Genomic DNA, 281,623 nt, shown 5'->3' with positions numbered 1-281,623 from the left:
AGGGTATCAAGAAACCAAAGCCCTAAGTATTATTTTAATAATCCTGATTTCTGCAGCATATTGCCCTTTTGCTTTCTTTATGCAGATTTTCGATTCCATCGGGCACCCCAGAGCGGTGCACAGAGGACCAATACAAGTAGAAGCCCAACTTGCCCTCAAACACAACCTTCCAAGATGCTCGAGACTGCTGAAGAGCACTGCAGTTGTAGCCCAAAGAGGACCCAAGTGTGCCTGACTGCCCAAGGAGTGTCCCTTCTCTCTGGACCTGTTTCTTCATCCAGGAAGTCAGTCACCTCAATGACCCAGCAGGTCCGTTCTAGCTCTAAGTCCCAGTGACACATCGGTGAACCCTATCTCACCACAGCAAATGGGCTTCTGAGCAGGACCACTGTGAAGGTTCCTGTCATACTAATCATGTCATTCCCCCAATTTTATTGAAGACACACCCACACGCCTCTGAAGGAATGAAACCATCCCCATGGACTGTAAAGCCCACCTTCCCTGCAGCCTGCTCTTCCTGTGATGACCTGGGCAGGACTCTCATCCCATCAAGTGGAAGTGGGAACAAGCCTGCCTGCCTGCCTTCCTTCCTTCTATCTAGGCATCCCCAGGAAGTGTTAAGCTTTAATGCCCCCTGCCCCCTGCCCCCACCAGCAGGCACCACTTGTTGCACTGAAGAGAAATGACAGAAGAATCCACTGAGTGTACTGTGAAGTTACCCTGCATTGACCCCTCTCTGACGCTCAGAAAGCATGAGGAGGTCCAAGGGGCTTTGGAACTATGCTTGCAAGACAGCTGAAAGGGAAACCAGAAGGAGGGCAAGGGCCAGGTGAGGAGACCAGGGTGCATCAACAGGGCCCTCCTCAGGCTCCGGAGGGAGCCCTGAGGGATGCTGGGCTGTTGGCATTTTAGGAAGCTTTTTTTTGGGGGGGGGGGGCAGGGTACGCCCAAAGAGGATGGAGGAAGAAGATGGAAGAACATAAAGCCTCAGTTGCTGCAGGGACAGGTCACAGCTAACACACCACCGGATTTGTTGAATCCAGGGCTCTGCTCCTTACTACCTGTGAAAGACTCCTGCCTTTGAGCCTCAGTTTACACATCTGCCAAAGAGAGGCTGGACCAGCTGATTCCATTCCATTCAACAGAGATCAACCACCAACTTGGGGTCCAGTGAACAGAGCAGTGGAGCTGGATTCAGCAGATCTGAGTTCTAATCTGTCTCTGCCACTCTCTAAGGTTAGCCCATCCCCCTGGGTCTTGGCTAAGGTCATCACTTCCCTAGTTCCGTCTAGCTCTAAATGTAGGATTCTCTGAGCCCGGGTCTTCGATACTCCAACATCTTGGCAAATGACAGTGGTTCCCAGGTGGATGCCACAGCCTCAGGAAGGTCGCTGACGGCCTTTCAGGAGGCAGTGAGGCCCAAACTATTTTCCTAACAATATTAAGAAGTATTTGCCTGGTAAAACACCTCTCCTTTTTCCAACCACATATCTGTGTAAAGCTGGATTTTCTTGATCTACTCCAAACCAAAGCAACAGATTGAATGCAAAGAGATAGAAGAATCCAATTGTCTTCTATTAGGTCAGACACCGAAGAAAGTTGCAAAAACATGTAAAGCAATAACACCACTCTTCTCGTTAAATTTTTTTTTGTTTAAGAAAGCTGTTATTTTTCCACAGATTTTATTATAATACACAATGGGCTTATTTTTAAATAAAGTCTTATAAGTATTTCTAAATTTGTTCATTTTAATTTCAAATACAGTAAATATTGATAGATATAACCCATATAAACAAAAGCTTTTTGGGGTCCCCAATTTTTCATTGTAAAGGGGTCCTGAGAACTGCTTGTCTAGTAGCCAGTCGGTAGGATCTAAGTTCAAATCCAGCCTCAGACATTTATTAGCTGTGTACCAAGGGCAAATCACTTCCCCCCAGTGTCTTAACCTGAAAATTGAGCACTGGGTACATATAAATCCCACTATTCTGACCCCCACTACTCCTGTGACCTTGGTTAAGTCAGACCATTCAAGGGAAAAAGCACTGGCTCAGAAATGACCAGATGGGCTCCAGATCTCACCTCTGATTATTACTACCTGCTCCACTCTCTGAGCCTCAGCCTCCTGATCTGAAAAATGAGAGGAGTGGGACGAAATGACTTTTGAGGTTTCTTACTGCTCCAGATGTCATTTATTTATTAAGCATCTACTGCCTGTCAGGCACCCTACGGAAGCTCTGGGGACACAAAGTCAAACACAGTCCCTGCCCTCAAAGGGCTCACAATCTAATGGGGGAGAAAGCATGCACCCCACTGGGTCCAGGAGAAGATGGAGAAAATCAAACGGAGGACTGTATGAAGTATTAGGAAGGCTTTTGGGGGATGTGTGACCCTAAACTCCAAGAGGGCAGGGGTTGCTTTGTTTTTCGTCTCTACATCTCTGGATTTTGCAGTAATGCTCGTTTTTAATATAATAATGATAATGATAATGATAATAACAATAATCAGGCTTCTGTCTGTACTGTCCCGCCCCCTACACACTCCCCCATACCTAGCACTTAGTAGGTGCTTAATAAATGTTGGTCGGCCCAGAGCCTTTCTTCAGCACCCTCTCCTCGCCAGGCCCAGCGTGCTGATTAATTGCTCCCCCTCTCCTGCCTCAGTTACCTCATCTGTCAAAGGATGGGGTGTCTGTCTGCTGCCCCTCCCAACCCCGGGGAACACTGCGGTCCAAGGTTCCCGAGTCCCGGACCCCGAGCTGGGGGGCCGGGGGGGAACGAGGGGCCTTCCTTTGACAAGTGGGGAAACTGAGGCCCCGGGCCGCGACTTACCCAGGGCCGGGCCGTGGGGACACTGCTGGAGTGGGAGCGGGGAAGCCCTGGGCGCCCACCTCGGGCCCGACAGTCACGTCACTTCTCGGGGTCTCAGGGGGCTCGTCTGCACAGCTGGGGGAGGGGAGGGAGGGCCCGGAACCCCGCCGTGACCCCGACGATTGTTACCGTGGCCCCGCCCCGGCCCCGCCCCTCACGGCCCCGCTCACCTCTCCCGCCGCTGCCGCCGCTCCCGGGGCCGCTCCCGGGGCCGCTGCTGCCGCCGCCGCCGCCGCCGCGCTGGGCCCGGGCCCGGGCTCGCTCCGCCCGCCGGGAAGGCGAAGGAAGGAGGGCAGGCGGGCGGGCGATGGAGCCGAGCTGAGGCGGAGCCGAGGCCGGGCCGGGCCGGGGAGCCGCCGCCGCCGCCGCCGCCGTCCGGGAGCGGACCCGTCACACCCTCAGTCGCCGCCGCCGCTCCGGCTTCCAAGATGGCCGCCCTCCCGGCCGAGCCGGGAGCCACTTCCGCTTCCGGGAACGAGCTGAGCACCTGCCGCCCTCATTCCCTCCCTCCCGGCCTCCCTCGACGCTCTAGGCTGCTCGGGCGCCAAGGACACAGTCATCTCTCTGCTCCTTGGGAGAGGGCGGAGCCGGGAAGGGGGCGGGGCTAGAGATGACTACGGCGCAGGCGCGGAGCTTGGCTAAGTTCACGGTCCCTGTCTGTGGGGAAAGCCGTGTATCTTCCCTGAATCCCCCAGCCACACAGTCCAGGACAGTCCCTGGGCTCGGCCTTTTCCCTGACCCTCTTTCTGTCCAGCCTAGCCATCTCCAGCACTTAAGTGTTTGTTGTGCTCCAGGCACTGTGCGACCCACTGGAGAATACTGAGGCACGACCAACAGCCCTACTTGGGGGCAGGGGTGGACCGCATGCGCATTTACACACGTCATATATAAATAAATGCGCATGTTGGTAGTTGATAGCTTTCATGCTAGAAGACCAAAATGACATCACTACGTTGGAGTCAAGGACAGTGCGCCCAACTGGGGCTGATCAGACACAATACCAGCTTGGAAGTTCTACCACAAGTTGGTACAAGTAGTTCATATAAACGTTTGGAGTGGAGATGGCTCTAAATTTGTGCCTCACATTTTCCCCCCACGTTTCTTTTGAGCTACTGCAAATCTGTTTCATTCCTAGAGCGCAGTGCCGCCTCTTTTTTCCATAAGCAGTATTATTTATTTTAGTTTTTAGTTTTCAACATTCATTTTTGTAAGATTTTGAGTTCCAAATTTTTCTCCCTCCCTCTCCAAGGCACCAAACAATCTGATATAGGTTACACACGTACTATCGTATTAAACATATTTCTACACTGGTCATGTTGTGAAAGAAGAATCGGAACAAAAAAAGAAAAAACAACAAATAAAGTGAAAATAGTATGCTTTTTCTGGATGTCAAGAGCATTTTCCATCATGAGTCTTTTGGAATTGGCTCTGGTGATTGTATTGTTGAGAAGAGTTAAGTCTATCACAGTTGGTCATCACACAATATTCCTGTTACTGTGCACAATGTTTTGTTACAGCTCACTTCACTCAGCATCAGTTCATTTAAGTCTTTCCAGGTTTTTTTCTGAAATTCACCTGCTTATCATTTCTTACAGCACAATAGTATTCCATCATATACCACAACTTGTTCAGCCATTCCCCAATTGATGGGCATTTCCTCAGTTTCCAATTCTTTGCAACCACAAAAAGAGCTGCTATAAAAATTTTTGTACATGTGGGTCCTTTTCCCTTTAAAAAATTTTTTTTCTTTATTATTTTATTTTTCCCCAATTACATGTAAAAACAATTTTAACATCAATTTTAAAACTTTGAGTTCCAAATTCTCTCCCTTCCTCCTTCCTCCCCCAAATGCAAGCAATTTGATATAGCTTATACTGTGTAGGCATGCAAAATCTTTCCATATTAGTCATGTTTTGAAAGAAAACAGACCAAAAAACCTCAAGAAAAATAAAGCTTTTAAAAATCATGCTTCAATATGTTTTCAGATGCCATCAGTTCTTTCTCTGGGGATGGATAGCATTTTTGATCATAAGTCCTTCAGAGTTGTGTTGGATCATTGTATTTCTGAGAATAAGTCATTCACAGATGATCATCTTACAATATTGTTGTTACTTTGCATGCAGTACATTTCTCTTTGCATCAGGTTGTAAGTCTTTCCAGGATTTTCTGTGAGCATCCTGCTCATTTTTTTTTATTTTTTTTTTTTAGTGAGGCAATTGGGATTAAGTGACTTGCCCAGGGTCACACAGCTAATAAGTGTTAAGTGTCTGAGGCCAGATTTGAGCTCAGGTACTCCTGGCTGCAGGGCTGGTGCTCTATCCACTGCGCCACCTAGCTGCCCCATCCTGCTCATTTTTTATAGCACAATAGTATTCCATCATAATTACATACCACAGTTTGTTCAGCCATTTTCCAATTGATGGGCATCCCCTCAATTTCTAATTCTTTGCCACCAGAAAAGAGCTGCTATAAATATTTTTCATATCTATAGGTCCTTTTCCTTTTTGCTTTTTAATCTCTTTTTGGATACAGATCTAATAGTGGTACTGCTTGGTCAAAGATATGCATGGTTACATTTGCTCAATTCTAATTTTTTAGGAATTATTTTTTTTAGCGAGCTTTTGTACCCCTTTTTCCATTTAGCCAATTCTTTTTTAAGGAGTTTGTTTCTTCAGTGAAATTTTGTGCTTTTCCCATTTGCTTTTCTTCCTTCCTTCCTTCCTTCCTTCCTTCCTTCCTTCCTTCCTTCCTTCCTTTCTTTCTTTCTTCCTTCCTTCCTTCCTTCCTTCCTTCCTTCCTTCCTTCCTTCCTTCCTTCCTTCCTTCCTTCCTTCCTTCCTTCCTTCCTTCCTTTCTTTCTTTTAGCAACAAACATTTATTTTATTTTTTCCAGTTACATGTAAGGGTAGTTTTCAACATTCATTTTCATAAGATTTAGAGTTCCAAATTTTTCTCCCTCCCTCCCTTCCTTTCCTCCTCCCTCCACAAGATTGCAACCAGGTTATATATGTACAATCCACAAGTGTTCTTTTTATCAGTTCTTTCTGTGGGAGTGCATAGTAAGCTTCCTCATTAGTTCCTCAGGATTGTCTTGGATCATTTCACTGCTGAGAGTAGTTAAGTCACAATTGCTCATTGAACAATACTGCTGTCACTATACACAATGTCCTCCCAGCTCTGCTCACTTCACTATACATCGATGTTCATTAGTCTTTCAAGGTTTTTCGGGGATCACCCTGTTTGTCATTTCCTATAGCACAAGACCATTCCACTACAATCATATAGCACAGCTTTTTCCATCATTCCTCAATTGATGGACATTCCCTTGATTCTCAATTCTTAGCCTCCACCAAGAGTTGCTATAAATACTTTTTGTACAATTTCCCCCCTTTTATCTTTTTCATGATTATTATTGTTAACTGTTTCCCTTCCATCCTATTTACTTCCCCATGAAATTTATTCTATTATCCATTTTCTTTCATCCTATCACTCTTCAAAAGGGATTTGCTTCTGTCTGTCCCCTCCCCCACTCTGCCCTTCCTTCTTTTGCCCCTCTCTCTTTATCCCCTTCCCCTCCTATTTTCCTGCAGGGTTAGAGATATTACTCCACCCAATTGAGTGTGTATGTTATTCCCTCCTTGAGCCAATTCTAATGAGATTGAGGTCTTTGAGCCAATTCTGATGAGTGTTAAAATCACTTACTGTCCAGATTAAATAGATTACTTCACCCAGTTGGGTGTGTGTGTTAGTCTCTCCTAGAGGCAGCTCTGATGAGTTTACAGTCATTGAGCCTTTTCTGAAGAGTATAAAATTCATTTACTGCCCTGCTCCTCTCCCATCTCTTCCCCTACTCCATAAGCCTTTTCCTGTTTCTTTCATGTAGGATTTCACCTGTGCCCTTCCCCCTCCCCCAGTGCATTCCTTTCACCCCCCACTTTAACCCTAAAGATGTCATCACCTAGCTAGATGGCACAGTGGACAAATCATCACCCCTGGACCCAGGGGGATCCCAACCAAAACCCGGCCTCAGACACAAGACAGTCACCCACTGCGCGACCCCAGGTGTGTCCCCCAGCTTCAATTTTTTATGGTTCTCTAGGGTCTTGTATTTGAAAGTCAAATTTGCCATTCAGTTCAGGTCTTTTCATCACAAATATCTGAAAGCCTTTTTCATTAAAGTCCCATTTTTTTCCGCTGAAAGATAATGCTGAGTTTTTCTGGGTAGGTGATTCTTGGTTGTAATCCCATTTCCTTTGCCTTCTGGAATATCATATTCCATGCCCTCCGGTCCTTTAATGTAGAAGCTGCTAGATCTTGTGCTATCCTGACTGGGGCTCCACAGTACTTGAATTCTTTCTTTTTGGCAGCTTACAATATTTTCTCCTTGACCTGAGAGCTCTGGAATTTGGCTACAATATTCCTAGGAGTTTTCCTTTTGGGATCTCTTTCTGGAGGTGATCAGTGGATTCTTTCAATTTCTATTTTAGCTTCTTCTTCTTCTAGAATTTCAGGGCAATTTTTTTTTTTGGTGAGGCAATTGGGGTTAAGTGACTTGCCCAGGGTCACACAGCTAGTAAGTGTTAAGTGTCTGAGGCCAGATCAGGGCAATTTTCCCTGAGAATATCTTGGAAGATGATGTCTAAGCTCTTTCCTTGGTCATGGTTTTCAGGTAGACCAATAATTTTCAAATTATCTCTCCTGGACCTATTTTCCAGGTCAGCAGTTTTTCCCAGAAGATATTTCACATTGCCCTCTATTTTTTTACTCATTTGGATTTGCTTTATTGTGTCTTGGTTTCTCATAAGTCACTGACTTCCATTTGTTCAATCCTCATTCTTAGGCAATTATTTTCATCAGAGAGCTTTTGTACCTCCTTTTCCATTTGGCCAATTTGACTTTTCAAGCTATTGACTTTTTTCTCATGTCTTTCCTCCACCCCCCTCGTTTCTCTTTCCATTTTTTCCTCTACCTCTCTAACTTTATCTTCAAAGTCCTTTTTGAGCACCTCTATGGCCTGAGACCAATTCATATTTTTCTTGGAACCTTTAGATATAGGGGCCCTGATGTTGACATCTTCCTCTGAGGATGCACCTCCATCTTCCTTGTTACTGAAGAAACTTTCTATGGTTCTCACCTTTCTCTGTCTGCTCATCTTGCCTTTCTTTTACTTGACTTTTAGCTCCTTAAATTTGGGCACTGTGTCCAGGCTGCAGTATCCCAAGCTTAAGAAGTCCCAGGTGGTATGATTTAAGGAGAATCAGGTTCTTCCCTTGCTCCGCCTGTTCCCTGGTCCTTAGATGACTCCAGACCAACTTGCTAATCAACCAGCTTTGTGTGTTGTGGTTGTTAGCTCTGATGAGCCTGTGCCCCTCCCCCACCTGGGCCACTGCTACTGGAGCCTACCTCCTGGTTCTCAGCAGGGGTGACAAATCCAAGTTTTGCCTCAGCACTAGCATAGACCCCTGTAGTCTCCCCCCTGCCCAGGGCTCGGCCCACTCACCAGACTGTGAGCTTAGTTCCAGACAACACTGGTACTTCAGCTGATTCAGAGGCTCTGGGGGGGGGGGTCTCCTTCTCTGGTGAGGCCTTCCTGGGACTGGATCTGTGTCATGGTGACTGTGGGGTTGGGCTCGACTCCTGTATGAGCACAGCAGCTCTCTCCTTCTGACCTTCCAAGCCGTTCTTGGTTAGAAGATGATTTCAGCACATTCTTCTGTGAGTTTTGGTGCTCCGGGCATTTTCCTATGGCATTATTTGGATGTTTTTTGGAGCAATCGTGTCATGAGTTCGAGAGCTCACTGCCTTTCTTCTGCCATCTTTCCCACTTGCTTTTCAAGGCATTCTTCTCCTCATTGGCTTTTTGTGCCTCTTTTACCATTTGGCTTAATCCATTATTTTTTTTTTTTTTTTGTGAGGCAATTGGGGTTAAGTGACTTGCCCAAGGTCACACAGCTAGCAAGTGTTAAGTATCTGAGATCGGATTTAAACTCAGGTCCTCCTGAATCCAGGGCCGGTGCTCTATTCACTATGCCACCTAGCTGCCCCTTAATCCATTTTTTAAGATGTTATTTTATTCAGTATTTTTTTATTGTCTTTTACTAAGCCATTGACTCTTTTTTCATGATTTTCTTGTATCATTCTCATTTCTCTTCCCCATTTTTCCTCTACCTCTCTTACTTTATTTTCAAAATCCTCTTTGAGCACTTCCATGGCCTGACACCAATTTATAATTTTCTTAGAGACTTTGGATGTAGGAGCTTTGACTTTGTTATCTTCTGAGGGTATGTTTTGATCTTCCTTGTCACCATAGTAACTTTCTGTAGTCAAAATTTTTTCTGTTGTTTGCTCATTTTTCCCAACCTACTCCTTGACTTTTAACTCTTTGTTAAATTAGGGCTGTGCTATCAGAGTGGAAGGCACACGGTCCCAAGCTTTAGTGGGTTTGAGCAGCTCTTTTCAGAGGTTCTTCTAGAGACCTTAAGTTTTCAGTTCTTCCAAGTTATTAAGATAGGGGCAGCTAGGTTGCACAGTGGATAGAACACCAGCCCTGAATTCAGGAAGACCTGAGTTCAAATTCGGCCTCAGACACTTAACACTTACTAGCTGTGTGACCCTGGGCAAGCCACTTAACCCCAATTGCCTCACCAAAAAAAAAAAAAAAAAGGAGAGGTGTATTTACTATTTTCGTGGCCTGTGCTCTGATCTGTGAGTGACCATAAGCCCTCTTTTCTGCCCTGGAACTGAGGAGAGTCCAGTGCTACTGTGACCATAAGCTCTGATGTGCTAGTGGTCCTCCTTGCCCTGGGTCTGCCTTCCAGGACTGTGCCCCTGATCTGAGTGTGGGCAAAGCAACAGTCGTGCCTCAGTGCCAGCAAAGAGACCCCTATAATCTCCTTCTGACCAGTCATTCGACCCCCTTACCAACTCTGGGCCGAGAGTTTCAGAAACATTTGCTGCAGCTGCTGAATCAGTGGCTCCAACACCTGCTCCTGGTTTGCTGTAGCCTGTGCTGGACTGTGCTCCACTCTCACCCCGGTACAACAGATTTTTCCTGCTGACCTTCTAATTTGTCTTTGGTTGGAAAATTATTTCACCTATCCTTTTGTGGATTTTGCTGCTCCAGGAATTATCTTATGACATTATTTAAAGGTATTTGGAGGGGTTTGGGGGAGAGCTCAGGCAAGTCACTGCCTTTCCTCTTCCATCTTGACTCCTTTCTACAGTGCTTTCTTTAATGGGGCACACCATGCTGGACATTCCTAAATGAATGAATTTGGGGCAATGAGGGCTAAGTGACTTGCCCAGGGTCACACAGCTAGTAAATGTCAAGTGTCTGAGGCCGGATTTGAACTCAGGTCTTCCTGAATCTAGGGCTAGTGCTTTATCCATTGCACCACCTAGCTGCCCCCCATGCTGGACATTCCTTTGCCAGCATCTCCCATGTCTCACAGACAGTTCCAAAGTTCTTCAGAGAGACCTTGAGAGTGTCCTTGTATCGCTTTTTATGACCTCCATATGAGTGCTTCCCTCATGTGAGTTCTCTGTAAAATAGTCTTAGGCAAACGTTTGGCATTCTTACAATATCACCAGCTCATTGGAGAGTTGCCTTCTCTGTAATAGAGTTTGAATGCTTGGTAGTTTGGCTCAAGAAAGGACCTCAGTGTCCAGTACCCTCTCTTGCCAGGTGATCTTCAGAATCTTCCTAAGACAATTCAAATAGAAGCAATTCACTTCCCTGGAATGGTGTTGGTAAACTGTCCAGGTTTCACAGGCATACAGCAATGAGGTCAGCACAACAGCTCTGTGGACCTTCAGTTTGGTAGGCAGCCTAATACATCTTCTTTCCCACACTTTCCTCCCAAACACTGAGCTAGTTTTGGCAATGAGTGCTTCAACCTCAGCATCTATGTGTACATCCCTGGAAAGTATACTGTCAAAGTAAGTGAATTCATCCACAGTATTCAATATTTCTCTACTTACTGTAACCAGTGGTTTCATGTCTGGATGTGTGGTGCTGGCTTGTGGAGAACCTCTGTTTTCTTGGTATTAATTGCTAGGCCAAAATTAGTAAAAGCAGCAGAGAATCACTCCATACTTTGTTGCATCTCAGCCTCAGAGGTTTCACTGAACGCACAATCATCTGCAAATAAAAAGTCCTGCACCTACTCTCCTTCCACTTTAGTCTTGGTGAGAGAAATAATTATTAATTACCAGTATCTTAGGGAGATTCAGAACTCTTTCCTTCTTCCAAAGTCCAGATTTTAAGTTCAGTCTCTTGAAGGACATTACTGATAATGAGATTGAATTAACTCTCCCCATTTTTGGTCAAATCCCAGCCAATCTTACAAGGAATTTAATCTAAGGTGGGGGAGCCCATTGTGTTCTACTCAAGCTTGGGTGGAAATAGATCCTTTTGTCTAGACAGACCAAGGCTGGGGGCGGCTTGAGTATAGAGAAAATTTCTCTATCCAAGGGTGACAGGAAATCATTCTCAGCCCCTTGTTGAATACCTATACTCTAGAAAGATATATAAACTGTGGCAGGGCCACTCCCAGCCCTGCCATGATTATTTTTTTGCCTAAGAGAGATGGCCAAATGACCATCCTTTTTATTAATAATGTGATGGCCTTATTAATAAAAACGATTATGTTTCCCCAAAACTATGTCTCTTGAACTTTTTTAATCATTACACTTGGCTTGTAGTAATGAATGTGGCCAACAATATTGCTGAAAACAGCATGCTCACAGTCTATTGGGAGGAGACAACAAACAACTGTATACAAACAAGCTACAGGAAAATATATTTTTTTACTATATACAGGTTATGATGAACAGGATACTATCAGGAAAATAATTAACAGAGAGAAGGCCCTAGAATTAAGAAAAATTGGGAAAGGGTTCTAAGTAGAAGCTGGGATATTAGCTGGGATTTGAAGGAAGCCTGGGAAAGGGCAGATGGAGAAGAGGCAGTACATTCCAAGCATAGGGAACAGATGAAGAAGATGCCCAGATAGAGTGATATATGGAGTGTCTATCTTGTACAAGGAATGGGAAGGAGGCCAAGATCAAATAGCACATGGTGGGGTTAGAAAAGGGGGAGAGTAAGTTGTAAGAAGACAAGAAAGGTATGAGGGGGCTACATTTTGAAGGCCTTTGCCAGAGGATTTTATCATTTATTTTGGAGGCAATAGAAGCCACTGGTGTTTATTAAGTAGGTTGTTTTTTCTAGACCTTTGTGAAAGGGAGAAGAGATATAATAGTGGGGCTAGGAGGATGTAATAAATGTTATTTAAAGATGAGAGGGATTTGGACTTGTTTGTAGACATGAGTGAAGGAGCCAATCAATAAGGAGAGATTGAAGATGAGAAAGGATAAGAGTGGGGGCACTGCTGGAGGAAATCTTGGAGGATGGGATCACAGGAGTTTGATTTTTTTACTCTCTGTCCCTGCCTGTGTGCTGTACCTGCTTCTGTCTCTGTCCTAATACCTGTCTCTATTCTTGTCTCTTTCTCCATTCTTATGTCTGTTCTTGTCCCTGTCCCTATCTCTTCCCTTGTCCCCATCACTCCCTTCTCCTTACCTCTGTTCTGCAGAAGTCTTTCCTTATTTCCCCCCAACTCCCTTCCCCTTCAGCTCTTAGCATAAGGCTTGGCACATAGTAGGTACTTAAATTCTTGTTGACTTGATTTATTAGGTTACCTTGTATGTACTTTGTATTATGTTGCATATACCTATATGTCTACATATTGTCCCCCTGTTAGAATGTAAGCCCTTTGACTGCAGGAACTTTTCAATTTTGTCTTTGCATTTCCAGTGTTTGGCACAGTTGCTGGAACATAGTAGAAGCTTAATTGTTGATTGATCGATCTGTCCCTGTCTCTAGATCTGTCCCTGCCCCTTGTCTCCATTTTTGCCTCTCTCTTGTGGCATTTAAAAAGCATAAAGGGGCAGCTAGGTGACACAGTGGATAAAGCCCTGGATTCAGGAGGACCTGAGTTCAAATCTGGCCTCAGACACTTGACACTTACTAGCTGTGTGACTCTGGGCAAGTCACTTAACCCTCATTGCCCCATAAAAAAAAAAAGGTAAGCTCCCAGAAGGCAGTGACTGATTTTGCCCTTAAAAAAAATCCCCAGAACTTAGCACAGTTCCTGGCACATAGTGCTTAATAAATGATTATTAACCAACTAGCTGTTAGTAACTATAAGGGTAAAGGTTGATTGAGTAAAATCATCAATTCATCCTACTATCCTACATCATCTAAAGTTATAATGTGTTACACCCAGATACCTTAACCAGGTGAATTAATATTACAGAGGGGCATCTAGGTGGCACAGTAGATAAAGCACCAGCCCTGGATTTAAGAGGACCTGAGTTCAAATCCAGCCTCAGACACTTGACACTTACTAGCTATGTGACCCTGGGCAAGTCACTTGACCCTCATTGCCCCACAAAATTAAAAACAAAAAGCAATGAGAAACATAATTGCTGGATAATCTAACCATTTTATTAATAATGCCAGCATGTTAATTAACAAAAGGATGGTCATGTGGCTATCTCTCTCAGACCAAAGACAATCATGGTGACAGGCTCACAGCTTAAATGCCCTTGGAAGAAGGGTGTTCATGAGGGTGGCAATCAACCCTTATCAGTTAAAAATTAATGAGAGGTGGACATTTTACAAAGAGAAGTGAGCTCACTCCAATGAGGGGGCCAAGAGTGACATCATGTTACTCTTGAATAGAGACTATTACAAGGGCCAAATTTAGTATGGGAAGAGTTGAGTGGGCGGCTTGCCATAGTATTGTGGTAAGAAAGGAAACAGCCTCTTTCAAAAACACAAAACAGGTTTATTAATGGGAACAAGTTCAAAACACAAGTGAAGTTAATAGAGCTAGAAACAATGTCTAAATCTCTGAGGTAAAAAGGCCCCGGGCACCCCAAACCTGCCTCCTGCCTCAAAAACACAAACTCACCAACATCTGAAATCTGTAGCTTTAAGGAGAATTAGCTTTGTCATCTCTTCTGTTTTTGTCCAAAGGTCAAATACCAGCAACTCCTCTAACTGTCTGCCTTCCTTCCCCATTTCCCTCAGGACAACTTCCTCTCTCTCATTGCCTCTTCCTCTAACTCCTTCTAACTGTCTCTCCCACCAGAAGGGGCAACTCTTAGCCATGCTGAGTCTCCAATTGGCTCAGCACACCTACATGAACTGTCCCTATTATAATCTGGCCAGGCTCATGTGGGCATGGGGGAGGGGAGGCTTAGTTACTTAGTTTCAATAAATATTCCCTGTGGTCAGAGTTCCTCTTGTTTGTTCAATTATCTCCCAAAGTACACATCCATCTTCTCTTTGGCTTTTCAAACTTACATTTTTTTCAGTCTGACCATAATGAAGCATAGATAGGGTTATGAAAACCCCAAATCACAATTAATTCATTACACTATCCATATACCCAGATCACCCCCAGCCTTGGGTAATCTAAACAAAGAATCTCTATCCCCCACCCAAGCTTGAGCTAGTTGGCTGGAGTAGCAATGTTAATCCTATCTTCCATCATCTCTGACCTTGAGAGATTGAACTAGGAAATAGGACAGGGGGAAAAAGTTGGGGTCTCCTCAGTTTTAATAATTGGTTCCTAATATATGAGAGAAAGAATCCTTTCTCTCACTTTACCTTTTCTCTATCTCCCCACAACTCCCCTGCTCCAAATTTGTCAAATTGATTTTTTCCTTAATATTTGTTTTTAACATTCTTTTTTTTTTTTTTTGGTGAGGCAATTGGGGTTAAGTGACTTGCCCAGGGTCACACAGCTAGTAAGTGTTAAGTGTCTGAGGCCGGATTTGAACTCAGGTCCTCCTGACTCCAGGGCCAGTGCTCTATCCATTTTGCCACCTAGCTGCCCCCAACATTCTTTTTATTTTGATTTTTGGGTTTTTTTTTTAGTAAGGCAATTGGGGTTAAGTGACTTGCCCATGGTCACACAGCTAGTAAGTGTTAAGTGTCTGAGGCCGGATTTGAACTCAGGTACTCCTGAATCCAGGGCCAGTGCTCTATCCACTGTACCACCTAGCTGCCCCCAACATTCTTTTTAAAAATTTTGAGTTTCAACAAATTCTCTTCCTCCTGCCAATTCTTCCCTGACCCATTGAGAAGGTGAGGAATATGACAAAATTGATTTTTTTTTTAGCCCAAGTTAAACTTTAAATTTGTTCCCATTTAATTTCATCTTATTGTATCAGGCCCAAAGTTCTTACCAGTTGAGATCTTGATATTTATTTTTACATTAATTTTTTTAAATGTTCAGTTTTGAATTCTCTCCCTCTTTCCAGCTCCCTCCCTCAACCACAGATAAGGTAAACAAATTAAAATACTGACTTTTTTTTTAACCCAAGTATAGGACTTTAGATTTGTTCCGATTGAATTCCATCTTATCAGATGAGGCCCTATGGATGCTGACTCAGTTTTAGCTATTCCTCCTATTTGGTTCAAGGGCAAATTTATTCTTTCTCCAAATCATTGACGAAATGGTTAATTGGCACAAGACCAGCCTCTGCCCCTGCCTCCATCCTTGTCCTCATCCATCCCATCTCTGTCAAAGAATACCAGAGCTGGTTGGATCTTGAAAGACTGTTTAATCCAGACTTGATTTCTTAAACGTTCCTGTCAAATGACCATTCATCTCCCCCTGCCCCCTCCCCAGTGAAAGGGAGCCCAGGAATGTATGGGCTCCACTTCCAGAGGCATTCCACTCCATTTAGGGACAGTGCTAATGATTAGGCAGCTCTTCCTGATATAGAATCTAACCATTTCCACACATTACTCTTTGTTTTACTAACACCACGCAGAATAAATCTAATCTGTCTCCATGTAGCACTTCAAGCAATTCAAAACAGCCATCATTCTCCCCTCCCCCATTCCCAAATTTTCTCTTCTCAAAGCTAAAGCATTCCCTTCAACCATCCCCTCCCCCATATCACAAAACTTGGCCGCTCAACTTCTAGTTTCCCCTCCCTCACCCCTAGTCCCTCTCCAGCTTATCCACACCCTCCCTAAAATGTCACTCCCAAGACAGAGCACAACATTACAGATGTAGTATCACAGTATGTGGTAACAGGACAGATATAACAGAGTAATTATCTCTCTAGTCCTGGACACTATGTTTCTCTTAATTCACCCAAGATCTCATTGGAATTTTTGGCAACTGTAAAACTATGAAACATAGGGTGTATCATACTCAAAAAACCATGAGAATCAGCAGAAGGGGAAAACAAGTTTTCTGAACATTTGACCCCAGACTCAATTTAGCCAAGATCCCACCAAAGACAATTAAAGACAAAATTTGAAAGACAACAGGGGGAAAAATGAACCAGATTTTCAACATATCTATATTTTTATAGCAAACTAGTTTCTATCATGGATGACAATGGAATCAGCAATTTGGACTCATCTTTCAGTTCCCAATATTCCATCTGAGGAAGCAGAAAATGGGGAAATAAGCTAGATGAAACCAAACATAGGCTAGAACAACCACAATGGAAGATATTTATTTGAAAGTATTACAATATGGAGTTGTTGGTTCTCTAGCTATCTGAAAAACAGGAAGATGAGAAATGAGGGGGAAATATATGGATGGATTTACTACTAAAAAAGATGTTCAAGAAAGCATTACTAACCACCAACCATATGTCTGTTGTCTTACCTCTGTGAAGTTTCTATGATAATAGTCTACTTATGGAATGAAGGCATCCTTGATGAAAATTGTGAAGGACTGTGATTTAGTCCAACCCTTCTAGAAACAAATTGGAATTCTGCAAAGGGAGTTTCTAAAAATGTCCTTTTGACCCAAAGATTCCACTGTTAGGCGTATACCCCAAGGAGGTCAAATCCAAAAATTATGGTCTTAAGTAAACAAAAATGTTGCTAACAGCATTCTTTGTAGCAAAGAACTAGAAACAAAGATATTCAACCACCAGGGAATGGCTAAGCCAATTATGATGTATGCATATAATGGAATACTACTGTGCTATAAGAAATGATGACTACAGAGAAACTTAGGAAGACTTTTATGAAATGAGACAAAATTAAGGAGAACCTAGAAAACTATATACATAACAACTGTAACAATGTAAATGGAAGAATAGCAACAACAACAAAAAAAAAATCCAAAGTGAAGGTATTGAAAATACAATAATCAAGTTTAGCCCCAAAGAAGTATTTACCCACTGTTTCTACTCCTTTACAGAGGTGGAAGATTATGGGCATGGTATATTATGTAAAACATTAGACTTTTTCAAAATGTTGGTTAGTTTTGTTAAAACTGTTTTACTTTCCGCTTTTAAATTTGTTATTATAAGGGATGGCTCTCTGGGAGGGAGAAGGTGGTGGGGATACACTGGGACATAAATATAGGTGGTGTAGTGGATGAAATGCCAGGCCTGAAGTTATGAAGACCTGGATTCAAATCTGACCTCAAATACTAGCTGTGTGACCCTGGAAGATTCGCTTAACCCTGTTTGCCTCAGTTTCCTCATCTGTGAAATGAGCCAGAGAAGGAAATGGCAAACTACTCTAGTATCTTTGCCAAGAAAACCCTAAATGGAGTCATGGAAAGTTGGACATGAATGAAAATGATTGAACAACAACAACAAAAATCAAAATATATCAATATACTTTTTATTTAAAAAGAAGAAAGAGGGAGCAGCTAGGTGGCACAGTGGATAAAGCACTGGCCCTGGATTCAGGAGGACCTGAGTTCAAATCTGGCCTCAGACACTTGACACTTACTAGCTGTGTGAACCTAGGCAAGTCACTTAACCCTCATTGCCCTGAAAAAAAAAATACAAAAAATACAAAAAAAAAAAAAGAAGAAGAAGAAGAAAGAGGAGGAGGAGGAGGAGGAGAAAGAGAAGGAGAAGGAGAAGGAGAAGGAGAAGGAGAAGAAGAAGAAGAAGAAGAAGAAGAAGAAGAAGAAGAAGAAGAAGAAGAAGAAGAAGACAAAGGGAATAGGCAGGCTTTCACACATGATTTCTCCAGCAGACCTCGTCTTCATGGTCACCAAAGGTCATTTCAGTTCAATTCTATTCAACAAACACTTATTATGCACCTACTCAATTCCACTTGAGACACAAAGACAAAAATTAAAAGAATTTCTGTTCTTAAGGAATTTACATTCTTACTGAGGGAAACAAACAATATGCAAATAAATATAAATTATATGCAAAGTAATGTCAGGAAGGCTGTATGGTAGGATTCTAACAACTAGGTAATACTTGAGCTGAACCTTGAATTGACCTAAGGATTTGAAGAGGTAGAAGAGACAGCATATTTAAGGCATGGTATACAGCCTGGGCAAAAGCATAGAGGTGGGAAAGATACAGAGAAAAGAAAGATCCTGCTGTACTTATGTTGTTGTTTTTTTTGCAGGACAATGGGGGTTAAGTGACTTGCCCAGGGTCTCACAGCTAGTAAGTGTCAAGTGTCTGAGGCCGGATTTGAACTCAGGTCCTCCTGAATCCAGGGCCGGTGCTTTATCCACTGCGCTACCTAGCTACCCCGTACTTATGATTTTTTAAAAATTATTTTAAAAGAGTATTTTACTTGGGGCAGCTAGGTGGCACAGTGGACAGAGCACTGGCCCTGGAGTCAGGAGGACCTGAGTTCAAATCCGGCCTCAGACACTTGACACTTACTAGCTGTGTGACCCTGGTCAAGTCACTTAATCCCCATTGCCTCACCAAAAAAAATACTTAAAAAAAAAAGAGTATTTGACTTGATGGAGCAGGGTTCAGATTTAAAGACTCTGTTCTTGTCTTCCATATATATGAGAAATATATTACATTGAATATCATATTTACTTATTAATATACAAGATTTTTTTTTTGGCGGGGCAATGAGGGTTAAGTGACTTGCTCAGGGTCACATAGCTAGTAACTGTCAAGTGTCTGTGGTAGGATTTGCACTCAGGTCCTCCTGGACCCAGGGCCAGTGCTTTATCCACTGTGTCACCTAGCTGCCCCCCATATACAAGATTTTTGATAAGTCTAACCACTGAGATAACTGTTCAAAAATATTCTGGTTATCAACATCAAGCAAGGCATAACATACAGAGACTTAAGTTTGGCCAAGGTCTTTGCCCTGTTATGGAGACTGACCAAGCCAAAATCCATATGGAAAAGGATTGCCTATAGATGAAGAGGCTGTCCAAATCACAAGCGACCCATATGTTCTCATGCTTTACAACTTGTGCCCACATCCTTTTATAACTGCCTGAGTAGAATACAAGCCCCTTGAGGGTGGGAACTTTTGTTTCCATATGACAGTGTATGATACACTATCCAATATAATTGTTGTTCAGTTGCTTTCAGTCATGTTGGACTCTTTGTCCCTATTTGGGGTTTTCTAGGCAAAGATACTGGAGTATCTTTGTCATTTCCTTCTCCAGCTCATTTTACAGGTGAAGAAACTAAGGTAAACAGGATGAAGTGACTTGCCCAGGGGTCACACAGCTAGTAAGTGTCTGAGACTGGATTTGAACCCAGGTCTTGACTCCAAGCTTGAGCCTCTGTGCACTATTGCTCCAGCTAGCTGTTCTGCCTGTCAAATAGGAGGCACTTAATAAATGTTTATTAATGGATGGATTGGTAATCCAATCAATGTAGTTTTCACAGCCTAACCTCTCTTGAGACAGGTTGTCTCTGCCCTAGACAGGCTTCCCTTTCCTCCTCCTGGTAACCCAGCCTGTTCCTTCTCTGGAATCTTCCACGATAGAAAATACTTTGCTTCATTTGACTAAATGGTACCTCCCTGCCTATGACAATCAGAGGAAGCTGAGTGAGACCCTACCCCGCCCTACCTAACATCTGGCCTCTGCCAGTGACTTTGCTGAGTAGCCCTACTGTGCACCATTACCAAGGTGTTCCCAAACCAAACTAGGAGCTGGGCACTGGTTGGGGAGAGAGCTTCTCAGTGAGCCATTGATCTGTTTCTTTCTCTTCCCCTGCCCAAACCCCTGTCAAGGTTAAAGATCAATTTCCTTCAGCCACAGTTTACTATGGTAATTCTTTTCTCTCTGCTAGTGGTGATCTGGTAACCATGTCCTTGCTTCTTCATCCTTGGTCTCCCGCCAAATCCCTTCCTACTCCCTTACGTGTCTCAATCACAATCCTCTCCTTGTGAAAGTTAAAATAAGTCTCCCCACCCCCCACAGTACCCCCAAAGGGGCCTATTGCTTTTAGCATCACTGGCTAGGCTGTTTTTTCAAAAGAAGCATCTAAGTCCCCAGGACTGTTGTAAAGGTGTACTGCTGGGGGCAGCTAGGTGGTACTGTGGATAAACCACCATCCCTGGATTCAGGAGGACCTGAGTTCAAATCTGATCTCAGACACTTGACACTTACTAGCTGTGTAACCCTGGGCAAATCACTTAACCCTCATTGCCCTGCAAAAACAAAACAAAACAAACAAACAAACAAAAAGTTGTACTGCCCTCTTAGATTTCCACAAAGCTAAAGGTTCTGAGTGGTAAAAATTGAGATGGTTGAAATGTTGGGGTGAGAACTTTTTCCCCCATATTACTCATGTTGTAAGAGAAGAAACAGAACAAAAGTTAAACAAACAAAAACAGAAACAAGAATGAAAATAGTATACTTTTATCTGCATTCAGACTTCATCAGTTCTTTCTCTAGATGTGGAGAGCATTTTCCATCATGAGTTCTTTGGAATTGTCTTGGATCATTGTATTGCTGAGAGCTAAGTCAATCATGGTTGATCATCACACAATGTTGCTGTTACTGTGTACAATGTTCTCCTGGTTCTGCTCACTTCACTCAGCATCAGTCCATTTAAATCTTTCCAGGTTTTTCTGAAATCTGCCTGCTCATCATTTCTTATAGCACAATAGTTTTTCATTACATTCATATACTACAACTTGTTCACCCATTCCCCAACTGATGGGCATCCCCTCAATTTCTAATTCTTTGTCACCACAAAAAAGAGCTACTATAAATATTTTTGTACGTATAGGTCCTTTTCCCTTTTTTATGATCTCTTTGGGATACAGATCTATTAGTGGTATTGCTGGATCAAAAGGTATGCACAGCTTTATAACCTTTTGAGCATGGTTCCAAATTGCTCTCCAGAATGGTCGGATCAGTTCACAACTCCACCAACAATACATTCATGTCCCAATTTTCCCACATCTTCTCTAAGATTTATCATTTTCTTTTTCTGTCATCTTAGAGAATCTGATAAGTATGAAGTGGTATCTCAATGTTGTTGGTTTTTAAAAAATTAATTAATTTATTTTTTTGCAGGCAATGAGGGTTAAGTGACTTGCCCAGGGTCACACAGCTAGTAAGTGTCAAGTGTCTGAGGCTAGATTTGAACTCAGGTACTCCTGAATCCAGGGCCGGTGCTTTAACCACTGCACCATCTAGCTGCCCTCAATGTTGTTTTAATTTGAATTTCTTTAATCAATACTGATTTAGAGCATTTTTTCATATGACTATAGATTTAATTTCTTCATCTGAAAATTGTCTGTTCATATCTTTGATCATTTATCAATTGGGGAATGACTTGTGTTCTTGTAAATTTCACCCAGTTCTCTATATATTGAGAAATTAGGCCTTTATCAGAAACACTGGCTATAAATACCATTTCCCATCTTTCTGCTTTCTTTCTAATCTTGGTTGCATTAGTTTTGTCTGTGCAAAAAAGTTTTAATTTAATGTCATCAAAATTATCCATTTTGCACTTCATAACTTTCTCTATCTCTTGTTTTGTCATAAATTCTTCCCTTCTCCATAGATCTGACAGGTAAATTACTCCTTGGTCTCCTAATTTGCTTATGGTATCATCTTTTATGTCTAAATCATTACCCATTTTGACCTTATTTTGGTTTATGGTGTAAGATGTTGGTCTATGCCTAGTTTCTGACATACTATCTTCCAGTTTTCCCAGCAGTTTTTGTCTAATAACGAGTTCTTATCCCAGAAGCTGTACCCAATCTATTCCACTGATCTGGGGTAAGAACTTTTTAAGCATAAATGAAACAGTCCTTTCTAAGGACTGAGCTTTTGAGTAACTCAACTATGACATATTCCTGAAGAGACCCTGAATTTGCTCCCTGGGTATATATTGCCTCTGTACCTTTCTTCCCCAGGAACTTATTTTCAATAGAAATGTGGGGAGTATGCCCACCATAAGTTAAAGTGAGGTCAGTGACTGAAGGAGCCCAGCCCTGAACCAGGGGGGATAATTAAATAGGCCTTTCCCATACCCTATATGACAGATCTGAGACCTCAAAGAGCTCAGTAGCATTCATCTGAGCCTGAGGTAGGAGGTGGCAGACCATAACTACCCACTGAAAAGGAAGCCAAAGGAATCCAACAGAGATTCTATACCTGGTAAGTAGCCAGTGGAGCAGTGGAGAGGGTCATTCAACAAAGACATCATTGCTCCATCCATCCTGCAGTGAACTTCATGAGGTTTCTCAGAGACAAAGGACAGCAACACTTTTTCAATTTCAGTTGTAGGGCTGTGAACTAGCTTGGTCATATATGTACCATTGAGCTTTAAGTTTGTGCCCACCTCCCTTCATCCCTGTACTCCATGTGGTCTTTGTTAGAGAGTGTGCCCCAGAACTGAGGTGGGGATGGATGCTTTAAATCTATGGTTCCTGCTATGCCATTTGAGTAAATCCTTTTTCTAAGAGCTCTTAGAGACTACCAGCTATTATGAATAAAAAGCACACCTGTGGGGACCTGTGAGCTACAGCATTAAGAGTTCTCACTTAGAAAAATCTGAAATTGGAAAGCTTGTATAAACAAAAGTTGAGAACTATCTTTACATGTAACAGAAAAAATAAAATACCTTATACATAAAAAAAAGAGTTCTCACTTATAGCTGACCCTGCCTCTGGGGACTTACTGTGAATGTGAGTGCAAACTGGCCTTTTGGACTGTCAAGGCACAAACCACATTCTGATTAGAAGGTGGATTGTTCCAGGTTTGTTTCTTGCAGTCATGCAGTTTGGACATTTTAGGCAGAATTCCAAAGCAGTCATGGACACTTCGGTGAAAAATATTATTCTATGTTTGTGTATATGCATGGGTATATATAGACACATATACCCATACATATAAATATACATATATAAACGCATGCATAAATAATACGCATAATGGTATTTTGTATAAATATGCAATTGCTAAATCCTAGGAGCCACATTATGGCTTTAGGGAGCTGGGGAGAGGGCAAGGAACTCAAAGATAATGTGCAACATTCTTATGAAGTGAACTGAGAAACTGAGGAGAGGAATTTGGGACAACATGCAACAATACAATTGCCCAACAGAGATGAGAACATCTGCTCAACTGGGCACATGGAAGAGACAAAGTTATTCATTTCCAGGAAATAAGGTCCTGTTTCTTGCTAAGCAACATCTGTGGGAATCCAAGAGAGAGTCAGTGTCTTCGGGTATCTGAGAAAACAATAGATGCTTTGTTCTGAGGTCCAACTGCCCTTTCTTATTCCCAACAGAGAAAACACATTTGTACTTTGAGTAATGCTACGTCAGCATCTAGAAAGAACATAAAACAATAAAATGGAAAAGCAGGTGATGCAGGTTATAAGGTAAATAATTCTTTTCCCACCACATCTTTTTTTTTTTTTTTGTGGGGCAATGAGGGTTAAGTGACTTGCCCAGGGTTACACAGCTAGTAAGTGTCAAGTGTCTGAGGCTGGATTTGAACTCAGGTCCTCCTGAATCCAGGGCCAGTACTTTATCCACTGCGCCACCTAGCTGCCCCACCATACACCACATCTTTTTAACAATTTATGGTAGGAACAGCTAATTTCCTTTTTGAAACCAACACCTCCCGGAGTATATCAGCACCACTGGAGAGAAAGCGACCATGCATGGGCATTGATCAGGGACCCCACAAATTTGTATTGCATTTATGGTACCTTAGGGATCTTTGTCTTCCTTTTATTTAAAAATTCATTAAATGATGCTCTTTTCTCTTTTTGCACCACTGTCCGTTTCCATTGATTCTCCCATGATAGAATCTTCCCTTCTACAAAAAAATTAGATAAGTAAAACAAATGAACATATTAACCATCGCTGAAAATGTATGATTTATTCTGTTCCTGTAGTCTACTATTTCTCTTGCCAAGAGTTCTTCATTGGGTAGTTTTTTAATCATGTCCAACTCTGCATGACCCCATTTTTTTGGCAAAAATACTGGAGTGGGGGCAGCTAGGTCGTGCAGTGGATAGAGAACCAGCCCTGGATTCAGGAGGACCTGAGTTCAAATCCGGCCTCAGACACTTAACAATTACTAGCTGTGTGACCCTGGGCAAGTCACTTAACCCCAATTGCCTTACCAAAAAAAAAAAATACTGGAGTGGTTTGCTGTTTCCTTCTCCAGCTCATTTTGCAAATGAGGAAATTGAGGTAAACAGGGTGAAATAACTTGCCTAAGACCACACAGGGTAGTAAGTGTCTGAGGCTGGATTTGAACCCAGACCTTCCTTATTCCAGGTCCAGTGTTCTATCCACTGTTACCTAGAAGTGAGTGGCATATTTTATCATGAGTCCCCTGGAGCTATGAGAGCTCACTCCATTATTCAGAGTTTTTCTTTCTTTCTTTCTTTCTTTCTTTCTTTCTTTCTTTCTTTCTTTCTTTCTTTCTTTCTTTTTGCAGGGCAATGAGGGTTAAGTGACTTGCCCGGGGTCACACAGCTAGTAAGTGGCAAGTGTCTGAGGCTGGATTTGAACTCAGGTCCTCCTGAATCCAGGGCTGGTGCTTTATCCACTGTGCCACCTAGCTGCCCCCTGTTATTTTATTTTATGTTTTTGTGGTCATTGTATAGATTAGTCTGGTTTTACTCACGTCACTCTACATTAGTTTATCCCTAGATTTCTTTCACAGAAATTGTTGTCTGGCCATAGCTTTCTCATTTTGTATTTGGGAAGTTGATTTTTTTGAACCCAAGTATGGTGTTTCACAATTACCCCTGTTAATGTTCATCTTATTCAAATCAACCCTGTTGGGATCCCCCTGTGTTACAGAGGGTTATCTGTCCCTCCCAGTTTGGTTTCAACTGCACTTTGGATAATGTGCATGCCTGAGGTTGGATTTGAACTCAGGTCTTCCTCACGCCAGGCCCACTGCTCTATCCACTGTGCGACCAGGTAACGTGGACAAGTCTCTTCACCTTCTGTGTAACAGCTTCCTCTTCTATGAAAGGAGTGGGGTTGATTGCATGACATCGAAGATCCCTTCCAGTCCTGCATCAACGATCCTCCTGAGTTCTGAGGTCTGGCGGGCTCTGACATCTAGAGGGAGCGGATTCCACTTTAGACACCAGAGGGCACTGTGGAGCCACCAGAGGGCCAATTCAATTGACATTCAAATCTTCAATTTTTGAATTAGAACCTGATTGTTCTGCAGATGCCTGGTGCCTCCAATCTTGTCCTCGCAGTTCCCCAAGAGCCCAGGCTGTCCTTGCCCAAGAAGCTGGCAAGTCCTTGGCATTATGCCCTCCCCCTAGAAGAGGCTACATTTCAGGATGGGCTGCATCCAGTGGATGTGTGACCTTGGCAAGTGATTACCCCTCTCTGGGCCTCAGTTTCCTTCTCTTTACTAATGCTGTCTCTTTCCCTTTTCCCCTAGCTCCCCATGACCAATGAAGATTTGATTCTGTCCATGGGACCTGGAAGCTGTGTCTTGAGGTCTAGGAAATGAGAGATGGATAGAGAGAGGGATGGAGAGAGGGCATCCCCCTTAAGGAATTTTATCCAGTATCCCTGTTCTGTGTGTAATCTCACCCAACCACCGCTCTTCGATTGTCCATCTTTTGGGGTCCATGGGTCCCGTGCCTTCTCCATGGGTTACAGAGACAGACTCCAGGAGAATGCTTCCCTCTCCACTCACTTCCTGTTTCTTTACCTTCCTTCAGAGATGGAAGGGGCCTCCAGACCACTGGGTCCAAACTGTTCATTTTATAGATGATGAAAGTGAGGGAAAAGTGACAAGATAACAGGAAGCACTAGAGCTGAGATTTGAACCCAGCTCTTTTGACTGCAGTGCCAGTTTCTACTGTACCATGTCTTCCTTTCCTCTCATTTTTCCTTTAGCCACCTCCTATTTCCTTCTCTCCTTCCCCTTCTTCCTTCTCTCCCTCTCCTCCCTTTTTCCTTTCTTCCTTTCTCTTTTGTTTTCTTCTCTCCATCCTTTATTTTTAGAATTATTTTCTGAACCTAACAAACATCAAATAAACTGACCATTCCCAGTTGCATTGTGAAAGAGAATGAGGATTGGACATAAAATGGAAAATCTTCATTATGTAGATCTGACTTTTCTTTTTAAACCTGGAATAAGTTTAACACTAGTTTTCAAAGTTGTACTACTTGTCTAGGCTTCTTTCTGGCCTTTCTTCATGAAAATGATCCTCCTTCCTTCCTCTTTCCTTCTCTTCTCTCTCTTTTCTTCCTTCCTTTCTTTTTCTTTTTTTTCCTCCCTCCTTCCTTCCGTCTTTTCTTTCTTCCTTCCTTTCTTTTTCTTTCTTTCTTTCCTTCTTTCCTTTTCATTCCATACCCTATCCCTACCACCCTTTGAACTTCAGCCTTCCAAAGAAACAACAAAAGATAAAAACAACAAAAAAATAAAGCCCCATAACATATATTAGCCAATCAAAATTCCCATATTAGCCATGTTCAAAAATATATCCCATTCTCCATCTTGAGTTCATCACTTCTCTAACAAGACATCCTCCTCTCATTCTTTATCATCCCTCTCTTCTTTCTTTCCTTCCTTCCCTCCCTCTCTCCCTTACTCCTCCCTTCCTTCCTGCCTCTCTACCATACCTCCATCCTTTCCACCTTACCCATGTCATTCCTTCCCTCTCCTCTTTCCTCTCTCCCTATACTCCTTCTTTCTTCCTTCCCTCCTTCCTTCTTTCCTTCCTTCTTTGTTTCCTTTTCTCCCTCTCTTCCTCCTTCCTTCTTTGTTTGTTTCCAAGGCTCAGTTGCACAAGGAGGACAAATGATTTCACTAATTCAATAGACACTTCCTGAGCCCCTGCAATTCTAGGAACTGCACTGTGCTAGTTACTCAGGAGGAGTCTGAGGCCAGTGAGAACTGACCCCTGTCCTCAGGGAGCTCCCCATCTAACAGCTAGGAGATGAGATGGGGACACTCATATAGTCAATAGTAACAACACGTGGCACTTCTAGGGTGTTTTACATAAAATATCCCATCTGTCACAACACAACATCCCCTGTGAGCTAGGTGGGACAGTTATTAGCCCCATTTTACAGATGAGAAAGCAAAGTCTCTGAGAGATCAGAGGACTTCTCCATGGTCACTTCCAGGCCACCAGCTCCAAACCCTGTCACTTCTATTCCAGCCATTGTCCCTACCTCCCCTGACCAGAACCTTAGGCTCTACCCCTGGTTCATTTTTTTTTGCAGGGCAATAAGGGTTAAGTGACTCTCCCAGGGTCACACAGCTAGTAAGTGTCAAGTATCTGAGGCTAGATTTGAACTCAGGTCCTCCTGAATCCAGGGCTGGTGCTTTAGCCACTGCACCACCTAGCTGCCCCTCTACCCCTGGTTATTAAAGATGAACTTTTATCTTATCTTGTCTGGAACTGGGCCTCTACTCTACTTCCCAGCCATCTTCTCCTCCCCCCTCAAATTAGAATGCCAGTTAGCCAGTCAGTCAATAAATATTTATTAAGCACCTACTATGTGCCAGGTGGACAGCTAGGTGATGCAGTGGATAGAGTGCCAAGTCTGGAGTCAGGAAGACCTGTGTTCAAATGAAGCCTCAGACACTTCCTAGCTGTGTGACCCTGGGGAAATCACTTCACCCTGTTTGCCTCAGTTTTCTCATCTGTAAAATGAGCTGGAGAAGGAAATGGAAAAACACTCCACTATCTCTGCCAAGAAAACCCCAAATGGGGTCAGGAAGAGTCAGACACAAGTGGAACGCCTGAACAACAACAACAACAAAAATGGACCAGGCAACACTGGAGATAGTCCCCTGTTCTCAAGCAGCTCACGGTCTAGTGGAGGAGACAAAATGTGAACAACTATGTACAAACAAGATAAATCCAGGATAAATCAGAAATGACAGAGGGAAGGCCCTAGAATGAAAAGGGGGCAGGAGAGGCTTTGTGTAGAAGGGGTGGCTTGTGAAGCGAGCCAGGGAAGGCAGGAGATAGAGATGAGGAGGGAGAACCTTCCAGGCCTGGGAAACAGCCAATAAAAACACCTGGAGTTAGGAGTTGTGTCTTGTTTGAGGAATATCCCGGAGGCCTGTGTAAATAGCTGGAACAATATGTGGTAGGGCATAAGATATAAGAAGACTGGAAAGGTAAGAGGGGTACAGGTTATGAAAACCTTTGAATGCCAAAAAAAGAGGACTTTGCATTTGATTGTGGAGGTGATAGGGAGCCACTGGAATTTACTGAATTGGGAGTGAGGATGGGGGGATGGCATGGTCAGACCTGAACTTTATTTTTTTTTCATTTTTTAGGTTTTTTTATTCTTTTTTTTAGACCTGCACTTTAGGAAGATCCCTTTGGCAGCTGAGTGCTGGATGGACTGTGGCAGGAGTGGGGTGGGGTGAGGGGTAGTCCAGTCATGAGATGATGAGGGTTTGCACTAGAGAGAGCAGAGGAGAGAAGGGGATGTGTATGAGAAATGCTACAAAGGTAAGATCGACAGGCTTTGGCCACAGCTTGGATTTGGGGGCAGGGGGGGGGGGAGAGATGGTGAGGAGTCATGGATGACACCTAGGCTGTGAGTCTGGTTGACTGAGATGATGGTGGTGTCCTCAACAGAAATAAGGACATTTAGAAGTGGGGAGGTGGGCAGCTAGGTGGCGCAGTGGATAGAGCACCAGCCCTGGAGTCAGGAGGACCTGAGTTCAAATCCGGCCTCAGACACTTAAAACTTACTAGCTGTGTGACCCTGGGCAAGTCACTTAACCCCAATTGCCTCACCAAAAAAACAAAAAACAAACAAACAAAAAGAAGTGGGGAGGGCTTGGGAAGAAAGATAATGAGCTCAGTTTTAGACATGTTGAGTTTCATATGTCTTCTGGACATGCAGTTTGAGGCGCCCAATGGCATTTGGAGATGAGAGATTGGAGGTCAGCAGAGAGTTAGGGCAGGGAAGGTAGATTTGAAAATCATCAGCATAGATATGGTAAGAGACCCATGGGAGCTGATGAGGTCCCCAAGTGAAGTGGTCTAGAGGGAGAGGAGAAGGGGGCCCAGGACAGAGTCCTGAGGGACACCTGGGGTCAGAGGGTGTGATGTGGAGGAGGAGCAAGCAAAGGAGACCGAGAAGGAGCAGTCATAGAGGTAGGGGGAGAACCAGAAGAGAACAGAGACACAAAAATCTAGAAAGGAGAAGAGGGTAATTCGTGTCAGAGGCTGCAGAGAAAGATGGAGAAAAGGTCATTGGATTAGTCAATTAAAAGATCATGATTAACTTTGGCAAGAGCAGTGAGAACAGGAACTGTTTTGCTTGTGTTTATATTTCAAGCTCTTAACACAGTCCCTGCAAGCATACAATAGGCACTTAATAAATGCTCTATCTTTCTAATCTATGATCACACAGTCAGCATCTAGGGCCAGGTTTGAACTTGTCTCTCCTGATTCTGTGCTGTTCCAGGTTCCTTCTCATTCCTTCCTACTATAAAAATGACAATGTTGGGCCACATGTAATGATGGGGAAATAAGATCCCTCAGGACACTGCAGGGGTGGGGGTGGGAGTTCATCCCCATTTCTTTCTTTCTTTTTTTTAATGTTCTTTTTTTTCCTTCGAGGCAATGAGGGTTAAGTGATTCGTCCAGGGTCACATAGATAGTAAGTGTCAAATGTCTGAGGTCAGATTTGAACTCAGGTCCTCCTAAATCCAGGGCCAGTGCTTTATCCACTGCACCACCTAGCTGCCCTTTCATCCTCATTTCCGAAGGTAAGTAGAGAATTTAGCCCAGCTGTCTAAGTAGGAAGTTGTCATAGCTTCACTAAATGCCAAATGCCCCCTGCCCCCTTCCCTTGGGCATGGTCTGGGGTAAAATGTAAAAGAATTGTAAAATGTAATTACATTTGTAAAACTGTAATAATATGTAAAAGAATCCTTTTCATCCACCCGTCTTAACTTGGGGTCTTATCTCTCCCCAGCCATGAAACATGCTATGGAGAACTCTCCAAATATCACTTTTCTCATGTCAAGGTTCTCTCCCTGAGGTCCAAAAGGAAAACACACCCATATCATAGCTTAGGGATATTTTCTTCAAAGGAATAGAAAGATAATGGAACATAGTACTGAGATGTTACAAATGCCAATTGCCAGTAGGGTGACAGGGACAAACATCTCCTCTGTGCTACCGGCCCCATTAATGACATGCATTATTTTTCTTTTCCAAAGCACCATCATTGGCTTCCCACTCCCATGAGTTCTTCTTCTGTAATCAAGCAAGACCTAGGGGGAGCTGTTACCCATAGATGAGTTGGTGGGGGTGTCAACACCAAGCAGAATCGGTGGGTGACAATCATTTGTTTCAACAGCTATGAAGGCAAAAGAAGCAGATGCTGCAGAGCACTTAGAGCTTGGTCAGACATCAAAGATGCCAAGGTCACACACTATATCCTAGGTCATCACCAGCTGTCTTGACTTTGGTCTTGCCACTAGACTTTAATGACTCTGGAAGGGAGAGGGAGGCTGATGACTTTATGCAACTCTGCCTCGATTAAATCCAATTTATATGCAAGACAAGATGTCAGTCACTCATGATGTCCTTGGTCCTCTTCAAAAACAAAGAACCACAACAGGGAGAGCGAGGTAATCTAGCAGGCAGCTAGGTGGTGCACTGGCCCTCGATTTAGGAATATCTGAGTTCAAATCCCACCTCAGATGTTTGCTGACTGTGTGACCTCAGGTAAGTCACTTAACCTCCGTGTGCCTCGGTTTCCCCAACTGTAAATTGAGGTTTATTATTATTAGCACTTAACCTCTCAGGGTTGTGAGGATCAAATGGGATAATATTGAAGTACCAAGCACTTGGCATAGTGCCTGGCACATAGTGTTATAAAAATGCTAGCTATTATCATTAAGGGAGTGCCCAGTTCCTACTTGCTCATGAGGGCCAATTGTTAAATTTTCCAGGTGAGCATTTACAGCTCAGAAATCAACAAATGCAACCAACCAAAGCTTGATTTGTTTGTTTGTTTGGTCTGTCAATTGTCTCAATTTAAGTAAGTGATGGAGGAAATAATAATAATATAAATTAATTTACAATTTTGGGGACACCCTATATATACAGACTTTGAACCCAGCTGTTCCCAACCCCAAGCTTAGTGACCAAGCTCACTCCACCAAGAGGCCTCTCAAAGGAAAAGAAAGAGGTAGCATTTAAGAAGGGACTTACAAGAACCTTAGGCTCTGACAGGGGATGGCGTTCCCAGCAGTTGGCCTGATGTGAGCAAAGGGCTGGGGAGGTGACTTTGTACAGTGTTAGATTTAGAATCGAAGAGCCTTGGGTTGAATGCCGCTTTGGCCACTCACTACCTATGTGACCTTGGCACAGTTTTGATGCCCTAGGAGATCCCTTCTTGCTGCCAGTCTATGATCCTCATTGGGGAAAGAAACCCCCAAGGTCTGTTTACTTGGCTGCTGACTTTAAGCTTGGGAATGCCTCACACCGTTTCCTGGCGGGTCCCAGGCAGGACAGGAGTGCGGGGCGAGAGACAGCTCGGGAGTCAGCCCTTTCTCCTGCTTCTCCAGGTGGTAAACAAGGCTGAGAGCACCTGCTCATAGGGATGGGATGTTCACAGCACTCTGATGACAACCCGTTGCGAAAGCTCGCCTCATAAAACTGGCCTGGGTTTCCCCTGGATGCGCTCTTTCCCAGTCAATGAATAGCGCCATTATAAGTTCTAAATGACTCTGCAGAGCCGGCATTCAGAATTGTTTTCAGTTCTCACAGTCCTGCCTAGAGGTGGGGGGGAGCTGAAGCCTCCACAGGCGCCTCGCTCAAAGAGGATTGGCTATGGCTGGAGCTACTCCTCATCTGACAGGCGGACTGGGACATAGAGGGGCCCGGCTACTGGGGGAGGCTTGGACACTGGGGGAGGTCTGAACCCTAGCGAGGATCTGGGTACTTAGGGGAAATCTGGCCACTAAAGGAGAGTGGGACGCTGGGGGAAAGACCTGACCACTTAGGAGGCCTGGACCCTAGGGAAGATCTGAACTTTTGGTCTGGCCACTGGGCAAGGCTTGTCCACACCGGGGGAGGCCTGGATGCAGGGGAAAGTCTGACCACTGAGGGGAGTGGTAAAGAGTGGTTAGGGTGAGTACATTGTAGTTCTGTATTAGTCCAAAACTAGAACATTTTACAGTGATCACAACAATGTAAAGGAAAACGGCACTGCAAGATATTAGAACATTGATCAGTACAATGATACATCTCTTGACTTCCAAATATACCCATATTCCTCTACACGGAAGGATGGTGGCCTATGGGGTGCAAAAACGAGGCATTCATTGTCAACCCCGACCAGTGTGTGGGTCTGGTTTGCTTATCTGTGTCTTTCTTTATAATGGAAGGTTCTACTAGGAAAAAGGGGAAATCATTGAGAACTTATAGCAAAGTTTTTTAAAAGTATCAATAAAACATTTTTTAAAAAGAAAGCTAGTTTAAAAAAAGAACGCTAGTTTTAGAGTCAGGAAAGATTGATTAAATATATTAAGTAGTCTCTGATGCTTACTAACTGTGGGACCACAGCAAATCATATAATCATTCTGAACTTCAGTCTCTTCATCTGATAAATGGGTATAACCCATCGCCCAGAATCTCAGTTCTGTTTTTTACATAGACTAGTTAATTTTTTTTTATTTAAATTTATTTCTTTTCAAATAATAAGCATTTATTTGCTCTTCCTTCTACCTCAGCCCAATCAGAAAAAGAAACGAAAAAGGAAACCCTCGTAACAGGTGCATAGGCAAACAAAACAAATTTCTACACTGTCCATATGCCAAAATGTCTCATTCTGCCTTTGGGATCCATCATTTCTTTTATTTATTGATTGATTTTTTTGGTGAGGCTATTGGGGTTAAGTGACTTGCCCAGGGTCACACAGCTAGTAAGTGTTAAGTGTCCGAGGCCGGATTTGAACTCAGGTACTCCTGACTCCAAGGCCGGTGCTCCATCCACTGTGCCATCTAGCTGCCCCGGGATCCATCATTTCTTTATCATGAGGCGAGTAGCAAAATTCATCATCTGGACTCATAGTTGTTGTATTAAATCTTTTAAAGTTGTTCAGTTACTGTTATAGAAATTGTTCTCCTGGTTCTGCTCTCTTCACTCTACATCAGTTCATACAAATCTTCCAGGTTTCTCTGAAACCATCCTCTTCTTCATTTCTTACACTGAAATAGTATTCCATCATATTCACATGCCATCATTTGCTCATCCATTTCCCTCATCGATGGGCAACCCCCTCAATTCTATTTCTTTGCCACCATAAAAAGAGCTTCTATCAATATTTTTGTAGGTATGAGTCTTTTGTCTCTCTTTGATTTCTTTGGTGGTATAGGCAGTGGTATTCTGGAACAAGCTTGAACTGCAAAGGACTGATGGTTAAATCTTTGGTGTGATTATTTGCACCTAGGAAATTGGCAAATGCTACAAATTGAAGCTTGATTTATTGTTTTATTGATTGGCTAGATTTTAAAAAGTGAACAAGAAAACAAGAATGGAGATTAAATTTTAAAGTGTGCCCTGGGCACAGCTAGGTGGCACAGTGGATAGAGCACTGGACCTGGATTCAGGAGGACCTGAGTTCAAATTTGGCCTCAGACCTTTGACACTTACTAGCTGTGTGACCCTGAGCAAGTCACTCAACCCCAATTGCCTCACCAAAACAAAACACACAAAAAAGTGTGCTTTGTGTACAATCCACCACCACCCCACCCTGGTTGCTAAACATTAACCAGCACATTCTAGATCCAATAATTGTAATGGTAATATCAGTGGGTCAAAGGGTATGCACAGTATAGTTTAATAGTATAATCTTAAGGGCTTTCCCCTAAGTAAATAAGACTAATTCTCCACCCCCCCCCCCAGGTTTCAACTAGGAACATTAGAATTTGGTTCAATATCATAACAAAAATAAGGAAAAGGTCACCAGTTCCTATGTGAGCACTGTGTCTAACAAGATATTGAATGTGGGATAGGTTTTATTTCACTTAATCAAAAACAATGCAAAGAGACTCTTACCTGAGTCCATGAACTGGGAAGACAACTTTTCTCCCCCAATGAGTTCCATGTGCTTTAGGGAACTATATAATTCTCTTGACCTATATAGTGCTCTAGGTGGGGTGGAGAGGGGGATGATCCCCCACAAAAAGAAAAAGAATCTCAGAATTTAGTCTACAGAATCAAGCAATCTACCCATGGGACCTCTTTAGTCTTCTAGACCTATAGTATAGGAGCCCAGCTTGGGTCCCCACCACAAAAGGAAAGCACCCAAGAACAATAGAAACTTACACAGAGCAGTCCATCAGTGCTTCCACCTTGGGAAAGAAGAAAACAAGTATTTGTTAAGCACCTACTATGTACTAAGCACTTTACAAATATTTCATTTGATCCACACAACAACCCTGGGAGATAGGTGCTCTTATCTCCATTTTTTCTATCTTAATAGTATTTTACTATTTTCCAGTTACATGTAAAGATAGTTTTCAACATTTGTTTTTATAAGATTTTGAGTTCCAAATTTTTCTCCCTCTCCCTTCCCTCCCCCCTCCCTAAGACAGAAAGCAATCTGATATAGGTTTTATATGTACATTGTTATCACATTAAACATATTTCTGCATTAGTCATGTTGTGAAAGAAGAATCAGAAGAAAAGGGAAGAACCTCAAAAAAGAAAAAAAAATGAGAGTAGAAACAGTATTGTTCAATCTACATTCAGAATCCACAGTTCTTTTTTCTGGATGTGGAGAGCATTTTCCATCATGGGTCCTTTCTTGAATCATTGTATTGCTGAGAAGAGCTGAGTCTATCACAGTTTCTTATCTCCATTTTGCAGTCAAGGAAACTGAGGCAGAGATTAAATGACTGGCCCAGGATCATAAAGCTAGCAAGGTTGGATTTGAACTCAGGTCTTCTTGACTCCAAGTCTAGTGGTCTATCCACTGCACACCTAGCTGCCTCTAGTGGAGATGGGGAAAGGATGCAGTCCAAGCTGTCAGTGATCTTTAGGCAGTAGCAAGAGAAAGGTGTCCACAATGGTGTCCTAGGACCTGACCCACGGTTCCACCAGGTTCTCTCTAGAACCCCTGGGTTCATGTTTCCAAGTTGCTCACTCACTGGGAGATCATAAATCCTAAATCAAAGCTCCTCTGGATCAGTTATAGGGAAGGGAGGGCTGTCCCCTCCCCAATTTAGGCAGTCTGATTGGTTTCTAACCCCGCTAACATTACAGACACCATCCAGATGAGGAAGGGGAAGGTTCTAGCCTGTGGAGACATTCTAGATTAGGGAAGGGGGAGCAAAAAGAAAAAAAAAGGGAAACCAGTAAAGGGAGAAGACAGGAGGAAGGGGTACATGCCATGTCCGTAGCATAAACAAAACAAGTCGTCCATAACCTGGCTCATGCAGGACAGTGCCGTAAGACACACCCATCAGGCTCACATTCAGACAGACATGGTTCAGTTGAGGGACCCAAGCAGTCAGGTACGCAGCTGAACACACACTCAGTGGAACAAACACAACCAGATTGGACCAATCCAGCATGCAGATGATCCCCACCCCCACCCCATCTTTGTTTGATGCCCCGCCCCTCCTGTCACAGCCTAAGAAGCTGAAGGAGGAGCCTGCTGATAATCTACAAAGTGGGTAAACACATAATTGAAAGTTGTCGGGAACTTTGTGATGGCTACTCCAGGAGGTACTGCAGACCCTAAATAGATGACATAAACTTTTTAATGACTAGGTTGGAGAAAACGTCTGTCTATTACACCAAGAAGGAAAAACGAAACCAAAGAAACTAGATGTTTTCTGAAATAAAGTGGAGTTAGGAAGTCCTGAGTTCAAATCCAGACTCAGACACTTCACTGTGACCCTGGGCAAGTCACTTAACCTCCGTCTGCCTCGGTTTCCTCATCTGAAAGTTGGAAATAGTAGTAGCACCTCCCTCCCAGGGTTGTTATGAAGATCAAAATCAGGTCATCTCTGTAAAAGTGCTTAATAAGAATGCCTGTTCTTTATCCCATTTACATAAAATAGGGAGCTAGACTCAATGAAGACATTGTGGAGAAGGAAAAGCTTGAGCCACTAGAGTGCAGCACAAGTGGTATAGGCTGCCTCTGTAGGGCACGGGCTCTGCCCTGGGAGGTGGACAAGTAGAGGCTGGCTGACCACTTTCTTGTCAGGGATGTTATGAGGGATACCGTCCATCAGCCATGAGATGCTACTTGGCCATGGGGTCACCTCCTATGCTAAGATTCTGGGAGTCTGCTGACTCTCATATTCAATTCAATTCTATTAAACATAAAGCTATACCAGGGCTGAATTTCTTGCAATAAGCAGGGGGGAAGATGTTTGGATAATAGGAAAGAAGGATGATTACAAAATCTATTACTGCTGGCTCTGGAATGCAGCCAGACAGACTTACACAGAAACGTGCACCATCAGACAGGGACAGTCAACACAAAGAAATAAATAGAATCTGATTCACACGGTCCGACTCATATGGTAAGAAAACAGGATCTGCAGACCATAGGAGCCTTCTACAGAGTCATAGCCAGCTAGGTGCACTCGGGCGACCTCAGGGAGCCACCCCGGCCAGGTTTACAGCCCACAACCTGAGAGAATGAATCGGACTCCTGGGAGGATGAGCGTGCCGGGGTGAACACAGTCCAACAGACCATCAGAATCCTCGTCAGATGGACGGGGTGGGATGACACAATCAAATCCACACACTGGGACACCTACAGTCTGACGTACCACCAGACTCAAAGGGTCACACAAATGTGGACCGAGCCTGATGACCAGCATGCAAACACACACAATCATCCCCCATAACGTGGCTCACAAGGGCCGGCAGCCCTCAGCACACCTGTTAGGCCCATAGCCAGACACACACAGTTCAGTCTACAGCTGGACTTACACAGACACAGCTGAACACACGCTCAATCCAGCAAACACAACAGGATTGGGCCAATGCCGTCTACGGATGATCCCCATCTGTGTGGCGTCCAGCCCCTCCTATCACAGCCTGGAAAGCTAAAGGAAAAACCCGCAGCACAATTCACAAACACGCAATTGAAAGTTACTATTACAATGGCTACTCCGGGAGTAGATCTTAAAGGCCATTGCGTCCAATGTCCTCATTTTACAAATGAAGAAACTGAGGCAGAGAAAGGTTAAGTGACTTGCCCAGAGTCCTATAACTAGTAAGTGTCTGAGGTAAGATTTGAACTCAGGTCTTCCCTACTCAAGGCCTAGGTCTGTATCCACTGGGCCAACTAATTGCCTAGTCCTCTATCCAGGACAGGGGTCTAGACATGAACTGACTAGCAAAGTTATGGGAGAAGTCTTGGGAAAACCAGTGCCCAGATCCCCATCTTCTCATACAGTAGAAGAATTCCCTTAGGTAAGTGCCCCAGAACACCCAAGTCCTCATCCGCTCTGGATAAGGCCCCAGAATGCTATGCCAACCCCCTGGGGCTGTTGGGGAAGTTCATCTCTCTCCTCTTACTTCCTAAACCCCGGGCCACTAAGCCCCTGGGAATTCTCCTTCCTCTTCCACTCCTGGCCATCAGCATTCTTTTCTCCCCTCTCCTTCCCCTCCTTGTGCGAATGTGGAAATCCCGGACATCCATCTCCTCTCTTCCTCCAGGCCACCCCACCCACCTGCCGAGCCACCCAGGAAACAAGTCAAAACTGTCCTTTCTCTTTCTCAACTCCTCCCATCACAGGATGGGACAAGACAGTGACGACTGGAGTGTTACGTAAGGGGCACATGAGAGAGTCTGAGTGGAGGTGTATTTGTGTTCCAGTGACGGCATGTCGATCAGCGTGTAGACCTGTGTATATCTTTGGGACTGTTCATTTGATACATATGTGCGTGAGGAAGGTTCACAGGATCACGGAGGGACAGCGTAGTAGAGTGGATAGACTTGGATTTGGGGTTATAGAAAATTAAATATGTTTTTATCTGCTGTCTTCCTACAAATACTAAGAAACAGATCAGAGAAATTAATTTTATAATATCTCCTACAAAAAAATAAAAACAGATCAGAGACACGTCTCCTACAGAGCAAAACCAGATCAGAGACAGACATGAAAAACATAAGACCGATTTATTTTGTCCCAAGAAGCAAGAATCATGATCATGTGGAGACCCCTCCTAAGAAAGGAGCTCGGAGACCCCTTCTTTCTAAGGGTTTTTAAGGTTTCTTTGCTCACAGGTTACTGAATAACTTCATTAGCATGATACAGATCAACCCAAAGCAACCACTACGCAGGTAAATCAGTCAAACAATACAAATCAGTTTAACAGCTCGACTTGGAGCAGTTGTTCTGTTTAGATTATTTGGAGACAGGAAGGGTATTATCAAAGACAAGGAGGTCTAGATAATTGATCAGGGGAACAATAAGATCTATTCACTTTCTTGGGAAAGAAGATAATTAATAAGAATTTCAAAGAGGCATTTAAGTTTGTTTATTCTCTTGGGGAAAGTAAATAGGGACTGTACGGTAAGTATCTGGGTTCAGCCTGAAGTTTTAGTTAAAGGGCATTTTCCAGGGTCTCATAAAATCCATTTGAATAGGGGCAGCCAGGTGGCTCAGTGGATAAAGCACTGGCCCTGGATTCAGGAGGACCTGAGTTCAAATCTGACCTCAGACACTTAACCCTCATTGCCCCGCAAAAAAAAAAAAAAGAAAAGAAAAGAAAAAAAGAAAAAGAAAGCATTTTAGCAGCTAGGTGGCACAGTGGATAGAGCACTGGCCCTGGATTCAGGAGGACCTGAGTTCAAATCCGACCTCAGACACTTAACACTTACTAGCTGTGTGACCCTGGGCAAGTCACTTAACCCCAATTGCCTCACAAAAAAATTTTAAAAAGGATTAAAAAAAAATCCATTTGGATAATAAGGCAGCTCCATCAAATCTAGGTGATCTATACATTTATATCAACAGGATCTACCTGGATTCAAGAGCCGCCTCAGACAGTTACTAGCCAGTCTGTGATAAAATTGTATGTCCTTCATTCTCTGAAGAGCACCATGACATCAGGGTGATGTCATGACTTGTAGTGAATTGGATTTAAGCGAGGGAGGGCTGTGCAAAGTCAACAACCTCACTCTCTCCTCCAGAGCCATCTGGGTCCAGTAGCAAGATATATATCAGGACAACTAGAAATGGCCAGGATGTTTAAGGGAATTAGGGTTAAGTGACTTGCCCAGGGTCACACATCTAGTAAGTATCTGAAGTGAAATTTGAACTTGGATCCTCCCAACTTCAGGGCCAGTGCTCTATCCACTGGGCCACCAGAGATGGTAATAACACATCTCTCAGAGCTGATAAGAGGATCTATTGATATTCTTGCCAGAGAAACACTAAGGTGAGTGAATTGTCAGTCAGTCAATTAGTGAACATTTACTAAGGGCCTGTTATGTGTCAGACCCTGCACTAATTGCTTAGGATAGAGAGTTAAAGTCCGGAAGACCTAGGGTTAATTCCCACTTTAATGAAAACAACCGGTTTTTTTGTTGTCTTTCCAACCCCAGAAATCAACATATGGTAGCCTACTACCTCCAATTTTCCCTTGTCTATATCACTATGGGCAGAGTTATTCACACGTGGTCTCCCTCATTAGCTCCTTGAGGGTTCCTTTGTCCTTCTTTGTATTCCAAGGGCTTAACATAATGCCTGGCACACAGTAGGTGCTTAGAAAACACTCCCTCCACTATTTTCATCCCATTTCACAGATGAAATCTCTGAGAAGTGAAGTGACTTTGCCGATGGTCATGCAGTAAGAATTAAATTATGTTGCAAACAAATCAATGTTTGCTTCATTGAATTGAATGTCTCTGATCAGTGAAGTTCAAATGTTTGAACACTCAGTTTGAAGGGAAGTCTGTCATCTCTGTCAGCATCCCCTCTTCATCATATTGCTCCTGAGTCAGAGAAAATCTGTCCATCCCTGAGCCCTTCAGACATCACCCGGCTGTCTGTCCCTGGTATCACATCCATCCAGTTCATTAGACTTCACCATGAGTCCTTTGGGTTTTCTGGAAGCTGGGCCAGTCTGGCAAAGGGGAGAGATAGAGGGGCTCCCTGGCTGGGCTGGTCTGGTCAAAGGGAGCTGAACCCAAGAAGGAAGGTTTGGGCTAGGCTATGTGTCAGGGTGGGGCTGCTGGCCTGATGTCCGAGGGGAGTGAGTACATGCTGGGCTCCACCTTCTCTCCTTGGAAGCCCGTGGCAACTGTGGGTATAGGCAGGGGAGGCAATGTCCCTCCAATATGGTCCTTACCCTGCCTGGGGTTCCACCCCACCAGCTGTCTTATTTTATTCCTCCCAACTGAGAGGCTAGGGATCATCAGATTCTGGATTTGGTACTCGAAGGGACCTCAAAGACCAATGAGTTCAACCCCTTCTGCTCACCATTTTACTGATAAGGGAACTGAGACCCAGAAAGAGGAAGTATCTGAGTGTCAATGAGACACATCCCAGGTCACAAAATGAGTCACCAGCAGCAGCAGCAGGTGATGGAGCCAGGATTTGAATGGATTCCAAACCCATACTTCCAGTCCTTCAAAAGCAGAGGCACTTTTCTGCAGATCTCTCTGGTCTTCCTGGCTTCCTGTGTCTCTTCCCCCATTCCCAATTTTACATCTGATCCTGGAAGTGCTAAGGAACAACTAGGATTTATTGAGCAGGGAAAGTGACACGGTCAGACCTGTGTTTTAGGAAAATCACTCTGGTGACTGAATGGAGGATGCAAAGGAATGGGGGGAGACCAGAGGCAGGCAGGCTCCCCAGCAGCTACTGCAGTAGTCAGATGGGAGGTCATGAGGGTCTACACCATGGAGTGACAGGTCCAGAGAAGGGGGCATATGCAAGACATACCACAAAGGTGAAATCAACAAGCCTTGTCATCATATTGGATCTGGGGCATGAGAGATAGGGAGGAGTAGAGGATGACTCCTAGCTTGTGAGCCTGAGAGACTGGGAAGGTGATGGTGCCCTTAGTAAGAAAGTTTGGATGGGACTTCGGGGAAAAGATAATAAGTTTAGTTTTGCGTGTATGGAGTTTAAGATGCCTATGAGACACCCATTTGGATATGTCTAATAGACACTTGGAGATGGGAGTCAGGCATTTAGGAGGTAAGTTAGGGCTAGATAAGTAGATTATCTGGAGAGATGATAACTAAAAACATAGATGCTCACGAGTTGACCAAATAAAGTCATATCCAGAAGGAGAAGAGAACCCAGGAGTTAGTGAGTATGGCCTGGATGGAGATTCAGCAAAGGAGAGGGTAGTGTCATGAAAAGCTAAAGAGAAGGGGGGATTGGTAGTGTCAGAGGCTTCAGGGAGGTCAAAAAGGATGAGGATTGAGAAAAGACTGTGAGATTTGGCAATGAAGAAGTCATTGGTGACTTAAGAGGTAAATGATGAAGTCAGAAGCCAAATTGGAGTTTAGAAAAGGGGGAAAGGACAGGATGTGGAGACACCTGTTGTAGAAGAGCTTCTCAAGTTTAGCCACAGAAGGGAGGGGAGGTATGGGATGATAGTTAAGGGAATGAATGGACAGATCAAGTAAGGGGTTTTGTTTTTGAGGACAGGGGAGAAGTGGGCATTTTTTCAGGAAGCAGGGAAGCAACCAGTAGACATAAAGATTATTGGAAATTAGTGAGAGTAGAGATGGCAGAGGGAAAAATTTTCTGGAGAAGATAGGATGGAACAGAAGGCCACTTGAGGAGGTAGAGGGGTTGGCATTGGCAAGGAGAAGGGCTACCTCATCATGTGAGACAGAAATTGTGGGGAAGGCATCTGAGTGATAGGATATGAAGAAAAGGAGAGAAGAGGAAAGCAGGAGGCCAGGCTGTGGTGAGTGAGACAGTAAGCCAATTTTAGGGAAAGTGTAAAAGCATTGCCTTGCTGCAGTGAGAGCCCACTGGATATTATGTAACACAGGTTTGTAGTGGACCCAGTCAGAAGGGGTTCATGGTTTTCTCCAAATTCATTCAGCAGCACAAGAGTAGGAGAGAAGGTGTGGATGCTGGGAGTAATCGGAAGCTAAGGCTTGGCAGGGTAAGATTTTCGATAAGATAAGGGGAGAAAAGAGAATAAAGAGAGGATGACAACATCTTTGATCTGGTTTACCAAGAGGTCAAGGTGGGGAAGGGAGACGAGGGTAGCCAACACAGGGGTCTATGTGACTGCAAGAGGTGGACGAACTTTTCTCCTCCTGTGTCATCATTAACACCCACCAAAGTATCCCTTTCCTAAGAAGTCAGTCTTTTTTTTTTTTTTTTTTTTTTGGTGAGGCAATTGGGGTTAAGTGACTTGCCCAGGGTCACACAGCTAAGTGTTAAGTGTCTGAGGCCAGATTTGAACTCAGGTCCTCCTGACTTCAGGGCCAGTGCTCTATCCACTGTGCCACCTAGCTGCCCCAAGAAGTCAGTCTTGAACGAGGTCACAGACCCTGCCCCCAAGAGTTTTGCCTCCCCTGTAAACTGTCCCCCAGGAATTAGGGCTTAAGACAAATCCCTCCAGAGGCTGGGAGGTGTGTGCCTCTGGGGATGCTATGCTGGAACCCCATGCCTGCCTGATCTTCTTGGGAGGCAACTGTGAGCAACCCACGGGTCACCAGCTCTCATGATCCAGAGCCTCAGACATCATCTATTGCAACCTCTGTACCTGACCACGAATCCTCAAAGTGACCCATAGGATCATTTGTCTTCTGCTTAAAGACTTGCATTGTTGGGGAGCTCACTACCTGTCCAGGCTACCCATTCTACTATGGGGTGACTCTAATTCTTAGAATTCTTTTCTTATCCCTTGACCCACTTTACCCTTCTCTGAAGCTCTCACCTCTTATTCTCACTTTCTGCCCTCTGGGGCCAATTAGACATAGTTTTAATTTGTCTTCCCCACTACAGCACTTCAAGAAGACGGAATATCATGTCCTCCCTAAATCTTCTCTTCCTCAGTTTCTTCAAATGATCTTTATCTGGTGTGTTCTACAATCCGAGCTATAACTTTCAATATTATCAGAGGTTTGAAGATAAATGTTTAATAATCAGCTCTCTGGGTGGGAGAAGAGTACACCTACATACTTTTAAGTGTAATCTGCATTAACATTTTCTCCATTTTTTCTTAAGTATGGACAACCAACAAGACAATAAGTCAAGCCTTGCTTTGTAGCCCTTGCCACTTTCTGAGGTGTAAACATTCCCATTGAGAATTTAGCAGAGTTCTCCCAAGCTGGTTAGAGCTGGCTCCAGCATGATCCTGAATTATGTTCCTGGAGGAACTTCATTTGGAGGGAGGAAGGTTGGCATTGGTATAGAGGATAGTCTGGTCAGCTGCTGCAGTCCTGTCGGTATTGGGGTGGGGAAGGGGCAGTCCACCCTCTAGGGAATCCATGTGGGCCCCCATCAGAGACAGGGGAGGAAGCCCCAGATGGCATGTACCACAGTGACTGGACCCTGGGGGAGTGGTCCCTAATGTTAATACTACAGAATCCAGGGGAGCCTGCCCCCCAATCTGGAAGGGAAGCCCCTGAGGAAGAATAGTGTCCTAACCATGCCAGGGTCCTGGGCAAGGTCCCTGGGTTTCTCATCCTCCTGATTTCACCTCTGTGACCTCACTCCAGATCCTCCGCGTAGGGAGGTGTGTCCTCCGTAGTTTTGGCTGAGATGTTCTGTGTCATTCCCCAGTATCTTCAACTCTTCCTTTCCCTAATTTCTATTCTTAGACTTTAAAGGGATGTGGGGGCGTGTGATTTGAGCCACGGCAGGTGACGTGTGACATGAAGTAATAACCGACTGCATCGGGAAGGCAGTATATGTTGTTTGACATGGAGTGATTTATTACGTGGAACGTGTGGCCTGTGGTATAATATTGTGGGGTGTGGCCTCTGTGTGACAGATGTGACCACCTGTGCCAAGTCCCCCTGAGGGGACCACACAGTTTCTCCCTGGAAAGACTCTCTGGGGGCCGTATCTCCCAGGCCAATGTCATTCCCTTCCTGCAATTGGCTAATTGAGGCCACCTAGGACTACCCTGGATCTCTGGGACAGACCCTCCTCCCCACCCACCCCACACAGTTTTCCTTCCCCTACAAACACTTAGGGGCAAAACCAAATGCAAGAGAGGTGGATGAACTAACTGGCAGAGCTGTGCTGCACAAATTGAAGCTGCCTTAGCTTCCCAGAATCCCCAGGGGGCACAGCCAATCAATCCGTACTGACCAAGCACATTTTATGCTCCTCTGCCTCATAGATGAGCCTCCTCCTTCAAACAGCAGCAGCCTGAATGCCTAGAGAATTAGAGAGACCAGGACAACTGGGAGCATGGAGAGTCCCGGGTTATTTACACCAGGAAATTTGCTTATCAAATTAGTGGATGACTTAAAGCTGGGAGGGCTAGCTATAACATACTGCGTGGTGGAGTCATCTCCACAGTTCTAGGCCTGTGGCTGAATTGACTACCATGAAGCCAAATGGGAATAGACATAAAGAACTTGGGTCCAGAAGTACAAGGGGAGAGAGGAAGGGAGTAAGCAAAGCTTACTAGGCACCAGACACTGTTTGCGAAGCACTTTACAAAGACTATCTCCTTGGATCCTCACAACAACTCTGTGATGTTGAGGCTGTCATTACTGCCATGTTACAGCTGAGGCAGACGGGAGTTAAGTGACTTGCCTGTGGTCACACAGGGTGATGTAGCAGTCAAGGAAGTCGTTGATTTTCTTAGCTGATGCCCATTGAGTCTCAGCATCTCAGAACCTGGACGGGACTTCAGGGGCCGTCTTGTCCAAAGCACATCTGAGCAAAGTAATGTGATCTTGGCTGAATAAAGAGAGTAAAGGGAGGTGTGTTGTGATAGCACTGGCCGTGGGGATTAGGAGAATCCGGAGGAGCAGCGGTCCCTGGGATCGCCAAGGGACCAGGAATCACGAACTCCCAGAATCCTGAGGATGGGAAAGAGCCCTTGCTCTCTCCAGCACGCCCAAACCCCCGCCTTTCCCAAAGACCTCTGGAGAGAGCCTCCTCTTTCCCCCACTAAGCAGCCCCCCCCCCCCCGGGCTGCTTGCTTGGCTTCCAGATAGCGTGAATAGCTAAGAAATCCTCCTGACAGGCTGCCTGAATCTGTCTCTCTTCAACTTCTATCTGATATGTGTCTCCTGCTTCTTCTCTCTGGAGACAAGCTGAACGAGTCTAATCTCCATTCCTTGGTGCCTAGCACAGTGCCCGGCACAAAGCAGGCATGGAATAAATACTTGTTGATCGACTGATTCCCTCCTTGACAGCCCTCCGATATGGGAGGAGAGGGGAGGGAAGAGAGAAGGGAAGGGAGGGGAAGGGGAGGGGAATAGAAGGGAAAGAGAAAGGGAAGGGGAAGGGAAAGGGAAAGGGAAGGGAAGAAACATTTATATAGGACCTACTATGTGTTAGGCACTGTGCAAAGCACTTTTTACAAATCATAGCTCATTTGCTTCCTGGCTGTGACACTTCCAGGAGTGTCCTCAACTCCACTGTATTCCCTATCCCTCCCAGCTGTGTGAATCACTGATGAGCTAGGCAACCCTAGGGGATCTCTCGGGAGATGAGGGAGTCTCAGGTCAGTGAGTGGCTCCTGAAGAATCAAGTGTATTAAGGGGCAGGGGCATCTAGGTGATACTGTGAGTGTCATGCACCCAGGAAAAGGCAGGTCTTTGGCTCCAGGAAGACTGAAGGGCTGAGAGGAGGGTAAATCCTTGGATAGGCATCTTGCTGCTTGATCTCCCCACGAAACCACCTCCAGCCCCTTGAATGGAAGGAAACTGAGAGCTCAGGGGAACATATGTCCCATCCAAGATCTAGAAGCATCCAGGTCTATGCTTCACACCCTCCCTGATCCCACCTTGGGGGAAGGGGGGGGGCTGGTACTGACTCAGAGTGTGGCCCCAGAGTGACACCTTGAGGTAGTGACTGGGGCAGATAGGAGATGTCTTTACCAGGGGGCTGGATGCGATTGGCCAGTCTTGGGGGACAGAAAAGGTCAGCGGATTGACCAGGTGAAGCAGATCCTTACTTGCTTTTCTTGTAAATTCACTTCCCTTTCCCTGGAAAAGAAGATAACACTAGTTTCCTCCTCCCCCAGCTCCCTGCCCCCACCCAGGATCCAGCACCGGACCCCACCCCGGCCTGCCCCGCCTCCTTGAGACGGCTCCCTGGGCTGGGAGCCCTGGATTCCATCCAGCCCAGCCAGTTATAAAAGAGAAGCTGCCAGCAGCTGGCACACCTGGTCCTCCACTCCTCAGGAGACTAGCCAAAGCACCAGCTCCACCTGGCCCCGAGCATCTGGAAGAAGAGTGACAGGCGAGGAGGGACAACTCAGGTAACTTGGTGGCCCCGGTGCTGGGGCTGCTCCTGGGGGAGCTGAAGATGGTGGGGCAGGGCTGGGAATAGGGCTCCTGAGCTGAAGTTTTGGTCAGTGAGGGTGAAGATGACGGCTGATGGGTGGGGGCGCTGCTATTATTGATCCCCATTTAAGGGATGAGAAAACTGAGGTTAAGTGAATTACCCAGGGTCATACAGTTGGTAGGTATCTGAGGCTGGATTTGAATTCAGATTTGTTTCCTGACCCAGGTCCAAAGCTCAAACAAGATCTTGTATGTAAAGTGTTTCCCAAACCTTCAAAGTACTATTTACATGTGAGCTATTTGTGTGTGTGCCTATGTCAGCCTAGAAACTTCTGGGGGGCTATGTGTGTCTGGTATGGACTCATAGAACTAGAAGGGACCTCAGAGGCCATCTAGTCCAGTCCTCTTACTATAGAGATTAGGGAACTGAGGAGAAGTGATTTATCCAAAGTCACCCAGTTAGGAAGTGGCAGAGCTGGTGTTGGAACCCAAGTCATGGGGCTCCAGAGGAAGGGGGGAAGGAAGGAAGGAAAGAAGGAAGGAAGGGAGGGAGCAAGGGAGTAAGGAAGGGAGGAAAGAAGGGAGGGAGGAAGGGAGGAAGGAAGGGAGGAAAGAAGGAGGGAGGGAGGGACAGAAGGATGGAGGGGGGGAGGGAAGGAGAGAGGGAGGGAGGAAGGGAGGAAGGAAGGTAGGAAAGAAGGAGGGAGGGAGGGAAAGATGGAGGGAGGGAAGGAGGGAGGGAGGGAGGAAAGAAGGAAGGAAGGAGGGAAGGAGGGAGGGAGGGAGGAAAGAAGGAAGGAAGGAGGGAAGGAGGGAAGGAAGGAGGGAGGGAGGGAGGGAAGAAAGGAAGGAAGGAGGGAGGGAAGGAAGGAAGGAAGGATGGATGGAAGGAAGGAAAGGAGAAAAGAAAGGAAGTGACTATTTACTAAGTAATTACTATGAGCCAGTACTGTGCTAAGCACTTTACAAATAGTATCTCATTTGACCCTCACAACAACCCTGGAAGGAGGTACTGTTATTATCTCCATTTTATAGATGAGGAAACTGAGGCTAAGTGACTCGCCCAGAGTCACACAGCTAGTGTCAGAGGCTAGATTTGCAGTTGAGTCTTCCTTCCTTGACCACTGGGCGAGGACTCTATCCACTGTGACCCCCCCTGTGCTGGCACCACTTCCCCTGTACCATGCTGTATCTATGTGTGTGTATGTGTCCACACGTGTGTACCCAGGTACATGTCCATGTCTGTGTCCAGCAAACCTCAAGAGCCCTGACAAGAACAGGAAGTGAGTACAGAAATGCACCCCTGACTGCTCCTTGTCTTTCTCTCATAGGCTCATAAAGCTGGGCCAGTGATATAAAACAATATGGCGGCCCAGTTCCTTTGACCTTGAAGGACACTCCAGGTTTGGGCCAGGGCAGGTTTGCTCCTCAGATCTTTCTCCTTGGGTCGGTAATGATCTCAGATGTCTGCAACTGCACCTGTAGGATGTTTAGCCTGGATACTCCTTTACTATACGGGTTGGACTTTTCACAAATTCTGTGATTCTGCAACCCTCAGTCTTGGGATTAAAAAAAAAAAAGCAGATGTGGGTAGCTAGGTGGTGCAGTGGATGAAGCACAGGCCCTGGATTCAGGAGGACCTGATTTCAAATCCGTCCTCAGACACTTGACGCTTATTAGCTGTGTGACCCTGGGCAAGTCACTTAACCCTCATTGCCTGGGCTGGGGACGGGAAGCAGTTGTAAATCATACAATCACAAGAGTCAAGCTAGGAGGAACTTATAGGGGGCAACTCATCCAAACTGGGGAGACAGAAGGGGAAGTGACTTGCCCAAAGTCACGCAGAGTTGTGATTTGAACCAAGATCCTAAAGCTCTAATTTCAGTCCTCTTTCTACCACACTGCCTTCCACCAGTTGTGACCGAAGCACAGTCAGGCCCATTTGGGCAGGGGTTGGCCAGGATGACCTCAAAGCCTCTTCCAATTCTGAGCCTCTGAGAAAGGACTATTGTCTGGGCAAGAAGCCCACCCTAGGATAGATTCCAGGAGGTTCATTTGCTCTTTTTCCTCTGTTTTTGGAAGTTTTCTTTTTTTTCTCATCAAAGTATTTTATTATTTTCCAGTTACATGTAAAGATAGTTTTCAACATTTGTTTTCATAAGATTTTTAGTTCCAAATTTTTCTCCCTCCCTCCCTTCCATCCCCCCTCCCCAAGACAGAAAACAATCTTACATGTACAATCACATTAAACATATTTCTGCATTAGTCATTTTGTGAAAGAAGAATCAGAACACAAGGGGAAAGTCTCAAAAAAGAAAAAAAAAAACAGCCAAAAAGTAGAAACTGTATGGTTCAATCTGTGTTCAGAATCCACAGTTCTTTTGTCTAGATGCAGAGAGCATTTTCCATCATGAGTCCTTTGGAGTTGTCTTGGACCATTGCACTGCAGAGAAGAGCCAAGTCTATCACAGTGGATCATTTGCTCTTACAAGATGCTTCTAGACCAAGGCAGAAACACCTATAGGACCTAGGGTTCCCCAAATGTCCCTCCTCCATTTAGTGAGCCCTTCATCTCAGGAGGGAGCAGGTATGTCCTAACCTTCTCAGCCTCTCCAGATAGCCACCCTCCTGGTCCTTTGCCTTGTAGGGCAGGGGTTGGCAACCAGTCCCATGCCCCTGCCATCCCGGACCTAAACTATGATCCTGAGAGGCCTGTGCAGTTCACTCAATTCACAGTAAAAGGTTACATACTCACACCCAGCTTGTAGGAAACCAGAACCACCCATTCTCTCTAGGAACTATCCCTGAGCCATTGGGAACTTGGGTCTAAGGAGGCAGCGGGGAAGGGAACAAGGAAGAGGAATCTCCAAATCTCCTAGTGTAAGGGACCTCTAACCCAGACCCAGTCAGGAATCTCCTTCCCAGTATTTCTAAGAGTAGCTGCCCAATCTCCACTTGAAGACTTCCAACAATGGAGAGCTCACCACTTCCTTACCCTGGGATAGCTCTAATTACTGGCAGGGGTTTTGTTGTTGTTTTCCCCCTACCCAATGTACAATGTGTTTCTTTGATATTCCTTTCTTCAAGAGTAAGAGAGTTTTTTCCCTTGTTTCCTGAGTGGCTATCCCAAGGTCAGCCCTCTCTTGTCCCTTCATCTTTTTTTTTGTTTGTTTTTTGTTTTTTTTGTTTTTAGTGAGGCAATGAGGGTTAAGTGACTTGCTGAGGGTCACACAGCTAGTAAGTGTTAAGTGTCTGAGGCCGGATTTGAACTCAGGTACTCCTAACTCCAGGGCCGGTGCTTTACCCACTGTGCCACCTAGCTGCCCCTTGTCCCTTCATCTTTGAGCTCACAGGTGCCCTGAAGCTTAAGGTCAGTTTTACAGCTTAGACAAATGCTTCTAGTATATCTGGATACCCAGTTGCTCCAACTTGCCAGAGATGCCTGTTCTTAATCTCTAAGAATTTGGGGGTAGGAAGAGAAAAGGATCCCGGAATCACAGAATTGGAGTTGGAAGTGTATTTGACAAGCCTCTGCTCTGATCCCTACCTAAGAGCAATCCCTGCTATAAAACACCTGACAAGTGATTGTCCAGCTTCTGCCTGAAGCCCTCAGAGGAGATTGATCTTACTGGTGAATATTACCTGAGAAAGCAACTGCTGGCCACTTCTGAAAGGTGACCAACCCTTGGCACCCCTATGGATGTGGCTTGAAACTGTCTTGTCCCAGGCCCAGTAGGGTACAGTGGTTCCCTTAACATCAGGTAGAGGAGATGGTTACAGTCCCCAGTTCTTAAACCAGCTAGGGGGCAATGTGGTCTGGAATCAGGAAGACCCAAGTTCAAATCCAGTCTCATACACTTGCTAACCTAGTGGCCCTGGGGAAGTCATTTAACTTGTGTACACTTCAATTTCCTCAACAGCAAAATGGGGATAAAAATGGAGCCTAAATCATAGGACTCAAATAAGATAATATTTGTAAAGTGCTTAATGCTTTTTCCCTTCCCTTCCCCCATACCATCCTCCCTCCCCATCTATCAAGCTCCTGGGATTCTAACCTATTTAGCAGGTAGAGAAATTGAGGCCTCAGTTTCTCTAGACACCTGTCTCCTTTCTCCCAGCCCCACCCACATTGATACCCACACAGATCTGACACTCGGGCCAACACTAACATGTATGTCCCTCTGGAGCACATGGGCAGACCTGCTCTGTTCCCACAAGACAGAGCATGAGCAAGACCCCAGGGAGGATTCTAGGAGCCAGAATGAGGATACTAGAGTTGCTTGTTGTCTGTGGGCCCCCACACAAGTCCAACGGCTACTGGTCATTGGTGACCCCTGGGGCTCCTCAGTGCCCTGGGCTGGGCCAGAGTCTCTGAGGCAGCATCCTCCACTGCCCAGTACCACCTAGGCCCAGGTAACCCCCTTCCTCGGACCCTGGTGATGCAAGGCCCCTGGGGGAACAGAGGAAAAGCTTCAGAAGGCACAAGAAGCTTGTGTGAGTATGTGAGTGTGTGCACATGTGCATGTGAGTGTGTGCAAGTGTGTGAGTATGAATGTGCAAGTGTCTGTGCACATGTGCATGTGTGAGTGTGCATATGTGTGCACATGCATGACTGTGAGCATGTGTGCATGTGTGAGAGTGTCCATGCACACGTGCATGTGTGTGCACATGTGTGTGTATGTGTGTGAGAGTATGTGTGTGAGTATGCATGTGTGTGTGTACATGTGTGACTGTATGTGAGTGTGTATATGTGGGAGATGGCCAATGGACCTCATCAGGATCCTTCCAAGAGAGGATTTATTTGGAGGGGAGATGGGAGGAGGAGACCCAGGGGATATCTTCAGGCCCAGATAAGAAAAGTTTTATAGGCAGAGGAAGTAAGTACCCAGTGATCTGTCCTGTTGCTTTGTCAGCCTTGACCTCGGCTGGATTTGGGGCCCTGTCTCAGAGGAGAAACCCAACTAACTATTGGGGGAGGGGATGAGGCTGGAGAGGAAGAAAACAAGCATTTAAGAAGTGCCTACTGTGTGCTAAATGAATATTATCTCATTCGATATTCACAGCAGCCCTGGGAGGTAGGTGCTATTATTATCCCCATTCTACAGATGGGGAAACTGAGGCAGAGAGGGGTTAACTGACTTTCCCAGGATCACACAACTAGTAAATGTCAGAGGCTGGATTTGAACTCAGGTGTTCCTGAGCCACCTAAAAGAGGGACGAACATTAAACTGTGGATCTCAGCAGGAAAGGAGGCTGCTCCCCTGCAGCCTTATGGTCCCCAGGCCTCACAAGGAAGCCAAGGGTTCTAAAGAGGTAGAGGCCAGGAGGGAAAGCATCCCAGGCAGGGGGGGGGGGCGGGGAGGCAGCCAGGGCAAAGCCTGAAGGAGGGAGCAGAGGCATCACCTACGATGGAGGCCTTGGGGCTGGATCCCAGGGCTCATGGAGGGGCGTGAAGGCCAAGGAGGCTGGAAAGGTAGGAAGGGACCCGGTTGTGAAGAGCTTCCAATGCCAAACAGAGGCTTTTCCTGGGACCAGCTATCCCAGAAGAAGCCAGCCCAAGCCAGTCCAGGTGAACCCTCTTCATCCTAACCAAATAAAGCCTCTAGGACCAGGGGAGAGGTCACTGCCTAGACCAGGGGTGGGGATAATTCCCTGCTCTCTCCTCTAAACCCTCATGCTCTCTGATCCACCCCCCGACCATGGGGTCTAGGCCCCACAAAGGTGCCAGCTGCATGGGCCTAGGAGGGGATGCCCATCTCTGGGCTCAGGCTAGAGTTTTAAGACATTTCTAGCAGGCAGCTCATCTGCTCAGGGGGACCTGAATGCTCACATAGAGAAAACCCCCCTGGCTACCCCCTTCCCTCCCCTCTGCCCCCATTGGGCTCCCCACGCCCTCTGATAACTCCGCTGCTGAGCAGGGGAACCGCCTTATCCAGAGAACACCCAGCCCAGGGCAAACAAGACTCCCCACCCTGGGCAGGGGCCCTGGGGGATCTGGTTCTGACTTGACCTGGCCAGACCTACTGATCAGAATTGCTTGTTTATGGGGTGGGAATGGGCCTCTCCCAAGGCAACGTGAAGTGGCCTAGGAGCACAAGGGGATGGACTTGGGGTACATCTCTGGGTGGGAGGCAGGGATTGGCCAAGATTTGGTTGGGTCAGTGCCTCAGCCTGTACCCCTAGCTAGCATCCTCTGCACCCCTGGGTACTTCCTTTGGGCATGCATGCTGCCCGGGCAATACAGAAGATGCCATCCTGGCCTCTCCCCTCCCTCCAGGGCCCCTTATCAGCCCAAAGTCATGGGGTCAGTGATTTATAGCTGGAAAGGACTTAGCGGTCACCTAGTCGGACCCCCTCATTTTACAAAGGAAAAAACTGAGTCACAGAGAAGGGAAATAATTTGCTCAGAGTTTGCCTGACTCTAAGCCCAGAGCACTCCCCATTGTGCCACACTGTCCTGGCAGGTCCTCAGAGGTTTTTTATTCCATTCACTCCAAGGGCAAGCTGGGAATGTCCAGAGACACAATCCCAGCTGACAGGTTCACGTGCCCATGACCCAGATCCCAAAGGAGTTGGGCAGTCGGTCACCTCCCTGTGGCATCTGTCCCTGGCTTCCTACCTGTTCTGCCCAGCTCATCCTTCACTCATGGGCCCTGCCTGGAGTGTCCTCAGCCTCTTCAGGTCAATCCCATTGCCTGGCCCTGGACCTGCTTCTCTCAGGACTCCTGGTCCTGCCCCCAACATAGCCAGTGAAGGCTTCCCCAGTCAGATGCCAGCAATGCCCAGCACACAATGGGTCCTTTACTACTGGACCAAACTGGATTGAATGAACTGGAATCTTAGTAGAGACAGAAGCTCTGTGTGTGCTCACGGTGGGCCTTTGGTGCCTACTGGCCTGATCTCCAAAACAGAAAGGGGGAGTGTATTGTTGGGAAGACGGGGTTATCTTTTAATAAATTCTGAAAAGCCTTAAAAAAAAACACTATAGAGGGGGCAGCTAAGTGGTACAGTAGATAAAGCACTGGCCCTGGATTCAGGAGGCCCTGAGTTCAAATCCGGCCTCAGACACTTGACACTTACTAGCTGTGTGACCCTGGGTAAATCATTTAACACTCATTGCCCCACCCAAAAAAACCCAACAACCCACTATAGAAATATCACTGGGGGGCAGCTAGATGTCGCAGTGGTAAAGCACCGGCCCTGGATTCAGGAGTACCTGGGTTCAAATCCGGCTTCAGACACTTGACACTTACTAGCTGTGTGACCCTGGGCAAGTCACTTAACCCTCATTGCCCTGCCCCCCACCCCACCCCCCCAAAAAAAAGAAATATCACTGGGATTAATGAAGCCACTAGGTGATGTTGTTGGGCCTGGAGTGGTGTGACTTCACCACTTACTAACTCAGTTTCCTCATCTCTAAAATGAGCTGGAGGGAAGAAATGGCAAACTGCTTCAGTATCTCTGCCAAGAAAACCCCAAATGGGGTCAGGAAGAGTTGGATGTGACTGAAACAACAACAGCAAAATGTGCCAGGTACTGTGCCAATAACTTCACAATTGTCTCATTTAATCCCCCCCCCCACAGAGTCATTGTGGGGCTCCAATGTAGAGTTGCTGTTGTTGTTTTGTTGTCTCAGTCTTGTCCCATTCTCCATGACCCCATCTGGGGTTTTCTTGGCAGAGACACTGGAGTGGTTTGCCATTTCCTTCTCTAGCTCCTTTTACAGATGAAGCAACTGAGGCCAACAGGGTGAGGTGACTTGCCCAGGGTCACACAGCTAGTAAGTATCTGAGGCCAGATTTAAACTCAGGTCCTCCTGACTCTATCTATTGTACCACGTAGCCGCCCTCCAATGTGGTAATGTTAGGTAAAGTGCTTGGCGGATGCTAGTGGACGTCATCACGGTCCTTGCCTCAGAGGGACCACTGAGTCAGCTCTGTGTCCAAGCCAGAGGCCCCGAGGCCCAGCTCTCCACTAGCAGCTCAAGGGAGCTGGGCCATGAGCCGGTAACAAGCGGCTCTGGGTTTTCTTCCTTGACCCCAGGTTTGGGCCGATGGAGCCCCGCGGGGAGCGGCAGCAGGGCGAGGCGCTGATGGAGCTCTACGACTCCTTCGGGGACATGTTCAGTTTCTTTTGCACCCACACCACCATCCACGGCACCGTGCGGCTCGTCTGTTCCAGCCGCAACCGTCTGAAGACCGCCTTCTGGGCTCTGCTCTTCCTGGTCACCTTCGGCATGCTGTACTGGCAATTTGGTCTGCTCTTCGACCAGTACTGGAAGTACTCAGTCATCATGACTGTCTCTGTGCACTCAGAGCCCAAGATGTTCCCATCCATTACCCTCTGCGACATGAACCCTCACAGGTAAGGAGACAGCGCCTGTGTATCCTTGAGTCAGAGAGATCCTTAGCTGAGGGCCCAAGCTCAATCCATCCATCCCCCAGCAATCGTTAAGTGCCTACTATGTGCGGGGCTCTAAATCTTTGGGGGGGCAATGGGGAGGTAATTTGGGTTAAGTGACTTGGCCAGGATCACACAGCTAGTGTCTGAGGCTGGATTTGAACCTCCCCACTCTAGGGCCAGTGCTCTATCCACTAGGGCACCACCCAGCTGGCCCCCCCCACCCCCTCCATGCTCTAAATCTTATCATCCAATAGGTCTCTACCTCTGGAGAGGTACCTGGAAGACCTGGATGAATTTGCCCAGGAGAACATCTATTCCTTATATAAGCTAAACATCACCGAAAGACAAGCAGGGGGTCAAGGTGACTCTGCTACCGGCCCCAGTCCTGACAGGCCCTTTCACCTCAACCGAAGTATTTACCTGGAGAAGCTGGATGGGCAGGACGTGAACAAAGTGGGGTTCAGGCTGGTGAGTGCAGCCCCCTAATACCTCTTCTTCCCAAATAATGAGGGATAGCACTCTGTCAGGGATGAAATCCATAAGGATGCACATGCCTGGCCATTCTGACCAAAGTTTGGAGGTGCTACACCCTGCAGTGGGACTAGAATGACAGAATGTTAGCGTTTGGAAATCAGAGGTCATCCAGGCCACCCGCTTCATTTTAAAGCCAAGGGCCCCAGAAAGAAAAAGGACTTTGCCCAAGGTCACACAGCCAGAAAGGATCAGAGTTCGGTTCCGCCATTTTTCAGTCATGTCCAACTCTTCCTAACCCCATTTGGGGCTTTCTTGGCAGAGATACCGGTGTGATTTGCCATTTCCATCTCCAGCTCATTTTACAGATGAGGAAACTGAGGCAAACAGGGTTAGGTGACTTACCCAGGCTCACACAGCTAAGACGTGTCTGAGGACAGATTTGAACCCACAAAGATGATTGTTCCTGACTCCAGGCCTGACACTATGCGCTGCACCACCTAGCTCCCTAATCGAATATATAGATGATATACTTATTAGATTTGCAGGAAGGGATAGCTAACACCCAGGGCCTCTTCATCCCTGGGGTAGCCACCTGACACCTCTCTCCTCCACCACAGTGTAACAGCACAGGTGGGGACTGCTTCTACCGTGCCCACTCCTCTGGGGTGGTGGCTATTCAGGAGTGGTACCAGTTCCACTTCATCAACATCATGGCCATGCTGCCACCCCACAACGAGACATCCCATGAAGCCCATGGCGGCCACTTCATCTTCAGCTGCAGCTACAATGGGAAGGCCTGTCAGAAGCAGTGAGTGGCAGTGGTGCAGTCTGGGGGAGGGGACCTTGAGGCCATGGGGGAGGTGGGGAGAGGCTCTTGGGAGCAATGAGGACCAGTCAACGGAGTGGAGGACAGTGAGAAATGGAAGAAGGCGCTATCAGAAGTGATATGGGGAAAGGCCATTAGGAGGTGGGGGGAGGAGCCGAGAAAGGGGTTAGAGTGGAGGTCTGGGGAAGGGGTACCAGGGCTCCTGTCAGGAGTTGATAAGTGGGCTTCAGGGGGGCAGGAGGCCTAAGAGCTTGGAAAAGAGGGTACACAGAGGGGGAAGGGGAGGCTCTCAGGACGGGTGGAAAGAGGAGGAATCTGGGAGGGTAGGGGCACAAGATGAGGGCATGGCCAGGATGAGGGGTAAATGGGAGTGGGGGCGTTACTCAGATTGAAGACTGAGAATTACTAAGCACGGACCTTCCAAGGCCTTGGGAAGGTGGGGACAGAACCTTGACAAAGCCAAGGGAAATCTGGCCCTGGGCTGCTCCTCAGATGGGAAAACACTAACAAAACACTCAATTTAGAGTCAGGAGACTAAAAAATTTGAATCCTAGCTCAGCCATTTATTTCTGTGTGACCTTGGGCAAGTCATTTCTCTGGCTGGCTTCAGTTTTCTTTTCTGTAAAATCTGATCTCAAAGGTCCCTTCCTTCTCTAAGTCTGGGACACTGGATAATATCGTGGTGGTGGTTGTTCAGTTGTTTCAATCATGTGCCAGACTCTCCATGACCCCATTTGGGATTTCCTTGGCAAAGATACTGGAGCAGTTTGCCATTTCCTTCTCCAGATCACTTGACAGATGAGGAAACTGAGGCATACAGGGTGAGGTGACTTGCCCAGGGTCACACAGCTACTGTGTCTGAGGTCAGATTTGAACTCAGGTCTTTCTGACTCTAGACCTCGCATTCTACTCATTGCACCACCTAGCTGCTCTGATATTGTGGTTAAATGATTACTAAGGTCCCTTCTTGTCCTAAATCCTAGGAACCAAATGAACCAAGGACTTGGGGCCCCGTTAAGGATATGTCCAGTGATTGCAAGGGTAGAGCAGGGAAGGGTCTGGGATCATTTAAACTAGGACTCAGGCAGGCTCATCTGGGGATCAATCACCCTGACTCTTTCACTTCCACAGGGACTATGAGGTCTTTCATCATCCTGTCTATGGGAGCTGTTACACTTTCAACAGTCGAGGAACAAATGACTTCTGGAAAGCCAACCGGCCTGGGCTCACACACGGTGGGTACAGCAGGGGCCTACCATGGAGAAACAAGCAGAGGGGACTTAGAAGGCTTGAGGGACTGGGTTGCTAAAGAAGTGCATAGGACTTCCTAGCTCCTCTTCATATACCCCTCAGAGCACAGTGGACCCTTAACCTTTAGGAAAAGAATGGAGAGCAGAATTGGCCATCAGAGGGCCGGAATCAAATCCCAATTCTACCAACTCTGGACAAGCCACTTTCCTCATCTGGAACATGATAAGGTTGGGCCGGATGACTTCCTAGGTCTCTTCATTCCTAAATCTATGATCCAAGGGAATACAATGATAAATGAAGGACCCTAGGTATACTTCTCCCTCCCAACCTTAAACTAATGATAATAATTCAGGAAAAAGCTGAATTCTCTGTTTCCTGAAGCTAGAATTAGGGGGTAAGACTTTGATCCTTATTAAAATTCAGATCCCTCTGATAGGGGCTATGGATTGAAATCATTTTCTAGATGAAGTCCATGAGATCCAGAAGAGATAGGGGGCTTGGCTAGATCCTCCAGAGAGTTTGTGGCAGGCCTGGGACTGGGACTGGGTAGGCAGAAGGAAACACCAAAGGAAGGCACACAGCAGAAGAGGTCTGGGACCCCTGGATAAACTTCACTGACTTCATGATTCTGCTAAGGGGGATGAGGCCTGCTCATGAACTCTCTAATTTGCTTAAATTAAAAAAAAACATGTACCTAAGGTAGAGAGCAAGACCCAGTATTCCCTATTTGGGGATTCAGAGAGCTATAGAAATGTGAGTGATCCCTACTTGCACCATGTAGGGTCCATAGGGGAGGTGGCCACTTCAAAGGGAACAAAGGACCGACTTCAATAAATGGAAGAAGAGAAGGGTAGGGAAATATGACCCAGCCATGGGAGGCAGTACTAGAAAAGGCCCCAGGGTGTGAGAAGGCAGATGAAAATGTCAGAAAGAGGGGACCCTAGACTTCTGGGAGGGACCCTAGAAACTGAGTCGAACCCCCTCATTTTACACATGAGAAACCTTGTGCCAGACAGAGTCCAGTTTGGCTCGACCAGTGGTGTCTAAGTCAAATAGAACCAGGGCCACTGAGCCTTCCATAAGGATCCCTGCAGGCTACATAGAGGCCAAAATAGAATATTGTCTGTTTTATTGCATTTTTATTTATTTTGTTAAGCATTTCTAAATTACATTGGAATCCGGTTTGAGCCACACCTGGGAGTATTTGAGCCACCCCACAGCCTGCTCCCAATGTGTCTGACTCCTTTGGGCTGAACCCTGAAGGGCTGGGGCAAGGGGCAGGGAGGGAAGATGACTATAAGAAAAACTGCCCAGGTAGATTGGCATCAGATGGTAAAAGACCTTGAATGCCAGGGTTCTTGCCATGTGATTGGGTCCCTGAACTTAGCTTGGCATGGAAAGAACTGCAACTGTGGAGACCAACCGGCTCACTCTCCTTTTCTCACTGCCAGGAATCAGCCTCATTCTCAAGGCTGAGCAGAACAATTACCTCCCATTGCTCTCCACTGAGGCCGGGGTCAAGGTCATGATCCATGCCAAGAATCAGGCACCTTTCTTGGAGCACCAGGGCTTCAACATTCGCCCAGGCACCGAGACCACAATCGGTGTGAAAGAGGTGAGTCAGGGAGCCAGGGAGAAGGCTGAGTCAGGGCCCTAGAGACAAGGAGAGGGGAGGTCGAGGAGCTATTGGCCTGAGCGGAGTGGAATGAATGGATGACCATAGCAGAATGCAGAGAATATTGGATTTAGAGGTGGAGGACCTGGGTCAGGAACCCAACTTTTCTTTTTTTAAAAAAATAAAAGTATTTTATTATTTTCCAGTTACATGTAGAAATAGTTTTCAACATTTGTTTTCATAAGATTTCCAATTTCCAATTTTTCTCCCTCCCTCCCCTAGACAGCAGGTAATCTGATAAAAGTTATATATACATAATAACATTAAACATATTTCTGCATTAGTCATGTTATATGAGAAGAATCTGAGCAAAAAGGAAAAACTTCAAAACAGAAAACCAACAGCACCCAAAACAAAAGAAATAGTATGGTCCAATCAGCATCCATATTCCACAGTTCCTTTTTTTTCTGGATTTGGAGAGCCTTTTCCATCATGAGTCCTTTGGAACTTTCTTGTACCATTGGATTGGTGAGAAGAATCTGGTCTATCACAGCTGATCAACACATAATGTTGATGATACTGTGTATACTGTTCTTCTGGTTCTGCTCATCTCACTCATCATCAGTTCATGCAAGTCCTTCCAGGTTTCTCTGAACTCCTCATGCTTATTGTTTCTTACAGCACAATAGAATTCCATTACATTCATATACCACAACTTGTTCAGCCATTCCCCAATTGATGGGCAGCCCCTCAATTATAATTCCTTGCCACCATAAAAAGATCAGCTATAAATATTTTTGTACATGTGGGTCCTTTTCCCTGTTTTATGATCTCTTTGGGAAAAAGACCCAAAAGTGGTATTGCCGGGTCAAAGGGTATACACAGTTTTATAGTCCTTTGGGGAACCCAACTTTTCTACTGACTAGCTGGGTGACTTTGGGCAAGAGACTCAGTTTCCTCATCTGTAAAATGGAAAGATCACGTTAGATGACCTCTAAGGTCAATTATAGCATAAAATCTATGATCCTGTGGTCTAGGAGGTCCCTCAATGCTTAGAGGCCACATTATCATCAGTGGAGGCTGAGCCTCAGATGGGATATGTGTACCACTCCTCCAACAGGACTGGCCTCATCTACTCTAGATCTGTGATCTTGACCATTGTCCCCAGCCCCTGTCCCCCTTCCTCCGTCCTGAGCCCTCTCTGATCTCATGCACCAACACCCTCTCCCAGTAAGGTGCCCCCCCCATAAAACACTATGCCCCTCCCCCGCCCCAATAACCTACTAACTGAACAGGGAGGGACTGCCTGGGGGGGCAGGGCTGGAGGACTCAGGGGGCCACCCTCCACCCTTCATGTTTCTCCAGGACGAGGTCCACCGGCTAGGGGGCCAGTACGGCCACTGCACAAAGGATGGTAGCGATGTAGATGTCCAGCTTCTCTATGACAGCGCTTATTCCACACAGGTACCAGCCTTTCCCCTCCTGCTCCATGTTCCCCCCACCCCTTTCCCCATCCCCTCAGCCATTTTGTGCACCCATTACCTCAAAAAGAAAACTATTCCAGCATCACGACAAGCTGGGTATCAGGCCCCTGCTTGAGGACCTCCAGCAAGGGGAGGCTCCCTCCATCCCTTCCCCCTTCCCCCTCCTCTCCTTCCCTCCTCCCTCTCTCCATCGCTCCCTCCTCACCAAGGTCTCATCACACTGTTGGGGGGCCCTCTAAGAGTCTTCAAGGACCCCCAGCCTAGCTCTGCCTCCATTGCCCTTGGTCCTATCCTCAGGGGGTTGAAAGGACGCTAAGCCCTCGTCCAAAGGGCAGCCCTTCAAATGATGGCTGGCGAGCCTGGCAGAACCCCGGGACACCCCCTGCTCCTGCCCAGAAGGATCCCAGGCACTCTCTGGTGGCTGGGTGGCCCTCCTCTGAAGAGGAGGAGCCCCTAGGGGCGCGTGTCTGCCAGCTGGATGCCCAGGACACTGGGGCCTGGGGTTAAGGATCCTCCTTAGTGAAGAAGGGAACAGTCAGCCATTCCCACTCCAGCCAAGGGAAGCTGCGGCGGAGGGGGGAGGTGAGCCCAGCTCCAAGGTGCCCTCCAGCTAACCAGCCCTCTCCACCCCTCCCCAGGCTTGTTTGCACTCTTGCTTCCAGGAGCTAATGATCCAGACCTGCGGTTGTGCTTATTACTTCTACCCACTCCCAGAGGGAGCCCAGTATTGCAACTACAACCAGCATCCAGCCTGGGGTGAGGAGAAGGCCTGGGAGACCAGCCTGGCAAAGGATGGGGAATGGGGAGGGTTCTGAGTGGGCAGAGGGACTGGCAGCCACCTCTTCCCAAAGGCTCTTCAGAGAGGCCCTTCCTACACCATGCCTCAGTTTCCCCCCGATCCCATTGGCTTCTCTTCTGATGTGGGGCCTTTGTCCCCCATCCCCAGAGGACTTGGCTGCCTGGTGCAGTGTTGGGGTTCAGGGTCCCCACTCAGGCTAGAACATCTTTACCCCATTCCACATACCGCCTTCTCACACACAGAGAATGGTCTCAGCTCACATCCAACACTCACACAGACTCCTTGCTGCCCCCTTACCCACCTAGTATACCCTGCCCCATTCCCCCACCCCAGAGCAGGGAGGACCCAAAATCCTGGATGCGCACCCAGCACACAGGTGCCAATCGCTGACCATTGGACTTTCTGGCACTCCCCCTTCTAGGTCACTGTTACTACAAGCTCTCCCAAAACCTGGAATCCCACAGGCTCCCCTGCTTCCGTCGCTGCCCCAAGCCCTGCTGGTAAGTGAGGGAGAGGCAGCACACCCAGCTGCTTGGGGCCCTGGGGTAGGGAGGGGAGGCAGTCTGTCCCTGGTCCTCTAACTTAGGAAGGGCCTCTGGGTATCTCTGCAGGGAATCCTTGTACCAGCTCTCAGCAGGAGTTGCCAAGTGGCCGTCATCTAAATCGGAGGTAAGAGGTCCCAATGCTGGAGCGGGGGGGGGGGGGGAAGGGGCAGGATGGGGCTGGGAGAGAGCCCCAAGATTCAGGAATACTTCTCAGTGGGCCCCAACAAACAAATCCTGGCCAGAGCGGCTGGGTCCAAGACCCCCCAACTCATGTCTTCGAGGCTCATTACTCCCCCTGCACTTTGTACTGAGGATTGACCACCCCCTGCACGCACATACATGTACACATGAACGTGTATGCATCCAGGCTCACACTGGCATGCCTAAGCAGTTAGGTGGTGCAGTGGGTAGAGTGCTGGGCCTAGGATCAAGAAGATCCGAACTCATATCCAGCCTCAGACACTTCCTACCTTTGTGACCCTGGAAAAGTCATTTCCATTCTGGATGCCTCAGTTTCCTCAACCGTAAAACTGGGATAATAATAGTACTTCCCTCCCATGGCTGTTGTGAGGATCAAATGAATTACCATCTGTAAAGTGCTTAGCACAGTGAATGCATCCAGGAAGAGCTTAATTAATGCTTATCTCCCCCCACTCCCACCACACAGACACCCACAGAAACACATGTTCAGGTGGGTTAGGTAGAAGAAAGAGCACAAACTTGGGGTCCCAAATCTTGACCTAGAAGGATCCCAAGTCCAAACCTGTCCCCCATTATACAGATGGAGAAAAGATGTCCCAGAGGGGTGAAGGGAGTTGCCCAGGGTCACACAGCCGGGGAATGGCAGAGGCTCCTCATCCTGGCACATCCCCTCCCTCGTCATCCCCCAGGAGGCCAATGCCTTCCATCTCCCTCGTGGAGTTGCTGCTAAGGAACAGGCTGGGGAAGGGTCTGAGGACAGACTCAGTAACAAAGTCTTTTCTGTGCAGGACTGGATCCTGTCCACACTGGGCAAGAAGGACAATTATAGGGACAAGAGGTAGGTCTGGAGTGAAACTCAGTCTCCTTTATAAAATACTGAAGCCAGCCCTGCCCCCTCCCTGCCCCCACCCTGCCCCCCCTGCCCCCACCAGCCTCTTGGTTCCTTCTGTTGGCTCTTAGCCCACCCCGGGGGGCCTGGGAGCCCAGGGTGGGAGGGCACAAAGTGGGAAGGGGAGACAGCCCTTTGCTCAGCCCTCTGGCTTTTCTCCTGGGCAGGAACAACGTTGCCAAGGTGCACATATTCTACCAGCAACTCAATTATTGCTCCATGGATGAAACGCCAATGTATTCGGTGAGCATCAGGCCTGGAGCTGGGCTGGGCCAAAGGTGGCTGGGCAGAGGGGTCAGAGAAGTGGGACAGCACTCTGAAGGCTGAGGGAGAGGGGATGGGATCCTGTTGGGAGTGGGAAGAGAGGGGTGGGGTCCAAGGAAAGAGGCTAGACTCTGTGGTCCCCGGGGCTGGGCCTTGGGGAGCTAGAGAATACAGGGAAGAGGCCAGGATACTGGGAAAAATGGGCAAATAAGGTGATAGGGACAGGTTACAGGGGCTGGGCCCAAGGGGAGAGGGGCCAAGCAGAGGGTTGTATCTGGAGGAAGGATGCTCAGACATCAGCTGGGGAGAGAGCACCTGGCCCAGCTGTGCGTCTCACACTCCCTGGGCCGGCTCCCTCTCCTCGCCAGGTCACCCAACTCCTGTCCAGCATGGGCAGCCTGTGGAGCCTGTGGTTTGGGTCTTCGGTGCTCTCTGTTGTGGAGATGCTAGAGCTTCTTCTAGACGCGGCGGCCCTGTCCTTCATCCTGGGCTACCGCCACTTCTTCAGATCCAGGACAATGAGCACAGGGGCCTCAGAGGGGCCTGAGGAGGGAGTGAGGGCACTGTCCATCCAGCAGGACCTCTCTCAGCTCCCGTGGAAGATGGAGAACTCCTTTGGAAGCTACATTTCGGAGCAGGGCCTGCGTCAGGCACCTGTCAGCATCCTGGTCTACGGACGATTCCAGGGGCCCTGGCTGCAGTCAGGACAGAAGATGTAGGGTGCCCCAGGATCCACAATGGTGGGGCCCGTTGGGAGGCCCCAGATCTGCCAGTCAGTATTACTCAGCCCTCCTTGTGTGTCGTGTCATTTGTTCTATTTATATACTTGGGCACGTGTGTGTCTGTGAGAGTGTGAGTATTTATCTGGAGGGCCGTGGGTGTCTGTGAATGCCTTCCTTGGCAGGGGGGGATGGAAAGTCTGTCTGTACATTTGTCTGGATGACTGTAAATGTGTCTGTCTTTATTTATCTGGGGAGGCCCCCTAACATACTAGTATGAAAGCTATAACCTCCCCAGTGTTAGCCTGGGGCCTCTGGGCCACAAGGAAGGAGCACAAGCTTCCTTCGCCTCCAAAGTGGTTGGTTGTGGATTTTATTTTATTTTTTATTTTTCTTTAATAAAATGTATCCATCCAGCTTGGCATCTTCCGTGTGTATTCATGGTCCCTGGCTCCTAATGGAGCATATCTTTTTTTTTTTTTTTTTTTTAGTGAGGCAATTGGGGTTAAGTGACTTGCCCAGGGTCACACAGCTAGTAATTGTTAAGTGTCTGAGGCCGAATATGAACTCAGGTACTCCTGACTTCAGGGCCGGTGCTCTATCGACTGTGCCACCTAGCTGCCCTGGAGCATCTCTTATATCCACTGCCATCCCATGACCACACCTCCCATACCCCCTGCCAAGGCCCCTCCAGTCACTCTGAGATCTGAAGATACCAAGGACCCAGGTGGGCCCAGGGACATTCTCCTATTTAGCTCATAGCTGAACCAGGCACCTTTAGCTGGGGAGAGGGAGGGAAGAGAGTAGAGCACCTGGTGGGAGGCTCATTCCCCATGGTTCAGCCTATCCAGCCCAAACCCAACCTTCCTGCCTTCCCATTGGCCCAGGTCTAAGGGCTAAAGCCTCTCCCAGCAGCAGCAGTCAGCTAGTCCAACCCCCTTCATTCTACAAATGGAAAATGAGGCTCAGACAAGGTATAGGGTAGGCTGTCTGCCCCAGGGGAATGGAAACTGCTCGGGGGCAGAGACCAGTCATTTCTTTGTGCATGTCTATATATATATATATATATATATACACATATACACATACATACATACATACATACATACATATACATACATATATATACATGCATATACATATACATATACATATATATACACACACACACACACACACACACACACACACACAAGGTCTTCCAAAAGTCTTTTTTTTTTTTGAAGGGCAATGAGGACAAGTACAAAAGATACAAAGACAGAAACACAAGATAGATGTCCCCAAACTATTTAAGCTCTTAAAACTCAAGACAGCATTAAGACTTTTGGAAGGGGGCAGCTAGGTGGTGCAGTGGATAAAGTACCAGCCCTGGATTCAGGAGTACCTGAGTGCAAATCCAGCCTCAGACACTTGACGCTTATTAGCTGTGTGACCCTGGGCAAGTCACTTAACCCTCATTGTCCCGCCCCCCAAAAAAGATAAGGAAACCGAGGCCTTTGAGGATTAAGTGTTTCTCTCAGTCCAAGGTCACATGGCTAAGAAGGGGCCCAACTCAATATTCACATAATGGTCCCCAGTGCCCCTGCACAGTGCTGCAAAAGCTAGTGCAATCACGGCCTGCGTTAGGAGAGTTGTGCCAGCACTAGATGGGCAGTCATCTGCTGACTTCTCTGTCTGCCTAGAAAGACCTCACCTGGCCTATGGTGCTTTATCTGACCACCACATTTAAGAATGTTGACAGGCTGGAGAGTGTCCAGAGGAGCATAATCAGGCTGGTGAAGGGCCCATGCCAGAACAGGAGTGGATGAAGGAGTGGGAATATTTACTTGGAGAAGACTCGGGAGGGTCATGTTAACTAACAGTCTTCAAGCATGGGAGGGGCTGTTAGGTGGCCTCTGATATTTACTAGCTGCGTGACCCTGGGTAAGTCACTTAACCCTGTTTACCTCAGTTTCCTCATCTATAAAATGAACTGGAGAAGGAAATGGCAAACCACTCCACTATCTCTGCCAAGAAAACCCCAAATGGGGTCACAAAGAGTCTAACACACAACTGAAACAACTCAACAACAACAACAACAAGAGGGATTGTTTGTCCTGCTTGGTCCCAGAGGACAGAACTAGGAGCAGTGGGTGGGAGTCCTGTGGGGTGGAGGGAGGGAGCTGTGTTGGAATTGGTGTGACTTTCTGTGAGTGCAAGTGTTTGTATTTCTCCGGGGAGGGAGGGGTCTCTGTGTGTCCATTTATCTGGAGGGTTGTGGGTTTCCCTGTGACTTCTGTCCATCTGGCTCACTAGCCTTCAAGGGGGGATATCAGGAAACATTTCCTAACAAGGAAAGTCGTCCCAAAGTGGAGCGTACCTTCTGGGGAGGGGCGGCTTTCCCCCTTGAGAGGTCTCTGAAGGAGCAGGATTGTCAGCCTTGTTGTTAGGGAATTCCTGGGCAACAAGATCTCTGCCTTCTGAGTTCCTTTCCAGTCCTGATGTACTGTGATTGTGTATTGGAATTGAGCTTGGAATTGGGAGTAGGGCACCTGAGAGGGGCCCCCAGTCCCTTCCCCCATCCCTAGGCATTCCAGCTCCCGAACTCCAGTCTCCTGGAGTGGGGGTGTAGAGCAAGTTCTTAGAATGAGCTCACCCACCGCAGAGGGCACTCAGGAAGGGCAGTGGGCAGCAACACCCTGCAGTTAATGGCACCGGCCCACTGGCCTCAGGAGGCTTGGAATAGCTTGGTCCTTTCCCCAGCCCCCCTCCCCCAATCCTCATCTTCATCCAAAATTTTCTCTTCCATGGGGGAGACGGGGGGACACCGTCATGCTGGCTTTGAGTGGAGTGGGGGATGGGGTAAGCAAAGCAGCCAGGACTCTGGGAAAGATCCACAGGGACAGGTGGCTCCCCTCCCCACCCCCAACCAATGTCCTACAGACTCCGTGAACTTCCTGCCACCCCCACCCACTCTCTAGGCTGGAGAGGGGGGCAGCACATATTCTAAGGGTAGTGAGTCCTTGTTTCCTCCCTAATCACAGGCCTCCCCAGGACTGGTTATTAGCGGTGAGCAAGAGGAGAGTCCTGGGACAGTACATAAAGTAAGGTCCCCCAGTCTTGGCTCAAGAGCTCAAAGGTTTCTCTCTCAAGCTAGGGACACCTTCTCCCCAACCAGCAGCCAGGTGCACCCAGTCCCAGAGCTCCCGAGAAGCCCCACCTAACCATGGCTCCCACTTTGTTTTTCCTGCTGGTGCTGGCCGTGGGTGAGTATCCTCCAGATGACCATGAAAAGAGATGGGCTTGAGATTATCTGGGTTCTCCAAAAGACTGAGTCCCCAACCCTCAGACATCAGTTCTACAGTAGCATTAGATTCAAGGAGAAGCATCCAGAAATGAGTTTTCTTAAGGTCCCAAGCCATTTGGAGGATCAGTCACCAAGGTGACCTTTCTGGGGAGAACCACAATCAGGAATGTTTGTGCCCAAGACTGGGGAGTGGAGAGAGGTGCTCTGCAGGGTGCAGCCACTAGAGGGAGGCAGTGTGCGCTGGGGCACCAAGTGGACTTTTCTACATTGCTGATTGCTTCTGGAGGAGGGTTGGAGAGAAGGGATGAGCATGGCAGTGTGGGTATCCTCTAAATTCTGGTGCCCTGAAAAACAGCCCTGCTCTCTCCACCCTAATTGCAGCTCCATCCCTGGACCCCACTTTGAATAGTCCAATAATAAAAATGAATTTATAGGGGCAGCTAGGTGGCACAGTGGATAGAGCACCGGCCCTGGATTCAGGAGGACCTGAGTTCAAATCCTGCCTCAGACACTTAACACTTACTAGCTGTGTGACCCTGGGCAAGTCATTTAACCCCAATTGCCCTCCCCCAAAAATGAATTTATTGCCCTTGACTTCAATCTCCCTGATGAAGGGGTAGCCTGGGGAGGATACAATACATGTGGTGAGAGCTCATGTTTGCATAACCAAACATGGTTATCCTTAGCTCTTTTATGGAGCCTAATATGCTTCCCACTCTCCCTATCTAGGGAAGAAGCAAGGTAGGGGGGAACAGGAGGCCGTCCCCTTGTACAGATGGGAAGGTCAAGTCTCAAAGAGGGGTAGGAACTAGTCCAAGGGGTGCACAGCTGTGGGAAGACCCAAGTGTCTGTCTCCCTCAGAGATGAGGGTCTGAACTCCCAGCCTGGGGCTTTTCCTTCCAGGGTCATGGGGCAGAGGTCCCCCTACTCAGGCTGTTCCCCTCCCCCTTCCCTATCCTAGCACTGTCCCAGGGGAGCTGCACAGAAGCCCAGCTGGATGAATTGATCAGACTGCACACATTCACACACGGGCTGGCCAACTTCAGCAGCTACGGCTGTCATTGCGGCCCTGGCACCCAGGGTGCCCCCATGGACAAGATCGACAAGTAAGGAGTTAGCAGGGGCGGGAGTGGATCTCGGGCCCCGAGGTGTGGAAACCGGGGACTTGGGCCACAGGCAGAAGCCTGAACCTGGACTGTAGCAGGCAAGACTGAGGATCCACAGCAGGGGAAAGTATCCCTTCCTCTTCAAGGTGCCATGGGCAGGTAAAACAGGAAGAACTTGGGGGAGAGATAAAAGGTCTGCAATTTCCCACAAAATCTTGAAAATCTCCCTTTTGTCCTTTATTTCCCTTCACCCCTTTCCTTACTAATACCCTTTCCATTCCTGCTCAGCTAGAGCCTCTGGCTCCTCCACAGGCAACCGAAAGCCAGAAAGGAGGGGCAGGGAAAATAAGTCCTTGCTCCAGTAAGAGGTAGGAGGGAAGAGGTCAGGATAACCAGTCCCTAGACCCAAGAAATAGAAACAGGATTGAATAGGCTGAGACAGTATGAGAATGGATGGGAGAGGGTGGAATGGGTTGGGATGGGAGAGGATGGGATGGGATGAGATGGGAGAGGGTAGGATGGAATGGAAGAGGATGGACACAGACAAGGGAAAATGAGAAAGGGCAGCAGCCTAGGAAAGAGTGGGAGGCTTGGCCCAGCTTTCCCAAGATCCTGGGGTCACTAACTGGGGGACAGAACTCTAAGCCACTCAGACACTCCAACCCCCACATATGGGTCTGTCACCCCCATTGGTATCTGCCCTCCCTCCAGAGCTGTAATTAGGGGGAAGCAATCAATGCACTGAAATTTGGAGGTGAGGACTGCACTGTGTCACCAGCATGCGCTTGGTACCAAATTAGCAGGAATAATGGCATGGATAGAAGCTATCAGAAGCCATGAACTGCTTCTTTCTGTCCCTCCCCTCTGCTGCCTCTTCTTCCTGCTATGGTGTGTCCTGGCTGTGCCCCAGGATACCTGTCCCAGCACACACAAACATCTGAATTAGTCTTAGAACATTGATTTGAAGGCTCTCTTCTTGTATGTACTTGGTAACAACCTGTGCCAAACGGGAGAAAAGCCAGGTAGGCTCTGTGGTCCCACCTGCCCTTGGAGCCCGGAGTAGAATGAGTCAATAAGTGGAGAAGAATGACACTGAGAGATGAGGGTTCACAGAACCCCCGACTCTCAGAATTGGAAGGGACCTCGGCAGTCGGCTCACCCAGCACCCAGCACCCTCTATTCCATCTCCAACATGGGCTTAATCAGCCTCTGCTGAAGACCTCCTGACCCTGGGGGCAGCTCTAATAATAAGTAGGAGGTTTGCACTGCCCTTAAGCCTCAATTAGGGGGAGCAGCTACGTGGTGCAGTTCTGGATTCAGGAAGACCTGAGTTCAAATCTGACATCAGACACTTGACACTTACTAGCTGTGTGACCCTGGGCAAGTCACTTAACTCTCATTGCCCCGCAAAAACAAAACAAAACAAAACAAAACAAAACCTCAATTAGTCTTGTACCTTCCACCTACCCCTCCTGGCTCTGCCTTCAGGGGCTAAGTTTAGTCTGGTCCCTCTTCTACTTGACTGCCCCCCAGACACATGGAGACAGTTACCAGGCCCCTTGAATCTTTTCCAGGCTAAACATCCCTGTTCCTCTAAGTGATCTTCATGTGTCATGGATTTGAGATCCTTTAACAGTTTGGTGTCCCAGCTTCTCACTGTCCTTCCAATAATTTGGACCCCAGGATTGAACATAACACTCCCGGGCACATTGGTTCTCAATGCAGTCTAAGGTTTCATTAGTTTATTTTGCCTCCCGCAATCCCACTGTGGACCCATATTGAATGTATGATCCACTGAGATCCCAAGATTGTTTTCAACTGAGCTGCTGATCAGATGTCTGCCCCCCACCACAGGTGTTGTCACAGTCACGACTGCTGTTACAACAAGGCACAGGTGTTTGGCTGCACCCCTGGCTCTCACACCTACAGATACCTTAACCTGGGGACCAAGGTGAAGTGTGGTGAGTTCTAGAGCTTAACCCAGGAAGATGGATGGGAAGAAGAGGAGGAAGAGATGTAGTCTAGGAATTGGGGCAGAGGAGGGGTGACTCAAAGGGAGAATCTCACTGGTCCACTCTCTCTCTGTTCTATGCTATATGAGGTTCCTTCCCTCTGTCCAGTCTTCTCCATAAAGAGGATTGGGGCGGGGCAGCTAGGTGGTGCAGTAGATAAAGCACTGGCTCTGGATTCAGGAGGACCTGAGTTCAAATCCAGCCTCAGACATTTGACACTTACTAGCTGTGTGACCCTGGGCAAGTCACTTAACCCTCATTGCCCTGTAAAAAAAAAAAAAAAAGAAAAAAAGAGGATTGTGGGGTGGAGGACAATGACTGCTGGAGGGGTGGCCACGTGCACATGAGCAAAGGGCATGAGGGGAAAGGGCCTTGGGTGACCCCTCCATCTCTCACCCCACCTCTTTCCCACAGTGAAGACTCGGGACCGGTGTGAGAAAATGATGTGCGAGTGCGATAACAAGATGGCCAAATGTTTCCGAAAATACCTGCCCATGTACAACCCTCAGCTCCAGAGCTTCCCAGAAGCCCCCTGCTATGGACCCCGGCCCTTCTGCTGAGCCCAGGGCTGTCCTCCCTTGTCACCAATACCCCCCGCTAAGGAAGCAACAGTCCTCTCTTCTCTGCAAAGAGAAAGCACCAGTGCAGAAAACTCCCCATGAGATCAGGGGCACCAAGCCCCCCCGCAGCAGACTTCCCATCCACCTGCCTTAACTGGGTATTAAAACAAGTTGGCATTTCCCCTGGGCTCACAGCGATTTAGGGCAGGGAGGGGGACTGCTGCCCATGGACCAGCTGCTTGGGGGTGATAATGAAGGGGGAGGATCCCCATTCCTTAGGGCTGAGGGGGAATTCCAAGGTGAAGGGCAGCAGGCTGGTGGAAGGGCCACACAGTGGCTGGTGTTGAGAGCCCCAGGGGGAGCCCATATCCTGTGGCTAAAGGAGGTTAGGGGGGAGCCCCAAACACAAGAGCACAGGGTGCTGCTTCTCTATCCTCGGCTTTATTGGGGCTGGGGCACTGACCCCCTCACCCCCCAAACCTTGTCCATCACAGGAATGACCCAAACCAGGAAGCCGCTTCCCTAAGAGAAGCTGTTTGTTGGGTACTGAGGTCTTGGCCTGCATCATATGGGAACGGACCAGCCACTCAGGATCGAGAAGAGAATGGATAATATGCTGGTCCCTGGCTCCCCTGAGCTACTCACTCTAGCAAAGAGACTTGAACAATGCATATAGGACATGAAACTGCTCTGCTGAAAGTTGCCTCAGCAGGGGCTGAGGACAACAGTTGCCTGACTCAATGCAGGGGCAGGGGGTGGGTTGGGGAGAGTTTTAGCCCCCTAGCAGAAGACTAGGGCCTGTGAGGCTGAGAAGGACATAGGTCCAGATGTTCAGTAACTAGGATGGGGGTGTCTCATCTAGCCCTAAAAAGAGTCCATCAGCTCCTGCATAGGGGTCTCCCTCCCCTCCCTATGGAACCACTCAGCAAGCAGAGGGGCAAAGATCTCAGACTCAGTCCAGCTGAGCCCTAAATTATCTCCCCCTTTCCTCTGGCTCCAGGCTAGTGGACAAATCCTAGAGACAGGCATGGTATAGAGAAATTTTCTCCCCTTTCCCTCCCCTAGAGGGACGGCACTGCTGCTCCCTAAAACCAGGCAGGGACAGTTCACGCTCAGGCTGAAGGCCCAGCCCAGCCCCCTGGAGAGGAGAAGGGAGAGGCTATTGGGCTGAGGGGCTGGCATGGAGGCTCTGCCGGTTGAGTTTCTCTGGGTGGTGGGATGCCATGTGGGAGAACTCCCGGAAGATGTCCAGATAGGTAGTATCACCTGCAAGGAGACGATGTGGGAGGGGAGAAAAGAGAGAACAGATTCAGATCTGGCCCCCACTCACCTCCCACCATGTTATTCAGGGATCATCCTTTAAAAGTCCAGGATTCCAAGACCCTCTCTCCCTATCCCACATCCTGGGTGCCAACTCCAGAGGTCCCTTGTCCTCCTCCCCACCCCCACCCCTGTAGCCATGAACCAGACACAACCCCCATACCACTGGGCCCAAGTGCTCACCTCCAGTGCCTCACTGGCCTTTCCCTGGCCCGCCTGAGATGGGAACTATTCTCCCCATTTCACAGAGAGACTTGGGTTCAGATCCCCACAGCAGAGGGAGGGGCTAGACTCCCAGACAGCCTACTGCTCTTCTGGGACCTTCACAGTCTGAGCCTGCCTGCCCCATTGGTGGATGCCCATATGGCTATTAGAGGCATTTGGTGAGGAGAGGGCAACTCCAGGAAGGGTTGGCAGTGAAGGAAGAGAGAATCCAGCAGAAAAGTGAGTTAGTAAGTTTGCTGTTGGGACAGGTTTGAGTTCTGTCTGCAGCAACATCAGGTAAAAGTGGAGATCAGGCACAGAGTCCAGGACCTTGTAGCATGTCAGAGCTGCTCCCAAAGCTCCAGGACCCTTGGAAGAGAAGGGGGAAGGGGCAGGGGGGCCACACTGAGCTATCCCCCTGCCCCTCCCAGACCCTGGCTAGAGACAGAAAAGAGACAGCAGTGACCAAGCAGCACAGTTGGGAGGCAAGATGTCCCATCCAAAGATGTGCCCAATTCACAGAGCCCCCGAGGCTGAGATCCCAGTGAATAAGTGAGCCCAAGCAGGAGCAGGTGGGAGTGGAGTGAAGATTTTTATTAAGAGGGTTTGATTCAGGAGACCATGGAAGAAGGAAAGAAAGGCAGAGTCCCAGATCATGGGTTCAAAGGGTTCAAACAAAGCTCAGAGCCATCAAGAGGCCCCATTCCGTCCTCAGGGAGGGAGGGTGCACAGAAAGCAAGCAGAAGGAAATAGGTTAATTCAGTTTAGCACTTATTTACAGTGAGAGGGGGTACAGGGGACTGGCCAGCTAAGGGAGCCCATTCTGGCTGGCCCAGCCCCTGTGCTGCCTCTAGAGCCTCCCTCTCCCTGGGTGGCGGTTTGCATAGTGACACCCTCCTCCCCGACCCCTCCCCAGCCTGGCCAGGTCAGTAGCCGGGGAGGGGTTGAGTGACCAGAAGCTTAAACCCCCCCCAGCTTCTCTAGCCAAAAGTCCCCCCCCAGTTATTAATTCCCTGGCCCAAGGGAGCCCTTTCAGCTCCCCCTACTCCCCACCCCACACCTATCTCAGTTCTATCTGTATCCTGTGCCCTTGTCTCTAGGCAGCCAGAGGGCTCTGTGGGCACACCCCCTCCAATCCCTCAGCAGTGTTACACTCTCTAACTTTCCCCAAATCCCAAGTCTCTCAAATCCCATCCCTTCCCCAGCCCATGTTCCCTTTCATCCATCTCCCTCCAACCCAGACCCAGAGAGCACGAGATGTCCATGTGTGGGAAAAGTGAGGCCCATTGGCACATTGCATGCTCTTTTCCCCGAAGGGGCTCATGGCTTTCCATGCTCCAGTGATACCCCAACCCAGAACAGGAGAAGAAGGAAGCAATCCAGTGGCCAAGGACAGCTTTCCAACTCCTCAGACCACCTGACTAAAGGGAAGGACTGAGAAAGGAAGAAGGCTGGAGCCAGAGCTCTAGGGGGAGGGGAAAAGGCTTCCAGTTACAAAGGGAAACCCAAAGTTAAAAGGTTGGTGGGGTCAGGACAGGTCCTTCCCCACTCAAAAAAAAAAATCAGCAAAGGAAGATCCAGGAAAGAGCATTCAGAGAGAACTGTCTACATAGCTAGAGGCTAGTAATAAAAAGGTTGGACAATCCCATCCTGGAACAAGCAACCCTACAAGTTCCCCTGGCTCCTCTCCATCTTACAGCCCCTTCCCCCTTCCCCATGTCAGATTCCCAAGGAGAATGAATCTTCTATCCATTCATCTGTCTAGGCCATGACCAATAGGCTCTGTCCCTGGAATAAAGAGCCATGGCAGGGAGATGGACACTTGGAGAAAGAAAAGAGACCAAGATCTCCAGTCAAACACCAAAATGGCGCTAGTGGGGTGGAGGTGGGGGGGAATGTGAGCAGGGAGGGAAGGCCAATTTGAAAAAAAATGTCTGGCAGCAGCACCTGGGGCAGCGACCTCACAGATGCTTCCCCTTGTGTTATTGGGGGATGGGGGGCACCGAACTGGTCCTCTGAGCATCCACACTCAACCAGCCACTGAGCCCCATTGCCAAGCACCTAACAGAGCAAATCCAGGGCCCAAAACCAGAAACATAAACGTGGTGGGAAGTAAGAAAAGTGCACAAAGTTGCTTTATACAATGACTCTCAGTAAGGTACCGATACATTATTTCTCCTTTAAAGGTCTGGGGGCCGGCAGCATCCAGTCTCTGTTCCCCTGACAGGCCCTGCGTCAGGGACAGCACCACCGCCCCACCAGTAGGGAGAAGGGGATCCTGGGAGACAAGTTGGACGTGGCCAGCCACGCCATCTAGCCAGAACGCCAGCATTCGGGGGCCAAGGGGATGCCGGCCTGAGCCTGGCCCAGAACTGAGGGGGACTTGGGAGGGGGGAGGGGCTGCTGAGTGAGCCCAGGGCCCCGGAGAGTGAGGAGGAGGTGGCCCCTGCTCAGAGGGGCCCTGAAGCCACAAGGCTCTGAGGCAGACCCCTGCCAAACCAGTGTCCTGGAAGATCAGCTTTGGGAGAGGGGTAGAAGGATCTGTTGGCCTTGGGGCCCACAGATACTTCATTGAGGTACGTGGGTCTGGATCCTTTAGATAGACTACCTTCCTCCCTGTCCCTCCCAGCCTAGGGCAGAGTCCAGTGGGCCTTAGACCAGGAAGAGGAGCTCTCGATGATGTCTGGGGGGACACTGAAGGGGGGGGGATTCCTTGGATATGAGGAGAGAGTGTGGGCCAGGGTGACCCATGTGGGAGCCCTAGAGTGGGAGAAAGCTCTCTCCAGTCCTGATGATCCAGGGCAGGGGGGTGATGAGGGGCTATGGAGAGGGGACAGGACCGGGCTGAGAGGGCAGGCCGGGCAGTGGATCAGGGGCTTGAGGAAGGGGACAGATGACTGGGATCTGACCTGGTCGTGGAGCATGCTAGGTGTGGGGGTGGGGGATGAGGGACTCAGAGGAGATGGGATCTGGGCAGCTCCATCAGACTGGCCCCAGGAAGGGCAATCCTCCCAGGTTCCAGTTGCCTCCCAATCTGAGAGGTAGCTCCTCCCCATCTGCCCACCGTGGCAGATGGACTGGGAGGCGATTTCCCGATCTATGGGAACCCCAAGGCTGTCCCCAGGCCCTGGCTGATCTGTCAGAAAATAGGGCAGGGCCAGACACAGGCTCTGGGCTTGGCTTCTAGGGCCCCAACTTCCCCCTCCCCCCATGTCCCCTCAGGGACAAAACAAAGAAAGGGGGTGGGTGGGGAGCAGGCGCTAACACTCATCGATTGTAAGGCTAATGAACTCCTGGATGCATTTGCGGTACTGGAGCTCAGTGGGGCTGCTGCCGGGGTATTGACCTGGTTGTCCAAGGGGTCCCTCAGCTTCCCTCATCTCCTCATTCATTCGAGCCAGCCGAAGCCTGGAGGATGGGGGAAACGGGGGGAGGATAGACAGAGAATGTGTAATATACCAACCTATCGGGCATCCCACATGCACAGACACACAATCACAGAGATGCATGCAAACACACAGGTGCACACACACATGTATGCATAAAACACACATGCATGCACACATACGCTCACATGTATACACACAAAGACGTTGTTGTTCAGTCACTCGGTCATATCTGACTCTTCATGTCCCCATATGGGTTTTTCTTGGTAAAGATACCAGAGTGGTTTGTCATTTCCTTTTCCAGTGGATTTAAGGCAGAAGTTAAGTGACTTGACCAAGGTCACATGGCTAGTAAGTGTCTGAGGCTGGATTTGGACTCAGATCTTCTTGACTCCAAGTCCAAAGCTCTATTCACTGAGCTACCTCTCTGCCTCCCCCAAAGACACACACACACACACACACACACACACACACACACACACACACGGACTTTGTTTTCCCTTCTCTAGTTCCCCCACCCCCATATTCTGTACCTCTCCCCCAGCTCTGACTCAGGGACGGGCCCCAAGCACTCCCAGGACCTTCATACTCACAGAGTAACAATATCAGCATTGGCAGCCTGGACAGCTATGGCCAGTGGGTCCTGTTGGTCTTGATCCAGTGAGTGCTGGTCAGCCCCACGCTTTAGGAACAGACAGACCTGTCTACAAGGGGGAGGAAGGTCAGGGGACGTGGGAACACACAGCTCCCTTCCCTTGGCACCATTCCTCCTGCCCATGGCCCAGCCTCGGCCTTTCTGTGATTGGTGCTCACCCCGTATGACCCAGGTAGGTGGCATGATGGAGGGGTGCCCGCCCCAGGCTGTCTCTTTGGTTCACATCAGCCCCATTTTGGAGAAGGAATTCACAGATGATCAAGGAACCCTGGAAGAGAATGGGAGAGTCAAACAGAACCAGAAGCCCCACATGTTGCACTGTCAGGTAGCTGGATGGCTCAGCGGATATAACACGAGGCCTGGAGTCAGGAACCTCAGGCACTTACTAGCTGTGTGACCCTGGACAAGTCACTTAACCTTGGTCTGTATCTACCTCCTAGGGTTGTTGCAAGGATCAAATGAAGTATCCGAAAAGCCCTTAGCATGGTGCCTGGCACATAGTAGGTGCTTAATAAATGTTTATTCCCTTTCCTTCCCTCCCCCACCCACCCCATCATCACTGGGTAGATGATGTCATTTCCCAATATCTGACTTTTTCAGGCTAGACCCAGGGGACCTCTGGACAGCAAAGATTTGGCAAGTTTTTAAGTGCATATGGACAACATCAAACTGTGGGAGGCAGTGGACCATAATGGGTAGAGTCAGCCATGGAATTAGCAAGACCCATGTTTGAGTTCTCTGACAACCTCTTGGTGTGCCAACTCTGACTTTGTAAGACTATGAATTGCAGGAAAGATGACAATCTACATGGACTGAGGGATGTTTTTCACTGGGGGTTCCCTATAGGAATAAAGGCTGCTGTCCTCATCCTTATGGGGCAACTAAGAAGCACTGCAGTGGATAGAGTGCTGGTCTGGAGTCAGGAGGCTGTTGCTGTTCAGCCATGATCTACTCTCTGTGACCCCATTTGGGGTTTTCTTGGCAAAGATACTGGAGTGTTTTGCCAACTCCTTCTCCAGCTCATTTTACAGATGAGGAAACTGAGGCAAACAGGGTTATGTGACTTGTCCAGGGTCACTCAGCTATTAAGTGTCTGAGGTCACCTTTGAACTCAGGAAGACGAGTCTTCCTGACTCCAGGCCACCACGTCACTGCTTAGAGTCAGAATGATCTGAGTTTAAATCCCGCCTTAGACACTTACTAGCAGTGTGTGCCCTGTGGCATAGTGAGGAAAAGCCTCCCAGATTGAACAGGAGCAAGACAGGGCCCTGAAGGATAGGTAGGGCTGGGCTAAGCAGAGCAAAGAGGTAACCATACCAGCAGAGATGCAGAAGGGAGGCTGAGCCCAGCACGGCTGGCTGCGGGGACATTGAGGGAGAGGCCAGAGAGGCCAAGGAGGCTAGGAATGAGGGGAAGAGATGAAAATGGAGGAAGCCAATTAGGAGCTTATCAAAGTGCCCTGGGTGAAGGACAAGGGGGATATGAACTAGGGATGGAGGAATGGGGCTGTATGGGAGAGAGGTCAGGGAATAACAAGATCTATTCTCTACCACCACCCTCCCACCAGTAGAACACGGGCCAGGCATGTGTCTGCCTCTGGCCCCCAGTGCCTACCGGAGTACCAGTCAAATAGTAGGTTATTTAATAAATGCGGGTTGATCGATTGATAATATTAGCTGGCATTCTAAGGTTTCCAAAATATTTTATATACATCAGCAACCCCCAAAGTGTGATCTAGGGAAACCTTTCCAGAGGGTCCATGAGGTCAAAATTATGTTTCTAATAATACGAACACATTTTGATTTCTAATACAGGAAATATCAATATTTAAGCATAAGTCTGTTGGGAGGGTCCTTGATCATTTAAAAAAATTGGGGGGGGGGCGGGGCAATGAGGGTTAAGTGACTTGTCCAGGGTCACACAGCTAGTAAGTGCCAAGTGTATGAGGCCGTATTTGAACTCAGGTCCTCCTGAATCCAGGGCCAGTTATTTATTCACTGTGCCACCTAGCTGTCCCTTTAACTTTTTTTTTCTCCTTGATCATTTTTTGGGGATTTTTTGTTTTTTTGTTTTATTGCAGGGCAATGAGGGTTAAATGATTTGCCCAGGGTCACACAGCTACTAAGTGTCAAGTGGCTAAGGCTGGATTTGAACTCAGGTCCTCCTAAATCCAGGGCCAGTTCTTTATTCACTGTGCCACCTAACTGCCTCCATCCTTGACATTTTTTAAAAGAATAAAAGGAGAATGAGACCCAAACAAGTTTGAGAAATCACTATACATTATATTACCCCATTCTCAAAATAAGTCTGTGAGGCAAGTGCTATTATCAACCCCACTTTACAGATGAGGAAACTGAGGCTGGGAGATTAAAGTGACTAGTCTGTGGTCCTACTGCTAGTGATTGTCTGAGGTTGGATTTGAACCCAGGTCTTCTTGACCCCAAGTCCAGCCATGTGTTCACTCCAACATCAAGGTTTGTTGTCTGGCCAGAGGGCGGGTGGTGGGGGCAGCTAGGTGGTGCAGTGGATAGAGTACCGGCCCTGGATTCAGGAGGACTTGAGTTCAAATCCAGCCTCAGACACTTGACACTTACTAGCTGTGTGACCTTGGGCTAGTCACTTAACCCTTATTGCCCTACAAAATAAAAAAAACAAAAACAGAGGGCAGGTGGTGACAAATACTTGGTAAGGTGAGCTAACAGCCCAGGCCCGTGCCCTGAGGGTTGCAGCATGATTCCCGAGGTAGCTGCAGCCCCCCAGGTGTACATCACTCACCCCCATCACTGCCTGGATCAGCAGCGTCTTGCTCTCGTCCTCCTCGTTGACCCAATTGACCTCAGCCCCATGGGCCAGCGCCTCAGCCAGGACAGGCAGGTTTCGGGCTCGGGCCGCCCTGTAGGCCAGCAGCCCCGGGTGCAGTTCCCGGCTGTCCTCCAGGTCCCAGGTCTCCCGGTCCCCCTCAGCGCTTGAGTCTTCAGATACTTCACCCTCTTGGAGAAGGAGAAAAGGAGTGGGGAGTGAGGGGAGCATCTTTCCTCCCCACCGGAGAGCTTCTTCACACAAAGAACATTGCTAAATACATACAGAAGCACAACCACGGTGGGGCAGTCTGGACTTTGTCCCAAGCCCCTCAAACTGAATGGGCGCATTTCTAGGGTGACCGTGCTCCCCAAAGGTCAATACCCCTGAACTTCAGGCCTTCTCCCACCTTCCCTTCAGTGGCCAACCCTTTGGCAGTGAGGAAATCTTGTGATGGTCTAAAATTCCCTTCATGTCTCCAGCTGTCATATCTCAGTTGGGCTCCTTCCCACCCACTTTCCTTTCTCTTCCCTCTCCCCTACACGTTGGCACCAGGGGTAACAATGCCTCATTCCAGCTCTAGGCACCTATATTTGAGCACCTGACCACTGACTGCCTGGGCAGTGGGGGCTCTGAAACCACAGGCAGGTGACCTTGGGGCCCTCCAGGTTCCCTCCCCCCATCCCTGGTTGAAGGCTTGAAGCCCCCTCCCTACCTGACCCATGGCCCTGCCCCGAGCAGCACACACCTTCTTCCATGACACTGTCTACCACAGAGCCAAAGACCAGGACGTCTGAGCTTCCATCCGTGCTGCCACCGAGGCCACTGTCGCTGCTCAGACCTGTGGGGCCAACGGGAGATAGACCCAGGGGCCCTGAATACCAAGGGGCAAGGTCCTGGGATGAATGGCATGCTGGGAGGCCGGGGATATTTGCTCTCTTTTGCTTACTGGGCTTGCCCAGCAGGATCAAAGCAGGGACTCGACTGGTGGTGCCAAAGCTATGAGCATAGGGCTCCAAAGAAGCTTTTTCAGCTCAGCCCAGGCTTAGGCAGAAAGAAAGAAAGAGCCCACCTAGGGCCCCAAAGCCGGAAGCAGAGAGCCTTAGTCTCCCCCACCCTCTCCCCCAGGCAGAAAGGGATGCTGGTCCAGAGATGGAAAGGCATTGAAGCTGGATCCCTTCTCCAGCTAGAAGGGAAAAGATCCTGGGTGGGGGAGAAATTGTGTCCCCCACAGAACCACAAAGCCTGACACACACACACCCATCCACAGACTAGAAGGGAGAAAAAATAAAATGAAATTCTGTTTAATTATAGTTAAGTTTACTGAGTCAGCCATTTGGCAAAGAGGAGCATGACGGACCAGATGGGTGAGGGCAAAAGGAGCAGATTGAGGGGTGCACATGAAGATAAGGAGACATTCACTCACTCAACTAAGTCCCTGCCTCTGGGCAAGACCAGTATTGTTCCAGGGGCACAGAGATCCACATGGAGAGTCAGACTGACAGACAGACAGACAGACAGACAGCTCCTGCTATGGTGAGCTGGGGGTGGGGGTGGGGATGGAATAAAGGGCCTTGCCTCTGGACTGTGTGCCTCTCTATCATCCATGATCCCCATCAAGACCAGGGCAGGCTAGGGTCAGAGAGCCCTGCTCATGTCTGGGAAGGGAAGCGGAGGGGAGGGAAGGGGAGGGAAGGGAACGGAAGGAAAGGGAAGGGAAGGGAAGGGAAGGTTCTCTGTACCCATTATATTTAAGGGTGGGACAAACAATGGTGAGGACTTATGGGGAGGAAAGGCTAGCTCTCCCCAGGGACAGTCCCTTGACTGTTGGGGCTTGGGGCTTGGGGCTTGAACTCAGGGTTTGATAAGATCTCCCCTCCCCATACACACCCCTGACCCTAAGTTGTTTGGATTGGTTGGAGCCTTGTGTTGGAGGCAGAGACCCCCCAGGCTCAGTCTCCATCAGGGTTTGGGTCATACATTAAAGGAATCATTTCTGCTCTCTATTTACCTTATTCCAAATATAAAGTGCTATTTAAAGAGTAAACTGAGTTCTCTCCATTCCCATCAGCAGGGGTACCAAGGCCCCTTTACTTAGAAGTGGGCAGGACACAATGTATCTTCCCATAGTAGCAACCCCTCACACACACTGATTCAGAACCATGGCTAGCTCCTGGCCTCCTCCCATCTCTCACCTCCCACTCAAACACCACCAAACTCAGCCCTACCTCTAGTCTAATTCTTTACCTGTAATGCCCTCCCCACTTATCTAAATAGGACTCCTCCTTCCAGCCCCCTAGAAAACCTACTTCCAAGCCTCCCAGATCATAGCACTCTCTTTCCTGGGATCACAAGATGATAGATTTACATCTGGTCTCTTAAGGGTCATCTAGTCCCATGCCATCATTTTACAGTCCCAATGAGGGGAAATGATTTGCCCAAGGTCACAATGGTAATAAGTAGCAGAGCAGAGATTGAATCTTGGTCTTCTGACTTCAAATTCTGCTCTTTCCACAATAACACATACCAATAGCTATAGTTAAGCTCGGCCCTGCTCCAGGAGGTGCATGAAGAGAAATCTAGAGTCCTATGGACTCCTTCAAGTCCCTCCCAGTCTCCCCAGTTCCCCTTGCCTCCCCAGGATTGATTCCATACAAGTCTCCTGATTCCAACCCTAGGGCTCCAAGCTCAGACACCACTGTAGGTCAGCCACAATCTGTGCTGAGCCTTAGAAGCAAATTTGTAGGGGGCAGCTAGGTGGTGCAGTGGATAAAGCACCAGCTCTGGATTCAGGAGGACCTGAGTTCAAATCCAGACTCAGACACTTGATACTTACTAGCTGTGTGACCCTGGGCAAGTCACTTAACCCTCATTGTCCCGCCAAAAAAAAAAGTAAATTTGTAACCCAAGAGTAGATGTGAAGTATTCCTTTGTCATTCTAGTGGAATGTCTTTAGAGGCTGGTCTCTAGGGTAAAGAAATAAGTCAAGGAGCACAAAGGGGAAAAGAGAGAAAAAAGGTCCACTTAGCCCCAGAGTCCAGCCCCTCCTCCCTTACCTCTGAGTACTGTACTGTTCCTGACTCTGCCTTCCCCTCTGCCCTCCCTTTTCTGACTGTCCCTTCAACTTGGCATCAGTGGCAGCCACTGTGATCAAGGCCACCCAACTGTCAAGTGGACTGATGATCTGTCTCCCAAGAAGAAGAAACAGCAAGAAGAAAACCACTATGCTTCCTGCTTGGTTCATCTTCCCCGGGTTCAAGTCAGGCCTAGCCTGGTCAGGGAAGATGGGAGGGAGAGAGATCTGGTGGCCACAACTTCCTGCTGGCTACTCAGCCAATGAGAAACTTGGTTCAAACTATCTGTTGACCAAACAAAAATGAAAAGGAAATGCCAGTCAGACAATAGGCTCTGAACCTGATAAGCTGTTGTTTTTGACTGAGAACCTATGGCTCCTATCTCCCCACAACATCAGCCTTCTCACTTTGTTGCTTGGTCACCTCAACTCTCTGGTGGGTCTGTGTTCACATCAATCTGAGTATTTCCTCCCAAAGTGCAGATCATCACCTATCCATCCCTGCCCATTCTGTAACACTCTTGGGATGTCAAATTGGATAAGTGAACAAAGCTCTGGGCTTAGGAAGATGTGAGTTCAAATCTCACCCCAGACACTTACTAGCTGTGTGACCCTGGGCAAGTCACTTGGCCTCTGTCTGCCTCAGTTTCCTCAACTGTAAAATGGTAATAATATAAAGGCACATTTCCTTCCCAGAGGGCTATTGAGAGGATCAGCTGAGAGAATATTTGTAAAGTGCTTTGGAAACCTCAAAGTGCTATATAAATGCTAGTGATCGTCATCATTATTATTCATTATCATTTCAACAAAAGATGTTCTACCCCATCTGCTGGGGCCTAGATCTTTTTCTCTTGACATTTCAAGGATGCTAATGAATCACAGAAGCTGTCCGTTGATTAGCCCTTATTTCTGCCTACTAAACTTAGATTCCCAAATAGATTTATGATCTCATCCATTCAGGAATTCCTTCCAGTGATGCTGAACTTCCATAAGTTCATCAAGGAGGGGTACGAGGAGGACACCCAATGTGCTGGAGACCTTGTTTGATTTCATTTCCCATCAGAAATGTACCAAGACAATGTGACTAGGATATCAAACAATGACTCACTTTACTCCTCTCCTCCTCAACATAATTAGAAATAATCTTTCACTAAGATGCATCAGATCATAGAGGATAAAGGGTCTGCCTTGGAGTCAGGAAGAACTGGGTCTGAGTCCAGCTACTAAACCAGCATGGCTGCAAGACCCTGGACAAGTCATTTGCCTTTTCAGTGCCCTGGGAAACTCTTGAAAATTATAAGTTGTGAACAAGCTGCCCATCTGCATTAGTGAAGGGTAGTTCCCTGATAGTGATAATATCAGAAGATAAAGAGAAAAGAAGAAAAAGGAAGAGGAAAAGAGGAAATAAAAGTGGAGGAGGAGGAGGAGGAAAAAGAGAACATCAATACTAAACAGACCAAATTGGAGCCCTCTACAATTTACAAAGTACTTGTAAGTATAAAGTACAAAGATTGTGATAATCTTGTGAAATGGGCAATGTAAGTCTTATCCCGTTTTACAGATGAGTAAACTGAGGCGGCCTTTCTTAAGTTCACATAGATAGTAACTGACAAAACAGGGATTCACATCCAATTCTTCTGGCTCCAAAGTCCATTGTCCCTACATAGGGAGACCTCAACTTTCCCCTCTCAGAACTAGATAAGTCTAACCACAAAATAAACCAGAAAGAAGTTAAGGAGATGAATAGAATTTTAGAAAAGTTAGATAATGTTAGACCTCTGGAGAAAACTGAATGGGAGGGGCAGTGGATAAAGCACTGGCCCTGGATTCAAGAGGACCTGGGTTCAAATCCAGTCTCAGACACTTGACACTTACCAGCTGTGTGACCCTGGGTAAGTCACTTAACCCTCATTTCCCCACCGGAAAAAAAAATGAATGGGAAAAGAAAGGAATATACCTTTTTTCATCAGTACATGGCACCTACACAAAAACTGACCATGTATTGAAACATAAAAACCTCACAACCAAATGAAGAGTGGCAGAAATATCATATGCATTCTTTTCAGATCATGATACAATCAAAATTACATTTAATAAAGGGCCATGGAAAGATAGATTAAAAATTAGTTAGAAGGGGCAGTTAGGTGGTGCAGTGGATAAAGCACTGGCCTTGGATTCAGGAGGACCTGAGTTCAAATCCAGTCTCAGACACTTGACACTAGCTGTGTGACCCTGGGCAAGTCACTTAACCCCAATTGCCTCACCAAGAAAAAAAAAGGAAAGAAACCATATATTAAACAAAATTAGTTAGAAACTAAATAATATAATCAATGGTCCCCACATAACCTTATTGACCTAGCCATTGCCCCCAATCTTACAAATCCTCTCCTTGAAATGCTGGAACCTGGAATTCTAGTGTAGGTAGCCTTGAGATGATGTCTCTACAGATCTTTGGAGTCATCACAACCCATCAGAGCCCCATAGTCCCTCTGAGTAAAGTGTTTCCTTGGAACAAGAAACGTTACAGCCTCAGATTGTTGGACAGGGAAGGCAAGATGATGTAGGGACATGGGATTGGGCATGAGAGACACTGTAGTGGAGGAAGTGACTGTCCCCCTCTCTCTCTCCCTCCCTCCTCTCCGTGCAGGCCATTGCTCAGAGATTACCTTACCTCCGGCCGGGAGGCACGCCTCAGTGCCCCCGGGGCCCAGGCCACTGTCCCACTGACCAGCTGCTGGGGGGGCCTGCGCAGACATGTGGCCAGCACCTACGAGGAAGGTGGATCGAACAGGATGGGGATTAATGGGGCAGAGCTCCCGGAAGCCAGAGGAGGATGGGCAGGAGCCCACAGAATCCCCCAAGCCCATAAGTGTCCCCCAATCCCTGAACTGTGGGGTAGGGTGGGGAGATGCCGGGGATCCAAAGGAGGGGAATTGGCTCAGGACCTGCCCTGACCCAGCCCTGTGAAGGGCCACAGACGAGTCACCCCAGTCCTAGTTCTAATCCCTGGAGTAGCTATGCCAGAGGCCCCGATCTCAAGAGACAGCATAGAAGGTGGAAACAGGAGGAAGGGGAGGGAGGGAGATGAGCCTTGTTGCTCCCACCCACACACCCTCTCACTTACTTCTTGGTCCCGCCCCAGCCGCTCCGGTGTCAAAGTAAGAGAAGAGTGAGTCCAGCTCATCAGGACAGAAGAGAGAGTCACGTCGAAATTTCCGTTCCAAAGTGCTGGCTGAGGGGGGAGGGGAAGGGATATGAGGACACTACTCAGCATCCCCCCTCCCCCCATCCCCCCAAGACCTCATGCCCCTGAGTCTATTGGGCCGATATTCCCAGGTCTCCTCCGTCCCACCCCCTCAAGGACACGGTTGAAGGTAGGGTTGAAGGTAGGCTGAAAGAGAGAGATGGGGGCAGTGAGTCAGCCCCTGGCTCCATCAGCGAGTCAGAGGGACACCTGGGCTATGACTTCCTCCGTGCCCCTCTTACACTCATTTTTTTTTTGCTTGTTTTTTTAATTTTTTTTTTAGTGAAGCAATTGGGGTTAAGTGACTTGCCCAGGGTCACACAGCTAGGAAGTGTTAAGTGTCTGAGGCCGAATTTGAACTCAGGTCCTCTTGACTCCAGGGCCAGTGCTCTATCCACTGTGCCACCTAGCTGCCCCTCTTACACTCAGTTTTAAAGAGGAATCAGGGAAAAGGCAAACAGAGCCTGAGGTGGAGAGAGATTCTTAATGTAATGCTACCAAGGTCAGTCTTGCAGTGGCCCCACCCCTACCCCAGCCCAGGATCCAGGCTCTGATGGGAGCTCCCAGGGACGGTGTGAAGAAGCCGTGGTAACAGATCTGGAAGGGACTTAGAGGGGACAAAGCTGATAGCCAGAGAGGAGGGTGACTTACCCCGGGCCACACAACCAGCTACAACCTGGCTCACCTAACTCCACTTCATCCAGCTCTTTACACCACAGAGCAATCGCTTCAATCTCACTAGCATGGAATATCCCCAAACCCTGCTAACTGCTCCTTCCTTACAGGAGACCCCTCCCTGGAGGATATAACTCCCCCTTGAACTTCCCTACATTCTCAGTCTGGAGAGAGGGGGGGTGCTGGGTTCAAAGGGAAGAGATGAAGTAAGTTGTGTGGGGAGATGGAGGATTCCGAGGGCCCAAGGAAACAAGAGGTGGGAGGAGTATTCACTTGACAAAAGATGCAGAGGAGACTTGGGCCAGTTGGCTTGCAGAATTTACAAACACGAAAGCTGAGGGAGGAGGGCAGGAAAGATTTGGGGTACAGGGGTCCCCCACCTGAAGATAGGGCTGCGGGAGAGATGGCGGCAGGCTCTTGCCGGAGCTGGCGTCGCATCCGGGGCACCCGGGGAGAACTGTGGTGTCGTCGACATTTCTTCATGCTCCATCGCCTGGGCTTGGCCTCTCCCCGACCCGTCGTCTCACTGGCCTCCACCCCAGCCCCTGGAAGCTTCTTCAGGAACTTTCTCTCCACATACTTGACCTTGATCCAAGCCTCCTTGTCCTGCCTGGGGAGGAGAAGGTGGCGGTGAGGATGCAAGACCAAAGGCTGAACAGTCCCCTGACTTTACTATGATCCCAATCTTTGGCCCCCGGGGTCCCCCTGCTCTTATAGCCTCATCAATAAATCCCTAACTTTTAAATTGTTTATGTGTTTTCTCCTCATAGAAGAACAGGGTGAGTTCTGTGAGAATGGAGATAGTCTCTTTCTTTCTTTTTTTTTTGGGGGGGGGGCAGGACAATGAGGGTTAAGTGACTTGCCCAGGGTCACACAGTAAGTGTCAAGTGTCTGAGGTCATATTTGAACTCCGGTCCTCCTGAATCCAAGGCCGGTGCTTTATCCACTGCACCACCTAGCTGCCCCCTAGTCTCTATCTTTCTATTTGTATCCACTCAGGGTCTAGCACAGTGCTTAGTAAACAGTAAGTGCCTAATAAATGCTTATTCTTTCTAAGAGGACCCTGGACCCTCCATACTCCTCTATCTTTCTAATCTCTGACCCTACCTTTCCACCTCAACTAACCATGATCCTCTTGCTCCATCTCCTCTCAGCCTCTAAATCCAGTCTTCCATCCCCCACCCCTGACCCCCCTCCTCCATCTCCTTGTCCCATGATCTTATTCCTATATGCCTCCCACCATTGGCTACACTTCCTCTGAGTCCACTCTTCCATCTTCCCACCTCCTGACCTCATCCCTACATCTTCCCAGACTCTTCCATATACTCACCCATGAACCCATCCTTGATCATCCATCCTCTCAACTTCTGAGCTCACTTTTTATCCCCCAACCCATGCCCACATCCCTACATTCCCCTAAACTCTGAGACCATTCTTCCATCCCCCTGCCCACAACATGCATGACTCCTCTCTCTATCTCTTCTTCCACAACCCTCTGTCCTTTTACCCATGTCCTCCTCCCTCTAGCCTTGACACCACTCCATGCTCTCAACATCCGAGCCCTCTTCCACCTCCCAGCCCATGACTCCATCTCTCCATTGCCCCATCATATGAACCCAGTGCTCCATCCCTCTATGCTTGACTCCACTCCTCCATGCTCTCAACATCTAAGCCCACCCATCCATCCCCTTGCCCATCCCTGCCACCCATACACCCTCCAAACCCTGAGCCCACTCCTTCATCCTTCTACCTATGGCCTTATCCCTTTCTTTTTTCATTCATGACCCCATCCCTCTATCTCTCTACCCATGATATCCCTCCATCTTCCCAGAGTGAATTCAGTCTTCCATCTCTTTGCTATGACCCCAACTCTATATCTCCCCAACCTCTGACCCTACCCTTCTATTTCCCTCAATCCCTGACCCCAGCTCATCCATCACCCTGTCTTTTGACCTACTAACCTGGAACTTGAGGCTGTTGGCTTCTGGAGCCCCAGTTCTTCACACTGAGCCTCATAGATCTGGTTCACGGTGCTATTCCCAAGTTCACACATCAGCTGTGAAGGAGGAGAAGACTAATAGGATTAAGCCTCATCAATAGCTCTGATAGACAATCCCAACACCCCTCCCTCCCCCCCACACACACACCTGTAGGGACCACACTAACCTTCAGCAGCTCTGGTTCCCAGGAGTCCAGTGTCAGGGACCGGACCTTGGAGCAGTGGACCCCCAGACTCCTGAGTTACAGGGAGGAATGAGAAACAGGGAGTCAGGGGAGGGGTTAAATTCAAAGCCAGCCTCCCTAGGACTGACCTACGATAACCCTCAGCCACATGTGGCTTAGCTGCCGTGAGCTTTTCCCCCTAGGCTGCTCATCTCCTCGGTCACATCAGCCCAAGCTGGAAGTGATTAGCAAAGGAAATCTGTTCCCAGACTAGATTCTCATGATGCATTCCAAAGCCAGATGAAAATGATTTGGGGATTATCTCAAGCTCGCTTGCTATAGAGATTACCCAGACTGCTGCTCTCTCCATTCCCCAAAGGCAGATGAAGCTGCATGAACCCTCCTGAGTAGTCAGAGGAACTGGAGGCTGTCAGGGACCCTGCCTGGGTATGAATACTCTCTATGGCATCCCAATAGTCATCCAGACTGCTGAGGGATCTCCAGGGATGGGAAACTGTCTCCCTTCCAAAGGAGCTAGCCGCTGCCACCAAGCTTTTCTATATATTTGACTAAGATCTGTTCATCTGAAACTCCTCTTCCCTGCCTCCACCAGTGGTTGGAAAGAGAGAAGGCAGGGAGTATCCTGGCTCTCCACTCTTCTTCATGACCACCCCTCAAACACGTGGGAACAACAAGCAGGCCTCCCTTCTCAATTTGTCTCTTCTACAGGCTGAACTTCCCCATGTTCTTTCAATCAATCCTCTGTCCCCCACCTTTGGATGCACTTTAGCTTATCAACGTTCTTTCTTTTTTTAAAAAGCAATGTCCTTTCAAAAAGTTGGGCATCCAGCCCAAACATTGGGGAATGGCTGAACATGTGGTATGTGATTATAATGGACTATTATACTGGGCTGTAAGAAATGATGAGCACACAGATTTCAGAAAAACCTGGAAAGACTTAGATGAACTGATACAAAGTAAATTGAGCAGAACCAGGAGAACTTTGTACACAGGAACAGCAATAAAATACAATGATCAACTGTGGGTAACTTGGCTATTATTTTCAGCAAAACAATGATCTTAGACAGTTCCAAAGGACTCCTGATGAAAAATGCCATCCACCTCCAGAGAAAGAACTGATGGAGTCTGAATGCAGATTGAAGCAGACTATTTTTCACTTTCTGCATTTTTCCATGGTTTTTTTCCCCTGTGAGTCTGTGTCTTCTTTCACAACATGACTAATATGATAGTGTTTTGCATGGTTGAACACATATAACCTATATGAATTTTCTTACTGTCTCAGGGAGGGGGTACATGAGGGAGAGAGAAAATTTAGAACTCAATTTTTTTTAAAATAGTGTTAATTGTCTTTATATGTAACTGGGGAATTTTTTTTAAATTAAAAAGTAAAATATTCAAAAATAAAGGAAGGAAGGAAGGAAGGAAGGAAGGAAGGAAGGAAGGAAGGAAGGAAGGAAGGAAGGAAGGAAGGAAGGAAGGAAGGAAGGAAGGAAGGAAGGAAGGAAGGAAGGAAGAAAAGAAAAGAAAAGAAAAGGAAAGGAAAGGAAAGGAAAGGAAAGGAAAGGAAAGGAAAGGAAAGGAAAGGAAAGGAAAGGAAAGGAAAGGAAAGGAAAGGAAAGGAAAGGAAAGGAAAGGAAAGGAAAGGAAAGGAAAGGAAAGGAAAGGAAAGGAAAGGAAAGGAAAGGAAAGGAAAGGAAAGGAAAGGAAAGGAAAGGAAAGGAAAGGAAAGGAAAGGAAAGGAAAGGAAAGGAAAGAAAAGAAAAGAAAAGAAAGAAAGCTGGGACATCCAGAATTGAACATCATCATCATCATGAAGAAGCTATGCTAAGCCCTTAAAAATATTCTTTCATTTGATCCTCATAAGAATCCTGTAAGGAGGTGCCATTATTATCCCCATTTTACAGTTAAAGAAACAGAGGCTGACAGAAGTTAAGTGACTTGCCCAAGGTCACACGGCTCGTATCTGAGGCTAGACTTGCACTCAGATCCTCCTGACTCCATTGTGCCACCTAGCTACCTATATGCTGTATGATGCTACAGATGTGTCCGGACCAGGGCAGAGGACAAAGTGAGAGCTCCCTCTCTGTGTCCTCTAACTCACTGTAACCTGAGATCAAGAAGAGGTCAGTCTATGTCCTTACATCCTACCCTTAGGCTTAGAGTAAGTCTTGTATCATCCCCTGAGGCCTTTAACCTGGGGTCTCCTGTCCTGCTTCTGGGGCTCCTGAGGCCCCAATCCAGAACAGTGAGTCAGTGTGATGCAGTGAACAGAGTGTGGGACCTGGAGTCATCAAATCATCCCTCTGCCACTTACTAGCTGTGTGACCCTGGACAAGTCACTTCACTCTGCTGAGACCCAGTTGTTCATCCCTAAATGAGAACAATAAAATCCACGGGACTTGCCTCCCAGTGCTAATGGTGGGGAGGATCTGGTGAGATTATGGATTTAAAGCAATTTGCAAAGTGTTATATCAACATCCATTATTTGTCATGATTTTACCCACAGTCTTCACCCGAGGTTCTTAAGGCTCCTACCCCAGAATCCCCAACATGATGTACTCAGCTCACTTCCCCATGCCAGGTTATTGAGTACTTAGCCTGGTGGGGATAGAGTGTGGGGAGGGTCTGTGTTCAAATTCCAATGACCCTGGGAAAATCCCTTCACTTGAGCCTCAGTTTCCCCATTCACGAAATGAAGATAATACCTCTGAGGTCCCTGAGGTCCCTAAGGCCCCAGCCACAGCCCTGATGTTCTAGAGGCCCCCCTACCTTGGCCCTGAAGCTCCTGATCCCTCCCCCTCCTCCCCACATGCCCTCCCCCACTACATACACACCTGTGGATGCCTGAGCACTCGATGCACAGCAGGATACCTAGGTTGATGCTGGCCCAGCGGGGGTCAGGCTGCCCACAGTCACAACAGTGACCATTGCCCGCCACACTCTGCACCCGCTGTAGGATGCCCTCCCCCTTGCTGCTTCTATCCCTGGTGTCTGGGGCGGAGTCAATACTGCTGGTGGACGGGGATGCCGTTCGGTCCAGTCTCTAGGAAAGTAGAAAGGTGGAGGTAACACCCGGGCCTGGGTATCCACAGCAGGGACAGGTCCACCACCCCAAACCCTAGACACGAGAAAAGGACAATGGCTACATGGGGATAGTGCACTACCATGGGCAGCCAGCAGATGGCAGGGCAACTCCGCTGTGCCAGACCCTGGAGGGGCTAGCAGTCTCTAGACACAACCTCACCTCAATGTAGTAGCTATCAGGACTTTCCCGGTAAGCCGAAGCAATGCTGGCCTGGACTGCCTGAACCCAGGCCTGGCGGAGCTTCTCCGAGTCAGCCTGTAGCATGCAGCTCCTGGGGAGGAGGGAGGAGGGAGGAGGGAAGACGGAGGAGAGATCAAGACTGGGACCGGGGAGCCAAGTCCCCAACCTTTCCCCCAGGGAGCCCCTCATTTCATACAAGCTTCCCCCAAACTGACTCCAGACAGGGGGCACCACCTCCAGGAAACCCAGCCCGCCTCTGGAGAAAAAACCTGGTAGCAGCGCCCTCCCCATCCCTGGCATCTCCTCCCTCCTCAGCCAGCATCCAGGCCCCTTACTTTGTAGGGGAGACCACCTCGAAGCAAAATCTCCTCTCTATGTCCTCACATGGCTTCACAGTGCAGAGACGGAGATCTTCCACCACCACGGTCAACCCATCCTGGAGGGATAGACCCATTGAAAGCCCAAACTCACGAAACACCCTTCCCCAGACCTCTGGACCCAAGACCTACTGACTGCCTCATAGATCAACTCCTGACTGGCCACAGAGTACTGACTCCCCTGACTCATAAGCCCAGCACTCAACCCAATGACTACCCATCCTGGGGTCTGAGCCACTAGCCATGGCATTAGATACTGACCTCCCGACCACTCAGTTTTGGAACTCTTATCAACCGATGGGGTATTTTATTTTTATTTTCTTCTTCTTCATCATTATCAATAGCAATAATGACATTGTTATATATGTGTGTTATGTGTATATATATATATATGTAAAACCACATCTATATGTATATACACATCTATATGTGTAGGTTGAGAATATATGTGTACATGTGCATGATGCACATACACATACATATACATATGTGTGTGTGTGTAACCAGCATCTAAGGTTTACAAAACATTTTCCATATGTTATCTCGTGTGATTATACCATAATCACAGCCCTGAGACCACTCAAGGGGAGAGAGAAAAGAATGGAGTAGCTTTCTGGGGAGTAGTAGGGGGGCCCCTCTGTCCCTAGACACTGGGCTTTGAGGGATGAAGGAGAAAAAAGCTTCCCCTATTCTCTCCTCTCCTCCCTCCCCATCCTTAGCTATGCACTATGGGAAAGAAATAACTAGAAATGCTTCCAGAACCCATCAGGCCAGCAGCCTCAGCCCCCGGAGGCTCAGCTCCTGCCCACTTACCTTGAGCTTCTTCTGGTAGACCAGTTGGCTGTTCTGTATGGAGAACCACCTCCTACAAGAAGAAGTATGGAAGTCTTGAAGGGGGCAGCCTCCTCCCCAGAACCTGCCTGGCCACTGCCCTTTCCTCCTCTCCAGGATCTCATGATATTCCCAAAGCAAAAGTCTGATTATGTCACCCCCCCACTTTAAGGTTAAACTAAAACTCCTGTTTGGTATTTAAGTCTTTCCCATTCTGGCTCCAACCTTTTCTTTTTCCAGACTCATTACACATTACTCCCACTCCCACAGGTTTGGCTCCAGTCAGACCGGCCTTCCTGTTCACCACATACAGCATTCTATCTCAAACTTTCCTGCCTTTGCACGAGATGTTCTCTCTGCTTGGAATGTCTTCCCTTCCCCCACCTTGACCTCTTAGAACCCCAGCTCCCTTCTAGGCTCAGTTCAAGCAGCACCTCCATCAAGAGTCTCTCCTGAGTCCCCTGGTAGTTAATACCTTCCCCTGTCCCAGTATCTTTTTTGGTATCTGTCCTGCATTTATTTCTCTTCATGCTATATTCTCCCAATAGAATGTAAACTCCTTGAGGGCAGGGCCTGATTCATTCATTTCCCTATACTCTTTCTTGGCTACTACCATGTTCACTCTAACTCTCACCGATTCCATGTCTTGAAGGCATTGCTGGCTCTCTTGAAGAGGTATCCCTCCATGACCACGCCATTGGGAGCATCTACATCAAACTCCACTTTGGATTCATCATAGGAGAAGTCCTGGTGGGGGGAGGGGAAGGATGAGAGGTCAGTGAAGGAGAAAAGAGGTACCTCATCCTCTTCCCCCTAGCCACCATGCTCTCTCCCCTATGTGCACACTCAAATTACCAAAATACCAACACCTCCAAGCCAATAGACTCATTCATTCCCTTCCCTGCCTGGAGGGAAGGGGCAGCTAGAGGAGATGTCCGTGGTACTGAAACCAGATTCCTGCTCCAATCTAAAGACCCTCAGCCACCATCCCCTCCCCTCCATCTCTTCCCCTCTATCTCTTCCCCCGGGGGGGCCTCAGCATAATAGGCAAACTCACCTGCAGCAAAGTCTGAAGTCAACCGATTCCGGGGGCAAGAGAGAATAGGAAATGAAAGTGAGCAAAGGGTCTCCCCAATGATGACAGTTCCCAATTCTATCCACCCTTACTCCCAACAGGTATCTTCCTTATATTAGTACTCCCTGATCCCCAAGAGGGCAATCCCACATTAGGAGGCCAGTCTTTCCCTATATTTTCTCTTAAAGTTTTATTTTTTAAAAAAACTTGGCACTTACTAGCTGTGTGACCCTGGGCAAGTCACTTAACCCCCATTGCCTCATTAAAAAAAAAAAGAAGGGGTAGCTAGGTGGCACAGTGCATAGAGCACCGGCCCTGGATTCAGGAGTACCTGAGTTCAAATCCAGCCTCAGACACTTGACACTTACTAGCTGTGTGACCCTGGGCAAGTCACTTTACCCCCATTGCCCCATTTAAAAAAAAAGAAAAGAAAAGAAAAACTTGGAAATGTCCTTAGATATTTAGTCCCCAACTCACCACCACCACCATTTGACACATAGGGAAACTAAGTTTCCCTGAGGTCACACGGTAGGTAAGTAGAAGTGCCAACACTGGAACCCAGGTCTTTTGACTCTCAGTTCAGTGTTATTTCCACCACACCATAGGATTTCATTGAGGAATGATGATAACTGTAATCCCCCACATTTGTACACACTGAGTCCCTGAGAGGGGAGGTGACTTGCTCAGGGTCACACAGTAAGCCAGAGGTGGAGCTGCAGCCAGATCAGTCTCCCGACTCCCTCCAAGTGAGGACTGTTTCCACAATCCGCTCATTACTTCTCCAAAAGCCTCACTGATCTTGGTCAGTGGGGTCCCTCTGTCCCACACAATGATGGAAACTCACCCCAAAGAGGTCATTTCTTCACTAAGGAGAGACTGAGCTCTTCCCTTCTCACATAAGGTACCCTATCCCTGGCCTGAAGACATGACCCAGCATGTCCAAGACAGCTGAGTGACCCTGAGTGACCTTGGAACCTCTCGTTAAGTCGTTTTTAGTCATGTCTGGCTCTTCACTGGAGTGGTTTGCCATTTCCTTCTCCAGTTCATTTTACATATGAGGAAACTGAGGCCAGCAGGGTTAAGTGACTTGCCAAGGGTCACACAGCTAGTAAGTGTCTGAGGCCAGATTTGAACTCAGGCCCCTTCTTGATTCCAGGCCCTCAACACCACTGTGCCACCTAGCTGCCTCACCTTTTTTTTTCCATTACATGTAAAGATAGTTCTCAACTTTTGTTTATACAAGCTTTCCAATCTCAGATTTTTCTCCCTCCCTCCCCCCTCCCCTAGACAGCAGGCCATCTGATATAGGTTATATATATATATAATAACATTAAACATATTTCTGCATTAGTCATGTTATAAGAGAAAAATCAGAGCAATGAGGAAAAACCTCAAAATAGAAAAACAGCACCAAAAACAAAAGACATAGTATGGTTCATTCAGCATCTATACTCCACAGTTCTTTTTTTCCCCCTGGATTTGGAGATCCTCCTCCATCATGAGTTCCCTGGAACCCTTCTATACTATTGTATTGGTGAGAAGAATATAGTCCATCACAGTAGATCAACACACAATGTTGATGATACTGTGTACAATGTTCTGGTTCTGCTCATCTCACTCATCATCAGCTCACGTAAGACCCTCCAGGTTTCTCTGAACTCCTCCTGCTCATCGTTTCTTACAGCACAATAGTATTCCATTACATTCATATACCACAACTTGTCCAGCCATTCCCCAATGGATGGGCACCCCCTCAACTTCCAATTCCTTGCCACCACATAAAGAGAGCTGCCTCACCTTTAAAGAGGAAGGTAACGCATTCTTCTCCACCTTTATCAATGGCAGATGAAATAGAAGGGACTTAAATTAGACACAAACAAGAACTTCTTGACCTGTGATACAGTGGAAATAACCCTGAATTTAGAATCTTAAGGCCTGAGTTCAAATCCCAGGTGTGCCACTCACTACTTATGCGACCTCAGCAAATCACTTTATCTCTCTGGGTCAAGGTTTCTTCATTTGAAAATGAGAGGGTTGGATTAGATACCCTCTGAGCTCCCTTCCAGTTTGAGAAATAGTCAGGGGTGTGCTGAATTGGCTGAGGCTGGCTCACAAGAGTTGGTTGTAAAATTTTTTGTGTGAGCATTTACAACTTGGATATAGGCAAATACTACAAATTAGGGCTTGATTTGTTGTGTTGATTGTCTCAATTTAAGAAAGTGATGGGGAAATGCTGACAATGCAGATTAAATTTCAAAGTGTGTTGTGTATACTTTTTTTTTTTTTAAGAGCTGGTTGTTAAACATTGGCCAGTATATCCTTGCCAATCTTGTGACCTGGGAGAAACAGTTAGACCTGGGCACAGAGTCGGGGAAGATGTCTGAAAAAGTAGATGGGATAGATGATAATCTATTGAATTAGGGGGGAGCCCTGATCAAGAACATGGGAATAGCCCCTCCCAGTCAGCCTTAGCTGGCAGATGGTCTGATTTCTGAGAGCTATAGAACACCAGGAGCACCCCACAGGAAGGCCATTCCTTCTGTCTTCAAAACCTATGGGACTCATAGCAGCTCCCCCTTTAAAATGGGGTACAGTAGATGTTGACAATGGATGGGATTTAAAGAACCTCAGGGGATCATAAAAAAGACAGACTTTTCTATCCCTAGACATCACTGGATTCCAGAATAGGGACCTTGGAGAGGAAGGGGCCATAGACCTAGAACTATAAAGGACCTTAGAAATGACTGAGTCCGATCCCCTCATATATATATATATATATATATATATATATATATATATATATATATATATATATATATATATATATATATATATATATATATACAGACAAAGAAACTGAGGCTCCAGGAAGGTCAAATGATTTTCCCAAATTCACATAACTAGTAAGTGTTTGAGGAGAGATTTGAACCCAGGTCTTCCTGACTCCAGGTCTAGTGCTCTTCCATGCTACACCATGTTGAGGGGCTAACAGTGGGATAGCTCACAAAGAACAGCTAGCCAGCTGTGTAAGAAGAGGAGCCAACAGGACAGATAGTCCCCCACCAGCCTTTCTAGCAACTCTCTCTCTCCTGGCCCTGGGGGTACGGGGAGAGGGAAGGAGAGGAATAGGAATGGGGGTAGCCACATAATATCTACTCAACATCAATGACTTTTGAGGAGAGAGTGAACACTAACAACACGGGATGTGGGCAGAGAAGGCTTCAGGGAGGAGGAAGGATTCAAGTTGAGTCTTAAAGAGAGACAAGGAATCTGAGAAGCAAAGATAAGGAGAAAACATTCCAAGTGTGGAGAATGTTTTGAGCAATGTGTCTTTCAGGAGTTGTGTTGTATTTGTGGGTCTGGCTTAGATGGAATTAAATTGTATAGAGGGAAGTAATGTGAAAGAAGATGGGAAAGGTGGGTAGGAACTAGATTGTAGACGGTCTAAAATGCCAGGTTGAGATGGGATATTCTATCTTAGAGGTGATAGGGAGCCATTGAAGGTCCTTGAGCAGAGGCGGATGAGAAGCTGAATTAGAGGGGTGACTGTGTGATTGAAGAGAAGGGGACATGGATGAGAAGCATTATAGAGGCAAAGCCAAGCAGTCCTTGCAGCTGATTGGATATAGGGAAGAGGAGGGTAGAGGAGAATGAGGCATCAAAGGTAATTCCAGGGGCAGCTAGGTGGTGCAGTGGATGAAGCACTGGCCCTGGATTCAGGAGGACCTGAGTTCAAAGCCAGCCTCAGACACTTAACACTTACTAGCTGTGTGACCCTGGGCAAGTCACTTAACCCCCATTGCCTCTCAAAAAAAACCCCCAAAAAACAAACAAACAAACAAAACAAAACAATCGGGGGTGGCTAGGTGGCGCAGTGGATAAGCACCGGCCCTGGATTCAGGAGTACCTGAGTTCAAATCCGGCCTCAGACACTTGACAATTACTAGCTGTGTGACCCTGGGCAAGTCACTTAACCCCCCATTGCCCTGCCAAAAAAACCCACAAAAAACAAAAAAAAAAAAGGTAATTCCAAGGTTATGAATGTGGATGACTAAAAAAATGATGCTGGGTTCAAATTAGCAGTAAAATCTGGAGGAGGAACAAGTTTAAGGCAGAGGCTGGGTTCTGCTTTGGAGATGCTGATTTTGAGATGCCTACAGGACATCCTGGTGACATCCTCCAGACACGTGATAAGTGACTGGAGCTTGGGAGGGGATGAGGGATGGGTGGGAGTCAGGTACAAAAAGATGAACCCGTGGGAGGTGATAAGATAAGAGAGACAAACAGAGATAAACAGAGATAGAAGAGACGGGGACACAGAGAGATGAGACCAAGAAAAACAAATACAGAGAAAGTGAGCTAGAAAAACAAACCGAAATAAATTATACAGAGAGATGAAGACATAGAGAGATTAGAGACAGAGACAGAGGGGTGAGAGAAAGGAGAGAGAGAGAGAGAGAGAGAGAGAGAGAGAGAGAGAGAGAGAGAGAGAGGTGAACAGAGAGAGACAAAAACAGAAAAAGTGAGGTGGAGAGATAGAGAAATGATAGAGAGGAACAAAGATATAGAAAGATCAGAGACAGAGGTGTGAGAGAAAGGGTGGGGGTAATGTGAACAGATGGAGATAAGAGACACAGAAAAAAGAAAGCAGAGGGCCCAGGATAGAACCTTGGGGGACCCCCATAATTTGGGGGTAGGTAGGAAATAAGGATAATGATCCACCAAAGGAGACTGAGAAGGAGAGGTCAGACAGGAAGGAGGACAACCAGGAGAGAAACCTAAAGGAGAAGGGAGTGGTCCACATTAGTTGCAGGGAGATCAAAGAGGATAAATAATGAAAAAAGGCCAGTGGATTTAGCTGCTGAGAGATGATGGGTAATCTTAGAGAAAGCTGCGTCACTTGAGTGGTGGCGGCTGGAAGCCAGATTGCAAGGGAGTGAGAAGTGAATGAGGGCGTTGGCAGTGGAGGCAGCAAGGGTAAAAGATTCTTTCTCTAAGTGTGGCAGGGAAAGTGAGGGGAAACTATATGGCCAATATCTGAGGGGATGACAGGTTCAAGTGGGGACTTTTTAAGCATGACAGGGAAGCTGGTAGAGAGGGAGAGATTGAAGATGTGAGAGAGGTGCAGAATGATTCCTGGAATAGAGAGGAAGGAAGGAAGGAAGGAAGGAAGGAAGGAAGGAAGGAAGGAAGGAAGGAAGGAAGGAAGGAAGGAAGGAAGGGAGGGAGGGAAGGAGGGAGGGAGGGAGGGAGGGAGGAAGGGAAGAAGAAAGGGAAGAAGGAAGGAAGGAGACAAGCATTTATTAAGTGCCTACTGTGCTAAGCACTTTACTAATATTATTTCATCTTATCCTCATAACCAGCCTTGGAGGTAGTTGCTATTATTGTTTTACAGTAGAGGAAATTGAGGCAGGTAGCAGTTAAGTGACAGCTGGGAAGCATCTGAGGCAAGATTAGAATCTGGGCCAGGGAGTAGCTAGGTGGCGCAGTGGATAAAGCACCTGCCCTGGATTCAGGAGGACCTGAATTCAAATCCGACCTCAAACACTTGACACTTACTAGTTGTGTGACCCTGGGCAAGTCACTTAACCCTCATTGCCCCCCGCTCCTACACACACAAAGATTAGAATCTGGGTCTTTTCTGACTCAATTCTGTGCTTTATTCACTGAATGCCCTAGCTGCCTAAGATCTAAACTCTTTTACTCCTGTCTCTGATGAGCAGACTTGAGAGTAAAGGACTTGATGGAGTTTTGAAATATAGAGTTAGGGAGAAGCTCACAGGAAATGGGCCTCTATTTTCTCAGAAAAGTAGGAGGCAAGGACATCTGCTGTGAGGGGAGGAAGAGGAGGAGGAGAAAGAAAAGGTCTGGAACAGCTGATGGGACAAGTGGGACAGAAAGTCAACAAGGAATAAATAAAAAAGTTTCACCATGCAATAGCAAGGGCCCATCTGCGATTCAATAAAAAATATGTAAGGGCACCCATCAGCAAGGTTGTGTGATTTCCTCCTTTTTAGAGGCAGCTAGGTGGCACCATAGTGCACAGAGCACTGGACCTAGAATCAGGGGGACCTGAGTTCAAATTCAGCCTCAGACACCTACTAGCAGTGTGACCCTGGGCAAGTCAATTAACCTCAATTGCCTTGCCAAAAAAAAAAGAAAGGAAGGAAGGAGGGAGAGAGGAAGGGAAGAAAGAAAGAAAGAAAGAAAGAAAGAAAGAAAGAAAGAAAGAAAGAAAGAAAGAAAGAAAGAAAGAAAGAAAGAAAGAAAGAAAGGAAGGAAGGAAGGAAGGAAGGAAGGAAGGAAGGAAGGAAGGAAGGAAGGAAGGAAGGAAGGAAGGAAGGAAGGAAGGAAGGAAGGAAGGAAGAATTCCCTGGTTTCCTTCACGATGCAGCAGTGGCTTCACTTTCTATGTAAGACCTCTCTTGATCCCCTCTGCACACTAGCACCCTCCCTTCCTCCCTCCCCAAACTACCTTGTATGCATTCTGTATATATCCTGTATATTATTTGGACATGCTGTCTCCCCTTCAGTAGAAGATAAGCAACTTGAGGGAAGGAATGGCCAGCAAGGTGCCTGGCACATAGAATTTGTTTAATAAATACTTGTTGATTGGTTGATTCTTTGTAGAGGTGGGTGACTGTGGGTGTGTAATGGTGCCTACACAATCAAAGACAGCTGACAAATTAGTTGGTTTTGCTGACCTGCTTTCTCCATTGTTACAAGAGAGAGCTGGTTAGGTAGGAAGCAGAAAATTATGTATTTAGAAATGAAGGTGATTTAAAGACAAAAGATATTGATACAAATGGGATTTTTTTTTTAAATAAAGGCAAAGGGGGAAAAAGTCAGAGAACAGAGGGAAAGTGTTCCAGAGGCCAACAGATCACCAAGCATCAAGGAGCTGGGCTCAGTGACAAATGCAAGAAGGAGAGACTGCTAAGTGATAGGGGCAGAGGGAGACCTGGGAGGGGATACCAACTCCTCTTCCTCCTGGCTGAGTGTGTTGGGGGTATAAGGGAAGGAACAGCCGGCACTGGGGACAGCCAGGGTCCTAGGACAAAAAATAAAGATAGGAAGAGAATAAAAGGAGTCAAAGAAGGGAGAGGGAAGTCAGAAGATGAAGGGGGCTGGGAAGGACTAGGATGGAGCCGAACAAAGACAACCACACAGGGAAAGGTAACAAGAGAAGGGGGTTTTGACCTCCAGGAGATGTCAGTACTGAATCACCGGGACCATGAGAGTAGGAAGATCAAAAATGACCCCAGCCGAGCTGAGGTTTAAGCAACCTTTACCCCAGACCACATGTCACAAAAGAAGAATTTGGTCCGGGGAAATTCCATGGGCAGAGTTCAAGTATCTGTGGAGAGAGACAGTTTCAACCTGAAGCCCAGAGGAGAGCTAAGGCTCAAAGAGAAAAGGACCCCTGTTTCTCCAGGGGTCGGGGAAATTGAGGCAAAGAGTTTGGTATACAAGGCAGCAGAAGGACAAGCAGTGAGGATGGACAGAATGGAGAGTGCACCTCACACTCAGAAAAGCGACAAAGATGATCAATGATAGAAATACCCAGTGTTGGAGGGGCTGGGGAAGACGGGCACACTGTGTGGGTGAAGCAATGAATTGGCCCAACCCCTCCAGGAAGAAATTAGGAATTAAACAAAATAAGTCCCTAAACAGTCCATGCCCTTTGACCAAGAGATCCCATACTGAGTATGTATGCTAAAGGTCAGTGACAGAAATAAAGTCCCCATACAGATCAAAATATTCACAGCAACCCTTTTGTGGCAGCAAAACCCAGGAAACAACGTGGGTGCCCATGAATTGGGCAATGATTGAACAAACTGTATTGCATTTAAATGGAAAAGCATTATTGTGCCATGACAAACAACCCCCATGAAGAAGCTAGAGAAGCACAGGAAGACTTGTGAACTGATACAAAATGAAGAAGGTAGAACCTGGAGAACAGTATCTGCAATGACCCCAAGAATATACATAAAAATAATACTCAAAAGCAGCTAAACTTTGACACAATGCAATGGACAATCTTGACCCTGCAGAATAAACCATGGAACACACTTGTCTTCTTTTAGGAGACAAGTGGGGGGACTATGGGGGAAGAATTATGTCTCCATTGTCAGAGGAAGAAAGGGACCTTAGGAGTCATCCAGGCCAATCCCTTTGCATGTGAGGAGCTGAAGCTCAGGGAGGAACTGACTACCTTAAGGTCACACAGGAAGCACAAAGCAGAGAGGAATTCAAGCCTCCTCCAAATACAGTCTTCTTACCATTATGCCACGTTCACCTCCCCATGAGTCCATTGGTTCTATTTTACTTTTTTGTTGTTGTTGTTGTTACAAAGAAGAGTTCAATTGGTTGGCAAGGAGTGAGCTATATCTAATTACTTTCGGTTAAAAATAAGTGATATAAATAATTAAAAAAAAAATAAAAGACCGAATGGCCTTGCCCACTTTACCAAGGTTGTTGCAATTGTCCAATGAGATAATGAAAGAGGAGGCCCTTTGACAGGAGGATGGAAGCATCTGGGAGCACCTAGCTGTCCTAGCCCTGCCCTGCACAGTGCCTGGCATATAGTAGACATGATGGAAATGCCCCCCTTCTCCTCCTTACCCTCTGCTGGATTAGGGCATGTTTTCTCTCCATCTCCCGCTTCTCCACCGCAGAGTCAATCACCAGCTGGTCCAGCTATTGAGGCGCCAAGAAGAAAATTCTGTGTCACATCAGAGGGTCTCCTGAAAGTCTGCGTTTATTCATTTATTCATTCACTCATTGAATGAATTCTGATAGAGTCCTGGCCACAATGTCAGGGTCCCAGGGAGACAAACAGGGAAGGAGCCCCTGCCATGTCTGCCCCAACTCCCAGCCTCTCCTCCCCACATCTGGCTGAACTGCAGACCCAGGCTCACCTCTGCAGCCAGTTTCTTCATGTAGGGGTCCAGTTGGTGCAAGAGGTTGTAACCCTGCTGGAAGAAGGCGTACTGTGCATGCATGAAGGACAGCATCTGTGGGATGAATGGTAGGGATGTTCAGCCCTTACCCAGGGCCCAAACATGAGTCTGGAGGCATCCCCTGGCCCACCACTGAGGTGCCACATGGGAGCACCTACTTCGACAGGTCCTGGAGGTCCCCACACCCACATACCAGACACACACAGTCCTGAGCATGCGCCACAACTCACATGGGCCCAACCCAGCTCAGTCTAGGACTGAAGGTCCAGGCCCAAGGGCCTCCACATGTTGAAGCACATGTATCAGTAGGTGTGCACACACCTGGAAGCATGGATGTGTCCCAGCACACATGCACTCAACCATGGTGGGCACAGGCCCAAGCTGGTACATGCAACTTACACACAGAAACACACAAACATAACATGGGCCCTCCCCCAACACACATATACATAGAATGGGGTATTTTAGGAAGGTAATAGGAAGGAGACAGGGGGAGAGAAGATGAGCTCTCACCGCATCTAAGATCTCAAACTTCTTCTTAGCCTGAAGGACGTTGATCTGTAAAAGGAGAAAGAGAGAGGGAGAGAGAGAGAGAGAGAGAGAGAGAGAGAGAGAGAGAGAGAGAGAGAGAGAGAGAGAGAGAGAGAGAGAAGAGAGAGGAGAGAGGAAAAGAAAGAGAGAAGAGAAGAGAAGAGAGTAGAGAGAGAAGAGAAGAGAAGAGAAGAGAAGAGAAGAGAAGAGAAGAGAAGAGAAGAGAAGAGAAGAGAAGAGAAGAGAAGAGAAGAGAAGAGAAGAGGGGAGAGGGGAAGAGAGAGGAAGAGAGAGAGACAGAGAGAGAGGAGAGAGAGACAGGGAGAGAAGAGAGAGAAGAGAGCATGTCAGCATGGAAGCAGGCCCTGGGGCTCCAGAGGCTGGAGAGGCTGAAGGAAGGCACTGACACTCCTCCCTCCTCGTGGTCCCCCAGGACCCCTGTAGACAGTGCCCTGCACACTCACCCAGGCCCAACGCAGCTCAACAATTAGAAAGGGCTTTCCGTGGCCTCCAGAATGACCTTCAGACCCTGCTTCCCTGACCTGCCATTCCTGACCCTTCATGATCTGTCCCTTGCCCCACTCCCTCCCTCCCACTCCTACCCATCCAGCCTCCGCCTTTCCAAGGACACTCCATTCTTTGTTGTTCACCAACTCTTTGTGACCCTGTGGATTGTCCATCAGTTTTCTTGGCAAAGATACTGCGGTGGTTTGCAATTTCTTTCTCCGGTGGAGCAAAGCAACCAGAGGTTAAGTGACTTGCCCAGGGTCACACAGCTAATAAGTTTCTGAGGCTGGATTTGAATTCAGGTCTTCCTGACTCTAGGTCCAGCACTCTATCCACTGACCACCTAACTGCCTCCACACTCCCTCTAACCAGATAATAATAATAATAATAATAACAACAACAACAACAACAATAACAATTATATAGCACCTATTACATGCCAGGCACTTTACAAATATTAGTACATTTGATCCTCACAACAATGCTGGAAGGTAGGTGCTATTATTATCCCCATTTTCCAGATGATGAAACTGAGGGAGACAGAGGTTAAATGACTTGCCTAAAATCAGACAGCTGGTAAATATACTGAGGCTGGATTTGAACTCAGGTCTTTCTGACTTTAGGCCTAATGTTACCTGCCACAAACCTTACTCATTCCCACTTGTGGGTCTTTGCTTATATGTTTTGTTTTGTTTTGTTTTAAAAGAATTTGTGCTTTTATATCACCTTATTTCCAAATACATTTCTCTCCCTCTCACTTACCCTCCCCGAAGAGATATCCCCCTTTTTTTTTTTTTGGTGAGGCAATTGGGGTTAAGTGACTTGCCCAGGGTCATACAGCTAGTAAGTGTTAAGTGTCTGAGGCTGGATTTGAACTCAGGTCCTCCTCGACTACAGGGCCAGTGTTCTTTCCACTGCGCCACCTAGCTGCCCCGAGATATCCCTTTTAACAAAAAGTTTTTTAAAAATGGAGAGAGAAAAAAAAAGTTCAGCAAAACTACCTAATATATCAGTATGTGCCTGGTTCCAGACCCATGGTTCTCTTCCTGTGCTAAGAGGGGAGGGGGATCTTGCCTGAATTCTATTCTTCATTCTCCCTGGGACCTCCAGTCCCTCCATCCTTTGGTCTTTCCCCAGATCCTCATTTCAGCTTTGCCTCCCTTTCCTTCCTCAGCAGTCTTGACCCAGTACTTGGCTAGTTCCCTAGTTCTCTTCTCTGGAATCCACCTTGTCCTCACCCTCTAATGCCCCATTGTCTCCCTCATTAGACTTGGAGCTCCTTGAAGGCAGGGATTCTTTGTAACCTCGGTGATTAACAAAATGCCTGGCACACAGAAGGCACTTAATAAATGCTTAATTGGTTGACTGACTAAATCTGCTCTTCCACAGAAGCTCCCTGCACTGATGAAATCAAAGGTCTCGATTCTCTACCCCATCCGCCATGTTAATTGTTCCAGATCTTCTCTTGTCTCATCTCCTTTTTGCCAACTGCACCTCTATCCCCTGAACCTAAGCCTTCTTCATGTTTCTGCTAAACCCACTGCAACAGCCTCCCATCCTAAATGTTTCTCTCCATCCAAACCATCCTCCACACAGAGAACAAAGTGATATTCCTAAAAATCAGATCTGACCATATCATTCCCCTAATCAATAACCTCCAGTTGCTTTCTATTACCTCTTCAGTTGAATACAAACACGTCTGTTTGGTATTCAAAGCTAGTCACAATCTGGCTCTAACCCTATTGTCTCATCTTAACAATCCCCTTCATATACTCTACAATGCAGCTAAACTGCCCATCTTCTCATTCCTCACATATGTTAGTCCATCTCCCATCTCTATGTTTCTGTATGTAGGCTGTTCCCATCTACCCCCCATCTTTGGAATGCATTCCTCCCTCACTTCTGCCTCTTAGAATTCTTTCAAAGCTCCCAAAATCCTGTGCATATGTGGTCCCCTCCACCTGAGACAGCCTTCTTTCCTTCCTTCCTTTCTCCCCTTCTCCAAATCTTCCTTGTCGACAAATTCCACCTCCTCCAAGAATTCTTCTGAGATCATCCCAGACCCCAAGGATCTCTCCCAGCTCTGATCTCCCCCAACACTGACTGGCACACTCTCTTTGGACTCTCATCACTCAGGAACTTCTGCCAGCTCTTATCTCCCTGTCTTAACTTTCTGGGTGAATCATCCATGAAGTGAGGGGGTTGGACTTAACTTCTCAGGGCCCTTCCAACTCTAATATTCTAGGATTCTCCCCCTCCTTCTCCCAGCACAACAGTTGCTCCAAAAATACCGTGAGTCTAGAATGTCAGAGCTTGAAGGGGCCCCTACATAGAGGGAAGAGGAAGCCCAGAGAGTTCTGAGAGTTACCAAGCAGCATAGGCTGGATAAGAACCCAGGTTTTCTGCCTGCCTCCCACTCTGGAGCCCCTTACCCTGATTGAGCTAGCTCCTCTTCTCAGATCTAGCATCATGCCATGCCAGGACTGCTTCCAACTTGTAGAAAGCTGAATGATGCTAATGAAGCCTCCACCCCCCACCTGCCCATGCCAGGGACCCTTCACTGACCTGAAGTACATAATCCAGAGCCAAGTGGCGGAAGCATTTGCGGGTGAGGGTCAGTGCTCCGGTGGCTTCCTCAACCTCATGTGGCCGGTGCCGTGGAGCCTGCGCATTCTTCACCAGAGACAACTCCATGTCCTCTCGAACCTTGTCAAATTGTTTCTTTGTTTCTTTGAATTTCCTAACGTCACTGTGGAGAGCAGGGAGGAGAGATCAGTTGCTGAGGGAGTGGGATAAGGTCCTAGAGACCCTAACACACACTATATGGGGCCTCTACCTTTCCATCCAGAGGATGGGCAGAACTCCTTCTCCTCATTGGGAAGGGAAGGTACCAGCCATACTGACTCTGGAAGGGGTGGGGGCTGGGGATGTGATCCCAAGTTGAAAGAGCCACATGAGCAAAGGGCTGTTAGCTGAAATGAGCCTGACTTCTGCCAGCAAGGAGCAAGTGTGCAAGGAAGCAAACCAATAATATGGAAAAATGTTTTGCATGACTTCACATGTATGAGTGATATCAGATTACTTTCCTCAGTGGGTGGGGGAGGGTAGGAGGAAGAGAGGACAAGAATTTGGAATTCAAATTTTTCAAAAAAATATCAAGGGGCAGCTAGGTGGCACAGCGGATAGAGCACCGGCCCTGGAGTCAGGAGGACCTGAGTTCAAATCCGGCCTCAGACACTTAACACTTACTAGCTGTGTGACCCTGGGTAAGTCACCGAACCCCAATTGCCTCACTTAAAAAAAAGCAATATCAAAAATTTTGTGTAATTTGGATATATTTAACAAATTTTAAAATATTGAAAGGAAGGGAGGGAAGGAGGGAGGGAGAGAGGGAAGGAAGGAAGGAAGGAAGGAAGGAAGGAAGGAAGGAAGGAAGGAAGGAAGGAAGGAAGGAAGGAAGGAAGGAAGGAAGGAAGGGAGGGAGGAAGGGAGGAGAGAGGGAAGAGGGAGGGAGGAAGGCGAGAAGATAAGGCCAGATGGACAAGGTGGGTCTACATCATGGGAAGCCTTGGATGGCAGGATATTCCATTTCTGTAGTATCTTTATAAAAGGCTTTCCTCACAACAACCCTGTGAAGTAGGGAGTGTAAGCCCAATTAGCCCCATTTTACAGATAAGGAAACTAAGGCACATATGTGCTCTATTCAAAGGATCAACAATTTAGAACTGGAAAGGGACCTTAGAGGTCATCTAGTCCGGCCTTGTTCATTTTAAAGAAACTGAAGATCAGAAAGGTTAATTATCTTGCCCTGGGACACACAGCTAGCAAGTACCTGCAACAGGGTTCTAGTCTAAGTCTTCCTGACTTCAAGTCCAGAATTCTATCCACTATCTTATGACCCTCAAAGTCGACCACAAACTCTTTGAGAGTAGAGGCAGCTTCTCTTGTGTCAGTGTCCCCAGAGTGGAGCATGTCAGAGGCATTAAATAAATGCTTGCCAAATTAGAGACAAAGCAGCATGGTGGAGGGTGGAGAATTGGATTTGAAGTCCTAGGGTAGATCTGAATCCTAGCTCGGTTATCAGTCACTGATTCGTGCAGCATTATTTATTGAGCCCCTACTATGTGTTAGGTGCTGAAAATACAAAACCCAACAAAATAATGCCTGCCCTCAAGGAGTTTATATTCGTTGTTGTTTATTTTGTTTTGTTTTGTTTTTCCGGGGCAATGAGGGTTAAGTGACTTGCCCAGGGTCACACAGCTAGTGTCAAGTATCTGAGGCCGGATTTGAACTTAGGTCCTCCTGAATCCAGGGCCGGTGCTTTATTCACTGCAGTGCCACCTAGCTGCCCCAAGGAGCTTACATTCTAATGAGGGAACAACAGATACAGGGAAAACTAAATACAAAAGATACCCATGTTAATTTCCCACTAGCAGCTGGGGAGGGAAGGCTTAGAAAAGCTTCATGCAGAAGGAAGCACCTGAGCTGATCTTGAAAGAAAGGTAGGGATCCTAAGAGGCAGAAATGAGGAAGGAGTACACTCCAGGAACAGCGGACAGCCTGGGCAAGGGCACAGGGTTGAGATGGAATGTTGTGCCAGGGGACAACACAGAGGCCAGATTAGCTGGAATATAGAGGTCATATGGGCAGCTAGGTGGCGCAGTGGATAGAGCACCGGCCCTGGATTCAGGAGGACCTAAGTTCAAATCCAGCCTCAGACACTTGACACTTACTAACTATGTGACCCTGGGCAAGTCACTTAACCCCAATTGCCTCAACCAAAAATTTAAAAAAAGAAGAATATAGAGGGCATGAAGGGCAGTAATAAATGGGCAATACATGTAGAAAGGAAGGCATGGAGCCAGATTTTGAGGGACTTTAAGGGCCAAACAGGAGATGTAGACATAGATACAGACATACACATACATACTATATACATATGCACATACATATATGCACATATACAAACATAAACACATACTAGAAGATCTAAGATAGATCTTTTACACATGAGTTAAGATAAATCTTTCTTTTATGTATGTAAACAAACATGCATGTATTGTATATGTTTGTATATGTCCTCTGTTTGACTTTGAAATTCCTTCATAATCTGACTGGAATCCTTTCTTTCTAAGTTTATCTAAGATAGATCCTCCACTCTATGTGCATGTATATGTGTGTGTATATATATATATATATACATATACATATATATATATATGCATGTGTGTGCGTATTATTCAGTCATTTTCAGTCGTGTCTGACTCTCCATGAGCCCATTTGGGGTTTTCTTGGCAAAGATACCACAGTGGTTTGCCATTTCCTTCTCCAATTCATTTTTACTAAAGGCAATAGGGAGCCCTTTGGGATTCTTGAGCAAGGGAATAACATGGTCAGTCCTGTGCTTGAGGAATACCAATCTGTCATCTATGTGGATGATGGATTAAAGAAGGCAGAGACTGGAAGCAGGAGGACCAAGGAGGAGGCTACAGCAATAGTCCAAAGAAGAGACTACGAGTGCCAAGACTAGGACTAAGTTCCCTGTATAAGTGGAGATATCTGGGAACTCACTGGACACAAGGAATGAGGGAGAAGAAAAGCCAAGAATGACTCTGAGTTTGCAGGTATGGCCAAGGATGGTGCTGGAAGCAACAGAAATAGGGAAATTGACAAGAGGGGAGAGATCAGGGAGAAGCAAAGAGATACCAAGTATGAGAAAGGGGACACCCTATAGGAAATGTCCAATAATGAATCGGTGAGATGGGAAGGGATCTTGGGAAAAAGATGGGTCGGGTACATAGATCTGGGAGTCATCAGCATAGAGATAATCATTGAGCCCATGGGGATGAGTCACCAAGAGCCATAGATAGTATGGAAGGAAGAGAGAAACCTGAGAGATAAAAGAGCCCTATCTGTGCGCTATCTCTGTGACCTTGGGCAAAACATTTCACATTTCACTTCTGCCATCTGTAAAATGAGGAAGTTGGACTAGACAATTAGCCAAACATGAAAGTCCCTTCCAGCTCCAAACTGACAGTGCCACAAATTGAACATGACCTGTCCAAGGTCACCCAGCCAAGCAGAGTCCAAGCCAACCAAGAGAGATCTTCTGATGCCTTGTTCCAGTTCACCCAGAATAAAGGCATCTAGGTCCTCCCTGTGTATGTTTGGGTGGGTGAGAGGGATGGGACCAGGGAGCTGGGAAGGGCAGAGGGAGCAGCTCTGGGGGAAGGTCGTGCCATACTCACTCTTTGACAAAATTGTGGAGTTGTTGCCGCACTGACCGCTGGGCCTGGTCAAACAGGATCTAGAAACATCCAAAAGGGAGGGATTTGGGGAACCTTTGCCTTCTGCTTCTGAAACATCTAGAGCGGGGACAGGGAGAGATTCCTCCCCAAATCCAGGTACTCCTTCCCGTGGCCAAATGTCTTCTGCCCTTCCTTGGTCCAGAGCTCAAGCAGGAGTACTCTTTCCTCCCCCTGGTGCAGTCTTCCCTCCCCAGTGAACCTCAGTTATTTGGCCAGGGGTCAGAAACCTGAACGCCTCCCCCATCTCTACACAAAGTCTTCCCTGCATGGCCAGCAGGTGGCGCTGCTGCTCAGGGCTACCCAGATGTTGGAGGCGCTATTGGGGCAAGGGGGTAAGGAGCTTCCTGAGTAACTCGCCAATTCCCCTAAGCCTCTGTTCATGAGAACCCCTACATGGACCCATGGGGGGAGGGGAATAAGAGGGACCTAGGGGTTGGGGGGGTGGGAATCAGTGCTACCCAATGGGTAAGATGGTAGCTGGGCAGTTGTGTCTCTCTGCAGCCCCCTCCCACTGGTCAAGGCTCACAGCCCCACAGGTGTCCATCCGACTCCCTGACTGGTGCACACAAAAAGCCACACACTCCACCCCCATCCTTAGGACCCCCTTCAGCACGGACAAGCTGCTCCCCTTAGGGACAATGGATTGTAGGATCCTAGGAATAGAGCTGGGATGGACCCTAGAGACCACCGAGTCGAACCCCATCGTTTTACAGATGTAGGGACTGAGGCCCAGAGAGGTCAGGGGACTTGTCCAAAATCACACAGCCGGGAAGAAGCAGAGTGAGGAATTCAAACTCAGGTCCTGGGACTCCAAGTTCCTGGATCTTTCCCACTGTACCAGGCTGCCCCCCAACCCCATCCCATCACCACCAGTCAGAGGAGAGAGTTGGGGAAGGGGCTAGTGTCTACATAAGGGGTAGGTGCCAGGCAGGAAGGGACAGGCATGGGAGGAGGAGACCTCTGCTCCACACTGGACCCAGGGGCAGCCCCATCAGTGTCTTTTAGCTCTGGGACTGTTTATTTCTGAACTTCCCCTCCTGGGTGGGTGGGGAAAGGCGGGGCAGCGGGGGGGGGGGGTGTTTAGTCTGGGCTCAAACTCCCAGGCCGAGACCTGACCACCCAGAGTGTGGACGTCTATTCATCCACGTGGGACCCTCATGCACCTCTGGAGCCTTGAGGTTCTGGGAGTCCAAGTTGACACATGTCAGTATGTGAATGCTGGGGAGATGGCAGGAGAGACCCCGTCTATCCCCAAACCCTGGTGTCCACCCGCATGCTCCCTGCAGAACCCAGGGGACCAACAGTCAGCTAACTGGTCAACAAGTACTTACTATGTGCCAGGCACTGTGCTGAGTGCCAGGGATACTAAGAAATCTGGGGAGTCCAACCTTCCTGCCCGCACCCCCAGCCCTCCTCCTAAAGGAGTCCAGGCCGAAAGCTCAGCCTTGGCCCTTTCCCCTCTGTCTGGACAGATGTTTGGCAACATCTGGCAGGAGAAATCTTTAAGAAGCCACTTCCCCCTATCCTCAGGGAAGCAATCTCCCCAGATTAGGGATAAAGGGTGGAAGACGGGGGCACGATCTGTCTCTAAGTCCCAATAGCTCTCCTTTTGGCCCAAGGTCAATGAGTCCCATCTCTCAAAAGTCATTGTGTCCATCTCCCTGCCTCCAATCAGATCAGCCCCAGCCCCAGCCCTGCCTGAGCCTCTGACTCACTCCTGTCTCACACTCCAAACAACAAGGAAGATGCCTTGTGATCTAACTTAAACTTGGGGAGCCAGCCCAATTGTGAAGGGCTGAGTTCCCCAATCTCCCTTCCTCGGATGCCTCCCCAGCCCCTTGTCTCTTCCAGAGTATAATCTGGCTATTTCTGGGCTCTTCCCCCTCCCCTTCCCACACCCACGGCTCCAATTTCATCCTCTCCTCTTCCCCTCCCCCTCATGGCTGGCCCGGGGGCCAGCCAGACTCCTGGCTCCTCAGCCAGACATCCCCAGCCAGTATCCTGGAGCTCAGGCCACAGTCCCTCCTGCCCCAAGGGACAGATCCACAGTGTCCCCCCCCTCCCCATCTTGGGCTTCCCTAACACATACCCTATGGCCCTAGGGGAGGTTGTTGGGGTGGTAAGGTGTCCTCCAGCCCCCTCCCAATGGCTCAGAGACAGGCCTGAACCACCCACAGGCCCATCTGATAACTGTATCACAGGGCCTGAACTCCCTGTGCCCCCTCATCCAAGAACTTCCCCGGGCTCAGCCCAGCAAAACCCACTCCCCAAATATTCTAAACCCAGTGAGTCTCCAGATGGGGGAAGAATCTATGAGGACTTACCTTGACATGCAAATGAGATGCTGATGAAGCCACATTGCTGAACATGCAGACTATCTAACTAGCTCTGAGCCCCTGGTCCCAGCTTTGGGGGATGAGGGGGGAGGAAAGGGGGTGGGGTTGTTCTTACCATGTGGTAGTTGATCATTTCCTGAAGACTGTCTCCAAATTTCTGTAGACATTCCTGGGGAGGAGGGAGATAGAATGAGGTGGAGGCAAGGGTTAGCAGGTCCAGGAGTGGGTGACCCCACAGCCACTGTCTACCCTCTCCTCTGTCAGTTTCCTGGGGCTCCTGACCTATTTCTACTTCTTTCTCATCTGATTGGGACTCTCACTAAGCCACTGGGCTAAGTCTGGTTACATGGGGATCCCCCTCCTCTCCCTCAACCCACAGCCCTAGTAGCCACACTACCCATACCCTTAGCAGTGTCCCCCAGGTTTGATCAATGTGACCCCCAAATCTACTGGACCCCAATCCTACTCCTGAGTGTCCCAAACCAACCAGTCCTAAGGTCAGCAGATCAAAGTGGGAATGGGGGCACAGTTAGGGGGACCATTATTACAATAACTAGAGGGCAAGCTTGGAATCAAGCCTGAGTCCAAATCACATACACATACTGGCTGTGGTACCCTAGGCAGCTCCCTTAACCTTTCCAGAATTGTCATTTTAATCATATTGGCTTGGCCTATCCATGAACAATTGACATTTTTCCAATTGTTTAGATCTGACTTAATTTGTGTGAAAAGGTGTTTTGTAATTGTGTTCATATAGTTCCTGGGGTTGTCTTGGCAGGGTAGATTCCCAAGCCTTTTATATTGTTTAGATATTTTAAATGGAATTTCTCTTTCTATCTCTTGCTGCTGGGGTTTTTACCAATCATATATGGAAGCATTGATAATTTATGTGGATTTATCTTATATCCTGCAATTTTGCTAACCTTTCCAGAATGTCCAAACAATTCTCTAAGACCATATTGAAGAGTGGTCAATCTAATATGCATGGAGGGAGTTTCCAAACCAGGAGGTCTCCTACCCAGGGAAATTCACAAGTATGGACCAAAACAACCCAAGACAGTTATTATGGTAATTGAGTTTCTCATCTTTCTGTTTGATGGGTTTTCAGCTAGAAACAGTCCCCAGGACAAGTCACCATTACTGGTAAATAGTCGTTCATCTTGTCCTCCTCCTTCTCTCCCTCCGCTTCCTCCTCTCATGTGATGAAATCCAGATGGAAATGGTCCTGGACCAGGTACTATCTTGCTATACTTTCATATTTAACATTTTTGTAGACTGAGGCACAGGTGGATAAAATGATTGCCTTTTGTAATTGAATCAAAGTACCTAGACTGTCTCCCAGATTCTCACAAGGGGAGCATCCCTGCAACATCTTTGGGGTAACAGACAGAAAGAACATGAATGTTTCATTATTAGGGATGTCAGAGTCCCACACCTGTGATTTCACACTGGTCCAGGGAAATTCCCTCTGTCAGTGAAGACTGGCTACACCTCAGTCTTGAAGAGTTGCTTAAGAAACGGAGTTTGGACAGACTTTGGGAGATAGTGGAGGAGGGAGGGGCCTGGCATGTTATGGTCCATGGGGTCACGACTGAACAACTGACACATTAACAATCACAGCTTTGAGAAATCAAGTCCTTCTGCCCAAGGTCACACAGCCAGGGTATCAGAGGGGGTCCATGAAAACCACATGGCTGGCTCTCTCTGTCTCCTCCCACAAAAGCCAGCAGTATTATACACCACCAGGGCCCTTCCCAATTAGCCATATTCCCGATGCTTTCTAAACACAAATAATCCACTATCAAGGGGGTCCGTGAATCTCTTCTTCCCAAAGTTTTTTTCCTCCAAAACCTTCATGGTCTTGCTGATCCTGAGCCAATCCAAGCATCCATCCCCAAGCACAGGGGACCCTCTCTTCTATCAAACAATTATGGATAATCCCCGTTACAGACTGTGGCATCCTGACAGTCAGTCCACCTCCTCCCCACCTCCACACCCATTCCTCTGCAAACAGCCTGGCAGGTGGCCGATTCTAGAAGTCAGTTCCCCGGCCCCCTGCCCCTACCCATCCCCTCCTTACCGAGACCACCTCATCGTTGCGGCACTGCTGGGAAAGGTCCCGGACACCGCTGACAAAGTGCTTGTTGGTGTGATGTAGACCTTGCCAGCCTCAATCATCCCACTACAGAGTTTGACCAGCTGCAGGGGACAAAAGGAAGGCACAGAGCAAGGTGAAGGGTCTGCTCCCCACAGGAGTGAGTGATACCTATACCTGGGAAGCTATTCCCTCAGGCCTCAGCTGTTTCCTGGGATCATGAGGGTCTCAGATCAAGGGCTGGAAATGTTATCTATTTAAGAGTCATTTCAAAAGGAGAAAAATGAGGCCCTGGGGCAGCTAGATGGAGTGGTGGGCAGGAAGATCTGGGTTCAACTCCAGCTTAAGACACTCGCTAGCTGTGTGACCCTGGGCAAGTCACTTAACCTCAGTTTCCTCATCTACAAAATGGGGATAATAATAGCACCTACCTCCCAGGGTTGTTGTGAGGATCAAATGAGATCATAACTGACAAGCAAGCACTTAGCACAGTGTTAGGTGGTGTAGTGGACTGGGACACTGGGCTTGGAGTCAGAAGACTCAGCTTCCTGAGTTCAAATCTGGCTTCAGACACTTCCTAGTTGGGTGACCTGGGGAAAGCCGCTGAGCCATGTTGCACTCAGTTTCCTCATCTGTAAAATGAGCTAGAGCAGGAAATGGCAAACCACGCCAGGATCTTTGTCAAGAAAACCCAAATGGGGTCACAGAGAGTCAGACATGACTGAAACGACTGATTATTATTATTGTTATTAAATAATTGTGCCCAAGATGATATGGGTAATTAGCACCAGATGGGGGATTTGAACCCAGAGCCTCATCTCTGTAACTGAGGGCCAAAGTCCTAAGGGCGGTGAGCCAGCAGGGGGGTTGGCAGAGGGATAGAGACATTCTCTCTCTCTCCCTGTTCTAGTATGGAAATCAGGGACATGCCAAGTGTGAGCAGGCAAGGGCATGGCTCGCGTGAGAGGGGCTCAAGTAGGAAACCCCCTCCTCCACTATCTGTAGAACTCTTCCTCTCCCCACCCCTGAGCACTGACCCAGTTCCTCCCGACCAGCGACAAAGGGGAACTCTAGGACCATCGGTCAAGAAACTGAGCTTTGGAGAATGACAGAAGCCTCCAAGGCAGTGGACATCAGGGATGAGTTTCAGACAAACTGATCCAGACAGTAATGGACCAAGGCAAAGTCAGGACTTTCAGAGCCAAGAGCTAGAGAGATCTCTTAGGAAGGCCAGGGAAGTGACTCCAATTGTAGATACAGGATGACCTAAGCCCAGGGGAGCCAGTTAGGAAAAGCCCATCTGCAGCCAGGGCCCTTGGGAGGGTGCCCAGAGTCAGGGCAAAGACCAGCCTAGGAGGCAAGCCTGAACAGGGCTGAAGAGCCCATCATACCAGGCAGGGGAACCTGCCAGGCTCAGCCCAGGAGCCCGGGAGCTTTGCACAGCTCTTGGCAGAGCAAATGGGACTGGGCACCCAGGACCCAAAGGTCAACAGCAGAGAAACTGAGCTTGAGGACAGCCAGTGGGAACTGGACAGCTTTCGAGTGTCTCTGGAAGACTATCATCTCTACCCTGCCCCTCTGGAAAGAGGCCCCCTGACCTCAAACACCCCTGGGCCCTTTGCCAGGACTCTTGTGCATAAGAGGTACCTTAGGGCTGCCTAGAGTCCAATACCCTCATTTTACAAATAAGGAAACTGAGGCACGTGAAAGTGACACGACCTGCTCAGAGTCCCACAGCTACTAGTAGCAGACGTATAATTTGAACTCGGTCTTCCTGCGGCCAAGGCCAGCTCTAGTCGCCACCCCAAGCTACTTCCTCACTTTCTGGGCTCACTCTCTGTCCCAGAGCTTTTCCCTCCTCTCTATCTTCCCTTTCCCTCCCCCTCTCCAAGTCTGACCAAGGCAGGAAGCCGTGAGATACACCACTGCTGCTCAGCATGGGGGCCTGGAGAATCATGACACTGGTCACAGCAGTCCCGGGTACACACGCACAGGAGTGGGCACACGCATACACTCCCTTCCCTCATGCAAGTGCCAGGTGCTGGGAATGCCTCATGAGACAAAGGGGAACAGGACCCCCCCTTCCTTGAAGGGAAAGTCAATGGGGACCCCTCCCAGGTTCAGATAGCCACACCCTGTCCCCCGGCATTCCTCCCTCTCCTCCCCCATCTATCCAAGTCACAGGCAGGACCTAATTCCCAACTCCCTCTTCCAGTTCCACATGCAATTCCCCATTCCCCAGCCTTGGAGACAAGGTCCTCACGGGATCAACACAGGCTCCTCCCCCGCAGCTATGGGAATGATGGACACAGAGGAGGTCTCTCACCTTGCCAATTTGCCTCAATCTCCACCACATCTGTTCCACCTCATCTATGGTTGCCCTGGAAAGACAAGGACCAACACTGTGAGGATACAAAGGACTAAGACTCATGGTTGGGGAGGGAGGGTGAGAGGATCTTCCCTCCCTAGATGTGGCCAAATGTGTGAGCCGGGTTCCCTCGGGGCATCAGGGAAGAGTGTTTTAGGGAAAGGGACCAGCCTCAGTGCTTCTCCATCCAGCTGAGTTCACAACCGCAGTCCTCCGCTTACTCTCTGGGTGACCCCCTCCCTTCCCGCCCTGTCTCATCAGCCCCAAGAGCCACAAAGTGAATCCAAGAAGGCTCAATCCTTGAACCTCCACCCTCCACCCACACACATACTCCTGTCCCAAGTCATGCTGACAACCTCTTCCTGGCTCATGCAAGAAGTGTCTTCCTTCCCATGAGCCTCTCTCCACGATGAAGCAGGTGGAGCCCGCTGAGCAAATGGGCCCTCCCCAGAGGCAGGGAGCCCAGGCAGAAGGAGGCACTGGGGTTGGACAGAAAACAACCTGTAGGTTCCTCTCAATTAACCCCGAATGGGAGAAAGACAGCCAGGGTGTCTGCTGTGCAGCTCTCTGTTGGCCTCCCTTCTTGGTGGTTTGCTCATCAAGAGACAGGGCTGGGGGCAGCTAGGTGGCACAGTGGATAAAGCACTGGCCCTGGATTCAGGAGTACCTGAGTTCAAATCTGGCCTCAAGACACTTGACACTTACTAGTTGTGTGACCCTGGGCAAGTCACTTAACTCTCATTGCCCCCCACACACAAAAAAAGAATTAAAATAAAAAATCAAGAGACAGGGCTTTTGGGGGGTCTCCAGCTCCTTCTTCCTCTCACCTCCCAGTTTCCATCCAGCTTGGTTTTCTGTTCCTTGAGGGTATGTCAAGGGGGCTGCTGGTGAAGATAAAACCTTGAAGGCTTGGAGCCCAGCAAGGAGTGGACCAAGAATGAAAGGAGACCAGAGATCTCTGTGAGGGCGGCACTGGGAGACAAAGCCAGGATTCAGACACCAGGGTGGGAGTTCCTTGACGGTTAAGAGGAGATACTGTTCCATCTTGTATCCCTTTATATCCAATCTTATATCCATGTGTATATGTGTTTATATGTATATCTGTATGTCTGTGTATATATATACATATATACATGGATATACATATACACATATATAATATTTATTCATACATTCATACATCTTCTATATTATCTATAACAATATAATAAAATATTATTTGTAAGATGCATAATAAAATATAAATACAAACAAATAAATTTATGTAAACATAATAATATAATAAAACCTTCTCTATAATATATTAAATATTGTATTGATGAATACATAACAAAATATTATATGTTGTGTTTTACATAGTTTTCTCTCTCCAGCCATCAGCTTTGCCTGACACAGAGTGGGTACTTAATTTTTGTCAACTGGATAATTAAGTAGGAAATATGGGGGGGGGGTGTCATCAGTTACAGAGGAGATCCTGAAGGGAAAGGAAGGGACCAGGGGCCGGAGGGTGGACAGGATGACAGCTAGATATTCCTTTAGCCACTTCGATGTCGATGTCAAAGTCAGGGTAAGGGGGAGGGGCGGAGCTTTGGGCTGCAGCCAGGTCTCCACCAACTGGGTCCAAATGGGCAGGGGCAGCCGAGGGGGTAAGGAGCACGATGCCTGGACCTCAACGTCCCTCTCCCCTTGGTGGCCCCCAGGTCCCCATATGCTGCGACCCGAGCGGCCACACCCAAAGAGCCGCTCCCCTGGCCCCAGGATCCCATTCTGAGTGAGTCCGACCAAAGTCACGGTTCCAAATTCCCAGGGCCTCAACGCCAGGAAGGTCCCGACCACATCACGGTGCAGGGAGCGGGAGGTGGAACATGTTCGCAAATATTCCCTCCCCTCTTCAGGGCCTTCCCAAGAGACCCTAATCCTTCTCAGCCTCCCCAGGGACCCCCAAAGAGCTGGAAGAGTCAGGTGGGGGAGCCCAGGAAAGGGGCCGGGGAGAAGGAGCTGTTGCAGGGAGCAGGAGGCGGGGAAGGGGCCGATGCTCCCGGGCACTCACTCACAGAGACTCATGCACACTCACTCACTCACACACAAGCACATACTCTGGCTCCCCGGCCTTCCCTCCCACTGTGATTCCCACTCGGCCTCCAAGCTTAACTAGGTCAGAAGCAGGCCTGCGGCTGAAAGGAGGGGCCCAGCCCCCAATGACCTGCCTGCTGCTTGCAAGCTGCAAAGCAGGGGTTGGATGTGGGGGGGAGCCAGCCAACTGGTCCAGGGCCTGAAGCCTTCTCTGTGCAGAGGGGCATTGTGGCACAGTGGAAAGAGCACATGCCCTAGAATCAAAGGAGTTGGAACCAAATCCCTGCGATGTGACCTTGGTAAGTCTCTGAATCGGTTTCCTGTCTGTAAAATTATGAAGTTAAGCTGGACGACCTCTAAGGTGCCTTCGGTTCTAGAGTTATAATCTTGGAATTTCGTCTCCAACACAATTACCCAGGAGGCCATACCTGGTTCCCCAGCCCCACCATCACCACAGCCAATGCCTTCCTTCTGGAGGTCACCTCCCCTTTTAGGCTCTATAACGTAGTTATTTCCATTTCTTTCCCTAACCATAGCAATCCTTTGAGGGCAGAGGCTGGTTGTGCTTTCAATGTATTCTCAGTGCTTGGCAAATAGTCGGTGCTTAATAAACGCTCACAGGCTGACGAATACACCCATGGAACCCAGGCTCTGTGAGCCATTATCCAGCCCCTTTTCCCTTCCATACATTAGCCACAGTCACCCCACAGATACCAAGGGACAGAGCCAGCCCCAACTCAGGGCGACGTCTCCTTCCTTGAAAGGTGACACCCGATGGGGAGGGGGGAGCAAGATGACTTCGGGAGACCCTCTCTCCTCCCCAGGAAGAGTCGGCCTCCTTGTTACTGTTCATCCTCTGTTTTGGAAGAGGACCCCCTGATGTCTTGACTTGCTCCTGAGAGACTCTAGCGCTAAAAGGGACCTCCCCCCCCCCACAGGTCCTACCTGCAGGCCTGGACTTTAAACCTCTAACTCCAGATGGAGGGTCTTCCCACTGAGGGAAGGGATGGTTCCATTTCTGTCTCCATAACTCTCCACAACACTCTCCCATTTTCAGTTGTGTCTGACTCTCTGCGACCCCAGTGGGTTTTTTCTTGCAGATACTGGAGGGGTTTGCCATTCCTTCTAAGAGCGTATTTTTATAGTTGAGGAAACTGAAGCAAACAGGGTCAATGACTTGCCAGGGTCCACAACTAATATGCCTATGAGTCCGGATTTGAACCTCAGGTTCTTCCTGACTCCAAGCCCAGTGCTCTAACCACTGTACCACCTAGCTGCCCACCTACTACAAGGTATGGGCCTAATTAATCGCCATGTTGATTGACTGAATGAAAGCACTACTTTGTCTCCAATAGCTTCTACCACAGGCTCTTCCCCCTCCTCTTCCCCCCTCCATAGGGTCCCCAGAATCAGTATCCCACAGGCCAGTGTCCCCAAACACCCTCCCCGCCAAGCCTAGCCCCAGTGGTTCCCAAAATAGTCCCAGAGAAGGGAGACAGAGTGCCACCACACCCACAGCTCTGGCCCCCTATTTCTGGGTGGGGAAACAAGTGTTTAATTAGCTGCTTCAATCACTTCCTTTGTGTGAGGTTATTAATACCCAGTTCTGCTCCACTGGCGGGTGGGCAGGCGGGGTGGGCAGCCCAAGGTTTTGTCTCGGTTTGGAAGCCCGTCTCAGAGACTTTCAGAAAATAACACCTTCTTTGACACACACCCTGAACCTGGGGTGGAAGAGGGGGTGAGAAGAAAAGGGAAGGATAACCCCTGACCCAGGGCTCCCTGGGGCTGGAGCAGAACCAAGTCCCTTTGGCTGAGGCCCAATCCTGCCCCCAGCTCATCCAAATTCCACACTAGAGAGAGCAGGCCGGCACGCCCAGGGGATCCCCTTACAGTGCCTCTGGGCACTGGAGGGGCCCCCGGCTCCTCAATAAAAGCCTCTCATAACCAAGGGGTCCCACATCGTAGACACATGTCTCTCTCTCTCTCTCCTTCTTCTCTCTCCCTTAGATCGGGGGTGTCTCTGAGAAGGCAATGTCTCTTCTTTAAAAGGGGGTCTGCTGGGGGCTGAGGGCAGGTCCCCTATCTTCCCCTCGGACCGGCAGAACCCTGAAGCCATTGTTATATCTCCCTCTCAGGGCAAGGGGTACCTGGAATTGGCTATATGTGTCCCCTCTGCCACCCATGAGCCACCTTGCCCCCTCTCTCTGCCCCTGTCCCTGTCCCCGATCCTCAACTGTTCTATTCCAGGGAGAGATATGCCTCCCACCTCCATCTTTCCCTCTGAGTCTGGGACTCGTCATCCTGGATTCCTCCCCCACCCCCACCCCCACCCCCTTCCCCTTCTGACAGCAAGGGAAGGGTTAACAAATGACGTCACCCGAAAGAGATGGAGAATCCCGGAAGGGATGAGGCAGATGGAGTGGGACCACGTGACCCACTCCCCCTTTCTCTTTCCCCCCTCCCCCAATCGGATTTGTGTCCGGGAACAGGAAATAAAGCTGTGATCGTAAAACCCCTCCTCCCCCACCAATCCCTCCGGAATTAGGGTCTCAGATCCCCTAACCCCCCCAACACAATCAATTTGCAGTTGGAGCCACCTCCCTTCCATCTGCTTCCCCAGGGGAGCTCAGCCTTAGCCTACAAAGGCTCCCCAGTATTCTGGCCCCTCCCCTCCATTAGCTGCGGGGAGGGGGAGCCGCTGGGTCAGCTGGGTTTCCATTTTCCCAGTTCATGCCGGGCCCGGTATGGGCAGGGGTACAGCCTCGGCCCAACCAGGACCGATCGTGTCTGCGCGACTGAGCCAGAGCTTCATTCACCACAACCACCACCACCAACCACCCCCCCCCCCCGGCTCCCCTCCTCCTCCAGCCCACAAGCAGCCCCAAGGAGAAGGAGAGAGAGGGAGACAGCCTCAACCCAACCAAGACCATCCTGTCTCCGGGACGGAGCCAGATTCCCATCCTCCCCACCCTGCCTCCGTCCCTCTCCTCCAGCCCACTGTCAGCTCCAGAGACGGGAGGGGAGGGGAGGGGGACTGGCTCAGAGTGGGCTGGAGGACAACCTTAGCTCAACCAGGACCATCGAGGCTGCGGGACGGAGCTAGACCCCCACCCTTCCACTGCCCCTGTACCCCCTCCTCCAGCCACTGTCAGCCCGGAGGAAGAGGAGGGGCAAGGGGGACAGGCTCCGAATGGGCGAGTCCAGCCTTAGCCCAACCAGGGTCTAAATTGTCTCCAGGACAGGGTCAGTACCGCCTGGCCCCCCACACCCGTCCCCTCTCAGAGCCCGGGGAGGGGCAGGGGGACTGGCTCGGAGCGAGCTAAGGTCCGATTTCAGCCCAACCAGGACCGACTGGTCTCTGGGTTGGAACCAGATCCCCATCCCACTACCTGCCCTGCATCCCCCACCCCGCACCTGCCCTCCGTCCCCACCCCCCGCAGCCCCGGGAGGGGGGGGGAAGAGCGGTATAACCCAAGAAGGCAGGGGCATCCCCAGCTTTCTCTGAACCCTCACTGGTTATCCCTCCTCCCCAGTGGCACAATGGTGTGGACCCCACCCCAGCAAGACCAGTTTCCTCCTTCACCCAGATCCTCACCCCATCAACAGCACTTGGGATGAAAGGATAAATGGACAAGGGTGGCAGGAATATGTACTACGTCCCTCTCCCAGCAACCACTGGTCCTCCAGCTTGATTCAGCCACCTGCAAGGCTCCCCTATTACCAACACTGAGGATGAAGGGATGGTTGCCAGAGCAGGACACACCAAGAGAGACAGGTCAGCACAAGAGGATGCCCTGGGCCACAGCCCAGAAGAATACAGGCTACACTTGGAGTTAGGGAGACCTTGCCTCCGGTGTTCACAAGTTGTCACCCTAAGCAAGTCACTTTGCCAGTCTGCCTCAGTTTCCTCTTCTGTAAAAATGACACCTCCCCCACGGGGTTGTTATGACCCTCCAAAGAGATAACATGTAAAGGGCTTTGAGAATCTTAGAACACTCAGAAATGTGAGCTATGAGCTATTATTCTAGCTATAAGGTCAGGACCCCCAGTCAGATGCAACTTCCTGCCTTAGCCCATTAGCACCAGAGAGGGCAGAGGGATTGCAGCAAGTCCCCTGAGCCCCTGGCCAACAATTTCAGCTGCCCACCCCCATCCATTATCAGCCCGGAGAGATGGAAGAACAGACTCCAGGGTCACCAATGATGAAGGAGGCCCTTTCACTTGCCTCTCTGGGGATGACAGGGGGTTAAAGCACCTTCCTGGGTCACCGGAGTGTCATCAGAGGGCCAACTTACCCCCACCGCAGTGCTTCTGAGATTCCCTGATAATTGATCAAATGAGATGCTTATAAAGCACTTTACAAACTTTAAAATGTTAAAAAATGTTAGTTTTGATCATGATGGAGGTGGTGCTGATAATGTATAGTTAAGAGGCTCCTCCAGAGTCACCAATATGGCTGGCTAAATGGAGTCCCGATCTTAGTCTAAAGAGCCTGAACTTCTGCTCGATTACACCACCCTCAACCAAAGCTAAGGGTCCTGCTTCAGAAAGACCAGGACACCCTGCCCAGCCTCCCCTATTTTCTTGTCTGCCCCTCTTTGATCCACCCTTCTCACTACTATTCATAGAATCACACATTTAGAGCTAGAGACAAGTCCAGTCCTCTCATTGATGAGGAAGAAACTCAGAGTACAGTGTTCCGGGGTAAACATATTGGTGAATTTCCTAGCAAGATTTGAACCCCAGATCTTCCTTATCAAGTCTAGTAAACTTTACATTACATGATGCTGCTCCTCTATTTCCAACCCAGCCTCAACTCAGCTAACTCTCTGTTAGCTAAAGAGGGAGGTCCTGTCCTTGGACCCCCAAGCAGGCGGTGTGGCTGGACTGGGGAAAAACCCTTGTTAAATTTTCAGTGTAAGCATTTACACCTCTAAAATCCTCAAACTCTATAAATCAAGGCTTGGTTTATCTCTTTTATTGATTGTCTACACTTAAGAAGGTGATGGGAGAAAAATGTTGATAAGGTGTGTCCTGTATACATTCTCCCCTCCCCCTTGCCATCTGGTTGTTAAACATTTACTAGCACACCCTGACCCCAGATGCTCTCCCAATGGTTTCAGAATGCCCTTACCACCTCCACAGTCACTACTTTTATCTTTAGGGTCCACTCAGGTCCAGGGAAGAGGAAGGAGACAGGATCCCAGGGTTTGGGGCTGAAAGGGATTTTGGACGGCATCCAGTTCAACCCACTTATTTTACAGGTGAAGACACTGAAGCACAGAGAGTTTAAGTGACTTGCCCCAGGGTCACACAGTAACTGAAGGAGGCAAGTTTTGAATCCAAGAGTGGAACAATAGGAGAGAGCAGTGTCAGGGAACAGGGGTTAAAATACTGACTAGAGGATGGGGAGTCAGGAGGATTGAGTTTGAAGCCAGCTTCACACACTTGCTCCTGTGGACTTGGGTAATTTACTTTTACTCTCTCCTGTACTGTTTCCTCATCTATAAAATGAGGACAAAAATAGCACCCACCTCACAGGATTGTTGTGAGGATCAAAGAGAGTGAACAGATACTAAGTGTTTGGGGAACTTTAAAGGGCTATATAAATAACTATATTATTCATATTCATAATAACAACATCATCCCACCTTGGTCACTTTATTACCTCTGTTTCTTTGGATAAGCCTGTTCCATTCTTCAGGACTCAATTTACTCAGTTGTTAATAAGGAAGGTCTCATCATCAGAAGTGACAAACTTAAAAGCAGAGAGGTACTTTATTGGACATGGCCAGTGTGGGAATTTATTTTGCCCAACTACAACCACTAAGTATCGAGGGCTTGGTTTTGTTGTTTGTCTTTAAATTTGCTCAATAGTAGGGGAGGGGGAAGGACAAATTAATTTGAAAAATACTTGTTACTTGAAAATAAAAATTAACTATGTTTGTTGTCATCAGTGGGGAAGGTTGGGTTTGATGACTGCTAAGATCAGCTACAGATCTACAATCCCGCGAAGACCAGGGCATTTATTATACTTTTTTTTTTTTTGCAGGGGCAATGAGAGTTAAGTGACTCGCCCCAAGGTCACACAGCTAGTAAGTGTCAAGTGTCTGAGGCCGGATTTGAACTCAGGACCTCCTGAATCCAGGGCCAGTGCTTTATCCACTTCACCACCTAGCTGCCCCTGACCAGGGCATTTATTAAGCCTTTACAATGTGCTAAACCCTGAGGATACAATGGAAAGCAACCACATGGTCTCCTGCCCTCAAGAAGCTTACCTGTCTAGTTGAGGAGAGGATATGCAAACGTATGTGTACGTTGAGGAATTATGCAGGGTGAATAACAGACCAAGAGCCCGTCATAGATTCCTATGGAATCTCCGAATTGAACTGGAGCTGGGCAGCCTTCTGGCCCAACCTGACCCAAACAGAAGTCCCTTTTGTGCCAAGCCAAGTGGTCATAGAGCCTCATACAGGGAGATCTCCAGAGGCAGGGAGCCTATTCCACCGCCATACAGGATTGAAATATTGGGAGATTTTTTCCTTACAGCAAGCCCAACCTGCTCCTATATTTTTGCCCAGTGCTCAGTTTTACCCTTGGGGACCAATCAGACTTTCCCATGCCAGTCCCTTCGATACCAGGGTCTCTTCTCCAGACTAATATCCCCACAGGGCTGGCCTGAGGTCTCAACCCATGGTAAGGGACAGAGTCCGGATTGAACGCCAGCACTCCAGGGGCAGCTAGGTGGCGCAGTGGATAAAACACTGGCCCTTGATTCAGGAAGACCTGAGTTCAAGTTTGACCTCAGATACTTGACACTTACTAGCTGTGTGACCCTAGGCAAGTCACTTAACCCTCATTGCCCTGCAAAAAAAAAAAAAAAAAAGCCAGCACTCCAGCGGCCATCGATTTTGCCTTATACCACCGTGGCTGCCCAAGGCTACCAGTCATTCCCTTGCTTCACCCCCTGAAGGTGTCCCTCGCAGCTTGCCAGCCTCAGGAAATCCCCTTCTCTTTTTCTCCCCTGGCTTTTGTGCTGAGCCGCTCTCCCTCCTGCATCCTGGTTCCTATCTGGAGCACCACTAGTCAGCTCTCCAACTCTTAGAATGGGTCAGGCTTCATGTAGCAGGTCTCCTAAGGAGCTATTCCAGCTGCTCAACCCACCCTTCAGTTTCCAGCATCTGCTGCTGCCCAACACAAGGCAGCCAGCTCAGAACCCCCAGCACTCAGCCCCAGGGTATGGAGTGATGACTCCCCCAGCTCCCAGCATTCTTTGTCCCCAAGACTTCTGTTCCTAATAACCCATTATAATCCTTCCCTATCTGTAGCCCAGATGCCACACACTCCTGAGGTCTTCCCTGATCCCCCCCAGAAGCCACCTGGTGCTTCATTTTACAGAAAAGGAAACTGAGGTACAGAGAATCAAAGATGAAACAGTGTCTTAAAGGCTTTAAACCCAGGTCTCCCTGGGTCCAAGCCCAAGAATCTACCCAGCAAGTCAGACCCCAGGAAGTGTTTGGAGAAATGTCATAGGATCATGGATCTAAAATTGAAAATGCCATTCAAAAATCATCTAACCTCGTCCAACCCCTTCATTTTAAAAGGGAGGAAATTGGTGATTTGGGTGATTGGCCCCAGGTCGCCCAGCTGGTTGGGGTCAGAACTGAGATCTGAATCCAGCCCTTGACGTCTCTTCTGCAGAGTAAGTACTCAGTGAAGGTCAGCTGGAGTGAGCCCCCACCCATCCCTTTGGGCTGTTTCGGGCTCAGGCTCAGGCTCAGGTGGTGAGAAGGATGGAGGTCATGGGATGCTCTCTTCGTCAGCTCTGGGATCATCTAAGGGCACTGGGCCGCTAAGATGGTGTGCTTGACGGAGGCAGTCTGTGGAGGAGGTGACAAGGGAACAGGAAGTCCAGCCTTCACACCCAGGTGAGGTCCACCTTCCATCCTCAAGGTGGCCTGGGGGGAGATCCCACAACACTCAGATGGGCTGGAGTCACTCCTTCACTCTCAAAGACTCGGTGGCTCCCCATTGCCTATTCCTCAGCAGGGCAGTCAAGGAAAGTCCTCCACCAGTCAGGGCCACATCCTCTTTTCCAGACATCTCCCAGCTCTTCCAGAGTCTCTGTTCTCCATTCATTCCCCTCTCTCCCTACAGCCTGCTGAACCTCTCTTCACACAAGAAAGTGTGGACTGGAGTGTCGTTCCTTACTTGCCGGATTTCCACTTGTCCTTTAAAATCCAGCTCAAGTCACTTCCTCCGGGGAGCCTTCCCCTGCTCTCTCCAGTACTGACAAACTTCCACTAGAAAATTTCACCTAGTGTTTTGTTTTATAAGTGCCCCCACCCCTACCCCCATATACCATGGGACTCAGGAGGACTAGAGTTCAAAATCTCATCTCTGATATAGTCTGGCTGTGTGACCCGGGGCAAGTCTCTAAACCTCTTGGTGCCTCAGGTCATTTTTTTTTTTTTTTTTGGTGAGGCAATTGGGGTTAAGTGACTTGCCCCAGGGTCACACAGCTAGTAAAGTGTTAAAGTGTCTGAGTCCGGATTTGAACTCAGTCCTCCTGACTCCAGGGCCGGTGCTCTATCCATTGCACACCTAGCTGCCCCCTCAGGTCATTATTTAAGACTAGAAGAGATAGAGAGGGTGTTCAGCTCCTACAGGGAAGAGATCCCTAGTCTAATCTAATCAAAATGTATTTAACACCTGGATACGGTGCCTCATCTCTCTCCTAGACTCTAAACTTGATGGAGAAGATGGATCTTGAATTGGAGCTGGAAGGGACATCAAAAGGCCCTTTTTTCCAGGTCCCTCATTTTTGCGATGGGGAAACTGAGGCCAGGGAGTTGAAGTCACTTATTCGGGAACGCAAAAGTCAGATGGATACCAACCCAAGATCCTCTTATGCCAGAGGCTCTCTTTGGGCAGCTAAGGGGCTCAATGGATCAAGCGTTGGGTTTTAGAGTCAGGAAGAGCTAGAATTCAAATCCTGCCCAGGACACTTCTCAATTTTGTGACCCTGGCCAAGTCACTTAACTTAAGGTTACCTTAGCCAGTTGATGAGAATTTACAGCATGAGGGAGGCAACAGGTAGGTGTAATACACATGATATAATGCAACATACATATATGTGTGCATATAGAGATCATATGTCAAGACACATGTGTGTATGTGGTGTGATGTATCCTATACTATATACATGCATGTGTTAATATAGGTTGTATATAATATGCATGTGTACCCATGCAATGTTTTGTGTATGTGTGCATGCATGTGGCATAGTATGACATACCACATATACATGTATTGTGACATGCTATATACAAGTGTGTGTGCAGCACATACTGCATGCATGTGCACATGTGTTATATGGTATATTACATAAATGCATTGCTCTATATACTATACACACATACACATGTGGGTATGTGTGTACATGTGTAATATATGACATGTGTTATACATAAACACACACACAACATGGAAGATCACCGGAGCATAGATGAAGAGCTGGAAAGACCTCAGAAGACCAGTCCAATCTCCTCTTATATAGGTGAGGAATTAAGGCAAACAGAGGTTAAATGACTTGCCCAGGTTCACACAGCTAGTAAGTGTGGGAAGCAGGATTTGAACTCAGGTTTTCCTGACTCCAAGGCCAAAGATCTTTACCAAACATGTAGAAAGTAGAACCTCCTTTCACGCAGAGATATATAAACGCATATAGAACAAGTTCGGGCTCTCAGGAAACATCTCCCCCACTCCCCTACCCCCCTGCTTTTCTCAGTAGGCTTCCTCCTCCCTCAGAATTTCCTCACCAGAGTCATAGAATGTTGGAGGTTAACTCATCCACCTCCTCATTTGCTGGAGGCAGCTCAGAGGGGTTAAGTCATTTGTCCGAGGTCACAGCAGTTTATGATTGCCTCCAGGATCAAATGGGAAATCCTCAGCCTGGCATTTAAAACCTTCCACAATCTGGCTCCCACCTACCTTTCCCAGCTCATCTCAGCTAACTCTTCTTCCCGTACCCTCTGATCCTGTCAAAGCAGCCTCCATACGGGTGTGGGGGTTGTGTGCTCCCGGGATGTGGAATTCCATCTTCCTCTTCTCTGACTTTGCATGAAAGGTTGCCCACATCTGGAATGCACTCTGGCCTCATCTCTAGCACAGAGAATCTTATCTTTCCTCCAAGCACAGGTGCTTCCTCCTCCCCTGAGACCTCCCCATTCCCTACCCACCCACCCCTAGTCACTGCCAGCTCCCTATTTACTTATAAGAATGTACTTATCTGTCTACCTGTAGTATCCCCAGGAGAAAGTAAGCTCCCTGAGGGCAGGGACTGGGTCACTTCTTCTTTGTGTTCCTAACACCTAACCCAGTGCCTATAGAGTTGTTGTCTGTTGTCCTTGTTCGGTCATGTCTGAACATGAGCTTTCTTGGCAAAGCTACTCCGATGGTTTGCCATTTCCTTTTCCTTGGATTAGGCAAACAGAGGTCACACAGCTAGTGGTGTCTGAGGTGAGATTTGAACTCAGATCTTCCTGGATCCGGTGTTCTATTTACCTTGCTGCCTCACCTGACACACAGTAGGCACTTAATGCTTGTTTAATTAAACAGTAGGTGGTGTAAGTGGCACAAGTAGTTACTAGATGTGTGGCCTTGGGCAAGTCATTTGACCTCAATGACTTTTAAGGAGATTCCTTCCAGTTCTAAATCTGATTCCCCTCCAAACTGGTGTGGTGCTGGGAGCCAGGACCTTCCATCCTCTCGGGTGGAAACAGGCAGGAAAGGAAGTCCCTGGGAATCTCACACAGCCTCTGCCGGAACCAAGTCAGTTCTTTGGTTCTAGATTCACTAGATCTGGAGCCAAAAGGGACCCATCCTGTCATGAGAGTCTATAATTACAGATTCTGAGCTAGAGCCAGTCCAATACTTTCCATTTATATAGGAGGCAACAGAGACACACACAGCTGAAGTCACTTGTCTGGGATCAGAACTAGTAAGTGTTTGGAGGCACGATTTGAATACAGATCCTCTGATTCTCGGCTCAACACCATAACCCTCGTAGATAGTATGTCTGTCTCAGGGCAGTAGATGGGGTCAAAGCTTGAGCAAACAGGAGGCCTGAAGGGGTATGGGAGGAAGAGGTTGGGGAGGAGAAGAGGAATTGAAGGAGGGGGCAAGAGGGCAGCTCTGAGGTAAGGGGACTGGGAGCAGGACAGGGCAGGGGAAGGGTGGAGACAGGGCTGCTCAGTGGGTGTGGCTAGGGATAGCCACAGCCGGGAGATCTGGACTGGGGATGGATCCCCTCTGTATTTGCAGGACCATAAGGAATTGTCCCTGGCTCACCTGCCTACTTATGGTAAATACCAGACGTCTAACCCCAAAGCCTCCCTTTCTATCTCTCGCCTGTTTTAGAAACAAGGAAATCCTTGCTGAGGTCTAGCCTCATCCCTCCTCAGCCCCAGCCTCTTTCCTCTACCCAATTGGGGCCAGCAAAGATGAAGAACATCTGGTGCCCGCTCCCAGCTCCTCCCTGCTCCCAGGGATCCCACAATGGGAGGGGGCAGGGCAGAGCAGACAAGACTCCCCCAAGCCCAAAGGCATGGCGATCCCAGTCCTGACAGCAGACATCGGCTGACCACATCCTCTCCACTCTCCACCTCCCTCCCCAAACATTGGCTCCTCTCTGCCCACAGATCCCCTCCTCAATCTGTCTGCACCCCCATTAGCTCATATTACTTTAGCTAGTTCCCCCAACATGCCTCAGCCTCAGACACCTTCTCGGTAGGGGCAGGAGTGTGGGGGTCTTCCCAGTCCTCCCACCAACTGAACAAGCTCCCAAGGGGCAGCGCTTCCAGGGGCTCAGACCACAACTCCTCCCCATGTCCCCACTGGGCAGGCTTTACTCATTCCTCGGTGGGTGTGGCAAGGACCCCCTCCCCCCCCCACACCATTGCAAGACAGACCATAGACAGTGAAATGATCGCATTCAGAGGGGACTCCCAGCACGTCTGACTAACTCTTTCCCTGCTGAGTGTTGGGCACACAGACCCTTCTTCCCATCCTGCTTGAGGAAAATGGAAGCAGAGAGAGAGGGCAAGTCACCCAGCAAAGTTGGCTCAGGATTCTAGGCTCCATCTCAGGTGAAGTGTGCGCCAGTGTATATTGGGGGTGGGGGGGGGAGAAAGGGGAGAATCGGAGACGAGAGACACACACACCAGCCTAGAGTCTGAATCTAGACTCTAGATTTAAATCTAGACACTGCTTTCTGCAGTGCCCAGGACAGAACGCTGGGCATCTTAGTAAGGGGAGAGGTACCCCCAAGGGCCCTCCCCCAAGGCTGCTCTCAGAAACAGGTAGTGCCAGGTCAGGCAGGCATGCCTGAGCAGGGAGGAGACTAGAGCAAAGGTGTGGAGGGGAGGGAAGGGGAGGGGAAGAGCTTTTCAACTTCCCACCCCATGACAGAAAGACCACAGTGGATAGGAACTCCACAAATCCAAAGAGTTTAGGACAGTGAAGTTCTAGGATGGGATGGAGACTGGAGGCAGAGGAAGAAATCGGGATGGATGGGCTGGGTGTGCAGCGGGAATGTCTGCTGCTCAACCTCCCCTTCTGAACTGTGATCAGCCTCAGGTTTGCAAAGCCTCCGAGGAATGGTAAGGAAAGGCACAATCTGGAGAAATCACCACCGTTCTCCGGTCCTGGTCCCTGACCCTTTTCCCTCCAGCTTTCGGACAAGACCAGCAGTGAGACCCCCACCTTGTCTCTATGGCCAGGATATGGGGAGGAGGGGTCAGGAAGGGTGGTCCAGCTCTGGGGACATTCCATGGGAATCCCCTCCCACTCCAGAGAAACAGACCAGAGGCTCGGAGAGACTGTTCGGAACCTGCCCAGACCAAGCAGGACGGTCCCCCAGAAAAGGAAGGGAGACAGGGCTGAAGGGGTTCTCATTCCCACTGACTACAAGAGGATTTTTCTCCCTGAGAAACAGACTCCTCCTCCCCATAATCCTTCTCCTTCACTGATGCGCACACTTTCTCTACTCAACCCCCCATCTTCAGCCCTCTCCACCTTCCAAACCTTTAAGGACTGACTTCCTATTCACCTATTACTGCTCCTACGCCCCCCCCCACATGTACCTTGACCCCAACCCTGACCTTTGCCCTCCTCCACTGTCCAGCCTGGGAGACATCCTTGGTCATGTTCCCCTAGCTGGTTCCTGCTTTTCATTTCTTCCCAGTCCCCTAAATCCTTGGGTCCCCAGGACAGTTATGGGAAAAAAGAGAGAACAGAAGGGAGGGACGGCCAAGAGGAAGAAGGGAGGGCCTAAGCTACGGAGGGGGCTGCTGTCTTTGTCTCCTGGAGCAGTTACAGAAAGACTATGGAGTCACAGGCCCGAGTCCTTCAGAGAATCCAAGCACACAAGCACAGACCCACTCCCCCCCATACATGTTTGTACACACAAACACAGGTTCCTGTGGATGTGCACATGCGTGTATGCATGTGAAGATATATGTCTGTGCACACACATGCACACTGTGGTACCAAGTGTCTGTGCACAGGTGCACATGTATGTCCATGTGTGCAGTGCATGCCCATGTGTGTGTGCAATGCATGCCCATGTGTGTGTGCAATGCTGCTGGGTGAGGTCCCGGTTTGGCTGCTTGGGGAGGTCTTTGGCCGGCTTTCCTGTCTCATCCCTCAACTGCCTCTGAGACTGGGGGTACTTCTTCAGCAGTTCCCTATTGGCTCGACATTTCCTAGCAGAACTCACCCCAACCAGGAAATCGGGGGCACTATCCACCCTGCCTGGCAGCCTCAGGGACACGTGAATGCAAAAAGTCCCAAAGATGGCCAGACAGGGATCAGGAATGGACAGATGGACAATTGACAGAGCCACGCACAGGAAAACAGCCAGAGCCTGGTGAACAGGGGACCTCAAACCTTCTGTCTTTTTCTCTCCGGGACAATTGTGCACTGGAAAGGTCTCTTTGTTCCCTTGGGAAGGGCTGTGGGATCAGGGTTGAATGGAATGGAGCAGGGGGAGTCTATCAGGGGAGCCTGAAAGCTGAAGTAGAAGCCCCTTCCCCGATGCCTGCCAGTCTTCCCCGACCTTCCAAAGGGGCTGAGCCCCTGGCTGCCAGAGGTGGGGGAGGGGACAGGCTGTCACAGGGGAAAGCCTCCTGCTCAATAAAGACCCTCCCTCCTCTCTGGAGCGTGCCCTCTCTTCCAGCAAGGATAGGTGGGTTCTCTCCTGGGGCATCTTCTGGAGGAGACAGACCCAGGCTCTCAAACCTCTATCTGCCTTCAGGGCCTGGGGTGCCCCCCAAGGCATGTCCCTCCACAGAGCTCAGAGGAGCCCTTAACCATGCTGGGGCCAAGAGAGCACTCAGGGCCAGGAAGGAGCCCGGGCCCCTGGGGTGGGGTGGGGTGGGAGTCAGGAAGAGGGGCCAAAGGCTCCAGAGTGTCCCTGACACGCCCCACGTGGAACCTGGACAGGAAGGGGAGTGAGGCTAATTGTGGGAGCCCCAGGCAGTGTGAGCCTTTGTGTGTGTGTGTGTGTGTGTGTGTGTGTGTGTGTGTGTGTGTGTGTGTGTGTGTGTGTGTGTGTGTGTGACCGGCTGCCTCCATCTCTGGGTGTGTGTATCTCTTGTCTCTTTATGTCCCTGTCTCTGTTTCGGAGGCGAGGCAAGGGCGCTCTCTCTCTCTCTCTCTCTCTCTCTCTCTCTCTCTCTCTCTCTCTCCCTGGGCGTGTCTCTATGCTTCGGTGTCTTTGCGCCTCTGGGTCTCTCTCCGGGGGTGTGTATCTCTGTCTCTGGGTTTGGGTCCCTGTCTTGCTCTGGCTCGCTCTCGCGCTCGCTCTCTCTCTCTCTCTCTCTCCCTCTCTCTCTCTCTCTCTCTCTCTCTCTCTCTCTCTCTCTCTCTCTCTCTCTCGATGGGTGTCTCCTCTTCCTCTCTGTCTCTGGGTGTGTCTCGGCCCCTGCCTTTGCCCCCCGTCTCCCTCGGTCTCCAGCCGCGTCTCCCAGTCCCTGCCTCGCTCCGTCTCTCGAGGCGACGGGTCCAGACGTCCCCAGGGCTCCCCGATCGCTACCGGTCTCGGGTCCGAGGCGTCTCACCTGAATCGGGGCGAGTCCTTGATGCACTCCTCGAACTCCACCGTCATTTCTGCGGCTCCGCCCGCGACCCGGGCTCTCAGAGGGGAAGCGCCCGTGCCATGGCCACCCCAGCCCGTCCCGGCCGGGCTGCGCTGCGCTCCGCCCGCTCCTGTCGGCTCCACTCGCTCGCCAGCCAGCCCGCCCGCCAGGGCTGGGGAATGAGGCCGCTGCAGCGCCCGCCCCGGCCCGCCCCGGCCCGCCCCGCCGGGCCTGTCACCGCGCAGGGAGCGTCGCCAAAGTCCTGCCGCCGCCGCCGCCGCGCCCCCTTTCCCCATAAGCCCCTCCCTGGGCACCCGCGTGTCATTTACATCTGCCTGGCCTTTGTCCGGCGCCTCTGACTCCGCCCCCTCTCGGAGGCGGCACCCCCGGGATCGCAGGAGGGTCCGCGGGAGGGTCTCCGACGGAGACTCTCGCCTTTTACAGAGGAGGAAACTGAGGTCCACGGAGGTGACGTGGCTAGCCTAAGGACACACAGTCAGTAAATGTCAGAGCCAGAGCCTGAAAGCGTGTCTTCCTTAGACTCGCTGTTCTGATGCACCCCGCTGCCCTTTTAAGGAAAGGGGTTCTCCAAGGTTAGGCCCTCGGCGCGGTGACCCCCCCCCCCTCTCTCCTTTAACGCTGTTCCGGCTTCCTTTAGCTGTTGAGACGTCTCCGAAATCTCCAATGCCTCAAACCCAGATGGACTAGGTAACCCCTGGGTGGGGCCCCCGTCCTGCAAGGTTAGCACCTGTCTCCATTCATAAGAAGTGTTTGTTGACTAATTGATCTCCAGCCTCCACAATCATCTCTTGTGCCAGAGGGAAAGAGACCTAGAATTGGAAGGTCATCTAGTCAGAGACAGTTAGCATTTATTAAACACCTACTATATTCCAGGCACTGTGGTAAGCATCGGTCATAGAATCATAGTTTTAAAATGGATCCAACCCCTTCATTTCATAGATGAGGAAACTGGGGCCCAGAAAGGTTTTATGGGACTTGGCCTAGGTCACTTGGGTGGTAAACCTCAGAGGCAGGTTTTGACCCAGACCTTCTCCCTCTTACAGCCGGGGCTCTTTCCAGGGTATTATTCTGCTGTCACCCAACACCTCCCAATGCCTGTCACACATCTCTGCCTGAGTGTGTCCTAAATACCTCATACTTGGAATGTCCCAAACCAAACTCCCTCCTCCCCAAAACATTCTGTACCTCCTCCCAATTCACCTATTTCAGTTGATGACTCCCCCAGTCTTCTATCCAAAAACTCTGGAAAGAAATCTCAGTCATCCACGCCAAGAGAGTGGTATAGTGGATAGAGTACAAGACCTAGAATCAGGAAGGCCCGAGTTCAAATCCAGCCTATAATACTTAGTAGTTGTGTGACCCTAGGCAAGGTCACACTTAACCACTCTGAGCCTCCATTGCCATTTTTAAAAATGAAGTTCGATTGTGACCTTTTAGCTCTAAATTAATTTTCCTATAATCTTGAACACTCTCCCATTGCCTCAACCCCCACATCCAAGGAGTTGTCAGATTCTGCCTGTCTCCAGGATATCTCTCAAATTCCTCTCCTCTCCGTGAACATGGCCACCACCACCACCACCACCACCCCCCCCCCAGGTCAGGCCCTCAGCCCATCTCTCCTGGCTTATTGCATTACGGCCTCCTTGCCCTGAGACTCACCATCTCTACCACCCCCCACACCAATGCCAAAATACTGTTCCCCAGGACTCTGCCACTTACTATTATGTGACCTTGATGACATTTCTCTTCCCTGGGCCTCACTTTCCTCCTCTGTAAAATAAGGGGCTTTGCTTTAATGGTCTCAGAGGCTCTTTCCCAGCTGGTCCATCTAATCATGTAATCCCCCTTCTCACAATCCTTCCTAAGGACAAAGACAAGTTCTTCTCCTTGGTGCTAAAGGCCAGTCATGGTTTGCCTCCAACCTACCTTCCCAGCCCCATTTCATATCCTCCTTTTTGTTTGTTTGTTTGTTTTTCAGGGCAATGAGGGTTAAGTGACTTGCCCAGGGTCACACAGCTAGTAAGTGTCAAGTGTCTGAGGCTGGATTTGAACTCAGGTCCTCCTGAATCCAGGGCTGGTGCTTTATCCACTGCGCCACCTAGCCGCACCCTCATATCCTCCTTTAACCCCATCTCATACTCCCCAGTCCAACCAGCTCCTTCTTGCTCTGCCCTGCCTGTTCCTCCCTCCCAGGATTCCAATGAGCCCCAAGCTCGGAGTGGCCTCCCTCCCCTTCTCTGCCCCAACATTCCTCTCTTCCTTCAAAGCCTAAATCATGCCCCATCTTCTCCAAGAACCTTCCAAGAAACTTCTTCCAGGACCCTTCCAATCTGCCTTGGATTTCTCATGCTCTGGCTCTGCCCCCAGTGCCATTACACAATTCTGTACCATGCTTTTCTAATGAAAATGTGTGTGGCCTCAGAGAGACCATAGGAGTAGAGTGGACACAGGGCTGGCCTTGGAGTCAGGCAAGATAAAGATTCAAATCCTGCTGCTGCTACTTTTTAGCCGTGTGACCTCAGAAGGGTGATTTCACCACTCTGTGCCCTGGATGACTCCCTATGATTTATGGATGACTCCCTCTGACTTATGCATGGCATTATGATCTACTTATCTAAGTTAATAAGAGAGGATTCCTACCTTAGGAGGATTTCCTGTTTGTTGTTCAGTTGCGCCTAACTCTCCATGACCCCATCTGGGGTTTTCTTGGCAAAGATGCTGGAGCGGTTTGCTATTTTTTTTCTCCAGCTCATTTTACAGATGAGGAAACTGAGGCAAACAGGGTGAAGTGACTTGCCCAGGGTCACACAGCTATTAAGTGTCTGAGGCTGGATTTGAACTCATGAAGATGAGTCTTCCTAATTCCAAGCCCAGTGCTCTATCCACCCACCTAGCTGCTCATAGGGCTCCCTCGAAGACTCCTATCTTAGTATGGCTCTCTAGAAAGCACACAGGGCCTGTTCTTCTGGCTAGGGCATTGGACTTGGAGTGAGGAAAACCAGGGTTTGAATCACGCTTCAGACACCAACCAGCTGTGTGACCCTGGGCAAACTACTTAGCCTCTCTGGGTTTCAGACATAAATGAGAGAATTGGACTTGATGAGCTCTAAGGGTCCTTCCAGCTCTAAATGAATGATCTGTATTATTCACTTTAATTCAAGGAATGTCTATTAGCACTTAGTATGTGCAGGGGCCCATGCTGGTATCCCAGCTATGAATGAATCAATGAATGAATGAATGAATGAGGAAGCACTTATTAGGCTCTTACTATGTACCAAGCACTGTACTGAGCCCCAGAGAGGGAAGACATGGAAGACAGTGCCTGGCCTCTGAGTACAATACCTCCACACAGCTTGTATAATGAATGTGGAATTAAATAGAATTGAGGTGGGGAAAGGAGGGGGTTTTGGAGCTGAGGTTCATTCAGGGGCTCTCAGAAAGGCAGCATGGTAGAGTGGATAGAACACTGGACTTAGAGACTTCCTAGCCCTATGGCCCTGGACAAACCACTTCATTCCTCTCAGCCTCAGTTTTCTTACTTGGAAAATGGGGGGGGGTGATAATAGCAACTACTTCACAGGGGTGTGGTATGGCTCTACTGAATGTGACTTACACAGAGTCACACAACTAGTGAGTGTGAGTCTGGAGTCAAATCCAGGTCCTTTTGACTCCTGGATCAATATTGTAGCTCTAGCTGTAGCCTTATGGTGCTACTGGATCTCCAAGCTCAACAGGCATCAACAACAGTGTGACATGGCAACGCCACCACCCCCACCCCCACCCCGACCCCCAGCCAGGGAGAGCTTTTACCCTGGTCACACCAACCATGAGCATGGGGCTCAGTTCTTGGAGACTCACTGCAATGTCTATCCAGAGGAGGGCAAACAGGTTCTTGGAGGGTCTTGAGTCCTTGAGGGAAGGTTAGAGAAAATGGAGGTGTTTGGAGAGGAGGAGGGGGAGGGTAGCAGAGGAGAAATAAGAGGGAAAGGAGAGGGAGAGAGGAAAGGAGGCAAAGTTGGAAGGAGAGGGGGAGAGAGAAGAGGAGATGGGGAGAGGAGAAGAGAGGAGAGGAAGAGAGAGAAGAGGAGCTGACGTGAGGGGAGGGGAGAGGAGAGGAGGAGAAGGGAGAGGAGGGATGGGGAGGGGAGGGGAAAAGGGGACTGGATGGGGTGGGGGAGTACCAGACTTGCTGTCTATCTTCAGATAGCTGAAGGACGGTTATTTGGACGAAGGATTGTCCTGCTTGACCCCAGAAGGCACAACTAAAAGTAACGGGTGGGAAGGTTCAGAGGGAGAAATTCAGGCTCATGTCAAAAAAAAACAAATTCCTTAAAATTCAAGCCATCGCAGAGTGGATCGGGCTGCCTCTACTAATAGCGAATTGCCCTCCACTGGCGGTCTTCTAGTAAAGGTCGGTTGGCCCATTGACCACTCGTGGGAAATCCTCGCTTGGATCTGGGTTGGACTAGACAGCGTCTGAGGTCCCTTTCCAGCTCCGGCTTTGTGGGATTCCAAAGGTTGGAGCGCACAGGGTGTGTTTGGGAGGGCACGCAGTCGAGTTTGGCAGGAGTGGTGAATGGAAGGGGGAGGGGAGCAGCGGGGAAACGAGCCAGTCAGCGTTCTCGTGTCTGTGGCCCCAAGCCAGGGCAGTGACTTGACTTCCGGATTATTCGCTTTTTGGGACTTGGTTTATAGGTGTCCAGTTAGAGAGAGAGAGAGAGAGAGAGAGAGAGAGAGAGAGAGAGAGAGAGAGAGAGAGAGAGAGAGAGAGAGAGAGAGAGAGAGAGAGAGTCTGTGTGTCTGTGTGTCTGTGTCTGTGTGTGTAACAGAGAGACAGAAAACAGACAGGGATATAGACAGAGACTCAGTCAGACAGAAACAGAGACAGAAATAAAAGTGGGGTGTTGTATAGGACCCCCTCAAAAACAAGCCTCCTACCCCAGACTCCAGGGTAGGGATCACAGAAGGCGCGGACCCCCAAGGCATCGCGGTGAGGACTCGGAACCCCGAGGGGCCGCGTCTCTACCGTCCTTGGGGAGCGGAGAATGGAGATGGTTCGGGCAGCCCAAGTGGCAGCAATGCCATGCTTTGGTCTTGGCACATTCTGGGGGTTCAGGGCAAAGAGGGCACCCTTCCTGTAGCGCCCTGAGGCTGCTCTCTCAGCTCGGGGGACATTCGGCCCCCAGCGACTCGCCCTCTGTGCGTACCGGAATGCGGCGGTCACTTGCTCCCCGCTCCCTAAGCCGAGGCCCCGCCCCTAGAGGGCCCCGCCCCCTCGCGCTTCCATTTCACCCCCTCCCCCCGGCCCCCCTTCTTCTGTCCAATCGCGCGCGGTGGCCTTGGAGTCCGAGCCGGGCCGGCGCGCGCGCTGCGGGAGGGCGGGGTCCGCTTGGCCGGGGGCGGGCACGCGCGGCGGGGCCGGCTCGCCCCCCCTTGCAGCCCGCCCCCTCCCACGCGGTCATGGACTCTCCCCGCGCGCGCTACCTCGTGTTCTTCCAATACGTGGGGACCGCCTTTAGGTAGGTAGGGGCGGAGACAGGGGCCCCGGGACCCCGGAGGGGGGGGGAGGGGATCGGGCCCCGCCTCCTTTCCTCCTCCCCCTACCCGTGTCCCTAGATTGCCCTGGCACCCACGTGGGACGCCGGGGGTGCAGCAGGAAGGATTGGAGTGAGTCCGAGGGAGGAATCTGGAAGGCAGTGCCTGGGGGGGGGTATGAGGGTGCCCTGATGACCAGCCCCCCACCCTGCTACCGCCCCAGGTAGCAGGACAAGCCCCTTCCCCTCCCTGGGCCTGTTTCTTGCTCCAGGACCTAGTAAGTCTGGGGTCAGTGATCTCTAAGCACCTTCCCGTCTTGGAGCCAAGATCCTTGACTCCGTGATTCAGTTTGGTCAACCCACCAGTCAACCAGCAATTTTTTGGTTTGTTTGTTTTTTTCGAGGCAATTGGGGTTAAGTGACTTGCCCAGGGTCACACAGCTAGTAAGTGTTAAGTGTCTGAAGGTGGATTTGAACTCAGGTCCTCCTGACTCCAGGGCCGGTGCTCTGTCCACTGCGCCACCTAGCTGTCCCTCAACCAGCAATTATTAAGCGCCTGCTGTGTGCAGTGTGTGCAGGCTGTGGACAGCCGTGGAGGGCACCAGGCATGGAGACTTACACAGCCCCCAGCCCCCACCCCACCCCAGCTTCCTCTCCCGGAGCAAAGGAAGGATGTGGCCACAGACAGTAACCAGGTTTGGCAGGGGTGGGGAGGGGCAGGGCAGGATAGAAGGCTGGTACCCGAGCTAAGTTTAGGTTGACCATTTAAAGGAGGCACCCAGACTCGGACATGTTTTCAGGAAACCGGGTTTCTAAACATTTCTGCCCGATGGGGAAACAGCTTTGTTTAGACTAAGTGCTATTCTAGGGGTAGAGGGAAAAGGAGGAGGGAGAAAGGGACCCCCTGTTGGAACCGACCCGTGCACTTTCAACCAGCCCCACTGGAGGGGGGGGCGGGAATTCAATGCATTTTAAACATTAAATAAGGCCTGGCAAGGCAGTGGTAATTAAGAGATTAAAAAAACAAACAAAAAAACCCACTATCTGTGCCCACAGGAAGCTTATATTTTAGGGGGAGGGGGCAGATAAGGAAATCATCCATCTTAGCTGGGTGGAGACCTTAGGGGGCATCTAGTCTAACTCCTTGGTTTTACAGACAAGGACCCTGAGGTCCCGAGAGGTTGACTAGCCCAAGGTCACGCCCGGGTTATTAATAAGAACAGGATTTTAACCCTTCGCCTCTGCTGACTCTCCCCACTATAAGAGCATGTAGAAGCACCCCAAATTAATTTCAAGAGGGAAATTAAAACCCATAACCCAGTGGGCCTTGGAGAGGAATCACCAAAGGCCTCGTAGGGCAGTTGGCTCCTAAGCTCTGATTGCAAGGATTTAATTCAATAGGCATTTGTTGCCTAGATAAGGCAGGAAACATTGTGCCCACAATGTGCCAGTCTCTGTGCCAAGCACTAGATTTACAAAAAGAAACAAAAGACAGTCTCTACCCTCAGGGAGCTCTCTGTCTTTTGACAAAAATATATTTTATTTATTTCATTAAATATTTCCCAATTAAATGTAAACAAAATTAGCATTCATTTTTTAAGTTTTGAGTTCCAAATGCTCTCATCCCATCTCCACTCCTTGAGAAAGCAAGCAATATGATATCAGATTATCCACGTAATGTCATGTATTAGCTGTGTGTGTGTAAAACCACACATACACATTTGAAAAAAAAACACAAGAAAATTAAAGTGAAAAATACCCTGCTTTGATCTACACTCAGAGTTCATCACTTCTCTCTCTAAAGTTGGAGAACAATGTTCAACACAGTCTACAGTGTGCACCAGACCCTGTGCTACCTGCTAGGGGTGCAGAGACAAAAGCAGTCCCTCCCTCAAGATTCTGTTCCACTGGAGAGATAGACAACTCTTCATGACCCCATGGAACATATTACACCTATACTGGTCGTGGGGTTTTCTGGGCAAAGATACTGGTGTGTCGGGGCAGCTAGGTGGCGCAGTGGATAAAGCACTGGCCCTGGATTCAGCAGGACCTGAGTTCAGGTCCAGCCTCAGACACCTGACACTTGCTAGCTGTGTGACCCTGGGCAAGTTACTTAACCCTCATTGCCCTGCAAAACAAAGAACAAAACAAAGATACTGGTGTGGTTTGCCATTTCCTTCTCTAGTACACAGCAGGTTTTTAATAAATGCTTATTGAATGACTGATTCTAGCTCTTTGTGACACTGTGGACCATAGCACATCAGTACTATCCATGAGGTTTTCTTGGCAAAGATAGTGGAGAGGTTTGCCATTTCCTTCTCCAGTGTTAAAAGGCAAACAGAGGTCAAGTGACTTGTCCAGGGGCACACAGCTACTACATGTCTGAATCTAGATTTGAACCCAGCTCTCCCTGACTCCAGGCCTAGCACTCTATCCACTGAGCTGCCTGGCTGCCTTGTGACATGTATACTGATAAGTAAATATGATGGGGGTGGGAGCGATGCAGGGCCTAGTATGGGAGATAGTTGATGGGCAAGCTGAGTTTGGGAAGGAATTAGAGATTCCAAGAGGAGGAGATGAGGAGGGAGAGCAAACATGCAGGGAAATCCATACAAATCGAGGTGGGAAGGTGGATTGTCATGTATGAGGAACAACCAGAGACCAGTTTGGCTGGAATGTCCAGTCTATCTGGAAAGATAAGTTGGAGCCCGATGCCAAAGGGCTTTACAAGCCAAACGAAGTGTGTCCTTTATCCTAGGGGCAGGAGGGAGCCACTGGAGTTTCTTGAGCAAGGGAGGAAGAGGCTCAGACCGATATGATGACTGGGGATTGGAGAGGGGAGAGAACTGAGGCAGACACCAATCTGAGAAGCTACCGCAGTGGGACAATTAAGGGATTCTGAGGGCCCACATCTGGGTACTTGTGGGGCAGGCCGAGCAGAAGTGTGTGAAAGATGGTGAGGAAGGAGAGACCACAAGATCCAGCCACTGATTGGATGTGGGAGGTGATGGGGAGTGAGGAGTCGAGAGTGACCCCTTGGTGATGGTAAAGAGGAAGATGGGTGGTCTTATTAATTGTATACTTAGCGCTTGGCACAGCGCCAGTTACAGAGGAGCCCCTTGATGCATTGATTGGGTTGGAAAGGGGAGTGGTGCTCTGAACACAGATTAGGAAGTTGGGGGAGTGAGGGGCTTTAGGGGAAATGAGTCCTGTTTTAGACATTTTGTTGTCACTTTTTGATGACCCCATTTGGGGTTTTCTTGGCAGAGATACTAAAGTGGTTTGCCATTTCCTTGTCCAGCTCGTCTTACAGATGAGGAAACTGAGGCAAACAGGGTGAAGTGACCTGCCCAGGGTCACACAGCTAACTAGTGTCTGAGGGTAGATTTGAACTCAGGTCTTCCTGACTCCAGGCCTGGCACTCTATGCCACCAATGACACCCAGATGGAGACGTTGGTCGGCTAGGCAGTTGGAGATGGAGGACCAGTCTTTGGGAGAGAGGTTAGAGCTAAGTCGGTGGTAGAGTGGATGGAGCACTGGGCCTGGAGTCAGGAAGACCTAACTTCAAATCCGGCCTCAGACACTAACTAGCTGTGTCTGATGATATAGGTTACTTCATCAAAGGAGCTTGTGATAAAATACAATTTATCAGTGATTTTAGCCAGTTTCCCAAAAAAACGGGGGGGGGGGGCAGATTAGAACCAACATTTAGATTTTAAACAACACAAGCTGGGCAAGGAAATGTCAAAACCACTCCAATACCTTTGCCAAGAAAACCCCGAATGGGGTGGTGAAGTGTCAGGCAGGACTAAACAACAACAAATATAAATCTGGGAGTCATCTGCATAAAGATCATAATTAAAGCCAATGATTAAACCCTTATGTACGGATGCCTAAAGAGCTAGACATGAAGACTGAGGAGGGTCAGTGCATCCACAGGGAGGTCGAGGTCCACATCCCGTGGTCATGTCACCAAAACCCAGGGAGGAGGAGGTGGTGACCAGTGTCCGACCACTGAAGGTCAAACAGACCCAAGAAAAGGCTGACGGGATAATCCCTGGTGACCTAGGGGAGAGCCGTTTCAGCAGTGGTGGGGACAGCAGCTCAATTTCCAGGGGTTGAGAAATGAGTAGGAGGTGAGAAAATAGAGGTGAAAATACGCCAGCAGCTTTGCTCTCCTCTGGAAAGAGAGATTTAGGGCACTCGCTTGAGGGGATGTCAAAGTGAGTTTTTTTTAGACTTGGCCACGATCTGGTTGTGTTGATGGCAATGGGGATAAAAAGAGGTTGGAAATTAGGTCAAGAGAAGGGAAGATTGGAAGGGGCAGGCTAGGAGGACGAGGAGGAGGAGGCAAAAGGTGTTAGGATTCACCCCATAAGAAGAGGGCAAAGAGAAGGGCCCCCTTATCCCCTGAGCCTGGGGCAAAGGCATGGGGGGAGGAGAGATAGGGGTGATCGGAAGCACGGAACTGGGGAAGAGAGGGAGTCTGCAGCGGATGGCTTCAGTTCCTTCAGTGAAGCATGGGCCGACACTTGACACTTACTAGCTGTGTTACCCTGGGCAAGTCACTTAACCCTTATTGCCCCACCCCCAAAAATACCAAGATGTTTTAAGTTCTGATAAAATGTTGATGGAGAACCCCACCCCCCCGTAAACCAGAGTTCTTTTTTTGGGGGGGGGTGTATTCAATTATTTTTTGTTTTGGGTTTTTTTGTGGGGCAATAGGGGTTAAGTGACTTGCCCAGGGTCACACAGTGTCTGAGGCCGGATTTGAACTCAGGTACTCCTGACTCCAGGGCTGGTGCTTTATCCACTGCGCCACCTATCCACCCTCTATTCAATTATTTTTAAGAGGGTAAAGGGGTCCTGAGGCCAAAGTTTGAGGATGATGCCTATAACAGAATGGTTAGCGTTCACACTTCACAGAATCTCAAAGGCCTAGCAGTGAGGGCCTAGTCAGCAGTGAGGGGTAAAGTCTGTGTCTTCCATTCACACATCGATACATCTGGAGGAGGTCTAGAGGAGGGTTCCCACCGTGTGTCCAACCTGTCCCAGGGGCAGAAAAGGAGCTGCTTCAGACACTTTCCCTGGTGTGTGGCGAGGAGTTCCAAAGAAAGGCCCCAGGATTGGGAGGCCAGAGGTGGGCACCTGCAGGCTTGTGGAGGCTCCCAAAGCAAATTCAAGGGGAAAAAAAAGGACTTAGGAGGAATCGCCTAGGAGGTAGCCCCCGTGCTGATGGTAACAACCCAAGTCAACAAGGCCTCTGGGTACTGGGCACCTGCCTGGAGCTGGGGGCACAAAGACAAGCAAAAGCAGCCCCTGCCATCTGGGACCTCATGGCACCCACGGGGCAGTGTTGGCCGCTTCCCCTTGGCCTCAGTTTATCTGCAACCTGAAGGGGTTAAATGATGGATAGTCTATGGGGTTCTTCCCAGCTCTGACATTCTGTGTTTTAGGGTCCCTGCCTCCCAGAGGGGGAAGTGGTACCTGGCTATGACTGACTCTCCCTCTCTCTCTCTTCTGTCTCTCATCTCTCTCTGTCTCTCTCATCCCTTTCTCTCTCCATCTCCTCTGTCTCTCTCTTCTCTCTGTCTCTCTCATCCCTTTCTCTGTCTCCTCTTTTCTGTCTCTCTCATCTCTCTCTGTCTCTCTCATCCCTTTCTCTCTCCATCTCCTCTCTCTCTTCTCTCTGTCTCTCTCATCCCTTTCTCTGTCTCCTCTCTCTTTTCTGTCTCTCACCTCTCTCTCTCATCCCTTTCTCTCTGTCTCTTTTCTCTGTCTCTCTCATCTCTCTCTGTCTCTGTCTCTTTCCCCTCCTCTCTCCCCCTCCCTCTCCCTACAGTGGCGTCATGGCTGTCAAACAGCCGATGCACAAGGTCGGGGTCCAGAATCTTCTAGAGGTGAGTGAATGAGTTGTCTGCCGATCCATGATGGTTTGAGGAAGAGGGAGGGAGAGCACTAGCATGTGGGGGAGGGGGATCAGGAGGGGGGCTTCTCCATAGGAGGCAGTATGGGAGTGGAGCCACACGGAAGCCAGGGGCACTACAAGGTGGCTGTGAGGGAGGCAGGCATCCCAGGCACGGGCAGCAGTCTGCACAAAGGTTCTGGAGGCTGCAGATGGCGCAGCCAGCAGTCCGGTTTGGCCAGAATGTAGGTGAAAATACCATCTTTATTGCCAACCTCCCACCCCTGCCCCTTGATTAAAGTCTCTGTTTATGTGGGGGATGGGCCTAGATGCAGTTGCCTCACCGGGAGGCAGGGGGATGGATGGAATGACCTCATGCTATCTGGAAACAGGTCACCGTATAAGGGACGGGGGCAGGGTGTCTGGGGCTTGAACTTCTGCTGAGTACAGGGGTCCTTGGATCCCTGTGGATACAGATTGGATCAAGGCATCTAGACCTGGGGCAGGGACTATGAGCAGATGGTTGGATCCTCAGCATTAACTCTCCCCCAATCTTGCCATGGTGCAAGACTCCTTTAGATTTCTGGAGGGACTTCTAGCCTGTGGCTGCAATGGATCAGGGGACTCAGAACTAGAAGGGACCTTAGAGACTGAGGGGCCCAATGTGTTTATTTTATAGAGCAGGAAACTGAGGCCCAGGTTGGGGAAGGGCCCCATCCAAAGTCTCAGAACTAGCTCTCTAAGAGCAGGGCCAGAATTCCAACCCAGGACTTGTGGGGATCCCAGATTTGGGGCTCTGTCTGTGCTGCCTCATTGGGCACCATCCAGCTGAGGGCAGAGGGTCCCCGGGGTCACCCCTCACCTGCATCCCCCTTTCGCTCTCAGAGCGCTGCAGAGCGGCTAAAGTCCATCACACCTGTCAAGTTCAACATCTCTAGCCGAACAGATTCCGGCGTCCATGCTCTCGAGAACTCTGCCCATCTGGATATTCAGCGCCTGCCCGGCCGACCCCCTTTCTCACCTGATATCCTCACTTCGGCACTCAATATCCACCTTGAGCACCCAGACATCAGGTATAGAAACACCCCCCACCCTGGCCTCTCTCCCACCATCACTCCACCCCATACACTATAGGCTAGACCACCCTCAGTCTGTTAACAGAGATTCCTCAAGGCACAGTCTTGTCCCAGGTTCTAGAGAGAGCCTGGTGTTACCCTCTCCCCCAATCCCCCATGATCAAATCCTCAGGTTTTGCCAAGCTTTGGGGACCTGGCCATCCTTGACGCCAGCCCCAGGGATTTGGGATACCCCTGCACATCTCACATTCCTGTGGCTCTGTCTGTGAGCAAGGATCAGCACCAGGCATAGCGGACAGCCCCTTCCTGGTATGGCTGAGAGCAGGAGATGGAGGTAGCCCACCTTTGGGGGTGGCTGGAGTAGGAGGCAAGGATGTGTAGAGAGGCAGATGGACTGCTTGGCCCCTGGGTGGGGCCCAGTTTCCGGCTATCCAGCACCTCTCTAAGGCTCAGGATTATCTCTGACTCTGAGAGGGGCAGGAAGTAGCCTCTTCCTAGCCCAGGATTTGACCTTGTTCTGGGGTGGAGGAGCCAAACCCAGGAGGTCCTGGGCCCCAGCTGACTCCTCTGGCCGCGGATGGGCCTCGAAGCTCTGTTCAGCGCCCTCTTCTCTTCTTTCTATACACACTCGCTCTCCATGGCCTCATCAGCTCCTCTGGTTTTCATTTCCACCTCTATGCCAATGCCCAGCCTGAGCCAGTCCTGGTCAGCCTTTCTCCTGAGCCATGACCCACTCCAAATCGATGACCTGTAGGCATTTCAAATTTGGCATGCCCAACACTGAGCTCTGACCTGTTACTCTCCCAAACATCCCTCTTACTGGTGAGGACACTGCCGTCCTTCCAAGGCGACTCCCCATTCTTCCTCATCCTCCCCCCATCCAGTCTGTTGTCAGATCTCGTCAATTTGACTTCTATAACGTCTCTCCAATACGCCCCCTTCTCTCCTCTGATGCAGCCCCCACCCCATCTGGGCCCTCATCACCTCACGCCTGGATTATTGCAATAGCTGCTGGGTGGTTTCCCTGCCTTCAGTTTCCCCTCGCTGCAGACCGACCTCCAGTCAATCAGTAATTTCCCTCTCAAACAGATCTAAGTACATCACTCCCCTACTCAATAAACTTCAGTGGCTCCTAGCATCTCCAGAGTCAGACAGAAACTCCTGTTAAAGACCTCTACAACCTGACTCCAGCCTGCCTTTAGATCTAGGGTGCCAGTCATGTAGGGAACTTCTGGGTGAGGGCACTTCCTCCAATATACGTTGGCATCTTCTCTGCAACTCGTGGTCTTAGAGCTAGGGATTGGACAGGTCAGCACCGTCTGTCTCTGTGACCTAGAGTCCTAGAGGGTTCTGTCTAGAGCAGAAGTGTCCAACCCTTGGCCCACATGTGGCCCACAAGTGCAGCCCAGACCATGTTAAAGTGTAATTTGGAAATAGCTAACAAAATAAATAAAAATCTAATCAAACAAAGATAGGAAGATGTTTTAAAACCAAGCTGACGGGGGCAGAGGATCGAGCACCGGCCCTGGATCCAGGAGGACCTGAGTTCAAATCAGGCCTCAGATACTTGACACTTACTAGCTGTGTGACCCTGGGCAAGTCACTTAACCCTCATTGCCCCACAAAAAGAAACCAAAAAACAAAACAAACAAACAAAAACCAAGCTGACACACGGCCTGCAGGGCTCCTCATGGACTGATCAGCGGCCCCTGCTTCTGTTTGACTTTGACACCATTGGTCTAGAAGTACTAGGAAGTTAGTTGACTAGAGTCAAACAGCTCACATGTGTCAGAAGTGGAACTTGGACCAAGGTCTTTGTGGCTCTGAGATTGGCGCTCTGGCCGCTATCCCAGTCGGCCTCGTTCTTTTTCACTGCCTTTCCTATCCTCCCACAGGGCCTCCATCTCCCTTCCCCGCGCATCCCGTCATTGCTGTCCCACGGAATCCCTGGTTTTGTCCCTGATCCAGCCTTCCCTGACCCCCTCAACTACTAGGGCCCACTCCCAATGACCTGGCTCTGCTTTGGGGTTTTGTTCTGTACGTACATAGACGTCTCCTCGCTGTCTCTCTCATTCTTTGCCTTTGTTTCCCTCGTTGCTTAGTACTGTGATGTGTAGTGGGCACTGAATCAATTCTTGGTGATCAATTGATTGATTGGTATAGAAGTCCCCCAACCTCAGGGTCTTTTTTTTTTTTTTTTTTTTTTGCAGGGCAATGAGGGCAATGACTAGTAAGCATCAAGTGTCTGAGGCCAGATTTGAACTCAGGTCCTCTTGACTCCAGGACTGGTGCTTTATCCACTGTGCCACCTAGCTGCCCCCTACTCGGGGTCTTTTAAAACTGGTTCTGAGGAAAGCAGGTCATGGCTCATAACCTGCAGGGCCCAGGTGTTCCCACTCCCCAGTCACTGTGTCAGTCACCAGGGTGATCTTGGAAGTCCATGACCCATAGTCCTTTTGTTCATCACTGGCCGCTGCACTGGCTGTCCTAGCTTGGGGAGGTAGGCACAGGCAGGGGACCAGTACACACGCCCGCCTTGGAAGTTCTTCCTGGAATCTAATCCTAGTATTTCCTCTTCCAGAGTGATCCGAGCTTTTCGGGCCCCTGATGACTTCCACGCTCGATTTGAAGCCACATCAAGGACCTACCTGTACCGGGTGGTAACCGGCTGCTCCCTGGACACCCTGTCTGTGTTTGACCGGAACCTATGCTGGGCACTGAGGGCTGAGTGAGTGCCACAACTGGGGCTTAGGCTGCCCCCTCCCCACCCTTAGCACATATCCAGGGGAAGGGACTAGGCAGAGGCTGAGGCCCCTGGGGCTGGGATAGAGCGTTTTCCTGCCCTTCTTCATTGCTGCCCCCTGAGAAGGCCAGGCCCTGGGCTGGGGAGGGGAGGAGGGAGGTGGGGCTAGAGGCATGGTGTAGGAAGAACACCCTTTTCCCCCCTTCTCTGTCCAGGCACCTAAATGTGGCAGCCATGCAGGAAGCTGCCCAACATCTCCAAGGCACCCATGACTTCCAAGCTTTCAAATCAGAAAGCAAAAATAACTGGCAAAACCCTGTGAAGACACTGATCCGGGCCTCTGTGGGCCCTGCACCAGTCAGCCCCTTCACCCATCCCCAGGATAAGAGGTAAGGAGGTCAGGGCCCAGTCACCCTCTCAGACTGGGAGGCTGAAATCAACCCAGGAAGGGGAGCTGTCATGCTGTCATCTCTCAGACATCAGGTCCCCAGGCTGGGGCAGGCTCCCTGGTCTCCCTGGGGGGAAGATTACATCTTCACGACCAGATGGGTTCCCTGCCCCGTGGGACCTGTGACTGAGGTTTTTGCCCTACCCCTCAGGGCAGTGCGGTATATGGCTAGATGGGAAGGAGGGCTACAACTTCCCGGACCAGCCAAGGGCAGCATGTGGGGGCAGAGGGTTGGCACCTCACCCCTTTGTCCCTGGGCAGTGCCGCCCGGCCCCAGGCCTGTCTGATATCTTTTGTCTTGGGGCCAGCCAGCCTGGTGTGGCTCAGGGACCAAGCCCGACCTGGCTAGTGGAGTAAGCGGAGCTGGCAGTGGCCAGGTACCGTGGGGAAAGCTGTGGCCAAGCAGGGTGATGAGTGCTGAGCCCAGGCACTCTGAGATGCCATCTTCCCCCTGGGCTCCCTCTGGCCTCAGGACTTGCTTTGGGGGAGGTAATTGACAGCAACCCCTGAGCTTCTCACACCTGACTGCTTCCCCAGGACGCTTGGCAAAGTCCCCTGGAGTAGCCGGGGTGTGGAAGGGAGCTGCTCTGGGGGGCCCTGTCCTGTCAGCTCTTTGCCTTGGGGGTGGGCATAGGAGCAGGGCCCCGGACACACTGATCCCAGGCCTTGGCCCATGCAGTTGCCTCTCTCCTATCCTTATTCCCCACCCCCCATCCCCACTGGGCATCGGTGCCTGAGCTAAGCCAGGCCTGCTGGGGGGTGGTTGCTAAGGCCCGAGTTCACAGCTGTGCCCCCCTCCAACACCACCCCCCTACCGCCCCTGGGTACCCAGCTCCAACGAATTCCATTTCATGCTCTGTGACTTGGGGGTGGAAGCCAGCCTAAATTTAGCTCCAGAGCTGATCAAGCAGAGAGCTGGGGGCGGGAGGCCTCACTCAGAGACAGAGGGATGGATGCGGTGACCCTGGAGACCCTTCAACAGATCCGAGGATCCCAGGGAACTCAGTTCCTGGCCTAGGCGCAGGCTGGGGGTGGAGTCCTCGCTGACCCTGGTGGGCAGGCAGGAGCGCCTGGCCGAGGAGAGACTGTTCAGTTGTTTTCTGGCCTGCTCCCCCTCCCCGCCTGCCTGCCCCCTTTCTCAATTGGCTGCTTGTGTATTCACAGAAAGGATTTGGGGGTGGGGGGGCACTGGGGCTCCCAGGGGTTGCTTGGCAACCATGAAAGCCTCTCTGAGGCTCCGTCCTCCAGCTGAATTGCAAATGGGAGCCACTCATTGGAGATGCATCCCCATCACCTGTCTCCCCCCCCCCCCACCCAAACTGGGGTGGATGCCAGAGCCAGCAGACGAATATTATCAGCCTTTCTCTTTGCCCGCCTCCATCCCTGGGGAGGGAAGAAAGATTGGAGGGCAGACTGGGGGCCTGGCTCCCCCGCGGTGCCTCTCAGGCCATGGAGAGCCTCTGGAGTGTGTGAGATGGGGACTGCCCCTTCAGGACCTTACTGGGGCCCAGCCAGCTGGAGGAGTCTGGTGCTTGTGGGTCACCTTAGCTCCCTCCCCATCTCCTTCTGGCTAGCCCCAGCCCCCCGGGTCATTGTAGGGCCCCTCCTGCTTTCTAATGCTTCTGTCTTCAACTTGAAGGAATCATAGCTTTAGACTTAGAAGGAACTGAGAGGCCTTGGGGGGAAACTGAGGCAAGAGAAAGTTACCCAGGAACATGCTGGGAGAGTGGCCAGATTCAAACTCAAGTTCTCATTTCACTACCAAAATACCTAAACTCTGCTGACCTCCTGACTCCTGAGTCTTCTCTGCCCCTGGACCCTGGTGCCACAGCTGGACTCCTAGTCCTGTGCCCAGTGGACCAGCTCTGTCTAGTCCCCACCCACAACTAGATATAAAGATCTATGGAGGGGCAGCTAGATGGCGCAGTGGATAGAGCACCAGCCCTGGAGTCAGGAGTACCAGAGTTCAAATCTGGCCTCAGACACTTAACACTTACTAGCTGTGTGACCCCGGGCAAGTCACTTAACCCCAATTGCCTCACTAAAAAAAAAAAAAAAGATCTATGGAGGGGGGAAAACAAAAGCCCCGGACTGCTTTAGGAGACCTGAGTTCTAGACCCAGTCTGCCATGAACTTCTGTGTAACTTTGGTCAAGTCCCTTCTTCTCCCTGGGCCTCAGTTTCCTTTTCTGTAAATTGAGGAAGCTAAGGGTTAAACGGGCTGCCTAAGGGCCCTGCTCCCAGATGAAATCTCGGGGCATCTTGGGGCCTTGTCTGGCGCCATCGGCTTTCCTGGCATGGCAGGGGTGGGCTCTGGCCCTCCAAGGCAGGTGCAGGCTGGGCAGCTGTAGAAAGAGCCTTTCTCCTAGACATGGGAGGAGGGGAGCCGGGTCTCTGTGCCAGATGTGGTGGGGGTGGGTGAGGAGGGGGGAGAGGCTGGCAAAGAGACGCTCTGTCCTCTGCCCTCCCCAGCCATTGAAGAGCAGGTGCCCAGTGGGGGGTGCATGGCCGTGGGCCCTCATCCATCTTCCTTTGGGCCCTGACATTTCCCCAGAGGGTTGGGAGGCACTAGGATGCCTGGGGCGGGGGGAGATGTGACAGGTGGCCAGACCAGCACCTGGCACTCGCCATCATACTGTCCCACCTGCGCTGATGGGGCAGAGAGGGGCCCCTCCCCCAAGCACCTACTGCGCACCAGGCATTCCCCCGTGTACAGGCGTAACTCAGAGCCCTCTCCCGAGGATCCACCGCCCGATGGGGCGGGGGTGCTTTCTGTAACCTGGAACAAGTGACCGTTTCTCCTTTCTGGGCATTTGATCTCTAAGGTACCTCTGGTATCTTGTGACTCCTGGTGGAACCCGCTTACTCCTCTCCATCTATGCCAGGACCCCACCTGGATCAGCGCCTGAGTCCACATGTTCTAGATCATTCCGGAGCTTCTGCAGCCCAGCACCCCATGTTGGGCCCCCACTCTAGAACTATGACAGCTGGGGATTCTGATCGGGGTAGATGAGAGAATTGCCAGCTGGAACAGCGGGTAGAGTGCCAGGCTTGAAGTCGGGAAGAGCTGCGTTTGAATCCAGCCTTAGACACTTATTTAGCTGTGTGACCCTGGGCAGGTCACAACCTCTCTGATCCTGTCTCCTCATCTATAAAATAATAGCTCATGTTTATATAGCACCTACTATGTGCCAGGCACTGTAATACGCATTTCAAAGTTATTGTCTCACTTGATCCTTCACTACGACCCTGAGGGGTAGGTGCTATTATGACCCTATTTTGCAGTTGAAGAAACTGAGGTTAAGTGACTTGCCCAGGGTCACACAGTAGTAAGTGTCTGGGGTTGGATTTGAACTCAGCTCTTCTTTACTCCAGGCACAGCATTCTACCCACAGGGCCACTTAGCCACCTCCAAGAGTGGACTGGCCTCAGCCATCAGGGCCCTTCCCACCTCTAAATCTATCTGGCTGTGATCTGTCCCGACTTCTCCGCTCCCATTTTGCAGATGAAAATAACGGATGCATTTGACAAAGGTCCTATCTGGGATCTGAATCCAATGGTCTCTTCTTTTCTGCCACTGTGTGAAGGGCATAGAAGTGAGTGGGGTTCAGGCAGAGGACCTGACCAAGGCCTTTGTCCTCTGTGGTGACAGCCCAGGGCCTGGTGGGAGGGTCTACCTGGCTGCTGAGGCCTCGCCCTGGGCCCCTGGTGTACACACGCAGCTTGGGCAACTGGCCCTTCCTTGTTGCTCCTCCATCTCAGGGTCCCTGGAGCCATCTTTGACTTTATCTTCTCTGCTCCCTCCCACTGCCACCCATTCCCCCATGGACCCAAAGAGCTTGAAATTCACTCAGTCCAAGCCTCTCATGGGGATAAAAAAAAGGCCAGAGAAGGGTGTGCGAGGTGACTGATGAGGTGGGGGGAGGCTGGAGAGGGAGCGGGTTCCAGGCTCAGGCCAGGCCTGGGGTGAGCCTGCTGTCTGCTCCTTCCATCAGTGGGCAAAGGATACCTTCGGTGACAGCAGGTGAGTGGTCTGTGGGTGGAGCGGGGGACCCCGGGGGCTCTTGGGGCCCCTAAATCAGCCTATTTGTATTTGCAGGAAGCTGCAGTTTTGGGACATAGAGTTTGAGAGCAAGTCCTTCCTGTACAAACAGGTGCGTTGGCCTATTTTGCAGGCAGGGAGGTGGAGGGGTGTGTGTGTGTGGGGGGGTGCTAATCCCCCAGCCCCTTTTGTGCTGGGGAAACACAGAAACGGTTGGCAAGGCTCAGGGTGACCCCTAGCGGTGACAAGCGAGCCGGTTGTGCTCCAGACAAGCCTGGGCATTCATCCGCCTTGGGGGTGGGGGGGGAGCAGTGGTGTCAGCCATTCCCCCAGGGTTGGGGGGTCGTAAAGGGATGGAATGCTGCTCCTGACATGGTGGGGGTGCGGAGTGGTGCTGATGCCCTCGGCCCTGCTTTAGGTGCGGAGGATGACCGCATGCCTTGTGGCCGTGGGCTTGGGCACCATGACGCCCTCCCAGGTAAAGGAGAAGCTGAGGAGTCGGGACCCCCAGAGCGGCCCTGCTGTCCTGATTGCCCCTGCCCAGGGCCTCTTCCTGAAATCGGTGCATTATGAGGGCCTTGGTGAGCACCGCCCCCCCCCAGAGCCTCTGTCCCACCTCCCTTGTGCCCAACAAGAGCCCCACCCCCAGGCTTCTTGGACCCCAAACCCTTGGGGGGGGGCAGGGAGCTCAGCAGACAAAAGATGCTTTCAGTTCAGCTGGGGCGGGGGGGGGGGGGGGGCAGGATGTGCATACACACTCAAGGGCCTCCAGGTGCCCGGGGCCAGAGGGAGCCCGTTTTCTCCCCTCATATCCGGGGCTCCGCCTTCTCTTCCCAGACTGGGGCCCTGGCGAAGACTGGTACAATCGCCCATCTGTCTCAAGAGGCCGCAGTCCCGGAGACGTGCCAGAGGGGCCTGGGCTCTGAGTGGACCAGGGATGCCCCAAGACTTGTTCAGGTCAAATAAAGGGGAGGCGTTTGGACCGTTCCTGGGTGTCCCTGTGGCCTCTGTGCCCCTTGCCTGTGGCAGGCTCCCCAGCCCACCCCCAAGCGAACCGTTCTTGCCCCAGGTGCCCCCGGCCCGATGGGGAGCCCCTAGCCCCACCCCATCTGCTGGGATGCTTCCTGTGGGTTTGGAGGTGAGAGCCTCCTCGGCCCGGGGGGTGGGGGTGTCACATGGCGCTTCTCTGAGGTCACAAAGTTTCCTGTGGTTCAGACAATTCTCAGCAGGGGCCGGCAGTGGATACTCAGCACAGCTCCTGTGAGTAACCCGGGGGGGGGGGGGAAGGGCCTGGGGGGGGCCAGGGGGCACCCAGGCTCCAGACCCGGGTCTCCCTTCCCAGGGTCTGCTGGCCAAGATGGACCCCTGGATAGGCCTCACCCTGCTGAGACCCAGGGAATGAGGCTTCCCCTGGGAGGACCGACAGAGAGGCCCCCGACACTCCCTGCCTTCCCACGGGGAGGGGTTGGGGGAAGGGAGGAGGGGATCAGGCCTCCCTTCCTGACCGCTAGTGAACACTCATGACCCCTTCCTTCTGTCACAAGTGAGGGGCAGGGAGCCTCCACTGGTCCCTCTGCCCTCAGGCTGGGCTGGGCCCTCCTTCCTGTTGTCTCCCCCGCCACCCCCCAGTGCCCGGTGGTGGGGGCGGTGGGGCTGACCTCACATGCCAACCAAAAGGTGGTGAAAATCCAGGTCTTTTCCACAGGTTCTTGGGGCTGTGGCCTGGGGTCCCACCTGTCCATGGTGTCCAGCCCTGCCTGTCCCTGGCCACAATGCCAACAGTCCTGAATGACACAGGAAGACACTCAGTCGGTGGGCTCTGGGACCATCACCAGCTGCTGGCCACGGCTTATGGCGTAGTCTGCGTGGTGAGCCTGGCTGAGAGTGTGGTGGCTGGTGGCCTCCTCCTGTGGAGACTGAAGCGCTCCGGGCCCGTGTCCGTGCTCCTGCTGAGCATGACGGCGGGGGCCGCCACCTTCTCGTGCGCCTTGCCCCTGAAGATCCACTACCACCTGCACGGGGGGGACTGGCACTTTGGGGAGCCGGCCTGCCGGGGGAGCGCAGCCCTCCACTGGGCCTTCATGTACCTGAGCACCACCTCTCTGTTCTGCCTCTGCCTAGACAGCTGCCTGGCCCTGGCCTACCCCTTCGCACGCCTCTGGCTACACAGGATCCACTGGGCTGTGGGGAGTGCTGCGCTCTGGGTGCTGGCCGGGGTGGCGGCCAGCCCCCTGGCCCTGGGTGGGCCCCTGAGTTGGACCAACCCCGACAATCGCACCTCCTGCTTTGAGGACTTTGTGGAAGACGTGGGGTCTGGGTCCTACGGCACCTATGCCCTGGTGGGGGGCTTCCTGCTGCCCTGTACCATCATCCTGGGGGGCTACCCCCTGCTGGCCTGGCATGTGGCCTCTGGCCAGAGGACCTGGCGCTGCCGTCGGGCCCGCAGAACCCTCTGCTTCAGCTTTCTCCTGTGTGCCACCTGCTTCCTGCCCTACTCCCTCACCCACCTGCTGCGCCGTCTCGTAGGCCCCACCGGCCCCACCCCCTTCCTCCGCCACCTGCGCGGGGTGACACTGCTGCTGCTCGGGCTGGGCTCCTGCCTCAGCCCTATCATCTGCCTGCCCAGGGTGTCCCGGGCTGGCTGCCGGCTCTGGGCTCGCCTGCGCCCTAGCAGGCCCAACAAGATTTTCACCATCTATGACAGCGGGCTGGTAGAGGGCCCCTGCCAGGCACTGAGGGGACGTGGCCAGCACGGGAGCTGTGGAGACACCCAGGCTGAAGAGATGGGCCTTGGGGTGAGTGGCAACAGGTGCCCCCAAGAGGCCGCCGTGGCCCCTGGTGGCCTGCACTGAGCCGAACCCTGGGGAGGCAGGAAACCGGGTCCCCTCACAGGGAGCCGACTTGCAATTCCTTGTTCTGGGAAAGCCAATGGGGGGGGGGGAATCTGGGCCTGGAGGCCTGCTTGGGCCCTCGTAACCAGCCCAAGGGAGCTAGGGCCAGGAGGAAAGTCCACACTCTCCTTCCAGATCACCCACCAAGCTTTGCTCCCTTGTCAGAAGGGGTCCCTGAACCGATCAGAGGGAGGGAGGAGGGCAGCCCACCACATGGCACTGCAGAGTTGGCACATCTACACTTGCCACCAGTCTGTGGCTCTGTGGCACTGAGAAGCAGGTTTATGTAGTGGGAAGAGGACAACGAAAACGGGACTGAAGGCATTAAGGGTTTGCTGCTACCAGTGAATAAAAGGCAAACAAGAAGGATACCCAAGCTGCCGGGTGGCTTTGATTTAATGCTTGTCCTTTAAAGGCAGGGCTGAGCCCTGTTCTAGGCACTTGGAGGGGAGGGGAGTTGGAAGTGGTCTACGAACCCAGCGCCGGCCCTCCAAGAGCTTACAGACTGGCTGAGGGGCTGTGTCAGCCTCAAATCCCCAGCGAGCAGAGGGGAGTCGGGGTAGCCTAGGAGACAGTAGAGAAGCAGGTGACCTTGTCTGGGCCTGGGCAAGGCTGAGAGCCTCATCCTCTGCTCCGGGCATGGACCAGGGGCCCGTGTTGCTGCTATCTGCCTGCAGGGCACACAAGCCCCTCCCTCCAAAGTGGGCTGAGAGCGCCTCCGGCAGCAGCCCCTCAGCTGGGGGCCTGCGGGAGTCCTTTCTTCAACAGGGACGTGAGGTAGCTGCCCAGTTCTTCATCCTACACACCAAGACGGGGGAGAGGGATCAGCACTGGCAGACCAGTGAGGCCCGGGGGCTCTGGGTGCAGGGCCCGAGTTCTACCAGGGTGTGGAAGGGGGAGGGGAGGGGAGGTGTCGTGCAGTGGTGAGAGCCAGGCTCTTCTGCCCTGGCTGCCGTGACCCGAGCAGGGCCTACTTGCCCATCAGGGAAGGGGGACGCACAGCTACCCTCCCAACACTAGGTAAAGAGAAGGCCCTTCACCAGGGACAGACATGGAAAAAGAGGCACCCCCCCAAAAACAAAGGTGGACACCCCAATATCCCCGAGGCCATGGGCACCACTGCTGCCTGAACAGGGCTCCGGGGGATGGGCGGGTCAGGGCGGGGCCTCACCTGGTAGGTCCAGGAGACCAGCAGCACTTTGGTGCCTGGATCCTCCGAGTGGGCAGTGGTCTGGATGAGGATGGATTCCACCATGACCGAGCCATCAGGCAGGTGCTGGACCGAATGAGCTTTCAGAACACTAGGGATGGAGAGGAGACCAGGCAGGCTGAGGGGTGCAGCTGCTCCACAGCCCCCTCCCCCCAGCAGCCCCAGGTCCTGGGCCACGTGAGCCCCCGCATCAGTCTCCTCAAAGCCACAGCCTGGGTGCACACAGTACAGCCCCGCCCCCTCACCTCTTCAGGTGGCTGTAGACACGCAGCACGGTCTCCTGCTCCTTGCGTGGGTCATGGATGTGCACACGGCACGTGAAGCGGAGCTGGTGTTCAGCCAGGCCCAGCTCCTTGAGGGCTTGCTCAGAGGACACCAGCCGGAAGTTCTGGCATGGGGGGGAGGAGGGGGGTGTCAAGGTCCCTCTGGGCCCCCGGGGCCCCGCCCGTCCCCTCTTTTCTCCAGGTGACTTCCCCCTCTGCACCAGTAAGCTGGGCACCATCCATCCCCCCAGAACCAGGCCAGCCACTGTCGGAGACCAGGGCCCACCCAAACCAAGAAACTCCCTGAATCACGCCCATACGTCCAGGGTGTTAAAGGCCCAGGCCAGTGCCAACAAGGAGGAGGGAGGTGGGTCAGGAAGGCCCCCCTGCACCCCAGGGCCACTCACATTGTCCTTCATGATCAGGGTGCCATGCATGAGCTTGGGCCTCTTGGCATCGGGGAGCAGGCCTGGTGGGGGATGGCAAAGGGAGGTGAGGGTCTCGCCCTCTTCCCCCAGGCCCATCGCCTCTCCCCACCTCCTCACCTCCCTCCCACACCCCCGCCGCCCTCACGGGACAGTACCCAGAGCCATCTCCCTCTTCAGCAGGCCCAGCGAGATGCCCACAGGGATGTTGGGGTGGGTGAGCAGGGTGACCGTCTCCCCGTTGGCCGGCATGTAGCAGTTCACATCTGACAAAGGTACAACATCAAAGGATTAAAATGGCATTGGGGCAGCGGCAGCTTGCCGCAGGCGACCCAGGATTCCCGTAGCTGCTCAGGTGGGCCCAGGCCCCCCTCCTCACTCATCCTGCCAGCATGGCCAAGCTCAGCAACAGCCCGGCTCTTATGGGCCATCCCCCTCCACGCCTCCCCACCAAGCGGCCCACACCCATCAGGCCCTTCTCCACCACAGCAGGGCTCCTTCCCAAAGCCTCTCGGGCCTCCTGGGAAGGCCAGTGAGGGGGATACACCAATAACCTGAATGGCCCCCAACCACTGCAGAGCCCAACTCTGATCCCTCCACCCCGGTACTGCAGAGGGCCTCCGGATGGGCTGGGCCTGCACATGCAGGTCAAGGCATCCCCCTTGTCCTGGGGAAGCTCCACCCAACCACTGTCCCCCTGCCCACGGGCTAATGAATGTGGCCTTGCCAGCACAAGGGAGGGCAGGCACCGACACCCCCAGCCAGGGACGGGAGATGCAGCCCACCCACCCGCAGGGCATTTCAGGCCTGCACCATGGGCTCCCAAGAGACTTTCCACCCTCGTCCCCCCACAGCCAGGTCCACGCACGGAATTCCTGCTCAATCTTCTGCTTCAGGAACTCCATCTTCTTGGCTTCCCCGTGGACAAGCAGCACATTGTCCGGCTCAGCCTGGCGGACCAGCTGCATGATGCCCTTGGCATCGGCGTGGGCACTGAAGGACATGTACTCCACCTGCATCTTCACCTCTAGCTGGGGGTGGATGGAGAGACACAGAGATGAAGAGGGGCAGACAGAGGGGCAGACAGGCAGCATTCATCACCAAGCCCAGGGGCCACTTGCTGGCTAAACCTCTCCCAACTCCAGCCCCACCCTAATATCTCAGCTGAAGAGAGCCCCACTGCCCGAGGGAAGCAGTGCAGTGTAGCAGGCAGAACACTGGGTTTGGGCATCAGGAAGACCTGGGTTCAAATCCTGCCTCTGATACTTTTTAGCTATGATGCTGGGCAAGGTGCTTCACCTCAGCCTCAGTTTCCTCATCTGTAAAATGGGAACAGCACCTAACCGTGGGCGGCTACGGACTGAAAGAGATAACCTGTGTGAGGGGCTGGCCCTTCCGCCCTGCCCCAGCTCCAGGCCTGACTCCGGGTGGCAGGGCCCTGTGTACAGCCACAGGGTAGTCGCCACCTCCAGCCACGTCCCTGCTTCCAGGGAGAGGAAGTTCCCGGAGCAGCCCCTGGGGACCGTGGGAGGAGAGGGTGCGTCTGGGCCCTGCTGGTGGCAGGCAGGCTGGTGGCAGGCAGGCAGGCGGTGCTGGCAGCTGCTCCTAAATACACAAAGAGCCTCCGGCCAATCACAGGAGGTTCTGAGCTGATGGGGACCTTTTGTGAAAACCGAGGAAGAGGAGAAGTGGGTGTGGCAGGAGAGAGGCCTGGAGCCTTCTTCAGTGAGTGCAGCCCCTCCACCACCACCCACCACCTCCTGCCCCTGCCCCCAGCCTCGGAACCCCCACATGTCCCCAGATCTGTTCCTTCCTGGGTGACCCCAGGAGCCACGCTCCAGACCCCGACAGAAGGAGCAATGGAAGGCCACCGACATAAGCGACCTGCCCTGCCAGAGGTCACACAGATCCATCAGCGGATGCGTCTCAAGCCCAGTCCTCTGGGGATGGAGCTGGACATTGTTGTGAGGAAGGCTGAGGAGGCCAAGTGACTCATCCCAGGTCCCCGAGGTGAGATCTGAACTCAGCCCCGTTGACTGGCTCCAGGTCCCGCCCAGCAGCACCCCCTCCAAAGCAAGCGCTTGGAGAATGCAGTGAAGCAGAGCCTCAGAGGTCACTGAGTCTGGCCGCCACATTTTACAGATGAAGAAAACAAGGCCCCAATGCCTCTAAGAGGCTCGAAGTGGCAGAGTTAGGGTCTACCTCCAAATCACCGAGGCCCGCTGGCTATACTGTCAAGGGAGGGCGCCTGAGCCAAGGGTAGAAGGCCGGTGGGTGCCAGGGCTCTTCTTGGAAGCCTCCCCACTCCCCCCCCACAAACGCCCAAGGGACTCACGATCTGCCTGCCTTCCATCTCCAGCTTGCGCTGCCCACTCAGGATCTTGTGGCCCACAGTCCCCTGCACACAGTAGCCCGGCATGATGACCTGGGAGCCAGAAACCACACGGTGAGGCTGCCGCCCAGCAAGGCCCTCACAAGCAGCCTTTCTGGGCAGGCCCTGAGGTGTGCCAAGGCCAAGCAGGAAGGCTCTCTGCACCATCTGCAGCTGCCGAGTCCTTCGCTGGGGATAACGCACCACTAAGGGCAGGCAGGAAGTGCGGGTGATGAGCTGTGAGCACAGAGCTCCTCACAGGCCCGGTCTGAGGGCTGCATGCTCTGTGGGGCCGGAGCAGTGAGCAGGGCTTGGCTCCCGTCGTGGCCAGGGGAAGCCCTAACAGAGGTGGGGAGTGCTGGTCTCCATTCCCTCCTCCCTGGAAGAGAGCTCAGGTGGGGGAGGGGGGTTGATGGGGCCCAGATGGGACTAGGACCTGGCTCTGAAGCATGATGCTTTTGGGGAGCCTCACCCCTCTGCCCCACAGGCTCCCATCCAAGGAGGAACAGCTGGGCCCCAAGCGCTCCCAGTCTGAGCCCCTGGCACATGAGAAATGCTAGAGGCTGCTTCTCCTTCCTGTCCCTGCCCCACCCTCTAGTTCTTCCTTAAATAACCAGGATGATCAAGGGAATGCAGTTCCTGCCCTGCACCCCATGAGCCAGCACAGGGCCTTACCATGTTCTTCTCGTTCCCAGCCCACTTCCTGAAGATCTGCAGGGACTGCCCAGCATGCAGCATGCCTGGGGTGGCAAAGACAACCTGGATGGAGAGAGGAGAAATGGGGGTCACAGGAACCCCAAGGACCTGCCCTGTGTTACCGCTAGTCATGGAGAGGGTGTGGAAAGCACAGGGGCTGAGAGAGACCAGAGGGTGAGGGTCCGAGCCCAGACGGGGCCCAGGATCATCTGCCCAAGCAAGACCCGGCCCTAACCTTGGAGACGCCAAGCGGCATCCAGATTCCCTCAGGGGCCAGACCCACCACACGCTCCCCTGATCACGGCAGCCTCCCCCAATCCTGATGGAGCAAACACCAGGCCCCCAAAGGGTGAAGCCCAAAAAGGGGCATTGCCTCCGGCCCAGACGTGAGTTTTCCCATCTCCGTTCTCTTTCTAGGCCCGTTTTTTGTGCGTCCCCTGGGGGCACTAGAGGCTATCGGCCCACTCCCGCCTCCCTCCTGGAGGCACTGCTGTGTGTCCCGGTGTGGGCAGCTGTGTGGATGACCCCCAGCTGACCCCCCCCCCCCCCCCGAGGCCCTTCCGTACCATTGGTCCAGGGTTATCAGCAAAAGCTCGGTCAAAAGCCTTGATGTGTTTGAACTCAAACATGTTTCTCTGCACAAATGTTTTCCGGATCTTCTGATTGGTCCAGGTGATGAAGAGCTTGTAGTAGTGATTGGCCTTCTCGGTCAAGCCCGTGGAGAAGTAGATCGGGGCTTTCAGGTTCATTCTTTCCCTTTGGGAAGAAGAAGGGAAGGCGGTCGGTGCCCTGTCTCGCGAGTCCAGCCTCCACAGGAGGCCACTCGCTGCCGGGTGAGGGATCTCGCTGAGGACCTCAGGCCCAACCGCAGGCCCAGGCTGACCCATGTGGCTGTGTGTGCTGGGGTGGTCAGTGAAACAACAAGCCTAGCTCTACCCTGGACAGCAGCTCAGAACAACCCTATTCTTGGGCTTGGTCTGAGTTACTCCTGTCACTCAGAAGACCTGATGAGCTGCCCCGCTCCTGCTCCTCCCATCCACCATGAGCAGACACCCAAAGGGAAACACGCGGCAGATGCCGCCCTGCCAACATCACGTTCCTGCAGCCTGGGCAGTGTGTCAGGCCTGCGTGTGCTGCAGGGGGCTTTTAGAAATCATTGCCACATAGACACTTGTAGCTGGGAGGGATTTCTCTTCTATATATACAAGGATGTGTGTGTGAAGAGGCCAGAGACCCTGCAGCGAGACCCTTTCCTGGACACAGATCCAGCACTTCCCCCCAAACCACGCTTCTCAAGAGAAGCCGGGGCCCAAGGTCCTCTTACCAAAATGTCTCCAAGAGGATGCAGAGCTCCTGGGCTCGGCCCAGAGCAAACACCGGGATGAGAACCTGCAGAGGGAAGGGCCCAGGGGGGTCAGCGTGGAGCAGCCTCATCACCGACTCCCTTCCCCGGCCCTGGGAGGGTCCATTGCCAGCCCACCCCACCTGTGTGCCAAGAGGTGACAATACCAAGCCGGCGGCATCCCTGCCTGGCTCTGGGAGCTCTCTGCATGGAGAAAAGCCCCCAGCTGCACTCAGAGGACAGCCTCAGTGGGCTTCCAACTCAGCGACAACTTGAGAGCTTGAGGGGAAGGAAGGCTGCCTTGGAGGCTTCTGGCCTTAGCTTCCCTCTCTGTGACATGACGGGGCCATGCTCCGTGGTCTACGAGGGCCCTTTGGGCTCCACATCCTCAGATGCTGCTCTGCGCCGGCTCTGAGGGGCCCTGGCCCTGCACACCACCCATCAATCAACAAGAAGGCATAAGCTCCTCCTGTGTTCCAAGTGCCGAGCGAATGCTGGGAGTATAAAGGAAGAGTGGTTTCTGCCCTCACAGAACTCACAGTGTAGCGGCAAAGACAACACACCAGAGAAGCAAGGCCACTGAGCTGAGGCTCAGAAGAAGCCAGGAGGTCTAAGGGATGATGTTTGGGAGGGAGGGCACTCCGGTATGAGGAAGGGCCAGTGAGAAGGCTTGGAATGGGGACATAGACTGAGGAATGGCAACTAAGCAAGCACCACTGGATTTTAAAGTTGGTGTAGGGGAGTCAACTCTAAGACTGTAGAAAGAGGTCAAGGTGTAAAAAGCCTTGAATTCCGGTGTGCTTTGTATTTGACCCTCAGGGTAATAGGGAGCCACTGGTGGTTACTGAACAGAGGAACGACAGGGTTAGACGTTCAGGAAAATCACCTTGGGTGGACTGGGGTGGGGAGAAGAGTCAAAACAAGCAGAGGCTGGACAGGCCCCCTAAGATGCCTCCCAGACATGACAACATCAGGAGGCTGGTTCTTCCAGGCAGGGGCTTGAACGATCCTTTTCTAAAGCTTCCTGAGAGGGGATTCTGTCACCCAGGGGCACCCCGGAGACAGCCCCACAGTCCCCCCACGGAGCTCTGGGCAACACCAGGGAGGCCGCCCAGAGAAGCCACAGGAGAAGCAGCAGAGGCTGGACTAGCAGGCCTGTGGGGCGGCAGCCACAGAGTGCCAAGCACCAAATATACGATGCTCCGCCTCCCTCGGTCATCCAGTGAGTCAGCTGGGAGGATCTTTGCACTCAGTCCTCCCCAGGCTATGCTGCCATGCCTGTGGGCCCTTCCTCCCTCCCCTCTTCAGCCCCCTTTTAGAACATCAGCTCCTTGAGAGGAGGGACTGTCTTTCCGCAGGTACACTCCGAGTGCACAGCACCATGCCCGGGATGCGCTAAGTGCTTAATAAATGCTTGTTGACTGACTTCTGCTCCTCTAATGCAGAATGTCACCCCTTTCGCTCGGTTACCTTTCCACCCCGCTCCACCGTCTCGTGGACTTTCTTCAGGAAGTCCCTCTCTCGGCAGCGCTTGGAGTCTCGGATAGTCGTTGCGTAAGTGGACTCGGTGATGAGCAGGTTAGGCCGGCACTTATCGATCCAGGCAGCCCTGAAGGACAAGGCAGGACGGCCACCGTGAAGCTCAGCGTCACGACCTGGGCCGCACAGCTTCCTCGTCTACACTGAGGTCGGCCGTCCCTCTCTCCAATCGTCCAGGGGGCCCCGGCTTATGCCGCGCTCTCCCAGGCAGGGACACTCCCTCTGCCTGCTCTGGGCAGCACTGAGAGCAGTGACACTAGAAAGCCCTATTCTGGCCCTCCTGAACAGCTATTTGGGGCTTCTCACGAGGTGCCGGGCAGAGAGCATCAGATCCAGAGCTAGGAAGCCTTGGGTTCACACCAGACACTTCCTACGTATGATCCTGGACAGGTCACTTTGCCCCTGCCTGCCTCAGTTTCCTCCTCTGTAGAATGAGGGCCTCGAGGGTCCCTTTGAGTTCTAATACAAGGGCCCCAAGAGCCTCCAAGTGCCGATCAAGCTTTTCGACCTGGAGACGTGCTCGGCAAATAAAACTTCTTTGGGGGAGCTTCTGGGGCAGAGTGAAGGGAAAAGGGTCATCTGGGCAGCAGAGTGCCTGTCGGAGAGCCTGGGGGGAAGGGGAGCATGGATCCCCAGTGAGACAGAAGCACAGTGAAAGAGAAGCTGGCAATGCTCGCCCGGTGCAGGCTGTTCTATGCAGTGAGCAGACAGCCTTCCACACCCTCACAGGTCAACAGGCCTCCTTGCTGCGAATCCCCCATGTGGGAAAAACCAAACCAGACTAACCCACTCTCCCCTTGAGCAGAAGCTCATTGCCCCACTTACCCCAAGTGCCGGTCCGGAGTCATGTTGTAATCGCCCTAGCCAGAGAGAGCCAGAGGGAAGCGCAGATCAGCCTTCCATCTAAAGGGCATCTCTGCCCACCTCCTCCCCACTTCCTCAAACCCCCCCCCCCCCCGGCAGGTCAGGCGCCTTACTGTGTAAACTGCAGATTCGGAGCCAACTTTGATCTGGAACATGGCGGCACCGAGCACGTGTCCTGCGTAGTAGGCCTTGATTTCCAGCTCATCGTCCACCTAGAGAGGGAAGAGGCCGGCTTTCATTCCTGCAGGCTGTGACAGAAGGGAGGAACAGAACGGGCAGAGAGGGAGGCAAGGGTGGGCAGCACAGGTAGCTGGCACAGACGCCAGCCGGGCACAAACCCAATCTTTGCTCAGTGCCACAGCTGGGAACTCAGGCTTGCCAAAAGAGCAACCTGCGACCAGAAATGCCTTTACCCTCTAAAGGGAGGGCTGTCATCAGAACTGCAGCCAGGGTTTTAAAGGGAAAAGAAAAAGATGGTTCTTGGTCTAGCCCATCCCCATCCCCCTGAGGGCTGAGGGGTCCAAGACTGAGCCCCTGTGCCAACCCAAGCAGCACCTCCCAGGACCTTCCTGCCAGGACGCTTCCCTCCCCACCCCTGGCTCAGCAGTCCCCCTTCTCCTCCTGGGCAGCTGGGGCAGCTCTGCCCGAGGTCTACGGTTCCATCACTGTTATGCCCTCAACGTGCATTAGCGTTTCTTTCTCCAACAGGAAGCTCCTTCGGAAAAAGGACGGTGCTGCCTGACTTGCTCTCTACAGTGTATGGCAGAAGCAGGCGTAGACAGCACCATTTCCAGAGGAGAAAAGTTAAGAGGGAGTTATTCACAACGCCAAAGGAGGCGACCGACCACAGAAGACCCGGGGAGGCCATGGGGGCTGCCTTCAAGCACCGAGCCCCAGAAGGCAGAACCAGACACACACAATGAGCGAAACAGATTTAGGCTTGAAATTAATAAAAACTTCCTAACGATCGGAGCTTGTCAGCTTCCTAACAACGAGAACAATGGGCTGTCCTGAGAGGGACGGGTCCCTTCTGAACCGCAGGCCTTCAAGCAAGGCTTGGTGGCCCTTTTCAGGTGGGTCATAATCTGGGTTGGGTTTGGTCTCAGGGAGGGAGAATGGGTTGGACCAGATGACCCCTGAGGTCAGTCCTTTCTGTGTTACTGTAATTCTGGGAAACAGAAAGACCTCAAAGAACTTTAAAACACGATTCTACTTCCACACAATCACCGGTAGGTTCTGGTACGTGAAGACATACAGCAGGAAGTGCTGTTTTTCTAGCTCCTGGTTAGGGCTGGCTCTCACTCACCTGCACTAACAGAAGCCATGGGACACCTGACCCAAGGTAGTTACATCAGACTGGGCCGAGGCTAGATTAGGGTTAGCTTGCTTTCTGGAGCACACCCCAGTTGGCTCCTAGAGGGGAAGCTAGCCTTGGAGAACCCAAAAAAGGGACCATCCAAAGCTAACTGGTGCCAGTGCCCTGACCTGGACAGTCTGGTGGAGATGGACAGCCACGACTTTCTTCATGCAGTCCTTGATCATCTGGGAAGTGAAGAAGTTGGTTTCCCCCTTCTTATCCACGGTGATCTTCCGGTAGTCCTCCAGCAGAATAGGGCAGATGGCCTTGGTGGGATGAGTCATGTAGATGGGTCCATCATAGCCCACCATCTCACTGAAGTAAGGCAAGGCCCCACAGTGGTCCAAGTGGAAATGGCTAGGTCAGCAAGAATGAAGAACGTGAAGAATTAAAGACAAAACAGGAAGACCTGTATACAGTAGAGCAAGAGAACAAGAGACACGCCAAGCACAACCACATAAATGGAGACAACATGGGGTGGCAACAAAGGTCAACGTGGGGACTATCTCGTCCACAAGTCTGCACTTGGCTCATCTGACAAGTGCTGAATCACAAGAGGGTGTTCGCTGCTGTGTGCGTAAATGCTCTTTTCTGTTGTCTGGTTGAACAGTCTTTGGGAAGTATACACTGTGGTTGGTTTGAGGGTTTATGTTTATCTACTGCACTGAAATATAATTTATCAATAAATCATATATTTTAGGAGAAAAGAGTGCCTGTTGTGGGAGCCAACATCTGCGTGGACTCGGTGTCCAGACTCGCCCCTTCCCACAGTGCTTGGCTCCCCTTCCTCAGCCCCCTTGGCTCAGCATCCACCTGACATTTAACAGTTCAGCGATTGCTCCAGGATGTGAGCCCACAGACCTCAGAATCCATTAGGGTGCTTGAGGGCCCCTGGATTCTCCCCTGTGTGGACCTGGGGTGTGTTCCAGCTCCCTGTGACACTGGAAGAGGAGCACTGTGCACCTTCTGTCTGGGGGACGCTCCCAAGAAGAGGAGATGCCGAGGTGTAAAGAACAGCCTCTCTATTGGGGAGGGGCTTTAGGGCTGCTGTGATTACTACGTGATTCCTTCCAAGCCCTCACTGACAACTCGCATCTTTACATCAGCTGAAGAGCAGAGATTTAGAAATGGACAGGACCTTAGAGGTCATCTACCCCGACCCCCTTATTCTACAGATGAGGAACCTGAAGCTGAGAAAGTCGGGTGACTTGCCCAAGGTCCAAGGTGAGCAGCAGAGCTGGGATCTGGGCCCCCAGGTCAGCCCCCTCTCCACACCTCTGCCCCTGAGATTTACAGCATTAGAGGCCACCTGGGACAGTGCAGAGTGAGGAAAACCCGGATTCGGGCCTGACCTCAGACACTGACTGGGGGGAGAGCAGCCAATTCCAAATCCAGGGGCCTGTGCACCTGGAACCAGGCCAGTCAGCCACAGGCTGTAGCGAGGACGTTCTGAGACCGGACTCAGCCTGTGCTCGCCTCCCAGGGCAGCCCCCCAGGGCTTAATTGCCTGGCTGGGCCCAAGTGACAGCGTGGAGGGCAGGCCCCAGGGCCTTTACTGCCTGGTGCCAGCAGTCAGAGCCCAGGCCCCGCCACGGGCAGAAAGGCAGCTGCTGAGCCTGACAAATCCCGGGACGGTGGAGGGAGGACCGGGAAGACCGCCTCTGAGGGCTGGTCCCCTCACTCCAATACACTGTCTCACTTCTAATAAGCCCATCAGGGCTCCTACCTGATAATGACGCAGTCCAGGAAGTCAGTCAGCCTTCCATTCTGGGTAATGTAAGAAAAATCTGGAAAGCGTCTCTAAGGAAGAGCGAGACAGAAAGAGGCTCAGTTATTCAGCAGGAGGGCCGGGGGGGTTCCGAGCCAGGGTGCCCTGGGAGAGAGCAGAGCCAGACCAGGTTCGAAGGATGGCGTCAGCCCTCAGAGCCGGGCTAGTGGTTTGGGCCCCACGGAGCTCCTTCGTTAGCCTCATTTATTTTTCAAAGCCATGAAGAGCTCAGAAGTGAAGAGTGGAAATGCTGCCAACTTTGAGGCTCTGGCCTGACCCTGCAAACCAGTCATTATGCCTGAAGGTCTGTGGTTATTTAAAAAAAAAAAAGGCAGTTCAAGCCCCCAGAACATTCCTCACTTAGTGTGGCTGGGCTGCTTCTACCCTAGGGGAAAGGACCTAAGCATGGGGTGTTGGACAATACAAGCCCAGCCCCGACCAGACTCGGTCATGGAATTCAGCCCAGGGCCGGGAGGAAGCTCACATCAGGAGCCAAGGCAGAGCCAGCATGCCGAGCAGGGGACGGAGCCGGACCCTCACCCAAAGCACCCACATGCTCACCCACCCTCTAAGCAGCTCACAAGCAAATAAGCAGGCCAGGAGGAGCACCTCCATTCAAGGTGCCCGGCCCGGCCCGGCCGGCCTCAAAGGCCTTGCCTTCCCCTGAGCCAGGCTGTGCTGCTGGAAAGGAACACGATGGTGGGGCTGGAAGGCAGCCCCAACACAGGCCCGTGTCCAGCCCAGGCCCCTGGTGCATGACCCAGACCAAGGGAAATCAGGGGCCTACCAGCTATTAAGAGGTAACGAGGTTCACAATGGCTCCCCCGGCCGTGGAGACACCTCACACAAACGGGAAGGGGAAGATGGGGGGACGCAGCTTTACTCAGTCCTCAGGGGTGCAAATTTCTCTGAGTACATCTCGAGAGCCCCCCCCTTTCCCAATAACCTCCCCACCCCCACCCACCCCTGCCCTCTGGCACTTCTGAAAAACTTACATCATCGTTGTAGCCCATGTGCATCCCACAATCCAACATGACATTCTTGCCTGCAATGGAGACAAGGATGCAACTGCGGCCCACGTCCTGACCAGCCCCTGCAACCAGAGCAAAGCAAGGATCCAGATCTATGTGGTTGCTAAGCACCTTCCTCCTACACATGATTCCCTCTACATGGGATGCCCCCTCCCCCTTCTTCCCTTTGCCTCTCTCTCTTCCCTTTTCCCCATCTCTCCTTCCCTCTCTCTCTCTCTACATCTCCCATTCCAGGTCTTTCTACAGCTTCCAATATTCATCTCTTCCAGGAAGCCTTCCCTTGCTCATTCTATCCACCCAAATCAGCTCAGCCCTTTGCTCTGTGTTCCTCGGGCACAGGGCACGTTGCTTATTTTAAAAATTCAACTGCATTATAGTTTTGCTGAACTGGTGTGTGTGTGTGTGTGTGTGTGTGTGTGTGTGTGTGTGTGTGTGTGTGTGTGTATGCGTCTCCCCCCTCCCCCCTCTCCCTCCTTAAAGACATGGCTCTCCGGATAAGTCCAAGGAAGAACATATTGTATAAAAATATCAATAATTTTTTAGAAAACCCAATTGCAATCGTTTTTTCAAAGATTCTAGCTCTGTGTATGTGTGCGTGCACGCGCGCGCGCACACACACACACACACACACACACACACACACACACACATTGGAAGGATCAAAGTCATAAGTTACCCAAGAGGCAGTGGGAAGATTTGTGGTGAGTGTCAGTGAGCTGCCTGTAACAACCTTTTACCAGGAGTGATTAGCAGAGAAGAAACAGCTTCAAAGATATCATCAGGTCTGCCTGTGTAGGGAGGGGAGGCACGGAGGGGCTGTGAGCTACACTGATGGAGGGAATGCCCACATCTATCAAGTCCCCCATCCCTCCAAGAAGGACCGTGTGTGCAACTCCCCAAACACCTCACGGGGCTCTGGGACTGCCAAAGGACAGAAGGTGAGCCTGGGGTCTGTTGGGCTCCCCAGTACGCCACTTCCCAAATCAAGAGTAACAACAGTCTGAAGAACCCAAGCCCAGGAGACGAGGGTCTGCCCCCAACCCAGCATCACACCAGGTCTGGCTGGACTCACTGCTTCAATGGGTCCTCCCAACATCCCTGGAGGGGATGGGACTCCTCCTCAAGTTCTGTCTGGGGAAGCTGAGCCCCAGGATGATTAAGGGGCTAACAGAAGCACGCTGGGATCCAATACATGTGCGGCTCTGTGATCTCCTCCACGCAGAACATGCCCCAACCCATCCACGCCCTCCCACGCCATGTGAGTGCCGTCTGTCCCCATCCTCCTGTAAATACTCCCCCATGTGCTTTCCTCCAGATCTCATGCCCCTGAGTGGGTGCTGGTGAATCATGTGGGTTGTACCCTCCTGTCCCCTTGCCCCTCCGACATGACTGTCCTGCCAACTTTTCTAGTCATGCTCTTTCAGCTGCTGAGCGACCCACGACCCACTCACCCACCTTGGAGGGCCCACAACTTTTACTCTTCAGAGATGACGGCATTCCAAAGCCTCAGCCTATCATCTCCTTCCTCCTATGGTCTGCACCTTACTCCACTGGGCACACACAGTCCAGCTCTCACCACCGTCATCGTCATCGTCATCGTCATTGTCATCGTCATCATCACGACCTGCTGCCTCCACTATCCACACCTCGGAAGGAAGCTCCTCTATCTGATCACACACTGCCTGTCCTTCCACCCCTCCTGCTTTTCTGGGCCATCATTATCACCTCCTGGCTCTGGCTCCCCTTTCCCTCCCTCTGAAAACCTCAGCCCTTTGGTTAACCCCTTCAGACCACACTCGGCCCAACCTCTGCTTCTTCTATGCCATCATCCCATTCCCAGACATCCCTATCCTGACCCCAACCCTGGACCCCCCCCCCTCCCATGCAGCTGCACAGACTGCAGATGATCACACCAACATGCTTTCCCTGTTCCCTGATCCATTCTCCATGTGGGGGATGAAAGGGCATTCCCGACAGCCTGTTCCAAACCTTCTCTTCGCAAACTACCAATAATGGAGTCTCTGGTTCAAAGGGTATGGACATTTTAGTCACTTGATTTGCATAGTTTCAAATTGTTTTCCAAAATGGCCATGTTACTGCATAGCTCTGCCAGCAATGGACTGGTAACTATTGACATTTTTGGTCATGTTTTGCCAATTCACAGGGTGCGAAGTAAAATCACAAGATTGTTTTGATTTGCATTTCTCTTATTATTAGTGATTTAGAATACTTTCTTCATTTGCAGTTCTTTGTTCAAATCCTCTGATCATTAATGTACTGGCAAATTGATATTTGTCTATCTATCTACATGCTTTCTCATTGTTTATATATGTTGGATACCAAACCCTTATCAGAGAAATTTGAAACAAAGATTTTTTCCCCCCATTCAACCACTTCCCTTTTTTTTTTTTTTTTGGTGAGGCAATTGGGGTTAAGTGACTTGCCCAGGGTCACACAGCTAGTAAGTGTCAAGTGTCTGAGGCAGGGTTTGAACTCAGGTCCTCCTGACTCCAGGGCCAGTGCTCTATCCACTGCACCATCTAGCTGCCCCTAACCACTTCCCTTTTTATCTTACATGCACCAGTGTGGTCTGTGCAGAAGCTTTTCAGGTTCAAGTAATCAGCTATCAATTTTATCTTTTGTAATTGAGTGTATATCTTCTTTGATTAAGAATATATCTCTTAGGGGCAGCTAGGTGGTGCAGTGGATAGAGCACAGGTCCTGGATTCAGGAGGACCTGAGTTCAAATCCTGCCTCAGACACTTGACACTTACTAGCTGTGTGACCCTGGGCAAGTCACTTAACCCTCATTGCCCTGCCAAAAAAAAAATTATATATATATATATATATATATGAATTAATGAAATATAGAAGTATATTATATATCTTACCTACATCTGTGAGAGCTATATATGTTTCTCTTCCAATTTTTTATAGTGTGATTTTTAATATAAAGGTAATATATCAATTAAGAATTGTGGTATATAATGTAAGGTTTTGGTCGTAACATAATTTCTACCAGACTACTGTCTAGCAGTTTTTTTATCAAACAGGGAGTTTTTCCCCAGGTAAACTTACATTTTCCACTTTATCAAACACTGGGTAGTTGAGTTCTATTTTTTCTCAATCTCCCTTCTCTACTCTGTTTCACTGATCTATCTCTGTATTCTTTAACCAGTAGCAGATGGTTTTGATAACTGCTGCATTATAAAATAGTTTGATGTCTAAAGGTGCTATTCCCCACTCACCCTTCCTTCTTTTCATCAATGCTCTTGATATTCTAGATCTTTTGTTTTTCCAAATGAATTGCTATTATGTTATCAAGCTATATAAAGTTTCCCCTTGCTAATTTGATTGATAAAGCCTTAAAAGCTTAAATTAATTTTGGTAATATTGTCATTTTTATTATATTGGCACAGCTTAGCCATGAGCACTGAATATTCCTCCAGTTACTTAGGTTCTTCATTTGCTTTAAGAAGCACTTTGTAATTGAATCTATAAAAATCTCTTGTGTGTGTTGGGAGGCTGATCCCCAGATATTTTATGCATCTGGTAGTAATTTGGAACGAGATTTCCATTTCTATTATTGCTTTTGGGGCTTTATTATTATATAGAAATATTGATTTTTGGAGATTTATTTTGTAGCCTGCAACTTTGCTGATACTATTGTCTTGGTTTGTATCATTGCTGATTCCCCGCAGTTTTACTTGGAAAACTCCAAGTAAAAGATGGTTTCCAAGTAAACCATCTTATCATCATCAATAAGCAGGGATAGTTTTATGTTCTCTTTACCTATCGTTCCTTTAATTCCTTTTTCTTGTCTTATTGCTATTGCTAGCATTTTCAGAACTATTATCAAGATTTTGATTACATTAAATTAAAAAGGTTTTGTACAAACAGAAGCAATGCAGCCAAGATTAGAAGGAAAGCAGAAAGCTGGGAAACAATTTTTACAGCTAGTGTTTCTGATAAAGGCCTCAATTCTAAAATTTATAGGGAACTAAATCAAATTTATAAGAATGCAAGTCATGGGGCAGCTAGGTGGCTCAGTGGATAAAGCACTGGCCCTGGATTCAGGAGGACCGTAGTTCAAATCTGGCCTCAGACATTTGACATTTAATAGCTATGTGACCCTGGGAAAGTTACTTAACAACCTCATTGCCCCACCCCCAAAAAATCAAGCAAAACAAAACAACTATGCCCAAAGGGCTATGGGACTGTGCATATCCTTTGATGCAATAATACCACTACTAGGTCTATATCCCAAAGAGATCATAAAAAAGGGAAAAGGACCCACATGTACAAAAATATTTATAGCAGCTCTCTTTGTGGTGGCAAAGAATTGGAAATCGAGGGAATGCCCATCAACTGGGGAATGGCTAAACAAGTTGTGGTATATGAATATAATGGAATACTATTGTGCTGTAAGAAATGATGAGCAGGCAGATTTCAGAAAAACCTGGACTTAAATTGACTGATGCTGAATGAAGTGAGCAGAACCAGGAGAACATTGTACACAGTAACAGCAACATTGTGTGATGTTCAGCTGTGATAGACTTTACACTTCTCAGAAGTACAATGATCCAAGACATTTCCAAAGGACTCATGATGGAAAATGTTCTCAACATCCAGAAAAAAGAACTGTGGATTCTGAATGCAGATTGAACCCTACTGTTTCTACTTTTGTTTTCTGTTTTTTCTTTTTTTGAGGTTTTCCCCTTTTGTTCTGATTCTTCTTTCACAACATGGATAATGCAGAAGGAAAAAAAGAACTATCATCAAATAATAGTGTAGAAATTGGGCACCCTTACTTCACTCTCATATCTATTGGAAAAGTTCTAGTGTATCCCCATTGCATATGATGCTTGGTTGGGGGTTTTGATACATGCTGTTTATGATATTTTTTTAAAGTCCTTCAATGACTCTACTTTGTAGGGTTTTAAACATAAGAGTGTTGTACTTCGTCAAAGGGTTTTACTGCATCTATTGAAATGATCGTGTGGTTTTGAATGTTTTGGTTTTTAATGAAATTATGTTGATTATTTTCCAAATGTTGAATCGTCCTTGTATCCCTGGTAAAAGTCCCACTTGATCATAACGAATGATTTCTTGGATAAAATATTGTAGTCTGTTTGATAGGACTTTGTTTAAAATGTCTGGATTGGGGTAGTTAGGTGGCACAGTGGATCGAGTACTGGCCCTGGATTCAGGAGGACCTGAGTTCAAACCCAGCCTCAGACCCTTGACACTTACTAGCTGTGTGACTCTGGGCAAGTCACTTAACCCCAACTGCCTCACCAAAAAACCAAAAAATTTAAAAAAATAAAATGTCTGGATCAATGTTAATTAATGATACTGGCCTATAGTTTTCTTTCCGTGTTTTATCTTTCCCTGGTTTAGGTATTAGGACTATATTTGTCTCATAAAAAGATTGTGGTAGAGTTCTTTCTTTCTCAATTTAGTTTGATAAAATTCTCCTGTGATCTACCAGGTACAGGAGTTTTCAGTTTTTGTTTTGTTAGTTCCTTTACAGCAAGATCTATTTCCTTTTCTGAGACTAGGTTATTTAAAATTTCTAACCAGGGTGGGGTGGTGTTGCTAGGTGCACAGTAGATAGAGCATCAGCCCTGGAGTCAGGAGGACCTGAGTTCAAATCCGGCCTCAGACACTTAACATTTACTAGCTGTGTGACGCTGGGCAAGTCACTTAACCCCAACTGTCTCACCAAAAAAAAAAAAAAAAGAAAAAATCTCTAGCCAGTCTTCTAATGGTTTGGGTATTTTATATTTTTGAAGAATACCTTCTATTATTTCCTTCATTGTGGTGTGAAGTTGTTTTTGTCCTATCGTGTTCTTCTGGGATACCTGTGATCCTTACATTGTCTCTATGCATCCTGTCTTCAAGATCTGTACATTTTGCTTGCCCCATGAGCATATTTTCTTTTAATGTTTTTGTTTCTTGCTTCTCTCCTCTCCTTCTCTTCTGTGTATTTGCATTACCAATCTATTTTTCTGTCTTTTTTTCTTTGGTGAGGCTTGCCATTAAAGATTCAAGTTTTTCCTATTCTGCTCATTATTTCTGCTGCTCTCAAAACCCTCATTTCTCTTTTAAACCATTCAGGAATAGTGGCTTGTGATTCCACATTCTCCTCAACTTTCACAGGGTCCTCTGCTTGTCAAGTGTTGAATCACTTTCCTTCATTTTGCAGGACTTATTCATAGATGCCTGAAATTGTTTACTAGATCTGGAGGCCATATTTCCTTCTGTTGTTGCTGTCTGTCTTGCTAACTTATCTGTTTTTATTCAAGGCCTTTGAGTTTTCTTCTTCCTGAAATACTTAGTATGTAGTATGTTCAGCCTCCCCCCTTACTTTCATGTCACTCACTTTATTCCTTCCCCTCTGATTTTCATTTTCCTGCTGACCTCTGCCCCTTGCAACTACTAGCTCCCATAAAGGCTCAGCTTAAGGAGAGGCCATTCCTGATTCCCCCAATCAGCACCTCCTTCCAAATTGCTAAGCATTCATTTTGTATATGCCCAGTTCTTACTTTCCTGTGAGCATCTTTCATCCCAGCAGGATGTAAGTTTCTAGCAGTCAGGGCCTCTCTCACTTCTGTTTCTATCACCCAATGCCTGGCACTTTGAATAAACACCGCATCTTTGCTTCAGAAAGTGGTCTGGTGGCCATTAAAAGCACTCTGCAATTTCCCAAAGGCCATCCGGCCCACTCTCCTCCTGTTCAAATGTAGCCCAACCAAAGTGTCTGTTCAACTGTGTTCCATGAAATTGCTGCCCACAATTCCTCCTGCTGAGAGGCAGCGGCCTCAAGGTGCAGAAAGAAGCATACGCTTATTTCAGACAAAGACGAGGGAGGCTGCTCGATGATGCCTATTTGCCGCAAAGATTTTGTTTGGGGGGAAAGACTTATAGAAGGAGGGGGGAGTTTCCTCAAGTTTTTTGGTGGGGGAAAAAGAGGGTTCCTCAAGCTTTTTTAAAAAGCATGGAAAAAGCCAGAAGGAAACACCAACAAGCAGGCCAGGCTTTGAAAGTCCTGGGTTGAACTGAATATGTTTAAAGGAAAGCAAGGTGTGGATAAGAGACTCAAAGCTTTGGGCACAGCTCTCTCTTCCTGTTCTACAATGCCCCTTTTATGGGGGGTTTGCAAGGTTTAGCCCTTATCTTGTTCAAGATCCCTGGAATAAAGGGCCAGGGCCAGGTGGGTCCTCCAGCCAACCGTGCCTGTGAGTCAGAAGCCAGGCTGTGGAGATGGAATTCTTCACGTGTTGGTGGATGGTGAGGCAGAACACTTGGGAGACTCTGGATCTCTTAAGAGGCTCTGCAACATTCTGGGCTTGGATGCAGGCGCGACAACGCCACCCACAAACAAGAACCAAGGTGCTCCGGCTGTGAGTGAAAATCAAGATGATGTGTTTTTTTCCAAACAAGTTCCATGGACCACAGGCTAAGAAACGTTATGCTAGGTGACTGCCGAGGATACAAAGAAGGGCAAACACCAGGCCTGGCCCTCAAGGAGCAGACATTCAAACCTGTAAGTAACTAGGGACACAAAAGAGAGAGAGATGAAAGTCATGTGAAAGGGGCAGGCTTTAGCAGTTGGGAGGGTCAGTGGGAAAGGCCTCCTGCAGGAAGCCAGGGAAACCAGGCGCTCCAAATGAGGGGGCAAAGCACTCCAGGCAGGCAGGCTGGTCCTAGAAGGCTGGACAGGCCCGGGAGGGAAGGACTTTAATGGCAAGCAAAGGATTGTGGAGGGTGACAGCTACTAGAGCAACGTGAGCAGGAGGTGGGAGGAGGTGACACTTTACAGAAAGCCCCCCCAGCAGTTTATGAATGCCGATTGAACCATAACTGTTTCTACTTTTGGACTGTTTTGGTTTTTTTCCTTCTTGTTTGAGGTTTTTCCTTTGTGCTCTGATTCTTCTTTCACAAGATGACTAATGTAGAAATATGTTTAATGTGATTGTACATATACATATATCAGACTGCTTTCCATCTTGGGGAGGAGGGAGGGAAAGGAGGGGGTGGGGTTTGGAACTAAAAATCCAGTGAAAACAAATGATGAAAACTATCCTTATATGTAATATGTAACTGGAAAATAATTAAAAAAAAAAAAGAAGAGTAGCAAGGGCCTTAGGTGAGCGAGCCTCACATCCAAAAAGGTCATGAGAGGGTCACAGAACAAAATTATCTTTGTTGTTACTCCCTTCAAGGAATCTTGCCCAATCTTGATGCACACAAGGGGTATGTACCTCATTGGAGGAGCAAATTTGCTCTATCAAATCATACTTTTCAAAAATCACCCACAAACAATCAGCATCCTGGGATCTTGTATTCTCTGTGCCTTTCAGTCAGTTATGTGACTACAGAAATGTGATCTGCTATAGAATATCATTTAGAAAAACCTGCCTGTTCCCCCCCTTCAACCTTCATCAAGGATGCCCTCTATGAATGGATGGATGGAATATTCTTAAAAAGGTTTCTGTAGGGATGAGAAAGGTTTATGAATCATTAATTATTGATCGTTTTTTTATTTGCTTTTTTTTCCCTAGTTATAATTAAGAGCCATATTTTTTCCTGGTATTTGGTGTCCTCTGTCCTTTCAGATATTTCTAGACCCAATCCTTTAAACAAACCCCTCAAAATCATGTCATTTCCTACATGGACCTCATCTTTGTATACTTTGTGTCGCCACTGTTGATTCCAGCTTTGTTTTCTCTGGTGCCATTTCAATTTCCTTGTGTAATTAGTGCCACAGACTGATCTTGAGTTCAAATGCAATGGCTCCATGGAAAAAAGTTTGTTATATAAATCCTCACAGATATTTCCAATTATTGTTCTCTCTTGTTTTCCTTCCAGCTTCATCCTTAAATGCCCTTAGGATCACATGACCTAGTCTGAATCTTTGCTACGGATTTTGTACATTTTTTTCCCCGTCTATCACTTCTCAACGTTTTAGGAAGTATGACCTCTTATAATCCTCTGCCATTTCGGTGGTATTATTGGTGTTCACTATGCAACGCACCTTGAAGAAAGCATTCATGAGATTCCACTGGAGGGAAAATACCACAAAGGAAGTCAGAGAAAGAAATGTGCCACACCAGCCAAAATATTCAGAGTTCCACTTTCTGTGGCAGCAAAAAACTAGAAAGTCAGTGGCCACTAAACAGAGGCTGACTGAACTGTGGGGTGTGAATGTTAAGAAATACTACTGAAGGATAAGAAATGACAAATATGTGACAACCAAAGAAGCATGGGAAGACTTGTATGAACAGATACAGAGTAAAAGAAGCAGAACCAGAAACACAAATGACACAACATCTAGAAAAAAAGCAAATGAAAAGAACACTAAAATAAGCCCAAATGTTATGCAATTATAATGACCAGTCTTGGGTCCAGAGAAGAGACGATGAAATACACCTCTCCCTCACCCTACCCCCGTCTCTGACAGGTACAGGGGGAAATGGGTGTGGAATTTTATAAATACTATCAAGTATGGTCATAGATTGATGTTAACTGGTTTTCTTTGTTATAGAAAAAGCCTCATTTGGGAATAAGCATTCATGTAGTGCCTACTGTGTGCCTGGTACTATGCTAAATGCTTTACTAATATCTCACTCGATCCTCACAACAACCCTAGTGTGTGTGAGGTCAGATGTGAACTCAGTTCTTCCTGACTCCAGGCCCAGGGTTCAACCCACCGCACCATCAGCAGCTTTAAGGAGCATGTACATATGGAAATGATTTCCAAATCAAAAGGTATCAATAATGCTTTGGTTTTGGTTTTGGTTTTTTTTGCAGGGCAACGAGGATTAAGTGACTTGCCCAGGGTCACATAGCTAGTAAGTGTCAAGTGTCTGAGGCCAGATTTGAACTCAGGTCCTCCTGAATCCAAGGCCAGTGCTTTATCCACTGTGCCACCTAGCTGCCCCCTCAATAAAACTTTTTGAAAAGAAAAAGGAGGCATTTTAGCATGAGGCTTCTATGTGATCTACAAGCCTGTGGCCTGTCATTTTTTCATCCTAAATCATGTTCTCCCAAACATTTTTCACCGTCCCCTGCTCTGTGCACCCCTGCTTTAAAGTCCCTGAATACTAAAGCATAATTGCTGATTCACTTGGGAGGGGTTTTCTCAGTTCTCCCTTCCCCACCCTGTCATTGATGCTGGTATACAAACTGCTATCACTGCTATTGCTTTAATTGTCAGGGGAGGGGACACTCATGGCAAATGCATATGAAAAGCATGGACTGACCAAAGGATCAACTAACTGCCCTTTGACGCTTCTTGTTGCTGTTGGAAACACATTGAAAGCAGCTCATTCCTTTGCCAGCTGCCAGCTGCCAGCCACACTTCTATTTGTCTTCTGGTCTGCCAGTGAGCAGGTGAGGATGGGCAGGGCCCTTTCCTCCAGGGCCATCCTCTCACTCACCGGTCCCGGCACAAGGGTCTCCCGTTTAAACTACCACACAGTCTAATACCGTGACTCTGGCCCCTCTTCCACCACTGTCCCCAACACTACAGAAGCCAAAGGGGGCCCTGCAGGGCCATGGGCTACTGGACATCTTCCCACCAAACAGTGAGCTCCACTAGGGTCTCATCCCTATGTCCCCCAGCACCTAGCCCGGGCTCTGTGCACTGGAGACGCTCAACAGATCCTGGGGGAAGGAACAAAGAATGCACGACTACTGATCAACGGAAGCTGAGAAAAAGCCCCGAGATGAGGCACAGCACCTTCCTGTTCAAAGGCTGAAGACTATGTTGGCAAGGTCTAGAGGGGCCTAAGAGGCCAAATACCTTTAAGTACCAACTTTTAAGACACATCAAGAACCTAACCCTTGTTTACAGGCTTGTGTCTCAGCAAAGTCACGCTGTGGGAGGTCCCTGCTCTATACCCCAAACACCCCTGAGCCCTTAAATTGGCCGTCCTGGTCCATTCCTGGAAAGCTGGTAGTGAGTGCCCCCTGGTGGCAGGCTACGGGACCTGATCCACATCTGCTCCCTTCCTCTGCAGCCTCCTCTCCCAAGGACAGACTGCGATGTTCTGCTCCCGAGTTCCTGGGTTACGTTCTCGCCTCCTCCCAGAAGACTGTGCAGTCAGCTCCTAAGCATCCCTCCCTCCACAAGCCCTGTGCTCCAGCCAAACTCAAGCAGGACTCACTACCTCCCTTCCCCCATTCTCCTGACCTGGCACGGCCACCTCCCCATCTTTTCAACAAATCCAGCATACCCTTCCATCCCCAACTCATATCCTACTTACTACCTCCTCCAGGAAACCTTCCCTGACTCTGCCAGCTCCCAGTCATCCCACTCTCCTCTGAATAATCTGTCCTAAAATGTTTAACCCCTAAAATGAATTCTCTCTCACTACTCCTACATGCTTCTGAACTAATTCCCCACAATGTCGACTGTGTCTCTTCTGAGGGAAGACAAATTCACTTTACCATGACCTAAAGGCAAATATAATTCAGAAAGAGAGCCTTCTGCCTGTAACACTGCCCACCAAAGGAAAGCATCAATGGCAATCTGGATAGCTATTCCACAACACAGCTCCCCTCCATCAGTGGGCAGGTAAAGGTCAACATGAACTGAGCACAGAACAAAGAGCTAAGCTGTGACCAATGTATTTTCTTATGGAGAATATTCCAGCTTCTAAGTTCATTACAATAAACATATTATTGATTTGATGTTATTTTCATCTGGAAAACTGGGGGGTTTGTTTTGTTTTTTAATCAAATTTAACTTCTTTTAACTTACCCAAGGGAGTGACTTTAATCTCTGGCATCTTGAGTAGCCAAGTTCTCAGTACTTCATCAGGCTAGATCTGGGACTCCACAGAGCAATGCCTACAAAGTACAGGTCTTTGAGATCACACAGGTATCACGGGACTGGATGTCTTAACTTCTAAAAGGGGCCAACACAGAAAGATGTACCTTTTTTTTACAATGATTGTGAAGTAGGTGCTAAAACAGAGACCACCCCACCCCACTCCCACACTGGGCAAGGTTTCCTCAACTCTGATTATTAGCTCTATGCCAAAGAAGTCTGAAATACTGGGGATGTAAATCTCATTAACTCTCCTAACACAACGTTATACTAGAGGTCTCTGGAAAGTAAAGCATCCTAGGAAACCATCGTGCCACTATCACTATATATATATATATTTTAGTGAGGCAATTAGGGTTAAGTGACTTGCCTAGGGTCACACAGCTAGTAAGTGTTAAGTGTCTGAGACCGGATTTGAACTCAGGTACTCCTGACTCCAGGGCCAGTGCTCTATCCACTGCGCCATCTAGCTGCCCCCCACTATCACTATCTTAATCTAGATTTGGGTCAGAAGACTTGAGTTCTAGATCCTAAATCACTTGACCTCATTTTCTTCATCAGTAAAATTGTACTGCCAGCTACCTTAGAAGATTTAGATGGAAGGAACCTTAGAACTCATCTAGTCCATATCCCAGCATTTTTAGAGAAAGAGAAATTAAGAATCACAGGAGTTAAATTCACCCACAGCCACACAGATAATCCATGGGCTACGCCAGATGACTTCTGAGGACCCTCTGAGAGTCTCATTCCAAATCCAGGGTTCTTCCCAGTATACCACACTGCCTCTTTATTTTACATGGTTTTTGTAAAGGAAGCACTTTGTAAACTGTTGGTGGTATAAGAAATAAGAACTACTTCTATAGTAGTAGTCAGTGGTGTTTTCCTGCCTCCAAAAACGATTTTTAAAAATTGCCATCCCTCGAATTACAGCCAAACTGCTCCTTCCAGCCTGTGTGGCTTAGGAGTATTTGCTGCAGAAGCCAAAGAGTTTTGATAAATCAGACAGGAAGCAATGTGGTATCATAAAAAGGGCACAGGATTGGGAGTCACGGGGACTAGGTTCAAATCTTGGCTCTGCTACTTACTTACTACTTGGGTGACTCCAGGCAAGTCATTCCCTGAGCCTGGAGACGGGTCTCTAATGCCTGCCTCACTGACCTCGAGCAAATTACACAACCTCTCGGAGCCTCAGTTTCCTCATTTGTCAAGTGAGGGAGGAAAAGAATGAGCAAGAACCTCTCAAGTCCCTTCTAGTCCTAATTTCTATGATCCCAGCATGACGTCTCCCTGAGCTCCCCATATCCCCCACATTGTGACCCAAGGCAGGCTCCGTTGGGAGATCCCGAGGCCGAGCCCAGGCTACTCGGCCAGGAAGCCGCCCGGGCCTTGCGAGCAGCTGCTCGCCTATGGTGACGTCACTCGCTCGCATCCCGGCGGGCGAGTAGGAAGGCGTTCATGGCCGCCCACCCGAGGGAAGCTGCCCATTCAGCCCTCCCCGCTCTAAGCAGGGGGCTGCTGGGAGAGGCGGGGAAGGCGTAAGCGGAGGCTTCCAGGCTCCCTGGGAAACCGGCCGGCCCTACTCTCCCCACCCCAGCGGTGAGGGCCCCCAATTTTTCCCTCTCCCCACCTCAGCCCTCCACGATGCAAGCCGCACGGGCTTCCGTACTCACTGCGAGTCCCTAGGTCCTGCGCCTGCGCGAGGGGCGGGGACAGCGGCGAAGACCCGAAGCCATCGCGCAGGCGCAACCTCAGCCTATGAGCCGGCCTCCCTGCCCCCAGGACCTGCCTTCCTGGACCGGAGCTCTGTGCCGGCTCTCCATTGGATTCCATACCAGCCAATCAAGCTGGGGCGAGGACTAGGGGGCGGGTCTTGGCGGTGATTGGAGGGGATTGAGGACGAAGCCCAAGAACCTGCTGTCAGAGGAAGCGTCAGGTGAGTAAGGTGCAGGTGAGGGCGAGGAGGTGGTCCCCGAGGGCCGGCTCTGGGATGCCGGGTGGGGAGGGGGAAAGGGAGGGGGAGGGTCGGGGAGCCGTAGGCGGGCATCAGTGGTGCTGGGGGTAGACCCTGGCCCCTGACCAAACCAAGAGCCCGGGCTGGGGGCGGCGGGGTCAAGGGTCATGAGTCCCCGCCCCCAGGTCCCCCAGCGCTGCCAGGGAAGGGGCCCGGATCACAGTCCGGGGGGCTTCTGGGGCTCCAGCCCCTGCCCACACCGCCCCCTGCCTGACTCGCTGGGTGACCTTTTCTTGGCCTCAGTTTCCCCATCTGTCAAACAGAGCGTGTTGAGCTAGAAGGACTCCTTCCCTCCCGCTGGGTCCCTGACTTTGAAACCAAGGAGATTAGACTTGTTAACTGTCTTTATATTGTATTTATGTTGTATATACTTGGGTATATTGTATATATACTGTATACGGTTATATTTATTTACATACACCTATGGCTTCTTCTGTAATGTAGGTGTTTTAAACAGGATGAAGGGGTCCACAGGTTTCACCAGGCTGACTGCCAAAGGGGTCCATGATACCAGAACAGCAGGAGAACCCCTGGATCTCTTAGCACTCTCCCAGGCCAGACATTCTACCACTCTTGCGTTTTCTTTTCAAGGATGTGACCCTAGGATCCGGAGGCAGTGACAGCAGAGCCAGGAATAAGACCCTGGGATCCCCTCCCCTCTGACCTTCCCCATCTATCCCTGGTATGTATAGCCTTCTGTAACACTGTGGTTGGGTCCGTCTTCTTCCATGGAGGGGCCGGAGGATTGCTCTGTGCTGAGTCAGGCTCCGCTGCTCCAAGATTTCTTTTTGCTTGTGATGACTTTTCACTAGATGCACTGAATGAGGTGGAATGTGAGCCAGTGTGCTTACAATCGATCGAACCCCAGGACCATTGCTGACTAAGAAGCCTTTGGTTTGAGCCAGGCAAAGTGCCCGAGAGAGTTTACACAGCCAGGCTATTTGGGGAGTGTCGAGACTCTAGGTTTCTTTGGCTGCTCTTACTCCCTCCCCACCCCCCCACTTCCTTCTTCCTGCTGGGTTCCTCATCCCTGAGCTTGAAGCTCTGATGAATGGTTTACAGCTGAATGTAATCGTACCAGAGTCAAAGTCTCGACCTTATCTTTCAGAAGGCCCATTCATCCCCAGCCTGGAACCTCAGCTGTTCAGCCTGCTTAAAACCATTGAATTTCCTTTTTTTCCTCAGTATTACATAGGAGACAGTGGGGCCAAAGGTCATTAAAAAGTCCTGCTTGCTCCATCAGGAGAAAGCACAAGGCTATTGAAACAATAAATTGATGTGTCATTGACCCATAGACCATCTGAACTGGAAGAGACTTTAGACAAGAGAATGTCAGAGTTGGAAGAGACCTTGCGGCTCATCTCATCCAACCCTCTCATTTTACAAATAAGGGAAAACTGAGACCCAGAGTGAGGAAGCAGTCAACAGCTAGGAGCAGATCGGGTCTCCTGCCACCAAGAATCAAGGTCTTCCATTGGCCACTCTCAGTCATCTTCAAGTCTCTTGACTCCTTCCCCATTCCTAAACCTGTTCCCATCCCCCTGTGTTGTTTTTAACCATGCAGGCCTCCATCCAGGGTCATACCAAATGCCAGCTCTATGCTCTAGACCACACTGGATGCACAGGGGGACCCAAAAGCATACAACGTGACCCCTCCTTTAAAGAGCTCACAGTCTAGGGACATGGGGGCCACCCGTAGCCAATGACCTGGAGCGCTGCAGACAGAAGGGGATGGACCATACCTCTATGGAAGGCTTACAGCTGTCGCATGAATGGTAGCCTCCCTCTTCTCCTTCCTGTGCTAATCCAAGCATCCGAGACAAACTCCCTCATTTGAATAATTTCTGTTCAGTCGCCTGCTCTGCCTGGGGAGTTGGGCTTGGGTCCAGTTTGGAAAGATGGGAGCTGCCAAAGAATCCAGGGGACACAGATTAGATTCCAGGGCAGGGCCCGCCTTCCAGGTCAGCCTCTCCCATCTCAGCCTCATCCGGTCGCTGACTCAGTGGGCAGGCTGTGTTTGTCAAGGTTGCTGGGGGAGGGCACTCTATCCTGTAGCAACTTGGATAAATAGGAGCAACTGTGGAGAAAGATGACTTGTTTCATCAGGGCTTCCATTCCAGCCAGTCCTCCCGAGCCCATGCATGTGGCCTGATCACCCAGGGATCTTCTGTGTTTCAGGTTGTGCTGGACCATGGCTGATGAGCAGCCTGACTTTAACCTGAAGGTCGTACTGGTCAGTTTCAAGCAATGCCTCAACGAGAAGGAGGAGGTGCTCATGGACCCTTACATTACTGGTTGGAAAGGGCTTGTCAGGTGAGTGGGCAGAGTCCATTCACTGGACCCCAAGGGCTCCGGCCAGAGGGCCAGGGAGAGCTCACGCTGGTGGGGGCTCCTAGGTGGCGCTTCAGGCCTGGAGTCAGGAAGACCCGAGTTCCAATCCAGCCTCAGACCCTTACTGTGCCTGTGCGATCCTGGGCAACTTATTTAATCTGTTTGCCTCCATTGCCTCATCTGCAAAAAGGGCATAATAATAACAGCCACCTCCTAGGGTTGTTGGGAGGATCAGAGGAGGTGATAATTGTAGAGCCTGGCACAGACTAAGTGCTATATAAATGTGAGCTATTAGGATGATTATGTGTGAGGAGGAGACTGACAGGAATGTCCAACATCTCGTGGGGGAGGCCAGGCCGGGTCTGAGGTATGGCCAGAGGACTCCCGTGTGAGGAGGCCACTGGCATGTGTAGATGTCGGACTTCCGCGTGAGGGGTCGATTGGCACATGATGGGATGGACTTGTGGGTGAGCAGAAGCCACGTGTGAATGTAGTAGGACTTGCTGGGCAGCATCTTCACGTTCCTTGGGTCCACATTCCTTACAGGCATTTTGCAAACACCAATGACTGGATTCTCCCATGAGCCCCCGAAGCCCAATGTATAGACACTCATGCGGGGGCACCACCGGGTGCTCTCCTGGCACAGCCACCCTGGGGATGTGATTGGGACCAAGGGGCTCTTGCAGCAGGGGGTTGCCACAGGATCTGCACCCAGGAGGTGTTACCCCATTCCCCCAGCAATGCCCTCTTTTTCCACCAGAGGCATAGCTGGCCCTCCAGCAGTCACTGCACGTTCACTCTCCCTGAGAGAAGGAAGCAGCTGCAAGGAGCTTATGCTGTTTTGATCTTAGAAGTAGCATTTAGGGGACAGCTAGGTGGTGCAGTGGATAAAGCACCAGCCCTGGATTCAGGAAGACCTGAGTTCAAATCCTGCCTCAGACACTTGAGACTAGCTGTGTGACCCTGGGCAAATCACTTAACTCCCATTGCCCTGCAAAAATAAATAAATAGATAGATAAATGAATGAATGAATGAATAGATAAATAGATAAATAAATAAAAAGAAGTAGCATTTAGCCGGAGAACTTAAATGACCCATGCCCCTCCTAGATTTCCTATTGTTGGTGTGGGTGACCCTCCCCTTGAGAACCAGAATGCCCAGCTTTGCTGCCACCCACTCCCTCCCTGATTGCTCCAGCTGATTCACCTTCCTGTAGCAATCTGGCCTAGGGAAACGAACCCCTTGGGAGTAGACCTTTGGCCTGTCTAGCCCCACCAGACTGGGATGTGGCAGCTTTCACCAGCGGGGAGCAGGGAGGGCACAGGGCCCCCTTTCAGAGCATTTCCACAGCAGGGCTCCCCAGCCCAATGACACTTTGTCTGGTCTTGACAACATAGGTTCCTGAACAACCTTGGCACCATCTTCTCCTTCATCTCAAAGGACGTGATGACCAAAATCCAGATCATGGAGAGGTTCCGCAGCAGCGACCAGAAAGAAAATTACTCCAGCCTCCAGTCCATGGTGCAGTTTGAGGTGGACAACAAGCTGGTGGACCTCCAGAAGCGCTCTGAGCACCCCGAATCTGGCTGCCGCACCATCCTGCGCCTGCACCGGGCCCTGCACTGGCTGCAGATGTTCCTGGAGGGGCTCAGGACCAGCCAGGAGGACTGCAAGACCTCGGTCATCTGCACAGACTCCTACAACACCACCCTGGCCACCTACCACCCCTGGATCATCCGCAAGGCCGTCACCATGGCGTTCTGCACGCTACCTGGTCGCAACGCCTTCCTGGAGACCATGAATGTGGGTCCGCCCGAGGAGGCTGTGGAGATGCTGAATGACGCCATGCCCTTTATCTGTCAGGTCTACCAGATCACCCAGAAGCTCTTTGAAGAACATACCCTGCTGGACCTGCCCTAGCTGAGGTCAGGCCGGGACCCAGGCTGACCCTCCTACCATAGCCACCCCTGCCATCCAGCACTTACTGATGCATCAGACTGTACTCTTCCCCTATCTTCCACCAAGCTTGGACTTGGCCATCACATCCAGGAATGGGTATTTGGAGGGCCGCGTGGCTCTCTGCAGGGAGCACCAAAGAATCGTTGAGGATCCTTGAACGGGAGATGGTTGGAAACCACCGGGCCAGGTTTGCGTCTGGAGGGTGGCTGGTTTCAGCCCCTCCTGACCTGCCTGCTGTCTGAAGCATTAAAAGCAATCTCAAGTAAAATCATGTAGCCTCCGGGGAGGTCACACAACTCTACCCTGAACTCTACCCTCACTCTGCACAGCTCACTCTCCTAATCAAAAGCAGAAAGAAAAAAAAAAACAAAACTTGGTACAGTTTTTTCTTTTAATTCCGAATCATGCAACAGTGCCCAGGCCGCAGACCTAAGAAGTACATACGATTCATGTTGGCCCATTCTGGTTCCAGCTCCTTCCCCCCAGCCCCCACCCCTACCCCCGCCCAAAGAAGCATTTTCATATTTAAATAGGGAGTTGGGCATGAGACAAGAAGCCATTCTGTGGTCGAGCCCAGGGAGCTGTCGTTTTAATTTCTGACCGTTTTGTCAGCCTCGTCTCTGAAAACGTTCTTTAGTGAAATGTCAAGCCGCAGGGTAGATTCCAGTTATCTCAGGGACAAAATAACTTTTTTCCTCTTCCAGCCTCTCATTTACCTGTGTCCTTCTAGTTTAACTAGTAAAGGGTACCACCTCCTGCTTGGGGATCTCTAACAAGGTAAGCCACAGCCCGCAGAGGATGTCCTCAAGGTGCTATTTGTTTGTTTGCTTTTTTTTTTTTTTTTGCGGGGCAATGGGGGTTAAGTGACTTGCCCAGGGTCACACAGCTAGTAAGTGTCAAGTGTCTGAGGTCAGATTTGAACTCAGGTCCTCCTGAATCCAGGGCCGGTGCTTTATCTACCGCGCCACCTAGCTGCCCCCGTTTGTTTGCTTTTAAAACAAAGTCCCCCATGTGGATCTCAGGTGTCTCACCAAAGACAGTGTTGGCATCCATCCACCGATGGCATTTTGTTCCGTGGAGGCCAGGCCCTGGATCAGCTACCACGAGTAGTGATGGACCAGCTAACATCAGCTGAAGAGGCCAGTTCCGGGGTGCTGGCACACAATAACGGAGGGTCAGGCGTGTCCCCACCCGGCCAGAGACCTTGGATGTCTCCTGGTCTCTTGACAGAAATGCCGTGGATGCTGCATCTTGGCCACAGAGCAAAAGGCCTGGCTGGCCCTCACCCAGGTGATTACTTGAAATCCTAGCGGCTGCTGAGCTGCAGTGTTCATGGCCAGCTCACTCTCCAGGTCTGGACTCCACGCATGAGATGCCGACCTAAGGAAAATCCCTCAGCAAAGCAGCTGTTCCTAAGCGCTTCTCCCCAAGATTGCCTCCCTCCAGGGCATCACATTCTTTCTAAGACCATGACCCTCTGGGGCCCGAAACATAGCGCCCCCACCCCAGTGAGTATCTTCTGAAAGGTGTGAGAAATGGGGGACCTCCCGTTCTTAGAGACCTTTGAAGATGCTGCTTTATTGGAGGCATATGCTCTAAGCAACCCCTCCCACCCCAGAAAGGCCCAAGGGCCAAGGTTCCCACCTTGACTTTCAAACAGATCTTCACTGGACTTGTGGCTTCTCTTAGTAGGCCCTTAGTTTATGCAGTAAGACCCCCAGGACTGCAGCTTGGCCCAGTGTTTGGAATATGGAACGGGCCTTCCCCCATCCAGCAAAGCTCCAGAATCACCTTCTCCATCTTTGCCCCCTCCAACCTCCCCTGGCTGCTCTTCTTTCCTGTAGTAGCCTCTTGGCCCATGAGGTCTCCAGCCACCAGCTCCAGGGAAGATAACCCAGGGTGCTAGCTTTCATCCTCTGTCCCTGCCCTTGGATGGGGTGGTAGCAGCCTTGGACAGAGAGGATGGGGCCCTTGCATGAGCTGTTATCCTGAGAACCTGGATGCTGGGAGAGGGTGGCGCTATCCCCCTGCACCCTGATTCCCTCATCTCCCCAGAAATGGAAGCTTACGATGGGGGCAGGAGGGGTTGCTCCTGCCCCTGTTGCCCACATGGTCTCTGATTTGATGGTATGGATGAAGTGATCAGAACACTGGTCAGATCTTGAAACCTGTGACCCACACTACATATTGGGGGGGGGGTGGGGGAGGGGAGGGAAGGACAGGAGGTCTGGGGGTTGCCTTGGGAACTGCTCCCCTGCACATTCCCTGGAAGATGCACTTTCTGCAGAGCTGCTCCTCCGTGTATACAGCAGGACTGTGTGACTTCATTCCTCAGGGAGAAAATCACAGTATAGTTGATTATTTTTGCATTTAAAATAAATCATACCTGGTAGATGGTGTACTGAGTGTTTGAACCTGTAAGAGGGTGTTTACTGTGGGCCATTAGTCAGCAAGACTCTCTGAGCCCCCAAAGACTGTCCACTAGAGGGCAGCAGGTAGTGCAGTGAATAGAACAGTGGCTCTCCCACCACTTGGCTCCAAGGGTTTCATCACTGTACCAATACACTTTCCCTCTGACCTCAAACATGTGCGTGTGCTTCAAAGTATGATAGGTTTTTCTGCACCACTTTGAAACCATCGTGAGCTTTTGGGAACAAAGGGTATGATTGTAGCTATTGTAAACACTTGATGAATAAATCTAAAAGAATATCACTAAGTATATTAAATTACCCTAAGAGGTGACAACACATTTTTCTGGTTGTTGTTGAAAGGGGTTCATGGAACAAAAACATTGGGGTCAGGAAGAGCCAAGTTCCGATCCTACTTCAGATACTTACCAGCTATGTGACCCTGGGCAAGTCACTTCACCTCAATCACTGTTGACTCATCTGATGGGGAGGGTGGAGATAGTAATAGCACCTGCCTCAAACTATCGTTGGGAGGATCAAACAAGATCATTGTGAAGTGGATTGTCACCCTCAAAATGTTGTATAAATGCGGGCTGTTATTCCACTACGCCTCCCATAGTAGGAAGTCATCCAGCCTGTGAAGACCTCCATGGATGGGGAATCTTCTCATTGCACTCTGGGACAGCCCAACTTGTCAAGAAGTTTATCCTGGGTATCTAACGAGCCCAAGTCGGAGCTCCAGCTCGCGCCTACTTCAGTGGTCGCTAGCTCTGCCATCTGGGGCCAAACAAAGGATCCCCCATCCCTGTGACAGATGCTCATAAACTCAAAGGAGTTCTCATGTCCTGCCCCCATCTCCACCTCAGCCCACAACTGACTTCTCTCTGGGCCCAATATGCCCATTCCCTTCCTCTGAGCCTTTTGTGAAATGGACTTGAAGCCCGTCAGTGTCCTGGAAGCCCACCCCAAGAGCCCTCAGCTCATCAGGGTCCTTTCTGTACTGCAATGCTCAGAATTGAACCCTGACCTCCAGAGGAGTGGATGGCCCAGCCCCTTCCTAGATCACCCCCTCACACAGGACATTTGGTATCAGTGACCTGGGTGTGCTCAGTCACTAAGTCCTACAGACTACAGCCTGGGGGTCCCTTCCAGTTAAGCAGCTCTTCCCACTGTTCTTCAGTCTTCACTGACTGTTTCGGTTACACGTTAAGAAAAGTGCTTTGGGACCAGCTTGGCTGAAGCCAACATTCCATTCTTTCTCTTCCCTGGCAGGATGTGGGATCCTCCCAGTCACCCCAGGGCCCCACCCAGTGCCACAAACAAGGCAGCAAGGGAACAAGTTTGGAACAAGTCATTGGGGCGGCAAGAATATAGTCTGCCCTCCTAGGAAAGAGGAAGCAAAAGTCATCTCTGGGCCATGGGCGACTTTTAACCTATGCTTCTGGATCTTAGGGTCCAAGGGGCTTTCCAACCGTCTCTGACACTACCTGCCACCCATCTCTCCTGCCTTGCTGTTGCCCATCAGGCTTTCTTAGGACCCTTTATTCTCCCCACTGACCATCACCCCTGTCCCTCCATCCTGCAGCTTGGGTCTATGACTAATGCTTCTCCTGACTGGGTCTTAGCCAGAAGTGTCCTTGGTCCTTGTGGTCCTACTTCCCACAAGCATACCTCCCATAGCTCATGAAAGAACTAAACTCGGGCACTGAGGTGAGGAGGAGAGATGAATGGAAGGGGTACCAAGAAGCTGGAAAATAAACAGAAAATATTTGCCAGCCACCAGAAAATCACACTTGTAGGAAGCAGCATACACCTCATCTGATTCTCTCCTATATCTACAGCTGGAAGGGACCACAGCCCCCTCCTCTTACAGATAAAATAACAGGCCCAGAAGGGGAAGAGACTTTCCCAGAGTCACACAGTATGTGTCAGGGAATCTAGCTCCCTAAATCCAGGGTCAGAAGTCTTGCCATTATGATAAGTAAGGCCAGAACCAGATTAAAATGTAATTGGGGCGGCAGCTAGGTGGTTCAGTGGATAAAGCACAGGCCCTGGATTCAGGAAGACCTGAGTTCAAATCTATCCTCAGACACTTGACACTTACTAGCTGTGTAACCTTGGGCAAGTCACTTAACCTTCATTGCCCTGCCCCCCACCCCCGAAAATGTAATTGGGAAATGTTTAACAAATTAAATGAAAATACAACATAGTTAATGTTAATCTGGGGTTTTCTAAGTAAGTATTCAGCCGTTTCTATTTGAATTGGACACCACTAGCTTAAAGTATTTGCTTTTTTTTTTTTTTTTGCGGGGCAATGAGGGTTAAGTGACTTGCCCAGGGTCTCACACAGCTAGTGTCAAATGTCTGAGGTCGGATTTGAACTCAGGTCCTCCTAAATCCAGGGCTGGTGTTTTATCCACTGCACCACCTAGCTGCCCCCAAAGTATTTGCTCTTTATAGAGAACTCATAAAAGACTGAAAAGCTTTGTTTTTGTTTTTTGTTTTGCAGGGCAATGGGGGTTAAGTGATTTGCCCAGGGTCACACAGCTAGTAAGTGTCAAGTGTCTGAAGCCAGATTTGAACTCAGGTCCTCCTGAATCCAGGGCCAGTGCTTTATCCACTGCACCACCTAGCTGCCCCCAAGACTGAAAAGCTTTAAAGGGCCCCAGTAGGAATTCCCAAGGGTAGAGTTTCACAAATGAAACAGGACTTTCCTGATACATAAACTTTGTCTTTACCTATTATGAGGCCACAGGCTCAAGAGCAATATTCCTTTACTGCTTTGCAAACAGTCACTAACCCAGGATTACAAGCCTAGCACTTGGCACCCAACTTGGCATATTAATCAATTAATAAATGTTTATTAAGCACCTACTATGTACCAGGTACTGTACTAAGTTCAGAAGATACAAAAAGAGGCAAAAGACAGTCCCTGCCCTCAGGGAACTTTCAATCTAATGGGGGAAACAACACGCGAGCAAATATATACAAAGCAAGTTCTATAGAGGATAAATAGGAAATAATTAACAGAGGGAAATCACTGGAATGAAGAGAAGTTGGGAAAGACTTCCTGTAAAAGATGGGATTTTAACTGGAATTTGGAGGAAGTCAGAAAGCAGAAATGAAGAGGGAGAGCATGCCAGGCCAGGAGGACAGCCTGAGAAAATGCCTGGAGCCTGCGAGATGGAACATCCAGGAGGCCAGTGTCCCTGGATCAAAGAGTAAGCATGGGGGAGTAGGGTGTAAGACTGGAAAGAGAGAGGGGGATTAGGTTATAAAGGCCTTGCAGTGCCAAAAGGAGTGCTTTTTAATCTGTTCCTGGAAGTGAAAGGGAGTCACTGGAGTTTATTGAGTGAAGGGTGACATGGCCAGATCTGTACTTTAGAAAAACCAGTTTGGCAGTTGAACTTAGGGTGGACTGGAATGAGAAGAGACCTGAGGCAAGCAAGCCCCCCCACCCCAGCAGCCAGATGTGAAGTGTTGAGGGACTGGACGAGGGTGGAGGCAGTGTCAGAAGAGAGAGGGGGGCATATTGGATAGATGCTGGAGAGGTGAAATCTACAAGAGATGTTACAGAGGTGAAATCTACAAGAGATGTTACAGAGGTGGAATCTACAGAGATGCTGCAGAGATGAAATCAACAAGAGATGCTACAGAGGTGAAATCGACTGAGATGCTGCAGAGGTGAAATCGACTGAGATGCTGCAGAGGTGAAATCTACAAGAGATGCTACAGAGGTGAAATCTACAAGAGGTGTTACAGAGGTGGAATCTACAGAGATGCTGCAGAGATGAAATCAATAAGAGATGCTACAGAGGTGAAATCGACTGAGATGCTGCAGAGGTGAAATCTACAGAGATGCTGCAGAGATGAAATCAACAAGAGATGCTACAGAGGTGAAATCGACTGAGATGCTGCAGAGGTGAAATCGACAAGAGATGCTACAGAGGTGAAATTTACAGACCTTGGTCTCTTATTGGATATGGGAGGTAAGGGAGAGTGAAGACATGGGCTGGGAGACTGGGAGGATTGTGTTGTCCTTTAAAGTAATAGAAAAAGTAGGAGGAGGGGAGATTTTAGGGGGAAGACAATGAGTTCTGTTTTGGATGTGTTAAATTTAAGATGACTACTGAACATCCAGTATGAGATATGTGAAAGACCGTTAGAGATGTGAGAATAGAGGTTGGTAGAGAGAATATAGGTCTGTGAGAACTTTGGCAAATCACTTAGCCTATGGTCCTCAACATCTTCACATGTAAAAATAGAGCATATGTGTATATGTGTGTGTGTTATGCAGTATGTACATATAATTTGTTAAATGGGGGGAAGGGACCAAGCATTTACATAGCTCTGAAATTATTATTAATAACCAATAATTTGAGGAAATCCAGAATTTCCCCCTTCACCCAAAGTCCTGATTTTTTTTTGCAGAACAGTGAAGCTTAAGTGACTTGCCCAAGGTCACACAGCTAGTAAGTGTCACATATCTGAGGTCTGATTTGAACTCAGGTCCTCCTGAATCCAGGACCAGTGCTTTATCCACTGTACCACCTAGCTGTCCCACCAAAGTCCGGATTTTAAAAAGTAAAAAGTTAAGTTCTCTTAAAAGACATTACTGATAATGAGATTGAATTAACTCTCCTCAATCTTGGTCAGACCCCAACCAACCTTACAAGGAATTTATCCTAACGTGGGGAAGCCTATTGTGTTCTACTCAGGTTTTGGTGGGGATAAATTGCCCAAATCTGGGCGTGGTCTGAGTATAGAGATAAGACTCTACCTAAGGATGAGGTGGTCTCTCTCAGACCCATTTTAATGTGTCTCACCTCCCATTGTGTTAACCCATCAGAGTTGATTGCCACTGGATTCCAAAAGGACAGATAAGACCTGAGCCCTCTGCCATGATTGTCTTTGGTTTAAGAGAGATTCCAAATGACCATCCTTTTATTAATAACATGTAGGCCTGGGGCAGCTAGGTGGCGCAGTGGATAAAGCACTGGCCTTGGATTCAGGAGGACCTGAGTTCAAATCCAGCCTCAGACACTTAACACTAGCTGTGTGACCCTGGGCAAGTCACTTAACCCTCACTGGCCTGCCCCCCCAAAAAATTAACATGTAGGCCTTATTGGTAATACAATTAATTATCCAGAAACCATGTCTCTCAAACCTTTTAAATTGCTGCAGCACCTACTATGTGCCAGACACAGTGCTAGGAGCTTTATAGATCTTATCTTCATGTGATTCTCACAACAACGCTGAGAGATAGTTGCTGTTATTATCTCCATTTTACAACTGGGTAACCTGAAATAGACAAAGGTAAAGTTTCTTTTCCAGGAGTCACACTTGAACTTAGGTCTTTTCCCCACTCCAGGCCTAGTGTGTTATCCACTTGGGCCCCCTAGTTTCCCTGATAGGCCCATAGCCTAGGCTAGTAACTGTTTGCTCTTCCATGATTGAGGACTGACCTTGATCTTGTGGCCTCATGACAGGCAGAGCTTGGACACTGGGAAAACCCTGTCTTGGTGTCTGAAACTCTTCCCTTAGGAAGTCTGTTTGGGCCCTTTGTCCTTCATTCTTGAAAAGGACCATGACATGGGAAGGTGATGTCATGGATTACAGTGAATTGGTTTTAAGTGAGGCAGGGCTATGCAAAGTCACCAACCTCACTCTCTCCTCCAAAACCATCTGGGTCCAGTGGCAAGATAGACACCAGGACGACTGGAGATGGCCCTGAATATTTAAGGCAACCAGGGTTAAGTGACTTGTCCAGGGTCACACAGTAAGTGTCTGAGGTGAGATTTGAACTCAGATCCTCCGGACTCCAGGGCCAGTATTCTAACTGTGGGCCCTTTAAAGCTTTTGTGACACTGTAAAAAGTTGGAAAGACATAGTTTCTAGGTAATTAATCATTTTCTTAATCATGCTAGCAAATAATAAAAGAGGTCAGTGGCACTCTCAAATGTCAAAGACCCATCATGGAAACCACTCAAAGCTAATATGCCCTTGGAAGAGTAGGTGTTCCTGAGGGTGTCAATCGACTGATTGGCTAACAATTAATGAGAAGAATGAATATTATAATGAGAGGTGGATTTATTCTAATGAGATACTGGGAGATGTAACTAATCATGAAGTCTTGGCCAAAAAGACTTTTATCTTATCCAGAGTAACCCCTTCTAAGACAATCTAGACAAAAGGGGATCCACCTCTACTCAGAACTGGATGAGTGGAACACAGTGGGCCAGAATTCACCTTAGATTAAAACCTTTTGTAAGGTTTTCTAGCTGGGTGATGTCTCCCACCCAGGAGTGAAAAACATGTACCCCTGGGATTTGAGCAATCTCACCCTTCAAAAATGTCCTTCAGAGACTGAACAACCTATAAGCTTCTAAAAAAAATCTTGGTCTTAATTCAATGATTTATTAATATAAGAGAGAAATGACCATTTGTCTCACTTTTCAGTCTTTTATGAGTAACATATAAAGAACAAATACTTTTAACTATACTTTCCTCAAGCCTCAGTGGGGAATCATTTAACAGATCATGCTCTTGAGCTGGAAGGGGCCTCAGTCTGACCTCTTACTTTTACAAATGAGGAAACTGAATCCCATGGAGACCAAGTGACTTGCCTAAGGTCACATAGGAAGTAACTGGCAGGGGCAGGATTTGAACCCAGAGCAGTGCCCTTTCCCCTGCACTCAATTGGCTGACTGGGAATAAGGTCCTATAATAAGGGGTGCTGAAAGTAGTCATTTGGGATGTTAGGAGGGGGGAAGAGAATTCCAGAAGAGTAGGGGGAGGCACCAAGCAGAGTCAATCAATCAATCAAGTGTTTTGTTGTTGTTTTTGGGGGGGAGGGGAGGAGGAGGCAATTGGGATTAAGTGACTTGCCCAGGATCACACAGCTGCTGTCTGAGACCAGATTTGAATTCAAGTCCTGGGGCAGCTAGGTGGTGCAGTGGATAGAGCACCGGCCCTGGATTCAGGAGGACCTGAGTTCAAATCCAGCCTCAGACACTTCACACTTACTAGCTGTGTGACCCTGGGCAAGTCACTTAACCCCAATTGCCTCATCCCCCCCCCCAAAAAAAATGAATTCAAGTCCTCCTAACTCCAAGGCCGGTGTTCTATCCACTGTGCCACCTAGCTGCCCCTCAACAAGCGTTTATGAAACAGCCACTGTGCCAGGTACAAGTACAAAGAATGACACCATCCTACTCCTGAAGCTGCTTGCTGGGCCCTAGCTGCTGCCTCTGTCCATCGCTACCTGGCTTGTTTGGGACTCGCAATCCTTTTAAACAAACTTCATTCCACAGAGAGCACAAATCCCCTTGGGACAAAGATGATTGTCCCCGGAGCTGAGCCCAGCACCTTTCTGGAGCCCTGGGCGTCTAATAAAGGGCAAGAGGTAGCCTTAAGGGATCAGGGCAGCCCTGCATGGTGACAGAACAGAAGGATAGTTTGTGATGAGAGGGGATTTCCCTTACAGGAAGCAGAGATTGCTTTATTAAAATCTGCAGAATCACGAAGGGGGGAATGATGAAAGAGCCTCCCCTGGAGTTACCTGTACCCCATGAGTTGTCCAGAAAAGCTCAGAGGGAGGGGCTAAAGGTGACCAGGCAACTGCCAGGTGGGTCCACCTGCCAATGAGCTGGAAAACAGACACCCCCCAGCCATGCTCCTCACTGGCCTCAAGAGACAAGTTCAGTCCTGAGCGTTTCGGGGTGAGGTGCCCTGAGATGTTTCAGAGACAGCTCCCTCCCCCGCTGTCCTTGGAACAGGAACCTGAGCCCACTCACAGAATCCCAGAACGAGTCATGCAGCCCTCCACCTCCAGAGAAAGAGTCGATGGAGTCTGAATGCAAATCGAAGCCGACTGTTTTCGCTTTCTTTGGTTTCTGTTTTTTTTGGAGGAGGGTTAGGGGTGGATTTTCCCTTTTGTTCTGTTTCTTCTTTCACAACATGACAGATGTAGACATATGTTTAACGTGATTGCCCACATACAACCTGTATCACATCACTTGCCATCTTGGGGAGGAAGAGAGGGAGAAAAATTTGGAATTCAAAATCTTATGGAAAATCAATGTTGAAAAACTATCTTTACATAAAATAGGAAAGAATAAAATACTATTTACATAAAAAAAAAAGTCAGGCCGTGTAGCCCTTTCATGTGTCGAGCACGAGAAGAGAAGTGACTTGACTAAGGTCACCCAGGGAATTAACAACGAGATGGAGGCTTTCTTCTTACTCCAATTGCATTTCTTTGGGGGGGGGGGGCAATGAGGGTTAAGTGACTTGCCCAGGGTCACACAGCTAGTAAGCGTCAAGTGTTTGAGGCTGGATTTGAACTCAGGTCCTCCTGAATCCAGGGCCGGTGCTTTCTCCACTTCACCACCTAGCTGCCCCTTCCAATTGCGTTTCTCCTTCAGTTACACACAGTTGTAAGAGATCTCAGTGGTCACCTTGTCACAGGATGCTAGACATAGAGCCAGAAGGGACCTTGGAAGCCATCAATTCCATTTTACAGACAAGCAAACCAAGGCTCAAGGATTTTCGGTGACTTGTCCAAGGTCAACCCAGGTAGTGAGCAACAGTCAGAACTGGAACCTAGGTTTTCTAAGTCCAGCACTCTTTGCCTCTTGTACCACATACCTGAAAAATAATCCCCTCTGCAACCCAGCAGACAACTGGCCACCCAGCCTTTGCTTACAGACCTCCAGGGTGAGGGAGCATGCTTCTCTCCAGATCACTCCTTCACTCAAGCAGCTGTCGAAAGGAAAGCTCTGCGGAGACTGAGCTCTCATTATTTTTATAATCAGTGTCCAGGCGTCCCCTTGGTCTTTCCCTATCATCCATGTCTCTGCGTCATGCCCTGGCTCCCCATCTTCCCTCCTCCAAGGCCACCATCTGGAGCCAGCCCGGCTCCCCAGTCTGTTGGCACAGGGCTCTGTCATTAAGGCAGAATTTGCCTTCTGTTGATCTTTTAATTTGCATGGCCTGTCCCCCACACCAAGGAGGAGTGCAGCGGGGGGAGGGCTGTGGAGGGAGGGCGAGTGTCAGCCTGATGCAACATATTCCTCCTAGTGAGGGGAAGAGGCGCCAGGCCCACCTGAAGAAGGAGGGGTTCTGAGCAGCTCAGTCTCTCTGGGCCTTGATTTCCCTATCTGTAAAATGAGAGGAGCTGGTCTAGATCAGAGGTTCTTTTTTTTTTTTTAGGGTCAAATGTTTTATTACTCTTCTTACACCCCTTCTCCCTCTGCTAACTTTTTTTTTTACATATAAGGTATTTTTTTTCCGTTACATGTAAAGATAGTTCTCAACTTTTGTTTATACAAGCTTTACAATTTCAGATTTTTCTCCCTCCCTCCCCTCCCTCCTCCCTCCCCTAGACAGCAGGTAATCTGATATAGGTTATATCTATATATCTCTATACATTTACATATATATATATATACACATAATAACATTAATCCTATTTCTGCATTAATCCTGTTACAAGAGAAAAAATCAGAGCAGTGATGCAAAACCTCAAAATAGAAAAAAAAAACAACAGCACCCAAAACAAAAGAAATAGTATGGTTCAAACAGCATCTATACTCCACAGTTCTTTTTTTTTTTTTCTTGGATTTGGAGATCCTCTTCTATCATGAGTTCCCTGGAACTCTTCTGTACCATTGCATTGGTGAGAAGAATATAGTCCATCACAGTAGGTCAACACTCAGTGTTGATGATACTGTGTACAATGTTCTTCTGGTTCTGCTCATCTCACTCATCATCAGCTCACGTAAGACCTCCAGGTTTCTAGATCAGAGGTTCTTAACTTGGGGTCAACTTAAAATGTTTTAAATAACTTTCAATATAATTGATTTTGTCCTCAGTATTTAACTTTGTGCATTTAAAAACATGATTCTGAGAAGAGGTCCCGCCTGTCTGAGGGGTCCCCCATATAAAAACGGTTAAAAAGTCCTGATTTACTGGAAGATCTCTAAAGTCCAAGGGATCTGGGATCCTCAACCCCTCCCTCCATCAAGGCAGGTGGCAAGTTATCTACACTAGCCTAGCTCGGGTGGCTCTTGTCAGCATCCCTCCCATAATCCCCCATGAAGGGGTCTGTCCGGCAACCAGGGGGCCTTTCTCAAGTTCTCCCGATGAGAACATATGGGCCACCCTTGTTTTCTTCCAAGCATATATTTCTCCAACAACTTCTTTTATGATGCCTCTCCTCTGTCATTCCCCCACTCATTCCCCTCTTCATCACCATTTGGGGGATCCTTGACTCCACTTCCTCTCAAGTCAGCAAACAATGATGAAGCACATTGCTATGGCTGCCGGGCACTACCCTAGGACCTGAGGATCCAAAGACAGATGTGAGACCGTCTCTGCCTTCTAGGAGTTTACATTCTGCTGGGGAGATTTAATTAACCACTTACTCCCCACCTGACCTTGGCAAGTCACTGAACCCCACCTGAGTTCCATGCAGACCTGGCTTACTGGAAAGAGCACCAGCTCTGGAGTCAGAGGTCGTAAGTTCAAATCCTGCCTTTGACCCTGATTACCAGTGTGACCATGGGCAAATGCCCTCATTTTTCTGGGCCTCAGTTTCTTCTTCTGAAAAATGTGAGAATTGGACTAGTTGACTTCTAAGGTCTCCTGTAACTCTAAATTTATGAGCATATGTATGTATGTATATAAAAATAAGTCAATGGGCAACCATGTGGTGTCACAGAGGATTCATCTTCCTGAGTTCAAATCCAGACTCAGACATTTACTAGCTGTGTGACCCTGGGCAAGTCTCTTCACCCTGTTTGCCTCAGTTTCCTCTGAGCTGGAGAAGGAAAAGGCAAAGCACTCCAGTCACAAAGAGTTGAATGTGACTGGCATGACTAAACAACAAAATATATACATAAATAGAGAATTCACACAAAATAATGTCAAGAAGCAGAGGAATCAAGAAAGGCCTTGTGTGAGAAGAGACCCCTAGGCTGTACTTTGATGGAAGCCAAGAGGCAGAGGGGAGACAGGAACATGTTCCATTGTAGACACTAGTGCCCCATAACTGTAAGGCTGAGGCCTTCCTAGTCAGGGGAAGATGGCCCTTTGAGATGGAACCTATAATTGATAACAAAAACAACAACTCGAGGGACTGGACCTGTGATTTCACTGCTGTAGGTAATTCCCAGGTCAGGAAACTCCCTCCATCAATGCAGGTCAGCATCTTTCTGCAGCTTCTGGTCTTGCCTAAAACACCGAGAGGTTGAATGATATGCCCAAGGTTACCCAGGCAGGATGCATCAGAGGCAAGATTTGAGCCCATCTCTTCCTAGCTCCAAGGCCAGTTCTAGCCACTTTGCTACCCTCTCTCTCACTAATGACCAGAAAGTACACTGTGCCCTCCATGTGTCTGCGGTGGCTTTTCAGGGGTGCCACCTCTTTCCTTTGGCCTGCTTCCTCTTCCTGTCTGCCCACCCATCTTTCTCCAGGAGGGGCCAGAACAGATCTTCTTCATGGTGGCCACATATATCCTTTGGGGCCACATGACTTGCCACGTTGGCTTCCTGGCCCATGGGTTGCCCATCTTGTTTTCTTCTCTTTCCTTCTTTCATTTTCTATTTTATTATGAACTTAGCCATCACCAGCAAACACAAAGAGTCCAACATACAAAGACAGACCAAAAAGTAGATAAACCAGGAATTTCTGTTTGAGTGCATGTTCCCTTTAACAAGGGAGTAGCAACATTGCCCTGTTTGCCAAATTGTTTTTCATGAAGGCCGGTCTTCATCTGATGAGGATAAATGAGACTTACCTGTAGCCACTGCTCCGGCTCTGGGTGCTCCCCTGAAAGACAAGAAAGGGGAGACTTTCTCTGCTCTTCCTCCTCCTCCCTCTCCTTCATTGGTGCCCCTTGGCCCTAGCATTCCAAGGCAAGAACACTGCCTTTGGAGTCTTGGGGAGCAGAAACACTCAATACTCTGGTCCAGTGGAAAGTATAATAGAAAGGCCTTGGGTCAAGCCCTCACTCTGCCATTCACTCGGCAGGTGACCTTTGTCAAGGCCCCTCAGGACATGACCTGATCCCTTCCAAGCGATCCTAATAGCTTTCTCTGACATCAGATTTCTCATCAGTAAAATGAAGGGGGTTGGACTAGCTGACCTCTAAGGTCCCTTCCAGCTCTGACCTATAAACCAGAGACTGGGCTTGGAGTTAGGAAGATGGAGGTTCAAATCTCACTTCCAACACTGTACAGTAATAACTAACAGGGCACTTTAAGCTTTTTTTCCATATATTTTCTCTCATTTTGTTTTTATAACACTCCAGAGGGGGCAGCTAGATGGCGCAGTGGATAAAGCACTGGCCCTGGATTCAGGAGGACCTGAGTTCAAATCTGGCCTCAGATACTTAACAATTACTAGCTGCGTGACCCTGGGCAAGTCACTTAACCCCAATTGCCTCACCAAACAAACAAACCGCACTCCAGAGTGAACCACAATCTCTATGGGCCCCAAATTCATCCTACATAAGATGGGTGGGGTCAATTCAGTGACTTCTAAGTTCCTTCCAACCTTAAAAAGATGACCCTATAGTCCTAGGGTAGGGTTTCTGTCGATAATTCACCTATAACACTACTGTACAATAAATCACAAGAAGGATGTTTTCAGAAAACCCAGGGAAGACTTACAAGAACTAATGCAAAGTGAAGTGAGCAGAACCAGAAGAACGCAGTAACAGCAACACTGTAACAATAATCAAATGTGAATGACTTAACTATTCTGTTCAAGATGACGACCCACAATAATTCCAACAAACCCATGATTTTAAAAAAATTGTTCTTGGGGCAGCTAGGTGGCACAGTGGATAGAGCACTGGCCCTGGAGTCAGGAGGACCTGAGTTCAAATCCGGATTCAAACACTTAACACTTACTAGCTGTGTGACCCTGGGCAAGTCACTTGACCCCAATTGCCTCACTTAAAAAAAAAAAAAAAGTTCTCCACCTCCAGAGAGAAAACTGATGAACTCTCAGTACAGATTAAAGCAGACTTTTTTTCCGCACTTTATTTTTCTTGGGGTTTGTGTGTATTTTCTTTTGCAACATGGCTAATATGGAAAAGTTTAGTATGACTTCACATGTATAATTGATATCATATTGCTTGCCTTCTTAAGGGGTGGGAGAGGGACAGGAAGAAGGGAGAGAATTTGGAAATCAAAATTTTAAAAAATAAATGTTTAAAAATTTTAAAAATAATTGGGAAATATTTAATGAATCAATAAAAATATATCTATTTTTTAAATTTACCTATACATAGCAAATAATTGAGAACCAACAAGATAGTGCCCTTTCCTCTAGGCCTTTAAGGTTGAGAGAACTACCTTCCCCACAATCAAGGTAGTGGGGTACGAAAATGAATCTCTCCATTGAACAAATGAAGAAACTGAGTCTCATGAGGTGGGGCTGGTGGGGGGAAGATTTGCCCAAGGTCAGAAAGATGGTGTCAAAGATGGGATCCAAACCCAAGTCTCCTGCCAGGTCCAGTATCATCTCTGACCAGCTTATGCTGTTCAGGACTCATGGTCCCATAGCTGTGGCCACTGGGACAGTCCACTGAGGTAGGTCCTAATGCTGAGGTCGGTTGGGCAGCCTGGGCTGAGATCATGTGCAAATTCCTTCATTGATGGGACTATGTAAAGCAACTTTATTAAAATCCCCCCCAGCTCCCCTGGCCCCATGGTCAATTTGCTTAGTGGGTCCTGAGCCAGTGAGCAAGGAGAGCGAGGGTTTTGCTAACCAAATAGCCAGGCCTTCTGTTCCCCAGCCCCCAGCTCCAGGTTGCGTCTATTTAGCTGGGGTGTGTCTGCCCTTCCTTCTGTTGTGAACAGAAGCTACCCACACCCTCCCTCTGCAATGTGGGGCTTCTTGCACTGCCTGGGCCTAAGCCTGGGCCTGGCCTGCTCCACTGCCCAGGCCAAGCTGTGTATCTCTAAGCAGCTCAAGCTGAATGGGGACTATGTCCTGGGGGGCCTCTTCCCCTTCGGAATCAGAGATGACGGAGCTCTGGAGAGAAGCCAGCCAAAGGGGATGCTGTGTACCAAGTAGGTGGGGAGAGGAGAGGCTGAGATGGGGGGGGGAGGAAGGGAGAATGCCTGGGCCAGGGAAAAGGAGGGGCTGGTGGGAGTGGGGAACCCAGAAATCTGTGAGCCAGATAAGGGGGATGCCCCCACAGGGGCTACAACAGGAAAGGGGGAGCCCCAGAGAATCTGTTCCAGGTAAGGGGAGGAGCCCCCCAGCTAGGGGGGAGGTCATCCAAAGGGTCTTTGTACCAGGTACATGGAGGTAAGTTGAGAAGGACTAAGGATCTGTGGAACCGATAGGAAAAAAGCCCCAAAGCATGTGGAGCAGGTGAAGGGGCAAGGCCCAGGAAGGCTGTGTCAGGGAAGAGGGGACCTGGAGGGCACGTGCAAGGGAAAAGCCAGGCCCCAGGGATTCCCCATGTCAGGAATGAGAAGGGGGAGTTCCCAGACGGCGAGCAGCCAGGTAAAGCAGTGAGCTCTGGGAGGGAGGGTACCAGGCCAGGGATGAGGCATCCCTAGGTAAGGAAGGCAGGGGATCTTAGTGCCAGATACAGAGCCCTAGAATATCCCAGATACTCCCTTCATTTGAAGATCACTTATTAAGCACCTGATGTATTCCCGAGAAGAGGGAGCTGTGATAGTGCAGGTAGAGCTGACCTTGGATCCGGGGGCACCTGGGTTCAAGTCCCAACTCTGACTCATCCTGGCTGTGTCACCCTGGACAAGTCCACTCTCCTCCTTTCAATGGCCCCAGGCAGCCAAGATTCTGTTGATCAAGTGCAATCTGCCCCCACTCCCACACTAGAACCAAAAAAATGCTAGGCAGGGAATGGGAAGATGAGACCCTGCCCCCTACCCCAGCCTTCCCTGGAGAGGGCAGGACTCTCCTCCCCTCCCCCAGGCTCCTCACTCCCTCTCAGCCCCCACATCCAAGCTGTTTCCAAGGTCCGGCCATGTCACCTCTGTGGCATTTCTCGAATACAGCCCCTTCTTTTCCCCTGACACAGCTCCCACCCCATCCAGGCCTTCACCACCTCAAGGCTGGCCTATTGCCATAGCTGCTGTGGGGTCTTCCTGCCTCAAACCACTCCCCCACTCCCCTCCATTCAGCCACGAAAGGGATTTTCCTAAAGCGCAGGACCAACCATGACATCCCCTACTCAATTACCTCCAGTAGCTCCCCATCACCTCTCAGAGCAAATACAGAACCTCTGTCTGGCGTTCAAAGTCCTTCATCACCTGCCCCCTCCTCCCTTCCTAGTCTTCTTTTTTGCAGGGCAATGAGGGTTAAGTGACTTGCCCAGGGTCACACAGCTAGTAAGTGTCAAGTGTCTGAGGCCAGATTTGAACTCAGGTCCTCCTGAATCCAGGGCTGGTGCTCTATCCACTGTGCCACCTAGCTTCCCCACTTCCTAGTCTCCTTACACCTCCCTCCCTATAAGTCTGCTCTTTGATCCAGGGGCGCTGGCCTCCTGGTTGTTCTACAAACATCTCCTGACTCTGGCCTATTCCCTAAGCATTGCCCCCCTACCCCACCCCATGTCTGGAATTCTCTCCCCCCTCACCTCCCCTCCCGGCTTCCCTGGCTTCTCAAAGTCCCACCTTTCCCAAGGCTTTCCCGATCGATCCATCCCTCACAATTCCAGTACCTTCCTTCTGCTGATTATTTCCTATTCATCCTGTCGAGAGCTCGCTGGCATACATTTGTGGGTGTGTTGTCTCCCCCTAGACTGTGAGCTCCTTGAGGGCAAGGACTGTTTTTTTTTTGGGGGGGGTTGTTTTTTGGTGAGGCAATTGGGGTTAAGTGACTTTTCCAGGGTCATACAGCTAGTAAGTATTAAGTGTCTGAGGCCAAATTTGAACTCAGGTACTCCTGACTCCAGGGCCGGTGCTCTATCCACTGCACAACCTAGCCGCCCCTGGCGGGGACTGTTTTTTGCTTTTCTTTGTTTCTCTAGAGTTTAGTGCAGTGTCAATCACATAGTAGGTGCTTTATAAATCTATTCACTAGTAGATAAACCACCAACCCTGGATTCAGGAGGACCTGAGTTCAAATCCAGCTTCAGACACTTGCCTTGTACTAGCTGTGTGACCCTGGGCAAGTCACTTAACCTTCATTGCCCTGCAAAAAAAAAAAAAATCTATTCACTAACGGATGAACGGTCTCTGCCCTGAAGGAGCTTGAAGTGGAGGTGGGGGGCAAAAGGGGCTCCAGGATATCTCTGTACTGGGTAAGGGCAGAGATGCCCAGGGCATCTGTAGGCTAAGTAAGAGGGCAGCCCCAGGGCTGCATGAATGGAGAGCAGGGGAGGGTGCCATGGGGGCCTGGGACTCAGGCTAGGGCTCCTCTGGCACAGGTTCTCAGCAATGGGCCTGGTGTGGGCCCTGGCCATGAAGATGGCCATAGAGGAGATCAACAGCTCGTCGTCCCTGCTACCCGGTGTATACCTGGGCTACGACCTCTACGACACCTGTACCCTGTCCATGGTGACCATGAAGCCCAGCCTCCTGTTTATGTCACAAAGTGGGAGCCGGAACATCGGCGCCTACTGCAACTACACCCAGTACTGGCCCCGAGTGGTGGCGGTCATTGGCCCCCACTCCTCCGAGCTCGCCCTCATCACAGGCAAGCTCTTCGGCTTCTTCCTGATGCCCCAGGTACCAGGAGCTCAGGGCGGGAGAGATGGGGGTGACGGGTGCTGACAGCTTACAGTCCTTCCCCAGCCCCTCGCAGACCCAGCCCTGCTCTCGGGCCCGGAGACACTCTTTGCCCTCTGCGGTAGCAATGGCATGCCATGCCGGGCCCCCAGAAACAGCCCTCTTGGCTTGGCATCGGGCAGCAGCTCTGCCATCCTCACCTGGAATGTTCTACTAACTAAGGGGAGCAGAGACCCACCTCCCTCCAGTGAACAGTGGTCTCCGTTCCCATCAGAGTCCCATGCCCCCTCAGGAAATTTCCATGTTGTCATTGTCCCCCCATGCCCACTTGTTGAGCCCCCATCCCCTCCCTGAGGCCCCCATCCCCCTTCACCAAAGCCCCCCCTTCCCCCCGGGGCCTCCAGGCTCCTAATCACCCCTGGCTGAGCGCACATCAGTCATGCTCCTGGCTCAGCCTTTCTTCCTGTAGGTCAGCTACGGAGCCAGCACTGACCGGCTGAGCAACCGGGAGTTGTTCCCGTCATTCTTCCGGACCATCCCCAGTGACCGGGTGCAGCTGCAGGCCATAGTGGAGCTACTGAGCCTGTTTAGCTGGAACTGGGTGGCAGCCGTGGGCAGCGATGATGAGTACGGTCGTCAGGGGCTCAGCGTCTTCTCCAGCCTGGCCAGCAACCGGAGCATCTGCATCGCCCACGAAGGCGTCCTGCCGCTGCCCAAGGCCCAAGACTCCAAGGACCTGGGCAAGGTGGAGTCGATCCTGCACCAGATCAACCAGAGTGCCGTGCAGGTGGTGATCCTATTCTCCTCAGACACGGCTGCCCGCGTCCTCTTCCAGTACTGCATCAAAACCAAGGTGACGCCCAAGGTGTGGGTGGCCAGTGAGTCCTGGCTGGTGTCTGACCTGGTCACCAAACTGCCCGGCATCCAATCGGTGGGCACCGTACTGGGCTTTCTCCTGCAGGGCTCCCCGCTGCCCGAGTTCAGTGACTACGTGGACCGGTGCCTGTCGCAGGCCGCCAACCAGACCTTCTGTGACACCCTGCGAGAGGCCCCGCCCCGGTCCGAGGATGATGTGGTCGGGCCGCAGTGTCCACAGTGCGACGACATCAGCCACGAGAACATCTCGTTCGGTTTGCAGCACCACCAGACCTTTGCCGTCTATGCTGCCGTCTATAGCGTGGCTAACGCTCTCCACCTCTCCCTGGGCTGCAATGCCTCTGGATGCCCCTCCCAGAACCGCACTCGGCCCTGGGAGGTAAGGAAGGCTGCCGAGGAGCCACCATCGAGGCGCCCCGCCCTTTGCTAGGGGATGGAGAGAAACCAAAATTAAAGTCTTCTCAAGCAGTTTCTGTTCTACTGGGGAAGACAGCATGGGAATACAAAAGAAATATAGTCATTGGGAGGGGGAGAGTCGGCAGCTGGAAGGGATCAGTCAGGACTTCCTGCTGAAGTTTCTTGGGAAACTGAGGATTCTGGGAAGTGGAGGGAAGGCACTCCAGGCATGGGGAACAGCCTTTGCAAAGGGCCAGAGGTCAGAGGTGTCTAAGAGGCAGCAAAGGCAGGAAGCTCTTTGTCATAAGGCTGAAAAGGTGGGTGGGGGCCAAGTGAATGACAGCCTTCAGGCATTTAATATTTGATTCTAGAGGTCATAGGGAGTCACTGAATTTATTGGACAGGAAGTTTATATGGCCAAACCTCCATGTTACAAAGGATTAGCAAAGGATGGATTAGAGAGAGGAGAAACAAGAGGCAGAGAGGCCAGATTAGAAGGCTGTCACCTTGGTCCAGGCAAGAGGTGATCTGGGCCAGGAGGAAGGTAGGGGTCACACAAAGGGACTGAGGCAAGTGATGCTGAAGATGTAGAAATGGCAAGAATAAACCTGCATCCAAGGAGTATGGCCAAGTGAGGAACCAACAAAGACTCAACAGAAATAGGAAAATTAAGGAAAGGGAGGGGTCTTGGATGGGGCTGTGAAGATAACAAATCTTCCTTTGGACACGTTGAGTTTGAGATGGGACATCCAGTTGAAAATACCCAATGAGAAGGCAGCTAGGTGGTGCAGTGGATAAAACACTGGCCTTGGATTCAAGGAGAACCCGAGTTCAAATCCGACCTCAGACACTTGACACTTACTAGGTCAAGTTACACACTAGCTGTGTGATCCTGGGCTAGTCACTTAACCCTCATTGCCCTGTAAAACAAAACAAAAAGAAAAGAAAATACCCAATGAACAGTTGGTGGTGAGGGGCTGGAAGTTAGCAGAGAGACCAGGGATGGATATACAGACTTGGGAGGTTCATTCACACAAAGAGGCTCGTTCAATCCATGGGAGCTGATGAATAAGGGGGCAGAGAGAAAGAAGAGAGCCCAGGAAAGGACTCTGGGGTGGACTGATGATTAGTGGATAGGATACTGATGATGAACTAGCAAAGGAGATGAGTGGTCAGAGAAGCAGGAGGAGAAACAAGAAAGAGACGTGGCTGAAAAATCCAGAGAGGAGGGAATGTTAAGGAAAGGTCAAGGAGAGGACACAGGAAAGACCACTGGGACTAGCACTTTAAAGATCATTGGAACTTTGGGAAGAGGTGTTTCAGTTGGATAAAGAAGCAAGATCTCAAAGGGTTGAGGAGCAAGTGAAAGGAGAGGAAATGAAGATAGCGGGTATAGACAGGTGGTAATATGCCAATGGACTGGCAATCCCCTTGATGTCTACATTCCTTCCAAGAGAACAAACCTCAGCCCCTTCCTGCTGCTTCACAGGGCTCCATGACCAAAGAATCCATCTCCAAGTGGTCAGCCTCTTGGAGAAGAGGCTCTCCATATCCAGCTAGGCCAGTCTTCAGAGAGCAGATGGAGTCTGTTATGGGTACTGTATTCAAAGCCTTGTTAGGATGGTAAAACCTTCCAGAGTTTACATTCCGCTGGGATAGCCTGTGAAACCCATGGTCATGTACAGGGTGTGATGAGGCATCAGAGTAGTTATGAGAGGAGCAGAAATTTGAGCTGGAAGGGTCCTACCTTCTCAGGTTACAGATGGGGAAACAGAGTCTCAGAACTCAGTGACTTGGCCACATTCCTCCAGGTGGCAGTCTAGATATAAAGCCAGGCCTTCTGGTGCTAAATCCACTAACCCTTTTCACTACAAAGTCAGAACCCTTGGGATTCTAATCCCCGTTCCACTTACTACCTAAGGGATTTTGAGCTTCACCTCTCTGGTCTTCAGTTTCCTCCTCTGTAAAGTGGGAAGATTGGCTCAGATGACTTCTGAGGGTCTCTTTCTCACTGATGAGCCCACAAACCTTCTGGGGCCTCAGTTTCCTCCTTTGTAAAATGAGGGGGTTAGACCTGAAGGCTGCTTTGGTCCCTTCTAGCTCTCGATCTCAGGCCCATAGGGTGCCTTAAAGTGTGCACTGTCTCACTTGATGAATAACTGGCACATAGTAAATGCTTAATTAATACCATTCATTCATTCATTCATTCATTCATTCATTCATTCATTCATCAATAATGGGAAATAACTGGAGTCCAGGATCCCATCACCACCTTTCCCAACACCTCCACCCCCCACTTTCTCCTTGGTCCAGCCTGGCCTGGGCACTCTCGATCCTTCTCCTCCCCACAGCTCGTGAGCAAGATGTATGACCTGCGCTTCCGTGCCCGATCACTCACTCTGCAGTTTGATGACAATGGGAATGTGGACATGATCTATGACCTGAAGCTATGGGTCTGGCATAATGAAGAACTGGAACTCCTTACCGTGGGCTCCTTCCAAGAGGGCCTGACGCTCAATCGCTCCCAGATCCGCTGGCACACCCAAGGGAACAAGGTAGTGGGAGTGGCTGGGCAGACAGAGAAGGAAGGAAGGAAGGAAGGAAGGAAAGGAGGGAGGGAGGGAGGAATTTATGAAGGAAGGAAAGAAGAAAGGAGAGGGAAGAAGGAAGGAGGGAAGGAAAGAAAGAAGGAAGGAGAGACGGAGGGGGGAATTTAGGAAGGAAGAAGAGGAAAGGAAAAAGGAGAGGGGGCACCTAGGTGGCACAGTGGATAAAGCACTGGCCCTGGATTCAGGAGGAGCTGAGTTCATATCCAGCCTCAAACACTTGACGCTTACTAGCTGTGTGACCCTGGGCAAGTCACTTAAACCTTATTGCCCTGCCCCCCCCAAAAAAAAGAAAAAGAAAGGAGAGGGAGGAAGGATGGAAGGAAGGAAGAAGGTCCCTTTCAGTCCTCAAGCGCATGATCCTATGTGCAAAGTCAATCCCATCATGCGGACATGGAAATGAAAGCACTTCCTTTTGATCAAGGCACTATGCCAAGTGTTAGGGATTTATTGAGTCATTTTTTAGTCGTGTCTGACTCTTCATGACAACATTTGGGGTTTTCTTGGCAAAGATGCTGGAGTGGTTTGCCATTTCCTTCTCCAGCTCATTTTCCAGATGAGGAAACTGAGTCAGACAGGTGAAGTGACTTACCCAGGGTCACGCAGCTAGTAAGTGTCTGAGGCCAGATTTGAATTCAGGAAGATGAATCTTCCTGACTCCAGGCCCAGCACTCTGTGTGCTATGAGGCCACCTCCAAGTATTAGGGATAGGGAGACAAAAATGAAAAATTCATCCCTGTCCTCAGGAAGTTTACATTCTGATGAGGAAATGACCTGTTAACAGAGAAGTAATTTGAGGAGGGAGAGAGCCTGATCAGTCAGAAGGATCAGGAAAGGCCTCGTTAGGAGGTAGTTTCAGAGCTAAGCCATGAAGGGATCTAAGAAGTGTAGGTGAGGAGATAATCCAGTCCAGACACAGGGCACAGCCTGTACAAAAACATGGTGGTGGGATGTGGAACCTTGTATGAGGAGAACAGTCAGGAGGCCCTTTGGCTGGAATTTAGTGTACATGAAGGGGAGTGACAGGAAATATGTCTGGATAGGCAGCTGACCCTTCAGGGTCAGCCTGAGAACAGGGGCAGACAAGGAGTCAGAAGTGCAGTCAGGGGGCAGCTAGGTGGCACAGTGGATAGAGCACTGGCCCTGGAGTCAGAAGGACCTGAGTTCAAATCTGGCCTCAGACACTTGACACTTACTAGCTGTGTGACCTTGGGCAAGTCACTTAACCCCAATTGCCTCACCAAAAAAAAAAAGTGCAGTCAGAAGCATGGCAGGGTACCACCCTAGTCACACACCAGTGTGAAGACAGATTATCAAGGGTTGGGGAAGTCAGGGATGAGGAGGAATGGAGAAAAGGCTGGTCCTCTCACAGTGGCTAATGACTGAAAATTGGGGAGTGGGGAAAGGAAAGTTGACTCCAAGGTGGAGAAGCCGATGATCGGCATGTATGAGAACAGGCACGCTGGTGGTGAAGATGATGGGTGCCATATTGGAACAGTTGAGGTGGAGATGGTAATGGGCCACCCAGGTGGAGGTTGGGCATCTCCCTAGACAGGGGATGATGCAGGACTGGCTTATGGTCATCACAAGCTTGAGGACTGGGACTTCGAAAACCATCTAGCCCAACCCCCTCATTTTGCAGATGAAGAAACTAAGGCCCGGGGAGGCTAGCGCATTTATCCAAGGTCAGCCAGGTAGTTTTAGATGGATTTGAACCCAGATCTTCTGCCTTCAGATTTGGCATCCTTTCCACTGTGCCAGAGGTAGATAGAGGTACCATAGTGTACAGGACTCTGAGCCTGGGGGCAGGAAGACCTGAGTTTAAATCTGCCCTCAAACATTTATTAGCTGTGTGACCCTTGGCAAGTCACTTAACCTCTGTCTGCTCCAGTTTCCCCAACTGCAAAATAGAAATAATAGTAGCAATGCTCTGGGTTATTGTGAGGATCAAGTTAGATGATATTTATAAAGAGATTAGGGGCAGCTAGGAGGCACAGTGGATAGAGCACCGGTCCTGGAGTCAGGAGGACCTGAATTCAAATCCAGCCTCACATACATGACACTTACTAGCTGTGTGACCCTGGGCAAGTCACTTAACCCCAATTGCGCCCCCCCCCCAAAAAAAAGGGGAAAAAAAGAGCTTAGCACAGTGCCTATCACATAGTAGGTACAGGTAGTACCTGTTTCCTTTTTTTCTTTCCCACTGCATTGCCTCTGAGTTATCTGCAGATCATTGAATCCATGGGCTGAGTAGTCATCAATTTTATTCAGTCATATTTTAGTTGTGTCTGACTCTTTGTGACCTCATTTGGGGTTTTCTTGACAAAGATAGTGGAGTGGTCTGCCATTTCCTTCTACAGCTCATTTTCCAGATGAGGAAATTGAGGCAAACAGGGTGAAGTGACTTGCCCAGGGTCAAACAGCTAGTAAGCCAGATTTGAACTCAGGAAGATGAGTCTTCCTCCTGACTCCAGGACCAGTGTTCTATCCACTGCAGTGCCCCCTAGCTCTCATCATCATATATCAGCCTATTTGTGGAGAGGTTGTAGAGAACCTGGGATCCCAGGGCTAAAGAAACCTCCTGGGCCTCTCTCAATGCTACCCCCTCTACCCTATGTAGCCCAGAATTTGTCAGCAAGTGCCTCACGTCACATGGGGAAACTGAGGCCTAGCGCCATTGAGGAACAGACCCGAAGTGTTGGCCGCTTGAGCCAAGACTCAAATCCAAAGCAGCAGTGAAGCTGCTTCCTTCAAAGCCATGGAATGTGAAAGGGGTCCCAGGACCTCGGGTCTGGCCAGGATCCAGGGTGGGGAGCTGTTCCTGGCCAATGACTGCCCCTTTTCCTGCTCCTTTTCCCAGGAGCCTGTGTCCAGGTGTTCCCGGGAATGTGAAGAAGGCCAGATACGGAGGGTCAAAGGTTTCCACTCCTGCTGTTATGACTGTGTCGACTGCAAAGCTGGCACCTACAGAAAGAACAGAGGTGAGCCCAGAACTAGCCCACCCCAGCCTCGGGGAAGGCACCCCAAACGTGCCTCAGACCCCACCTACCCTTCTAGTACCAATTCATGCCCTCACTGCAGCCCCTTCTGAGAAGAGATAGCACCATTTCTTTTTTTTTTCTTGGCAATGGGAGTTAAGTGACTTGCCCAGGGTCACACAGCTAGTAAGTGTCAAGTGTCTGAGGCCAGATTTGAACTCAGGTCCTCCTGAATCCAGGGCCAGTGCTCTATCTACTGCACCACCTAGCTGCCCCCTAGCACCATTTCTAAGAACAGTGCAGAGAGGTGGTCTGAGCAGAGCTGTCCTCCCAAGTTATCTGCCCTTGGCTGATACCTGCCCTGGGATAACATGGAGAGGGGCGTGGCGGGGGGGGGGGAGATAGAAGAATGAGGGAAGAATATCTTAGTATGAAAAGCCCCTCCTACCCAGCCTCTGGATGCAGCCTAGAGTCAGGAGCAATGGACAGAAGTCACTGGGGCAGACTTCAGTTTGTATGATCATAGGAAGGGAAAAAAAGAAAGGAAGAAAATGAGCGATTATTAAGTGCCTACTATATGCCTCATTTACCTTCACGACAAACAACATTTGATCTTAACTCTGGGAGGAAGATGCCATTATTATCCCCATTTTACAGATGAGGGAACTGAAGCAAACAGGGTGGAGTGACTTGCCTGGGGTCACACAGCTAGTAAGCATCTGGATCCAGATTTGAACTCAGGTCCTCCTGAGCTCAGCACTCTATCCACTGTGTACCAAGCCTCTATAATCACTGGACCTCAGAGGCCATCAAATCCAACTCTCCCATTTTACAAAGCCGTCCTGTCCCACCTCTTTTAATACTAGTGCCTTCCCTTGGAGATGACCTGCAATCGATCCCATCCATACCTTTTTTTGTACACGATTGGTTTTAAATTTTCTCCCCCATTTGAATATGAGCTCCAGGGGCAGCTAAGTGGCACAGTGGATAAAGCAATGGCCCTGAAGTCAGGAGGACCTGAGTTCACATCTGGCCTCAGACACTTAACAATTACTAGCTGTGTGACCCTGGGCAAGTCACTTAACCCTCATTGCCCTCCCCGTCCCCCCCCCCCAAAATAAGAATATGAGCTCCTTTTTTTGGTGTCCTTGACACTTAATGTACTATGTGCTGGCACCCAGTAAGTGATTAATAAGTGCTTGCTGACTGTGCCAGATCCAGTGACTGACTTTGTGTTCAATGCTCTGTTGCCGCACTGACCTCCTGTCTGTTTAAGGAGAGCTTTGCTAAGGGTTAAGAGCTGTCCAGAATAGGAAAGGGGGGGCACCAGAGGGACCCAACCTCAAGCAGAGGCCAGATGACCCCTGGGGGACATGATGGAGGAGATCTCACTGAGGTCTGGAGAGGGCCCTCCCAGGGCTGAGATCCCATGATTCTGGGAGGGATGACAGGTAGGTTTCAGAGATGGAGATTCTAGGGGTCTGGCTCCCGGTCCCTTTTCTGTACCTCCCCCCCACCCTGCTCAGTTATCTGTGGCCTGAAGGAACAGGAACCCAGATAATCCAAACACGGAGCCCAGGATATGAAGAGGGGAGAGGGGGATCGTCTCTCAGCCCGGCCAGCCGGCCTGCCTGCCCCACACCATTCCGCCCCCTGGGTTGTTTTGCAGATGACTTGACCTGCTCTCCCTGTGGATACAACCAATGGTCTCCTGATCTCAGCACTCAGTGTTTTCCTCGGACCCTCAAATTCTTGGCATGGGGAGAGCCAGTGGTAGTCGCATTGCTTGTGCTGATGCTGCTGGGGGTAGCTCTGAGCCTGTCAGCCCTGGGACTCTTCTGCTGTCACTTGGGCTCCCCACTGGTACAGGCCTCAGGAGGCAGCCTCAGTTGCTTTGGGCTGGGCTGCCTGACCCTGGTCTGCCTCAGCGTCCTCCACTTCCCAGGCCAGCCCAGCACGGTCGGCTGCCTCGCCCAACAACCCATCTTCCACCTGCCACTCACCGGCTGCCTTAGCACCCTCTTCCTCAAATCAGCAGAGACCTTCCTGGCGTCGGAGTTCCCTGGCCGGGCTGGGCGGTTTCGCAGGTGGCTGCATGGGCCCCAGGCCTGGCTGCTGGTGGCTCTGCTGCTGCTCACAGAGGGGATGCTATGCACCTGGTACCTGCTCGCTTTCCCCCAGCTCATGGTGACTGACTGGCAGGTACTGCCCCGTGAGGCCCTGGTGCATTGCCGGGTGCGCTCCTGGTTCAGCTTTGGTGTAGTGCACGTTGTCAATGTGGCATTGGCCTTCCTCTGCTTCCTGGGTACTTTCATGGTGCAGAGCCAAGCTGGGCGATACAATCTGGCCAGAGGTATCACCTTTGCCATGCTGGTGTACTTCATCACCTGGCTCTCTTTCATCCCCCTCTTTGCCAATGTGCACAGGGTCTACCAGCCAGCCATGCAGATGACCGCCATCTTGGTCTGCGCCCTTGGCATCTTAGCCACCTTCTACCTGCCCAAGTGCTACCTGCTGCTCTGGGAGCCACACCTCAACACTCAAGAGTTTTTCCAGAGCTTTCTGGAGCTGGGGCCACGGGACAGAGGAGAAGACCAAGAAGGAAAGGCAGCAAAGAAAAGGAGCCAGTGATCTCCAAAGTCTAGGCTTGTGGCTGACCCAGGATTCTGATCCAAGACCCCAGAATCCCAGCCCCACAGTAACTGACTCTCAATGAACCCAGAGCTGTGGCCCTAGCAAGACTAACACCACTGGAATTCTAACCTGAGATCCTCCGTGGTCCCATAATGATCCTGCCTTTGTGATCCCAACCCCAGTAACACAGGGCCCCTTAATCCCAGCCTCAGTGACTCCATGACCTCAAACGCAGCCCGTGAAACCAGGGTGTCTTCTAATCCCAGCCCACAGTGACCCCTCCCCTCCAAGCTCTGTGCAGCCTCTAAAGCAAAGATTCTTAACCTGGAGTCTATGAATATGGTTTGTTGGGTTTTTTAATTGTGAAAACTGTATTGCAATAGAATTGGTTTCCTTTTTAATCCTATGGATTTTGCTTTATGTATTATGTATAAAGATATTATTCTAAGAAGTTACAAAAAAAGATTAAGAATCCCTAATCAAGGGAGCAACTAGGTGGCACAGTGGATAGAGCACTGGCCCTGGATTCAGGAGGACGTGAGTTCATAGCCAGCCTCAGACACTTAACACTTACTAGCTGTGCGACCCTGGGCAAGTCACTTAACCCTAATTGCCTCACCAAAAAAAAAAAAAAAAAGAATCCCTAATCAGAAGGAAGCCAGCCTTGGCCCCCACTAAGGCTAGCTCAGGCCATAGGTGATCACCCCAAGATGGACAGCTCCGTGCACTGAAAGTTTTCCTGCCTGTGGAGTTAGAAGCCTGACTTGGCCCACTATCAGCCTAAGAAACAATGGCTAAGTGCTAAGTGTCAAGCACTAAGGGATTAAAAAAAAATGAAGGAGACTCTTCCCTGCCTTCAGGAAGCTCACAATCTAGTAGTAAGTGGGGGGAAGAGTTAAGACATGGGCACAGAGAAATTTTATATTATTAGCTACAAGGAGTCCCACGTGTCACAGGCTCAAGATTGATATGGGGGGGGGGAGATCACTTTTGGCTGATGGTGAGAGGAGGTATTGAACCCAGGTAGGCTTCATTGAAGGTGGAGATGATGCTAAGAATGGGGGTAAATCCTGTTTGGGAGAAGTGCAGAGCAGGGGAGAGATCTGCCCCGCTTTCCACCCTCCAGACCTAGAAGGGCCATCAGAGATTATCTAGCCCAACTTCTTCCTTTGAGTGATAAGGAAACGAAGCTCAGAGATGCTGACTTGCCCAAGATCATACAGCTAGTATGTCACAAAGGTGGGATTCAAATCCAGGGTCTTTGTTGCTAAGTTCCACCACATAACTCTGGGAAGTCCACCTACAGCCTGTTTTGTTGTATGTGGTGTATGAATACTGACACCCCTACCGCCCCCAGGTCAGCCCCAGGCTCTGCTCTCTCCTTCCTCATCCCTATTGGTAGAAAGGATCTCAACAGAGATAGGTTGGTTCATCCTAGCATTGGCCTGAGCCTGACAGAGAACAATTATGGATCCATGATCCAAGCTCCAGGATTATCTGGACCAGCACTACTATCACCCCTTTCCCCCTTTCCCTGAACTGTAAGGGAGGCAATTGAGAACTCTGGAGGGGTGGCTCAAACCTTTTCAGTCATGGCCAGAAAGCCTGGGGTCTGAGAAGAGCCTGCCCTACACGTGTTTCTGACCTCACACAAGCATTAGCCTTGATCTGGGCTGATGTGAAAGGCACAGACAGCACAGGGATAAGACAGGAGTGGGGGAGCTAGCCAGTGCAGATATAGTCACAGGTGCAGGAAAGGGAGCACCATGGGAAGAAGACAACAAAACAGCCACTCTCCTGGTCAAAAGTAAGGTCTACAAATCACTTTATAAACCTTCAAGTGATAGGTTAGCCACTATTGTTAGAATGAAACCCTTCAGCACCACGGACAGTAACTCTAGGCCTGGGCACTCGGTAGGGTGGCTCTGCTGACTGGGGGATTTCCCCCAACATGGGAACAAAGGAAGTCCAAGAAGTTATTCAAGTTTGGAAGCAGCTAGGTGGTGCAGTGGATAGAGCAATGGACCTGGAGTTAGGAATACTCGAGTTCAAATCTGGCCTCAGGCACTTACTAGCTGTGTGACCCTGGGCAAGTCATTTTACCCTGTTTGCCTCAGTTTCTTCATCTGTAAAAAAAATAATAATAATAATCTGCAGAAAGAAATGGCAAACCACTCCAGTATCTCTGCCAAGAAAACCCCAAATGGGGTCACAAAGAGTTGGACACAACTGAAATGACTGAACAACAACAGCCAAGTCTAGAAAAGGTTCCAGCCCAGATTCAAACAGCTTGAAGGATAAGGAAGACAGGAGACCAAGAAATCACATAAAATTAAAAGCTTTTTTTAGTGTTTAAAATAGCATTTACACGGAAGCGGCATTTACACAGATGCAGCTATATATTAACTATACAGACACTCGGGCTTTGATACAATATCTACAGAAGAGAATCCTGTGGAAGCGAGAGACACTGGACAGGAAGCGTTGCATTCCACATGAGCCAAGGCCCCATGGGATGGGCACACCTGAGACCAGGTGAGGGTCTGGGGAAGGTGCACCTGAGACCAGGTGAGGATCAGGGCTAGACACACCTGAGAATAGGTGAGGGTCTGGAAAAGGTGCACCTGAGAACAGATTGGGGGGTGGGGAGCCAGGGCTCGACACCTGAACACAGGCTGGGGTCAGGGGAAGGAGCACTGCAGACAAGGGCCTGGGGGTGAGGGTGTGTGCATCATTTCAAACTCTTCACCTCCCCCCCCCCCATTATTGTACATACACAGTCTCATGTGGATTTCTGCCAATCACTGGTTAGAGTAATTTCGTCCTTTAAAAGCAAACCATGCTCATTCAGTCAGATACAAACAAAACAAACAGGAAGGCGAGTCGTGGGCAGTCCCTTCCATCCTCTGGCCCTTGGCAGCCCCAGCTAAGTGCACAAAGCCTGCCTCTGCTGCCACCTGGCTCTCCTCTCCACCTTACAGGCCTGGGCTACAGGAGGGGCTGTGGCCACAGTCTGCCTCAGCCCTGTCTGTGATACAGGGGAGGGGGACCTGCCCTCAAGGCCTGGTGCAATAAATAAATAAATAAAACAGCACTGTTAGGGCACCCCCAAACCACTTGGGGGGCAGGAGCGGGGATGATAGCAATCCCACCTTTCACTCCCAGAACTATGTGTTCAGATTTGGAGAACAAGATGGAGATCTGAGACTAAATCTCCCTCCCACCACTCCCCTCCCTGCAAATCACCAGAGACCCCACAGCAGGCAGGCAATGAATGCCCTGACTTCAAGGCTGGGGCACCCCAGGGGACGGGAAAACAAGACTGAGAAGAGAGCTGCGACACAGCCAAATGGAGGGAAGAGGCTCGGGATGGGCCAGATCTGCAGGGGGGAAGCTCTCTGGGGGAAGTGGAGGGGACGTACACACTTCTCGTTCATGGATGACCCATCCAAGCAGAGGCTTGACCCCCCCCCCCCCAGGGGCCAAGAGCACTGTTGTCCTGCTCCCTTCACAGACAGGGCTAAGCCTTCTCCCAGCTCCCACCCCCACCCCACCAAACACACCAGATTCAAAACCTGGGTAATACCCAGGCAAGGGGATGAACCCTGGACAATGGCCAATTGACCACAAGAGGGCCCTCTCCCTTCCTGTATAAAATGGTCCTAACTCTGGAGCATAAGCTAGCTCAGTACTCTCCATCTCCAGGGATGTGCCCTGTGGGGTACTTCCCAGCCCTCAGGTAGGGGACAGAACCCAAGCAGCCCTGCGCCCTCTCCCACCCACACACCCAGGGAGCTCAAAGAAGCCAGCTGAATGCTGAAGACACACAGCCCACCTGGGAACCTCAGGCTCTGAGCTGGAAGGGTCCCTGGAGATTACCCACTCCTACCCCCTAATTGAGAGAAAGGAAGCAATTAGCCCCAGGTCACATCTCTAGCTTCCACTCCCATCATCTGAGCTGTGTCACTCACTGGCCCTCAGGGCGCTCAGCCCCGGGGTCCCTCCGTGGCCCTGGCCGGGGACCTTTGCTGGGTATTTCAGGGACACAAGCTCAGTATCACAGCAGCCTGAGATCAACAGAAAGCGGAAGAGAAATCAGGCAGTGGCCTGGCAGGCGTTGCTTCCAGTGATCTGGGGTGGGCACCATCCTCGGTAGGTACACAGCGTTGAGCGGGGCTCTAGTTAGCAAGCCTGCTGAAGGGGTGGGAGGAAGGTGGGGGTGCATTTGGCACTTCCCTCCCCCTCCATGATGGGGGGAGGGGGCTCATCACCATTATTGTTCTTTTCACCAAAGCCTTCCAATTCTCCTCCAAAGATTTTACCCCAGAGGGGGAGGAGGAGCCTGAAGGCACTTTGCCCATTACATGATGTCCACGAAGAATTCACAGGGGTTGCCCATAGCCTTCTGGAAGGACTGGCGGCTGCCCGTGAGCTCAGGGGGCACCGCGGCCAGCTCGCGCACAGGGGGCCCCCCGGGGGGGCCGCTGAGCGTCGTCAGCACCCTGGTGCCCGCCTTGGGCAGGGGGTGCAGTGGGGGCAGACCTGGGGCACCGGCGGAAAGCTGGCTGGGCGGGCGCTCCCGCCGGCCCCCACTGCCCGATGCACTGCGCACCGTGTGCTCCGACTCGCTGCTGCCCCCGCTGCCCCCGGCCCCTGTCCGGCGCTCCTTCTCCCGCCCCAGCGCCCGCCGGCTGCTCTCGCTGGCGCTTCTGTTCGAGCCGCTGCTCCTGCTTCCTACAGGGACAGAGGGAGAGTGGTATGTCAAGGCCAGCCCTGTACCCAGCAGCCACTGCTGTGGCACCCATTATGGGGGTGGGGGGAGAGCCATGCAGAGACACCACAACCCCATGACCCCAGCCATAGCAGATTGGGGGGGGGCAATAGGGAACATGCAAACCCAGCAAAGGCATGGAATGGGCAGGGGGGGTGGGGGTGGGGGAGGGGGAAGGAACCACCAGACAATCATGGAAGAAGACTCAATGACCTCACCAACCCTCCTCCAGCCCACCCACCCCCAGGCCCGCCCTCCCTAGACACTCAATTTGGCCAGTCCAGGTGAGGGCTTCCCAGCACCTTGTGAGGAGGTGGGGTTCTCAGTTCTGCCAAAGGGGAAATAGGCACCAAGTGGGGGGCACTGCACCCATTGTGCCCATCAGGAAGGGCCTGTTGGCAAACTCAGCCCCTCCCCCACTTCCTGTGTAGCTGCACAGACCCACCCTAGAGCAAGAGCAGCAGAGCCTGTGGCTCAGGGGGCCTTGCTCTCAGGGGCCTCTGCTTGGGCAGGGTAGGGAGCTGGTGAGATCCCCCCCGGTGGACGCCTGGCCAGCTCTGGTGGGGGGAGGGGAGAGAGCACCTGAGAACACCAGCCTCCAGGCCCTGCCTCTCTGTAGTGAGTGCCTCTGCCAGGGGGCAGCACGGGCATCTCGGGGGCATGCCATGGCGCCGATCTCATACACAGGCTTACCCGTCCCCCAGAGGCATCCACTCCGTTAGGAGTCCTTCAGTCTAATGCTTGCTCAGCACAAAACAAGGGAATAATACCAAGTTATACATTAGGAAGCGCTGCACACCCTCCAGTGCCCAGGGGGCAGAGCCAGGACTGTGGCCCCCTGGGGAGGCCTCCCACCCTGCTGCCCTCAGACAGGTCAGCTGCTCCTCCTCTGGGGAGACCAACTGGATCAACGCCAGCTCACACCAACTGACAGGCTCATTACCGTGTAACTATTTATCTGTAAGCGGGTCCCTTTGGCACACCCGTGGGTGTAGCCTCACGCTGAAGGCACATAGAGATGGGAGGGGGGACCTGGTAGGTCCTTCTTCCAACACCTTCATTTTACAGCTGAGGAAATTGAGGACAAGGTAGCTGCTCCAAGGCAGACAGATGTGACCCCCCTAAGGCCTGAGCCAATGACCCCTTCCCCAGTACCAGATCACCTCCAGAAGAGTCCCAAACAGTGTGCTCATGGCCTTTACACCTGGAGAAGCTTCCCTGCCCGAGGGAGGCTACGATCCTGGCTGACGGGACACCCTCACCTGTCTCCCGTGCGGCAGATCCAGGTGTCCCAGTGTGGGAAGGACACATCCCCGTGTGCCAGCTGCCCCTTTGTGGTCAGCGACTCCATCATCCTCCCTGTCTCAGTCTCTGAATCTACCCTGAGCCTTCCCTCTCCTCCTCCGCCCCCACCTCCTGCCCCCCCACCATGCTCGGCTCTAGGACCAATCTCCAAATCCAGTCGTCCTCCTTCTTCCCACCCCCAGCACTGCTGAGCCATGCCCTCTCTGGTCTGCCTGTCTCTGGCCTCTGCCCCTCTGGTCCATCCTGCCGAGGCCCCCGCTGCTACCTCCCTAACACCCGGGACTGAAAAGGCTCCTCTCCAGACAAAACGCTTCAATGGCTCCCTTTGCCCAAATGAAAAAACCAAAGACAGGATCGTAGCAATAGATGCCCTGAACCACCTCGTGCCACAGGAGGTGCCCAGAAAAGAGGAATGACCCGCCTCGGGTCACAGAGGGAGCTAGAGCCAGAACAGAGAGTGAAACTCAAGGCTTCTGACTCTGGGGCTCAGGGCAGATTTCCCTCCCGTGTAGACCAAAGTGGGGGGGGGCAGCATGGGCACTGACCTTGTCAGAAAGACACAGGTTCAAATCTTGCCTCAGATACATCCTAGCTGTGGAGCCCTGGGTAAACCACGTGACCTTAATTCCATTTCCTCTTCTGCAAAATGATGGGGGCTAACCTCAAGAGCCTCGGAGGCCCCCTTCCTCTAAGATTCTTATAAGATGCTCCTTATGTGTGGCATCCCCACTCATCCATGCACACTGGACACCTCCCTGTCCCCATGGCTAGCACAGGCACCCCCCAGTCCATCTCTCCTGCCTGGAGTGTCCTCCCTCGCCTTCATGGAGCTGGCTCGAATCTCAGCCCTCTTCTGGGAAGCCTTCCCTGATGACCGTGGCCTGAAGGGATCCCTTTCTCTCTGCGGCCCTGCCTGGCCTTGAACGCCTCCCACTGCTCTTCTTCCTAATCACTCCCCTCCTTTAGGCTCCTCCCAGCAGACGGTCATTTTCCCTGGGCCCCTGACAAACATGGACCATGTCACATAAGGAAATGAGAGCCAGGGGCCAGGGCTCAGGCCACACTGCCCCTCCTGACATCACCACATCACAGGGCTAGACACATAGAAGACTCGGAAGAGACTTGCTCAGCTGAACTAGGAACGCATGGTCTAGGCCAGCCCTGGACACTGTCCCTTGGCCCCTGAGTCACCCAGCTCCAGGGGCTATGTCAGAAGGGGGGGAAGGGGTATTGTGGGCAGAGAAGCGCCCCCGCTGACACTCAGCCGAGGAAGCCCAGCCTTTAGGGAGTGCATGGGAAGGAGGTGCGGGACAGCAGCAGAAACAGGAGGGAGAAGCTGATGGCCAGGCCCCGGGGGAGCCTGGGAAGGCGCGGGGTACGACGCGCTGGGCCCTGGGGGCCTCACCTTCGCTCTGCTGGCTCCCTGCACTCCCGCTCCCATAGCTGAAGCCTGGGTCCTGGTAGGCAGGTGGGAAGCCCGGGGGAGGCACAGGGTAGGGGTAGGAATACCCCTGCCCCACAGGCCACGGGGCTGTCGGGTGGGGGAGCGGGGCCAGCGTGTCCTGGTCCGAGGCTCCACCAGAACCATTGTTGAGATTGAGCGCTGCCAGATCTGGGGAAAGGAAGCAGACAAAGAGGAGGAGAATGTGTCTGATGTCCAGTCCTACTCACACTAGCTAGAGCTTAGGAGTGCAGACAGATCTGACCCCCGGGGTTGCCCACTGTCTCCCTATTAGACTGGGAGCTCCTGGAGGGCAGGGATGATTCTTTGCCCTTCTTTGTAGCCTCAGGGCTTAGTACCAGTGCCTAGAATACAGTAGGTTCTTAATGAGTGCTTGCTGGCTGACTGACCATGGGAGAGCAGAGTGAGAACAGCTCCTTCTCCTCTCCCAGCTAGGCTGACATGAACCCCAATGAGACAGGAAACGGAGGCTCCTGGATAGGCAGCCCACTTGGGACAAGAGGCCCTGGAGTCCCCCCACTGGGAAGTCTCGAGAGCCAGATTCAGGTCCTCCTGAGGGCTTCTCATTGCCCACGGTCTCTCCCAACCCATCCCCCTGCCCCAGCCCGTCCTTACTGCTGCACAGGTCACCGAAGACATAATAACACTGCTCGGAGAATGTGATCTTATTCACAGTATGTCTCAGGTAGCCATGTTTCAGCATGCTGCTGGCGTACTTGCGAGCCTCCCGCCGGTCTTTGAAGCCTTCCACGTGTGTATAAAGCCAGTCTACCACATCAGCCCCTATAAGAGAGAAAAGGGGAGGAGCAGGGACAGACAGCATGAAAAGGCGGGGGCAGGAAGGGGGCAATACTTTCTCCTCCCTCTGATGTGACTCCCACTACCTCTAGCCCAAGGCCACACCCCCTCCAGCACAAGGTCAGGCTTCACCAGGAGGCAACAGATGGAGAACAAGATGGATAGATAGATACCACTACTAACAACAATAATAATAATTCACATTTCTACAGCATGTCAAGATTTTCAAAGCCCTCGCTCACAACCCCAACCCTTGGGCCAAAGGTAGATGAGAAAACTGAGGCACAGAAAGCAAGGATGGCTTTCTCAGGGTTGCACCACTAGTGTCAGAGCTAGAAATCAGACCCAAGTCTGCTGCCTGCACGTGTAGTCCTCTACACCAAAGTAGGGTCCAGCTGGCCTTGGTCCTGGGGCCCTGGCTCTTCCTACCTCCAAGTCTGACTACATACTCCATAACTGCCAAGCCTTGTCAGTTCACTATCCATGATCTTGTAGCCATTCCCTTCATTCCATTACACAGACATCACCCAAGTCTAAGCCTTCCACATCTACTGCCAAAGCCTCCTAACTGCCCCGCCCCTCCAGCTTCTTCTGTCCTATCCCTCCTCCACTCAGAAGCCAAAGGGCTTTTTGACTAAAGCACAGCTCTGACCAAGACTTATTCTGGTGGCTCCCTCTTGCCCCTAGGCTAAAAGTCCAAATCCTCTGATTGGTATTTAAAACCCCTTCACAAAGTTTATAGCCTTCCTTTACAGATGCACCCCAGCTCCACAGCCTCTGCTAAAGTCTATACATGTCAGCTAAGATAGCATACTTGCTGGTCCCTGTATACATCCTATCTCCTCTCGTCTGTTCCTCATGCCTAGAATGCCCTCCCCACCTTACCTCCACCTCAAAGAATTCCAAGATCTCTTTCAAAGCTCAACTCAAAGGCCATCTTCTTTAGGAAGGAATCTCATTCAGAGCCCAGAGTTCCTAGGACTCTCCCTTGGAAACTATTTTGTAGGCACTTAAGAAATGTTGGGGGCCAGCTAGGTAGTACAGTGGATAAAGCACTGGCCTTGGATTCAGGAGGACCTGAGTTTAAATCTGACCTCAGACACTTTGACACTTACTAGCTGTGTGACCCTAGGCATGTCACTTAACCCCAAATGCCTCACCAAAAAAAAAATGTTGGGAACTGAACCCAGGTTTCCTCATGTGAATGAACTGATTTCTCCTCTGAGCCTCCACTCTCAGGATTCCAATCCCCCCCAGGGCAGGGGATGAATTTTCCCCCCATTCTCTTTGCCACTTCCATGCCCAATTTTCCAGGGGGAGGGTGGTTGGGGGGGGAGAGAACCAACTCACCAATGACTGCATTTGAGATAGTGATTTTCAGCCACATGCGGTCCCGTATCTCAAGGCCCGAGTCTGGAAGCTGCATGACCTTCACGATGGCCCCCATGTCACTCTTCACGGTCAGGGGAGATTCCTCGAGTTCTGAAAGGGAGACACATCCCCTGTGTCCCTCAGCCTGGATAGGGCCCTTCTTCCTTCCCAGGGTGGCCGTGGCCTGCACCAGCTATGTCCAAGCATGCTACTATGGTGTAGCATGGTGGCATCTGCGTCATGGCCACCCACTCCTGGGACACTCCTTCCCACCCCCAGCTCACAAATGAATCCTCAGATGGGGCTTTGGCCTGAGTCAGGGTGAATGAAAAACTGATCTCCCACACTCCTCCCTAGCCAGAAGGTGGAAACCTGCCCATGGATGGACAAAGGGGAGGGGATGCTTTGGGAGCTGCTGGATCCCCTGGATGGGAGCCAGGTTGTGCAGCCCAACAGTTGCCCTTGTAGACAGTGAGTTATTCTCAGAGGCCAGCTCTGGTGTGAATGGCCGCCATGAGCAGCCCCATCCAGAGGTGGGGCCGGTCCACCCTCACTCCCTTCTTAGACAACACCCTTCAGGGGACAGGATACAGTCCCTTGTCCACACATACTCTCCTTCCCCAACCCCAGGATCCATGGGGCCCCTGGACTTCAGGCTCCCCCAGCCATGAGCTAGCTTTGGTGAAGTTAGTTCTGTTAGTGGGATGGGGGGGGGGGAGCAGGGGCAGGGGCAGGGGAGGCCCAGACTGGGACACCAGGGGAGGTCCCTCTGCTTCCCCTCGGCCTGCACACTGTATTCCCAGATGCTGCCATATTCCTAGGTACCCCCAACCTCCTGGCCCCCACCCTGACTTCTTCAGGCACAGCTGGATGCAGGTGATAGTGGGAACCTCAAAGGTTGAACTCTGGTCCCCCCAACAAAGACATAAGCATCTCCATGGAAACCCAAGCACACAGGTGACTGGGGGTAGGGTGAGCTTGTGTGTCCAACCAGATGCATGTGTGTCTGTGTAACTGCTGAGCAAATAGGCACACATGTGTGTGAGCCTGTGTACACACATGTATCTAGATGGCCAGGTTGTAAGCCTGTGTGTACATAGGCAAGTGTACAAGTCTGTGTACACATGTGTCTCTGTAGGCAGGTATGTACACCTGGATGCACAAGTGGGTATGTGTGTAGACAGGTGTCTGAGCATAGGAGTACATACAGGTATGTGTCTATATAGACACACGTGCAAGCCTAGGTGCACATATGTATGGGTGTGGGTAGGTGTGTGGGCCTGTGCACATGTGTGTAGGCAGGTGTGCAAGTCCATATGGACACGTGGATGTGTAGGCAGGTGTGAGAGCCTGGGTGCATGTGTATATAGACACATATGCAAGTCGGTATAGGCATGTGCAGGCAGTTGTGTAAGCCCATGTGCACACATGTGTGTAGGCAGGTGTGTGAGTCCATATGGACACATGTATGTGTGGGCAGGTGTGCAAGCCCACGTGCACACATGTGTAGGAATGTTGTGAGCCTGTGTGCACGTGTGTGAGTCCACATGGACACATGTGTGTAGGCAAGTGTGCAAGCCCGTGTGTACACATGTGAGTCCATATGGACATGTGTGTGGGCAGGTGTGTGATTCCATATGGACACATGTATGTGAAGGCAGGTGTGCAAGCCCACGTGCACACGTGTAGGAATGTTGTGAGCCTGTGTGCACATGTGTGTGAGTCCATATGGACACATGTGTGTAGGCAAGTGTGCGAGCCCGTGTGTACACATGTGAGTCCATATGGACATGTGTGTGGGCAGGTGTGTGCAAGCCTATGTGCACATGTGTGTAGGCAGGTGCATGAGCCTGTGTGCACACGTGTGTGTAGGCAGGTATGTGAGCCTATGTGTACATGTGTATAGGCAAGTATGCACATCCATATGGGCATGTGTCTGTGCAGGCAGGTGTGTGAGTCCATATGGACACTTGTGTTTGCAGGCAGGTGTGTGAGTCCATATGCACATGTGTGTATGCAGGCAGGTGTGTGAGTCCATATGGACACGTGTGTGTGCAGGCAGGTGTGTGAGTCCATATGGACACGTGTGTGCAGGCAGGTGTGCGAGCCCCTGGGCACACGTCGGTCAGCACCGGGGCTGGGCTCCCCGGGGGGCCCGGCTCTGCCCCACAGGGCGTCTGAGCCGCCACTTACTTTCTGCGTCAGGAATAGAGCTTGTTAGTGAGGAGCTGGTGGATGTGATGGTGCTCATGGAGGGGCTCGTACCGTAGCGGGGGAACGTTCCCGTCAGCGCCGCCGTGTGCGACAGCCACGCGGCCGGGTCGATGGGCCGCACCGGGTCAGCTGTGATTGGTGCCCCCCAGGCCGGGGAGTAGGAGGAAAGAGGGCGAGACACAGACAGACGGCCGGACAGGGAGCAGAGAGATGGACAGACAGATGTGGGGAGTAAGAGAGGGACAGGCCAGGCGGTGGGGCAGGGAAGAGATGGCCAAACAGGGCATGATTGACAGACAGGGGAGAAGGTGCAAAGGGACCAGTGAGGGATGAGAGGCAGAGAGGACAGAGAGAGAGGGAGGGTGGGGAAGAGACCAGAAAGATGAGGGGGTGCGGTGGGCAGGGGACAGATACACAGGAGAGACAGACATAGACGGGTGGATGGGAAAGGGGCAAGAGAGAGAGAATTAGGCCAGGATCGATCCCGGGATGCTCATGAGAGTCGTCTCCTCATCCCCTTCCCTCCCTGTCCCTCCCCTGCTCAAGAGCCTGTGGTGGCTGCCAAACATCTCAGAATAAATCTGAACTCCTGAGCCGGGCATCCCAGCCCCTTTCCCTCACCACCTCTCCTCACTTATCAGCATGTCCTGGGCCCATCCCTCACATTGCTGGGCTCACCTGCTCTTGGATTCCCCTCACCTCCCCAAACTTCACCTCCTCCAAGATGTTGTCCCTGTATAGCACCTCGCCGCCCCCCCCCGCCCCGCCCCTGCCTCCAATGGCTCCCTGCTGTGTCCCCTCAGCCCTGAGGTTCCTCAGGGGGAGGACGTGGCTCTTTCCCTGAGAAGGGCTGGCCCCCGGTTTAGGGCAGGAAAAGGGTTGGATACGGGTCTGAGGGAAGGACAGTGGGAGGGGGTCAGGGAGTAAAGTGAGAATCACCCTTGAGGCAGGCCCAGGCAGGGAGGGTTGAGACTGGGGCAGACGGGGCCGTAGAAGGTCCAGCGTGAGGCCCCTCCTCAAATGGAGGAGGGGGAGGAAGAGGTGGTGTGGAAAGGCATCACTTACCCCGGGGGATGGTGAAGTAGCTCCTGGGTGTGGGGTCCCAGCACTTGGCCACCGTGAGGCTGATGGGTCTAGAGGGAAGGGAGACAGGGCCCTTGGTCATTGCCCCTCCACATCCCTCATCCACGCAGAGCCTCCCTGCCCCCTGGTCCCTGGGCTCTCCAGCCGGACCCCTCATGCTACAGCCTGGTCTGGGATGCCCCTGCCCACTCACCCAGGCTTGGAGACAATTTCCCTCAGGACCCGCACGGCATCATCATTGCTCATGTTCTCAAAGTTGACGTCATTCACCTGCGAGTGCAAAGACAGAGGTCGATGGGGCAGGGCAGAGCTGGGATAGCCCCGGCTGCTCCCCACAAATCCTGGCCCTCCCAGAACGATTAGCTCTTTGACACTGGCCAAGTCACTTTCTCCAGTGCCTCGGTTTTCTCCTCTATGAAACGGTGCAGGGGCTGGACCAACTGGCTTCCAAGGTCCCATGCCCTCCCCCGTGCCTATCTTCAGAGTCTGTAGGTTCTCTCCCCATGAGACTGTAAGCTCCTTGAAAGCAGGGACTAAGTTTATGACTTTCTTTAGTACACTCAGCCCACAGGGCAGTGGCAGGCACACAGTAAGGACTTAATCAATGCTCGTGACTGACTGACGGGGTACTGAGTCTTCGGAATGACCCGGAGACGCTGAACCTGCACTACTTCCTGGCCTGGGTCATCCTCCAGGTGCCTGGAGCACAGCAGTGAGCCTAGCCAGAGGGTGGGAGAGAGAGGAAGGGGCGAGCCGGGGGTCCCACCTGCAGCAGCATGTCCCCAGGCTCGATCCGGCCGTCAGCAGCCACCGCGCCACCCTTCATGATCGAGCCAATGTAGATGCCGCCGTCTCCCCGGTCATTACTCTGCCCCACGATGCTGATGCCCAAGAAGTTGTATTTCTCTGGAGGAGGGGAAAAAGCAGAATCAGAGGCTGAGCCTAACAGCCCAGCCCTGGCCCAGAGCCCCCCGACCCTGCTCTCCAGAATGGCAGTCTGGCTGCCTGGGACAAACGGTGGGCCTCAACGTCGTCCGGAGGAGAACAGGGTTGTCTGGTGTCCCAGAGACTGGGCGAATGAGAAGGGGACTCCTTGCTACCTCCTTATATCAAGCGAGGGGGAACCCCAAGGCCCCACCTAAGGGAATGGGGGAGGAGGAGAGCTTGGGCAAGGAGGGCAGAGTCCAGGATAAGAGCTAAGGCCATGGCGGGGAGGGGGAGAACAAGGAGCCCTACCTCAGGAGACCAACATGGGGAACTCTACAATTTCTGTCTGGATGCCTGGGGTGGTAGCCCTGGGGACGGAAGCCCGTGGCCTTGTTTCACACTTAAGAGGGTGAGAGCCGCCTATGTGGGGAGGGGGTGCCAACCCCTAGAGGGGCCGAGTCCTGGGCTATGAGAGGAGGGGGCGGGGCCCAGGGCCATTCAGCCTTACCCATGTTGAGTGTAACCGTGATGATGTTGAGAGACATGGTAGAGTCCGTGATGCTGCTGAATGAGGAGGACTGAGGAAGCAGGAGGGAGGACTGTAAGTGGGGACCCCATCTCCCCACTCACCCAGCCCCCGCTGCCCCCAGCCCCCCCTGCTTCCCGTACCCGGTCAATCTGGCGCATCCTTTGTTTTCTCCGCCGGCGTTTGTGCTTCCGAATGAGCCGGGAGGATGTGCTCTGCTCCGTGGAGCTGCTCAGCCTGGGGAGCCCAACATCTCTGTGAGTCTGGTCTAGCCCTGCCCTGAGCTGGGGACCCCAACGGCTCAGCAGACATCCCCTAGCCCCACTCCCTGGGGTATACCCCCCCTCACCACCCCTGACTTAGATCTAGAATGATTTCCACCCCAGCCGAGGCCACACAGAACTCCCAGGATGCAGAGATCCCCTCCAGACCAGACCCAGATCTATGCGGCCCAGAAGCCACCCCCGGGAAGGGACCAAACTTGGCCTCTGGGCATCTGTCTTTGGGTTTTGGGGGTTTTTTTGAGGGGGGGGGGATTAAGGTTTTTTATTTTTATTTTCATTTTGTTTTGTTTTCATTTTTTTTGCGGGGCAATGAAGGTTAAGTGATTTGCCCAGGGTCACATAGCTAGTAAGTGTCAAGCATCTGAGGTCAAATTTGAACTCAGGTCCTCCTGAATCCAAGGCCTGTGCTTTATCCACTGTGCCACCTAGCTGCCCCCTGGGCATCTGTCTCTGAATTGCCAGCCAAGGCCCTGGTGGCTCCCACCTGCTGGTGTCTTCATCCTCTGAGTCGATAAAACTGCTGGACTCCAGCTCACTACTCAGCACGGTGGAGGCGCTGTCATAGGTGCCGGGCTCACGGCGACGCTCCAGCTTTGGGTGCCCATTGATCCGAGGGGCTACGGCAGTGGGCACAGCAGGTCAGGGAGGGACACTGGGCTGATGTCAGCAGCCTGCCCCTGGGGGGCCTCCTTCCAGCGGCAGCTCAACCACGGTGAGGCCTTCCAGGCTAACCCCACCATCCACCCACATGACCCCCTAACTCAAAGGGCTGCTCCAGAACCCCACACAGGGCAGTGACCTCCTCCAGGGGCACCTCCAGGAGCAAAGTTTAGTATTCCAAGCAGCCAAGGCTTTGGCGTCCCAACGGCTACCCTGAAGACCCTGGGAAAATCACCTTGTCTTTCTGGGACTCAGTTTCCCTATCTGTAAAACAGGACAATAGGACTCAATGGCCTTGCTCGCACAGGATCTCAGAGCTGGGGGTGGCACTAGCTTTGAGTCACCTTAATGGCAGAAGGACCCCTCAAAGGGACAGTCAGTCCCAGAGGAGAATGGGAGAACCCTTTTGGAAGATTCTCCCCACCCCAGCAGTCTTACCATCTTCGTGGCCCTCACGGTTCCGCCGCCGGTGCCGGTCCCGCCGGTGGCTGACCACAGACTCTGTGCCGGTCTCATTGTCCAGCCCATCTCGGCTGCTGGCGGCATTGGGGCTGTGAGGAGACCCAGGGGCATGTCACGGACCCTCCACATCAGAGCCCTGGCCTGCCCCTGAGGCAGGAAGGACTTCTGGGGGCCCTCCTCCTTCCAGGGCAAAGCTATGCCAATCAAACATCGGGAGGCAGGTATCTGGCTGTTTGCATATCATCTCCCTATTAGACTGTAAGCTCCTTGCCCTTTTTTCCAATCCCCAGCCCTTAGCACAGAGTAAGCACTCAATAAATGCTTATTAACTAACTGGTTGGGTTTGGAACCAGAGGAACTGAATTCAACCCCCAACCCTGAAACCTGACAAGACACTGAGAACTTTCAGGGCCTTAGTTTCCTATCTGTAAAATGAAGCTATTGAACTAGATGGCTTATGAGCCTATGAAATGGGAGCTACTGGCCTGGCCAGCAGAGGGCAGCGTAGACCAGTAGCTGAGAGCCAGGTATCCGAGGCCACCATGGGTTGTCATAATTCAGGGGCAAGGCTTAATTAACCCTGGTCTGTAGCAGGAAACATCAGCTCAAGGGAATAACTGGGGGCGGGAAGGAGGAGAAGAGGCGGAGCCCAAACCAGGGAATTCTGTTGCATGAAACTTTCCCCAAGTTTAGGAAGAGAGCAGGGATGATGGAGACCTTGGGATGGACGGTGGGGAGGCACTCCCCCTGACCCACCTGCCTGCCATCTGGTAGCTTCCAATTATAACTGGTTCTTCTTGCTAACCAGGAGCTGAGCTCAGCTGTTTCTATATTGCTGAAGGGTTCCAAGTGTTCTGAGCACCCTTAAAATCTGGTGCCCTGCAGCAAAGGGCTGATCACCCCACCCCAGTTACACTTCCCTCTGGTGGGATCAGCAGTATGATCTGGTAAGGTCACCACCATGGGGGTGTTCAAGTTTCCTAAGGCCGGGTCTTGTTTGTAGAACTGAACTGGAGGGAGGGAGAGGGGGTTCTCTGAGTCCCCCCAGGATTCCTCTGGGCAGGATCTCAAGGGCCTGCCTCTCCTTACCCCAAAGATGACTTCTTGGGTATCCTCAATATTTACAGATGTGATTTAAGCCCAATATCAAAGGCCAGTACAGGCACCAGGTATAGTCTGCAATTTCAAACCACCGGCTGAGCCAGTCTCACACCACACCCTCATCACAGCTCCATCATCTCCCTGCTCTAAGCCCCTAAGAGAATGAGGGAACCCTTACTGAAAGGAGGGTGGCCGGGAGTCCCCGATGCCCCCAGTCCGCTCGATGGGTGGGGGCAGGTCTGTGTGGCTCTCGGTGCACTGAGATCCAGCGTCAGAGTGGGCATTCTCTGCCAGGACCAGCTGCAGAGGAACAAGAGACTCAGACCCCCAGAAACCCACCCCTGACCCAAGCTCCTGATGATGTAACCACCAGCATGAAATCAGAACTAACCTGACCCTCCCCCTAATCCAGGACCCCCTCACTCAACCCCACACCCCTCGGGACGCTGACCCCTGCCACAAGGTCCCCCAGGTCCCACTCACCCAAGAGACGACTCTGCCATTGAAACAGGGTAGCTTGGCGTTGTCATCAGAAATCTCTTCCTTCACCACCCTGAAGAGTGAAGAAACCAGTGAGACGGGAAACGAGCGTCTCAGCACCCGGCAGGAGCCCAACTTTGGGGCCCCCAGCCCCAACCGGGAGGGGCAGCTTCCCTCAGCTCAATGGAGGCCACTGGCCTCTGGGCCATTCCACCACAAGACACTCCCTCCCTCAGTCCCGGGAGCTTTCTCTGGCTGCCCCCCCCCATCCCTCATCTTCCCCGTGTCTGCCTTCTGGGGCCCTTGGCCTTCCCTTGATGGATTATACTTCCAGTTTATCCTGGATAGAGGAGGTGTAGACAAATCTGCACATCGTCCCTTCCAGTGGACTCTGAGAACCGGGGCTGTCGCTTGCCTTTCTTAGTATCCTTTCTTAGTACCCTTAGCCCAGTGGCTGGCATACAGCAAGTGTTTAATAAGTGCTCGTTGGCTTAACTTGGCTTTCTCCTTGCTCCTCACCCAGGACTCCTCTCCCCCCTCTCCCAGCCCATGCCTGGAATGCACAGTCCCCTCCCCCCTGCCTTATAGGACCCTTTACTTACTCCTCCCACTCCCTACCAAAGGCCTCTCCTGGTACCCAGGTACCACGGCCTGACTTTTCATTTTCCTTTTGGTCTCCATGTCTCCAGGCATTAGCCCAGCTCCTGGCACAGGGGAGGTGCCTAATAATGCTTCTTGGCTGGTTATTGATACAACCTGTCCTCTGCTTGAAGCCCTTGCAGGAGGGGGAGCCCTCTGCCTCCCGGGATGCCCTATTACAGGCAGGGACAGATCTAACTCTTCGGAAGATTCTCCTGACTCCTCTTCAGCCCCCAATAGTCCTTGTCCTAGCCTCGGGGGGCAAGCAGGATCAGCCTAACCCCACTTCCATGTGATAGCGCTGCCAATCCCTGACGGCGGCTGACACCCGCTCTCCGCCCCCCAACTCCAAGCCTTCTCATCTCTAGAACCTTCAACTTCTTCCCCACTGACATGGAGACAAGGCCCTCCCCCATCCGGGGTGCCCTCCTCTGGACGCTTCCCCATCTGTCGGAGCCCTTCCTAAAATGGGGTGCGAACATCACTCAGATGGCAACCAAGAAGGCTTCTCATTTTTAGCTGTTACTAAAATCCTCGGATGTTTGTCAGACAAACTAGTCTCAGACAGCATCTCCCCCATCCTCATTCATTCATTCATTCATTCATTCATTCATTCATTCATTCACTCACTCAACAGGCATCTTCAGAACACTGAAATTACTGGCCAGGTACTCACTGTGCTGGGGGCAGCTAGGGGGAGCCATGGAGCATACAGCACCAGGCCTGGAGTCAGGAAGACTCATTTTTCTGAGTTCAAATCTAGACTCAGACGCTTACTGACAGTGTGACTCTGGGCAAGTCACTCAACCCGGTTTGTCTCAGTTTCCTCATCTGTAAAGTGAGCTGGAGAAGGAAATAGCAAACATCTCTGGCTGTTGTTTGCCCTTTGTTCTCGAAGAGGACCATGGCATGGGGAGGGGATGTCATGACTTGCAGTGAATTGGATTTAAGTGAGGGAGGGCTGTCACCAACCTCACCCTCTCCTCCAGAGTCAAGATATAGCAAGATATATACATCAGGACAACCAGAGATGGCCAGGATGTTTAAGGCAATTGGAGTTAAGTGACTTGCCCAGGGTCACACAGCTAATAAGTGTCTGAGGTGAGATTTTAACTCAGGTCCTCCTGACTCCAGGGCCAGTGCTCTCTGCACTGCATCACCTAGCTGTCCCCAAACCACACCAGTATCTTTGCCAAGAAAACCCCAAATGGGGTCACAAAGAGTCAGACATGACAGAACAACAATAAAAATGAGGGGTTGGATCAGAGGGCATCTGAGGGCCCTTACCCTTCTAGATCTAGAAGCTATTCTTCCTATGGTGTACTTTCTGTGGTGTGCCTAGAGGCAACCTGAAAGCACAAGAAGCAGAGCAAGCCAGACCTGGAGTCAAACCTGGCCTCCCATACTCACTCACTGTATACCCTGGGCCAGTCACTTAACCTCCATCTGCCTCAGTCTCTTCATCTGTAAGGTGGAAATAATAATAGCTCCTACCTGCCAGGGTGGTTGTGAGGATGGAATGAGATAATTGTTGTAAACAGCTTTACACACCTTAAAATGATTGGATGGATGGATGGATAGATAGATAGATAGATAGATAGATAGATAGATAGATAGATAGATAGATAGATAGATAGATAAATAGATAGATAGAACTATATATCTGTATATAGCTATATCTATAGAGATAGAAATAAATAAATGAATGAGTAATTAAATGAATGAACAAACAAATGAACAAACAAAGGAATGAACAAATGAATAAGTGAATGAACAGAAAAATGAATAAAGGAATGAACAAAGGAATGAACAAATGAATAAATGAATGAGTGAATGAATGAATGAACAAAGGAATGAACAAATGAATGAATGAACAAAGGAATAAACGAGTGGGTGAATAAATGAACGAATAAACAAACAAATGAATGAATGCTGGCTATTACCACCACCATCACTACCATCATCTAGCAGCTTAGAGGATTGTTCCTTTGCAGGTAAGATCTCTTTTGCTTAGAATTGCCAGACTCCAGGCCAATGTAGTTTTTGCCCACCCTCTCTAGGTACCCTATGCTCTGTCCCCGGCCAAAGGCTGTGGTTCACAAATACAAATCCCAGACACAGTCACTTTCCAAACCTGCCCTTTCTCCTCTGAGGCCCTGCCTCTGACACGCAGCAGTGATGATAACACCACCCATGTCCCCAGAGTGTTTGATCCAACTTCCTAATCCAGTGGGACGCTGGCAGGATCAGCTGTGTCTGTGTGAATCACCAGAAGTGAGCCGGAGACAAGTCGGACAAGTCTTGGGAGGATCTCTCCATCGCACCTGGGGCTCACTCTCCTGGAAGGTGGGCTGGGCTCTCTGTCACCATTGCCACACAGAACAATAGCTGCTTCGGGGCCCCTCAGGAGGCTACGTGAGGCCAAGGTGTCCCTCCCCACCACTAACTGGTGCTTCCTTCTCAAAGTCTCACTGGATGATCCCTCACCTGACAGGCAGTTTCTCAAGGCAGGAAGGGACCTTCAGGGATACCACAAGTCCAACCCATCTATGAAAGGAATATTCCTCCACTATCTCTCAGTGGACAGTAGCCTCCCTGCACCTTCTATCCACTGCTCCAGTCTCTGGGCCAAGCAGAACTGGGCTAATCCAAGACTGATGAACTCCGGTTGATGCGGTGACCCACCACAGACAACTCCCGAGGACCAAGAAGGAAGCAGGTTCCCCAGCTCCTGACGGAGCGAAGGGCTCAGGAAGCAGGAGCCCCACATTTCTGGGACACAGCCAATAGGGGAAGTGGGTCTGCTTGACTATACATTGTCAAAAGTTTTGTTTTTCTGTCCCACCCCCCCCCCACTCCCCATATGTATTGTGGGGAGGAGAAAAAATTAATGTCTGATCACTGAAAATTTTTAATTTAAAAAAGAAAAGCAAACGGGAAGGCAGTCAGCAAGCCTCCCCCTACTTCCCAGTTGGGAGCCTTCCAGAACAGCATGGATGCAGGGCCTTGGACCATCCTTACTGTCCAGCTTAACATTTGGGAACCTTCCTAGAATGTGACACCAGCACCAAGCACCACCTCCAGAGGTCGCCTGGATGGGGCAGAGAACAGAGGGACTCATTCCTCTCCAGTTATATGGAGGACTTGCTCTACCGAGCCCCCCAAACCCGGTATCTGTCTCCATCCCCCAGCCCCTATAGCACCTTGTCCACAAGAACAGCGTGAGATGCTTTTTTCCAATGCTTTTGCTCACATCTGCGAAAATTCTAGTAATCTCCTGCTCCTTCCTTTTCTGCCAATTGCTCGCTTCCAAGGATTGTGGGGTTCCCTTTCTCCTCTGGGATGTCCTTTGGCCCTCCCCCTTCAATCTCCCCTTTCCCTCCTGAGATTTTTTTCTCTTTCCAAGTCTATTTTCTCCCCTTTCCAGGGAACACTTTGTTCTCCCTATTAAGAGCCTGGATGAAAGAGGTGTTCCTCCCACTCATTCACCTTTTTTCTTTTTTGCAAGGGAGGCAATCAGGGTTAAGTGACTTGCCCAAGGTCACAAAGCTAGTAAGTATTAAATGTCTGAGGCCAGATTTGAACTCAGGTCCTCCTGACTCCAGGGTCAGTGCTCTATCCACTGTACCACCTAGCCGTCCCATTTGTGTGTGTGGAGCGGTTGGGGAAGATGAGGACCATGGGTGTGTGAGGGGTATAAGGGGCTTACCTTCCCCCTTCCCCCCATCTCCCAAAGAAGGGCAGTCACAGCTGGACCTTCCTGCCCGGGCCTAGGGCCAGAGCCGGGCACCCTGCCTTGCCCTGCCTTGCATGTGTGCCAGGCAGCTGGAAAAGTGTGCAGAGACCATGTGATTGAGTAACCCAATCCTTCGTCTCTCATCACAGATTGTAACTAGCCCCCGCCCAAGCCAAGGCCAACTCCCCCCAAAAAAACTCCCCAATGTCATGATCATTTGAACAAAGGGCTGGGTCCTCAGCAGCACCCAACCCACTACGTCCCAGACTGCCTCCTCTTTCCAGGACAAGGGTGACGACTCACCCTCTGGGAATTCCCCAGCCATGAGGGGGCAAAGGACACACACACACACACACACACACACACACACACACACACACTCACAGCCCTTGACCAGGGAGAGGCCTCCCAGAACATCCTGCCTCCCTCACAGACTGCAGGGTCTCCTCTGACTCCCCCTACCCCACCAAGGTTCTCCATCAGCTCAGCCTGGATGGAGAAGAGCCCAGGCAAGATGAACCACCGATAACAGATGCCTACAAGGCATCTCACATCCTCGGTCCCACTGATCTTCACAAGAACACCGTGCCAGAGGTCACACCAGTAACATCCCTATTTGCCAGATGAGCAAACTAACGCTACAAACACCTGCCCCCCCCACCTTCTCCTCAGCCTCCCTCTGAGGCATCAGTGTGGCCGTCCCTACCTCCCGACTCCCCCGTTCCCCCCCTCCCCCCAGGGAAAGAGTTGGCATTTCTCACAAGATCTTAGATTTAGAGCAAGACAGGACCCCCTCCACACCCACTTTACAGATGAAGAAACTGAGGTTAAACCGAGAGGTGTTAAATGATCTGTGCAGGTAGTGAGCCACAAAGGCAGGATTTGAACCCAGTTTATTGCCCCATCTACCACACCCCACCACAATGCCTGTGCTGGTTTTTCCATACACCTGTTCCTTCCTTCTGATAGAATGTAAGCTGGTTTTGAGTCTTGGCATCCCCAGAATTTCCTACAGCTGACATCGTGCACATTCTGCAGACTTGAATGTGTGCCCACAGAGGGGCAGGCAGGGGCTCCCTCTCCTCCCCCATGAGGATAACAACTGCTACCACAGAGGTAGATAAGGCAGGACCCTTACCAGACGTCATCTCACCTGAGGGCTGTGTGGGAGGGAGGCACGGGCGCTGTCCCCATTTTCCTGGACACAGAATCACACACTGAGGGGCGAAAGGGACCTGAGAGGTCTGACCCCCCTCAATTTACAGATGAAGAAACTGAGGCGCAGCGAAGGCTCCCATTGGTCAAGGGACCACGGATTCAGGGCTTAGAGATAATGGGGGTTCTACTCCCTCGGTTTACAGATGAGGAAACTGAGGCTCTGATTTGAAAGCTGTTTCTTGAAGATTTTCCCAATACTCTTTGTGCCCCACTGTGTTACCCACCCCAATATCCAGAACCCTTGTGACACCTGAGATAGAACACTGCCAAAGAGAAATGTATTCAGCTGAGCAGCCTGCATAGATGCCCCAATCTGGGTGCCCAGGGAAACCCCTAAAACTATGCCCACAACCTGGCATCTTCACCTGGGTTCTGGGAACTTGGTTTTAAAAAAACATTTTAGTAACTGAATTGCAACACATTTAAAATTAACCTAATTCTGAGACAGGATCCGTGGGCCTCACCAGTTTGCCCACGGGGTCCAGGACCCCCCAGTGGTGATGATCCCCTGCAGGAAGATGCAATGTGGCACCAGTCCACACCTCCCAAGGCTTCTTATCTAGCCAGTGACCGGGGGAGTGGAGACTCACCCATCATTAGTCCTAGAAGGGAGATGACCTAGCCCACTGCCTCATCTCCCAAGGAAGGTCCCACCCTGGGCATGCAGCAGCTGTCTTCCGGGTTCGTGCCCAGGCTCCTGTGCACTTGTCCCCCTGCCTGTCTGGGACAACCCCTGCACAGTGACCACCCCAAAGCTGGGCTGTCTCCCTCCCTGCCCCCTCCTCCCTCCAGGAGCTGCTCTGGGCCGGACTCCAAAGCCCATGGAAACAGCCGCTTTCGCTCTCCATCCCAGGAAGCCCAGGGGAGTCCAGAACAATTGAACTCGAGGGGGGAAGGGACAGGGAGGAGGAGGAAGCCAGGGGTATTTTTAGTGTTGGCAGGGGTAGTTGGGGGAGGGAGGACAGGGGGAAACCTCAGAAGGGGGATGGGCCCCAACTTGGCTGAGGTGCAGAATGTCCCATCAGATGGCCCCCAGCCTGGGAAAGGGGAGGCCGCAGCCTGGAGAGCAAGGCCAAAGGCTGGAGGGTCAAGGCTTAGCCCAGATTCAATTTTCCATGGGTGTAACTTGGCCCCTGTATGCTGGGATGGGAGACCTGGGTGGAGAGCCGGGCCCAGAAACCAAATCTCTTTTCTTTCAAACATAAAAAAAGAGGCATTTTTCTCTGCACCCTAAGGCCAAGGGCACTCCATTCAACTCAGGGAGCATAAATGAAGCACCTACTATGTGCCAGGCTAGAAGCTGGGGGACACAAAGACCACCCCCCAAAAAAAATCCCACAATCCCTTGCCCTCACATTTTACTGGGGTGATGCACTAGGTAATTAAATGCTAAATGTACACAGGCTGAATACTTAGGGATTACAGGGAGGGGTGCATCAGCAGCTGGAGGGGCAGCAATAGAGCCTCGCCTAACAGATTTAGGGATAAGAGGGACCTCCCGGAGGCCAAGTCCTTCATACTAATGATGGGGAATAATAGCCCAGTGAAATAAGGTACTTATCCATCATCAAGAGGTAGCCAGTAGGGTCAGCTAGGTGGCACAGTGGATAGAGCACCGGCCCTGGATTCAGGAGGACCTGAGTTCAAATCCGGCCTCAGACACTTAACAATTACTAGCTGTGTGACCCTGGGCAAGTCACTTAACCCCAATTGCCTCATCAAAAAAAAAAAAAAAGGTAGCCAGTGAGAGAACCAGCACTTGAACTCGGGCTCCCTGGGACTCCAAACTCTGGGCTCTCCCTACTGTACCCCAACTTACTCCCTACACCAGTGGGAAGCTGAAAAGGCCCCATAAGAACCATGGACCCTCTCTCAGAATCAAGTTTTTAAATGCACAACATTAAACACCCAGGAATACAAAGGAAATCTGGCCTGTTGAAATAGTTATTTTTAAAAATGTTGTGGATAGAGCACTGGCCCTGGAGTCAGGAGGAACTGAGTTCAAATCTGGCCTCAGACACTTACTAACTGTGTGACCCTGGGCAAGTCGCTTAAGCTCAATTGCCTCACCAAAAAAAGAGTGTATAATCTCAGAAATTTTTTTTTAAAAATCAGATATCAAAATAAAAATGTTATTGCTTGAAAGTCTTCTCCTTCATTAAAAAAAATAAATAATAAAAATTCAAATAATTGCTTTTAAAACTAGTTCTTGGACCCCAGGCTAGGAACGCCTCTCCTACCCTACACTGATGAAATATCAGATTGACAGGTTCTAAGAGGTCATAGACAGCATGTGCAGAGGCATGGGGGTGGGAGATGTTAGGTCCTTCACAGGTAACAGGAAGTAAGCCACTAAGAAGTACATGAGGAGACATGGTATATAACTAGCCTAGAGAGCTGAAAATGACAAAGAAGGAACTGGAGTCTGACCCTAGAGGCAACAGGGAGCCCCTGAAGGTTTTAGAGCAGGGGAGGAACTTTCGGAAGATCAGGCTGGTAGCTGATTGTGCAGAGGCTGGATGGGAGAGGCAGGAGGCACAATCAGTTGGCTTTGGCAATAGGCCAAGGACTTCCCAAAGGCAGGGACTGGCTCTCTGGAGAAAAGAGTGGTTGTGCCGGTGAGTGGGCACATGGGTCTCGGCCCACTCTGTCACGAATGTGACTGTGTTCTGACGTGTGTGTAGGAGTCTGTCTGTGAGGGCTGTTGTGCTCAGTTACACAATTCCTCCCTCTCCTCAAAGTCAGGACTGTGCCCTCCCCCTGGCACACACTGATGCCAGCAATCCTGGGCACTTGGGATGGGCACCGAATGCTGAAATAGAACGCCTGCACCGCCACCCCTCCCCCACCCTATGGAACAGCCAGGGGCTGAATGTCCACAGGGGCTCAGGTCTGGACTCCTTGGAACTCTGTGCCCGTGCCACCTGCCCCCCTCTGGGCCAGGGCTAGGCCTCCTAGGATGCCTCCTCACCATGCAGTTGAGCACCAGGACAGATGGTTGGGTGACTGCTTCCCCTGACAAAACACAAAGGGCCAGGCCCCCTCACCTCCCCTTCCTCAAGGGGCAGCGCTGCCCTGGATTGGGAAACTGAGCACCTGGGTTCAAATCTTGCCACTTTGTCACTTACTAGTGCTGGACTTCGAGTCTGAAAGACTCCTTTTCCTGACTTCAAATCTGACCTCCATCACTTACTAGCTGTGTGACCCTGGACAGGTCACTTCCCCCTGTTTGCCTCAATTTCCTCATCTGTAAAATGAGCTGAAGAAGGAAATGGCAAACCACTCTAGCATCTTTGCCTAAAAAACCCCAAATGAGGTCATGAAGACTCATACATGACTGAAACGACTGAACAACAAAGAAGCTATGACCCTAGGCAAGTCTCTAAGCCCCATTCCATAGCTCTGAAGCTTCAATCGTGTGACCAGCATGGACTCCACTGGCAGCCCCTGAATTGCCCTTGCTCTGCTCCTCAGCCCGAGATGTCACAGCTCCCAAAACAGGATGGGACTCCCCCCACAATTTCCTTACCCTCCTGGCCCCCTGGGAAAGAGAGTAAAAGCCCAGGGCTAGAGCCACAGCTAGAAGACACTCAAGACCCCCTGCTCCCCATCCACGGGTCAAGGAGGGAGTCCTTCCCATCTTAGCCTCGCGCCTCGAGCCCTCTATAAAGTACTTCACAGACATCATCCCCTCAGGTCCTCCCTCAAAGCCAGACTAGGGGAGATGAGCTGCCTGAAGTTCCCCAGGAAGTGTCCAAGGAGAGACTGGCCACTCCCTGCCTCTGCACCCAGCTGTAGCCCTCACTCAGTAAGAACATAATCCCTGGTCCAAGTCCCAGGCAGCGTCTCCTGAGCATCCTTGGCCTGGAGGACAATTCTGGGCCTGCTGGACTTTTCCCTGACCATCCCCAAGGCATCGCAAACTCAACCCGCCCAAGAGGCCTCCACGGCATCCCTCCCCCTCCCCCAAACAAGCCTTCTGAGGCAAAGCCGACTGCACCACCTCAGTCACCCAGGCTTGCCACTCCTTACTCTCCATCAGCCTGACCTTCGACCACTCCGCTGCCAAGCCTCATGTGCCTGGGAAATGTCTGGAGTTGAGAGATGGGGAGTCTTGCTTGAGGAACAGCCAGGAGACCAGTGCCAGTGGATCAAAGAATGGGGGTGGGGCAGGGGAGCTGTAGAGGAGGACAGGTTATGAAGGATTTTGTTTGATCCTGGAGGTGATAGGGAGCCACTGCAATCTATTGAGCAGGGGAGGTGACATGGTCAGAGCTGATCTTTTAGGAGATCCTTTTATGGACTGGAGGCCTTTTCTGTCCCCAGCTGCCATTGCCTTCCCCCACCCCATCTCCCATATTACTTAGTTTGTATGGATGTCTCTGGGTCCCTGTTGTTCTCCCACCCTGAAGGCAGAAACTGTCATTTGCCACAAGCACATCCCCCAACACCCGGCACACAGCTTGTTCTCCCTCTCTGCACACCTGGGGGGGGGGTGGCCGTGCACCATGAGAGCTTCCCCTCTTGCCCCCTGGGGGAGCAGGGTTTGGGGAGGGGAAGCCACAGGCCAACACTCTGCAATCCACCCGTGAGTGGACCCCGCAGAGCTCCCTCCCCCAGGGCCTCCATCTCAGATCAGGGTCACCTTCCTTCTCTATTCAGGAAAGCCAATCACCCAACAAACAGGTTCCTCAGCCCCAAACCACCACCTATTTCCCATCTCCCCATCTCCCCTCCACTGCTGCTGCCCGGACAGCGCTTCAGACTGCCCAGAGGCAGGAAACTGGACAAGTTGACCCTAGAGATTCTTCCCATCTCTACAAGCAGAGTATTGTCAACATAGAAATGGAGCATGAAGGGCCGGAGGTGGTTGGCTAGTCCAACCCATGCCTGACTCAGAAGCGGCTCTAGGCTCTATTCGAATACCTGGGGGGCACCCCGACTTCTAGGAACATTCGACTGCACCTTTCTATAGCCCAATCTGCCTCTCTGCACCCCGCCCCCACCCTCTGTCCCTGGGGCTGCCCTCCTGGGCACTGAGAAGAAAAAGTCTGATCCCTGTTCCTTATAGCAGCCCTCCAGATTGGCAGCCAGAGGGATGGGCAGAGAGGGTCTACAGTGAGGGGAGGGATCCGTGAGAACCACATCTGACAACATCTGCACTTTCACCTATGGTGGACAGAGGGCAGAAGCCTGGAGTCAGGAAGACCTGAGTTCAAATCCAACCTGGGGTCCCTTATTAGTTGTGTGACCCTGGGTGAGTAATTTAACCCTTGGCTGCCTCAGTGTCCCCATGGGGAGTTGTGAGCATCAAACAAGAGCATTCTGGTAAAGCATCTTAGTGCTGAACCTGGCACATAGTAGGCTCTTAATAAATGCTTGCTCTTTTGTCTCCGCCCATATCTCTAGGGATCTGTTTTCAGGGCGTCAGTGTTAGTCCAAAGCTGGAAGCCCAGGTGTGAGAAGGGCCTCAGGGTTGGGCTCAGACTCCCGGGATAGGCAGCGGCAAGGGCGGGACCCCAGTGTGGGCGTGGTCAGGGGAATTCACCTTCAGCCCTTGGCAGGGGGTAGGGGGTCGGTGGTGGGGTGGTTGTTTGTGTCTGGTGGGGACAGAAAGGGGCGAGGGAGGGGGCCTGTAGCCCTCCTTCCCCCTCAGGTCCCCTCTTAGCAAGAGGAGAGGTTCCCTTTAAAGCAGTCAGTCAGGTGTCCTAAGGGAAGCGTTCCTCCTCCGTCCCCTCCTCCCCTCCCCAAGCTCATGACTCACGGCACCCAAAGCCTTCAAGACCCAACAGCTCCCGGTGACTCAGGGAGGGGAGGAAGTGCAGTGGGGGTGGGGGGAGAGGAAGAAAGCCAGTGGGGGCCAAGGCAGAGGAACCCTAAGGTTCCGCCCTAAGGCAGGACGACCTGAGCTCATGACCCTGGGGGGAAATCAATCGGCCTCAGTTTCCCCAAATGGGGATAATGGTAGCCCCTGCCTCACAGGGCTGTTGTCAGGATTAAATGAGATAACAGATGAAAAACAAATCTTAAAGCACCATTTAAAGGCTAGCTAAGGAAAAGGGGTCCTGGGGCTCTTCACTGCTCCCCCATCCCCTATAAAAACAAGAAGAGGTAACCTAAGGCCCTGTCCCAGCCATCTCCATTCCTCAACATACACTCGCGCCTCCCAGAGCGCTGGGGGAAAGGGTTAAACCGCTGTCGCTTCCATTCAGACCTCAGCTTCTCCAACTGGGACATGGGGAGAAGTCCCATCTAGCTGCCTTGGCTCGGACCCTAGAGAACACACACAGCACATCTGCTGGGCAAACTATCTGCCAGGCCCTAAGGCTTGGGTTCCTTGACCCCGGAACAAGGCAGCTTCCCCAGCTGGTCAGCAGGCACGGAGGGGGTGGGGGTGGGGGCAGGAAGGACAGACGCAGCTCATCATCCTAGATCCAGGAGTCACAGCACCTCCAGAAGACTCCCCTGGTCCCCACTGTTTTCATCCTCTCCTCTCCTCTCCCCTCCCCTTCTCTCCCTCCCTCCCTCTGTCTCTGTCTGTCTCTCCCTCCCTCCCTTTCTCTCCTCTCCTCTCTCCTTCCCCCCCATCTCTCTCTCCTGCTCCCCTTCCTCTACTCAAATTACCTTCTATTAAGTTAACAATCTCCCCTCCCCCCAGAATGTAAGCTCTTAGAGGGCAGGAATTACTTTGGTTTTTGTGAACCATTCGGGGCAACATGACTCTCACCTATATACGGGCTGTTCTTCCCCACCTCTCGGAAGCTGCATTCAAGGCTCTGCTCAAAGGCCACCTCCTACAGGAAGCCCTTCCCGATTCCCCCAGTCCTCAGTCCTCCCTCCCCTTTCTCAATTAGTTGATAATTATTTTGTGTTGTTTCTTAACCAGAAAAAGGCCCCTCGAGGGCAGGGAGCATCTCCTTCCCCAGCTCCTAGCACTGTGCCCCATGCAGAGGAAGGGTCTAAGAAATGCTTGAATCGAGTGAGGGCGGCCAAGCCGCTCCCCATCTGACTTCTCCCCCACTCTGCCCAGCTCCCCAGCTGGCCTGGGCTCCCCAAGAGGAACAACAAAGCCCAGCCCAGCGCAGATCAGCAGAGGCCCCACACAGGGCTGTCCCCATCCCTGCCCCAGCTTGGGTCTCTCTCCCTCCCCACCAGCCCAGAACAGGAGGAGAAGCCTTCAGGCCAACCCAGACATGGAAGGTTGCCATAGCAACAGAAGACCGCTCGGCAGCGCCCTGTGAGGTCCCCAGCCCAATCTGGTCTGGCGCAGGCTCCCAGCGCCTCCTCTCCACTCCCCCTACCCTTTCGGGCCAGCAGCCCTTCTGACTCCATCTTTCTTCCGGCTGGAAAAATGAAAGATGTCCCCAGGGCAGAGTGTGCCCCGACCTCATGCCTCTAAAGCTCACTCTGAGGGATCTGCGAAGCTGGGCCTCGGCTTACCTGTCTGCAGGATGGAACCCTTGGAGAGGCAGCCTGGGGTCAGGAGGACCAGGTTCTGCCTTCGACAAATGTTGGCTGTGTGACCCTGGGCAAGTCACTAAAACCCTGTGTCCCAGAGAACTCTCTAAAACGAGGTGCAGAGGTCGGATGGTGACGTGCATGGGCAGAGGAGATTTTCTCAAAGAGATTACACCTTGTACCATTGATAAATCCCGGGTCCATCAAAAGAAAAAAAAAATGGAACCATTATTCCCTGGCTGCACAGACTGGCTGGGGTGGGGGGGGGAGGGCCGATGTACCTATGGGTTGGGGGATATGCCTGTCGTTAATCTAGAGCAAGAAGGGACCTGAGGCCATTTCCTAGAGCCTGTGAACGTCAAGGTTGTTTTAAAATATATTTTGATAATCATATTTCAATGTAATTGGCTTCATATTCCTATACATTTTATTCTATGCACTTAAAAAACGCCATTCTGAGAAAGGGTCCATAGATTTCTCCATACATGAAAGGGGGGACAGTTCAGAGGCCCCAAAAGCAAATATGAAAGTCAGAGGCTGCAGGAACCTCGGAGAGTCCCCAGTCCAGCCCCTTTCATTTTACTAATAAGGAATGGAGCAACCAAGATTAAGTGATTTGTCCGAGGTGACACAGGAGCCATATACCGTATACCCTGTTTTCTGCAGAAAGGAAGGGCTACCTTTTGGCCAGTAAAGACTGGGGGGAATCTGCTTCCCCCTCTAGCGCTCCCTCTCTCCTTCCAACCACCGCCCGTGACCTGGGGGCTGCTGGGTCAGACCGGGGACACTGGGGTCCAGCCTAGAAGGCTCAGGCTAAGAGGAGCAGCCAGGCCACACACACCCCACTCTCTGCAGGGCCCCAGGGAGGCGGGCATGGGCCCAAGCGAAAGCAGACACAAGCAGAGCGCTTCCTTGCAAGGGTGCTGAAAGGGGAGAAAACCCGCCCATTCCTCAGAAACACGCCTGATTTCCCTTTATATAAGGATCTGCTTCTAGATACAACCGCTGGCTGTAATTAATCTCTTTCAGCAGGCAGGACTAATTATCAGGGAACATTAAGCCTCAGTAGCCCAGTAGGCCCACACCCCCACCCCCAATTCCCTCACTCGGCTCCAGGCTCCCACAATGAGGTACCTGCCCCCAATCATTCCCCCACCTGGGAAATTCTTGGCAAGATCCTGATTGTTGGGGGGGGGGGGGAAGACATCAAATTCAAAGCTCCACCCAGCCCTTGGCCTCCACCCCAACAAAGAATTCGCTCTCTCTGGTGTACTTGGGATCCGACCTCAGCTTGTTCCTGAGAGTCCTGAGAGGCAGAACCCAGGGAGGAGGCCCCCTGAAAAGCAGGGAGATCTCAAAAGCTGTTGACCTTTTCCCCTCCCAGTGTTTTCGACTCAGAGCTTAGCATAGGGCTAGGCAAAGAGTAAGTACTTAATAAAATGCTGGTTGACTTGATTCCCTCCTAAGAGCTTCTAAAAAATGACTTCTACCAACTCTTTCACACTAAGGTGTGAATGACTAAGGTCGGTCCTCAGCGGGGTGACTTTCAATGCAGGGATTGAGGCTCCGACAGAAGAGATGAAGCAGAAGGGTGTAAATATCGGCACCAGTGGAGCGGGAGCCAGTATGTCCAGAAATGGGGAGGGATGTCCCTAAAGATTCCACAACTGAGGGCAGCGAGGTGGCACAGTGGGTAAAGCACCAGCCCTGGAGTTCAAATCTGGCCTCAAACACTTGACACATATTAGCTGTGTGACCCTGAGCAAGTCACCTAACCCTCACTGCCCCTCAAACAAACAAACAAAATCCCTGGCATTGAGGCTAGGGATTGCTTCTGATCCTATCCTGAGCACTTACCACAGTGCCTACCTAGCACATAGTGTGTCAATCAATCCATGAACAGATTAACCTCCTACTGTGTGTCAGGCCCTGTGCTAAGCATCATGGATACAAAAGGAAGCCAAAGTCCGTCCCTGCCTTCAAGGAGCCTTCAATCTAATAAATATTTAATAAATGCCTATTGATCGAATGACTGACTCACTGGAGACAGAAGGTGCTACAGTTTCCCTGATGTAATGATTGGCAATTCATCGGGAAAAGACCTAGAAGTGTGAGTGGACTGCAAGGTCAAACCGAGTCAGCACTGTGATGTGGTGGGGAAAAAAAAAAAAAAAAGCTGATAACACCACTGGCTGAGAGTATGAAGAGAAACCGTGTCGCAGCCTGGTAAGGAGTTTATTCAGCCTTGGCCAGCCTATACCTGGAGTGAGATCAGCTCCCTGGTCCCACATTCAGGGCCCCTGAGAAGTCTCAAGAGGAGGGCACCGGAAAGGGGTGGGGGTGGGGGAAAGGCTTTGAGATTGAGCCAAAGAAGCATCTGTAGAGTGTTGCTTAACCTGGAGAATAGATGACTGAGGGTGGGTCACAACAATCTTTGAGGCCTAGTAGGACAGCTAGGGGGCGCCATAGTGCATAGAGTGCCCAGCCTGCAATTAGGAAGACTCATCTCCCTGAGTTCAAATCCAGCCTCAGACACTAGCTGGGTGACCCTGGGCAAGTCACTTCACCCTGTTGGCCTCAGTTTCCTCATCTGTCAAGTGACCTGAAGAAGGAAAAGGCAAACCCACTCCAGTATCTCTGCCAAGAAAACCCCAAATGGGGTCATGGAGAGTCAGACACGACTGAACTTCAAGAGATCAGACCTGCCTTGCTTGGCCCCAGATGGAAGAACTGAGAGTCCAGGGTAGAAGTTGGAAAGAAGCAAATTTAAGCTTTGTGTATGTAAGCAAAGCCCTCCAAGCAATGAGAGGGATCATCAAAGAAGAGTAGCCAGTGGCTTTGGGAAGTCTTTAATCAGGGGTTCTTACCCTTCTCTCTCTCTCTCTCTCTCTCTCTCTCTCTCTCTCTCTCTCTCTCTCTCTCTCTCTCTCTTTTTTTGGTAAGGCAATTAGGGCTAAGTGACTTGCCCAGGGTCATACAGCTAGTAAGTGTCAAGTGTCTGAGGCCGGATTTGAACTCAGGTCCTCCTGAATCCAGGGCTGGTGCTTTATCCACTGCCCCACCTAGCTGCCTCAGCTCTTACCCTTCTTGGTGTCAGTCACCCCTTTGGAAGGCTGCTGAAGTTTATGGGGCCCCTTCTCAGAATCCTGACTTTAAATGCATAAAATAAAAATAGCTCGTATTGCAAAAGAAACCCATTAGATTCAAATAGGAGTTATCAAAAAAATTTTTGTTTTTTGGTTTTGTTTTGGGTTGTTGTTTTTTTTTTTGGTAAGAGTTATAGAAATTAAAAAAAAAAACAAATATAGGTAGCCCAAATTGGGAGCCCCTAGTCTAAGGGCAAAGTGGAGGATCACCTGTTGGAAATCTCCTATTGAGGATTCTTTTGGGGATGTGGGTTGCACCAGGTGGCCACTGGGGTCTCTTCCAGCCCTGAGATTGTGCACTTCCAAGTCCTAGGGGCCCTCCTCTGTTGACATTCCTTGATAGTGTCTCAGCAGGGAGGGAGGGAGGGAGGGAGGGAGTTGTGTTTCTGAGCCAGCTACACTCCTGGTCCCACTCACCTCCCTCCAGTGCAAACACAGGCAGGAGGTAGAGGTCGGAGGTCAGCACAGGACCAAGCTAACCTTTGCCTGGCTCCACACAAGTCACACACCCTGACCTTGGTCTCCTTGGCCTCTGCCTGTGGCCACCAGGTTGAGCAACAGAGAATCCAGAACCCAGGAGAACAGAGCTTGTCCCCAGGTTCCACTGGGTCCACCCTGGGGGCAAGGACAGTCTGGATAGGTACAAGGAAAAAGGAGTGATAGGTAAGGAGTGAATCAAGGCTGACAGGGCCCGAATAATCATAATAAATAGAATAATTACTGCTGGGCTTTGCTCTGATACAGGCCAGAGAGCCCTGAATTTCTCATTTTTCTTTTTCCAAAAAGCCAATATGGACTAATGGAAAGAGGACTAGGAAGACTGGGGTGCAGGCCCTGCCTCTGACACATTCCTGGCTGTGTGAGACTAAACAAGTCACCTCTCTCAGCCTCAGTTTCCTTATCTGTCAAACAGGAATGGGGCAGCGAGGTGGCTTAGAGGATAGAGCAGCAGCCCAGGATTCAGGAGGACCTGAGTTCAAATCTGACCTCAGACCCTTGACACTTGCTAGCTGTGTGACCCTGGGCAAATCATTTAACCCCAACTGCCTCACAAACAAAACAAAACAAACAGGAATAAGAATAATAATAATAGTGCCTAATTCCCAGGGCTGTTTGGAAAATCCAACTAGTTGTTAAGAGTTCACCTTTATTTTTACTGTTCAAGTTATTTCAATCAATTCCAGTGACCCATTGGGATTTTCTTGGCAGATATATTGGATTGGTTTGCCATTCCCTTCTCCCGATGAGGAAACTCAGACAAAGAGGGTTAAGTGACTTGCCCAGGGTCATGCAGGTAGGAAGTATCTGAGGCCAGATTTGAACTCAGGAAGATGAGTCTTCCTGATTCCAGGCCTAAGGCTCTATCCACTGAGCCACCCATCTGCCCGGTCACATTTATATATTCCCCTTTTGGGGTCACCACCCCTGTGGTTTCCTCCATGCAGGGAGCTTCCAGCAAGGAAGCACCTTCTCCAAATGTGACCAGCCCCTGCTCTTCAATTCATTCTCAGCTCCCAATTGCAGCTCCCCCAGCTATCTGGAGGGCAGGGGAGGACAAAGAATTTGAAGAAATCTGTAGCCAGCCCTCACCACTGAGGGGCAAACAGATAGGACACAAACACCTCAGCACATGGACAGCTGGAAGCTGACTGTGCAGCTGGTTTAGCTGACAGGGCTGGCCCTCGCCAGGGTGAGTTCCTCCAGGACAGGCTCACACCGGGCAGGTTAACCTGTCCACTGACCCAAACTCCTCCCCCATTCAGCTGAATGATGAAGACCAGGGACTGGAGGAATCACAGCATGATCAGCAAACATCACTCTATCTTGTGCGGAGGACTGGGGTTCCAATCCCTTCTCAGTAACTTACAAGCAGTGGCACCCTAGCTTCAGTCCCACCATTTCTAATTTCATATTTGATAGGCTCTGTGAATGCATTTTATTTATTTGGGGGAGGGGGCAATGAGGGTTAAGTGACTTGCCCAGGGTCACACAGCTAGTAAGTGTCAAGTGTCTGAGGCCAGACTTGAACTCAGGTCCTCCTGAATCCAGAACCGGTGCTTTATCCACTGTGCCACCTCACTGCCCCCCAGTCCCACCATTTCTAAATGGTTGTGGGTGGGGAGGAGAGAATTAAATCATGAGTCCTTAATCTTTTTTTGTGTCCAGGGCCCCCGGTAAAAAACCAAAACCCAAACCAAAAAAAACACAACTACAGATTCCTTCTCAGAATAATATTGTTAAATGCATAAATAAAACCCATAGGATTAAAAAGGAAAGTGACTAGATGAAAATAATTATCAAATTTTTTTTAAACTTCAGGGTTGAGAACTCTTAGAAGAGATGACCCCTAATATATAATTACCAGCTCTACTATTCTATGACAGGGATGATATTGCTGTTATAATCAAAAGAACCCCAATTTATTTATTAAGTGCCTACTATGTGCCAGGCACTGAGGTTGCAGACAAAAAATTAGGCTCTGAGGGGAAACTAGGTGGCTCCGTGAATAGAGTACTGGCTCTGGAGTCAGGAGGACCTGAGTTCAAATCCAGCCTCAGACACTTGACACTTGCTAGCTGTGTGACCCTGGGCAAGTCACTTAACCCCGATCCCCTCACCCCCCCCCCAAAAAAAAAAAAAAAAAGAAAAGAAATAAAAGAAAAAATGAGGCCCTGAAACCCTGGGCAAGTCACTTCATGCCTCTGTGCCTCAGCTTTCTCATCTGTAAAAGGAAGGGCTTGGATTCCATGGCTTCCCTTTTTTAGCTCTATCAAAATCAGTTCCTGCCCTCAAGCGGCTTTTCATTAAATATATGGTAAATTTGAGGTAGAAGCAGCTAGGTGGCAGCAGAGTGCAGAGAGCACAGGACCTGTGCTCAAATGTGACCTCAGACACTTCCTAGCTGGGTGACCCTGGGCAAGTCACTTCACCCTGTCTGCCTCAGTTTCCTCATGTGTAAAATGAGCTGGAGAAGGAAATGGCAACCACTCCACATCTTTGCCAAGAAAACCCCAAATGGTATCACAGAGAGGTGGACATGGCTGAACAGCAAATCCAAGGAAGAAAAAAAGAACCAGCAACAGGGAAGGGGTCAAGAAAGGTTTCCCATGGGAGGAAGTACTCCAGCTGAGCCCCAGAAATAATAAGCACCCTTGTTGTTTGTCCTTCCTTCTGAAGAGGACCAACTGAATTTACGTGAGGCAGGGCAGCGCAAGGTCACCAACCTCACTCTCCTCCAGAGCCATTTGGGACCCGTGGCAAGATAGACATCAGGACGACTGGAGATGACCCTGGATGTTTAAGGAAACTGGGGTTAAGTGACTTGCCTAGGGTCACACAGCTAGTAAGCATCTGAGGTGAGAATTGAACTCAGGTCCTCTTGACTCCAGGGCCAATGCTTTATCCACTGCATCACCTGGCTGCCTAAAGAGGAAATCGGACTGACATTGAAGGCCCCTTCTAGCACTGACCCTATGAACCATGTTATAATAGCTGACATTTATATAGTGCCTACTATGTGCCAAGTACTTTACAATTATTATCTGATTTGATCCTCCCAACAACCCTGGGAGGTAGGTGCTGTTATTATTCCCATTTTAGAGATGAGGAAACTGAAGCAAACAAGGTTAATCAGTTAATTACGCCTAACTGGCCCAATAAGCACCCTAATAAATGCTTTATCCAACTATTCTGAAAGGCAGATAGGAAGAGACAGAGCATTCCCAGGTCGGTAAAGAGATGGGAGATGAGATATTGAATTCTGAAGCAGCTAACAGGCTAATATGACAGAAAACTGCATGAAGTGGGCTAATGGGAAATATTTGGATGGATTGTGGAGGGCTTTAAATGCCAGGCTGAAAAGAATATATTTGATACTATCCAGTGGGGAGTCACTGATGATTTTTGAGTAGGAGAGTAACATGGTTAGACTTAGTAAATTGACTTTTGGCAGCTGTGCAGTAGATCTGACCAGTGTAGCACAGGACAGACGGATGTCCTAACGGCTCCACCAGTACCCTCCCAAGACCCAGAGAAACTAAGGGAGGCCCCTAGTGCATTAGGTGGACCCCCAGGGGCAAATTAATGGGAAGACAAGGACAAGTGAGTTTCGTTTGATCTGCATTGTCTGAAGAATCCTCCAAATCGATGGGATCAGAGATCCCCTGGAGTCTTTGGGTATTTGAGTATGGATTGGAGATAAGAAGCAGGGACACTAATTAGGAGTCTTGGCTTGTCAGAGCAGGGAGGGGACATAGAGAGCAGCTAGTCCAACAGGGGGTAATTCGGAGAGAAGGGCAAGAGTTGGCTAGAGGTCACATACTAAATCCGGAGCAGATCCAGAAGAAGGGCCCACGTCTCTGACACTTAATTGGGCGGGTTCTTCCACTGGATGCATTTCTTTTTTTTTTTTACTCTGAAGAGAATTTTATTTTCCAAAATATATGTAAAAACAAAATTTTAACAACATTAAGTCGATGCATTTCTAATAGAAACAGATGAGCGAAGGATGGGAGGGTTGCAGCAGGGGGCAAGGAGATATCCAAGCTTCCCTGGGTCTACAGGTAGCTAGGATTAATCTGCAGGATGGGCTGAGAGTTGAGGCTGGGGAGAGACTGGGGGAGGAGGGAGCAGTAAGTAGCAGAGTTTGAGCCAAGCCCAGTTCACAAGATCACAGACACAGAGCTGGAAGACACCTCAGAGATCACCTTCATTCAATCCCATCGTTTGACAGGTAGGGAAACTAAGGCCCCTGGAGGAGAAGGTAGCCAAACCAGGCTCTAAACCTAGGTTCTCAGTCCAAATCCAGAACTTCTCCTATTATCCAACAGGTGGTTAAAAGACAGGAGTTGAGGCTCAGGCAGAGAAAGGACCCTAAGACTCAGCAGAAGGGGAAAGCCTGAAGCTTGGGGGTCACCGCAGACTGCGAGTGTTTAAAGGCCTAACAAGGCCCGGGAGAAGGCAAGCCTTCAGAGGAAGGCGCCCCCTCCTTCCGCAGTTCAAGCCCCAGCCCCAGAGCCCAGCCCCAGGCTCCTTGGAGCTGACCAAGGAACTTTACTTTTAATACAATAAGCAAGCCAGCAGAACAGAGACCAGACCCTGCCCCCCCCCCCCGCCCCCCCCGCCCCCCCCCCGCCCCCCCCCCGCCCCCCCCCCCCCCCCCCCCCCCCCCGGGATAACAGACCAGGCTTCCCAGCCCGGTCTTCCCAAAAGGGCATGGAACCTGGGTCATCAGAAAGTGGGTTCGCTCAGACACCACCAGACCGGCCAATTCTTTTTACAGCCCCAACCTTGAGTCTTTGAGGCTCAAGGCCAGAGTCCATGATCCCAGACCCACAAAGAAGCTTCCAAAACCAGGCTGCAATTTACACAGAGGTGGGGGGGAGGGGAAGGGGGAAATCTTGACGCCCCTCCCCCCAATGGCTAAGAACTGTCTCCAGTAGCAGAGGCCTCCCAGCCAATAAAACCTCTAAGGAGGGGGCCTCATCGCTGTCCAGCAAGAGAAAGCCTCTAGTCCCGGAGCTAAGTAGAGAGATCCTTGGTCTCTACCCCAGGTGCCTGAAGCTCCCTCAGCTTGGGGGGTGTGGGGGGGCCAGAGAAGAGGGAGGAAAGGCCTCATCATTGGAAGGCAGCCCTCAAGCCTACAATGAAGAAGAGTCTTTCGGGGCAGAAAAAAACCACCAGATTACAGACGGAAAGCGGAAGGGGACCTCTGAGGTCACCTGGCCCAGCCCTTTCATTTTACACATGGGGAAACTGAGACTCAGATAGGGGAAGGGACTTGCCCAAAGGCACACAACTCAGAAGTGGAAGAAATTCTCGCTAAGGTCCCTTCCAGGCCTTGTAAAAATCAAAGAATTCCACTGGACTCCCAGAATTCAAATCCAGGCCTTTTGTCTCCAAAGCCAGCTCCTTCCTGCTATATAGACCAGTGCTGCTATAGGCCCGAGGGAGGCCAGATCCCTTTTAAAAATGTAATTGAGAAATAATTAACCAAATAAATACAAACACTGTAGAACACAGATAATGTTAACAGGTAGCTTTCTAAGTCAGTATGTTCCCCTACAGAGATCACTGTGTCTGGCTTACAGATCCCCACTTTCTCTCTGAGTTTGACATCACAGGATTAGCACCCAGGGCTGGCCCCTTTACACCTTGGCTCCCCAGTCCTCCGAGAGAGGGGTTCAATGCTGCCCACATTAAATCTCCAGCTCCCCAAACCCTGGCCTGGGAGCAGGCAGCCCAACTGCCTAGGGCCGGAGGCAGCAAAAGCAACCATCTGAACCAGGAAATAATTTTCAATGTCAAACTCTCAGAAAGTGACGGTAAACAAGGGCAGAGTCAGTGGCCCTACCAGGCCTAATCAATAGGAGGGAGATCAACCAGCCAAGTCCAGTGGGGGCACCTGGGCCAGAGCCCAGGAAATTGTGCTCAGGGCCTCCCTTGGGCTTGGACAGCAAGGAATCAGCCCCAGGAAAATGAGCCCCACCAATGGCCATCCTGGCTAACTAGCCCCTCCTGAAAAAAGCAAGCTAGTAACTCTCCTTTCCTTCCCTCTGGTGACAATGAGGTTGGGATAAGTAACAGGTTCCCAGCAGACTCTGGGGTCCAGTGAATGGATCCCTAAGCCCTACAGACAGTCACTATGGTAGGCGGCCACTATGCTGACGTCAAGCAAACCCTGGAGAGGAGAAGGAGGGATCCTGGAGGAGAGGAGCAGACCTGGTTTCAGCCATGACACAGCCCTAGCCCCCCATTTCCACCCCCCACTAATCACCCTGGATCCAGAGAGAGAACCCCAAGAAATGCAGTGAGTTGGGCCTTGTCTCAGGCTTGGGGAAAGGTGGAAGCTACTCCTCCGGTATGGGGGGGGGGGTGTTAGTGTGAAGTGGCCCATATAGGAGTGTGTAGTTGCCTCCACACTAGTGCCCCCCCCCCAAGTTCCCTGGGCCTTCTGGCCAGGGCAGCCATGTTAGCTCCAGCGGCCTAGCCTGGCCTTCCAGGGACAGAGCCCTGTGTGCCCAGCCCAGCCAGGAGTCTGAGAGGACAAAAAACCCTGCCACTTTCCCCCACTCACCCTTAGTCAGTGTTGACACTCAAACAGATGAGGGAGGACAGCAGGTCTGGCTTTTCCCCCTCACTTAAATACTTCTGTGTCCCCCCACCATGGGGTGACTGACTTCACCCCAGTCAAATCTGCAGAGCCCCTGAACCCCACCAACGCACACATACACCAAGCAGGGAGGCACAACCAAGAGGAGAGGGGATAAGGACCCCAGCCAGAGGCTCCACCCCTCTGTCAGGGAACAGGTGCCCCGGGGTAGGGAGAGGTTTGGGCCCTCCAAAGCACCCCCTCCCGGAGACAGGAACAGGGCCAGAGCCAGAGGCAAGGCCAGTGACAGGGCCAGGGCCAGGGCCAGGGCAAGCGCCGGAGACAAGGCCAGACAGAGATAGGACCAGGGCCAGGGCCAGAGCCAGTGACAGGGACGGGGTCAGAGATAGGGACAAGGCCAAGGCCAGAGGCAGAGGTAGAGGCAGGGTCAGAGCCGGAGCCAAGGCCGGGGCCGGGGCCAGCCGGGCCCCGGGAGCCACGCGCGCCGCCGAGGCCGCCACTGACCCGAAATCTTGGTCCATGGACTTGAAGAAGAACTTGTAGCAGTGAGCCGGCCGGTTGCTGAGCACGCTCTTGAAGTCAGCCAGCGTGACCCGCTCGGGGGCCACCGGCAGCTTGACCAGGTAGGGCGTCTCCTCCTCGTCCATGTGGTAGATGATCTTGGTCTCCGCCATGGGGGGCGGGCCGGGGGAGCCCCGGGCGGGGGGCGCCGGGAGCAGAGGAGGCGGGGGCGCTGGCTCAGCGCGGAGCCCGGAGTGCGGGACCCCGAGTGCACCGCGGCCGCGGCCGCAGGAGCGGAGGCCGGGCGCCGGGGGCTCGGGCTTTCGGGGCCGGCGGGGCCCAGGCCCCGGTCCAGGCCGCGGAGGCGGAGGCGGAGGCGGCTGCTGATCGCGCTGGGAGGCCGGGCCGGCCGCAGGGGAAGGCCGAAGTCGAGGTCCAGGCGGAGGCGGCGCGCCGGCTACTGCCCCCCGCGCTGCCCCCGCGGCCGCCCATCCGCGCCCCGGCCCGGGCGCGCCGGGGGAGGCCGCCTCGGACGCCGGCCCAGGGAGGCTGCGGGGCCGCCTGCCGGGCTGGCTGGAGGCGGGCCGGGGACGGGCTGGGGACTGGCCGAGCTCTAAAGGGCCGCGGCGGCGGGAGCCGGACCTGGAGCCCAAGCGGGCCGCAGACAGGCGAGCGCCGAGCCCGGATCGGGGGCTCCCTGCGCCCTGCAATTAGCGGCGTGAGTAATGCGGCCGCCCCGCCCGGCCAGGCCCGGCCCCCTGCCCCCGGGCCCCCCTCCCTGCCTGCCTCCGCCCGGGGCCCCTCCCTCCGTGCCGCCCCCTCCCCGCCCCGAGCCTCTGCTCCGAACCCAGTCCCAGCGCCCAGTCCCCCGCCCGCACCCGCGCCGGCACCGCCTCCCGCCCCCCTCCGCCCCCTCGCGACGTCTCTGCGCGTGGCTCTACCTCGCCACCCCCCCTCCCCGGCCGAGGGCCGAGTTAAAGGGACCGCAGCTCCACCGGCCGGGATCCTGAGGGGAAGGGTGTGGGGAGGTGCAGTCCGGGGACTTCCCACTTATTCCCCCCTCCGCGACCCCCGCGACCATGGCTGGGTCCGGGGGGGGGGGGACTCCCACAGTCACGAGACTCCTTAATATGCCCGTGCTTCCCCCTTGCTGAAGGCTGTCAGGGGCTAGGGTTTGGGGAGGGCTGCTCGCTGCCCTGGGAGGCGATCTCAGGGCATCCAGGGATCTGGGGACCGTCCTGGGCAGGGAGGGTCTTGCGGGTGAGAACCCGGCGGGTTCCCGCTGTCTTTCTCGGTGGCTGTCTCTGAGTGTCTCTGAGCTTGTGTCTGGCTGTGTGTCACTTTTGGTCTCTCCCTGTCACAGAATCTCTATTTCTTCTTTTCCATCTCTCTAGGTGTCTTTGTCTCTATGTGGGTCTCTCTGAATCTCTGTCTCTGGCTGTGTCACTCCATGCTTCTGTGTGACTCAGGCTCCAGGCTCTGTTGTCTCTCCTTGTCTCTATTTCTATGTCTTTCTCTCAGTGTCTCTGTCTCTGTCTGAATGCGTCTATGCATATACCTCCTACTTAAGCCCTCCCCCAGGCTGCCTTCCAAAGGCTAAGATTCCACCATTAGAACCTCAAGTATTGTTTGATTTATTTTGCTCTTTTGTTGTTCAGTCCTTTCAGTCGTGTCTTACACTTGGCAAAGATACTGGAGTGGTTTGCCATTTCCTTCTCCAGCTCACTTTACAGATGAGGAAATCGAGGCAAACAGGGTGGCGTGACTAGGTCAGTGTCTGAGGCTGAATTTGAACTCAGGAAGAAGTCTTCCTGACTTCAGGCCCAGCGCTCTGTACACTATGGCGCCCCCTAGCTGCTCCCCCTCAAGGCTCTAAGCTTCTCCTATTAATGCACCAGGCCCTGAAAGAGAACCGGGGCTCCCCTATCAATCGCTTACACCAAGGCAAGGGAGATGAAGTCTCTTTCAGCCCAAACACTGAGAATATTGTGGGAACTCTCTTCTCTCGGAGCTGTTCCTTTTCCGGGTTCTCCCAGAAGCCAGAGCAGAAAGGCTTGACATTTTGGTCACTATTTTGTTTTTTGTTTGTTTGTTTGTTTTTTTGCGGGGCAATGGGGGCTAAGTGACTCGCCCAGGGTCACACAGCACTATTTTGTTAAGAGTCCATAGGGTGGGTTTTTTGGGCCAAGCCTGGGCAGCTAGGTAGCACAATGGACAGAGAGCTGGGCCTGGAGTCAAGAAGACCTGAGTCCAAACTTGACCTCAGACATTTATTAGCTGACTGTGGACAAGTCACTTACCCTCTGCCTCCCTGGGTTTCCTCAATTGTAATATGGGAATAATAATAACACCTACCTTCCTGGGTTATTGTGAAGGTCAAATGGGATCCTCTTTATAATACTATAATATTTGTAGCTCAGTGCCCGGAACATTGGCACATCCTATGGTGGAAACTCCCTTCACTGATGCAGATTGGCAAATCTGGCAACTAGTCTGGGTCTCAAGTGGTCCCCAGTGTCTAGAATGCTCCTTCCTCACTTTCCTCTAGCTCCATTCAAATGACCTTGTATAGAAGGCCTTTCTTCATCTTTCTAATTATTTAGTACTTTCTTCCCCTTTGGAACAAATAGTAATTTGGGGAATTACTGAGCAAGTTGTGGCATATGATTATGATGGAATACTATTATGCTTTTAGAAATGATAAGGGGGGGGTTCAGAGAAACCTAGGAAGATTTATATTCCCTGATGCACAGTGGAGTGAGCCAAACCAAGAGAATATTGTACACAGTAACAGCAACACTGTAACAATGATCATCTGTGAAGGACTTAGCTACTCTGATTAAGAGGATGACCCATGGGGGCAGCGAGGTGGCGCAGTGGATAAAGCATGGGCCCTAGATTCAGGAGTACCTGAGTTCAAATCCGGCCTCAGACACTTGACACTTACTAGCTGTGTGACCCTGGGCAAGTCACTTAACCCTCATTGCCCTGCCAAAAAGAGAGAGAGAGAGAATGACCCATGATAATTCCAAAGGACTCAAGATGAAAAATATTATCTACCTCCAGAGAGAGAACTGATGGAATATGAGTACAGATGGAAGCTTTTTTTTCACTTTTAAATTTTTTCTTGCTTTTTTTTTGGCACCATGGCTAATGTGGAAATATGTCTTGCATGACTTCATATATATAATGGATATTCTATTTCTTGCCTTCTCAATGGGTGGGAGTAGAAGAGAATTTGGTTAACATTTTCAAAAGAAAAAAACATAGCTATATATGTATCTATCTATCTACAAATGTATGTGTATATATACATCTGCATGTATGTGTGTGTATATATATATATATATATATGTGTGTGTGTGTGTGTGAACTTTAAGGTTTGCAAAGAGCTTTACAAACATTATCTCATTTTATCTCCACAACAACTCTGGGAGGGAGGATGGTGCTATTATTATTATTATTCCAATTTTTAAAATGAGAAGATTGAGGCAGATAGAGATCAGGTGACTTGCCCAGGGTCACATAGCTAGTAAGTAGTTTCTGACTCCAGGTCCAGCCCTCTATCCACTTCACCACCTAACATCAGTAACAACAACAACAACAACAACGATCATCATCACCATCACCATCATCATCATCAGGCTGGGTAAGTTACTTAACTTCTTGTGTTCACTAAGACTATGAATCAAAGAGAAGGTATTGATTTGTATTGGCAGAGGAAGTTTCTTCTTCTGAGCATTCTCTATCCCAGTGAAATCATGGTCCAGTCCCCAGCCCTTTCTTTATCTCTACTGCCTTAAGGTTTGCAAAAGCACTTTATATATAGATATAGATATAGACATAGACGTAGACGTAGACGTAGGCGTAGGCGTAGGCGTAGGCGTAGGCGTAGGCGTAGGCATAGGCATAGACATAGACATAGACATAGACATAGACATAGACATAGACATAGACATAGACATAGACATAGACATAGGCATAGACATAGACATAGACATAGGCATAGACATAGACATAGACATAGACATAGACATAGGCATAGGCATAGGCATAGATATAGATAGATATAGACATAGACATAGACATAGACATAGACATAGACATAGACATAGACATAGACATAGACATAGACATAGACATAGACATAGACATAGACATAGACAGACATAGGCATAGATGTAGACGTAGACGTAGACGTAGACGTAGACGTAGACGTAGACGTAGACGTAGACACAGACACAGACACAGACACAGACACAGACACAGACACAGACATAGACATAGATATAGATATAGACATAGACATAGACATAGACATAGATATAGTCTCATTTGATCCTCACAACAACCCTGTGAGATAGGGAAAGGCTATTATTTTTCCCCCTTTTACAGATGAGGGAACCAAGGCTGAGAGGCTAAATGATTTTCCTATGATTGCATAGCTAGAGAGAGTCCATTTAATGTCTTTCTGACCTCATCTAGCCCTCTATCCACAAGGCCACCTAGTTCCCTCTGGCACCAAACTGTGCCCCAACCTTACTTAGTAAAGGTGGGGGACTATGGGTGAGGATCACTGCATATAACATGAATTTTTTTTTTAATATGTTGGTTAGTTTCCCTAAATTGGTCATTTTCCCTCTTTTTTATTTTTTGGTTATAAGGGAGGGCACCCTGGGAGGGAGGGGAAAGGTTGTATTAGGGAATATAGGTGATGTAAAAAACAAAAGATCTCAATAAAAATTATTTTTAGAAAGAAACAGCATTCTGCAACTTTACTAATTCTTTGCACTTACTTCTGTGTACATATGTTGTATATCTCAATAGAATGTAAATTTCTTGACACCAGGGATTGTGCCACTTTGTGTGAATGCTTAATAAATGTTTGTTCAATTGGTGTAGAGAGTCACTTGGGTCATGGGAGAGTTTAAGTGGTCCCATAGCCAGTATTAGAAAGACTTCATCTTCCTGCCTCTAAGGCAGGTCTCTGATCCATTTGCAAATTATTGAAGTTAAGTTTAATATAAAATCCTTTTAAAATTTGGTTTCTCCACTTCCCTGTTTGTTTTGTGAATGGTTATTAAGTGTGGCATTAAAAAACACACACACAGGGGCAACTAGGTGGTGAAGTGGATAGAGCACCGGCCCTAGAGTCAGAAATTCAAATCTGGCCTCAGACACTTGACACTTACTAGCTGTGTGACCCTGGGCAAGTCACTTAACCCCAATTGCCTCACACACAAAAAAAGAAAAGAAAAGAAAAGAAAAAAGAAAGAAAAACACACACATGCTTCAAGCCCGTGTGGAATTGTTGTAGGTACTATTCACCCCCTCATTAAAAATGTTGTTTAGTCATATCTGACTCTTTTCGACCCTATTTGGGGTTGTCTTGGTAGAGACACAGGAGTGATTTTGCCATTTCCTTCTCCAGCTCGTTTTTTTACAGATGAGGAAACTGAGGCAAACAGAATGAAGTGACTTGCCCAGGGTCACATAGCTAATAAGTGTCTGAGACCTTATTTGAACTGAGGAAGATAAATCTTCTTGATTCCAAGCTTGGCACCCTAGCCACTGTACCACCTAGCTGCCCCAAAATAACTAACTATGCAGCACTTTAAGGAAATGTTACAAATAGTATCTTAATTGAATCTCACAACAACCTTGGGAGATAGGTACTCCTATTACCCTCATTTTACAGATGAAGAAACTGAGGCAGACAGAGGCTAAGTGACTTGCCCATTTTTACAGTCAGTAAGTACCTGAGTTTGGACTCAGGTCTTCCTGATTCGAAATGTTGTGCTCTAGTCCAAGGCTTCTTAAACTTTTTCCACTCATGACCCCTTTTCATCCAAGAAATTTTTATGTGACTCTGGGTATATAATAGGTACATAACACAGGTATACATAACCTTTTACTGTTGCCAAATTTTTCACGATACCCACATTCAGTTAGTTATATGACCCCATGTGGGGAAACAGAGGCAAAGTCATACCTCAAATTTGACCAGCTTCACAATTATGGTGCTGGAAAATGCTGTACACAAAACAGGTTGAATGAATGAAAATGAGTGAATGAGTGAAAAAGCATTTATTAAGTACTTGCTGTATGCCAAGCAGTAAGAGCTGTGGATACTGAGAGAAAAAGAGAGACACAGAGACAGAGACAGAGACAGAAGGAAGGACAGAGGGAAGGAGGGAGGGGTAAAAGAGAGAAAGAGAAGGGAGAAAGAAAGGAGGAGGGGGAGAGGGGGAAGAGAAGGAAGAGAGGAGGAAGGGGAGGGGGAGGGTGGAGGGGAAGGGAGAAGGGAGGGATACAGAGACACAGAGACAGAAACAGAGAGGAAGAGAGAGAAATGATCTCTGCCCCTAACCTAATTGGGGAAGATTACTGTAGCACACAGTATTACAACTAGGTGGCACCATAGTGCATAGAGCACCAGTCCTGCAGTCAGAAAGATTCATATTCCCCAGTTCAAATCCAGCCTCAGACACTTACTAGCTGTGTGGCCCTGGGCAAGTCACTTCACCCTATTTGCCTCAGTTGCTAAACCACTCCAGGATCTTTGCCAAGAAAACCCCAACTGGGGTCACAAGAGTTGGACATTACTAAAAAAACGGCTGAACAACAACATAACTGGAGAAGGAAATGGCAAACCACTGCAGTATCATCTGCCAAGGAAACTCCATGGACCGTATGGTATATGGGGTCAGGAAGAGTCAGACACAACTGTCTGTCTCCATAACACTACACATACAGGGTAGGTGGCCAGGGAAGGGAGGTGGAAAGCTGAGGAGGGATGCCTAGGGCTGGAACTCCAAAGAGAATGGATTAACTTCTCCTGGGACTAGGGCCATGGGTGTGGGAAGACTGGGTGTGGAGGACCAGGGCTGGCACGGAGGGTCCAGGCCGTGGGAAGATGGTGAATCAGCAGCATGGCAGCTAGATAGTGAGATCTAGAGTCAGGGAGACCTGGGTTCAGATTCTACTTTAGACCCTTGCTAGCTTGGTGATCACAGGCACAAGATTTAACTGCTCTGAAACCTAGTGTCCTCATTTGTAAAAGACACTTGTCATGGCTACCTAGAAGGGTCATCTTGAGTATCGAATGATATTGTGTAAAGGCATTAAAATGGGAGTTCTTTGAGGGAGTTATTTTTTAAATCATTTTCCTTTAGAACATGTATTTATAGGGCAGCTAGGTGGTGCAGTGGATAGAGCACCGGCCCTGGATTCAGGAGGACCTGAGTTCAAATCCAGCCTCAGACACTTAACACTTACTAGCTGTGTGACACTGGGCAAGTCACTTAACTCCAATTGCCTCACTAAAAAAAAAAAAAAAAAGAAAGAAAATAAAGAAAAAAGAACACACATTTATACATCCTACTCCTTCCCCTCCCCTCAAAAAAAAACAAACTAAAAGAAACAAACAACAATCATCATAAGCAAAAATTTTTTTAATTCAAATTTTTTTTTAATTTTTCAAAAATTCACCAAAAAAAATCCTTATAGTGTCCATGCCTACAAACATACGTCTTGGGCAGGGACTGCTCTTGCTTTATTTTTTTTATCATCAGGATTTAGCACAGTGCTTAGCATATGGGAAATGCTCAATAAAAGCCTATTGAGTCGGGGCAGCTAGGTGGTGCAGTGGATAGAGCACCGGCCCTGGATTCAGGAGGACCTGAGTTCAAATCCAGCCTCAGACACTTAACACTTACTAGCTGTGTGACCCTGGGCAAGTCACTTAACCCCCATTGCCTCACTAAAAAAAAAAAAAAGGGTCTGAGGCCAGATTTGAACTCAGGAAGATGAGTCTTCCTGCCTCCAGGCCTGGTCCCTTTCCCAGCCCCCATTCAGGTAATCCCTATCTGCTCAAGGTTGTGGGTACAAGATGTAGCAGGCTCTGGCAGCCCTGAGGACACCAGAGGGCCTTGGGAGCATGACATCAGGGTTTAGCTCTGTTCAAGACCTCCATTTCCACATCCTGCAGCTAGGTGGAGCCATAGTGCATAGCAAGCCATGCCTAGAGTCAGGAAGACCCAATTCAATCTAGCCTCAGGCACTTACTAGCTGTGTGACCCTGGGCAAGTTACTTTGACCTCTACCTCAGTTTCCTCTTCTGTAAAATGAAGATTAAAAAATAACATCTGCCCCTTAAGGTTTTTGTAAGAATGAAATAATAAGGGGGCAGCTAGGTGGCACAGTGGATAGAGCACCAGCACTGGAGTCAGGAGGACCTAAGTTCAAATCTGGCCTCAGACACTTGACACTTACTAACTGTGTGACCCTGGGCAGGTCACTTAACCCCAATTGCCTCACCAAAAACATTTTTTAAAAAGAATGAAATAATCATTTTAAAGTGCTTTACAACCCTTAAAGCGCTATATAACATAAATGCTAGTTATCATTAATACAAATTTCCCATTATCCACAACCTCTGCTTGGCTCCCAGGAGTCCTTATCTGAATGCTGTTAGAAGCCTTGTGGTCCACGAATAAAATAGAGTATCACTGAGCTAAGAAATGATGAATGGGAAGAATACAGAGAAACATGGGAAGACTTCTATTGCGTGCAGTTTTAAGAAAGGTGAACCTAGAAAAGAAGAGGGGATAGGAAGGGTGCCCCCATAGACCCTCAGTGGGGATGGACCTGTGTCCTAGCCCCTTCCAAGGCACACAATGACTACAACAAGGGAAGTGGGGAAAAACAAAAAGAAAAGAAAAGAAACTCCATTTAATTGAAGAAACTGGACTCCATTAATCAATCAATAACCATTTATTAAGCACATACAATGTGCCAGGCACTGGGACTGCCCTAGGCTCTGAGGATCTACATTCAAAGAATGAAACAATGGAAGAGACAAAAAGGTAATATATAAGTACAAACAGCATAAATATAAGCTGAATAAATACAAATAAATATGAAAAAATGTATCTTCTTTTATTTATTGGGGAGGTGGGGGCCTATGGGTGTGGAACACTGCATATACGATCAGACTCAGTTGAACGTACTGGTTGATTTCGTAGTACTGCTTTTCCCTCCCTTTTTTCTTTTCTTTTCTTTTTTCTTTTTTGTTACACAGTATGGCACTTGGGCTAGGGAAAGGGGAAGCAGGGATATATTTGGAAATGAAGATGATATAAAAAGAAAAGATATTTTTTTAAAGTCAGAACCCCTTAATCCAAGGTTCTGTCCTGGAGCTTCCTGTATCCCATCCCCAAGACTAGACCCCCAGTAATGCAGTGAGAGTGTCATCTTTTGGCTCCAGCCCCAAGGGATCAGGAGCTCTGGCCAGTAGAGGGAGACGGGAGAGTTGGGATGGGGAGGGATGAGTCAGAGAGGAAGAGGGCTCTGTTCTCTTGGCTGGAACTTGAGCCAGTCACCAGGGTCTTTGAGGGTCTTTGAGCTGGGAAAGGACCACTGATCCTTAGGAAAAGTGGGGTCATAGATCAAAGAAACCCAGAAATTAGAGCTAGGAGATCCTTTCAATATCAACTAGTCTGATCCCTTTGTTTTACAAATGGGGAAACTGAGATGCAGAGGGCGAAAGTGACTTAGCTAGGGTCAAAGCAGGATCCAAACCCAGAGCCTTTGCCTCTCAGACCCACTGCCTGTTAGAAGGGACTATTAACTCAATGCATCAGGCAACAAGCCCCGCAGCAACCCTAAAGTTACACAAAGACCAGAGGGAGAAAATGAAACGAAAGGTCCTAGCCTTCCCCCTTGATTCCCCTGCCAAGGCCACACATGCCCCTCCCCAAGCATGCTTGGAGCAACTTGGTCCTGGGGATTCCAACCCTGGGAACTCCGCAGCCTGAAGGAGAAAAAATGCTGTCAACAGCAAAACCTCAACAACTCCTGCTGCCCACGTCACCAGTCTGTCCTCCAAGGGCTGCAACCCAGAATCTTGGAAGCCCAGAAATTCAGGAGAATGGGAATAAAGAAGCCCCCCAACCTCAAAGACTTGAGAGTCCATAAGCCTGGAGAAGCAGAGACCTCGGACCCCTGCACCCCAGGCATCTGAGAGCCAGGGGACCTGGGAGTCTAATACCCAGGACTCCAGAGATTCAGTACCTCAGGAGCCCAGTTACCGAGGGGCCCAGAGAGAAGCTCAGGAGTCCAAGAACCCAATGACCCAAGAGACAAGGAATTCAGATCCCCAGAAGCATTTGGGGCCAGGAGCCAGAGGCTCATGAGCCCGGAGGAATGGGGGAATCCAAAGACAAGGGATCCTACATACCCAGGAACCCAAGGACCTGGGAACTCAGAGGACCAGGAGCCCAGAATCTCATGGCCCAGAGGGACAGAAGCAATGGGACTTTTGAGGCCCAGGGGCTCAGAGATGTGGGGGTCCAGAAGCCCAGGATCCAGAGACCTGAGGAGCTAAAGAAATATAGCCATTGGTCTCAACCACTTGGAGGAGCCTGGGATTGCAGCCCATCCCCACCCACCCCACTAGCTCTGTGATAGAAAAATATGATGGCAGGTCACAGACCCCGAGGGCCTTTTGCCTCCCCCAGGGCCTAGCCTGGGGGGCACTGCCCACAAACTAGCCAGCTACATCCCTAGGCAGCCAGCTCTGGGAGCTGATGTGGGAGTGGGGAGGGGAGGTCTGGGCACATTTGCTCCCCCCGCAGGCCTGAAAGACGGGAGCTGGGGAGGATTGTCCAATCCAATCCAAGAAGCAATGATGAAGTATCTGTCAGTGTGGGGCATGGGAGACACGAGCGAAACTGTCCTCATTGGACCTCCAGCGTTTCAGCTTTACCCTTTCTCTGCTTTTCTTTCTCTCTCCTTGTCTTTCTCTTTCTTTCTTTCTTTTTTTGTTTTTGTTTTTTGCCAGGCAACGAGGGTTAAGTGACTTACCCAGGGTCACACAGCTAGTGTCAAGTGTCTGAGGCCAGATTTGAACTCAGGTCTTCCTGAATCCAGGGCTGGTGCTTTATCCACGGCACCACCTAGCTGCCCCCTCCATGTCTTTCTCATGATGGCTGTCTATCTGTCTGTCTCTCTAGCTTTGTCTCTGGGCACAAAATACTTAACCTGACCTCCAAGAGCTTCCTGGTTCCTATGTAACCTATGTAAGCCTTAGTCCTTTCCTTCCTGCAAGTACAACCTCAGTGATGTGCTTCCTCCCCACCCCACCCCACTTCACGCCCACTCATATAATTCTTTCCCTTCCCATTAATGTCCCTGCTTTAAAAATCTCTTCAAAGAACAGCCCACAAGTCCCTCCCTCCAGGGACTACTCCAGTCCTGGTGGACGATCTCCTTTCATCTGGTATCTGGGAGTATATATGGAGGGCTGACACCAGAAAAAACTACCTGAATGGGAGGGTTGTTAAAATCTGCCTGGCGACCTAGAAGAGAAGGGAGAAAGGTCTTATTCTGCCAAGTTCTTTGAAATGTAGAGAAGGTCATTGGAGATGAGGCAGCACTTGGTGGGGAGGAGCCAGATGACAGATGACAGAGCCAGGTGGGTCCTCTTCATTGTGGGTGTGGTGGCAGCTCCCAGCAGGGCTGGAGGTCCAAGGCGGCCTGACTGGAGATGTGTGGCAGTGGAACTGGAAATCCAAGATGGCAGCCCCAGAAGGGAGACACCTCCATGGCTTTAAGCTGTGTCACTGACTTTCAGTGGCAATACCGAGAGAGAGGCTGAGACCAGAGGTACCTTTGGCCTTTATTGTCTCCATTGTTAGGATGTAGATGAAAAACATACAGGAGGATATATTGGAAGAATGAGAGAATGACTGTGGGGTCGGTAGAGTCCAATTCAAGAAGTATAACATGGTTCAAGGCAGCACCAGGGCTGATGGGCCAAGGGAAATCCATCCCTACCTCTACCGTCCTGGGCACAGTCAGGAGTGGAAGCCAACCACAAGACACCCCCCTCCATTCCCCAACAACACCTGGCAAGAATTCCAACTGGGAACTGAAGATGGTGATTGGTGGGGTAGAGGAGATGATGGGCCGTGGAGGATGGAGAAAGAAGATGTTAGAGATGGGGGTGGGGGCTTCCTGATTTGCTTCAAGACTCAGCTTAAGCAGGAGGCATTTCCCTGGTCTCCAAGGGTGGCTAGGGACTCCTCTCCAAGGTTACCATGTCTCTGGTTTGTATATGTCCTGTATATACCCATATACATACTTATATCTTCCCTTAGAATGTCAGCTCCTTGAAGGCAGGAAGTCAATAAACACCTAAGTTCCTACTACGTGCCCAGTACTGTACTAAGTGCAAAAGACAGTCCTTGCTCTCAAGGAGCTCACAGACTAATAAAGGGACTTTTGTATACTATCCCCATAGTGTGTGGCACATAGTAGGTGCTTCATAATTGTTTGTTGATTGGCAAAAAGAGGACAGCCCAAGAGTTGTCCAATTCACTTTGAATCCCAGGCACAGTTCCACAGCTCTGAGGACTAGAGAGAAAGAGCTAAGGGGGAGGGGGCCAGCCACTTATCAATTCTGAGTCCTCTTGACACCTTCCTGTGTGTCCCTCCTACCTGGCCATCTCTCCCAGCCACCAGTGACTGGGGCTTTGGAACAAAGGAGTGTCAATCTATGACTGATCATTCCAAATGGAGTTAGGGATGACACAGAAGACTCCCAAAGACCGAGTAATGACAGAAAAATACAGATACCAGTAAGAGAGTACAGCCGGCCAGGCATCAGCGATCATATAATCTGCCTATGTGGAATAAATTACAACGTGCTTCATTCCTGCCTGACACAGGCTTGTCCCACAGGGAATCAGCCTGTCCATAGTCCCCACTGACTGATACTGGACATGAGGGAAAGGAGAGTTGGAGATTCGTTTTGCCACCAATAGCCCACAAAGCGTATAAAGCACAGTCAGATAATTGAGAGTTGCCTACATTGGGTTGCTGAGGGGTTTCTTGGGCTGTGACAAGGGGAACTGGGGGAGGAGGATGCCCCCCCACAACCCCCCAGTCTGCCCGTACCTGGACCATTCCACCCTGTCTAGGTTACAAGGAATGGCATCTTTGATAGAAGAGCTGAGAGAAGTTTCTACTGCCCGGTTACCCCTAGTAAGCCCTGATCAGTCCCTCCCGGTTTCTCTCCTGCCCGGGGAGAACCCTGCAGCAGCTTGTGAGTGTCCCCACTCAGCCATTACCCTCTCCACCAGCTGGGAGCCCCCCCCCCCGAGGGACCCCTTGCCAACGAACAGTTTCCAAAACAAATCAGTAGAAATTTCCAAACCAGGAAAATGAAAACTGAGTTTCTCCCCCTTATCACTTCCTTCCTTCCCTCTGTATGACCCTAGGCATCCATTTAGCTCCTTCCTTCTTTCCTATCCCCTAACCTTCTTCTTAAGTCAACTCCCTAGGAGTTTTGTCAATGAAAAGTTTTTCCAGAGGATTCCTATGGAACTCAGTTCCACTTGGCAGGGCAGCTCTGTCTTCTTCCATCTCCAGCCATATAGGGTGACCACAGCCAAAGACACAGAAATGAGGATTCGTGTACAGCCCCAGGAGGGGAGGAGGAAAGAATTCCAGTTTGGGGGTCGGGGTACAGCGGGGCAGAGAGATCCAAAGGCTGGAGAGCACCGAGTCTTGTTCCAGCAGCCAGCGCCAAGTCTAGAGCTGGCACGATATGGCCTGGCACAGGCTGCTGGCAGGGGTGCAGGAAGTAGTTTGAAATGCGTAGGGAGTGGTTCGGGAGGCCCAGCCTTGATTTTCAGCTTGTCAAGAAGAGGGACATAGGAAACCGCCCCCTGTACCAACTCACAGGGTACCAGCTGGGGTGTGTCCTTTGTGCCTTGGTCCATTAGGGGAAGGGGGAGCTGAGGACAGGGGCAGAGGAGACACAACTCTGAGAGCTCCCAGGGGGCAGGGGAGGTTTTAACCTTGGGCACAGAGGGAGGGTCCAGCCCTGGGCCTCTGTGCTTGAGAGACGGGTGGGAAATGGATAGTTGGGTAGAAATGGGGCTTCTCCCCCCAAAACTCACCCCATCCTGGTGGCCAAGATCCAATCAAACCCCAAAGAGAGCGGGACCTGCCGCAGGGGGAGGCCAGACCAGATGGAAGTCCTGGGTGAGTGGGAGGAGGTCATGATGGGAACAGGGGCAACAGGGGCTGGTTGGGGGAGGGCTGTCTTTTGAGGATGGGGCTGATGCCAGGATCCTTCATTTACAATATTCCTTCCGGAACTCTAGACACCAAAGAAGACAAAAAAAGCGGGGGAGGTATTAGTTCTGAACAGAGCCTGGGAAACAGGGACAAGGGCTGGCCTCTACCACTATCTTTACCAGCAACAAAGACATTGTGTGTGTGTGTGTGTGTGTGTGTGTGTGTGTGTGTGTTTTATGTGTGGTTTATCATATTATACCTATACACTCAGATATGTAATCACACAGTGCTTTAAAATTTTTAAAACAAATTAGCTCATTTGAGTATCACATGGCCTTAGGAGGTACGTGTGATTCTTAGCCCCATTTTTCTGGGAGGGAAAACTGAGGCTCATTGAGATTTAGAGAGATCAAGGGATTTGCTCGGGGTCATACCTCTGGTGAGTGTCTGAAGTGGTATTTGAATCTCCAAACTGAGTCTATGCCCAGAACTCTCCCACAGCACCATACTGCCTCAAACCAAGGAGCATGCCTACCCTGGCCACAGGGCTGGGGTGTTTCCGGGCCATGCTTGTCTAGCCCACTGTGGGGAACAGAGAGCAGAGGTGGGGCAGAGGACCCCAGAGAAGACACTGCCCTGACTTGTGATATAATGGGGTTTTCTGTTTGTTTGTTTGTTTTGCGGGGCAATGAGGGTTAAGTGACTTGCCCAGGGTCACAGAGCTAGTGTCAACTCAGTTCTTCCTGATGTCAGCCCTAGTGCTCTAACCACTGCACTACCTCTCTCTGCTACTTTCTGCCTTTGTGACCTTGATTGAATCACTTTTTCTGGGACTCAGTTTTCTCCTCTGTAAAATGAGGGGTTTGGACCATATTCTATCCCGCCCTCAGGCTCAGAGGTCCAAAGCTGGACTTTCCCTCTGTGCCCAGGTCAGAGCCTTCCCTGACCCCCAGGGAGATCTCAGGACAGTATCTCCTCTGGGGTCCTTTGCCCCTCTACTGTGATTCCCCCTTCCCACTGATGGGCCAGAGCACCTAGGACATGCCCTGTCTGGTTCCTTGTGAGCCAGGACAGGGGTGATCCTGATCTGTTCTACTCTCACAGTTTCCCCCCTGCACACAGATGCACCAAGGTCTCTCACCTCTGTCCAAGTCAATATTCTTAGCTGGGACCCCCAAGGCCAGCTCCACTTGCTCCTTCAGGATGTTGTTTTTATAATCTGAGAGGGAAGAGGAGGAGAGCCATAAGAGAGAACACCACACCGGCCCCTACCCCAAGAGATGCTGGGGGATAGCCCCATCCAGGCACAGTGGCTGTGGCCAGAGCAACCAGGCTGCAGGGCATAGTTGTAGACATCATTAGCATCTCCACAGAAACCAGACAGGGTTCATACCTCAGTTTCTCCCCTCCCTCCAGGGTAACATGTTTCCCCTTCCCCTACCCAGCCTGATGTCCTCGCTCCTAAGCTGAGACAAGTCGGCTGAATCCACTGAAAATTCCTTCAGATTCACATCTTTCCTGGAAAGGGGAGAGGCAGAAATTGGTTAGAAATTGGGACAGTGGGGATGGGGCTGGGGATGCAGAGAGGGAGGAGAGCAGGAAGATCCTCAGCGTCCCCTGGTGGCATCAAGGGCCATGGAGATAGCTGGAAGCCAAGAAGAGGATCCCAAGAGGAGGCTGGACCACACTCACCTGCCTGAATTCTTCACATCGTATGCATAACCTGAGGAAGTAAGATGCAGGGGAGGGTTTAGATCATTCCCTGCCCCCGCCCTGCCTTTTCCAGTCCCCTTCCTGCAGATCCCGGGCCCTGGCAGGGACAATTAGGGTTATATGTCCTTCCTAGAAAAAAGCGCATGCCCTCCTCTGGCCTAGAGGGTCGTCCTCCTGTCTAACCCTCGTTCCTCTGCTCCAGCTTGGGCCCATGTCCTGCCCCTTCCCTGATTTGGCCCAGGGGGAGGCTGTGAAGTGGCTGTGAGCAGAGAAGGGGAAGGAAGGCGGCCTGGAAAGAGGAGGCCGGGGAGCCTCGGGAGACACCAGGGGCTCACCTCTCTGCCGCCGATGGCGGGTGGCAAGGACCACCGTGATGAGGAGGAGGATGAAGAGCAGCAAGGTGGCAAGCACGTAACCCAGCTGCTGGAAGAAGTGGGCCCGGCTTTCAGGGATGATAACATTGATGACGTTGTGGCCTTGGACCACCGGGGGATCTGTAAGATAAGACCGGAGACTTGGGAATCCCAGTTCAGAACATGAGACCTAGAGCACAGAACCTAGAACTCTGAACTCTGAACACATCTTAGATTATGAGGCCTAGAAGTCAGAGCTCTGACTGAAAAACCCAAAATTTGGAGCCCAAAACTCATAACTTAGCCTAAAACTGAGCCCAGAACTTGGAACCCAAAACTTGGAGCCCAGAACTCAGAATTCACAACTGAGAACCTGGAGCCCAGAACCCAGAACTCGGCCTAAAATTGAGCCCAGAACATGGATCTCAGAACTCAGAACCTGGAGTCCAGAACTCAGAATTCACAACCCAGAACTTGGAGCTCAGAACTCAGAATTCACAGCCCAGAACCTGGAGCCCAGAACTCAGAATTTACAACCCAGAAGTTAGAATTCATAGACCAGAACTTGGAGCCCAGATCTCAGGACTCAGCCTAAAATTGAACCCAGAACTTGTAGCTCAGAACTCAGAATTCACAGCTCAAAACTTGGAACCCAGAACTTAGAATCATAGCATAGTATTATTGTTGCTTCAGAGCCAGTAGGGGCCTTAATAGGGGTTGTCTAGTCTAGCCCCCCTCATTTTTCAGATGTGGAAACTGAGGCCACGTCTCTCTGTGACTGTGGCTCTCTCCTTCCTCTATCCCTGTGCTCAGTCCAACTGTCTCAGAAGGTATGAAGACCACAGCATACCCTCCCCCTCCCCCAAATCTCCACCATCCCCAGGCTGGCCCGTCCCCAGTATTGGCTCTTGAAGGGACAATGCCAGTCACTATCTTTCTCATAAAAGCTGCCATTCGCTACAGCCCCACCCCTTAGAGCAGGCACTGGGATTGGGGGGAGGAGGGAAGTTTCCCCCTCCCTTCCCTACTCCCCTGTTTTGCTCTGGTTTAAGAATGACCTTTATGTGAGAAGAAAATATGGGGTGAATGCCAAATGTCATTGGCTGGAGATGTGGGAAGGAAGGCAGGCAGAGAGGGAGAAAGGGAGGGGAGGAAGGGGAGGAAAAGAAAGGGGAGAAATGGAGGGGCTGGCCTTGGGTTTTTTCTGGGACGCACACCTGGAGCCAGCCAGGCCAGGTTCTTGCCAATGGAAAAACCAGGCTGCTCCCCAGACCTGCTGGGCCACTCCCCAGCACCAGCCGCCAGTAGCCAGCCTCCTTCCGCCAGCAAAGTTTAGGATCCCAAGATTCAGATGGGAGGAAGCTAAGGGAACACCCAGTCCAACTTTATGAAAGAGAAACTAGCCCGGGAGAAGGGCAGGGATTTGCACAGTGCCCCCCAGGCACCAAGGGTCAGAGCTCAGATTTGATCTCTGGTCCCCTGCCTTCAAATTCAGGGCTCTCTCTGCTGCCATGCGGTCTGCCCCCTTTAGAGTCTGCCCTGCCTTGGGGAATGCCCAGCCCTGAGCCAACCTCTGGGTGCTGGAGGCCAGGCCACAATAGGATCTGGCATATATATAATGTGTTAAGATTTGTAAAGCACTTTGTATACACTGTCTCGTTTAAAATTTACACCATAGGGGCAGCTTGGTGGCACAGTGGATAAAGCATCGGCCCTGGATTTGGGAGGACCTGAGTTCAAATCCGGGCTCAGACATTTGGCACTTACTAGCTGTGTGACCCTGGGCAGGTCACTTAACCCTTACTGCCCCGCTAAATAAATAAATAAATGAATGAACGAATGAATGAATGAACGAACAAATAAATAAATAAATGAACAGATAAAGAAACAAACAAATAAATAAATGAACAGATAAAGAAACAAATAAATAAATGAACAGATAAAAAAAACAAATAAATGAACAGATAAAGGAACAAATAAATTAATGAATGAATAAATAAGTAAGTAAATAAAAAGAAAATAAATAAAACTTACACTGTGCTATTATTACCCCCATTTTGCAAATGAAGAAATTGCACCTCAGGGACCTTAAGCGACTTGCTTAGTCTCAGAGGTGAGATTTGAACTGAGCCATTCCAGAGATAGGACTCTCTTCACTGGGCCACACTGCCTTTCTAGGAAGGCTGAGAGTCCAGGGGCTTAGCCCAGAATTTCTCCCTCACTAGCCACTGCCCCACCAAAGTCTGACCCCAGGGGACCCCGTACCAGCAGGGGAGGGGCTTCGGCTCTGGCTGGTCCGGTTGCTGGGGGTGTCCTCAGGCATGGGGGGAGGGCCTCGTGGTGCAGGTGAGGGTTCTGAGACAGCCAGGTGGAAGATGCGTCGCTCATGAAGTCCACAGTAGTGATGATGCAGGTGACAGGAGTAGGTGCCCTCATCTGCCGGCTCCAAGGGTTCAATGCTCAGGGAGAAGTCCCCCCGGGCAAAGGCATCTGTGCTGACCTCCATTCGGCTGTGCAGAAAGGGGGGACCATAGGCTCGCCGTTCACCTGAAGCATACAGGTCCAGCAGGCGGTCAGCACGGTCGTGAGGGACACCCGGAGGCTGGCGATCCCAGTGCACCACCTGCTGCTCTTCCTCCAGGTGCCGTTCAGTCCACACCTGGTCTCTGTTCACACAGGTCAGCAGTGCTGGGGAGCCCCTCTCTACCACTAGAACCTCCTTCTCACCATCCCAGTGGGCACCAGCTTCCAGGGCTGAAGGGTATAGAAAAGGGCAAATAGGGTCAGTGTCAGAGGTCATGGGGATCATATGAGGTTATTTGGACTATGGAGGGCATGGGGGTCATTGGGATCATAATTGGGATCACAGGGGTCACTGGCAAGATAGGTTAGTTAGGTCACACACTTTCTGGCTATGGTTGAGGGACTGGGGCCTGGGAGCCACCGGAGGCCAAGTGTTAGGAGAGGTATGCCACAAGCAAAGTTGATGGAGAGAGAACTCACGGTCGTCAGTGACCTGCAGACGAATGGCCAGTGTCTCATAGAGATGGCAATAATGATGGTGAAGATTACAGGTGTACAAGCCTTCATCCTGCCCCTCCACAGCTGCCAAGTTCAGCAAAAAGGGACAAGGGATGGAGATAAAGAGAGATAGGGAGACAGAGATAGAGACAAAAGGAGATGGAGACAAGGACAGGGACTTGGAACTTTCCTTTCCACATCCCCGTCCCCCCCCCCCACAGAACCCCGCTGTCCCCTTCTCCTAAATAAGGGCCCTTCCCTTCCCCACACCGCCCCCCTTCCCACCCCTGGCCACGCCCATTTCCTAGAGCTTCCCCCACCCCATTTCTTTCTTACAGCGGATGATCAGAGAGAAATTGCCATCCTGGAAGGCTGTGGGAGCCAGGAGAAGACGGTTCCGGTCCCTGGCCGCGTAGACACGCTGCTCCCCAGCGGAATACATGTCCAGGAGTCGACGTGCGGGGCCTCCGGGGCCGCCACTCAGGTCCCAGTGGACCACTCGCTGCCGGTCATGTAGCCGGTCCTGAGTCCACACCATGCGGGGGCTTTGGCAGCGAAGCAGAGCCCGGGCTCCGGCAGGCTGGCTCAGGGTGGCTTCCGACACCACCGTGCTGGCCCCTGAGCCTGGGGGCGGGGCTGTGGGGAGGGGAGAGAGCCAACTGGTTTGAGGAGGGGTCAGCGGGTACCGAGTAGGGAGTACTCCGGGAGACCAAGCGATCCTGAGCGAGTGCAGTGGGACTCGTAGGGCATCAGGAGAGAATGGAGGAGTGGTACCCCAGGAGGTCAAGGGGCTCTGGGGGCAGGAGGCTGGAGGTAAGTCTGAGTCCCGCATAAAGAGACTGCTGGGGTACATGGAAGCACGACTTTTGTGGCTGAGAAAGTTCTAGGGAGAGTCTGGGGGCAGAAACCTGTGTGCCAGTGGGGAGGGGCCCACTCACCTGAGAACAAGTGGACGCTGCTGCCTAGAAGGGATGAAAGGGAGAATTAAGTCATGGGGGGGAGGCCAGTGGCACAGCTGAACCCCCCCCCAGCCTCAGCCTACTTATTGGGAGCCCCTGGGGTCACAGGGTCCCACATTTTCTTCCTTAAGTGGCCTCAGGCCCAGGCCAGAGGAGGAGAAAAATGTGCCAAATCAGCAGAATAGAATGGAACCCTTGGCCAGACTTCTTTTCCCATTCCAGAGGTCAACCCATCCTGAGCTGCCTTTTCCTCAAATTTGCCCCAAGATGGGATCCAGCCTCTGAGCAAACATGCCCTTATGCCCAAATCTACCTCTTCCTTCTCCAAAACCACCCCTTTCCAAAACCGCCTTCTCCCCCAAACCTGCCCCATTAGCCAAACCTGGCTCGTCAACCCTTTTCCTTCCCCCAAACCTATTGCATCCCCCAAACCTCCTCTGCCCCCTAACTGCATCCTTTCCAAAATCTTCCTTCCCCTTTCCCAAAACCTGCCTCAACCCCTAAATCTCCTTTTTCCCAAAACCTACCATTCCTTCCAACCTCCTTCTCCCAGACCTACTCCCCACTCTGAAGTCTGCCTACCCCACATCTCTCCATCCCCTAAAACCATCCCTTCCCTCCAAACTGGTCCTCACTGACAGATCTGTCCCATCCCCCAAACCTTCCTCCTTTCTATCCCCCAAACCCATCTTTCTCCCAAATCTATTCCATCCTTTAAACCTATCCTTCCCCCACACTTGCACTTGCACTTCCTCAGGACCTCTCTTCCCCCCAAACCTTGCAATCCCCCAAATCCTATCCTTCCCCCAAACTTTCCCCTTCGTGCTCCAAACAAGCCCAGGTAACCCAAAACTGCTCTTGCCCTATTACGGCCTCCCACTCCAGGCCAGGTCCTTGAGAAAAGTGGGTCTGACTCCCCCCAGACACATACACCTAAGAGGAATTGGGCGATGGGGTCTGCGCTTCATGTATGGGATGTCTCAGAGGGGCCATTCCTGACATCCCTCACCTCCTAGATCAACAGCCCAGGAAAAGGGGGAAGAGAGGGAGAGAAAAGGAGACTTCACAGTCTCTTGCCCCACCCACCCCCATCCACAGCCCCTCCAGTGACAGAGAAATCCTTGCTAAGTAAATTTTTGTATTCTGACATGCACTTTTCACATTCCACTAGGTTCTGTGGACTACAGCCCTCTGCCAGTTCTGGAAGGGGAACAGACGGGGTCATTGCCCAGCTCTGGGGGCGGGGGGGGGGGGCCGGGTAGGGGAGGGAGCCTCCTCCCCAGCCTTTTCCCTGATCCTCAGCCCTTAGGAAACATGGACCCCCCTTTCCCGAGAGACCCTGTCAGAGTCACCCAGGGCCACATGCACACAGAGCTCAGCACCATCCCCCTTTTGCCCCCTCCCCTTCCCCAGCCTCAATGGCCAGCACTCACCCTGCAGGAGCAAGAGATACCAGAGGAGAACTTTCCTGGATAACTCTTCCATGTCGGCTCAGCCCCTGCCTGGCCTGGCCTGGCTGGGGCTCCTCCTCACTCCCAGCTGTCTCTGCCTGGCTCTGGCCCTGGCGCCCTATCTCTGTCTCTGCCGATCTCCCCGTCTCTTGGTCTCTCTCCGTTTCTCCTTCTCTCGGTGTCTCTCTGTCTCTTTGTCTCTCTCTCCCCTTGAAAAACAAGTTAAGACAGAGTTGTTCTCTGCCCCCACCCCTGGCCTGGCTATGACATCACTGAGCCCGCCTGGAGCTGGGCCCTGGGTCAGACAGACGGACCTGGCCCTGGACTGCTCCTCCTCGAACTCCTGGCTCCCCCCTGGGGCCGCTGGGCTGCTCAGTCTCCCCCTCCCAATTCACAGGAGGGAGGAGGTGGGAGAGGGCGGGGGCTCTGAGATTCCCCCCCAGCTCCACCCCCTCCCCTCAGCCCAGCTCCACCTCCTCCTTCTCCTCCAGCTGCAGCTGGAAGACAGGGAACCCAGGCAAGGTCCAGTAGGATCCCTGCACCCAGCCCAGCTTGGAGGGAGGAGCCTCCCCATCTTCTCCCTCCCAGTCCCTCCAGGAGAGAACCCGCAGCCCCTGTCCAAAGGGACCCAATTCTGATGTTGAAGCATCAAGCCCCTCCATCCCACGGGCCCCCACCTCTGATCCCGTAGCACCAGCCCCTCCATCAGAGGGAGACCCAGCTGAATGCTAGGCAACAGGCTCTCCATCAGAAGGGACCTTAAACTTCACAACAGTAGTGAGCCTTAGTCCTGACGTCTGAGGGCCAGTCTTTCCCCCAAGAGGGTGCCAGTTCTGATCTCTGAGTAATAACCCCTTCTTCACTCACTCAGACTCAAGCTATTTTCTGTGTCTTTAGGGAATGTAGCTCTGCCAAGGCAATTCACGTGCCTGCAACTAGGATTTGGGGGGGGGGTGTAATACTCTCCCCTCCGCCTCCTCCCAACATGGATCTATTTCCAAACCTGTGTCCCTAAGGAGGGATCCTTCAATAGAAGTGTGGGAAGAGATCATGACCCCTCCCAACCTCACTTCCCTCCCACCCCCATATACCTCCGGTTCGGCCCCCATCTCATCTAGTCCAGGAGCCTCAGCATTGAGCAGGCCTCCCCCTAGCCTGGTAAGAGAAAATGCTTCCTTCCCATTGTTACTAGTAACCCCCAGACCTGACAGCTCTCGGGCTGGGGATGGTCTTCCTTACATCCAACCATAATCCCCCTTGATGCCACTGCAGTCATAGGCTTCCCATGACTTTCTCTTTCAGCCAAGGTGGAGGATGGCTGCCCACTCCCAAGAGAAGTATCTGAGCCTCCTGGTCTTCTCCACAGATACCCCCCAGCTCCTAGCTAGGAGAGACTAGGAGTGACTGGAGGACGTGCCAACCAGAGGGAAATGGGGAAGGGGCTGCTCAGCCAGGGGCTCCACATCTGTTTTCCAGCTGAAGGGATGAGGACCCTTGGTCCTAGCCTCTGACGCTGGCCAGGAGATTTTGCCCTACCTTGGAACCTGAAGTAACAGCCCACAGGAAAAGAGCAGGAGAATTCAGACCCACTTATTCCCCCTCAACACCTTGGCTCCCAACTGCAGTTCTGGGGTAGAGATCTGTGCGGAAAGACAAAGGAAAAGGGGACTCCGGAGAGTCCCTGGTCTGAGATGGAAACACAGCCTTGCCCAGAGGGATCTGTTCATCTGTGAGAACCCTCTGTGCCCTAGAGGAAGCCCCAGTTTAAGGAAGTGACAACTCTCAGAGAGCATTAGCCTGAGGAACAGGGTCCTGACCTCAGGAAGCCCCCAACCCAGGAGGAAGACACAGGCTTAGCCTGGGGGAACTCCTATTCTGAAATGAGAGACAGTCCCTGTCCCCACGGAGCCCCCAATTTAAGGGAAGACATCCCTGACCTGAGGGAACCCCCAGTTTAAGGGGGAGGCATCCGTTACCCTCAGGGAGCTCAAGCCTGAGGCGGGAGACACAGCTTTGCCCTTTGGGAACCCCCATTCTGAAAGAGGAAACAACCCCTGGCCTCAAGGAGCCCCCCAGTCTAAGGGGGAAACGGCCCCAGCCTTCTTGGAGCCCCGGGTTT

At 50.2% G+C, this 281,623-nt stretch overlaps 10 protein-coding genes and 1 long non-coding RNA gene across 20 annotated transcripts in view; 6 read left to right on the top strand and 5 right to left on the bottom strand.

Moving 5' to 3' along the window:
* The window catches only part of UBE2J2 (ubiquitin conjugating enzyme E2 J2), a 17,208-nt gene extending 13,885 nt beyond the window's left edge, over window positions 1–3,323 (bottom strand). The window contains exon 1 of the mRNA XM_043993035.1: window positions 3,038–3,323. The gene's annotated coding sequence lies outside the window, so the exon portion shown is untranslated. The remainder of the gene's footprint in view (window positions 1–3,037) is intronic.
* Window positions 3,324–54,591: 51,268 nt separating this feature from the next.
* On the top strand, window positions 54,592–70,972 carry SCNN1D (sodium channel epithelial 1 subunit delta). Its single transcript, XM_043993867.1, has 18 exons — window positions 54,592–54,902; window positions 55,196–55,409; window positions 56,033–56,223; window positions 57,373–57,476; window positions 58,944–59,107; window positions 60,473–60,571; window positions 61,230–61,347; window positions 61,812–61,890; window positions 62,002–62,059; window positions 62,925–62,974; window positions 63,193–63,268; window positions 63,658–64,004; window positions 67,032–67,056; window positions 67,166–67,253; window positions 68,024–68,035; window positions 68,256–68,400; window positions 70,255–70,361; window positions 70,827–70,972. The coding sequence occupies exons 1-18, from the start codon at window positions 54,592–54,594 to the stop codon at window positions 70,970–70,972; spliced, it is 2,334 nt and encodes a 777-aa protein (XP_043849802.1).
* ACAP3 (ArfGAP with coiled-coil, ankyrin repeat and PH domains 3) lies at window positions 70,114–135,508 on the bottom strand. The gene is given in 28 exon segments (XM_043993866.1): window positions 70,114–72,238; window positions 75,843–75,904; window positions 76,476–76,586; window positions 76,696–76,805; window positions 79,313–79,527; window positions 80,085–80,177; window positions 85,081–85,176; window positions 85,534–85,641; window positions 86,709–86,938; window positions 88,290–88,384; window positions 88,495–88,564; window positions 91,347–91,555; window positions 91,757–91,868; window positions 92,113–92,213; window positions 92,968–93,019; window positions 93,620–93,732; window positions 94,043–94,054; window positions 102,686–102,760; window positions 102,982–103,077; window positions 103,537–103,581; window positions 106,627–106,810; window positions 110,310–110,368; window positions 112,821–112,874; window positions 114,786–114,856; window positions 114,859–114,904; window positions 117,064–117,181; window positions 134,364–134,863; window positions 135,488–135,508. Coding segments are annotated over 28 exon segments (3,165 nt in total). The 3' UTR covers window positions 70,114–72,131.
* PUSL1 (pseudouridine synthase like 1) lies at window positions 132,974–155,991 on the top strand. 2 transcript variants are annotated; one of them, XM_043991284.1, is made up of 9 exons: window positions 132,974–133,232; window positions 145,780–145,837; window positions 146,728–146,915; window positions 149,500–149,646; window positions 149,877–150,050; window positions 154,208–154,262; window positions 154,569–154,731; window positions 154,988–155,107; window positions 155,856–155,991. In XM_043991284.1, the coding sequence occupies exons 2-8, from the start codon at window positions 145,787–145,789 to the stop codon at window positions 155,074–155,076; spliced, it is 867 nt and encodes a 288-aa protein (XP_043847219.1). In that variant the 5' UTR covers window positions 132,974–133,232; window positions 145,780–145,786; the 3' UTR covers window positions 155,077–155,107; window positions 155,856–155,991. The 2 variants fall into 2 exon arrangements, with proteins under 2 accessions (XP_043847219.1, XP_043847218.1); XM_043991283.1 differs by lacking the exon at window positions 132,974–133,232 and adding an exon at window positions 139,837–139,921.
* Window positions 155,923–157,349, top strand: LOC122745829 (proteinase-activated receptor 4-like). Its single transcript, XM_043991282.1, has one exon. It carries the CDS (start codon window positions 155,923–155,925, stop codon window positions 157,000–157,002), a length of 1,080 nt encoding a protein of 359 aa, XP_043847217.1. The 3' UTR covers window positions 157,003–157,349.
* Window positions 157,350–157,410: 61 nt separating this feature from the next.
* Window positions 157,411–183,464, bottom strand: INTS11 (integrator complex subunit 11). 4 transcript variants are annotated; one of them, XM_043991279.1, is made up of 18 exons: window positions 183,417–183,464; window positions 181,678–181,766; window positions 169,872–169,969; window positions 168,835–168,908; window positions 167,237–167,465; window positions 165,865–165,963; window positions 165,713–165,747; window positions 164,819–164,957; window positions 163,331–163,395; window positions 162,573–162,762; window positions 161,986–162,069; window positions 161,275–161,364; window positions 159,808–159,970; window positions 159,098–159,205; window positions 158,922–158,983; window positions 158,497–158,639; window positions 158,213–158,342; window positions 157,411–157,839 (listed from the first exon to the last, which is right to left on the bottom strand). In XM_043991279.1, the coding sequence occupies exons 2-18, from the start codon at window positions 181,703–181,705 to the stop codon at window positions 157,774–157,776; spliced, it is 1,803 nt and encodes a 600-aa protein (XP_043847214.1). In that variant the 5' UTR covers window positions 181,706–181,766; window positions 183,417–183,464; the 3' UTR covers window positions 157,411–157,773. The 4 variants fall into 4 exon arrangements, with proteins under 4 accessions (XP_043847214.1, XP_043847213.1, XP_043847215.1 ...); XM_043991278.1 differs by having other exon boundaries at window positions 183,374–183,425; XM_043991280.1 differs by lacking the exon at window positions 183,417–183,464 and adding an exon at window positions 183,374–183,395 and having other exon boundaries at window positions 181,678–181,824.
* LOC122745833 lies at window positions 176,732–181,612 on the top strand. The gene is made up of 2 exons (XR_006355494.1): window positions 176,732–177,456; window positions 178,782–181,612. It is a non-coding gene; the product is annotated as an uncharacterized LOC122745833 (long non-coding RNA).
* An 87-nt stretch (window positions 183,465–183,551) lies between the features above and the next one.
* On the top strand, window positions 183,552–190,439 carry LOC122745832 (ceramide-1-phosphate transfer protein). 2 transcript variants are annotated; one of them, XM_043991285.1, is made up of 4 exons: window positions 183,552–183,679; window positions 184,349–184,439; window positions 185,936–186,070; window positions 187,486–190,439. In XM_043991285.1, exons 3-4 carry the CDS (start codon window positions 185,949–185,951, stop codon window positions 188,006–188,008), a joined length of 645 nt encoding a protein of 214 aa, XP_043847220.1. In that variant the 5' UTR covers window positions 183,552–183,679; window positions 184,349–184,439; window positions 185,936–185,948; the 3' UTR covers window positions 188,009–190,439. The 2 variants fall into 2 exon arrangements, with proteins under 2 accessions (XP_043847220.1, XP_043847221.1); XM_043991286.1 differs by having other exon boundaries at window positions 183,659–183,694.
* A 13,938-nt stretch (window positions 190,440–204,377) lies between these two features.
* Window positions 204,378–216,715, top strand: TAS1R3 (taste 1 receptor member 3). The gene is made up of 6 exons (XM_043991277.1): window positions 204,378–204,539; window positions 206,876–207,176; window positions 207,646–208,431; window positions 210,800–211,003; window positions 213,915–214,035; window positions 215,702–216,715. Exons 1-6 carry the CDS (start codon window positions 204,526–204,528, stop codon window positions 216,661–216,663), a joined length of 2,388 nt encoding a protein of 795 aa, XP_043847212.1. The 5' UTR covers window positions 204,378–204,525; the 3' UTR covers window positions 216,664–216,715.
* Window positions 216,716–218,988: 2,273 nt separating this feature from the next.
* DVL1 (dishevelled segment polarity protein 1) lies at window positions 218,989–258,114 on the bottom strand. Of its 3 annotated transcripts, XM_043992031.1 has the most exons (16): window positions 257,923–258,114; window positions 234,114–234,183; window positions 233,809–233,930; window positions 232,506–232,618; window positions 231,892–232,024; window positions 231,267–231,360; window positions 231,106–231,175; window positions 230,437–230,576; window positions 229,864–229,940; window positions 229,653–229,720; window positions 228,567–228,716; window positions 226,353–226,484; window positions 224,820–224,987; window positions 224,148–224,354; window positions 222,131–222,177; window positions 221,274–221,400 (listed from the first exon to the last, which is right to left on the bottom strand). In XM_043992031.1, exons 1-15 carry the CDS (start codon window positions 258,090–258,092, stop codon window positions 222,167–222,169), a joined length of 1,725 nt encoding a protein of 574 aa, XP_043847966.1. In that variant the 5' UTR covers window positions 258,093–258,114; the 3' UTR covers window positions 221,274–221,400; window positions 222,131–222,166. The 3 variants fall into 3 exon arrangements, with proteins under 3 accessions (XP_043847964.1, XP_043847965.1, XP_043847966.1); XM_043992029.1 differs by lacking the exon at window positions 222,131–222,177 and having other exon boundaries at window positions 218,989–221,400; XM_043992030.1 differs by lacking the exon at window positions 222,131–222,177 and having other exon boundaries at window positions 218,989–221,400; window positions 228,639–228,716.
* An 11,473-nt stretch (window positions 258,115–269,587) lies between these two features.
* On the bottom strand, window positions 269,588–279,953 carry MXRA8 (matrix remodeling associated 8). Of its 3 annotated transcripts, XM_043990802.1 has the most exons (11): window positions 279,819–279,953; window positions 279,487–279,713; window positions 278,033–278,056; window positions 277,431–277,730; window positions 277,077–277,178; window positions 276,339–276,827; window positions 274,056–274,214; window positions 273,700–273,730; window positions 273,449–273,525; window positions 273,149–273,226; window positions 269,588–272,089 (listed from the first exon to the last, which is right to left on the bottom strand). In XM_043990802.1, exons 2-11 carry the CDS (start codon window positions 279,536–279,538, stop codon window positions 272,064–272,066), a joined length of 1,338 nt encoding a protein of 445 aa, XP_043846737.1. In that variant the 5' UTR covers window positions 279,539–279,713; window positions 279,819–279,953; the 3' UTR covers window positions 269,588–272,063. The 3 variants fall into 3 exon arrangements, with proteins under 3 accessions (XP_043846737.1, XP_043846738.1, XP_043846736.1); XM_043990803.1 differs by having other exon boundaries at window positions 269,588–272,087; window positions 273,136–273,226; window positions 279,487–279,921; XM_043990801.1 differs by having other exon boundaries at window positions 279,487–279,921.
* Window positions 279,954–281,623: the final 1,670 nt, after the last annotated feature.

Source organism: Dromiciops gliroides, chromosome 3 (genome assembly GCF_019393635.1).
Source record: "Dromiciops gliroides isolate mDroGli1 chromosome 3, mDroGli1.pri, whole genome shotgun sequence".
Classification (NCBI taxonomy): Eukaryota; Metazoa; Chordata; class Mammalia; order Microbiotheria; family Microbiotheriidae; genus Dromiciops; species Dromiciops gliroides.
This window is presented reverse-complemented; position numbering and strand designations above follow the sequence as displayed.

Bases quoted from the DNA above. Each gene is read 5' to 3' on its own strand.
- PUSL1 (XM_043991283.1), top strand. From the start codon at position 139,863: ATGGACTCTCCCCGCGCGCGCTACCTCGTGTTCTTCCAATACGTGGGG. The intron at 146,916-149,499 runs GTATAGAAACAC...TTCCTCTTCCAG, and splicing joins CTTGAGCACCCAGACATCAG to AGTGATCCGAGCTTTTCGGG. The intron at 149,647-149,876 runs GTGAGTGCCACA...TTCTCTGTCCAG, and splicing joins TGCTGGGCACTGAGGGCTGA to GCACCTAAATGTGGCAGCCA.
- TAS1R3 (XM_043991277.1), top strand. The intron at 211,004-213,914 runs GTAGTGGGAGTG...TCCTTTTCCCAG, and splicing joins GGCACACCCAAGGGAACAAG to GAGCCTGTGTCCAGGTGTTC. The intron at 214,036-215,701 runs GTGAGCCCAGAA...GTTGTTTTGCAG, and splicing joins CACCTACAGAAAGAACAGAG to ATGACTTGACCTGCTCTCCC.
- LOC122745829 (XM_043991282.1), top strand. From the start codon at position 155,923: ATGCCAACAGTCCTGAATGACACAGGAAGACACTCAGTCGGTGGGCTC.
- SCNN1D (XM_043993867.1), top strand. From the start codon at position 54,592: ATGGAGCCCCGCGGGGAGCGGCAGCAGGGCGAGGCGCTGATGGAGCTC. The intron at 55,410-56,032 runs GTGAGTGCAGCC...CCTCCACCACAG, and splicing joins ACAAAGTGGGGTTCAGGCTG to TGTAACAGCACAGGTGGGGA. The intron at 70,362-70,826 runs GTGAGTTCTAGA...TCTTTCCCACAG, and splicing joins GGGGACCAAGGTGAAGTGTG to TGAAGACTCGGGACCGGTGT.
- MXRA8 (XM_043990803.1), bottom strand. From the start codon at position 279,538: ATGGAAGAGTTATCCAGGAAAGTTCTCCTCTGGTATCTCTTGCTCCTG. The intron at 278,057-279,486 runs GTGAGTGCTGGC...CATCCCTTCTAG, and splicing joins GTATCTCTTGCTCCTGCAGG to GCAGCAGCGTCCACTTGTTC. The intron at 276,828-277,076 runs GTGAGTTCTCTC...TATACCCTTCAG, and splicing joins TCTGCAGGTCACTGACGACC to CCCTGGAAGCTGGTGCCCAC.
- DVL1 (XM_043992029.1), bottom strand. From the start codon at position 258,092: ATGGCGGAGACCAAGATCATCTACCACATGGACGAGGAGGAGACGCCC. The intron at 232,025-232,505 runs GTAAGACTGCTG...CCACTGCCGTAG, and splicing joins CCGTGAGGGCCACGAAGATG to CCCCTCGGATCAATGGGCAC. The intron at 231,176-231,266 runs GTACGGGAAGCA...CTGCTTCCTCAG, and splicing joins GGATGCGCCAGATTGACCGG to TCCTCCTCATTCAGCAGCAT.
- LOC122745832 (XM_043991285.1), top strand. From the start codon at position 185,949: ATGGCTGATGAGCAGCCTGACTTTAACCTGAAGGTCGTACTGGTCAGT. The intron at 186,071-187,485 runs GTGAGTGGGCAG...TTGACAACATAG, and splicing joins GGTTGGAAAGGGCTTGTCAG to GTTCCTGAACAACCTTGGCA.
- INTS11 (XM_043991279.1), bottom strand. From the start codon at position 181,705: ATGCCAGAGATTAAAGTCACTCCCTTGG. The intron at 169,970-181,677 runs GTAAGTTAAAAG...CTCTGGTTGCAG, and splicing joins GATTAAAGTCACTCCCTTGG to GGGCTGGTCAGGACGTGGGC. The intron at 159,971-161,274 runs GTGAGTCCCTTG...ATCCACCCCCAG, and splicing joins AGATGGAAGGCAGGCAGATC to CTAGAGGTGAAGATGCAGGT.